The sequence below is a fragment of the Talpa europaea genome, assembly GCF_964194135.1.
Source record: "Talpa europaea genome assembly, chromosome: 6".
Lineage (NCBI taxonomy): Eukaryota > Metazoa > Chordata > Mammalia > Eulipotyphla > Talpidae > Talpa > Talpa europaea.
Window position 1 is genome coordinate 53,436,768 of NC_140072.1, and position 285,527 is coordinate 53,722,294.

Consider the following 285,527-nt stretch of genomic DNA (forward strand, 5'->3'; position numbering starts at 1 on the left):
TTGAGCCAAAGAGACATCTCAGATCTCCAGACACTAAGTATAAAGATTTAGGCTTTTTTAAGGATCTTAGCAAAGAGAAGTGCTGTGAATTTTTCTCCTATGGGAAGAACATGTGTCAGGAGAAAAGCACTACAGCCAGGAGATGAGAATAAGAAAGCAGGGATCATGGAAAAAACTCGATCAGAGATCTGGAGTAGAGAGAGATGACACATCCTCACATGCAGCTTACTTGATTCATATAAACCTAAAGGGGATACGAATGGACTAAATTTCTTGTCTCCGAAACTTCAAGAAGCTTCCTTGGGTTCTTCAACAGAGGGCTGACATCAATCTGCCTCTACAGAACAGGCCTCCCACCAGCTGTGGGACTCCAGCTGTAAAGAGTATTTTAATAACTGGTACTAAGACCTGGTGAGCCAAAAAGGAAACTAACAACCCACCTAATAGGATAGAGGAGTCCCTGGGAGGAAATAGAGTAGAAAAAATATGTATATGCCTGTTGGAGTTTTCATATTCATTCACACAGAGTAGGGACTAGCCAACATTTTCCAAAAAGGGCCTAATTGCAAATATTTTTGACTTTCAGGGTTGTACAGTCTCTATTGCAACTACTTAATTCTGCAGTTGTAATGTGAAAGGAGCTATATAAAATATGAAAAAAATAGGGCTTTGTTTTGGTAATTTTATTGATGAATCTGTGTGGGGGATCCTAGAATAAGACCAACTCCAGATATACTCCAATGACTTGTAAAATCAAGAAAGTCTGGAGATTGAGTCTCACCTGGCAACACAGACTTAGGAAGCCTGTGATCCACCCTACAAAGCACAAAAGCATGCCTACACAAGTTAATATTCAATCAATTGAATGCCAGCTAGAACAAAAAAGAAAAATAAGTTGTGGCAGGAAAATAACAGAGCCCAATATCGCTATGATGTATTACCTATAATATCTAGTATACGACAAAAAATTATTAGGTAAATAAACCAAAAAAATCACTAAATCTTAAAAAAAAGAAGCCAATAGAACAATAAAAAGAGTCTCAAAATGACCCGGATGCTGTATTTAGCAGACAAAGACTGTAAAATATCTATAAATGCAATAGCCAAAAGTCTGAAACTGAAAAGTACTATTTAAAAAAAAAATGAATTCATGAGCTGGGTTAACAGCAGATTAGAAAGATAAGAAATGGTTCAGTGAACTTTACACAATAAAAATGTTAAATCTGAGAGAGAAAAAGACAAAAGGCCAATGATCATAGTCTTTAGTGGACTATTAAACAATATCAAACTAGGGCCTCCCCTGGTGGCACAGGCAGTTGAGCACAGCGCTGTGAAGCAGTCCACATTCTCTGCAACACCGGTTCGATCCCAGTTGGCAAGGGTCCCACATGGCATGGCAGACCTCTCCTGTCTCACCCACTGTTCCCCTCAGCAGTGTATTTTGTCAGTCTGCCTGTTCTGTTCCCTGCTCTGTCTCTGGTGAATCCTCTCACCTTCCCGCGCATCTGGCCTGTACCCCGGTTCTTGTATAAATAAATAAATAAATCTTTAAAAAAAATCGAACTAATGTAATTAAAACTCAGGTCCCATAAAGTGGTAGAATAAGAATGGGAAAGACAAAATAATTAACAATATAATGGTTGAATATTTCTCAAAGTTGATGAAAAGCACTGACTTTAAAGTCAGGAAGCATTTTAAGGAATTTCAAGTAGGATAAATGCAAAGAGAGTAACAACTAGGTATATTATAGTCAAATTGTTTTACCCCACCCCAGAGAAAAAGATTAGGAGTAAACTGTGAAAGAAATAAGATATCACATTAAGAGAACAAAATAAAAATTACTACAGACTTACTGCAAGCCAGAAAACACAGTTCCTGTTCAACCTCATGTCATTAAATTCACAGAGTCAACGAGAACAAATAAAACCCTCTAACAATGAACAAAAAATGTTTTGGGACCTGCTTTCATTAGTTTCACTTTAAGTCAGTTTCAAAAAACCCATAGAGAATGTAAGTAAGAACTTACTATTATTTAAAAGATTAAAAAGTAGCTTGTATTTTATGTTATTATTAAACTTAATATGCCATAAAAATTAAGATTTGAATTGTGTTTTTAGGGACTACTGTCAGCTAGCCAAATCTTTGTAACTAAAATCTGTGCATAGCAGAACCATACAGACCAAGGACTGTGTGTATGTGTATGTGTGTGTATGTGTGTGTGAGTAATCATATAATTCAGAGTGAAAAGAAAAGAGAAAAACTGTGAAAGAGATGCTAGGAAGTTGATAAATTATTTGCAATAAAGCAGCACTTAAATATATCACACTATTATCCAAAATAAATTCCATTATGTTCAGAAGTTAAAAACAAAATAATCAACCCATAACAAATTTATAAAGTGAGGTTAAATATAATTTTATGAGAAAGTAAGCTGAGTTTTAAAGGCTAATACTATTAAATACTGTTAAAATTACTTTTTTAAGTTTATTTTTTTAAATTAAGTATTTTATTTATTTAAAATTTATTTTTATTTATTTTTCTATTTACTTATTTTATTTTTTTATAATAAATTTTATTTTTATATTCCCCATACAATTGCAACCCCCTTATTTTGACCCCAATCCCTAATAATTGTCATTCTTCAGTTCACCCAACTGTAAAGAATTTTTCCCATGCATTTTTTTATCTAAGTGTTAATCCCCATCTATTGCTTGATTATAAAATTTTAGGGTTCTCAAGTACATAGAACATCATAAATTATATTGTTGTCAAGACAACTGTGGAATAAAAATGAATCACCTCCAAAAAAACAAAAAAATAAAAATTACTTTTTTTTACATATTATCTGATTTTATTCTTTCAATAATCCTGAATTAGAGGTAGCAAAGATAGAAAATTTGAATTAATGTTATTGTTCTTATGATATACAAGTTAGGTATACAAAATGTCTTGATATCTGCACCCAAATTTCAAACAATTTAACCAAAAAGGATATATGACTGTAACAGATGATATAGAGACAGATTGACAGATAGCAAATAAAGTATTAACAGACAATAAATCGAAACTATAAGGGCATTAATCATTCCAGATTTCTATAAGTTTAAAGCTTTTTAAAATGCAAAATTTGGGAAACAAATGAAGGAATCCACAATGTAATTTTTTTTTAAAGATTTATTTATTTATACAAGCACTGGGTACAGTCAGAAGTGCGGGAGGGTGAGAGAATTCACCAGAGCCAGAGCGGGGAACAGAACAGTCAGACAGACGAAATACACTGCTGAGGGGAGCAGCAGGTGCAGCAGGAGAGGTCTGCACGCCATGTGGGACCCTCATTAGCAGCCGGGGGTAGAACCAGCACTGCAGAGGCTGCAGGCAGCTTCACAGCCCAGTGCTCAACCGCTGCGCCACCAGGGGAGACCCATCACAATGTAATTTTTAAAAGAATAACAACCAAAATTTTATTTGTAAATTCTGGGTTTCATTGTTTTATTTAATGAGATCCAAGGAAAAATACATCAATTTGAACATTTATCTATTTTGTGCTTTTAGCATTAAATATTTACTATAGTCCAGCTGTCTTTTAGAGGGACAATGCTTTTAAGGATTTGTGTTGATACTCTTTCTCTTGGTTAAAAGCTAATGAAAATAGCTCTTTCCTGAAGATGGGGATGCTGAGTGAGCTACTTTTTAATGGTTGGGTAGAAGGTAAGCCATTGTTTTCCAGTTTCTTACAAACTGGAAAGTCTAAAAATCTAAGTGGAAAATACACATACATACACACACACATACAAATTGAGGAAAGAATTAGACTCAGAAAACTAAAAACAAAATGGCAACAATAAATCCTCATATATCAATAATCACCCTACATGTAAATGGACTGAATTTATCAATCAAAAGGCATGGAATGGCTGGTTGGATCAAAAAAAAAAAAAACCCAAATTTCTGTTGTCTTCAGGAGATAAACACAGAATCAAATAAAAGTTTGGAAAATAATTCTACAAGCAAATGGGACATGCAGGAGGTCAGGGACAGCCATACTTATATCAGATAAAATAGCTTTCCAGCTAAAAAAAAAAAAGAAGAAGAAAAAGGAATGGGCATTATATAATGATTAAAAGATCAATATAGCATGAAGACATAATATCTATCTATCTATCTATCTATCTATCTATCTATCTATCTATCTATCCACACTAAAGAAAGGAACATCTAAAAACATAAGGCAACTATTTTCAGATTTGAAACTAGACATTAGCAGTAACACAATAATTGTTGGGAACTTCAAAACCCCACTTTCATCAATGGACAGATCAACTAAACAGAAAATAAACAAGGAAACAGACCACAAGGGCTTAACAGACATCTAAAAGACACTACACTCCAAATAAGCTGAGTACACATTCTTCTCAAATGCACACAGAACAATTGCCAAGATATAGCACATGCTGGGTCATAAAATAAGTTCATGAAGACTGAAATCATATCTAGTATATTCTCTGATCACAATGGTATCAAAGTAGACATCAACAAAAAAGAAGCAGGAAAAACCTCTATTATATGGAGATTAAACAACATTGCTGAACAACTATTAGATAAAGGAGAAAATCAAAGAAGGAATTTTAAAATGCCTAGAGATGAATAACAATGAAGACACAACCTAACAGAACTGCAAAAGTGGTACTAAAAGGAATATTTACAGCATACAGAACCACATCAAAAAATAAGAAAGAGATCAATTAAAAAATCTTACCTTTTCTAATAAACTTGCTCTTTAAATATATAAAAAAAAACCTTACTTCTCACCTCAAGATATTGCAAAAAGAACAAAACCACAGGCCAGTATGAGAAAGGTAATAATTTAAAAAGGAGCAGAAATAAATGAAATAGTAATCAAAAAGACAGTCCAAAGGATCGAGAGCAAAAACTGGCTCTTTTTAAAAAATAAATAAATAAAACACAAACATCTAGCTAGACTAAAAAAAAGGCAGAAAAGTCAATAAATAGAATTAGAAATGAAAAGGGAGAAATTATGACAGGCATTTTAGAAATACAGAGGATCACAAGAGATTACTACAAACATCTATATGCTAGCAAATTGAATAACCTAGATGAAATGGAGAAATTCTTAGAAATATACAACTTTCCAAGACTGAACCAGGAAGAAATAGAAAGCCCAGACAGACCAATTACAAGCAAGGAAATTAAAACATTAATCAAAAGTCTTCCCAATAAACTGGAGCATGACCCAGACAGATGCACTCCCAAACATTCAAATATGAACTAATACCTATCCTTTTCAAACTCTTCCCAAAAACTGAAAAAGAAGGAAAGCTTCCAAACACATTTTAGGAAGCCAACATCAATTTGATTCTAAAACCTAATAAAGACTACACACACACACACACAATTAAAGAATTATAGGCCAATTTTCTTGTTGAACACAGATGCAAAAATCCTCCACAAAATCTTAGCAAATCAAATTCAACAATATATCACAAGGGTCATACACCATAACCAAATTGGACTTATTCAAGGGACACAGAGAATGGTTCAACATCCAAAAAAAAAAAAAATCCATGTAATTTACCACATCAACAAAAAAAGATTAAAATCATATGATTATATCAATTAATGCAGAGAAAGCATATGTTAAGATTCAACATCCACTTATGATTAAAATACTCAAAAAATTGGAGATAGATGGGACATTCCTCAACATAACAAAGGTTATATAAGACAAACCCACGAACACCATGATACTCAAGGTGAAATATGGCATGTTTTTCCTTTAAGATCTGGTACAAGACAAGGAATGTCCACCACTATTATTCAACACAGTCTTGGAAGTTCTAGCTTGAGAAATCAGGCAAGAGAAAGATACAAAAGGAATCCAAACTCCGAAAGAAGAAGTAAAACTACCATGATCTGCTGATGACATGATAATGTATATGAAGTCCCTAAAGATTCCACTAAAAAACTAAGAGAAACAAACCAATTCTGTAAAGTGGCAGAGCACAAAATCAATTTGCAAAAATCAATTGCATTTTTATATGTACACAATGAGTTCAAGGAGAAAGAAATCAAGAAAACAATTCCATTTACAATTACAACAAGAGAATTAAATGCCTAGGAGTAAACTTAACTAAAGAGGTGAAGGACTTATACAATGAAAACTGATATAAGGCAGCTTTCATCCTCAAAGAAGTAGAACAATGGATGTTTATCCATTTCATCCAGTTCATATAGATCCATGAAAGACCCTGGAAAGCCAAAGTAATCCTGACAAAAAAGAGGACAAGTGGTGTCACATTCCCAGACTGCAAACTGTATTTAAAAATTATAGCAGGGCCTCCCCTGGTGGCTCAGCGGTTGAGCGCTGGGCTGTGAGGCTGTCCGCAGCCCTCTGCAGCACTGGTTCATTCCCCAGCCACCGGCAAGAGTCCCACCAAAAAAAGAAAAAAAGAAAAATTATAGTAATCAAAATATTATGCTACTGAACAAAAAACAGACACCCAGACCAATGGAACAGAAGTGAAAGCCTAGAAATAAACCCACATATCTATGGACAGTTAATCTAAGACAAAGGAGCCAAGAGTATACACTGCAGATAGGAGAATCTCTTCAACAAATGGTGTTGGGAAAACTGAACAGTCACCTACAAATGAATGAAACTAAATCACCAACTCACAGTTAATCCATTTAAATCAAAATGGATTAAAGACACGGATTTAAGACTCAAAAACATAAAATACATTGAAGAAAAAATAGGCAAAATACTTCACAACCTTGGCTTCACAGGCATCTTTGGGGATTCATCTCCAAAGGCAAGAGAAGCAAAAGAAAATATATACAAATGGGATTACATCAAACTAAAAAACCTTCTGATAGAGGAAAATAAAATGCCCAAAAAGATGCCCTACTCAATGGGGAAAAATACTTGGCATATCATACAACTAGCAAAGGGTTGATAGCCAAAATAAAAAAGAAATCATACAACTCAACAAAAAGATAACAATTAAATACAATCAAAAAACAGCAGAAAATCTTCTCCAAAGAAGGCATTCAGAAGACCAAGAGGCACATGAATAAATGTTCATCATCACTTGTCAGGAAAATGCAAATTAAAACCACAATGAGGGCCTCTCTGGTGGTGCAGCGGGTTGAGCACAGCGCTGTGAAGCTGTCCGCAGTCTCTGCAGCGCAGGTTCAATCCCAGCTGACGAGAATCCCACATGGCACAGCAGACCTCTCCTGGCACTCCCGCTGCTCCCTTCACCAGTATATTTCGGTCCTTCTGCCTGTTCTGTTCCCTGCTCTGTCTCTGGTGAATCCTCTCATCCTCCCACGCCTCTAGCCTGTACCCCAGCTCTTGTATAAAAATAAATAAATCTTTATAAAAGGGCCTCCCCTGGTGGCACAGGCGGTTGAGCACAGCGCTGTGAAGCTGTTGGCAGCCTCTGCAGCACGGGTTCGATCCCGGCTGACTGGCGAGGGTCCTACATGGCGCGGCAGACCTCTCCTGTCTCGCCCGCTGCTCCCCTCAGCAGTGTCTTTCATCCGTCTGCCTGTGCTGCTCCCCGCTCTGTCTCTGGTGAATCCTCTCACCCTTCCACGAATCTGGGCTGTACCCCAGTTCTTGTATAAATAAATAAATAAATCTTTAAAAAAAAAAACAACACAGTGAGATACCATTTCATCCCCCTCGGAATGTCCCATTTTAAAAAGTTCAGAACAACAAATGTTAGTGATGATGTGGAAGAAAAAGAACTCTCATACACTATTGATGTGGATGTAGACTGGTCCAGCCCCAACAGAAAACATTATAGAGGTTCCTCAAAATAGTCGAAGACAATCTATCATATGACCCACAATTCCACTCCTAGGTACCTACCTCAAGAATATAGAAACACTAATTTGAAGGGATATATGAGCTCCTATGTTCACTACAGCAACATGTACAATAGCCAAGTTATGGAAACAACTTAAGTGCCCAAGGGCAGAGAAGTGTATCAGAAAAAGGTGATAATATATACATAATGGAATATCAACTCAGCTATAAAAAAACATGAACTCCACTTCTGATAACATAAATGGGACTAGAGAAGAAGTAAAATAAATGAGGAGAAAGATAAACAGTAGAAACTTTTACTTGTATGTGGAATATAGAGAAACAAAACAAAGAGTCAGACAAAACCAAACCACTAACTAACCCAGATGTCTGACTGCAAAACCGAGGCAGAAGGAGAGGTTGGCAGTGTAGGAATGGGGGGTAGAAGGGACCCAATGGAGCAAGATGGGGGATTATTGGGACTTAGTTTGTAGGCATGGTATGAAAACACACATTTGCGGAAGTTTGAAACTATAACTCCTAAAACAAATACAATGACGTAAACCAAACTTCACCTCAACAAAAATAGTTAGCAAAAAAAAAAAAAAGACATTTCCCCTGATGGTATTTCCTATTGCCTCCTTGTGGGAACCTCTCATCATCCCATAACCAAAATACTGTCACTATAATAGACAGGATTCTCAATTATTTCTGCTTCCCACAAAGAAAAAAATCAGTACCCTCATTCAGCACCCTCATACAAACATCATTTTTACCTTGAAACTCGTGCAGCAACCTGCTCTCTTTTGGCTATCATCTGCCCATTTCAAAGAGCATATTGCCATTTAGGTAAAAGCCACTCTATTGTCATATGACATGCATTCTTAAAAATCACCACACTGTCCCCAGTTGGGCAATAAAAAAAATCACAGGGATTATGAGAAAGAGTTTGGAGGTACTAAAATGCCATCCATAGTGATTTTTTTTCAAAAAAATAGCACAGTTTTATATATTTTAACGGTTAGGTTAATACAAAAATGCTACAATTGACTCAGCATTTTTACCTTGAAAGACGTGTGATGCTTCTATGGAAGTGACTGCAGAGGGGCTGCAGCTTGTGGTTCTCCTGAAGTCATGGAAGGAAGATGATCTGAAAGCAGAAGGAAAGGTGCATCATCAGACAAGGGAGGAAGGGACCCCCCATCACCTGTGGTTACCTCAGGAGTTGGTAGGCATGTAAGTGTACATTCTGTGTGTTTCCACACAGCTGGGTCCAGCTCGGGGAAGAGGTCAGCATTCAGCCCATGTTTCTAACAGACAAAAGCCACACAAAAGTAAATGTGACTTTTGTGTTAAGCTCTAAATGCTCCCTAACATATCAATCTTGTTAAAATTCCTGTTCCTGAAAACATGCAGCATAGCAAAGTTAGCTGTTCATTCTGAACACCTATATTTTGGCAGGTAAAGTTAACTTTACATCATGATGATTGCCACATTTAAATTCATTTCTAAAATTTTACTCTGTTTTCTATTATGCATTTTTTCCCATTTACCCTCCCTCTTTGTCATCTATGGAATGTACTGAATTTCCTCTTTTTCCTTCTCCTGTCTGTGCCTTACTGTCTTTGTGGTGGTGCTGGTGCCAGCCTTAAATGTCAACATACACACCCACTCCAAGGTCACTCAGTCTTCCCATTTTCTTCTGGCACAAGGCCTGTAGAACATCTCAATAACCCCTGAGAAGATGTCTCCCATCTTCCATATTATTGCTAAAATATACAATTTCACCTTATAAAAATTAGGTGAAAAAACACCCAATATTTTAAATCATCTTTTCTAGTCAATAATTATCAGATTTACTATTGTATTTTACAAATGTCTTTGTTCAACTATTACTTCTTGCCTCTCTTCCTTCTTGGAATTCAATATACCTCTTACTGAAGTGCCTCCTTCAGCAATTATTTCAGGATGGGCTTGCGGTCAATAGTAAATTTTATTATGAAAATATTTCTTTTCCTCAAGTGATCACTTAACTTGACTGCCCCCTCGGCACTTGGAAGATGCTATTTCTTTCTCTCTGTCATCTGTTGGTGAGAACTCTGCTGTCAGTTTGTCATTTTTTTTTTCTCTATTGGGGTAACGCTGGCTTCCTGCATATGATTCAAGGGAATGGATTCGCACCTCCTCAGGTGCATGTCACCACACCACCCCACCTATAAAGCTCCCATAATCCTTTACCCTAGCCCATTGGAGCCCTTCCCTCCTCCCCCCACCACACCCCGCTTGACTCATTTCTATGTTATCTCTTGGTTGCTCAGAGATAAGATTTTTCTCGTCATGATGTCTGTAATTTAGTTACACATTTTCTTCTCAGTATAGATTTACTTGACTTGTCCTGCTGAGGATTAGATATATCATTTTCCTCTACAGAATCATAATCATATTTTATTATTGGAACTAGTTCACCATTATTCTTTTCAATGTTCTCTTCCCCATCCTCTTTAGTCCCTCCTTAAACTCCTTTCAGGTATATATTAAAGTTTTTCACTTGGGTCTTCCTGTCCCTTAATTTCATCTTCATATTTTCTATCTGAGCAGGAATGTTCCCACAGGCCACCAATTACAAGGACGCCTATGCAGCGGTGATTTAAGGATCTGATTTCTTAGGATTTACTCTTCCCCAGCCTGGTTCAGAGCTAACCGATCTCCTTCATTCTCTTTCAGATATGGCAGCCTCTTCTTGGCATTCAACTTCATATAGAAGGTTCTGTCTCAGCTTAGGACCTTGATTTGAGACTTTACATTATAACTTAGCCCCCCAAAGATTGCCTATTCCTCCCTTGGTCCCTTGGCTTCAAGGCCAGATCAACACTGGCCTTGCAGTTTTGGGTTTTCTCTTCATTTCTGATGTGAATTACCTTTTCTGCTTTAAAACTTTACTATGTGTTCATAATAAACATATTCAAATTATCTACCATGTGTACACATATATGCCACATGCCATGTAAATATACTATATATAGTGGGACAGAGGTATTCCCATGTCTGCTTTGTTTGTCATATTGACAAACACTGCTAATCTTATCTGTGGATGAATCTCAAGTCTCCATTTCCAAACACATCTGATTTTCTGAGCTTTAAAGCCATATCCAACTTTCTACAAATTTCTACCTAGATGTAGCACACTCACCTAAACCCAGCATTTCCAAAATTATTTTTTATATTCCCAGATTCCAACTCTACAATCCTGTCCATTTTCCTGTCATAATAAATGGTGTCTAGATTGATTAAGGTGCAGCTCTGTCTACTGCTTCCTCTCCCTGCAAGATTAATTTCACCAACGTTGGCAAACCATCCCAGTTTTCTTGAAACAAAGGTGTTCCCGGCATTTCGTACCTCAGTGCTGAAACCAGGTAGACGCCAGGCAAAACGAGACAAATTGGTCACCTAAATCCCACCCTTAAGTATTCCTCACAACCCCCCACTTCCTTCATCGCCACTTCAGTGACTCAGTTAACCACAAACACCAGGATTCATTTTGTGGCTCTCCTAGTCTCCCTGCCTCTAATCATCCCCTCTCTAAATATTCTCCATTTCATTGATAAGGCAGACTTTTTAGGGATATAAATCTGCTTATTCGCAACTTAAGTCATCTACTGGCTCCTATGGCCTCAAGGATAATTTCTAAGTTTTTAATAATGAACTGGAAATCCTAATATGTGGCTCCTGCCTATCTCTCCAGCTCCATTTCTTGATCCCATTCCCTCCCCCCACCCCCGCCACATGCTCCTGCCATAACAAATGACTCAGTTCCTCAAATATATCACCAGATTGAGTGCTCCAGTCCTCTCAACAGGCTACTCTTTCTGCCTGAAATGCTAGCGCCAGGCTATTTATATAGTGGCCACCTCCAAAATCACCTCCTCAGAAAAACTGTTTCTGATTCTCCTTTGCCCTAGCCTGAGGAAATTGTCACCCATGGATGCATCACTGATATCCCGCACTTGCAGCTGTCACAGCACTTACCACATTGCCATTATTTATGTACTCATCTCTCTATTAAGCCATGGAATTGTTAAAGGAAGGTGTTATTTCTCTGTAATTCTACTGCTTAAGATAAATGCAACATGTGCTCCATGAATGAGTAAGGAACTGAAAGTTTGAGGGTTTGAACAAAATCCTGGCTCTCCCTTTAATAAGTCACTTGGTTTCCCTGACCTCAGATCCTCACCCTCACTTTTTCTGGGTGCCTCTTCCCAGTCTTCAGGTCTCAGCTCATATGTCACTGGCCCCAAGCAAACTTCCCTGACCCTACAAGGTTAGGGGTTGCTCTGATGGAATCCCATGCTGTTCTGTCCTTAAGTTCCATTAGAGAAGGAGCTACTTCTGTCTTGTCCCTCTCTATATCCCCAGCATCTAATACAATGCTTGGTACACAGGCGGGTAACCAATAAATAACTATTGGACTAATGAACTGTAAACTACAGGGAATCAAAAAGATGATGATCACCAAGATAAACTTCAGGCTCTAACTTTCTGTTCAGTAGAGCTAAAGTCCTACATTTCTACAATGATCAAGGTGGGGGTGGGGGGAGGCAAATATTGTTAAAAAATGAACAATGATGTAAAAAATAAATTAAAAAAGAGAAAAGGTGAAAATGATGCTTATAAAATAAAGTTTAGCATTTTAGAAAGATAAAAAAAGGCATTAAATGACAATTGCTGTTTTTAGAAACTGCTCTAAATGTCAAGGTGTCAGCCTTGCCTGAGGCAAATGCACATTCAGTCAGGTTTTAGCCTTAAAAGCAGAGCTGTCATGAAGCAGAAACTAGGATAAGGAGAAACAAGATTGTCTAACAGTGAAACTAGAGAGAGAAGAAATCCTAACGGCAGAACCTCCTAACATCTAAGAGGGACGCTCACATGTAGAATGCTCACCTTTTCCACTCCACCTATTCTGCCACAAGTGACAGGGCTAGGCCACAGATCAACCCCACAGACAGAGCAAGTGTTCTTAGTGCTCAACAACTACTTTTGTTATTGCTGATCTAGACAACCACAACCATCCCATCCAGAGACATCCTCATCACCAACCCAAACCAAACCTCCCTGGCTGCCCAAGCACTACTCTCTTCATTTACTTCTCACTTCCATAAACCCCTATCCCTGGTGCCTGCCTAGCCTGCTTTCCCTGTGATAGTGCCCTCCGTAGTATTGGCAATAGAGAGAATTCAGTGAAAATCACTAGCAGCACCATCTTGTCTTTTCTGTTCCTATTGTTAATTTTGTCCTTCCTCCAGAGAGTCAGTTTTTATATCCAACTAACACCACTGCTTCCTGTCCTTTAGCCTCAAAAATATAGCCCTGTGTTTGAGTAATTTTACATCTAAAGAAAATATGATGATTAAGCCTTTGTCACACAGTTTTCTTATTCACCAGGAATCATTTTCAAGTTGGAACTCAAACTTTCAAATGACCATATAAGATTAACATTTTCTTTGGGGAGCATTAATTGGATCCTCGAGATTTTCTGTTTCCTGTTCCAATTATTTTCATATTTTTTTTCATTTCCCACACTTACAAAAAAGCATCTTTACATAGAAAAAGTTTAAAGTAAAATATAAATCTTGTGTCAAAAGGGCTGACTGTATAACTCCTGGGGGTCAATGAAAAAAGGAAATTACTTCTGCAGAGATTCACATATGAGTCCTGAGGAAAAAGTGGCTACAAACAGAAATGGAAAGCGCTATTCTCATGAAATACCATGAGACACTGGGGTGCAATGAGGGTCACATAAAGAAGGGATGGACAAGACCTCAACTTCTTCCTATACCCTGGAGGGTAACAGCTCATTGTTGGGACCCTGAGATGCAAAACCATGGCAGAACTCATTCGAGACTCTGGGTAAGTGTAAATAAAGAGCAAGCATTTTGTGGTAGCTGTCAGGATTTGTTAATAAACACTTGTGAGAGAGTCTCTGGAAATGTCTAGAAATAATTAGAAGAGAGTATGAATGGTCAGAGGTCCTTTAAATAAGAGATGGGACCATGAACCGCTGTAATAAAGTTCATGTAGCTAATATGATCCTGCATTCATGTATCACTTTGGTGAACAGAAGTTATATCTTGGAGGAGCTAGTCCAAGGTTATTGATGAATTCTGGCCTAATGCCATCTGCATAATGAAATCATTATTCAGAAAATAGAGCCAAGAGAACATCTGTATCATAGCTTTAGTTGTAGAAGTTAAAGTGAACATGGCTCAGCAATTTGAGGTTACATTGCAGTCATTCATGCTTTTGGGAGTAGGAATGGCCTAGTCCCATCCATGTTAGCAGAGAATGCCCCTCAAAACACACACCCCAACCCCCCATACTTATACAAACAAACTGTTCTTTAACTGGAATAAGGAAAAGGATGGACACAGGTTATCTAATGGTCAAGATAAAATACCCTCTGAGAAAAATGGAAAAGTAATGTAACTGTTTCTTTTCAAAACTTTACATTTTCAAAGAAAATACATCAAGAACCTTAAACATAAATGTATACTGCACTGAACAATTAACTATAAGTGAAGACACAACTTACAACTATGGCAATACATAGTCAGGGTATATATTAGTCAGGGTTCCTCAGAGTAACAGAATAGAATATATATGTAGGTATGTGTGTACACACAAATATAATATATACATTTGGAGAGGTTGATTGATTGATTTTAGGGATTGGCTCACATAACTGAGTAAATAAGAGGCTGGCAAGCCCAGACTCTACAGGATGTGGCAGCAGGCTAGATAACAGATGTTGCAGTTAAGTCCAGAGGCCAACTCCTTTGGAATTCCCTCTTAGTTAGGAAAGTTTAGTCATTTATTCTATTCAAGCCTTCAGCTGATGAGTCTCACCTGTATTCTAGAGGCCAATCTGCTTTACTCAACATCTGTTAATTTAAATGTTACTCTCATCCAAATCTCACCCCTGAGAGAGGAGAGGGCCCACCATGTTAATGCATAAAATTAACCAGAATGTTACATATTGAAGCTGTGTAGGTAATACTAAACTATTTTTCATAGCGGCTGTACTAACACAGGGTAATTATAGGTGGAGGCTTCAGCGTCTCATTAGGGTAAAATGTAAGAAACCTACATTTTTTCTAGGATAAGTGGTCTACCACAACCCTCAGAAGTGAAAGCTAGAATGGAAGAAGGAAGACCTTGCCTCCTGATGGTCAGTAGCAAATATAATTTTTAAGTCATTCTGCAATCATCATCAAGCCAGTTTTACTATATAAAACATGACAGGATTGAATAGATGTGCCTGAGTGTTGTTTATTTTTTGGCTGCATTAGGCAAGAAATGATAAAAGGAGGTGAGATCAGGTAGGAACAAAGCAGAAGTGAGAGAGAATAGACAGCTCAAATAGGAGTAAGAAATATATACCCCAAATAGGAGTAAGAAAGTTAAGAAAGTCTTTCAATGGCAAAGGCCCACTGAATTTAAGGTGAAGTCTTTCCACAGAAGCTCAGTCTCCATTAAGAGTGTCTGGGGGTTGATAAAGCAAAGAAAAAGAGCAGGTTTGAGACTATGTCTTATAAATAACTGTGGGGATAGGTACAAGCACAAGGCATGGATTATAATCAAATTGATATATTTTTGAATGACAAACTGTCAAAGAAAACAATCAAGCAAAAGAGAAAATTGTGATTGTTAAAGGCTTAAAATTACACGAGTTTACTTCTCATACTAGTGACAGCTGTGCAGCACTCAGGGAGGGCGCTGTCCTCCACAAGCAATTCAGATGTGGCCACAAAGGAAAATGGACAAGGAGGGATGCTCCAAAAAGTTGGGAACCAGCAGCTATAGTCCTAGGAACAAGATCAGGGTCTCGGGTAGAAACTAGTAGGCACAGGGAACGGGATCAGGTACTCATCAAAGAACCCTCCTCAACCTCAGCTCAGGGTTTCTCAGTTTCAGCAATATTGACCCCTAGGCTGGGTAATTCTTGTTGTGGGGGCTGCCCTGTGCGTTGTAGGATGTTTAGCAGCATCCCAGGCCTCTACCAGATTAGATGCCAGTAACATCGCTTGCCTAGCTGGACAACCAAAATTATCTCCAGACATTGCCAATAGCCCTTTGGGGCAAAACTGCCCCTGGCTGGGAACCTCAGCTCCAGGTTAAAGAAGCCCAGGAAGGCCCACCCAGTAGGATTTCAGACTTGCCATGAATTAGTAACTGCCATGGTTCCTATTTCTCTCCCCTCCACTCCAAAGGAGAATGTTGTGATTATGGTTTCTTCTATCCTATTTTATGATTGCCTATTGTGTGTAGGATAGAAGCACGGGTGTTTGTCTATTTTTATTGTATGTGTCTCCAGACCAAAGGAACCCACACTTACACCTGATTAATCCAAAGATCTTGGACTCCTAAGTTTGATGCCATAACTAGAGTGGCTACTCAACTCCCATGGGGGGTACATTCTGTGTGTGGATGGAAGGAGGAAATGAATATCTGGTGACTAGGAGAACTATGGCAGAGACTATGATATGCATTCAAAAGTTCTGTGCCATATTCCTCCTTCGTGGACACATGACAACTACCTTTACCAATCACCTTGCAGCTCTAAGCAGAGAGGTGTGACTAGTTTTGAACAAGGAAATGTGATTAGAAGTGATTCTTGCAAAAGCAAGAAATAAATTTTGATTGAGTAAAGTCACTGGGACAGCCTAGCTAGCTCAGATGCCGCTCTTCGTGAACCCGCCCAACTCCCCAGCTCTGGGCTAGGTCCCCATTTTCTGTGGTCCATGCTTCCTCTAACACAGGAATCATCATGCTAGCATGTATTTGCCTGTTTAACTCTCTTGTTGAGGACAGGACCTACTTATTTGCCATAGTGCAGAGTCTGGCACTCAAATATTTGTTGAGTAATCATAGGGTGATTACTAATCTTATACCGGTGTGGTTGAAGTCCACTGCACAATTTATAGGGAGGTAGAGCCAAATGTTATAAGTGCTCATATTCCATGGAAAGAGGAAGGGGAAAAAACCATCATTGGGGCAAACAAACAGTGACCCCACAAAATATTGCCACTAGAATTTATGGCAGGTGACAGATTATTTTATTATGTTTTCCATTAAGCATACAGTCTTCCTACCTAAACAGACAAATCAGGAAATCATTCTCAAACATATTTCTCCCCAGCATTGTTCTAGAAAATTCCATGAGCTGAGTTCAGACACTTGTCTTTGATGACTTTTCTTCAGTATCTGAACTGTGAAGGAGAGATTAAAACAAAGTATTTGTGGCTAGAGGAAGATAATTTTCTCCACAAGAAAGTGTTACTGGGTGTGTTCAAGCCAGTCTGCACATCATAAAGCTAAATGACTCAGAAGCATTCAAGGGAAGATCTATTGACAATTAATGACCTGAGGAATCATAGTAAAGAACTAATTACCAAAGCTGGATTGTTACCAAAACCCACAGACCACATGCTTTCCCAATTGTGGTTGTGAGAAAGAAGTCTAGAAACTTTTGAGTATGTATAGAGTATCATACTCTTAATTATCTGATTAATATTGATAATTACACAGCACCTTGTATATAAGATGTATTGAATTATTTGATAGGAAGTTAGCAATTTACTGTGTTACTATTTCAGAGCAGAGGCATATGGCTCTTGAAGACAAAATAAAAATAGTCTCCATTTGCCTGGAAAGCTTTTATCCATTTAGGAAGACGTCTCAAGATTTCCAGGCCCCATCTTAATTTAATGCTTAATGGGGAAGGTGATAGATGAAAAAACTATTTGAAGACACACACACACACAGGAAGACATTAACTGGGTAAAAAGTCCTTAATTACGTAGTTGAAACGTATTTGAAATTTATTCTTAGCCAATCCTAATTTTATCTGGACTTTATAAAATATATTACGTATATGGTATTCCAAGGGAGAGTGGGCACTAGATCAGAAAAGATTTGTACTACTACCTTTTGGCCATGTCACAACTACTACTGAGAATTAAACTGTAAAGTTCTATGGGAAAATGAAAGGGCTTTGTGCAATTTTAACTATGGAGATTTATAAAACAATATTTCAGTATTAAAACGTTCTTTTTAAATCTGACACAGGGGAGTCAGATTCAAGTTGGGACAATTGGTAGGAAACAAAGTCAGAAAGCTTTTACCTTTCTGGAAGTTCATGGGGAGAGGAATCTGAGGGGCTTTTGGTACTTCCAGCCCTGCTCGGTGCAGGCACCCATGAGGCATTAGCTGACCCTCAGGAGCCTCTCCCAGGTTTTGTTGTTGTTGTTATTAGTGTCATTGTTCTGTTGTTGTTGCTACCTCCAGTAAAACCATATTAGGAAGATGCAGGGAGTAAAAAGGCCATGACAGTCAGCGTAATGTGACAATTTGCCTAGAAGGAATTTTAGCTCTGAATTGGGTGATCAGTTCCCTTAGCAGATATTCATTGACAAAATATCCCATACCTATGTGCTTATTAGAGCCAGCTTGTCACTTCAGAGAGCTAGGTATAAGCCAAAGGCCACCTAAGAAGGGGAAGATCAAGACCACTGGGCTCATCTACCATGAGACATGGGACTAGCAGTAAATTGTCAGGATATTTATAGCAACATATTAGTTGACATGCACAGTTAAGGCTAATAAAAGTAGGGTAAAGGTTGGCAGGAGGGAGTATAAAAGTACTTTCTATACTTTATGCTCATTTTTTCTATAAATCTAGAAAATCTCTAAAAAATAAACTACTAATTTTTAAAAAATGAAACAGCAGTATTTAATAATTAGGCACTGCCCACTGCCTAATAACTGTCTTCCTTCCCAGCACCTCGACCCCTCTCACCTCAAGGCTTTTGCCTTTTATTAAACAGTGGCTGAAAACTGAAAAACGGAGAAGCAATTTCAGTAGTTTCATGATGTTGAAAGACAAAATATGGAGGTCAGTACCCACAAAGAAGAAAGGGTCCTTGTAAATGCCCCAGGAGCCAGCTGGAACTCCCAAAGGACCCAAACCCTGGCAAAAATGTCAACTGAAAACCGACTAGTCCTGACAAAGACTAAACCGTCACTTCCAGTCAACGCAAACACTAATTGAATTAAAAGTCATCCTAACCACATGCCAGGAGCAGAAATAACTTCTCTGGGGGGATGTAACATCAATTTGATGCACCAAATTCCCTCTATGATTTTTTCTATCATAGAGAAAAAAAATTAAGCATTCAAAATGACACTATGAGCCAAAGTCAAGAGAAATAGACAAATATACAGGAAACAAATATACATGATTTCCAGATAATGGAATTATCAAGAATGAACATTAAAGAAGCTATGACAATGTGTTTTAAGAAATTAAGTAACAAGACAGAAAGTCAGTGGCTTACAGCAAACTAATAAAGAAATGAGAATTCTAGAATTAATATCAGATACTTCAGACTTGAAGGAAGGAAATATTATCAGAGATGAAGTGGTGTAGTTAATAAAAGGTTGAATTCAACAGAAACATCTACATACCTGTCTTAATAATATAATGCCTAATAAAGCAAACTCTGATAGAATTGAAATTGTTTTCCTTCCAATGATAGTATACATAGAAATTACAGAGAAATCTAAATTTAAACCAAAAATTAATGAGTGAATTTACCAAAATCACAAATACCAGGTCAGCACACAAAAATAAACCATATTATTTATATAGTAAAATATGAAAAATTATCACTTACAATAGTATCAAAATGATCCAATGTCTAGCAATACATCTAATGTAAGATGTGTAAGATCTCCATACTGAAATTTACAAAACTTAATTGAGAAACATTAAGAACTAAATAAGTACAGACAGACCACATTCTTGAATTAGAAAGTTCAATATTGAAAAAGGTGTAAATCATTCCAAAATTAATCTAAAAATTCAAAACAAATCCAATTTTTATGGTAGAAGAATTCTTTTTTGGTAAAAATTGTTCAATTAGTTCTAAAATTTGTGCAGACATGCAAAGGACTAAGAATAAGTAAGGCAATATTAAAGGGGAAGAAGTGGAAAACTTATACTGCTAGATTACAAGACAGCTTCATATAGATTTATAGTAGTACTGGGGTCAGGACATCCAAAAGGCCAATGGAGCAAAACAAAGAATCCATAAATAGTTACATACGCAAATACTTGATTTCTGGCAGAAGTGGCACGGACGACAATAGAAAAAGAACATTTCAAAGAAAAAAACTGTTCTAGGACTTCTAGGACATTGAATATCAAGGATGAACGTGAACCCATTAGTTCACACCTTTCATATTAAATCCAAACAGATTGTAGCTCTAGATGTAAAAGTTTAAAAAAAAAATTAAAGATCAGCATTAGAACATCATCATCTTGGGCATCCCTGGTGGCGCAGCAGGTTGAGCACTGTGCTGTGAAGCTGTCCTGCAGCCTCTGCAGCACGGGTTCTATTCCCGGCCAGACAGAGAGAAACCCACATGGTGCGGCAGACCTCTCCTGCCTCGCCCACTGCTCCCCTCAGCAGTGTCTTCAGCCCGGCTGCCTGTTCTGCTCCCCACTCTGTCTCTGGTGAGTTCTCTCACCTTCCCATGCCTCTGACTATATCCCAGCTCTTGTATCAATAAATAAATCTTTAAAAACAAAAAAAAGAACATCACCATCTTGAAGCAAGCAAATATTTCTTAAGACACAGTGTTAACCAAAATGAAGGGGGAAAAGTGATAAATTGGGATACAATAAAATTAGGAATTTCTTTTTTTTGTTTTTTATTTTATTTTATATATTTTTTACATCATTTTTCATTTTTACACAATGTGTGCATTTTCATCTTGGTTATAGTCCCCATACAATTCCCACCCCCCCTTATTTTGACCATAATCCCTCCTACCCACACCCCCATAGTATGTCTCTGGTTTATAGTTGCTTGTTGATTTTGATTTTTACTTTATTATAATTAGTCTTTTTCCTGCTCCCTTATTTGGGTTTTCTAAATTCCTGCAAAATTAGGAATTTCTGACTATCAGAAAACAAAGTCAAACCAGAGTATGAAATGATTTGCAACACACATAAACAAAATAGGACCCATTTTGAGAACATATAGAAACTCTTAGAAATCAGCAAGAGACAAACCAATCGGAAAACAAAACAAATTGAGCAAACAAGACACTTAACATAAATTATATTAAAAGATACGCAATCACATTCCTTCATTTGCTGAAACACAAACTCATGGGGATAAACCAAACCTTACCCAGTGTAGTAAACTAATGCCACCTCAATTAAAAAAAAAGATACCCCACTGGATAGCCATCATGCATATTTCACCCATAAGAAATATGTCTTCTCTGTATTGCAGAGAAGACAATATCACTCATTAGCAAGAAAGTGGAGCAGCTGGAAAACTCATGTGTTGTATGTGGAATGTAACTGACATGAGTAAATACATGTTTATAAATATCTACAATGCAAAGCTTATAACTCAGTGATTATATTCCTAGACACATATCCAACAAAACGCATAACATGCTAAAAAAAAAAAAGAAATAACATTCTTATTGCCAGAAAATAAATCTAAACCCAATCAAGTGTCCATCAACAGTAAGTGAATGAAGTATTTTCAAACAATAGGACATTACATGGCAGTGATAATGAACAAACTGTGGTTTTACAAGCTAGTACAGTGGTAGATGACTATGAGAGGTACAAGGAGACTCTGGCATACTGTAATATTTTTTTCTTCTACCTTGTGCTAACACTATTGTTTACTTTCTATGATTTATTGATTTAAATACTTATGATGTATGTTCCATTTTTATATAAATATTAGGTGAACTTTTATAAGTACACATTTTCATTTCAAATGTATCAGCAGATATGGTCTATAACTTTTTTCCTAAAATATTCCAGTATTATACTTAAATAGAGTAACTTAAAGGGCCTGAACATATACTTCATCAATAGAAAATAGGTTTTCTTCAAGAAGTAAAAGGTATAAAAAACCCCATGAAAAATTTGCCTGTAGTATCATAGAGGTCTGAAAAATATGACAAATAGTGCATGCAGTTTGTTAGCATTTACTTTTTAAATTATACATATATGCTAAAGCTAATCTTCAAATGTGAAGGCTTTAGAAAACAGTCTTTAAAATGCAACACCAAGTTATAAAATGAATAAGCAGAAGAACTAAAAAGACATTTCTCCAAAGAAGTACCAATGGGTTGGGCCTCCCCGGTGGTGCAGCGGTTGAACGCTGGGTTGCAAAGCTGCCCGCTGCCTCTGCAGCGCCGGTTCAATCCCCGGCTGCTCCCCGGCCACCGGAGGAGGGTCCCACATGGCGCGCAGACCTCTCCTGCCGCCCGCTGCTCCCCTCAGCAGTGTACTTCGGTCCTTCTGCCTGCTCTGCTCCCCGCTCTGGCTCTGGTGAATTCTTTCACCCTCTTGTGCTTCTGACTGTACCCAGTGCTTGTATAAATAAATAAAACAAATCTTTAAAAAAAAAAAAAAGAAGTACCAATGGGCAACAGGCATATGAAAAAATGTTCAACTTTAGTAATTATCAGGAAAATGCAAATCAAAACCATGAGATACCACCTCACATCAATGTTGTTTCCATTTTGGAAACAACAAATGCGGGCGAGGATGTGGAGAAAAAGAAATCTTACACTGTTGGTGGGAATGCAAACTGGTCAGCCGCCATGGAAAGCTGCGTGGAGGTTCTCAAAACACTAAAAATGGATCCACCATATGATCCAGCAATTCCATTCCTAGGAATCTACCCCAAGAACACAGAATCTGCACTCTTATGTTTATTGCAGCACTATTTACAATAGTCAAGCTATGGAAACAATTCAAATGCAAAACAGATAAGTGGATCAAAAAGTTTGGTATATATACATAATGGAATACTATTAAGTCATCAAAAAAGATAAACCATGCCATGTGTGACAACATGATGGAGCTGGAAGGCAATATGCTAAGTGAAATAAGTCAAAAGGAAAAAGATAAATATCAGATGGCTTCACTTATATGTGGAATATAGATAAACTGAATAAAAGGTCAAGAAAAAGACAAAACTTGCAACTTGACTGTAGATCTGCGGCATACAGAAAGTAGGGGAGGGAGAGGGGTCAAAACAGGGAAGGGAAGAGCACATGGAATGACAGTGATGCTTCACGGATGATATGGTGATGGAGAACTATGGGGACTACACCTGAGGGGAGAAACCAATTACTGTACAAAAATAAACAATGATATAAGGAAATAAATTTAGAGGGGAAAAATAGCAAAACCTTACTTAGGAGAACTTCCTAAATAATCTACTACAAAATGAGCATCTTTCAACCAAAAGATCAATTCAGAAGCCCCAGGAAAAAAGACTGTTGACAAACAATGAATGTAGTTCACTACAGCTCTAAGACCAAAACAGAGATGGCAATATGTGAATGAAAAAAATACTTAATGTATACTCATTATTCTAAGAAGAAATAACACAACTTCAAAAATGGGAGAAGTAAAAAGCAAATAAAAAAGTATTAGATTAAATGATATGAAATTATTGATTAGCATTTTTACCTATAAAGACAACATCTTAGCATGGTTCAATTTAATAGGAAAAGCTCATAGATCACCATCTGGGTAATAGGTGGAAGATTCAGCATATCATTAAAAGTTGATGAATAGGGTTCTATTTGGTCTAAGAATATTATAAAAGATACTAATAGTAGCTACTAGAAAGAAAATGCATAAATATTTCTAAATATCAAAATAATTCTTTAAGCAAACAGACTGTAAAATAATTCATACCTTTGCCCATAAACATAAAAATAAAAACCTTAGGAATATAACAAAATAGCATCACAGACCTACAACCAATATATCAGTCAAACCATTGAATATGAATAGGTTTAACTCGCTTAAAAAAATGATTTTCACAGTGTTGCATTATACATACTAGAAACAGACATAAAACAGTGTTTCAGAAAGATGAAGACCTAGGTAAGGTTATATCAGGCAAATGCAAACAAAAGGAACATAGGATCTGAGATCCTACAAACAGGCAAGGCATAGTTCACACCAAAAACAAAAACATTAACAAGATAAATTAGGATGTTTTATAATGTTAGAGACCATGACTCACCATGAAGACAGTTATAAATATCCATGTAACATAATAACACAACAACTATCCTCTTAAACAGAAGAAGGGAAATACGAGGAGCAAATATATCAGTCAAATCATTGAAATGAATAGTAACAGGATATTTGAACACTTTACTCTAAATTCATGACCTGTGAGTGGGCACAGAATAATATATGGAAAGCCTAAACAACATAACCAATTACATAGCTATAATGTATACCTCCAGAGTGGTAAATATATCTTCCCAAGTGCATATAGAGTATTCATTAAAAGGACTGTATATTAGATCACAGACTTCTCAGGAAAGTAGAAATAAAAAATTCTCTGACCATATTGGAAAATACTAGAAAAAATACTAAGTTTTCCTTTCACCTGAAAACTATTTTTTAAAACCTCTTAAAACAACTTCTGGGTAACAGAGTAAACGTAAATCAAGTCACAAAATTTCTAAAATATAGTAGTGTATAAAAGTAGTGTATTTTATACTGCATTACTAAAATATAGTAGTGTAAAAAATATAGTAGTGTAATATTTATGCTAACATAGTATAAATAAAATGCTATCAGAAACTATTGAATACAACTGAAATAATGATCAGAGGAAAATATGTAGTATTAAATACTTTAAATCATTTATTTAAATTAATTAAATCCTCAATTCAAGATGCAAGAATAAAAAGGTAAATCAAAATGAGTAAGGAATTAAACAACACACTCTTGAACAACTACCATTCAAAGAAATCAAAAGGTAATTCAAAAATACCTTGAAACAAATGAAATTAGAAATATACCAAAAACAATGGGGTATTGCAGTTCTAAAAACAATGGGGCTTAGCAGTTCTAAGAGGAGAGTTAATAACAAACACCTGTGTTACAAAAGAAAGCTCTCAAATAAAAGATTTCAAATAAACAACCTACCTTTACACCTCAGAAAAAAGAAAAAGAACAAAGCCCAAACTTAAAAGGAACGCAATAATAAAGATCAGAGCAGAAATGAGTGAAAAAGATCAGTGAAATTAAGAGCCTTTTCTTTTTAACAATTGGCATTGAGGTAGTCCAAAAAAAAAAAAAAGACAAGACTCAGATACACCTCAACTTAAGAGGAAATGTTACAATTAATCACCACAAAAATACAAAGGATCATGAGGCTATCAAAAGAATAGCAAAAATTTGAACAGACCTATCTGGAGTAAGAAAAATGACAAGTAATCAAACACTTCCCAACACAGAAAAGTCCAAACGATGCTTTTAAACATCTAGTTGAATACTACAAAACATTTAAAAAAATTTAAAGCCACTACTTCCCAAACTCTTCCAAAAGTTTGAAAAGAATATTACCAAAATAATTTTATTATGTGTGCATTACCATGATACCAAAGCCAGATAAGATATAATGAAAGAAAATGCCAGATACCAAAGCCAGATAAGAAATAATGAAAGAAAATGCAGTTCCTGTTTCAACAAGTATTATAGGCTAAGCTGTGTCTCCCCCAAATTCTTCTGTTGAAATCCTCAACTGCTAGTACCTCGTATTGTGACTGTATTTGGAGACTTTAAAAAGACAAGTTAAAATGAGGTTCTTAGGGTAGACCCTAATCCAGTCTAACTGGCATCCTTATAAAAAGGATGAAACAAGCTCTGAAAGAGTATTGGACTGGAACCTTTATCTACTGGGGGAGGAAAATAAAAGAAGAAATTAGGATTCTGTATTCTGTATTTAGATCACTTCCAATTCTTTTGTTTTCAGAAATGGATCAATATTAATCATGGTTTTAATTATTCCATCATTCAGAACAGACAATTATTTCCTTTCTTTACTGAGATTTTAGAGATGATTGGACATTATATAAAAAAAATGGAGATGAAAACAAAGGAATCTGGGATGTGTGCACACACAAAAGCCATCTGCAAAACGAGGAGACAGGCCTCAGAGCAAATCAAGCTTGCTCCTCCTTGGTCTTTAACTTCTAACCTCCAGAATGTGAGAAATGCTTTTCTGTTGTTTAACTCACACAATCTGTGCTATTTTGTTATGGCAAATTAATACAGTAAGACTGGGGTGGGGCTCTAGAATTTACATGAGTTGGATTTATGCCACCTAGGTTTGTGTAAGTAGAACCTATGACGTTCACACAAGGACAAAATCACTTAAGGATACATTGCTCAGAAAGTCTCTCTGTGGTAAGCGAGGCAGGACTGTGCTCTTGTCAGGGTGGAGCAAGTGGAGGCGCACCAGGGAAGCACTAGCCAGCGACCCCCTGGAGAGTCATCCCTCAGGGCAGCTGTTTATTTTCCCCTCCATGTTCCTTTTCCAAATGTCCTACCCCATCCCCGCCCCAAATTATCATGAACTGCTTTGACGTGAAAGAAGTGGATCAAAACTTTAAGTTAAATATCCTTTCCCGTTCCGTGATAGAGCCTCAGTTGAATCAAAAATTGCAAGGTAAATCATCACTTCGAAGCAAGACCCGCCGCCCAGAAGCAGCAGACGCGCAAGCAGAGCCTTCCACAGTTGCTCCTGAGCGGGAATGAACGCTGCCCCGCGGGTTTCAGCGTCTTCTGGGTGATGTTCCAGTGCAGAGATGAGTGAATACACGGCATTGCTCTCTAAAGAGCTACTTTTGCAGAACTTAACAACTGGCCATCCCAAAGAGTCCCTCCATCGTCCAGGGACTAAGACCCTGGAAGGCTGAGGAACTGACTCAAAGTGACAGAAGAAACCACTACCCTGAGGAGAGCCGCAAGTTGCACAAAACACAATCTACTCTACAGAAAGAAGGAAGCCACGATATTCAGGGTAGTATGCCTGGAGGCCATTCCAAAAGCCCAAACAATTACCATGAATAAAACCAATTTTATACAGAAAGATTGTTGGTTGAAAACCTCCAGAGTTCCCTGGGTAAAATGTACACACGGCGAGCAAGGAGACACCCTAGGGGCTGTCTAACCAGCAAGCAACTTACATACAAGATTCGTCAGGCCACAGGTCCAACAGCTCCCCACAATCTCTAGCCAGACTCCTGAGTTTATGCAGAGGCTTTAAGAGGCATCCCTCACGCATTAATCCAGGTGATCTCAATAAAACAGGCCTCTCCGAGGTTTTGTTCTTGAACCAGTTCTTCGTGTAGGAGTGGCGGGTTGAAGGGGGTGTTTGAGAGGCCCTCTGCGTGGAGGTGTCCCCCACTTGATCAACAAAGGCTTTGTAACATGACAGCTTCATCATTTCCTGAAGGAAGTTTTTACAAGTTAAGGAAATCCCTAAAATCACATCTATTTTACAGTGCAGGTCTTTAGAATGTACCTTTGATTTTTTCTAATTTTAGAAAATTGTTTTAAAAATTATTTTTTTCTTATACTAAAGGAAATATATATTCATCATGGAAGATGAGTAGAAAGAAGATACTAAATAATGGAGAAAGAAAATCTTAATAACCTCAGTGCTACCACTGTGAATATTTTGATGGGTCACATTCCAGTCTTTTCATGTGTAATATATGTAATAATTTTCACAGAATTAGCATCAAATTATAGACACTGTTTGGTATCTTGCTGCTTTCAACAATCTATAAGCCCTTTCCCACATCATTAAAGTAACATTGAAAATATGATTTTAATGGCTGGTTCACATATGGATGTGCAATGAATTATTTAAATGAACTTCTAGTAGTAAACATTTAATTTGTTTTCACTATTTGCTATTACATGTAAAGTTGCAGTGAAACTTCCAAACAAAAATCACTCTGTACATCTCTGATGTAAAAGCCCAGATTTTAGGCCTCCTTGGTGGCGCAAGGGGTTTAGACACAATACTACAAAGCTATGCAGAGCCACTGCAGCACAAGCTTGATGCCCAGGCAAGGAACTACCCACATGGCGCAGCAGACCGCTCCTGTCTCGCCCATTGCTCCCCTCAGCAGTGTATTTCAGTCAGTCTGCCTGTTCTGTTCCCCACTCTGTCTCTGGTGAATCCTCTCATCCCCCGCACCTCTGGCCTGTGCCCCATCTTGTGTATGCATAAATAAATGAAAAAAAAAAAACCTAGATTTGATTTCTTTTTTTTTAAAAAGATTTATTTATTTATGCATACAAGAGTGGGGTACAGGCCAGAGATGCAGGGCGGTGAGAGGATTCACCAGAGACAGAGTGGGGAACAGAACAGGCAGACTGACTGAAACACACTGCTGAGGGGAGCAGTGGGCGAGACAGGAGAGGTCTGCTGTGCCATGTGGGTTTCTCCCTGGCTGGCCGGAGATCGAACTCGTGCTACAGAGGATTGCTTCATAGTGCAGTGCTTAACTCCTTGCACCACCAGAGAGGCCCTAGATTTTATTTCTTTAAAATAAATCACTAAATCAAAAATTAGATATTGTTTAAGTTTTTAAACCCTAATTTAAATTGTTATCTAGAGAGATTCTATCAATTTACACCTTGACCCATAAGGATTTGGCACCAAGGCCTGATTAAGGCCCTTTACAAACATCTGTCATTCAGTTATGTGAGACAAAGTAAAATACTGGTTCATGATTGGAGGATCTTGAATTCCAGCCATCAACCTCTTTGTCTTAGGGGAACAAATGGGAGACAACAATGAAACGTTTAAAATCTACTGGCATAAGTTATGCATTGCAGTATATAGTTTTCTCTCATTTTTTAAATTTCTGTATATTTTACTAATTTCTTAAAAGTTTAATCAGGAGTTTTACTTGCGAAGTTTTAGTGTTTAACATAAGAAGTTATATTTTTTCAAGAACTATCTCTAGGGTAAATTTTTAAAATTCCATTACTTTGGTAAGGGAAAGTGTTGAATCAATACACTATGATTAAACAAAGAACCTTTTCTAATTGATCCTACTTAATACCCTATACTTTAGAGAGACATGACAACATATGACAATGTTGCTCAAGCCTGGTTTCTTTCTCTTAAATGTCACATACATGAAACACAAGAGGACATATTTTTATATATTCACAGCTCTCATTAGAGAAGACATCTGTAGGGCAAATGAAAGAGTCAGGCTTTTTATGCCACTAGCCTCTGTGTCTATCACCCTAGGCCTTGGATGCAGGAGGCCCTTGGGAATGTGGGCGCGGGGCCCGCATGCCTTATTGTGGACACCTGGACTAAAGTGTGGGCATGTGTGAGTGGGCACACCTGAGCATGGAGGCTGAGGTTATAAGGGTGGTGTCACTCAGACAAAAAATGGCTAGGGTGGAACGGCTGTGAGGGGATGAGCAGGAAGAGACCACCAGATGAGAGGATGAGAGGAAGAGACCACCAGAGAAAGCCGAGAGAAAAGAGTGTATAGAGGCACACAGGGGGCTCAACTTGCTGTCTTCCTGCTGGCTGGTTTCCCCTGCTTACCATTAAAACCTGTGAAAATGATGCCAAGGGCTCCAAAATTCTCCTTCAAATCACTAGAGCCCACGGTGAACCTACCGGACTGGGGTGTTTGCAAGACATCAGGGGAAAATAATAATAACAATACGAAACACAACAAAAACAGACAGTTATAAACCAGAGAGACATCTTGGGGGGGGGGAGGGAGAGGTATTGAAGGGGGGGAGAAGCACAGGGGACTGAGGTGATGGTGCACAGGTGAACTGGCGAAGGAAATTCTATGGGGACTACACCTGAGCGTGGGGAGAGGCAAATACTGTTTAAAAATCAACTGGGCCTCCCGGGTGGCGCAGCGGTTGAGCGCTGGGCTGTGAAGCTGCCCGCAGCGTCTGCAGCGCCGTTTAGATCCCTGGCCTCTGGGCGAGGGTCCCACATGGCTCGCAGCCCTCTCCTGCCACCCGTTGCTCCCCTCAGCAGTGTACCTCGGTTTAGGGTAAGGAAAAATGTCAGGCTTTTCTGCCCTCCTGCCATCAGGATAGATGATGGATCCTTGGGGTCCTGAATGCATGCCTGATGGCGGGCACCTGGAGTAGGGTGTGGGCATAGGTAGATGGGATTCACCTGGGCTGAGACTGGGCTTTTAAGGGCGGCGTCAGGGGGACGCCAGCAGAAGCGGAAAGAGAAGCTGACAGAGAAGCCAAGAAGCAGAAATCACCGGAGAGCCCAGATAAAGTGAGGATTTGCTGGGGGCTGGGAGGACTGCCACCTCCCGGCCCCCCAGCCCCCTTGCCTGCTACCGGGTAAATCCCAATAAAAGACCCGCAAAAACCACTGAGGACTCTAACTCCTCCTTTACCTGGTCTGCTGGATCAAAGAAAACCTGCACTGTGTCCAGTCCTGCCCCTACACTCGGTCCTTCTGCCAGTGCTTGTATAAATAGATAAATAAATCTTTAAAAAAAAAAAGAAAATAAAAATCAACAGCGATGTAAAATATACATAAATACAAAAAAAGAAAAAAAAAAATCACACAAAGCCATAAATCCTGGGAAATGGAAGTGAAAGAACCACAATTGACATATTCATTAATTTTTCTTCTACTTTCTATATATTAGTTATAGTTTTAATCTTTAGAGCGGGATGTTGTAGGGTAAGGTAAAAATATCAGGCTTTTCTGCCCTCCCGCCATTAGGATAGATGAGGGTCTGAATGCATGCCTGATGGCGGGCACCTGGAGTGGGTACACCTGGACTGAGAGACTGGGCTTTTAAGGGCGGCGTCAGGGGGACGCCAGCAGAAGCCGAGAACGAACGGAAGCTGAGAGAAGAAGAGAAGCAGAGAGAATGCCAGAGAGCCCAGGTAGAGTGAGGATTTGCTGGGGGCTTGGAGGACTGCCAGCCTCCCGACCCCCCAGCACCCCTGCCCGCCATATGCCTGGTGAACCCCAATAAAAGAGCTGCAAAAACCACTGAGGACTCTGTGAGGACTCCTTTACCCAGTCTGCTGGATCAGAAAACCTGCCCTGTGTCATTCCTGCCCCTACAGGCCTACACCCCAGTTCTTCTATTAAAAAAAAAAAAAAAAAACCAAACAAATACACTATCAGCTTCTGCCTATATTCATATTGGTTTCCACTTCGGAACTGAAAATTATATTCTGTCCCTATGGCTATCAGTGTGCCAGAGTGCTCCCTGTCTTCTCTCTCCCCCTCTCTCTCTCCCACCCTCTCCCCCATAGGCTTTTCCTTGCAATTGTCATCTCAATGACAACTCTCAACCATCAGCTAAAACAAAATAATTCATTTCAAGGCTTTTGGTTACCAGCTCCCTCAGACAACCCCTACGTTATTCATTCCCTAAAAGTGCACCGATGTCAATCTCCCCATAGTAAACAAAGTCTTTGCATTGGAACTCTTCAGAGACCACAGCCTCTGCCCAGAATCTGACTGAGCAGACCACCTTCAGTTCAGTTCAGGGGTCACACTGCTTAGCAAATGAACACCAAATGTCCCAAAGTGGGAGGGAAATAACACCCACAGAGTTATCATTGTGGTACTCATGTTACTACACATCAGAGGTGCTGGCAAAGGTCAAACGGAGTGACTATATGTCAAGCACTGTCTAGGGCCCAGCTATCCTCTGCTTCCTGTTTTATTATTACTAATGTTTACTGTTTCGTGTTGAGAAGATTTACAGTTAGATGATTTTTTGATCTGTGGCTGCCTCCCTTTCTAATTTCAACCATGGTCAGGAAATTCAATCCAATTTAATACACAAGTATTGATCATCCCCTATGGGCAAAACACTGATTAGAAAAGAGTGCTATGGAATGAACAGTTGTATAACTAACACTCACCATTCCTGCCCTCAGGGAACTAACAATCTAATTTGAAAGAAACATAAGCATACCAGACAGTTTTCTTGTTAAAGAGTGGCTGAGGAAGGGAGTCAGAGACTAATAATAATTCATCACATTTGTGGAAGGGGGATGCTTCTATACCAGTGGCTTAAGAGAACCAGGTTTGGGGCCTCCCCAGTGGTGCAGTGGGTTGAGCGCAGCTCTGTGAAGCTGTCCGCAGCCTCTGCAGCATAGGTTCCATTCCCGGCCGGCCAGGGAGATTCCCACATGGCACGGCAGACCTGGCAAACCTCTCCTATCAAGCCCCCTGCTCCCCTCAGCAGTGTATTTCAGTTGTCTACCTGTTCTGTTCCCATCTCTGGTGAATCCTCTCACCTCCCACGCGGCTGGCCTATACCCCAGATCTTGCATAAAAATAAATAAATCTTAAAAAAAAAAAAAAGTTGGAAAATAAAAAAAAGAGAACCAGGTTTGGGCCTCCCTGGTGGTACAAGGAGTAAAATCTCAACACTATGAAGCTATCATGGCAGCCCCTGCAGCATGAGTTTGTTCCCCAGCCAGGAAACTAACCCACATGGCACAGCAGACTTCCACTGTTTTGCCCACTGCTCCCCTCAGCAGTGTATTTCTGTCTGTTCTGCTCCCCACTCCGTCTCTGGTGAATCCTCTCACTCCCTTCCCCTCCTGCACCTCTGGCCTACACCCCAGCTCTTGCATGCATAAGTAAATAAAAATAAATCTTTTTTAAAAAGAGAGTGAGAGAACCAGGTTTATGGAGACCTATATTCAGCTGCCTTGCCTTTCCCTGCCAACTCCAATGTTCTCTGTCATCAACCAAGTGAGCTGAGGCCTTAAGGGCAAACAGACAGTGAATCCTGGTGCTCTGCTGGGAGGGAAGTCAAGAGAACACTAGAACTAGACAGTTTCCTCTGGAAGGTCAAGGACCAAAGCAAATTAGCTGGGTACTCAGAGATCTGAAAATGGGGGCAGACATCTACCCCTTTTTAGGTACCAGCCGACACTCTGATGCCCAAAGGACCTAGAGAGAAGAAAGGATGAGCTAGATCTCCCCAGCCCTGAGATAGGAAAAGGAAGAATGAAAGAATGGAGGTAGGGAGGCTTTCTGGCGATATTACAGCACAACTCTGACAGCGCATGTCACTACTTAGGAGGAGGAGGGCCTCCCCTGGTGGGGCGGCGGTTGAGCGCTGGGCTGCGAAGCTGCCCGCAGCCTCAGCAGTGCCGGTTCGATCCCCAGCCACCAACGAGAGTCCCGTATGATGCGCAGACCTCTCCTGCCGCCCGCTGCTCCCTCAGCAGTGTACTTCGGTCCTTCTGCCTGCTCTGCTCCCGCTCTGGCTCTGGTGAATTCTCTCACCCTCCCGGGCTACTGACTGTACCCAGTGCTTGTATAAACAAATAAATCTTTAAAAAAATAAAAAATAAATCTTTTTAAAAAAATGAAAAAAAAAAAGTACTTAGGAGGAGGAGACAGCTGGCCCTAACCCCAACCCTCCCACTTTTGTCATGACCTAGGGAACCTCTGATTACCCACTGGCTAGGATGCTCCAACCACCATGCCCAAGCTTTGGTAACCCAATAAAGAAAATAGCAACCTATGCAAAGCCACCTCGTAGCCAGAAAAGATGAAAGGGACAATCAGAAAATGTGCTCAGGTAAGATTGCTGCTGAAAGAAGTAAACACCAAATAAAACATTAATAACAACAGTAAGTGTCCTTAAGGAGATTCAAGCACAGAGAAAGAAAAACATGACCTTCAGAAGCTAAACAAAAACAAAGCAAAAAATGTGGCTAGAATATTTAGTAGCTATATTAAAAGACCCAAAGAAATTACTTTAAAAATCAAGTGTGACGTTATCTGAGGCCAAAACATTAAAGGAAAAAAAAAAAAGAGGAAAATTTAAAGGAATGTATATAATTGCTTTCATTTTTAAAATTATAAATATAATTATTTTAATTCTTCTTTTTTAAATTGCAGCATAGGAAAGCTTTATACGTCAGCATCTATATAGACATAGTCTAATCACTAGAAAATCTAGTCTCCATCCACCATCATATACAATCAAACCCCCATTCTTGCTTCCCCTTCTGGTAATCAGCATTCTATTGTCAGAATCTAAGAGTTTGTTTTTACTTTTGTAGTTTGTTATCTTTCTTTACCCATGATATATGGTATTTTCCTTTCTCCACTTGACTTACCTCACTTTGCATAAACCCTTCAAGGTCCATGTTCAAACTATTTTTTTTCACTGCATTCCATCATTTAAAAAAAGATTACACATTGAAAACCTGTGCCGGTGAGGTTGTAACAAAATAAGTTTCATGGGGCCTCCCTGGTGGTGCAAGGGGTTGAGACGCAACCTGTGAAGCTGTCCACAGATACTGCAGCATGAGTTCGATCTCCGGCCAGGGAGTTACCGACATGGTGCAGCAGACCTCTCCTGACTCGCCCACTGCTCCCCTAAGCAGTGTATTTCAGTCAATCTGCCTGTTTTGTTCTCCACTCTGTCTCTGCTGAATCCTCTCACCCCCTGCACCTCTGGCCTGTACCCCAGTTCTTGTATGCATAAATAAATAAATCTAAAAAAAGGTCTAAAAATAAAATAAGTTTCACAAAACAACACTTACCCTTATATTTATCCTTAATATGTGTGTACACTCTGACATTTTCTATGCTGGTGTGTAATTTTTTTAAATACTAATCACCGCTGAGGGGGCAGGAATAGTTTTTAAAACATTCAGAGGATGAATCTAGGACAACTGAGACCCAAAGGAGACCCAAAATGGGAAAAAAAAAAAAAAGGACTGATGGAAAGGAGATAGTAATCTTTTGAAAAAACTAGAAGAAAATTTCCTTGAGCTGAAGAAAGGACTTTTAACTAATTTCATGTTGGGTTTAAAATAAAGGACCCACATATTTTCCAAAAATAGCTTGAAGAGATCACTGATCCAGGATACTTAGTAAAAATACACCCAGGCCTATCAAATAAAATTTTTCAAGGGAACTTAATGTGTTTACTTAACAAGCTACTAAAAGATTCCTATCATCCAAGAAATTTGGAAAATATTAGACCTATTTTAAGCTCCTCAAACTTTGTACATACAAATCCCCTAGAGTCTGATTAAAAAGCAGAATCTAGTTTAGTAGTTATGTAAGCAAGAATTTGCATTTCCATCTAGCTCCTGGGTGATGCCAGTGTTGCTGGTTCAGGAACCAGGACTAATATTTCTGGTCACAGTTAAAGCTGAGATGCCTCCCAATTAATTTTGCTTTAATGTATAGCTCTAACAGCAAAATCTAAACAAGACAGACAAGGAAAAAAGGCAAGGAAAGAAATCTATACATCAATCTCAATTAGGAAAACAGATGCAACAAATGCTAAATAAAACATTAGCAAGTTGAATCCAACAATATAACAAATCAATGATAAAGCTTGTGGCCAAGCAGAATGCATGCCAAGAACACTAAGGTGGGTCAGTGTTTGGGTCAGTCCTGGGAAGTTTATCCACTTAATCCATTTTGTCAACAAATTAATGAAGAAAATTACACAACTATATCAACAGATCCTGAAAAAGGCATTTAAGAATAAATTATAAGACATTCCTATCAACACTTGAAGATAAAGTAAACAGAAACTACTTACACATAAAATGACTGGTTAGCAAATTCAACAACAAATATTGTCTTAAGTAGTCTAAAGACATCTTAATTAAGATTCAAAAACTATTCAGAAATACCAGCCATCACCATTTTAAATTTAACAGGGAAATTCAATGAGAGAAGAAAACACTAATGATGTGATTAAAAACTAAGGAAATTTAAGTAAAAAATATTAGAATGTATAAGAAATTTGGTAAAATAGCTAGAGTACACACACAGACACCTATACAAATATATATACATAAGGAATAGGTTTTCTTTGATCTGGATGAAACATAAAAAATATTTCATTTATAATAAAAAAAGCCACAAATATATGGAAATAAAGCTAATCAAATGATTGGACCTACTCCGTGAAGGTTAATAATCACTCAATAGTATAATGATCATCTCCAATCCAAGATCCTGAGGGCTGACCTGCAGTTGACTCACCTTTGCATCTGTCTAACATATCACCCTGCAATTCACATGGCAGTACATGTGCAATAAATCTTTGTTGCATTAAAAAAAAAAATGGATCTATTTTAACTAAAATTTTCTGAAAGGCATAAAACAAGATTTGAAGAGATGGAAAAGCATACCATATTCTCTCATGAAAAATGAACTTAATATCAAAAATATCCATTTTGTGGGCCCCCCCTGGTGGCGCAGGCAGTTGAGCTCCACGCTGTGGAGCTGCCTGCAACCTCTGCAGCACCGGTTTGATCCCGGCCTGCGAGGGACCCACATGGCGTTCAGACCTCTCCTGTCGCGCCCACTGCTCCCCTCAGCAGTGAATTTCATCAGTCTGCCTGTTCTGTTCCCTGCTCTGGCTCTGGTGAATCCTCTCACCCTCCCGCGCATCTGGACTGTGCCCCGGTTCTTGTATAAAATAAATAAATAAATCTTTAAAAAAAATCCATTTTGTGGTGGTAGGTATGATGCGGTAACATACATTTGAAGAGGTGTAAACCTTTTTTCCTAAAATATATACTGTGTTGTAAACCATTACTTCAATACAAATAATAAAAAGATCCATTTTGTCAAAAATAAATTGAGGCAGTTTCAATTAGAATACTGATGCAATTTTTGTTTGAGTTTTAAAAAATTGAATAAATTTGTAAAAGTTTAAAAGTAACCATTCAAAATAGATAAGCCTGTATTATATAGTCACTCAGGAATCCAAGGTGATTAAGACCTATCACATTCTCTCTCGCTCGCTCTCGCTCCCGCGCTCTCTCTCTCTCTCTCTCTCTCTCTCTCTCTCTCTCTCTCTCTCTCACACACACACACACACACACACACACACTTCTATGCTTCAGCCTAAGAGTGATACTCATTGCCACTCACAACTTTAAACTGAATTAGTCATACATCTCTCTAATTGCAAAGAGGCTACGAAAAGAAGAAAGCCATGTAAATTATATACATATATACCATATATATGATATTGCTGTAAGAATAGACAAATGGGCCAGTGGGAAAGGCTGGAAAATAAAAATATTAAATCACATGTATTTGAAAATTTAACCTATGATTAAGGATAATAGTTAAAGTCACTAGAAAAATGGACGGAGCTGTCTTTACTAGCTAACCATATAAAAAATAAATATTTTACATTAACAAAAACTAAAAACTCCAGGTGAATTAAAGACTGAAATATAAACAAGTGAAACAATGAAAAACAACAACCAGGAGACTATGTGAAAAAAAAGTCTAGCTTTGGTAAGAATTTTTAAAATCCCAATACTATTGAAGCAAATACAGACTACATAAAAATGGCTTAAGTTTTTATGACAAACACTTAAATTCAAGAGCTGAGCAATAGCATTAGACAAATATTTGAAATATTCATGACAGGCATAGTGTTTACACTTACAAAGAACACTTAGAAAAAAAATGACTGAAAGTAATCCAACAAGAAAAAAGACAAGGGATGTGAATAGACAGTTTACAGAAACAAAAATCCGTGTAGTCTTAAAAGAAGTTCAGATTCTCTAGTAGTCAAGAAAATAAAGTCTAAGTATAAGCAATGCTATATTTCATGTATTTTAGACTGCCAAAGCTAAAATGACCTTTAATACTTATTATTAGAGTAGATGTCAGGGAAAGGGGTAATTGCTAATGAAATATAACAGTGTTATACCCTTTTGGAAGGCAATCTGATAACATTAAATAGAAATATATAACACAAATATATACATACATGACTATAAAAATCTATTTCTGGGGGGATATATTCCACGGAAATAAAACATCAGGCTATGGAAATATATGTAAAAATGTTTATTTCAGCATTGTCTTTTGTAGGAAAAACTGGAAACAAAGTGAATTTTCATGAGTTGGGAAAGATAGGTATAAGCTTTGGTACAGGCATGGCATAAGAATAACACTTAGCTATTGAAAATGATGACTATGTCCTTTGACTCAAGTATTCAGATGATATTTTGAGAAAAGTAAAGTGTACAGCGAAAGACTTGTATTTGTCTATGCTTACATATGAGTATGAGTATTGTGTATATTTGTACTTCTGCCTATATTGTTTTGAAGAGTTTGGACAAATAAGGAAGGATTTGAACTAGGCTGTCAACAGGATTTACTTTGAGACTGAAGGGCCTGCTGTGGGTCAAGTGCAGCATTCAGTAGAAAGGGGAGTGGAGGAAAGAGGCTAAGTAAAGAACATCAACTCTTGTAGGGAAAAAAAGTGCATATAAGATCTTATCTATATATTTGTTCCAAATTCTCTGTATTGGGGGAGGAAAGTCACTACTTTGTAGTAGGGCAATGTTAGAAACATAACTCTTCTGAATGTGTATGGACCAAGCACACCTTCTGTTACTGTATGGTTGAGAGGGTTGTTTTAATGTGAACTCTTTGTGAATTTGCTTTGATTTTTTGTGGGAAAGGAATTCCCTTTAGTAAGTTATACCTCCTCCTAGGTCATGGCTCCCTGCCATGAGGAACTGTGACAGGAAAGACAGTCACTGAGTTAGGCCAGTCTTTGGGATACTTCAGAGCAGGGACTCGAAACCCTTGGAAAGCCAGAAAAGGACTCTAAGTGAGTTGGGTAGTCCTTATGGGACTTGAGGAGGGTGACATGGTTTGACATACAAAACATCTCTCTGGAATATCCACTCCCTATCACCCTCTTTCTCTTCTCAACCTTTAACACATACTTCACAGTCTTCTCCACCATACGATTTTCTTCTCTCCCCCTAATTCCCCTCATTGTCAAGGTGAGCTGCACTCCCCACCCCCTTCTCTCCTGCAGTGTCTAGTACATTCGTTCGCCATAATACTGCCCGTTTTGTAGAGTTAATTGCCTCTTTTTCCTTCTTTTGTCTATAAATTTTGCCAGGTCGTATACCCGCCCCAGTACCTGGCTCAGGGTATCAACTTGGACTAGTTATGGAGGATAAATCTGATGTTATATTTCGTTTGTATTATAGACAGGTTTATTAGCTTCCCCCGCTGCTCCCCACCCCGCCCCCACCCGCCCCCAAGCATCCTATAAAGTTCCTGTTGAAAAACATGAGCCGGCTTCCCACTGGACAGGGTGAAAGAGAAAAAATTAAAGGTGGTCGCACGCACACGCACGTACATGCACACTCTGTTTCAGCTCTGGGAGGTGGTGGAAGTAGCAGTCAGAGAAGGCTCCACTAAATAAGGTGGTAGTGTTCTCCTCAAGGCATCGCTGGAGGTTTCCCTTTAGGTTTGAGGGGTGTTTGGAGGACAGGGTAAAGCAAGGTGCGTTTTATATAAACACTGAAATCTAGGCTTCAACAAAACCAGAGTGAATGAGGAGCCGTTCCGCGCCCTCGTGAGAGGATCCGATTTTAGCCTGGTATAAACCTGTACGGTAAATTTCTAAGCCTTAAAGCGCTTTCCGCGAAATGCTTTACGCACTTGCCGCAGAGATGCGCAAGCAGCCGGGACTAGTGCGTAAACAGGGCTCCTGAGAGAGTGGAGCGTGCGCCACCCCAAACCTCGGCGTCCTGCAGACTACCCATCCGCATCCAGCCCCGCAGTAGAGGGGGCGGGGCAGGCAAAGAGCTAGCTGGGCGGCAGAAAGACTCCGAAGGTCGGGTTCCCCAGTGGAACCGTATCTCCTGGGTACTCTGGCTGGAAGGCGCTGGGAATTTCAGCCCATCTCGCTCCTCCAGAACGATTCTCTCCGACTGGCGGGCAGCTCCCCCTGCCTCCCAGTACCTGGTCCCCCCTCGGCCATTTGAAATGGCCTTGAACTGGGAGCTCAGGCCCAGCTGCCCGAAAGGGGTGGAGACGGAAGGCGGCAGACCTGCCCTCCCAGTCCTATAAAAACCTAGGAAGCCGGGGTGGGAGGGTGGGTGATGAAAAAGCCTAGGACGCTACCCCAGGCCCCGCGCTAGCCCGATGGCTGGAGAGGGACTGATGCAAAAGCTACCGGGACCGCGGGAGGCGAACGCGAGCCTACAGCGAGTGCTGGAAGAAATCCCAGAGTCGCGCATCTAATTTTGGGTGGCTCCTGCGCTCACCAAGCTTCGCAGGGAGAGCTGTCCGGTCCCCACTGCCTAGGCGAGGGGCTCTTCCAGATGATTCAAATGGGGGCGTTTCATAAACCGAGGGGTCAAACCTCAGGGGGCTTGGGAAAGGTGTCCTCAAAGCTTGGAGCCTATCAATGCTTCCCAGGAAAATCGGCGTGCTAGGGAAAGAAACTAGTTGTTTGGGGAGCGTTCCCTAAACACGGCCTCAGGAAAGTTGTTTTCCGAACACTTGGAACCCAGCATCGTCGCCTCTGGCTTACGGGTGGCAGCTAGAGCGAGCCCGCGGTGCGGCACTGCTGGAGCGCGGCCTGGAGCGCGGCACTGGCACTTCGGCCCCACACTTGCCCGACTCCCACCACCACACGCAAACGCCTCTGCAGAGCTGTCGCAGAGCTCGGGCTTGCCGTTGCTGGATCTTGAGTGTCCATCACCAAAGCGCTTATGCAAATCCTTCCTTTCCCTTTGGTGCAGCTGTGGTTCCAGCTGCAGACCCCATCTGGCGCAATTACTCCGAGGCCACCTAGCGCCCCCTCGCGGAGTGCGTGGGGCACTCAGCTTGCAGACTCCCTCAGCAGGTAAGCAGCAAAAGGCGTGGTGGCTGCGACAGTGGAGTGTGACAGTTGCCAACAGCTGGTGCAGCTGCCGCTCTTTGCACGGGTACTGGCAAGTACTCGGCCCAGGTACTGCCCCTTCCCGATGACGTCTCTGCTGCAGGCTATAAAAGCCTCGCGCACAGCCTGCTGAGGTTCTGCTAACTCCCGAGCAGAGCAGGACCAGAGACCAGAGGCGCCTGCGAAGCTGTAGGCGGAGGCGCTGGCGCTGGCGGCGGCGGTGCGGCAGCGAAAGCAAAGGAAAAATCTCCAGCTGGACATTGGCACCCAGAATCCCGGCCACAGACTCAGAACTTTTACAGGTCGCGCTGTGACGAGCACCCCGGCTCGCCTCCAAGACCTCACGCAGCCCAGGGCTTCGCCTTTCCTCCTATAGGCAGAAATAGGAATTGTAAGCCCCAGCAGGTGCAGAAAGGCGGGGGTCTCTGCTTCCTGGATCTGTGGCCGGTGGAATTTCTTTCCTGTTCCAGTCCAAAGCAGAAGAGAAGCTGTCTTGAGATTTCTGAACTCAAATGCTCCCCGAAGCTTGAAAGTGGAGGAATTCAGAGCCACGAGGAGCAGACAGCACACCCAGAAGCGTTTTTCTTCTAAGTGGCAAGTCTCCAGCTTACAAGGAAAGAGTTCTGCCCAGAGCGCGCCTGCTGCTCTTCTGTCTTGGTTGAGCAGGACTCACGCCAGGTGCTGCTCTCAGGACTCTGCTGCAAAGGGGGTGTGTGAGCAAAGAGCTTAGCCTTTTAGCTGAGGAATGGATAACGTCCTCCAGGTGAACTCAGACGTCCTCTCCAACATTTCCACCAACACCTCAGAGCCCAACCAGTTCGTGCAGCCAGCCTGGCAAATTGTCCTCTGGGCAGCTGCCTACACGGTCATTGTGGTAACCTCGGTGGTGGGCAACGTGGTGGTGATGTGGATCATCTTGGCCCACAAGAGAATGAGGACAGTGACCAACTATTTCCTGGTCAACCTGGCCTTCGCAGAGGCCTCCATGGCCGCCTTCAATACCGTGGTGAACTTTACCTATGCTGTCCACAATGAGTGGTACTATGGCCTGTTCTACTGCAAGTTCCACAACTTCTTCCCCATCGCTGCAGTCTTTGCTAGCATCTACTCCATGACCGCCGTGGCCTTTGATAGGTGAGTTTGCCCTTGTGGAAAAGGGAGAAAGCATCCACAGTGCTCCAGAGTTCACGATGGAGCTTGGGGGTTGAATTGTGCATGGTTCAAGGTGGAGAGCGGCCACCTTGCCCTGTTGTTTACTGATTGCCTGATGAAATCAGTGTTGATGGGGAGCTTTATCTCATCTCACTATTTTCTGTTCTATTTCCTCTTTCCTCTTTTCCTCCTTTTCACCCATCATCAGTCTCCCTTTCTTTACATGTCCCCCCTTTTCCTCATGCAACACTCTTTTCTCATCCCTTCTCTCATCTCCTTGACACTTTCCTTTAAATTCTTGTTTTGCTTTTCCCCATATATTCCCTCCTCTTTTGCCCTTAAAGTGTGAAGGAAATACCCAAGATTTGGCCACAGGGCTAGCCCCTGGTTGGGGCTTTGTCAGTCCCACAGGTCTGCTGTTGTGTGTGGGTAGGGTGGGAGGGTCTTGATTTGACACCTTCTAGTTTTTATGTACACTGTGGCAAATTTTCTTATCTTTCATTCTTTCCTGAAGATTCTGGAACTTTATTCTCCCCCCTCAATGCTCTAGTAGTATTTGGATGTGTAGAGCATTTCATTAGAATCATAAAAAACTTGGGATTCTAATTCATCTCCCTCTATGCTGCCATGAGTTCTCATTCAGGAATGAGAGGCAACTATGTTGTTCCTAAGAATCTACAGATAGGAATTTAAGGTGCTTGTCTGGGAGTTTTTCTAAATTTCTCTTGCAATATAAGATCAATGTCTTTAGCCTGTCTGTATTCACAGAGAAACATGTGCAGTTAAAACATCTGGAAGCTCCTCCTTTCCTGCAACCAACAGGTTAGGGTTTTGGAAGCTTATTGAAAGTGAACGCTGGCATTTTCAACACCGGGGTTAGCATTCTGGAAGGAAGGGGTCTCCTCAGGTGACATAATGAAAAACAGATTCTTAGAGTACAGCTGGACTTGTATTGATTTGTTGTGAGTGTCCTAGGACTGTGACGTGTACATCTGTGTGCACGAGTGTTAAATGTTTACATGTATGTGGAAGTATGTATAAAACACCTGCCACTCTGATTTTAAGATGGGTTCTTTTGATGGCCTTGCTGACATAAATCGAGTAAGAAACCCAAAGAAGGAGTCAGGAAAAAACTTCCCCAAAATCCAGAATTACTAAGCCCCTTTCCCTAAAGACTGTATATAATTTGCAATTAATTTCAAGTCTTTTTCATAGTTCATGGGCAATGAACACGTCTATGTCAGGGAAGGCTGTGTTTCCATCCTTTGCAGTGCTGTCTGAATGCTAGATTCTAAGTTCCATGTATATCTCCCTTTATCATGTGCTTGTTATGTTGTGTGTAAAACAAGTTGTGGCGACTAGATTACATTTTAAATGCAGAAGGGAAGCCAATTACTCAAAGTGGTCGTGAAGTGAATTCTTCAATAAACCAATCTCTTCTGTGACTCTGGTTTTCAGGTATTCAATTTTCTGAAAGTGAGATACGTGTGTAAATCTTCCACTTTGACCTGCTGCTTTAATCTCATAGCACCCCCCTTCAATTAGAAAATGCGTAGTGTGATCTACAACTGAATATAGGTGCAGTGAGACTTGGTACCATGTCAGCCTTGCGCCCACTCTCTTAATGAGAGGGGAAGTTTGTGTTTTTGCTGCATTTGGGACCTGTGTGAGCACAAGGGAGATGTGCCAGTCAGCATGAGCACCAGCAGACAGCTATCTTGCTTTGGCTAAAACAGGATTGACACGTTTCACAGCCCCCCTCTTTGTTTTTGAACTTAGAAGGCTATGGGCAATAGTAAGGCTCAAAATCTTCACAGTAGATTGGACAGGGAGCCAAATTTTTACTGCCTTGATGCTGGTGCTTCAGACTCTACTGTTGTTTCTCTCGAGGCAAACCACAAACAGGACCCCAACCCTGAATGACAACTGCTCAGGGAGATCAGAAGATCTCTGGTGCCAGGTCCCAAGCAATGGCAGCAACAAGAAATGTCCCTGTGTCCCTAAGGTGTATAGCTATAGCCCCAGGAAGATTAGCAGGTGGTGTCAGTCTAAAGTCCAAGATAGAGTCCGGGATGAGGCTTCAGGATCTATGCCTTACTCCTCCAAGTGCTCCTTCTAGTTTCCCTTGCTCAGCCTCTAAAGCACACAGTAAATGAATTCCCTCAGATTCTCTGATGAATGTTGTTCCCCTGTTTGCTGGGTCGTTCTTTCTTTCTCTCCAAGGATGCTTTCGAAAGGGAGGGAGCACAAGCTTTCTCCATGTGATTTATCTTCCCTTCTCTCCATCATGGCAATGCAGACTTTGAGGAAATATTAAATTATCTCTTTGATTGTTCCTTGAATTTTTAACAGATTATCCTTGAATCAAGTTTTTAAATATCAGGGGTAACACTGTTTTCCTGATTATAAAATTAAACCAATTTATTGTAGAAAACCTGAGAAATATGAAGAGCACAGATACAAAATACAACAAATCATTACTGTATAGGCAAAAATAACACCTGTTAACATTTGAATTTGACTACTATACTACACAGTTGAGATCAGATTCTATATAATTTTCTACCTTTTTTCTATTGGTGTTTAGTGGAAAACAATATTGTCTTCTCATGTTATTAAAAAACCTTCAGTGATATAATCTTAATGGCTTGCTATAGCTCCATTTTATGGATGTGCTATTATTACTTTAACCACTTCTCTGCTATTAGTTAGGTGATTTTTAGATTTTTTTGCTATTATGATTAATGTGCTAACAAACATTTCTATATAATAATTTTGTTTTTGTTTTCTTGATTATTTCCTTAGGACAGATTACTAAAAGCAGAATTAATGAGTCAAAAAAATGAAATTTTTGAAAATGCTTCCTCCTAATTTTAAAGGATTTTAATATCTGGGCAGGACCAGGAACATATCTGTTTATCTTTTCAGCACAAAGCAGAGTGCTGGGCATCTAACAGTCACTACATGTTTATAGGAAAAGTGAATAAATGAATAAAAAAAGCATGTTCCCAGAAGAACATTTGGAAAATCCATAAAATTGAAAAAAAAAAGTAAAAATCATCTGTAATCCTACTAATGGCAGTCATTCTGGAATGCTAGCTTATATCAATATTTACTTTCTCTGTGTTATTCATGCCACATATAGTTATTCAATCTCTCTTTTTTAAATTGGATCATAATAAAAACAGTTTCAATAGACGCTTTATTCTATTTCATTTTGTTCCTTAGCATCATCATAACATGAGCATTTTCCATGTCACGAAATAGTTTTCAAAATAGGATTTTTAATGGATGAATTATGTTATATGCCTATAATCATTTTGTTTCCATTTTCAATGGTTACAAGAAACTTTGAAATGAATATCCTGGACATAAATCTTTGAGAGGATTCCTTTTCTTTTCTTAAAATAAACTCTTTGAAGTGGAATTGCTGGGACAAACTTTCTTGATAAATTTTGCCAAATTTCCTTCTAGAATAAAAATGTATGCAGAAAAAAGCTTTAACTAAAGATGTAGTACCAATTTAAATTTTTCTTGTAATCTTTTCACAGAGTGAGAGAGAAAAGGGAAGGATTGAAAAAGGGGGGTAGGGGAAAGGAGGAGGGGAAGCAAAGAGAAAGATCAAGATCTCTTTCAGAAGGAATATGTATTGAAGGAAATGGTTACCCAGAATACCAAAACTTGCAGAAACAAATATACCTAATTAAGATCAGTTCTTCTAATTAAACCCCAACAAACACCAGAGATTTCACTTTCTAAAACTCTATGATTTCTCCCACTAAAAACAAAATTTAAGAAATCTTTGTATTATAAAAATTAAAAGGTATGTGTCATGTTTTATGAAATTAGAAGTTAGAGGACACTGAGTGGTGACAACTCTATTTTGCAGGGCCAGTAATAATAGCCAGTCTGCTATTGTAGAAAAGTATTGAAGAAGGGAGGAGAGGGCCCAGCCCCTAAGCACACAGAAGCACCATACACATAGACAGGTAACCTGATGTGGAACCAAGCACAGAGCTATAGGAGGTTCGGAAAAGCAGGGGCCTGGTCATACTGCTTCTCTGCCTGGCATGAGAAGGTATGAAAGGTGGAGATTGCTCGCTAGACTGGTTCTGGGTATGTTATGTTTGAGTGAAAGGAAACATACAAATGAAGATAATCAGAATCAAATATATAGATGCCCAGATATGTATAAAGTTTGAAGACAAAAGAGGAATTGTGTTTTCTGAGATAGCAGCAGAGGAAACAAAAGCAAAGACATGCACAAATAACAAAGATTCTTCCCACTCTGTTTCAGTCATACCCAGCTACAAGTTTAAATGACCTGCTTCCCATGTCTCTGCTAGACCTGTAGTATGTTCTTGATCTTAATCTTGTTGGCTGGACTGGACCTCATTGTATATTTCATGATCCATCCCACTCTGAGGCAGGACTTAGAGTTCAGGATGTTTAGCACTATTTAGATGGACCTCACAACCCATGACCAAGCAGCTCTGAGATGTTGAGAATAGTCATTCTTTTTTTTTTTGAAAGATTCATTTATTTTTATACAAGAACTGGGGTATAGGCCAGAGGCACGGGAGGGTGAGAGGATTCACCAGAGACAGAGCGAGGAGCAGAACAGGCAGACAACCGAAATACACTGCACTGCTGAGGGGAGCAGTGGGCACAACAGGAGAGGTCTGCCACACCATGTGGGATTCTTGCTGGCCAGCCGGGAATCAAACCGGTGCTGCAGAGGCTGTGGACAGGTTCACAGCGCAGCACTCAACCCACTGTGCCACCGGGGAGGCCCAGAGACCAGCATTCTTTAGAAGCTTACCCCCACAACTGGCCCTGTCTTTTCAAATCAGGAACCTCAAATATCTGGGTTGATTTAGACCAGATCTGCGCGGGTTACAGCTTAGATGGGTCATTTAGGCTACAGAACATTTCCTGGAGAAGTTCGATGGCAACCTGCCCTCTGGACCTGCCTCACTGCCTTTGTTCTATCCTCCCCGACTCACGGGAGCCTGCTGATGTCCTGAGTCATCAAGGCACTTGGTTTTTTCAAACTGATAGCAAAGTTTCAACTGGAGGAAATAGAGTAATTCTCATTGTAAAAGCACATAGTATGAGCACAAGATTAGTTACTATTATTGTTGCTGAATTAGCAAATGGTGGAATGAGGATTCTAAGAATAAAGCACTCACCCGTAAGCTTCAACAAAGATCTTCAGCCCATCAAGGGCTGATGCCACCAGGAGCAGTGATTTTCCTCACATCTTCCCTTAAAGAGCTTATGCTACTTATGGGGTTGGGGGGAGCAGAGCAATAGACTGAGAAATAATTACAATTTGAGGTGTCGAGGGATCAGTTTCATATGGGCTGTACAGTCAAGTTCTATAGGGGAAAAGAGAAGGGAGGAAATGTTCAGCGGGAATGAGCAAGGAAAACCTGAGAAGGTGGAAATTGAGCTGGAACTTGAATATTAGATAAGATTTGTGGAGAGGATGATAAAGAAAGGTGACACTCCAGCTAGAAGAAACTGTTGACAATAGTGCAGAGGTAGAAAGTTGCAGAGTGTTTGGGGAGATGACAGATTGATTCAATTGAAGTAAATTTGCAAGTGAATCAGAGGTTGAATGGTAGGAAGAAAATGAGTACAGGTTTTGTTGGATTTGATGTGAAAATATAATGATTAGTTGAAAATGTTCAACAAGTAATTTGAGAAGTAGCTACAGAATAAGCCAGGGATCAAAATGTAGATTTGTGAATTTTTCAAACAGAAGTTTGAAAAGTAGAGAATATCTCTTTACATATATATTTCCAGAGAAAAAGTCCAAGATTCACAGGAATTCCTCCCAAGAAGTAGGAAGGGAAAAGGAAGAAATAGAGAGGTAGTAGAGAAATCAGGATATGGGGAGGGACAAAGGTTAAGAGTGGTGACATGTGCTTGTTATATTAATTGTGTCTTTAAAATCCAAAGAGGATGAAGACATTATATTTAGCAATTAGAGAGTTCTAGTGATCTGTGAGCGAAAATGTCAGCAGAGTATGGCAAAGGAGGATAAAATTAGATGGCAATGAGGGGAACACCCTCTTTCTCATTCACCTGTCCATCCATCAAGCCATTATTAAGCACCAGCAGTGTACCAGATAAAACACTATAGTTGCCCTTGTGCCCTCAGTCTTTGGGGAGTGACGTTATAACCCAGTGCAGTTAATGCTGCACTGAGGGAGCTTGGAGACAGAGCAAAGAAATACCCTTGGGAATATAGGAAAGACTAACTGGTAAAATAAAGGAGAGAAAGAGGAGGACAAGGACATGGGGGAAGAAGAGAAGGGGGAAGCGAAAAGATTATATAAATATTTATATAAGATTATATAAATACAGAAAAATGCACTCACTATAAGTAGAATTGCAGAAAGAGAAAATTACAGAGAAAGTAATGTGAAGGGTTTTTTTTTTTAATTAACTAAAAGAATACCAGATTGGGAATTGTCACAATGATTTATTAATATTTGTCACTTGGAAACTAGAAAGGAGATTTCATGTTAATAAAACTGATGATACCTTATATTTATTTGTTCTTTAGTCCGTTGTCTCATTTAATCTTTCATACCAATGGGGATTCTGTTTCTACCTTGAAAAGACTATTAGAAAAAATTTCTTTTAGCATCATCCTCCCATTCCTCACTCCCTCATAGCTTGAAGACCCATGCAATTTGCTTTTGTGTGTCGTAGACCTCTGCCTACATGTTCCTACCAAAGGTCCCTTTCGGAGGCTACATCATCTAAGGAAAACTGCCGTCCAAAGTAGGAGAGTGATGTAAAGGTCCTACTGTGCCAGAAAGGACACTGGAGACTCTTTTGACAATTTTCTACTCAAATAAAAATTCAACCCCACAACTTTCTAGACGGGGCCATTGTAAGAGTAACAAATTCTGCTTGTATTTTACTCAATTTGCTCACATGTTAAATCCATTCCATTTAGAATCATTAAAGATTATTCCTTTTTTGAACTAAATCTGTCTCTGATTTTGGTTTATCCCTAGTAGCACAATACCTCATCTATGTAACAGTCTTTCATATGCTTCCCTCCTTCCCTGGTTAGTTGTCCCTGATTCCTTCATATTTCCATCATTGTTGGTCTATACTGGCTATTTCCATTTGTTAAGATCCTCTTAACTGAGAGGTTAACTAATGCCCAGAATTAGCATTACCCTATTACTATTAAAGCAGGTCCTCAAAGAACATTACTTTATTTAGTGTTGTTTCATTACACTGTCGATGAGCACAAAAAAAAAAAAAAAAAAAAATTCCTGGCCAGGACCAGTCTTGTGAAGTTTGCATGCTCTGCATGTTCTCCCCATGCCTGCATAGGTTTTATCCAGGTACTCTGATTTCCTCTCACATCCCCAAAATGTATTCATTAAGTTCATTGGCATGTCTAAACTGTCCCCATCTGAGTGAGTGTGGAGGTGTGTGTGAGTGTGCCCTGTAGGGGAGCAGCATTCTGTCCAAATTTGGCTCCCACTTTTTACCCTGAACTGCAGGGATAGACTCCAACCACCTGGGACCCTGAAGTAGCATAAGGGGCTTAGAAAATGAATGAATGAATACAAATTGCTGTTTCATATTAGAAGTATTTGGTGTCTTTAATTTGATATTTAGTGTTTTTGTGACCAGAAATATGCCATTGGAACTTAACATTAGTTTATAGCAATAGCCTATGGTAAAAGTGATTTCCTTATAAGTTATTTCACTTAAACTCACCATTTCCAAGATTCTATCAATGATATTAAGTGAGGACTGACTGTACCCAGTCCAGCACCACCTGTTGTAGGGCTAGCATCCTACCTGACAACTTTGCTTCCCCTTAGCCTTTAGCTCAGATGTCATTGCCACTAAAAAGTTGACCTTAACCTGTGAGTCTTGATAAAATGTTCCTCTAATATATTCCCCTGTCATTAATCCAGTAAGGTTGTAACTGCCTGTAACTTTTTTGTTTGAATAATATTTTATTAAGATTATATAAATACAGAAAAATGCACTGACTATAAGTAGATTTACAATGAGCACTCCTATGTAACTGTGGTCCAGGTCAAGAAATAGAACAAAGGGCCTCCCTGGTGGTGCAAGGGGTTAAGCACCACACTATGAAGCGATCCATGACCTCTGCAGCACAAGTTTGATCGCTGGCCAGCCAGGGAGGTAATCCACATGGCACAGCAGACCTGTCTTGCCCGCTGCTCCCCTCAGCAGTGTATTTCAGTCAGTCTGCCTGTTCTTTCTGCTCCCCACTCTGTCTCTGGTAAATCCTCTCACCCCCCAAATCCCTGGCCTGTACCCCAGCTCTTGTATGCATAAATAAATAAATCTTTAAAAAAAAAAGAAATAGAACAATACCAGAACACATCCCTTCCCCACAGCCCTCAGTCACCAAAGGTAATCAGTATCCCATCACTATCTCTAATCTGTTAGTCTCTCCCACACCTCTCTGTCCACTAGATTGCACATATTGTAAGGAGAGAATAAAGGGGAAAGGTTTGAAAGTTCCTGATTTGTTGTCTAACATTGAGTAAAGGCAGTTAATAGTAATGTTAAGCTCTCTTAAACCCTGACACACCATTATATCCATTACACAAATCCAGACCTGTTTCAACCTCCTCTTGGATTCCTTCACATTGGTTACAGTAATAAGAGAGTGAGACACATATATATCCTCTCCTAGAATTTTAGTTTAAAACCCTAATTGGCTCAGCAAACCTTTTGCTGAGGGCTTCAAGCACCCCTCCCATCTGTGGAGAGGAGCACGCCCTCACTAGACTCCACCATTTGGATATGGTATGTCACAGTCTAGAAAAACCAATCTCTTCTTTTATATGCTCTCCAAAACCACACATACACTTCCCATATCCTGCATGTCCAACATCACATCCTTATGTTGGGGAGGTACTTTGATGTAGGATCACTTGCCTGTTTGATGTCTGAGGGAGAACTTGGTCATGATAAAAAAACTCTTATAGCTGCACCATTAATACATATTCAGCTTGTTAAAGTTGTGTTTCTTTTGCCTTTGAACACATCTTACAAACTTTGGGACTTTTCTTATAAATCTAGTTTGTGTGTGTTAAAGGGTTAAACATTCACTTCCGCATGTCTTTTGACTAGTGATCAATCAGCTCTCAAAAAGATGAAATACTTCCTCCTAAATATTTTAATACCATTTTCAAACTTGGTCAAAAAATCTTACATATTTCAATTAGTCAGAAATTTTTATAAACTTGGCAAATCAAATAACCTCAAAAATGTAAACAGCGCTTATAAAACTGATTAATAAAATTCTCTAAACACTTCAAACTATAATCACAAATTTAATACATCTGGTTTTCTTAAAACTTCACATCTCTAACAGAATGACTTATAAATAGGAGAAGCAAAATCTTTCACAGGACACATAGTTCTTGCAAATCTAATAAATCAAAACCTTTAAATTTAGCTATCAAATTCTCTTAAAGAATTTCAATTTGCTAAGAATTAAACTTACAAGTTCAGTTAATGAGATTCTTGTAAGCATGTAAACATTGACTACAAAATTAATTAGTGAAATCCTCCTAAGTATTTCAATTAAAATTACAAATCTCGTAAGTTGACTGTATAAAAGATCAAATTCTCATTCCAAATTTCTTAAAAACAAAAATCACACACAAAGTAGTATCTATCAATCATAAAACACCATAATAAAAACACACTTCTCACAGAGATGTGCCATTTCATCACTGGCTATCTATGTTTTAAAAATGTCTTCCCAGAGTTACAAAGTTACTCAGCAAAGGTGGCTGAATCACCTACTTCTGAGGTTCTGGAATCAAGATGAGTGGAAGATCCAAATCTGGCGGTGTCTTTTAGGGACCTGGCCATAGCTACTGCCTGATGCCTGATGCCCGAAGCCCTTATTGCAGAGCTCTGCCAGCTCAGTGGCCGTAGGACCCACCCACCGTTCCACTGGAATAGAGTTTCATAGTTCCAAAGCACCCTCTATCTCCGTGACTTCCTTCAACTTGTGAGCCCTTTCCAACTTCATCCCTTCCTTGACCCCTTTCCAACTTCATGTTAATATTTAATCATCTGATTTATGTAGAAGGATCATGCAGAGTCTCTTCCCTAGTTTTCATCCAACTGCTTTGCTACAAAGTAGAGTTAAATTCTGCACCTTCTTTAAGTTAAATTCTACACCTTCTTTTTTTTTTTTTTTTTTTTTTTTGGTCTTTTTGGATATCTCTATTTCAGATTGCTCATTGACATGGAAAAGTGACCCAAAAAAATCACTACCTGTCCTGGGTCCTTCAGTTTCGTTTCTGAGACTTTGAGGTCATGGAGAAATGTGTGCTGAAATTTATGTGAGTGTATTCTATTTCTTCACATGAGTCATCAAAAATGAAGAGGTAATGTCTATAGGTTTTGACAAATGCAGGCTCTCAGTATGTCTCAAATCTGTGCCCAGACACTGTCTACCTTCTGTACAGAAAGGTAGACACTACGGCCACTGAGCTGGCAGAGCTCTGCAATGAGAAGGGCTTCGGGCATCAGTGGCTCCCATTCCTCCTGGCATGAAGTGTCAGGAGCACGATCTTTCTCCTGGAGCCTGTGAGCCACCAAGCACCACTCAGTCCTCCAAGTGGATCATGAGATGCTCCTTCTTCACATCAACTGGACTTCCACCTCAAGGACAAAGTCATGGCTTTTTAATGGTCGTAGGAGTGCTGAGTCCCTTTTCTTTCCATCCTCCTCAATGTTATAGATAATAAAAATTAAGTGATGTTCTACTCAGCCCAGTGCCCTAAGCCATTTATGGAGTGATGAGCAGCTACCATCACGAATCACACAGCTGCCCGTGGTCATTCAGGGAGGCACTCAGTAGTCTGGGCCTGCTACTCCTTTGCTTTCTTTACCATGGTATATAACTGAGACACATTGCTAAAAGGCTCAGGTGCACATTTAGTGGCATGTGGGGGAGATTAGGAACCTAAGCTTAAACACTCACCCTTGTATCACTTATTAATTATTTTATTGTGGAGAAATGTTTTCTTGAATAATTAATGTTTAAGAGGATTTGTCTGACTCTAGAAATAACAACATTTCCAAACAACAACAAAAAACCCACAAAGAGCTGAAATACTCTCCTAAATAGCCCCAGGGGCTTTAAAATGCCCTGGAATTCATCATGGGAACTAAAATGGATACAGCCCTGAGGATGAACTACAGCTATCTACCTGGTCTCTTCAAAGAACTGGAAGATAACCTAGAAAACCTTGAGATTGAATTTTTGCTGGGTCTCATTTAGATACACTTCCAAAGACAGGCCAGTTTCTTTCTCTTCCCAACAGGAAGGATGAAGGGTCTGAAAGTTAATGTGTGAAAGACTCAGCTATAATAGCAACAGCCATCACAGATTTCAGTGGCCAAATTAAGGAGCTGCAAGCCTAAAATTTTAGGCAGAATGTAAAGAAGGCAGAGAGATACTATCTTCTACTCTTTTTGGCAATTTCTCATCAATTGTGCTCTAACCAGCTCAAGTCTGCATTGAGGGGCTCCCCAAACTTGCCTCAAAAACACATGATCCCAAATTTCTGTTCAATTCTCTTCATAGTCTAATCCAATTTAGCAACATTGGGTTCAACCAAGTTGAACCCCCAAAAATGAATAGCTGATCAATATCACACAAAGGCAGGAATGATATGGGCTTTTACCCCCCAAGCCCCTTTTATATTTTAAAATGGGAATGTTTTCATTGTGGATACCTAGTTCTTGAGTAGGATAGAATATAAAAAATTAAGACAAGCTTTGTCCTAGGATCTGAGCCATTATGAGATGCAAGGAATGCTAGAATTTAGTTGCTATAGAAGTGCCTAGAGTTTGGCTTTCAGGATAGCACTCCAAGTATCTCCCAAGAAGACTGCTGACATGCACAAGGGGCTGTTGGCATGAGTTCAGATTGCTCTAGAAGACTTTCTCCTGCCACAATAAGAATGGTCCTGGCCCTGGAGTGCCCGTGAACTCTGCATTTGTGTTCAGAGTTTGTGAAACAAAGTTGAATTTACTTCTGTTCTGCATACCTCTTTGCAAGTCACTAGTTCTCTTTGTTAACCATCTACTATTTTTGTAACTTGGGAGGCTGTTGTTATCAGAAGGGACTTGGGGTCACAGTCCAGATGGTTCTGAGAGTCTGGTAGATAGGGGTTAAGGGCAGCAGTGCAGAGCCGTCCTCTTTAGATGGCTAGGACTGATTCTTCACCTTTTCAGCATCTTTATCAATGAATTTGTGCTGTTTACAAGTCCTGGGGTGAGGGCCAGGTTTCCAAGAGCTGGGCTTTCTGCCAGGGCCTGTCTGGACCCATAATTCATCTAAAGTTTTCATTTCTTTACTTTTTTCTTTTCCCTTTCTCTTATTGTGTTTTCTCAATAATCATGTAGTCTATAAATCTTTATCTTTTTTGCTTTATATCCAGTGTCCTTTACTAGATCTTTCAGAACAATGTTGATGATTGAAACTGGTGATAGAAGGCATCTTTCTAAATATGTTGACTGTTGGTTTAAGACAGATATTTTACAATTATATCATTCAATTCCTAGTTAACTAAGACAGTTGATCAAGTCCAGATATTTAATTTACTAATTATCCTTTTTTTAAAGATTTATTTATTTTTATACAAGAACCGGGGTACAGGCCAGATGCGCGGGAGGGTAACAGGATTCACCAGAGACAGAGCAGGGAACAGAACAGACAGACTGATGAAATACACTGCTGAGGGGAGCAGTGGGTGAGACAGGAGAGGTCTGCTGCACCGTGTGGGATTCTCGCCTGCTGGCCAGGATCAAACCAGCGCTGCAAAGGCTGCGGACAGCTTCAAAACGTGGTGCTCAATCGCGCTGTGCTAATTAGGGAGGCCCTAATTATCAGTCTTAGGCTTTGTTCTTCAAGCACATTGCTAGATTTTCTTGCTAATATTTTATTTACATTTTGCACTGTTGCTGTGAAGTACAGCTGCCATATGCTTTCCTTTTTTTGGTACTGTCTTTTCGAGTTTTGATTTCCAAGCTATAAATGAAATAAGTATTTTCTTTTTGTGAGTGCATGGATAAAATATCAGTTTTGTTTTGTTTTGTTTTATTGAGGCAACTTTTGTTTATACCATTGTTTATGTTTTAGAATTGTATAGCCTTCTGCATCACCACCAAAATCCCCGTCATCCACCCCCATTGCCCATTTTGTTCCCTCCCTACTTTATTCTTCCTCTCCTTCCCTTTCTGATAACCTCAGTTGTCAGCTTTCTAGGGTTAGTCCTTTATTTGTCTTTGTCTGACCCTTTGTTTAGATTCTTTATATTCCACATGCAAGGGACACCATCTGGTATGAGTGTTTCTCCTTCTGACGGAAATAAGTATTTTCTAAAATTTTTTCTGTGGATTCAAACAAATGATTTTTGATGAAAAGCTTTTCTTCCAATCAATTTCTTGAAAGAATTCTTCCCTTTTTTCTCTTTTTAGTCTTTGCACAGGAGTACAGGGCATTTCCCAGGCTCTTTAGATAACACACAGGAAAAAAGGAAGAACAAAATAGGTTACTAATTCAAAAAACCAGTGGGCCTGATGTCTGCACAGTGGGTTGCAGATTTTACCTTCTCAGCTTAGGAGCCTGGCTAGCCGGGGACACAAAAGGAGAAAAAGAACCTCAACCACATTCTTTGCAAGGTTGATCAGTAAGAAAGCCAGCAGCAGGAGCAGGAGGAGAGGCCCTGCAGAGGCCCTCAGTGGCGATAGGGAGAGGCTGGGCCTCCAGGCTCTGTCTTTATTTCTGTCACAATACAGTGTCCCAGGAGAGACACATCCACATGGGCAGACACAGATTCTGACAAAATCCAGGAAAATGTAGCAGAAAAAATATAGCAGTACAGACTTTTTCAGTTTGGACATACATTTTAGAAGACTTTTAACAAATCTGTGATTAATCAGACTACTTATTTAATGACCTCAAGAACTAATGTTTAGTGGGGAAATATGCATTACAATTTTTTTAATTCACTTTACTTTCAAAACATTTAGTTTTATTTTTTTTCAGTCTCTCCCATTCCATAAACAATAGGAATAAAGCAAACAAGTAGATACCATTGAAGAAGAAATAAAAATAACCTTACTTGGCAGTTTAAAATAATCATTATACATGCAGGATATTGGCTTCTAACATGTTATTATTAATACAATTTGAATTTGGCACATTTTATTTTCAACATCACTTTGCTCTTAAGTGATAATTATTATGTTCCACTAATGCAGAACTCTCCTATGCTGTTTAAATGTGGATCTAAATTTTTATAGAGAGCAAAGACCATGCGTACCCTGGTTCCAGGGATAAAACAGTCAGCAAGAATCAAGCCTGACTTCTGCCTTTAAACAGATATTGACAAGATGTTAATCCAGTGCTTCTTCAAATCAGTATAATTACTGACTAGAGGTATTAAAGCATCTTAATGTTATGAAAGTATACAAAAATTCACCTTGTCAGAATGGTTTGGGGATGAGATCTAAAGATGGAGTAGGCGCTAGGGTGAGCAGTGTGGCAGACACCACGGACTGACGACACAGAAGCCACAAGTCTCCATCTCCATCATCCTCTACTAAAGATGCCATCAGTGCCCCAGCCTTCTTACAGGGAGCACTGCCCACAGGCCAAAGCTTTGGCCAGTGGAGTCCAGGAGGAAGTCTTTTTTTTTTAAAGATTTTATTTATTTATTTATTTATTTATTTATTTAAACAAGCACTGGGTACAGTCAGAAGCGCAGGAGGGTGAGAGGATTCACCAGAGCCAGAGCAGGGAGCAGAGCAGGCAGAAGGACCTAAGTACACTGCTGAGGGGAGCAGCGGGCGGCAAGAGAGGTCTGCGCGCCATGCGGGACCCTCCTCTCGTAGGAGGGCTGCTCCCCAGGGAGCAGCCGGGGATCGAACCAGCGCTGCAGAGGCCGCGGGCAGCCCCCCAACCTAGCGCTCAACCGCTGCGCCACCGGGGAAGCCCAGGAAGTCTTTTTATTTTAATTTTTTTGTTGTTGTAGATTTATTTATTTATTTAAACAAGCACTGGGTACAGTCAGAAGCGCAGGAGGGTGAGAGGATTCACCAGAGCCAGAGCAGTGAACAGAACAGGCAGACTGAGGAAATACACTGCTGAGGGGAGCAGCGGGCATGGCAGGAGAGGTCTGTGCACTATATGGGACCCTCGCCAGCAGCCGATCCAACCGGCACTGCAGAGGCTGTGGGCAGCTTCAACTGCTGCGCTCAACTGTGCTCAACTGCTGCACCACCAGAGAAGGCCCCAGGAGGAAGTCTTTAGACCAAGCTTATCTTTCTGAAGAAAAATGCAATAGCTACAAGAAGAAATGCTTCTTACTCTTTGCCTTTCCCCCTTCTCTAGAACAAAAGTGAGAGACCTAGAAGGTAGCAGCATACATTATCTATGAGAACAACTCTTATCCACTAAGGATTGTGGATTAGAAAGAACCTGGAACCCTGATTGTATCATTAACCCACATACTAACCCAAAATGACTTAGCTGTGGGCTTCTTGATAGGAAAAATAATGAAACTTCTATTCCATTAAGCCTTTGATAATCATATTTTCTGTTTATTTGCAACCAAAGGTAATTCTAACTAATTTAAGTTGATAGGGAATATAAGAGTGCTATACAAGTTAAACTGCATTTATGAGTTAAAAAAAAAACAACTAGGTAGAAGAAAGTATAATGTATTGGAAGAACCAATGCTTTTCATTTATACTTGCCGTCTTTCACATTAAAAATTTATCCATTGAAGAAAAATAAAATCACAACTCATAAACACAATGATATTTTATTTCCATCTCAACTATTAATGGAACCTTAGTCATAGAAGCTCACTGCAGATTGTGGGGTAGACAAGACAGGCTAAGAGTTATTAGTAATTTTCACCCTCTATTTCATACTCAGGAGAGCAAGTGAGTGAATGACACCACCATAGGAATAATGCTGGATCCACTTAACTTACTTTTGATGATCTTAATATTTGATATTATATGAGGAGACCAATGGGTTGAAATACGTTTGCTCTTGTTTTTAATTTTGTCCCCTTTTGAACAAGTCATATTTATTCTTTATTTTTAAAAATTATTTCCTAGGTGTTTTTGAAAGAATTTGAGAAACAAGATTTTCAAGGTAACTTTCAATCTTTTATCTAATTATGAATCCATATTCAATTTTTGGAGTTAATAAAGTTAATAGAAGAAAGGAGGGTGTTTTAAAGTGGGTAAGAAGCTACTGGTAAGGAATCAAAATAGGGGATTATTATGATATTGAAGTTAAAATATTACTATAACTAAGAGACTGGAAAAGCTAGATCCCAGAGATTTAGTGCGTGAGTGTATGATTTTGCAGGTCATTTGATGTCTGAAGGAGTAAGCATTGAAAGTGAGTGATGGGAAGTTGAGAATCCTCCAGTTTACTAACTTGGAAGGAAAGGTAGAAGGATGGTCAAATCAGGAGCAAAAAGACAAAGCAGGTTAGAAAAGAACATCTCCACACCCACTATACAGCATCTACATATCCAACTTAGACACTCAACAACTATTTATTGAGCCTATGTTGTATTAGTTATCTACAGCTGCAATAGTGCTAAGTAACAATTATCTATAAGATCTCATTGGATACAATAATAAACAATCATTTAGTCATTAATCTGCAGCATTCAGCTGATTGGGGCTTGTGATGAAGTTCAATCATATGTCTGGGACCAGTTAGCTGCCAGCTGATGAAACTGACCTTGGCAGAGATGACTAGGACAGCTCGTTCTATTCCAAATGTCTTTCATCCTTCCATAGACTACCCCATAGTAGTCCTCATAGCAATGGCAAAGGTACAAAAAGGCAAACAGATACATGCAAGCACTTTTTCAAGTCCTGTGTTACAAGGCTTGTGTTACATCTGCTAATACCCATTGGCCAAAACAAGTCCTCAGGAAAGACCAGATTCAAGGTTGGAGAACCAGATCCCACCTCTTTAGCACCACAAATATTAATGGCAAAAAGCAAGGCTACAGAGAGAGATAAATAATTGGGACCATTAATGCAATTAATTTACATGTCATCTGTGTGCCAGGCACTGTTTAGATCTTGAGGATATAAAGTGATCCCCTCCCCCCCAGAAGTCCCTTCTTTTCCATTTAGAGAGATATATGCTACACAAACTTAAAAATATAATTTTGAGTACTGTTAAGTGCTACCATGAGAAAGACAAGGGGATAGAGAGTGGTGGAAAATAGAAGCAAAATATTTTCAATAGGGATCAGAAAAGGACTTTCTGAGGCGGTGGCTTTTGAACAAAGACCTGAGGAATGTGATGGAAGGACTTTCTAGGTACAAAAGACAGCTAGCATAAGAGACCCTGAATCAGTAATGGGTTTGGCAATAAACCTGGTTATAGTTGGATTGTAGTGTGTCTAGGGGAGAGATACCAGTAAGGTTAGAGGAAAAAGCCATGTGGACCACATATATTAGTCTGAATAGACTAAGACATAGTATAATAACAAACAAACCCCCAAATCTCAATGACTTAAAACACAGAAGTTTATTCACCATTCACTCTGAGTCTACTCCAGATTTCTTTCCTGGGCAGCTTCCAGAAAACATCACTTGGTTACACAGGAGCTTTAAACTGCCCTGGTATAGAAGAGATAAGACATCATTTTTCCTCACAATCCATTTGCAAGAACTAGTCATATTGTCTGGCCCAACTGCAAGAATTAAGAAAAAGTGTAGGAGAGTAAATGGACATTTAGTGAGCATTAAAATTTCTACCGGGCCTCCCCTGGTGGCGCAGAGGTTGAGCTCTGGGCTGCAAAGCTGCCCACAGCCTCTGCAGCGCCGGTTTGATCCCGGCGAGGGTCCCACATGGCACGGCAGACCTCTCCTGTCTCTCCCGCTGCTCCCCTCAGCAGTGTGTTTCATCAGTCTGCCTGTTCTGATCCCCACTCTGGCTCTGGTGAATTCTCTCACCCTCCCGCGCTTCTGACTGCACCCAGTGCTTGTATAAATAAATAAATCTTTAAAAATAAATAAATAAATAAATAAAAGTTCTACCACAGCTACATATACGCAATGGAATATTACTCAGCATTCAAAAAAGATAACTCATGCTATTTGCAGCAACATGGATGGAGCTAGAAAGGACCATGCCCAGTAAAATATCCCAGAAAGAAAAAGAAAAATACCAGAATGTCTCACTCATAGCAGGAATTTAGAAAACCCAAATAAGGGATCAGGACAAAGACTAATTATAATAAAGTAAAAATAAAAATCAACAGGGTGGGGGGAAGGGAAAAGGGAGTAAGATCAAAACAAGGGGGGTAGGAATTTTACAGGGACTATAACCAAGATGAAAATGCATACATTGTACAAAAATGAAAAACGATGTAAAAATATATAAAATTTAAAAATAAATTAAAAAATAAAATAAAATTATTAAAATAAAAAGCTTATTAAAATAAAAAAAGTTCTACCACAGCAAGATATGTTTGGATTTCCTTCTGTGTGTGATGAGAAGCCATTAGAAGAAGATTATGAACAGGAAAGGGACATGACCTTATATAGGCATTTAAAATCTGTCTGTTATATGAAGAATAGACAAAGGAAAGACTAAAAGAAAAACAGGGTGACCAATTAGGAGCTCTCCTGTGATAACCCCAGGAGACAGATTATAGTGGCTTAAACCAGGTTATAATGATAAAGGTGGTAAGTGTTCAGATATGGGATACATTTTGAAAATAGCATCAAATGATTTGCTGGTGAAGTAGAAGAGGTTAAGATCAATCAAGAATGACTCCTAGACTTGAGGTTGAGCAACTACAAGAATGGTAATTCCACTTACTAAGATGAGAAGAATGAAGAAGGAATAGGTTCAGGAGTTCAGAAATCAGGAGTAATGTTGGCCCTGATAAGTCTGAGATAGGTAGCATAAAGACAAGAGAAGATAGTGAGTGAACTGACAGCTGACTTTTAAGTCTGGAGTTCAGAAAAACAGGAAGGGCTAGGATACAAATGTGGAAATAATTAGCATACACCTATATATAGGTCTATCTAAAAATCACCTAAAGTGAGAAAGAGAAGACTGCCCTGATTGAGCCCTTGGGGACACCAAATTTAGAAAATCAGAAAGAGGAATAGGAACGAGCAAACATGGCCAAGAAAAAAATAGCTAAATTAAGATAACTAATGGGTGAGGTATTCTGGGAACTAAATAAGAAAGCCATTCAGGAGGCAGGAGGAAGTGACTGCTGTGTCATAAACTGCTGATAGGTTAAATAAGATGAGTACCAAGACCAAACCATTGGACGAAATCATTACTGACCTTGAGAAAAGTCACTTCAATAGTGATGGCAAGTGACTAACAGAAGATGCTGAGGTGAGAAATAGTTATAAATGGGAGAACAGGAAAAGATAGTAGGCAGAGATTAAGGGAGGATTTCTTTGAAGGGTAAGAAATTACAGTGTGTTTGTGTTGTAATAAGAATGGGGCAAGTGAGCAGGAGAAATTTGTGATGCTGGTGACCAGAGAATGTAGGAGCAAAGTTTTTGAGTATGCATAGGGGATGGGTCCAGGGTTGGCTTTAAAAAAGAAGAGAGACGACCCCACCATAGCTGGATAGAGACATAGTGATAGAGGTAAAAAGAGGTTGGTAGACTTGATGATAGAGTGACACAGGTCATTTTACTGTATTCCCTGTGAAATAAAAAGGAAGGTCATCAGTTGAGGGTGAGGAAGAAGGAGATGTTAGAGTGACAAGAGAAGAGAGAAAAAGTTGTGAAATGTCATGTTGTACAGTTGAAGGGTAAAGTGACTACAGAAAAACTCTAGGATTTCCAAGCAATACTGAAGTCACTGGAGATTGTGATTTGGCAAGCGAGCAAGATCAGTCACCATAATGTGCTTTTTCTATAATGAAGGCTTAAAGAAGGCAGAAAATTATTATCATGGGATAATAATTCACTTATTATCAATAAATGAAATAGAGAAAGGAGGAAAGGCAAGTTAAGGACATATACAAGAGATTATAGGGATGGCCTATTAAATCTGAGATGGGTGATAGAGAAGCAAGGACATAGGGTTGGGGGGGATACTCAATGAAAATGATGGGATCAATGGTCTGGAGATTTCAATTAAGTACTAAGGATTGTTGGTCTTGGTGTACATAGGATATGATCTTAAAAGGATAAGAGATGATGTACAGAGAGTGAGAGATTTAAAGGCAGAATTTTGGAAATGATGCAGCTATTGTGATGACCAAGTCCAGGTAATGATTCACCATGAGAGGGAACAATAGAGGCAAATTTGGGGAAATGGTAATTGGAAGTGAGGAAGCTAAGAGAATGAGTAATGAGTTAGATTGATTATGTATGTGGTTATCACAGTCAATAAATGTGAAGACAGGGACAATGGTGAGAAGGAAGACCATGAGCAAGGGGCTAACCTCTCCAATGAATGAGAAGGCATGAGCAGGGGATGAGTCAGGGGATCTGCAACAAGTGTAGCAGGCAGTAAAGTTTGTCATGTGCTTCAACCAGGCCGGGGTTTAAAAGAGAATGAATAGTATACATTGTACAAAAATGAACAATGATGTAATATATGTATATATGAAAAAAATAAAATAAAAGAGAATGAATAATGATTTGGAAGTGGAGGTGAGAAGCAGTGAGTACTTGACTCTGGTCCAAGTTCCATAGTGGGTGCACTGTGGAAGAACAGCTACCATCTGAAATAACTGCAGTGGTGGAAGTGATATTCTGCAACAGACTGGTTTCGGAATATAAAAAGGCAAAGGGAGCCTCTGAAGAAGAAGGTAAGGATCTTGTTGATGACATTCTATGTGTTCCATGGGGGCCATGCAGTTGGACAGTACATCAGGTGATGGAAATGCTTGGGGCCATCTTGGAGAGAAGAGCCAAATGGTCATTGTTAACTGGAGAAGCTCAGATCTCTGACAGAGGTCAAATACACCGAGAAATAAGGAGCAATGGGATTGGCCCTGGTGGCCAGTAAGAGGCAGGCTCATAATGTTCCTAACTAGAGTGTCCTCATTGGCACTGGACACTGAGACATCTGGTAGGAGTATAGTGGGGATAGAGTAGAGGCCTTACCAGAGCACACGGGGCTCCATGGGATTTCCTGAAATCCTGCTCATAAGAAGAGTTTGCCAATGGCCCTTGGAAGTCTAGAGGATTCTTCCAAAGATTTTCTGGGAAAGTTCATGATCTTGGAGTGCTTCCCAGGACTATATATTAATATCATAAGGGCATTGTTTATGACCTTAACAAGAATGGATTCCATAGAATTTTCAAGGAGATCAGAGATCGGAGGGAGTAAAATCCAGTACAGAGTTAATGATGGCCTGGAGAAGAGGCTGCTTCAGTAGGGAGGGGCAGCAGGAATGTCAGATGCACACACCAGACTCAGCACCCCACTTTTTTATAACAGATATCTTACAATGTTCCTTTTGCTATGCTGAAATAAAATTTATAGATATCATAATCTACCTACATACATACTTTAAAGGGAAAAAAATCAATGTAATGCCTAATTATATCTTAAGAAAAAGAAATGAGAAAAGCAACTTATAATAAAATATTATGTATTTCAATATGGAAATGCGCAAGCATACAAGATTAGGACAGAGGATGAATGTGCTCTTTAGAATAAAGAGAATGTGACAGCAAAAGATGCAGGCAGATACAGTAGTGGGGTTTCTTATTTCTCTTTTTTTTAATTTTTTTACTGGTGATTCAAATGCTGTCAGTCATGTGGTTATTAGTGACATGATGATCTGTAGTGAACAAAAGAAAATAAAATCTTCCATTATTTAGTAGTTTGGTTCCTAGAAATCTCAGGATTTTTTTTTTTTAATTCAAAAATATTTACCCGTAGACAGGATAACAATAGATGTGTAGATCGTAGTTCCTGGAACTCTGCATGGCACAAAGGAGTTTGTGAATATGATTAAGTTAAGGATCTGAGATGGGGAGTCCTGGGCTGTCTGGGTAGGCCCGATGCAACCACCAGGCCCTTATAGTTGCAAGTGGGAGGCAGAAGGAACAAAGGCAGAAAGAACGCTGAAGAGGCTAAGCTGCTGGCTTTGAAAATGGAGTTAGAGGCCTTGAGCCAAGTTAGAGGCCTTGAGCCTCTAGAAACTGGAAGAGGCAGGGGAGCATTTTCTCCCCTAGAGACTCCAGAAGGATTGCAGCCCTGCCAACAACTTGATTTTAGCACAGGGAAACTCATTCAGACTTCTGACCTCTAGAACCATAAAATAATAAATTTGTGTTGTTTTAAGCCAAGGAAAGTAATTCACCTTATTTAAATAAAAATCAGAGCTAGGTTCTGGATTTGGCTAATTATAAGCAGGTTTTCCACCTGCATGGGTATCTGGAGAGATATTGAAAAATCATTTGGGGGTTTTCCCTGGTGGTGCAGGAGGCTGAGCGCCGCACTGTGAAGCTGTCCGCAGCCTCTGCAGCACTGGTTTGATCCCGGCCGGCCGGCCGGTGAGGGTCCCACATGGCATGGCAGACCTCTCCTGGGGTGCCCGCTGCTCCCCTCAGCAGTGTATTTCATCAGTCTGCCTGTTCTGTTCCCTGCTCTGTCTCTGGTGAATCCTCCCACCCTCCCGCGCATCTGGCCTGTACCCAGGTTCTTGTATAAAATAAATAAATAAATCTTTAAAAAAAAAAAAAAAAGAAAGAAAAATCATTTGGGGTGTGGGACCAGATTTCTTTCTGTAGGATTATACCCTCGTTTCGGAACATCCAATATTCCTGGACACCATATTTAAATCTTCCAGCAGCTTCCCTGTGTCACCGTGATGACCAATAGACACCTCTACAGTAGTCAACATGCAAAAGAAAGACGCCATCTGGACTCCAGGAGAGCGGGGCATTCAAGCTGAGGACTTCTTCAAACCAGAAGCCCAGCTGCAAATACACTTCCATGAACTTTAGTTATTTGGCATTCAGTAGCCTCCAAAAGTAGACACTGTTTCAGAGTAAAGATCAATAAATTACCAGAATTCTGATCAATCAACAAATATTGCTGAATGCATTCCTTAGACACCCGTGTTCAGTCCTGCCTCATCCCCTGCCCCATTCAACTGAGAGTAAGAACAGAATCTCCAGTGACACTAGAAGCCATCCCAATCCATTGTCTTCTGATTTCCCAGAGAGACATGTTTAGTGAAATCCCCAACCATTATAAAAATTTACAAGTGGGGAGAATTAATGCAATTTAAATGAAAAAAAAAAAGTAATTCTCCCTTCTATCTCCATTGCTATGGATTATGAAAAGTGGAAAAGGAATCTTCTTTTATATAATACTTCTTCCTCCCTCAGGAGTAGTTTGTTATCTGCAAAGCTGATGCATTCTTAGCAACTGCTTTCAGAAGAGAAATGTTAGAAAACAATACACAATAGAGCTCTGGGTTACAGTGGCTGTGATAACATCGATGCCACTAGAGGGGCCAATGGGGGATTCTCCGGATAGCACAAAGAGAAAAGATCACAGCTTCAGAGAGGGCAATGTATGCATGCAGAGCCAAGACACAGAAGCCCTCGGTTGAGAGTACAGCACTGGTGTGGGAGAGTCAAGGCAAGAGAATGATTGTTTCCTTCCTGAGTTCCTGAGCTGCAGTGCTGTAATTAGCCTTCACCAGGGAGACTAGGCACCAGCATATTGTTTAGCACATCAGGCTGTCTGTCGTCTGGGAAGGCTGGGTGGCTCAGGAGAATGGAGCAGGGCAAGACAGCTCATTACAGAACTGTTCTCTGCACACGAACAGGAAGGTCTAATTTCTGCCTTTCTCTCTACTTAAGGGTGTAGTTTTATCATTACCAAGTCAGAGGATGTTCTTTTTGGTAAGGGAAAAGTATGATAACTACTCTTGCAAGTTAAGAGTAGATAATTATGGTATAATTAGGCAAACTTTACCTGAGGATTTGCTCATTGCTCACCCCTATGTGAAGGTTAGGACAGAAATTGTTTTCCTCAGTTTTTGTCTGGTTCGTAATGAAGTCAGCTACTCAGTGCCTCTAATCATTCCCATCCCTCCTTCACTTTTCACACTCTTTCTTTAAGTTTAATCAGATTTATTTGTCAAGACCAAAAGGCAGTTTCCTAAGTGGAAAATTCTGCCTGCTTACTACTCACAATTCAAGTAACCCAAAGGGGACATTAACACAATTTGCAGCAATAAAGTGTGGTAAAGGTATAGTGAAATAGACTCTGGAATCATTCATTTATTAACAATGATGTGGTGACTGGAACTTCACAGTTAATCTTCCAGTTAGTTAATAATCTCTGACAAGCCACCTTCTGGATTTTTGCTTGTAATACAATACTCAGCAAAATAGACAAAATTATGGGAAACTGCAAACTGTGTACTATAGCTAACAGTTGAACATATGCCCCCAGTGGTGGTGGTAATTTTCACTGGATTTCAAGAAGCTTACCAAGGCCCATTCATTCCCTGCCCCCTTAAATGGAATTATACCATGTCCAGCATAGAAGATGGAGAATTGACTGGCTAACACTGTTATGGGTTAAATAGTATTCTCCCAAAACTCATATGCTGAAGTCCCAACACACCCTCCACCTGGGAACTCAAAATATGACTATTGGGAGATAGGGTATTACAGAGGTAACCAAGTGCAACAAGGTCATTAAGGTGAGTCCTCATTCAAAAATGACTGGTATCCATGTAAAAGGGGAAATTTAGATACAGAGAAGGCTGTAGGGAAAAAATGATGTAAAGAGATATTGGGTGAGAATAGCCATGGCCAAGTCAAGGACACAGACCTGAAACACATCCTTCCTCATAGCCCTCAAAAAGAAGCAGCTCCAAAATCTTCATTTTGGACTTCTAGCTTCCAGAACTGTGAGACAAGAAGTTTCTGTTGTATAAGTGATCCGGTCTGTGGTACTCTGTTAAGGCAACCCTAGCAAACTAATACAAGCACTTTTTGCTACTAACATGAGGAAACATATGTTGCAGATTCCAAGGCAATTCATATTTCAGAGGTGAACAGAAGAGTCTATTCACTCCAACCCCTTTCTACTTTGAGAGCTCCCAGAATGCAGCAGAGCACATGAAGACAGAGAAGGAACAGGTGGAAACATGGAAGGGTAAAGTTGAGTAGGGAGTGAGCACTAAAAGAAGAATGTTTAAGGAGCTATTGTTTCTCATAATTCCTTCTTAGGCTAAAGGATTATGTCACTATTCTTTCTGATAGATAAATGGGCACTTGGATAAGAGAGAGTTCAACTTCAGCAAAACTACCCAAGATTTACACTTGCTAGATCCAAAAACTTGAGCTGGGCTGATAAACCTGCCTTCTGGAGTTAGATTCTAAAAGGGATTTCCATCAGCTACCAAATGTTCAATTGACTTGTTTGTGTCAAGTCCAGATTTGATTGGTTCTCTGGTCAAGGAAACTATATGGAGATTATAAAAGGATTCTACAGTACAAGATAGGGATGACATTCTACTGAAGAATTAAAGAAAAATTATTTAATAATTTAGAACAAGAAAAAGAAAATAACAGAAAAATATCCACATTGGATTCTCTGAAAAAATACTGCTTCTCAAATGGAGAAGTCAGATGAGAAGTGAATCAAAGGGTCAGGATGAAAAAGGTTCTGGCTGAGAGAAGACAAAGCCACAAGGAGACTAAAGATGTAATTTCAGAGTTAAAATTGCATTGAAGATAGTAAAAAAGCTGCACTGACACAGAAAAGCCAACTCAGGCATGTAGTAGAAAAACACAGCTTGTTCTAAAACAAAGAAAAGTAATATCTGAGAAAGAAGTTGTTAGGTATGAAAACTACCAGCCACAAATCCAATATCATGTAACAGGTATCCTTACAAAATAATCTACCTTAGAAGATTTTCCTCAGCAGAACCTACTTTCCAGACTATAAATAGAATGGACTCACATATTAAAGTAATAAAAGCGGGGGAAGGAGAAACTGTACTAACTAATAGTCCTTTCATTTGCTGTTAAATTTCTGAATTCTAAGTTAAAATTTTAAAATTCCTCATATTCCCAAGCAAGAGGAAAAAAGACACCTAAAAGGAAACCAGAACTACTGTCCACCAGTCAGCTGGTAGATGGCACAGGAAAGACAGCAATTGAGCAAAGTCAAAATAAAATTCTTAGGAGAAAAGATCCTGGCATAATTATTACATATCTAGCTGTGTTATTTATGCATGAAAGATGTTTTCATATGTGCAAGGACTTGGAAAATGGAACAGTAATTTTCCTAGATAAAAATTAAATCAATGCAAAGGCAAAGTATAACCAATGATGACATGAATTAAAACTAAAGACTCAGGGGCAAGTACTGGTCCAAAACAAGTGATAATGAGAATTACCTGTCAAATATAATTCCACCTAGTTATTATGCTAGTAATGAAATTGGAAGCAAAAGTCAAAGTGGAAAAAGATTAATCTTGAAAGAGATTTATATTTTGTTAAAAACAAATTATGAAAAATTTTCAGTAAATTATAATCTTACTGTTGTTAGAAAAATATACTTTAAAGTGTGTTTTGGTTAACGCTAATTTGTATTTTTCCCCACTACAAAGGAGAAATAGTTGTAAAATCTAATTTAGAAATTATCAAACCAAGTTAAAATAAATTCTCTTATAATTATAGCACATAGATTTACATTGCAATTTAGAACTAGTTGCCATACTTACAACTTTGTAATTTGCTTTTTTACTTCAACCTAATCAATTCTTAACCAAATATGGTTTTAATTACTGATAGCAAAGTATCCATTTGCTTTAGTTTCCTAATGCTCCTGTAACAAGTTACTACAAGCATTATGACTTGAAACACAAATTTGTTATCTTACAATTTTGTAAGTTCTTACAAGTTAGAAGTTCAACCATGCGCTACCAACATTCAGACACTGGAGGACCGTGCTCTTTTTTCTTTCTAAAGGAGAATCTGATTCTTCCACTTTTCTGATTTCTGGAGCCTGACTGCTTTCCTTGATTTGTTGGCGCCTCCTCCATTTTCAAAACCAGTACCAATGAATCTCTGAGCACCCTGCTGTCTTGTCTCCCTGACACCAGAGTTGAAATTTTTTTCTTCACTTTTAAGAACACACATGTTTAATTTGGGCTCACTTGATAATACAGGGTAATCGCCCCATTTTAAAGCCCTTAATCTGTTGAAATCAATGAAGTTCTTCTGCCATGTGTACAGCCCCCTGGGATTAGAATTTAGACATCTGTGGGAAAGGGGAGCATTATTTTGCTTAACACACTATTGTCATAGTTCATTTGACATTTTTTCCTTTGTTGGACTTCTATTTCAAGATTTTTAAAATAATAAATAACAAATATTCCTCTACATAAGTCTTCCATAGGGCAAGTTTCTAAAATTGGAATTCCACATAAAAGTTTTTTTTTTTTAATGTCAAAATTCTTGACATGTTGTTGAATCTACTTCCTGAAAGGTCTAAACTTATCTCTCTCTAGTGGTGTATGAAAATGCCTGATTTTTGCACCTTGGCAATTGGGGACAATGTGTCTATTTTTTAATATTTGACAACTGATAAATGAAAAAATATGTCTCACTATTGTACCAATTGCATGCCTTTACTAATGAGTTTAAACATTTTTTTTCATATTTTTATTGGCCACTTGTATTTCTTACATTTTTCATTGGCATTTGCTTGTTTCTTAAGTTAGAAGTTCTGTAAGTTCTGTAAGTAGTTCTCTCTTCTTAATAATATTGACTTTTTAACATAAAGTGCAAAATACATTTCAAGTGTGTTATTTATTTCTTAAGTTTTTCTATATTTTTGAAGTTTTACATAATCTATTAAGCATATTTTTGTTATTTAAGTTTAGAAAATTCTTTGTCACCACAAGATTAGACAGTTATCTATAATCTATATATGCTCTCATCTTTTTGGATTTTGTACTGAATGAGATAATAAAAGATTTTTTCCAAAGTAGTTTACCAGTTGTGCCAAATTTAAACTTATATTACAGGGATTTCCTACCAGATTCTTATACATAGTGGTGTCTGTTTCTGAGACTTTCTTACAGTGATTAGATCTTTCTATCCCTGTGTTGATGCATTACTGTTTTAATTACTAGGATTTTATTTTAATGTCTGATTGGGCAGGAAGATGCCTCCCATCACTCCCACTCTACACACGTTATACTTCCTTCTGTGTCTGGCCTCTTGCCAGTTTATTCCCACAGATAAACCTCAGAATAATTTAAGTCATGATCCAAGAAAAATCTCACTGTAACTTTTTTTTTAAAGATTTATTTTTATTTATTTATTTTATTTATTTATACAAGCACTGGGTACAGTTAGAAGCGCAGGAGGGTGAGAGAATTCACCAGAGCCAGAGCGGGGAGCAGAGCAGGCAGAAGGACCGAAGTACACTGCTGAGGGGAACAGGGGAGGTCTGCGCACCATGTGGGACCCTCCTCCAGTGGCCGGGGAGCAGCCAGGGATTGAACCGGCGCTGCAGAGGCTGCGGGCAGCTTCGCAACCCAGCGCTCAACCCCTGTGCCACCGGGGAGGCCCTCACTGTAATTTTTACTGGAATTACCTTAAAATACAAAATGATTGGCAGATCATTGACTCATATGTTAAGCCTTCACTTTGAAGTTTTTTGTTTCATCTCTGATAAGCATCAAATGTTGTATGGAGAATATAACCAAAATGAAAATGCATACATTGTACAAAAAAGAAAAATTATGTAAGAATTACATAAAATAAAATATAAAAATTAAAAAAAGAAATATTTTATGGGAATTTCACCTGAAGGGAGAAATCAAACATTGTACAAAAATGAACAAGGATGTAAAATACACATTAAAAAATGTATTCATCAAACAAATGCCCTGCACATTTTAATCAGATTGGTCTACAGTTTATCATTTTGTTGCCATTGTGGAAAATATTTTTATTATATATATTTATATATTATATATATTTATATGTATATTTCTTACTATTGTGAATGTATTTTAAATCTATTATTTCATATCTATTCTGTAACTACCTACCTCCTGCATTAGCTCAACTCACACTACCACAAGCAAAAAGCACATTTTAAAAATGAGAACACTAAAGTGGCTCATACACCCCAAAGGCAGGACCACAGGCGCCTGGCAAAAAGTATGGAGTTTTTCATCTTGTTAACAAGTCATTCAGAGAGTTGTGAGCTTCATGGGGGAATTTGCTATGTAACAGATGGGCACTGGCTCTGGATCTCTCTGTATGTCTGCTTTATCCTTCATTCTTTGTCCCTGCACATAACCTACCTCATAATTTGAAGCAAATAAAAGAGGATGTAATAATGTCCGATAGCATCTCAGTTTTACATTTTGCAAGTCCAGTCACTCCAGCCACCCACAATCTCTAACCTCCTCATTACTGTGCTCTTATTCCCTTACTCTTGCTTTCTCTTTTTCAAAATGCCTCAGGGAGAGATTATTGGCCAGATTGGTTGCAGTTTCTACTTCTGGAAGAGTCTTTGATGGTTCAGAGGTCAAATGGCAGTAACAATAATATAGAATCAGGGTGGGGAAGGGGGTAGAGAAGAGGGTACTGGTTGTTTGGCCAACAGCCAAGTTAGTGTCCATTATAATCCTCTTGAACTTTCAAGTTAGATAATCATGTTATTGTATTGAATTACTTAAAGCATCTATAATATGGGGCCTCCCTGGTGGCGCAGCGGGTTGAGTGCTGCACTGTGAAGTTGTCTGCAGCTTCTGCAGCACGGGTTCGAATCCTGGCTGGCCAGGGAGAAACCTACATGGCAGGACAGACTTCTCCTGCCTCACCCGCTGCTCCCCTCAGCAGTGTCTCAGTCCATCTGCCTGTTCTGCTCCCAGTTCTGTATCTGGTGAATTCTCTCACCCTCCCGCACCTCTGGTCTGTACCCCAGTTCTTGTATAAATAAATAAATCTTTTTTAAAAAAAGCATCTATAATATTAAACCATAGTAGTAATAATAGACATCCTAACTATAATAGAATGCTTTTATAATTTCATCTTTCTATATGTTGTTTGTTGATTTGTAAAGCTTTCTATCATGTAAAGGAAGAATCTGCCCTAGTTTCTCAGATTGTATCAAGAATGGATGTTGAATTTTATTGAATCCATTTCTGGTCTCTTTCCAGATGGCCACATGTTTTTCTCCAATAACCTAATGATGTGACTTTTTATTATTAATGAATGTCCTAATATTAAATCATTCTCTTTTTAATAGAGCAGTGTGCCTACATGAGTGGATGTTTTGGATTATTCCCAAGTCTCATTCTTTCCTAGTCACAGCCATGGGAAAAGTATCCCTTTAGGGAAGGTTCATTTGTATGACTTTTTAATTAAGGAGTATGGATGAAAGGAATATTTGTGTGATCCTTAATAAATGTTAATTGTTTGAATTGGTTCATTAAAGTATAGAGTTTTTCTTCTTGTTAAAAAGTCATTCAGAAAGTTGTGAGCTTCTGGGGGAATTTGCTAAGTAACAGAAGGGCAGGAAATTTTGAGCTGAGTAGGCCATGATAGAATGTGGGCTTTCTGCCTCCACTGGTGGTCACTTGTGATATCAGAAGCTGAGAGCTAAAGAACAGAGACCTGGAGATAAAGGAGTTGTCATGGTGAGTAGTAGAGTTAACATGGACGTGCTGTAGGTCCTGAGAACGAACCCTCTCGGGGGCAAAGTTAAAGGCCCTTCTCAAGCTACCTAAGTAGCTAATACTCTGACTCAGTGAATGGAAAGTAGGACACCAGCCTCAATGGAGCATCATTCCTTGACTATGGATACAGTTTGTAGTGAGCAGATAGATTCTTCTTCCTCTTCTTCTTTCATTATCTTTTACTCAAAAAGGTTCAGAAGTAGGAGTTATGGCCAACTTATACTAAAATATTTTTAATTAGTGGTTTCCTGTGTGAGAATCTAATCCAAACCCTCATCTAGCGTTGGACAAGCCCCTTTGGGAGGATAGTAAAATTAACATTGATGCAGTTTATCTACTGTTCCTGCTGGTGCCAGGTCCACTGCTTTCACACCACCTCTTCCAACTCAATGGTTATTACCACAAGAAGACAAATGAAATCCCTGAGCAGAACTGATGCTAGTTAAGTTTCAGATTGACACAGACCCAACCTTGTGCCTTAGGTTTATTCTACCCACAGCATCCTATAACTGATTAATTTCATAAATTGTTGATGGAGCTTGGGATTAAGTATTCTCAAGAAACTCTACAGAGGCCAATTCAAGCTTGAACTGGACCAATTTCGAGTGGACATAGCAGATCAGGAGCTAATGGACAGGGCCATCCCACAATCTTAGGAGCCAAAATGACTACAGTCATGGATAATTCTGCCTAGAGTATGACTGATGTGTTACCTGACATTGTACTTATGAAGTTATATTATAAACATTTAACTTATTTGAATTGAAGGAAAACTCATAAGGGCAGACTGATGGCTCATTAAGATTGTGTTTTATGAAATAAATTTGGAGGTTTTACCTTTTTTCTTTCAGTTTATCAAGGAAATCAGATGATCATTTAAAAAATTTACCTATTAAACTATCTGGGCCCAAAGTCCTTTAAGGTATGTTTCCCCCCCACACCCAAGATTTATTGTTCTTTTTCAATTGCCAGTTTATGCCTCAATTGGTTTTGGTAATTTGCATTTTCCCAGGAAACTCTCTATTTGATTTGCTGCATTCAATTTCCATGATTGTGTTACCTTTTTGTTAGATACTGTCTTTAATCCTTAGAAAATAATTCATTTAGTCATAATTTTTCTATTATTTTTATTTTGTATAATGTAAATATGGTCTCTCCTGTTTTTTTAGTTTGTATTTGCCTAATTTGTGCTTGTATATCCATTTGTTTACTTTTTAAGGTCATGTGTTTTTATTTCGAGACAAGAGTGACAATGTTCACTTCATGAAAGACTCCAAAGAAACAAAACAATCATTTTGTATAAAGTATAAGCCAGTTAGCCTACCTGAAAAAACAAATTTTATTGATTGGAATGAATAATTTCATTGAATAGAATAAATTATGAAGAATAATAATGCAATACTGGATAAGAACCAACCTTCTTTTCTCCCCTCCCTTATTATTAAGACATCTATAGTTTTATGTTGCATATACCATCTTCCTTGCAATAATCATAAAATGCTTTATGTTCTGAGACAATTTTTGACAGTCACACCTTTAACATACCTGTGTACTAACTTTCTGAGTATGATCATCAGGAAGTTCAGAGTTCAGTGTTCCTGTCTCAACTCTTTTTCTATTTATCTACCAAAGATTTATTTAAAAAAAAAAAACAACCTGGCAACATTTACCTTTGCCCTACCAAACAAGTGACATAAAATTGCTTTTAATAGAACATATATATGAAGCACAAAATTGGTTATTATGATTTATCTACCTTTAATTTAGAGTTTACATATTTTATTTAGCTGCTATTAACTAATTAACATTTTCATTCAAAGCAAATATTTATAGAGTCCAAGGAACTTGAACCCAAAGGAAAACACAAAACAGTCTGTGTTCGGGTAAGTAAGCAATAGCAGCTGTAATAAAAAAACCATGTCTGATGTAAGTCAGTGGGAACTCTCTTCCATTTGGTGATTCAGGGATCAAATCTACCTCCATCTTCTGACACTGTCATTTCAACACATGGCTTCCAAGGTTGCCATGACAGAATCAGATGGCAAATGAAGGAGGCCTCTCAACTGTCTCGGTCTGAAAGTAACATACATCAATCCCACTCTCATTTTTGGCTAGATTTAGTCACAACCTTGCCTAATATTGTAATCTATCACAGGATCAGAACAGAGAAAATAATCAGATATGAGAATAAGTAGACTATTCCACAAGGGATAAATACATAGTGCTTCATTCACAGTATAGTAGATTGCGACTGGAAACTTAGCATGGAATTTTAACAAGCTTGAAACATCAATAAAATGTCTGTTATTATCTCTAAAGGAAATGGCAACATGAAATTAATGCACAAGTTGTAAGTAAAAAAGACTCAGCATCTGGAGTGTCACCCTGACATAAATAATGAACACACAGACACACACACACACCATATATATATATATATATATATATATATATAATCATATTGACCTTCAATTACAGGGAACTGTTTTCCCCAAGAAAGTAATGAAATATAATCAAATATTAGAGACACAGAGTTCAAATAAATCTATTCCTTTAGTTATATTTTTCACTTCTAGCTGAAGCTTCTCAATTTCCACTGGCATATTTTCTTGTTCTAGTCCCTGGGTTATCTTTCCTAAAATAACTAAATATAGTAGACTTCCACATGCAGAAACTGACTTGTGGTATTTGGAGATCAAGAATCTTTGACCATTGACTTGAATTAGTTAAGGTATAGCTACACTGTGTGCTTCTACCACATTTTAAAAAATTCTGTCACTTTTCTGAAAGAAATATTTAGATGGGGCATGAAAATATGTAATACTTTAGGATAACTGATTTTCATAAATCTAATTATGGAAACTTTTACTGCAGGGTTGTCTTCTGACTTTATAGTACCACAAAGGATAACATTTTATCCTAAAATGCACTTGCAGAATATTCTTTGGCTCATGTAGACTTCCAGTATGCTCCTGAATGATATTAATGGGAAGATTTTCAACATTTTCTTTTTCTTTTTTTTAAGATAGCCTGTACCTGTTAGAATCTTGGTGAGGCGTCTCTGCTTCAGTTTTGACAAATAGCCACTCTGGATTAGTGATACTTGATTCTCTTGACTCTATTTGCTCTTGATCTAACAGTGCCCCTATTTTCCCTCTGCAGTTGATGATGAGATTGTATTCAATTCCACAAGCTGAATTTGTACATGGAGTGTCCATCTTTGCATTTGCAGCTTTTCCTAGATAACAGTTTTTTAGGTTTTTTAGGATGGCTTATGCTGCTCATCTTTTAGGCTTGTTCTCTTTTAGTAAAAGTGTTTTTATCTATCAACATCTTTTTACCAATGAATATGTCTGGTCTGATTCTGCTTCTTTTCTATTTGAATTTTTTGTACTTATTATCTTTTTACTATTTCCTTTTTTATGCCCCTTTATTATAGGCACTATATTTTCTTTGACTTTGTTTTCTCCAGTGATTTGAAAGACATATGCTCTGTTGTTATTTTTCTAGTGGTTAATTCTACATTTTAAAAACTTACTTGAAACTTGTCTTCTGATTAATGCTAACACCAAGAAGAAAACTATTTATTGGCTAACATATTAGCTTACATTTTTAATCTCCATTATCTTTCTCCCAGGTATTTTTAAAATCATATATGGATGTTTTTTTTTTTTTTCTGGAGTCAAACCATTTTACGAAAGGTGTGATCAGAAGGTTTGGTCAGAAGATCAAAGGGATACAAGGGCAATGAGATTCCACATCCTCAACGTGGCTGGCAATTCCCTAGAGATCGTCAAAAGAGGGAATGTTAATTTATTTTTTATGCTTTATTTTATGTTGTATATTTTCTTCTTCAAGAACCGTTCTTAGCATTTACATAAAGTCTCATAATAATACATTTACTATTAATCCTTAATTTTCTAATTAAATGGTTGCAATGTTAGCCATAATCCTTCCAGTCAACAACTTTCCTTTTCTTATACTATCTTAAGTTATTTCACGCCAATTAAATAATGTCTTTGAATGGTGACTTGTTTGCTTGTTGTTTTTTTTTTCAAAGAGGATATTTCTAGTATACTTTGTAAGTTTTATGTTCCTAGGAAGTTATTTCTTGCCTACTACATGAATAACAACTTAGGTAAACAATCTTAGAAGATAAGATCTCTCCTCCCCAAATTTTATAAATATGGTTCTTTTGTTATCTGGCATTTAATAGGAAGGAATTAGGAATCCAGCGTGATCATTTTTTCCTGACAGATAAGATGTTTATATTCTTGGATATCTAGTAGAATTGTTTCTTTACTCTTAAACTAAAAACAAAAAATTATCAGAGTATCTCTAGTGATTTTGCTTAGTATAAGCAACCCCAGATCTTTACTCAATTCAGTTTTTTCAATTCAGGAAAAAAATATTTTCTACTATGTCTTAAATCACTGCTTCTATTCCAATTGTTCAGTCCCCTTATTCAAGATCCCAATTTCAACATTATTTTTTTCTTTTCCTTTTCATTCTGGATCAACTCTAAAACTGGGTTTATTTATTCTAATTTTCTTTCTGCAATTTATTTATGCTAATTCTGAATTTAATTCTGTAGCTGCATTTCTAACTTGTTAAAAAGTATTTCTCCTTTCAATCAATTGTTTTCATTCCTGCCTTTTTTTTCCAGACAGATCCTTCTTTATTTAAGTTTTTGTTCCTTTGATCTCATCTTTCATTTGTTTCCTGAAAAGGTTTAAAGCCCATAGCAACTATATTATAAGATTTATTTCTGGAACCTGTAGTGAATATTTTTGTCAAGATTGTTATTACTCTCATTTTTAAGTGTTATAATCTCCTTTTATAATATACACTATTAATTCATTGGCACTAAGTAATTTCTTTCCTATCCATCTTTTAATGTGGAGATTTTTTTCAAGAAGTTTTACTATAAACACCATTATGAATTTTGTTTTCTTTTAGCTTGGTTTCACTCACTGTCCACAAAATTACTGATCTTAAGACCAAGTATTGCTTGTTTGATATTCATACTTTCCAGTCTTTTTTTTTTTTTTTTGCTGTTTTCAAGTTATTTATTTATTGTTACTGTATTGTCAGGAGGAGACTTCTATTTCCACTGCCTGTTTATTCTTCCATGAGTGGCAATGATACCTTCATAGGGTATTCTTTCTAGTTCTCTACTTACCTAACCCAATGAATGGTAGTTTTGCTTTGTGTATAGCAAATGCTCAGTAAATGGTTCTAAAGTATTCATAAGAACTCCCAGAATGAACAACTCTATCAGACTCAGTTCCTTCCAGCTGCCAACCTGAAACTCCTAGATATAAGCACTCACAGTCACATGGCATCGCGGGTAATTTTAGTACCAGAATTGAAACAAGAGAACAGTCAGAAATGCCAGGAAAGTTAGAATAAAGTGACTCCATTTATTCTAGAAATTGGAGCAAAGCTGGCTTGCCTTTCTATGGCACAACTCCATGTTCTTTTTTTTTTTTTAAATAAATTTTATTTTTATATTCCCCATACAATTGGAACCCCCTTATTTTGACCCCAATCCCTTCCCTCCCCGCACTCCACCCCCCATAGAGTGTCTCTGGTTCATAGTTTTTTGTTGATTTTGATTTTCACTTTCTTATAGTTAATCATTTTCCTGGTCTCTTATTTAAGTTTTCTAGATTCCTGCTACGAGTGAGACCGTCCGGCATTTTTCTTTTTCTTTCTGGCTTATTTTGCTGAGCATGATCCCTTCCAGCGCCATCCATGTTGCTGCAAATTGCATGTGTTTATCTTTTCTGAATGCTGAGTAATATTCCATGGTGTATATGTACCACATCTTCTCGATCCAGTCATCTATTTTTGGGCATTTGGGTTGTTTCCAAAGCTTAGCTATTGTAAACAGTGCTGCTATAAACATAGGGGTGCAGGTGCTCTTTGGAATTGATGTTTCTGTGTCCTTTGGGTAAATACCTAGGAGTAGAATTGCTGGATCATATGGAAGCTCTATGTTTAGTAGGTCCAGAAATCTCCACACAGCTCTCCATAGTGGTTGGACCAGTTTGCACTCTCACCAACAGTGCAGGAGAGTTCCTTTTCCGTGTTCTTGAGAAAAGGATCTGCAGTAAACATGGCTTAATCAAATTCCCTACCACCCTTTGCTTTCTCCTACCTGTATACTTCCTTAAAAATTTGGCTAGTAGAAATTCTCTGTTTCCTGGCATATCATTGAGGCAAATCATATTTGGAGTTTCCAGTTTTATAGAAACTAGCTTTTTTTTTTCTTTTTCTTATTCCACAGTAAATTGAAAGAGAGAAAAATCATGATTTATTAATTTTATAATAAAAAGATAATACAGCAATTAACAATGATTTAGATTTAACAGGGCTCATTACTTAAACATGCCTTCCCCATCTGAATTTTTTACTTTGAGTTGTGTCTCTATTTACCCAAGTATTTAATACTTTAAATGATATATTGGGGAAAGTCATGTTGGGAATTTGCTTTCCCTTACGTATCAAGAAGTAGTTAATAGTCAAGCTGGACTAGAAGTCAGGTCTTTGATTCCTAGGCCTTTTCTATTTTAGCTGCTTTACTTATGCTTCAAAAAAAAAAAAGTACCAAAAAGAAATTGTTTTATCAGAGGTAATATATTATCAGAGACAATGACTCCAGGAGGTTGGTGCAATTACTATTTCTAGTTTACAAGTAAGGAAGCAGATGCTCAGAGACATGAAATAATTTGCTGGAAGCCACACAACTGGTCTGAGGAAAAGCCAGAGCTAGGACATGGGATCATCTGAGTTTAGAACAGAGGCTCAACTCTAAATAGTCACATAACAAGCATCTCACTGACCAGATTCCACTCTTCTGCTTCCTCTGCTATCCTGGGTATGTTAATTTGAGGGATACTGAGCTTTCAGGGCCCAGCTGCCAAATTAGATTATGTTGCAAACAGTCAGCTGCCTTCTTGTGCTACACCAAATACTCAGCAGGCATTTCAGCAAAAATTAATTGATGAAAATATATGGTAATTACCCAAAGCTGACAAAAACAACTTTTAACCCTATCATTAAAAACTAACAGATTCTAAGGTTAGAACTTAGCTTGAGGCCTAGGATAGATACCCTCTTTTTAGGACCATTTCCATTTTTTTTCTATTTTTCTAATTAAATATGTACTTTATCTTGAAAAATGGATGTCCTGTTGTCACCTCTTATATCTTTTCCTCTTAAGTCACACTCTGGGAATACATAATATGCATGTTCTGTCAAGGAAAAAGCAAAGAGCAAAGCAGAGTTAGTAAGCCTTAGAAGCCTTCCCACGTCCACTTTGGAGAGTGATTAGGTAGTTACGGTAACAATGCTTTTCTTATAAATGCCCAGGTCTTTCTATATCTAAAATTCTAAGAGACATTAACTTGAAGCAAATTAGATGCACAAGCAGAGAAGAAAATAGGGAACCAACTTGGGTCATAATTAAAGCCTCCTATTTATGTGTCGATGATCTTGTCTATGTCTGTAACTTTAGGTAAATTCACAACATAGTTAAACCTTTTCTTATGCATAAGACTTTATTATACATAAAATTAGGTCTAAACCTATATAGTGACAATTGCACAAATCCATGCATGCACATGGAAGTTCTTTGAGAAAACAAATTTAGAACTAAAGCTCATCTCCCTGAGGACTTGGCTTCAAAATGCTGTTACCTTCCTGTCTCTAGGTCTTTTCCTCTTCTGCCTCATATAAAAAACACTTGTCTTTGGATTTGGGTCCCACCCTAAAATCCAGTAATCCACAAAAATATAATTTCAAGATCCTTATTTCATTTACAAAGGCTCTTTTACAAATAAGGTGATGTCTTATAAGGTATAGATACCAGGACATAGGCATGTTTTTTGGGGTCGTGCAACCTCTTAGTGTAAGATAGTATACGTTTTAGGCTTTATTGTCCATAAATGTTGGAAGTACTTAAATTTCACTGCTCCATTATGCCATTGTAGCATGAAAACAGTCATAGAAAATACATAAATAAATGTGTATGGTTGTATCTGAGGAAAATTTAATTTATTACAATAAAATATGAATTTCAGAGAACTTTCATATTCCATGAAATATACTCCTTTTTATTTTTTGAACCATTTAAAAGTGTAAAAACTACTATTCGCCCATGGGCCATGTAGACCAAATTTGGTGCACAGTTTTAACTTACCAATCCTGGGTTAGAATAAAAGAATGTTTTTTTAAATCACCTTGCTTTCTCTTCAAAGGTTTCCAATAACCTTCTCATAAGGCCAATTCTCTTTTCTCTGCCTTCATTATCCTAAAAGTTTCTATATCTTTTGACCCAAGTTGTGACCACTCTGCTTTTCAAAACTTCCCCTGGTCACATGGATATGATAAAATATAAGTGTGGCTTCACAAGCAATATGATAAGGGAGTGTAGAGTAGATCTTCCAGAGCAGGAAAGTGATGGTCTTGACCGTACTTATGTCTACCTGAACTGTGTAGCCTATAAGAATAGCTATAGTGGTCTCTGTGGAAAGAAGAGGAACTTTCACTTATGAACTGATCAAATGAACTGTGCTGTGGTGGTGGTAGATTGATGGGATGGTTGTGAAGAGCTAGTGGACATTAGAGAGGGAGAGAGAGAGCAAAGAAAGACAGAAGAAGAGCATATAAGCAAAAAAGGAGAGACAAGAAAAAAAAGTGACAGAAGATTAAGTGAGGTTGCTTATGGCAAAAGAGGAAATTAAATGCAGATGATGCGAAGTGAACTTGAGGCTTATTAGGTCATACCAGGAGAAGAAAAATTAAAGACACTCAAAACTGACAAGAATTAAGACATGTTAAAGGCTGACATCTCAACAATGGTGACAGCATCCCTGAATGCTGGAGGGAGGGATGGGTAAGAACACTGGGGCTTGAGAAAGTTCCTGAACGGGTTTTGTTTGTTTCTGTTATTCCTTAAATGGAAGACAAGGTGTAACGGCTTTCCAAAATAAGCCAGGTAAGTTGTATGTCCTCTGCCCTTTCCTGTGGTAGGGAGAGGTAGAGTCAGAGAGGACAGTGTGTGAATGTGGGCATCAAAGGAGTGGAGAAAGCACTGTATGGGGGAGAAGGGAGCCTCTCAGGCCAGCTGCCAAGGCCAAGGTGGGAAGCAGGCCAGACAGGACTTCTGAAGAGCACAGTGGGGTGGGGAGGCCAAAAGGAGCTATGGCACGAAACTGGAGCTGAGAGATCTTTGCAGAACGCTTTAAAGGACTCTTCTGATGCAGAGTGAGTGGACAGGGAGAGAAAAGATTAGAGAACGCAGGACAGTTAGGAGCCTCTGGCCACAGTCCAGGCAGGATAGACAAGAGCCTATCCTACAGTGTGATGAAAGGGGAGGAGAGATGGGAAACCCTTGTCAGAGGGAGAGCACCACCATGCCTGGGTGACAGCCTGGTATTTCTCACACAGCTGTGCTGGGTTTGGTCCCGAATCCCCAGGGATTTTGCTTGGCTGATGCTCTCCCTGGGACCAAAGTTCCAATTAGAAATCTCCCAGAGCAAACAGCTTCAGTAATGTGGTCCTTCTTCACGACAGGCTCAATCTGGAGGGTTTAACTACTCCCATTGGGCCCCTCAGGGGTGTGTTTAGGGGGTTTCAAAAACAGGACATCCGTGCCCTGACAACAATAACACGTACTGATCAGTGGGCTCCAAAGGGAAGCCAGGGTCCTGGGAGGAAGCACCGGGCTCCACCTTCCTTTGGCCCAAGCATGCTTTGGGCTTTAGGGAAAGGAGGGAGCATCCAAGAGAGTTCGTGTTCTGCACAGCAAATCCCACACCCACACCCTTCAATTAATCCTTTAACCAGCAGACAGCCTTTACTGAAACCCCACAGTGAAGCCAGTGCCTTACCAAGGCTGCTGAGGTTTTTATGCATGCCGGGACCACCCCTGTACAACTCCTGGAATCAAGCTAAATAGTGCTACCCACAGCCAGGGACTCCAGTAAAAAAGTTTAATGAGTTCCATTAGAGCATTTACACAATGCTGATGACCTAGAATTAGGCTGAGTGGGCAGAGAGGCCATAGAAGGAATCAAATTCTTGCACATAGGAATTAAAACCCCTCCATTCTACATCCCAGATTGACCTACCTGGATCGTCTACTCTAACAACTTAAAAGCAGCCATGGGGAGGCAAAAAGGGGATGTGTGAGGTGAATTTCAAGGTTTTGTTGTTGCTTCTCCTTTGGTGGTAATACAATCACTCAAAGAATTAAGAGATTTAATGTATTTTTTCTAATTCTCACCCCCCCGCCAAAAAAAGAATCTTAGGTCCTTAGATTTGGAAAAGAACTGAGTACACTAAGCAACACTGATTGACAAATGGGGTCAGTGACCTGCAGAGGGATGAGTGACGTGTCCTGAGTAAGTTACCCCATTTTGATGCCAGGGCTATCCTCCTAGCAGCAATCAATCTTTCCTAAAGTCGCACTGATGAAAGGATACCTTCAGAAGATTCTTGTCACTTCTGCTTCCATGCCAAGTCCTGATGTCTTGTTAGATTCAGTCAAAGGTGGAATTGGGTTTGAATTGATTGTGACCAGGATGCCATTCCTGGTCTGCTCTCCTGCTGAATGTTTGCCTGAAACAATTCTTATAAGGGGTATTGGCCCCCTACTGTCTTTGGAATTAACAGTCATTGGTTGACCTGTGGCAGAATGCTGGAGTGTGGTGTATGGTTCATTTTCCCAAGGAGCATCCCTAATGGCAGTAGAGAGGGGAAGATTAGGAGAGCTATGATCTCTAGGCATGTTTGGTAGTATTTAACAATCACTGTTTTGTTTCAGTTTTTTATATTATATTATTTTAATTGAGGTTACATTGGCTTATAACAGCATATTTTTTGGAATAATAGGGTTACACCTCTTCAAATGTATGTTACCACACCATGCCCACCAACAAAGCACCAATTACCCTCACCATAGTTCATAGAGTTCCTCTTGTCCCCTTTGCTCCTGCTCCCCACTCTCCCCTGTCGGTAGCCTCAGTTCTGCACTCAGATTTCAAGAGTTTGTTTTGGTTTCTTTTCATCCATTTTCTTGCTTTGCTTGCTTATATTCCATATGAATACAATCATCCTGTATTTGTTTTTCTTCTTCTGACATATTTTGCTTAGCACAATTCCCTCCAGTTCTATCCATGTTGTCACAAAAAAGAAGAGAGTTTTCTTTATCACTGAGTAGTATTCCATTGTGTTAGTGTGTGTGTGTGTGTGTGTGTGTGTGTCTGTGTATCACATCTTCTTTATCCACTCATTTGTTATTGGGTATTTATGCAATAAGTTGTTTCCATAACTTGGCTATTGTAAGCAGTGCTGCAATAAACATGGGAGTGCAAGTTTCCTTTCATATTAGTGTTTTCGTGTTCTTTGGGTAGATTCCTAGAAGTGGGATTACTGGATTATATAGCCGATCCATTTTTCAAATTTTGAGAAACTTCCTGTGGACCAATCTACATTCCTACCAGCAGGGTAAGAGGGTTCTTTTTTTCCACACCCTCACCAGCACTTGTTGTTTCTGTATTTGTTTAACATGGACCATTCTCACAGGTGTCAGGTGGCAGCTCATTGTGGTTTTGAGTTACATTTCCCTGGTGGTAAATGATGAACTTTTTTTCATGAGTCTGTTGGTCATCTGTGTGTCTTCTTTGGAGAATTGTCTATTTAGCTCTCTACCCATTTTTTGACTGGGTTGTTTCTTTTTGTTGAGTTGTATGAGCTCTTTGTGGAGCTTTGATATATCAGTCCCTTGTCAAATGTATGGTGTGCTAATATTTTCTCCCATTCAGTGGAGTTTCTCTTATGGAGTTTTAGTTATGGTTTCTTTCACTGTGCAGGAGCTTTTTAGTTTGATGTAGCTCCAATTGTTTAAATTTTCTTTTGTTTTCCTTGCTGCTGGGTATGAATCCACAAAGACATCATTGAAGCTTATGTCATGAAGTGTTTTGCCTATGTTTTCTTCTATGTATTCTATGGATAGATCTTAAAGCCAAGTCTTTAACTTTATTTTTATATATGGTATAGATAGTATTCTAGTTTCATTCTTTTGCATGCAGATGTCCAGGTTTCCCAACATCATTTATCAGAGATGCTTTCCTTGTTCGAGTGTATATTCTTGGCTCCTTTGTCATAAGTTTTTTTTTTTTTTTTTTTTATAAATTTTATTGTTATATTCCCCATACAATTGCAGCCCCCCATTCTGACCCCAATCCCTCCCCTCCCGCCCCCGCCCCCCTAAAAGTGTCTCTGGTTCATAGTTTTTTGTTGATTTTGATTTTCACTTTCTTATAGTTATTCATTTTCCTGGTCCCTTATTTAAGTTTTCTAGATTCCTGCTATGAGTGAGACCATCCGGTATTTTTCTTTTTCTTTTTGGCTTATTTCGCTGAGCATGATCCCTTCCAGCGCCATCCATGTTGCAGCAAATTGCATGTGTTTATCTTTTTTGAATGCTGAGTAATATTCCATGGTATATATGTACCACATCTTCTTGATCCAGTCATCTATTTTTGGGCATTTGGGTTGTTTCCAAAGCTTAGCTATTGTAAACAGTGCTGCTATAAACATAGGGGTGCAGGTGTTCTTTGGAATTGATGTTTCTGTGTCCTTTGGGTAAATACCTAGGAGTGGAATTGCTGGGTCATATGGAAGCTCTATGTTTAGTAGGTCCAGAAATCTCCACACAGCTTTCCACAGTGGTTGGACCAGTTTGCACTCCCACCAACAGTGCAGAAGAGTTCCTTTTTCTCCACACCCTCGCCAACATTTGTTGTTGCTAGTTTTTTTAATATGTGCCATTCTCACTGGTGTAAGATGGTATCTCATGGTAGTTTTGATTTGCATTTCCCTGATGACAAGTGATGTTGAACATTTTTTCACATGCCTGTTGGCCATTTGCATTTCCTCTTCAGAGAAGTTTCTTTTAAGCTCTTCTGCCCATTTTTTGACTGGATTATTTTCTTTGTTGTTGTTGAGACTCATCAGCTCTTTGCAGATTTTTGTGATCAGTCCTTTATCATTAGTGTTGGGTGCAAAAATGTTCTCCCAGTTGGTGGTGTTTCTCTTTGTTTTTGTTATTGTCTCTTTTGCTGTGCAAAAGCTCTTTAATTTGATATAGTCCCAGCTGTTTATCTTTGCCTTCACTATCACTGCTTTGGGTGATGTGTCTGTAAAGATGTCTTTGATGTGCAAATCACGTAGTGTTTCGCCTATATTTCCTTCTATATATTTTATGGTTTCAGGTCTTATGTCTAGTTCTTTAATCCATTTTGAGTTGATTTTTGTGTATGGTGTGAGGTGGTGGTCAAGCTTCATTCTTTTGCATGTAGCGACCCAGTTTTCCCAGCACCATTTATTGAACAAACTTTCTTTGCTCCAATGTATAGTCTTTGCTCCTTTGTCAAAGATTAGTTGACCATAAACCTGTGGGTTTATTTCTGGATTTTCTATTCGATTCCATTGGTCTGTATGTCTGTTCTTGTTCCAATACCATGCGGTTTTGATGATTATGGCTTTGTAGTATAGTTTGAAGTCTGGGAGTCTGATGCCTCCGTTCCCTTCTTTTTTTTTCATGAGAGCTTTGGCTATTCGGGGTTTTTTGTGATTCCATATGAATTTCATCAATAATTGTTCTATTTCTTTGAAGAATGACATTGAAATTTTGATTGGAATAGCATTGAATCTGTATATTGCTTTTGGAAGGATGGCCATTTTAATAATGTTTATTCTTCCAATCCATGAGCAGGGGATGTCTCTCCATTTCTTTGTGTCTTCTTCTATTTCTTTTAACAGTGTTTTATAGTTTTCTTTGTATAGGTCCTTTACCTCTTTTGTTAGATTTATTCCCAAATATTTGATTTTTTTTGTTTCAATAACAAAAGGGATGGTCTTTTTGATTTCTTCTTCTTCAGATTTATTGTTTGTGTATAGGAAGGCTACTGACTTTTGCGTGTTGATTTTGTATCCTGCCACTTTACTGAACTGATTGATGAGTTGAATTAGCTTTTCTGTGGAGTTTTTGGGGTTCTCTATGTATAATATCATATCGTCTGCAAATAGTGATAGTTTGACTTCTTCTTTTCCTATTTGGATTCCTTGGATGTCTTTCTCTTGTCTTATTGCCCTGGCTAGGACTTCCAGTATTATATTGAAAAGCAATGGTGAGAGTGGACATCCTTGTCTTGTTCCAGATCTTAATGGAATTGCTTTCAGCTTTTCACCATTGAGAATGATAATGGCTGTTGGCTTGTCATAGATGGCCTTTATGATGTTGAGGTATGTTCCTTGTATCCCCAGAATTTCAAGGGCTTTTATCATGAATGGGTGTTGCACTTTGTCGAAAGCTTTCTCAGCATCTATTGATATTATCATATGGTTTTTATATTTCTTTTTGTTGATGTGTTGGATAACGTTGATTGATTTTCGGATGTTAAACCATCCTTGTGCCCCTGGAATGAATCCAACTTGGTCGTGGTGAATTATCTTATGGATACATTGTTGGATTCTGATAGCTAAAATTTTATTGAGGATTTTTGCATCAGTGTTCATTAGGGAGATTGGCCTGTAGTTTTCCTTTTTTGTGTTGTCCTTGTTTGGTTTTGGTATTAGTGTAATGTTGGCTTCATAGAACGTGTTTGGTATTGTCCCTTCCTTCTCAATTTTTTGGAAGAGTTTGTGAAGGATAGGCACTAATTCGTCTCTGAATGTTTGGTAGAATTCATTTGTAAATCCATCAGGTCCTGGGCTTTTGTTTTTGGGGAGGTTTTTGATTACCATTTCAATTTCGCTAATTGTAATTGGTCTGTTTAGGTGTTCTATTTCTTCTTTATCTAGCTTTGGGTGATTGTAGAGTTGTAGGAATTTGTCCATCTCCTCTAGATTGTTAAACTTGTTTCCATATAACTGTTCATAGTAGTTACTGATTATTCTTTTGATTTCTGCTGTGTCCGTTGTGATTTCTCCTCTTTCATTGATGATCCTGTTTATTTGTGCTTTCTCCCTTTTTTCCTTTGTGAGCCTGGCTAGGGGTTTGTCTATTTTATTGATTTTTTCAAAGAACCAGCTCTTGGTTTCATTGATCTTTTGGATTGTTTTTTTAGTTTCAATTTCATTTATTTCTGCTTTGGTTTTTATTATTTCTTTTCTTCTACTGGTTTTGGGGTTTTTTTGTTGTTCTTTTTCTAGATCTTTGAGCTTCGAGATTAGGTTGTTTCTTTGCGTTCTTTCTTGTTTCTTGATGTGAGCTTCTATTGCTATATATTTTCCTCTTATTACTGCTTTTGCTGCATCCCATACATTTAGGATATTAGTGTCCTCCTTGTCGTTCAATTCAAAAAATTTTTTAATTTCTTCTTTGATCTCCTCATTAGTCCAATGGTCTTCCAGTAGTGTGGTTTTTAATCTCCATGAGGTAGGAAAGTTCCTTGCCTTCTTTTTATGGTTTATTTCTAGTTTGATGCCTTCATGGTCAGAAAAGATGGTTGATATGATTTCAATCTTGGTGTATCTGTTGATGTTTGTCTTGTGCCCCAGTATGTGATCGATCCTGGAGAATGATCCGTGTGCGCTTGAGAAAAATGTGTACTCCATTTTTTTGGGGTTTAGTGTTCTATAGATGTCTGTTAAGCCCAATTGCTCTAGGTCTTTATTTAGAGCTTTGGTTTCTTTACTTATTTTTTGTCTTGTTGATCTATCCATTGTTGATAGTGGTGTGTTGAAGTCTCCCACTACGTATGTGTTTTCTCTGATGTCTGTTTTCAGAGAGGACAACAGTTGTCTGATATATTTTGGTGCTCCTTCGTTTGGTGAGTATATGTTAATGAGTGTTATTTCTTCTTGAAGTATTGTCCCCTTGATCATAATGTAGTGACCATTGGGGTCTCTTTTTATCTTTTTGAGTTTGAAATCTGTTTTATCTGATATAAGTATAGCTGTTCCTGCTTTCTTTTTTGGTCCATTTGCTTGTAGGATTGTTTTCCATCCTTTAACTTTGAGCCTATTTTTATCTTTTGTAGCTAAATGTGTTTCCTGGAGACAGCAAAAGGTTGGGTTTTGTTTCTTAATCCAGGCTGCAACTCTGTGTCTTTTTATTGAAGAGTTTAGTCCATTTACATTTAGAGTTAATATTGATATGTTAACATCTGTATTTGCCATTGTGTTTGTCTTTCCTTTGATTTTATTTATTTATTCTTTTAATAACTTTTTTTTTTGGCCTTCTTTCATTGTTATTCGTCGCTCTGAGGTTCTGGCTTTAGGACTCCTTGTAGTATTTTTTGGAGTGGGGGTTTAGTTGCAATGAAATTCCGGAGTTTCTGTTTGTCTGGGAAGGTCCATATTCTTTCTTCAAAGAGGAAGGAGAGCTTTGCGGGATAGAGTATTCTTGGTTGGCATCTGTTTTCTTGGAGTCTGTTGACTATGTCCCTCTACTCTCTCCTTGCCTGTAGTGTTTCTTCGGAGAAGTCTGATGTCAGCCTGATTGGTTTTCCTTTGAATGTTATCTGTTTCTTCCCTCTTGCCAGCTTCATTATTTTTTCCTTGTCCTGGATTCTTGGGAGCTTTACTATTATGTGTCTTGCTGTATTTTTCCTTTCGTCGTGGAAGTTTGGTGTTCTTCTTGCTTCTTGTATATCAATTTTCAGCTCCTTCTTCACATTTGGGAAGTTCTCTTCAATTATCTCTTTGAATATTTTCTCTGTTCCTACATCTCTCTCCTCTCCTTCTGGTATTCCTATAACTCTTATATTTCCTTTCCTCATGGAGTCAGATAGTTCCCGAAGTCTTTCTTCGTTCTTTTTCCTTCGTACTTCTCTTTCCTTTTCTGTTTTGGTTCTTTTTATTTCTGTGTCTTCAAGATTACTTATTCGTTCTTCCATTTCATCTATTCTGCTTTCATTGCTTTTCCCAGAATTCTTTAGTTCTTCCATTAATTCTTTGATCTCCTGCATTTCTTTTACTTCCCTCTTTAGGGACTCAATTTCTTTCTTCTGACCATTGTTTTCCCTCTCTAGGGACTCAATTGCATTCTTCTGATCGTTGATTATTTTTCCCTTATCATTGTTTTCCTTTATGACTTCTGTCAGTTTTTTAATCACGGCAATTTTAAATTCTCTTTCTGGAAGGCTCAGAAATTCTTCCAAGTTATTGTCATTGCAATCTGGGGGCTGGCTTTCTTTTTGTGGTGTGCTTTTTCTCTGGAGAGTTGCTAGGTTGCGTGTGGTTCTTCTCCTCCCTACTGTCTGTTTTCTAATTTGCCGTATGCGTTGGGACACTGTGTTGTTGGGACTTGCCGGCATCTTGGGTGGGCTTCTCTGTTCCCCTCTGGTTCTTCCAGGAGTCATCTGTCAGTTTCAAGCAGCCTTTACTGGAGAAAGGTCCCTGTTCTAAAATGCCGATGTGGGGACACACTCCCCTGTGCGCCTGGTCTGCCCCGGCGGTGGGTTCCTGCTCCCCTCTGGGCTTGGACTGCAGGCCAGAGGGGGTCTGGCGTGGGCGAACTTCCCCCGCTCACCTCTGGCTCCTGAGGAAGCCTTCTGCAGGTAGTCTTTACTGAAGAAATGTCCCTGTTCTAAAATGGTGATGTGGGACACACTCCCTGCGCTTCTGGTCTCAGGCACACTCTTCTGCGCGCCTGGTCTGCCCCGGCTGTGGGTGCTCGCTCTCCCTGTGGGCTCAGACTACTTGTTCAGAAGGGGCCCGGTGTGGGCTAACTCCCCAGCTGGCCACTAGCTCCTTCAGTAGCCTGTGCTGGGGTCAAGTCGCTAGGTGTCACCAGAGATCTCTCCTAGAGCCCTTGGGGAGCTGATTTTCCACCCCGTGGGACAGGGAGCAGAGCGGGGATGGTAGGGTACACCTCAACGGCTTTGGGGTGCTGTGTCTGCCTTGTGCCCCACCGTCGTGGGGAACCCACGCCCCTAATTTCGTGCCCCGGGTCTCAGTTCCAAAGCCCTCAGTTCCAGGACGCGGGCTGTAGCCCAGATCAGTGGCGCGGGAATGGCGCCTTTTGAATCCCGCTCCCCTGCCTGGGCGCCTTGTTCCTGCTCACTCAGGGAGGGCCTCCGCCGTCTCCCCGCAAGCCTAGGTCGCAGGCGCAGGGGTCTGGGCAGCTGCAATCCGAGTGCCGCTTTCGCGCAAGCTTACCGGGTGGCCGGGGCTGTGTGCTGGTGCTGGTCTCCTCCTGGTGGGCGGGGCTCTCTTTAATGGCGCGTGGAGCTCACCTCCGCGGCGGATCCTGCAGGGTTCGCCTCAGCTCCCGTTCACGGGGTGTGGTGGCTGAAATAGTTCCTTTCCACTCACAGTCCCGCTTGCTGCGTAGTTTGTTCTTGTTGGTCCTTTTAGTTTGTTGTTTCCCTCCTCTCTGCTGGTCGGAGAGTGCCGCCTCTGTGGGCGGGGGAGGGGAGCAGGGTTCTGCGCTTCCCTCCCTTCTGGTCCTCTTTTATGGCCACTTTCTTCTTCGGGCAGTTTGCTGGAGTCACCCGTTTATCTTCCGTGTCCCAGTTCTCACTGGGACCTGCCGCTTTTCCTCCCTATTAACTTTTTTTAATGGGAGATCTTACTCGCAGCGTCTCCTCGCCGCCATGTTGCTCCGCCCCTCCTCCCTTTGTCATAAGTTAACTGTCCTTATAGATGTGGGTTAATTTCTGGGTTCTCAATTCTATTCCTTGGTCTGTATATCTGTTTTTATCCAGTACCATGCCATTTAATTATCATAGCTTAATAATATAATTTGAAGTTTTCAAGTGTGATAGCATCATTCTTCCTTTTTTTGTCAAGACACGTTTGGCAGTTGTGGATCCATACGAATTTCACTAATGTTTGTTCCATTTCTTTCAAAAATGCTGTTGAAATTTTTACTAGGATTGCATTAAATCTGTATGTTGCTTTGGTAGGATGGCATAACAATGCTGATTCTTACAATCCATTGTGTCTTCTCCTATTTCATTTAAAACTATCTTTTTGTTTTCTTTGTATGGGTCCTTCACCTTCTTTGTTAGGTTTGCTTATAGGCATTTAAATTTTTTGGTGTGATTATAGATGGGATCATTTTCTTAATTTCAACCCCTTCTAGCTCACTGTTTTCATATAGGAATCCAAATGATTTTTGTGTATTGATTTTGTAAGGTGCCACCTTGCTGAATTGTTTTAATTAGTTTTTAGTGGAGTCTTTAGGATTCTCTATATACATTATCGTGTCATCTGCAAATAATAATAGCTTTACTTTTTCCCCCATTTATATTCCTTTTATATTTTTCTCTTGTAAAATTACTCTAACTAGGACTTCCAATACTATGTTGAGTAGTGGTGAAAGTGGACAGCCATGTCTTGTATCAGATCTTAGAGGAAAAGCTTTCAGTTTTTCACCATTGAAAATGATGTTAGCTGAGCATTTGTTGTAGATAGCTTCTATTTTCCTAAGATACAGCATACTATCACCAGTCTTTTGAGTGTTTTCATCATAAATATATGCTGAATCTTATCAAATGCCTTCTCAGCATCTATTGATATAATCATATGATTTTTATCTTTCTTTTTGTTGAGGTAGTGAATTATGTTGACTGATTTTCAGACGTTGAACCATCTTTGGGTCCTTGGTATAAGTCCCACTTGGTCATGGTGTACAATCCTTTTAATGAACTGTTGGATTCAGATTGCTAAGATTCTATTGAGGATTTTTGTATCTGTGTTCATTTGGGCAGTTGGTCTGTAGTTTTCTTTTTTGTGTGCATTGTCTCAGTTTTGTATTGGTAATAGAGTAATGTTGGTTTCATTACATGCGCTTGGAAGTATTCCTTCTCTCTCAATTTTTTGGAAGAATTTGAGCAGAATAGGTATTAGTACATCTTTGAGAATTTGGTAGAACTTACTTGTGAGACCACATGGAGTTTTGATTACTATTTCAATTTCCTTGCTTGTGATTTGTTTGTTCAGGTTTTCCATTTCTTCCCTAATAAGTCTCAAATGATTGTGTAAGTCTAAAAATTTATCCATCTCTTCTAGGTTATTGAACTTTATATGCACATAGCATGTAAATGTTCATAATGATCTATTTTTATCCTCTGAATTTCTGCAGTGACGCTTCAACTTTTAGCCTTTTTGCTGAACTTATAGACTCGATGATCCTTTTAAGGGTTTCCACAGCTCTTTGAACATACATTTATTAAGGTTCTTATCTGACTGTATTATAATTAAAGGCCACAATACTTCTCTTTTTCACTAAACTCTAAGCTCTTCAGGAGCAGCTCAGTGTCATTCATCTTTGTGAAACTTACCCCTGGCAAAGGGCCTGGTGTTTCACAGATTCTTAACAAATATACTTTGTAGGGATGGATGAAGGAAGTGGGATTAAGTCCATTATGTTATGATCACTTGATAGTTGTCACTGAAATGTTCCCACTGACAGTCTGAAGAAATGTTGTCTCTGTGACCATTGAGATCCCAATAATAGTGGGGAAGGACAATTGAAATATCTGCTGGTTTGGGCCATGTGCCAAGCATTCAGGGTTTATGTTCGATGGGGGTACCTTCCAGCAAAGTTCTGGGAAGGAACATGGTATTTATTTAAGAGCTGGCATCTACTTAGACAAACAAGAAAACATTCTGCCACTTCATTTGATTGGAATTGGAATTCTGCTCTCTGTTCAATGGCTGAAACAATGCATAGCATTGCAAAACATTTCAGATCAGCTGGCTGCCCTGGCAGCTTAGTTTGCGTCACTGCAGAAGCATATAGCAGATCAAGTTTCTGTGTAAAGAAGCCGGAAGAACCTGCCTTGGGATGAAAATCAGGACAATAGAGGAGGTGATAGGGAAACTTTTCAGGGCCATTATCTCAGTGCCTTCATCTTTAACAGGTTTCTTAAAAGATGGCCAGAGCTAATTATAGCACCATGTATTTATATGGTGCTTTAAAGTTTATAAAACATTTCATAGTAATTTTCACATTTTTTCCCCTATACACAAAACTGAGAAAGCTAGGGTTTGGTTACTTCATTCACTAAAAGATAGATTCCATGTGTACTATCTCCTCCATGGTTATTAGCATCCCAAGAAATTCAACAATCCTCATCTCAACTTTGTCGCTCCCAAGTTCCACTGAAATTATTCTTGCCATTGTAACCAGCAATCTTCTAGAAATCAAATGTCATGACATTTTTCCACGTTTATTTTGCCTGACTCCAGTGTAGCAAACAGCATTGTAAACTACTCCCTCCTTCTTAGGACTGTCTTCATCTCTTTCTCTAATATCGGTCCCCCTGGTATTCCTCCCATGTCTAAAATCACACCTTCTCAATCTCAGTTATTGGCACCTCTGTCCCTGTGCAGTCTTTGAATGTTACTGTTCTCTAGGATTTGGTCATTGACCCTTTTCTTTTTGAGCTCCGTATTTTCATGAGGGATCTCATCCATGTTTTTAGCTACAACTATTCATTCTAGAGTGGTAACTCCCAAGCATATTGTCAGCTCAGATCCCTTGTCTGAATTCAAAAATATATATCCTGTTTTCTGTATCTCTCCACCTGGATGTGAATAAGACCTACAAATTCCACACACTAGATTATTCAAATATTGCAGATTGGATATATCCATTCAGCTGGATAAAATGTCTCTTTACTCATTCAAGTTTCCATTCTTTCCTTCATTAACGGAAAGAATATTATATATTTAGTATATATATTTAGTAGTTTATTTAGTAGTTTAGTACTAAATATATTTAGTAGTTTTCTTTACATAGTTCCTACATTTTTTGATAAGTGTTTACTTCTAAGTATTACATACTTACATGACCATTGTATGATCTTGCTTCCATCATATTTTATAAGTGTTTATGCTGTATATAGCAAAGTTATTGACTTTTACATATTTGTTTGAAAACATCTGAAATCTCCAGTTTAACCTGTTTTCCAGTTGATTCTCTTTGGTTTTGTAGATAGGCATCCATAAATAATGATTTTCTCTTTACACTATTTGTGACTTTTATTCATTTTCTTGTCTGTGCTGGCGAGCACACCTACACCAATATTACCACTGGTAATAATGACTGTTAAGGTGGTTTCTGACTTTACTAAGAATAGACCACTTCTATTTTTCATCATTAAGTATAAAATCCTTAAAGTATAAAATCATCCTTAAGTATAAAGTATAAAATCCTTTCACCATTAACTTCAATACATACATTAATGGCATATCATTCTTTTTCATTTTACATTAGTAAATAATGTCAAATTCTTATTAAATGTCTTTTAGTTATCCAAAGAAATGATTGTAATTTTTTTCTCCTTTCTTGGCCATATGATAAATGATATTAATATAGTTCCTGATATTGAACTGTCTTCACAGTAATTTTTTTCCTAGAAAGGACCCATTTAATATAAAAATTTAAAATTTTATTCAGCTCAGGGGACTACATTCTAAATTTATGAATTATTATTTTTTCTACCAGAATTCCTATTATATCTCCTAAACCTATTCTTTTCTATCTCTTTTCTTATTTATTATGTATTCCTCTTTGTCTTTTGCTTTTGGGTTTTGGAAATTTTCTCAAACTTCATTTATGAGTTAGTGATACACTTTTCTGTACTATCTAACCTGTCATTCACTACTTGTATTAAAAATTTGCAAATAAAATTTTCATTCACTTGCAAATAAACATTTGAAATTTAAATTTTGAATTTATAAATGTATTATATAAATTATACTTATTTTTTTTTGAATGTTGAAAAGTGTTATTTTCTGATATCAGATTGTTGCTTTTAAATGGGGTGAGTGCTCAAATCTCAAGTCTTATTGAGAATACAAATCAATTTTATATTTTTTCTGGTTTATCTCACTTTTGGAGTAAGCCTCCTTCAGAAGAGAATTTGATCTGATTCTTCAGATGCGCTTCCTTCTCTCAAACTGCTGTGTCATTTTTTTTCCTGGTAAATTTTCTGCTTGTCCAACTTTCCTGAGAAAATACTATTCAGGCTTGTGAGTTCTAATGGTTTCTGTCAGAGTCTTAAATCTTTTTTTTTTTAAGATTTATTTTTTTATACAAGAAAGGTAGTATAAGCCAGATGTGCAGGAGGGTGAGAGGATTCACCAGAGACAGTGCGGGGAACAGAACAGGCAGATGATGAAATACATTGCTGAGGGGAGCCGCAGGCGAGACAGGAGAGGTCTCCTGCGCCATGTGGGTTCCCCCCGCTTGCTGTAAGGATCAGGAAAATGCTACAGCCAGAGACATCTGCACAAAAAGCCCATCTTGTGCAGAAGGATTCCTTCCAGCACACAGGAAAGTCCTTGGTTATCGCAGACACCACAGGCTGTCCGCACTGTTCATCGTCAAACTTCTTGAGAAAGGGAGTCTTTCGGCTCCCTTTGTTTTTTTTTTTGTTTTTTTTTTTTTTTTATAGAGGCATTTTTTATTTATTTGTTTCTTTGTTTGTTTGGTTGGCTATACATGCACTGGGTACAGTCAGAAGCGCGGGAGGGTGAGAGAATTCACCAGAGCCAGAGCGGGGAGCAAAGCAGGCAGAAGGACCGAAGTACACTGCTGAGGGGAGCAGCGGGCGGCAGGAGAGGTCTGCGCCATGTGGGACCCTCCTCTGGTGGCCGGGGAGCAGCCAGGGATCGAACCAGCGTCACAGAGGCCGCGGGCAGCTTCGCAACCCAGCGCTCAACCTCTGCGCCACCGTGGAGGCCCTTTCGGCTCCCTTTGTATTTCCAAATAGTGGCCACATTGAGTCGTGGCCCTACTGCTGAAAGTTAGGCACCTTTGCACAAGTCAAGTGAGAATTCCCCTTGATTGTGGAAACTAGGGAAGTATGACCGAAGGCAGCCCGATGGCAGGTAGCTTCATGGCTAAGCAGATGGAAAATGGCTCCCCTTGTCTTACTGTCATAAGTATCAGCATTTAGAATACTCCCTTTACACTTTGTGGCTGCCCTTGTCTGAAGACCCTCCAAATTTGGAAGTTAGGAGGACTGCACTATATATCCCATCTACTTACTGCCTGAGTCAACTTCTTCATGTGCACAGAGCTAAGGGCATTGGTCCATCAGTCCATTCAGACCACTAACCAGACTCCTTGGGTTCAAATGCCAGCTCTCTCACTAGTTGCGGGTATGATGGATTTAGTTAGATTGCATGTGTGCTGGTTTTCTCACCTGTATCAGCGGGATAGTAATAACCTATCAGTGTGGGCTGACGCACCTCCCTCTGGAGTCCCTTGACATTAAGCATTCCAGATGGTGCCTGCACAAGGTAACAGTCAGTGTGAATTCATGCACAAGATGCCAAATCTCTGGTTCCAGGAAGGTAGCCTTCCCTGATTTAGATAGATGATAGATAGATAGATAGATAGATAGATAGATAGATAGATAGATAGACACATGACAGACATTTTAGAAAGAGAAGCGTTAAGTGTATAGGTACAAATTTCCATCTTGTTCCAGAAGTCCTAAGGTAACTTTTCTGAAATAAAAGTTGGTCATTTCACTCCTTGATTTATACTTTTGAATAGTCACTCACATTAAAGAGTGCAATTCAAACTAGTTGATGGGATCGGCAAAGCCACCTGGAATCTAGCCCACCTTCTAGTCTTTTCTAACCTTGTCCTCTCTAGCACCCCAGGCTCAAACACAAGCAAACCTCCCAGACTTATGTTGTAGTTCACACACACACAGGGCCTCTCTCCCCCTTCTCAGCACCTCTACGCACACTATTTGCTCTATTACAATTCTGAAGGCTTACCTCATAGATATCCCTCCTCTGTGAAGCCCATAATTGCAGCAGTGGACCCTGATGGTATCCACACCGTGCCCAGTGCAGGTTACTCTAAATGTGCCTGTGGGACTTTACTGCCAATTTCCACGATTATTGGAATCAACTAGTAAGCTTGTTAAAAAATACAAATGACAACTCTGGAAGATTCCAACTCACTAGCTTAGGAGTGGACCCATATATTTATAAAACAACTGAGGTGATTCTTAGGACCAACCAGGTCTGGGTTAAAATCCATCCTCTCGGGTTTACATTCTCCCCATTGGTTAACATGCCTCCCCTCTCACTAGGTCCTCTTTGCTGGTTTTCCTTCCTTCCCTCTAGTTAACCCTCCTCTATGGTTGACATTGTTGTTCTCTGTAGTTGACTCTCCCTCCCATCTGATTAATATGATCTTCTCTCCCTAATGGGACATGAATTTCCTTAGAGCAATCACCATGTCTTAACTGCTTTTGTGCCCAGAACCTTACACAGTTCCAGGCACTCAAAAATGTCTCATAAAAATAAATGAATAATTGAATCATCTCTTTCCTAATTGTTTTAGCCTCCAGTCTATTAGGTATTTGTATCCTTTATTGGTCATTGATTTTACCCACCTTCTTTTGACTTTCAGAGACTTCACTGAGGAGCTTATAAGTGAGGCAGGAACTATTGTTCTAGTTTGGCAACAAAGACCAGACTTGTTTGACAAACTTACTGTGAGCCTCTGTCCTCTTGAAAGGAGGCCCAGGGGATCAGAGGAGCTATTGTGTAATAGCCTTCTGACAAGACTTAACTATTTGGCAACTTCAAGCTTGGCGCAAGGATTGGCATTGAGGATGAAAAACCTGAACACCCAGAAAGCATGAGCCACCACCTTAAATGGACTTGCTATTGTTCTATACTGGATGTAGGAGCAAGGCTGAGGACTCTAGGACCTAGCCTGTAAATCCTCCACTTGCCTCCACTGGCTGAGTTATTTTAGGTAAGTTATTAACCACCCTGAACCTCAGTGTCCTTGGTGCAATAAATGCTTCCTCTTTCCTTTCTGTCATATCTTGGGCTCTAGCCTGAAATTACAGCAAAATAGAAGAAAGCAGCCAGAGGCCTCGGCTTAGACTCTTGTGCTAGGATGCTCAGTGAGATATGCTATTGCAGAAAGCCAGGGAGAATCCAGTCTAGCAAGCAGACCACAATTCCAGGAAAGATGAAAAACAGACCATTGAGATAGACCAAGCAAGTCACTGTCTCAGGATATTTAAGAATCCTCAGAGGTTTCTGTAACAAGAGAGGGTGTAACATTTCCACCACATCTCAGTGTTCTTTGGGGAAAGAATTCATTCCTCTGTGTAGTCCTAGTGTCTATCAGAGTGCCTGACAGAGGACTAATGAATATTTGTCAATTGAACACAGAGAAGAAAAAGGCAAAGTTTGACATTGTCTCTCCCTTGTTCTTTCCTAGTTTCCCTATCCTCCTGGATTAGATTTTTGGAAATAAGTTGATGTTTACTTAAGATCGTAGAAGCTATTTGGCCCATGCCGTGGCCTCCATTCTTGGATGTGGTTAAGCATCCCAGAGCTCTGTCTCCTGGGCTACTCTTCAAGGTGTCCAGTCCAGACAGCCCCTCCTCTCAGAACAACATTGAGGTTTCTGCTGTCAGATAAAGTTATGAGTGGTGCACAGCACCTTTATTAAGGGGGAATTCTTGTTGGGAAAGCAGCAAGGTCCATTATGATTTGGCTTTGTTCTGGTGGAACCCTATTTAAAAATGGATCTGCAAACTGGGAGAGCTGGGGGGTTCCATGTGCTAAAAGAAGCATAATTTGGGGCTTCTGGGCCAATCCAAGAGGGAATAAGAGAGGGAGAGGGAACCAACAAGATGATGTGAATTGCCCTTTTGGACACTCCTGTGATCTCTAAACCTCCCTTTCTTATTAGACTTATCAACTTGTATGAAAACCAGTAAAGAGTGAGTTTTGCATCTTGGTAAATGAAGGGAAAAAAGAAATAGTCTGTGCATATTTAGGAATTCATCACAATGAGAAGCTTGAAAGGAAAAACCATGAAAATCCCCACACACCATACCTAAGACTTTGAGCCAAAATAATCTGAAGGGCAAGTCAGGGTTCTCTCAAGTGATACCCACTTCCTCTGATCCTGACATCATTCTAGACAACACAAGGAATATACAGTTAATATGCAAGTTGGTCCTTGTCCTCGGGGAGTTTACAATCTCAGTGGGCTTGCAAGATATAAAACCATTGGCCAGTGTGCTTTTACAGGGTGCATTTTAGTTTCAGCAGAGAACAGTAGAAGTGATTACAGAAAGACCTTGACGAGGGTTTCTTGAAGGGTCACCCTGACTAAAGTGTTCAGAGAGAGATAACAGGATTTGGTCTAGCAGAACATAGGAACGACCTTTATAAGGGCTCCCTCTCAGAACCTTCTTAAACAGAACAGTCAGGAAACACCAAAGAAACAAAAGCAGCTCTGTCCTCTGCTCATTTTAAGCACATGCCTCAAATAATCTGCCTGAGTAAATTTCACAGGCAAATTCAGCTTCCTTTTTCCCTATAACGATTATTTTAAGCCATTTCTCCAGACATTTACATGCCTAGCTCTTCTTCCAAAGCAAAGCAAAATAAAACAAAAACAAGCAATGAAACAAAAGCTTTCCTACCACTCCCAGCAACCTCCAGTCATCTTCACTTGCTTTTGGCCTCTCTGAATTAACTTGAATAGGAGGAAGGCATGCACTTAGCCCCCATACCCTAATAAACTAAATGTTTAGACACAATACTAAGGAAAGTAGACTTCTCTGAGAAATTAAAAGTTGTAACTTCCAAAGTCTAAGTGAAATTGAGTAAGTCCCTTTCCATTGTGGCGAGGAAATAGAAAGGAAGCAATAATCATACAGTATCCAGAAAATAACTACTCCATGGGATAGGACTTCAATTTCCATTTTAATGGAAACATGTTGCTTTAAAAAGAAAAGAAGCAGATTTCTGAATGATATGCCTTTGTTCCCCATTAACAACCTGGATGTGCATCTAGAATTAATGAGCTACATTTTTATTTCCATTTTGCTGGGGGGGTGGGTGGTTATTGACCAGGGATGTTGCATTACCTGATGTCTGATCTCTCTAGTGCTTACCTCTCTGCCTCCCCATTCCCCCCTTCTGAATGAGATGTTAGTATCTTGGCTGTGCCTCAAATAAACTTACAATTCAGGTTTTTATTTCTTCCTCAGTGGAGCCTCTCAAATCCCTTATCTTCAGCTCAACAGGAAGGAAATTACTTTGTTAACAGAATATTGAATGCTGATGATTTACCTGTTTATATACAGGGGAAAGAAAGCTCTGAAATATTCAATTTCATATACAATAGTCCTAATTCTCTGGGGTGGAGGGGGAAGGACCAGATGTGGCTGAAGTGCATAGAAAGATGCTGCTTTACACGGCTTCCCTGAGTAGTGACACCAAAGCCCTGTGGGTCAGAGAGAGTTTGATGCATAGTTATACCTTTGCGGTCACAGTGGGAAAGCCAGAAGTACAGATTCTCCTTTGCTGCTCTCATTTGAGCATAAAAATTACAGGCACTGAAGTCAAACAACCCAGACTTGAATCCTGCCTGATCACTAACTCCAGTCTAATATTCACACCCTCTTGCCCCAATTCCTCACTAGTAATGTGGCCTTGACAAATACTTAATTGCCTTGTGATTTGGTTTTCTTGACGGTAAAATATAGACAATAACCTGGGCAACAGAGTTGTTTATAGGAAATAAGAGTCATAAAGAGTCCAACATGATGCCCGGACAGCTCCATTTCCTTTTTTTTTTTTTTTTAATGCTGTGTATATTTTTTATTATTTTTTAATTTTATATATTTTTACATCATTTTTCATTTTTGCACAATGTATGCATTTTCATCTTGGTTACAGTCCCCACACAATTCCCACCCGGCGTTATTTTGATCCTACACCCTCCTCGCCTGCCACCCTGTAATATGTGTCTCTGGTTTATAGTTGCTTGTTGATTTTGATTTTTACTTTATTATAATTAGTCTTTTTCCAGCTCCATTTCTTAAGCTTAAACAAACCAAATGTTAGAAAAATCGTTATTTTGATCCCCCTTTCCTTTAGAAGGCTAAATTAATACTCTCGCTGTTTAGTGCAGGGGTGGGCAATCTATGGCCTATGGGCAAAATTCATTCAACCACCTGCTTCTACAAATGCAGTCTCACTGGGACACAGCCAGTCACGAGCACGGACATGCTGCCAGCGCTCCCTTCACTCAGACAGCAGTGTTGCGTGGTGCAACAGAGACCATGGGGCTCACAACGTCCACAGCATTTACTGTATGGCACTATAAGAAAATGTTTTCCCATCTCTGGATTAGGAGAAAGACGGGATTTTAGAGTAACATTGAAATCCTGGCTCTTGTGTTCATTAAGTGTAAGGCATTAAGGGCCTCCCTGGTGGCCTAAGGGCCTCCCTGGTGGCCTAAGCATTAAGTCTCAGCACTATCACCCCTACTGCCTGAGTTCCATCCCTGACCAGGGAGCTGACCCACATGGCACAGCAGACCTCTCCTGTCTCACCTGCTGCTCCCCTCAGCAGTGTATTTCGGTAGATCTGCCTGTTCTGCTCCCCACTCTGTCTCTGGTGAACCCTCTCACCCCCTGCACCTCTGGCCTCCACCCCAGTTCTTCTACATACACACACACCAAAAAAAAAAAAAAAAAAAAAGGCAAAAAAAAAAAAAGTGTAAGCCTTGAATAGTGCGTAAACTTCCTGAGTTTAAGTTTTCTCACCAGCCCAATGAGAATAATATCATCAAAGAGTTAGGTTGAGTAGATAGCAATAGAAAATATATAAAAGTGATGGTTCACAGGTGAATTGGTGGTGGGACTTTTACTGGGAATACACAATGATGTAAAAGATTTAAATTAAAAAAAAGAAATTTAAAAAAAGAAAAGAAAATATTTATAAAGTAGTGTAGCACTATGGCTGGTTCTTCCTACTCTTTTAATTAATAAATGGAAGGAGAGACAAAAATCATCACTGGAGTTTTCTTGCTTAGAAATAATCTGCTTTGATCTGAGAGCTCTTTGAAAATACTTATTTCTGGACCTCCTCCTAGAAATTCTGACATGGTAGGTCTAGAAAGAACGAATAGAGTCTAACTTTTTTATAGTTCCTTAGCTAACTGATTGCCAGTCTGGTACAGGAAGCAATGATCTATTCCACCTCCAGCAATTTATAGGTGGGGAAACTTGTCAGTTAGTACAGAGGCCCCTGGCCCTACTAGGTCAGAGGTAATCATAGTGGTGTGCAAACTATAGTGAGCCTGTCTTCTGTCCATCTCTTGCATCACAGCAAGGGGACACGGTGTATAGATTCTTTTATTGACTACAGAGGCTTTGTACAGATGCTTAGCAGCCCGTTCTGCAGCTTTTCTTGAGGCCCCGAGCCCCAGAAGCTTGAGGACATAGGATCTGGGGACTGCAGCTTTATAAGTAAGCGTGAATCTTACATGCCAATTGCCACATGAGTACATGTCCCACGACTTTGTGAGGTCTGCAGGCAGAGGGTCTCAATCAACCCCAAAGTTGTCATGCACCAAGCAGAGATTCAGTTAACCAGAGGACTCCCCTTATGACCTTGTTATTAAGTTCTATAAAGAAATGGGATCTATTGTTTGACAATCAAAGGATGCCAGAGATATGCAAATTCTGGGAAAGCCAATGACCACCGGGAGACCTGGTGTTAACCCAAATACTCAGGCGATTCACGGCATTTGGGATCCAGTCTAAGACCTTGATTTCACCACCTTGGTAGGGAAGGATGACAGTCTCACCCTCTGTGAGCTTTTTTACTTCTCTTGGATACAAAGCAGTTAGCTCTTTCAATCCATCAATGCTGCATATTACAAGCCTCTCAGAGCGAAGCTGCATTCCCTCCCCTTCCTTTGTGCAGTCTCTGGCTCTAGCATGTGTTTGTTACTCTCACATGTTATAAAAACAGCAATAGAGGAACCCATAAATACCACTGGCCCTATGCTTCAGGCTCAGGCAGCTTTGTGTCTGGCCACTGTGGTACAGTGGATCATGTACTGATCACTGCATTATAAGGGTCACCAAGTCTCCAACCTGCAACACCTGAGATCTTATCCTTCTCCAATAATCTAATGCCATAATTCAGGTTCTGTTACTTATAGAATCCACTTACAACTGCTAACTCTGTTATCAATTAAGATTCAGATCAGCTAAAAGCAACCGAGACCTGATCACTCTTCTTAAATACTCAAGGTTTTGGTGCACAAATAATCACAGTGGCAGGCAGGCCAATATCCTAAGCAAGCCAGAGAGAAGTCAATGCTAATTTTACCTGAAAATCAGTGGCTATAGTGAAGCCATCAGGCACCTGTGCTTCTATGTTTCTGCCCTTTCTGCAGAAACATGTGACTTCCATTCTTAGGTCACCTCGTGGACCAAAGTAACTGCTAAGGTTCCAGTCATTATAGTTGCATTTTAGGTAGCAGAAAGGAGGAAGGGCTAAGGAAGAAAGGGACTTCCTCCTGGTGTTCTTACATGACCTTCCACTTGAATCTATTTAGCCAAAACTTGCCTGACCAGATTAGGGTTTTGTGAGAGGAAGGGGGGGGGACAGAGATTAAGTGGGTCACCACTCAGCTCTGCTCTGGACCATGATTACATATCTTATCCCAGAGGATGGTGAATTGGATATCTGATATAAAAAGCACCCTACTCAGGAAACCTGAGGGGACATGCTTTCCCAAAGAAGTGGATGGTCATTGGTCCATTGACTACACAGAGGAAATAATTGTAAATGGATAAGGCTTGACAGCAACTACATGCTGATGCTACTAGAAATGGAATCATTACTATTCCAGGTGTTTTAATAGTATCCTTCCCTTCCTCAGTCCCATCCCATTTCTCACCCTCATATCATTGCCAACCCTCCCAAAAAATAGACCTTGAGAGAGGTAGGGGTAATGGAGGGAGAAAGGCTTGGGGATGGAGAAGTAATTCTCTGCACATTACTTGATATCAGAAAAACATTTCTACATGTTGACACCAACACATTTTTTTTAAAAAAAGTCATATCAAATCTGTTGAAACTACGTTGTTTCTTTTAGGTGGGATACCCAGCTCAGTGATGGGGTGACAGTAAGATTCCAGGAGCCACTAAAGTATAAATAATCCATCTCATTTTAAGACAACAGCTCCTAGAGTGACCGACAGCCATCTTTTTCAGTTGGCCAGTCACCCAGGGGACATGCAATCACTCAGAGTAAATAATCCAAAAAGAAAGAAAGAAAGAAAACATTGGGAGGGGAGGCCAAAGCTGGTTAGGTAGCCATGAAACAGAAACAAAGCCATCAAAGCTGTTCAAACAAATGACTTTAATCTGTTTATGACACCTGTCGCCTAGGCACAGAAAAGACCTCAGAAGGTCAGAACCCATCAAGACACAGCGGGAAACTAAATCGTTCCATGCCCCCCTCCCACATAATATGGTAAAGATGGGCATAAATCATTATCTTCTCTGGAGTTATAATTACCAATAAAATCCCATTTCAATGAGTTCCACCAACACTTCAAATTGCTTTTTCATAATAGCAATTGGTACCAATTTTACTGCCAAAAATCATATTCCTGATCCTCTAAATCTGAACGTGAGATAGAGGTGCAGGTGTCGCTCTATAGTATATTTTCCCAAGGCTAGACCCAACTCTGATCTTTTTTTTTAAAGATTTATTTATTCATGCATACAAGAACCGGGGTAAAGGCCAGATGCACGGGAGGGTGAGAGGATTCACCAGAGACAGAGCGGGGAGCAGCACAGGTAGACGGAACGAAGACACTGCTGAGGGGAGCAGCAGGGGTGGTAGAAGAGGTCTGAGGTCTGCCGCGCCATGTGGGACTCTCGCTGGCCGGCCGGGATCGAACCCGCGCTGCAGAGGCTGAGGACAGCTTCACAGCGCTGCGCTCAACCATCTGTGCCACCAGGGGAGGCCCCCAACTCTGCTCTTTACCATTGTTTCCCCATGACCCAGCAAGGGTGGAGTTGGGGTTACCTAGTACACATAGTGCACTCTTTCCTTCCTAGGAGGACCTGCCTTCATCCCCATCACCAAACAATGTCTTAGGGAGACTCTGTTGAGTCTCCCTAAGAATGCCTGACATAACCACTACAAGTCCTTAATGTTTGTTGGATTTGATCCTTGCAATAATCACCTGAGGGGTCTCCCCGGTGGTGCAGCAGGTTGAGCGCAGTGCAGTGAAGCTGTCTGCAGCCTCTGCAGCACGGGTTTGATTCCCAGCGGGCCAAGGAAATAACCACGTGGCACGGCAGACCTTTCCTGTCTCACCCACTGCTCCCCTCAGCAGTGTATTTCGGTCATCTGCCTGTTCTGCTCCCCGCTCTGTCTCTGGTGAATTCTCTCACTCTCCCAACACCACTAGCCTGTACCCCAGTTCTTGTATAAATAAATAAATTAAAAAAAAAATCCACCTGAGAGGAAAAATTTTAAGTGTCTTTTATGAGTTTGACCAGTCCTGGTGAGAATAAGGGACTTGAGGATGCAGACAAAGAGATGGGATAGGATGAGTGAGGATTAGCACAGGCCTCACCAGAGCTGGGAGACTGTCCAGCTTTCCCCTTCAGGACTGAGACTCCCAGCAAAACTCATACTCGGGCCCTACAGACTATTTACAAGAACTGTTCACCATAAGGAAACTAAGACGTGGCGAGGAGATGATTTGCCAAAATGTCCCACCAGTCCACGGCAGAAAAGTAAAAGACTAGAGGTCAGTTCTTTCTGACTGTCAGAGGAGACTATTTTTGTTGCTGCACTTCATGAGTATGTACCAACACAGCTGCCTTTTGCTGTGGGCTGTGTAAGAATGAAGAAGTGAGGGCCTGCCCCTTGGAGCTCAGACCTCCATCTTCCGAGGAAGCACCACTACCAAAGGGACTGCCCTGAGGTCTCTGGACGTGGGAAGATGGGGGCTGTGTCCTATGGGATGCGTGCCTGGGTCCCTCTGCCCAGAACCCATGTTCCATCATCCCCCGCTCTCCCCATGTACTTCCTTGATCAGGGAGGGGGCTGCTTTTCTCCTCTGCAGCCCCCACATTTACAACCTGTGTGCAGTGCCCCACTAATGCCTGGAGTCACAGCACCTCTCTAGCGAGCCTCTAACAACCATCCTCACAAAGGAAATTTTTTTAAAGGCAGTGAAACAGGATGCCTAATGGAGGGGCAGGGGGAGAGTGGGATAGGGCGCGTGGGCTCCTCTTCCAGCAGGAAACTGGATCTTAAGTTCTCCAGTGGGGAGGCCACTTCATTCCAGCGAACCCTAGAAGAGGGCCAGTGTGCGGCTGACCAAATTTTATTGCCTCTTTCCCAGCCTGTGACACCACGTTCCAGCAATTTTCATGCTTAAATGTCTCAGTGGAATTAGCACATGGGGACTGTGGGGAAGAATAATACTGCTCCAATTTATTTGTTTCCCATGAAATATTATTTAAGTTGTAAATTGAGTACTTCCATCCTTGACAACAGCTATTAAGCTGACGCCACTGCCCCATCTGCCTTTTGCTGTTTGAGTATCTCTGGGCGCCTCGCCCTGAATCCAGCCAATCTTGCTGATGGTGTAAGCAGTTTAAGTGTCTGGTGTCCTGGATACCCGGCTTGAAGCTAGGTGCTGAGGCTCTGATAAGACTCCATGATGCCCCTGGGAGTGTGTCTACAAAGATGAGAGGGGAGAGCAGATATGTAGTATGTTGTGTACCTGCTGTGCCCCTGGTGCTGTCTGCTCCCTTCCCATGCTTTGTCTTAGCCATCACTGCTCACCAAGTAGCGTCTGTCCTTCCTGACAATGGAAAATATCAGGCTCTAAAATATCACTTCAACAGAGAGTAAGTACCTGTAAAAGCAATAAGCAAGAGCAAGGGGTGAGGGAAAGAGGGATGTTCTGTTCTCGGGGCTCCATGGGAGGATGGGAAGATGTGGTCCAGTGACTGGAAATAAAGACCAGGGAAGTCCTATATCACCAGCAGGACAGGCTTCAGGGCAATGTGTAAACACAGGCCTGGGAGTGTTTACTTTCCAGAAAGTGAGTGTTCCTCTCTCGGGCTCTTGCTCTGTGTTTGACAGGCCTGGTCTCAGGATCCTTCATACATCCTGTTAGAGGCTTGAGTTCTCTCTGGGCCTTTTCACCAGCAGAGACCCACAAGGCAGTGACCTTCCTCACTCAACTTCTATCGTTATTTTCCCATCAGCATCTGGTGGGAATAAACTAACATCTGCTTGCTTAATAGAGAAGGACCTTAAATCAGTAAGTGGGTGATAAAGAGGGTTGTGTGTGCCCAGCCAGGTGTTCTTAAAATTAACGTAAAATACCAGAGGCACAAAAATATTTCTTAAATATGTTAATTATCTTGCAAGATAGTGAGGAATATTTAGGTGAAAATCTATGTAAAGGTAACAATTCTAAGTATTGAAGGGAGCAGTGACTTTTCTCTTGAGGGCATCTGACCTTGACTTTGACTCATAAGATATAGGAATAAGACACAGAGCCTAAGACCTGCCTAAGAACACCTTCTCTTAAAGTTGAGAAGCAAAGAACTAGAAATAAAAGCCTACCCTACGGGAGATTACAAGTAAAACTGCCCATCTCTAACCTTGGTCCTGGGTCAAAAGGCAAAAAAATCTCTTCTGAAAGTTTGCAGCAGAAAAAAGGTTTGGGGGTCAAATTCCTATCAGTCTGTTGGTCTAAAAAACCTCATTTTTAAAAAAGATTTATTTATTTATGCATACAAGTACTGGGGTACAGGCCAGAGGCACAGGAGGTGAGAGGATTCACCAGAGACAGAGCAGGGAACAGAACAGGCAGATGGACTGAAATACACTGCTGAGAGGAGCAGCGGAAGAGCCAGGAGAGGTCTGCTGCACCATGTGGGTAGCTCCCTGGCCAGGGATCGAACTCACGCTGTAGAGGCTGCGCACAACTTCACAGCACTGCGCTCAACCCCCTGCATGACCAAAGAGGCCCTAAAAAAACTCATTCTAAAAGCCAGTTCACAATGGCCCCAGCCTGGAAGTGCTCCACGTTCTGGCAGAAACCACTGCAATTTTTTTCTGAAGAAACCCACCTTTATCCAGGTATCAGTAAACTCTCACAAGTATATTCCAAGGAAAACAGGCAGGCTGCAACTAAAATGAAAAAAATCATCATGAGTGAGAACCTGCAACCTATAGGAGCAGACCCATGAGATCTCAGCTACAGGTGTTACTAGAGGCACAGAATATAAACGCTTTATTACATGTAAGGTAATTAAAAAAGAAGACTGAGAATATGAAAAGCAAGTGAAAAATATAAAGAATGACCAAGCATGATGAAAAATAAGCAAATTAAATTATAAAGATGAAAAGTAATGAGTTCAAATGTAAACCAATGGACAATTTAATAGTAGGTTAGAAATGCTGAAGATAGAATGCATGAACTGGCAGATGAATCCCCCAAATCAAGAATGCAACCTGAAGAAATGAATATATAGCTTTAAAAGCAAAACAAAGTTAAGTTGATAAATAAGTTGTCTCTACATTTCTCTTTAATATTTCAGATACTGCATAACTGTAATCCTTCCCAATTCCATACCAATCCATTTTATCACAGAATATAAATTATTTACTAAAAAATAGATCAACCTTCCCGCAATACAAAATATTACTAAAAGCAATTCAAGAATTTCAAAGTTAAGTTGTGCACACTATTAAAGTTTCATTGTTTACTTTGCAAAGTTCCCTTCTTTCATATGGATAAATTTTAGTGTCTTCTTGTTTGTCAGATTTGTATTTTAAAATTATAGTTTTCTAAAAACTTCAGAAGCTTTTGGGATACTGTATTGAAAACACTTTTTATTAAGATTTTCAACTAACTTTAAACAAAATACAACCAAAATTTAGAGTATTCAATCACAAAATATTTGCTACTATTATATAGGTTAAAACACAAGAGTTAACTTGTTAAATGCTCAGGTACTTCTAAAATCCTACAGAAGTATATTTTTGTATTCATGATTAACTTTATCACAAAAAAATAGTTCTGTTACTCTGGATCTACAAAAATTTTTATAAATTTCAACAACTTTCACTGCTATTTCAATTGGTAAAATATCATAGCTTGTTTAGACACAGTGGAAAATTATGTGTACCACAATCTATTCCAAGTACGTATCTGTTCCATACGATTCCTAATTTAGGAAAGACGTTGTTTTTACCACATTATATTCATATTGGTACTAAAACAAAACTATTTATCTTCACTGTTGAAGTTTAAAATGAACTTGTAACAACTCCCAACAATGTCAGTTGTTACCACTTCCCAAAACTTTGAATTGATGACTCAGATTCTAAATGAATTGAACCATTATTGGAATTAACTGATTTCATCTTTGAAAAATCTGATGACACAGTTATAAAATTAGAATCGTTTAGCTATTTGCCAAGTTCTTCTTCTGCTAACTGAGCCAACATATTAATAGCTATCACTTGAACTTTTTATACATGCACAAGAAAAATTGGAACTGAAAATGAGTGAAATTAATTTAGAATAGTCATTTAACTTAAGTAAAAAGCCATGCTTCATGGAATGATGGGCAAAAGCATCAATTTCACTGCACATCAACTTCTTTGGGTACAGTCGTCTTAAAATAACTACTAGCTTTTCAGCATAGATGCTGCTGCTTCTTCATCAGATGTGTGTGTTCTGTTTGCACGTGTTCGGTGATGGCATCTTAACCCCTTAGAAGGTAAATGTCTAAAATCCCTTGGAGCAGTTGCACCTTCATCATTGCCTTTTATGAAAAGCAGAAATCTAGTCCTTAATTTTTCATTAAACTACACTTTTATTTATTTATAACTTTCTGCTGTCAAAAGAATTTTTAGCTAAGAAAGCACTATAAATGAGTGAATAGGTGAACAAATATATGAATGAATGAATGAATGAATGAATGAGAAAACAGTCATGGATTTTCACTATACAATAAAAGGCAGGTCTCTAATAAGGATTTCCAATTATTCTCCATATTCACTACAGCGGGATTGCTCAACCTCCATCCTGCTTATGTGAGAGATAATTTTACAAATTTCCCACCAAGCCTGATGACCATGGTCTGGTAACCTGGAGCACAAGTCAGGCATATAACACAGTATAACTGGCTGATAACCAGATGGTCAGCAGGGCCAGCAATACCAAACAATAGTCCCACACCTACCTGAATCTGAGTCTTTCTTTTATAGGTTACTGTCCTGCCTGATGTATGTGAATGGAAGATATTTTCAGGGCTGGGATTAGCATGAGGCAAGTGAGGCTCTGACCCGGGGTGCAGAATTTAAGGGGAATGAAAATTCAGCATTACAGACAAACAATATTTTAATACAATATTTTTAAATATTAAAATGAATGCCAGAGTACCTATTCTGAGGCAAAGTCTAAATTTGCAATAAACACAGCATCTAACGGTACACTTATTTGACCCTAATAGTGAGGGCCTCATTCACCTCACCCTAATCCCAGCCCACAGATCCTGCCTCTATGGGGCGAATAGGAGATCTGTCAGAGAGGAGAAGCTGCCCTGAGTAAGGCAGATATGGAAACATGCCATTCTCAAAATTACATGCCATTCTCTAACTCTGCCCTTTTGCATTAAGTGCCCTTGCTTTGATTTTTTTCTGCTGTGGAGATTAAAAGTCAAGTCTATGGTTATTTGAAAACATGCCTGTCACTTTCGGGAAGGGGGTGATGGAAAATCAGGGGAATCCTAGACCCACCTTTACGTAATTGTGGCAGTCTCTATATAGCCTACAGGATTTGATGAAATGGGTATTTCAGCCCAAAAGAAACAATCTTTGATGTTACACAGAATTCAAAGTTGGTTAGAAGAGAACAGTAATTAACTTAATATCAAGGCCACGTTGCATATGAAGATGAAAATGCCCCCTTTCAGATTATAGTCAACTACATTTTCCCACCCAACTGACTAAGAAGGCATTAGTCAATACTCCAGTAACAGCAAAGGTCAAAAGGCACAACACCCTAAATGGAACTTACCCTTATTATTAAGTTTTCACTAAAGTCGTGACGTTCCATCAATAAAATACTTTTTCCCCTTGTAGTAATTAAAATCTCAAAGAAATTGCTTTCCAAACTTTCTGTTTGCTTCTGACTCTGCCACTGGGGCCCATATGGCCCCATCAGCACTTCCCAAATCAAATTTCTATAAGCTTGACTTCCTATGTGTCACTGCACCCCTCCCACCCAGGTTTTAGTGATGAGAATCCCAAAAATGGGAATGTTACCAAGAATTAGATCTTGATGGTGGCATCATCCTGTGGCCGAGGGGGTGGTTATAACTGTATTGTCTGCCCATGCCCACAGGCTCAAGACTGGAGACTGAAATGTGAGAATAAAGGTTCTTTACAGGAAGAAAGCAATTGTTAGAGAACTGACAAGCTAGTAGGTGACTACAGGCAATCTGGCAAAAGCCTTCAAGCTGCCAAAGGAAAAGTGCTTTATTTCACACCTTGCAAGTTCTGTGAACTTGCCATCATTTCTCCTTTCTGTTGGAGAATATGCATGCTCTCTCACAGATCCACCACAGCTACCTCCCACCTCCAGTACAACCATTGAGAAATTGGGGTTTTTGCTATAACTCATACACTGAGTATGATTGACAGATACTCCTGGTGTTACTCAATCCCAGTGGTAACTGTCTGCTTGTCCAAATCTGCCCACGTCAACCTATAGAAACACTCAAGATATACAACTTGGTTCAGAACTTCACTTCTTTTCTTCATATTTCATTTCAGGCCTTTTATGATAGCCCTGACAGGAAACTCTGTATCTGAATCTTCTTTGAAACTTTCATTTCATGTGGGGCAGGAGAGCTCAGTTAACAGCCTACTACATTGGTCTTGGTTCCAAAGTCTTTGCTTCCATTTTTTATGTTCTTGTTGACTGTGCTCTTGCTACAGCTGATACTTTTTGAAATGAGTAAACTGATAATGCTGTGAGTCTACTTTTGGTTTTTTTGGAATTGTGAAAAACATAGCAGTAGGGAGATGAGGGACTTGCCATTATCAAGATGCCTTAGTAGTGCATAAACTTGGGTCACCACTGTTGGCGAGGCCTCTTTGGTTATAGTTTTGTGAGTTTGAGTTTAGTCGAACAGGCAAAGTTGCTAGTCAAGCGATCTGGATGATCAGGTTCCTGGATATCAATGACTAAAGAAATCCCCAACTGATGAAATATTAGTGATCTGAGGTATAAAGACTGTGCACTCCTTGAGATGGAAGGGAGTGGGGAGTAGGAAGGGATAGGTGGGAGCAACTTCTTGGAGGAAAAGCCAAGGGTGTCACCATGTAGAAAGACTGAATTCTCTAAAGTTCTCAGCTTATAGGTCAATGCTGAAGTTAGTAAGTCAATAGTACTTATTGAAAATTTATATAAGTATTTAATGTTAAGAGACAGGAAATGTTGAAGACCTAGGGTCAAGGAGGTATTCATGTCAGATGAACCCGGATATCGGTTTGACAAAAAACACTGAGCAATAATTATTTCACACATAAGTTATAATCTGTAATGTGTTTTCCTGCTGCCTTTATTTTCACTCAACAGCCATTTATGGAGTTCCTGTTCAATTAAATTTTCATTGAATATTTACTACATCTCAGTCACTGAAGGAGACTAAAGATACTGCCATGAGTAAGTCGCAGTAACTACCATTCTCAAAGACTCTGTAAAGAGTGGTGAAGAGCAAAGCCTAGATATACAAATAGGCTAATAAAGTGAAATGTGGTCAACATAATGTTGGGGATCCTCACAACAGAAAATGTGGGCACCTTATCTACAAGGATATGATGGCTGAACCATAGCATGAAAATAAGTAGGAGCTGGCCAGGAAGAGATTAAAAAGAAAAAACATCCTGGGCTGACAGGCCTCTGTATTCAGACAAGAGGTGGAATTCAGGCTCACAACAGGTGACTCATGGTTTTAGTGGTGCTTGCAGGCAGTAAGATTCATCCACCCACTGAGCTGCAATCTTAGGGTCCTCAGTCTATCAGGGGTGAAGAATGTTTCAAAGAGTATACTGAGCTCCTATGTTGCTAACCCCTCTTGTCCTTCACTTCCCAGGAAGTAAACCAAAGGTCAACACATCAGCTTTCCACCTGTTATACAAAATTTTATCAGCACACAGTCCATTAAAGCACTTTATGGCTTCTTTCACACTACAAAGGCAGAATTGAATTATTATAACAGAATCTGTTGTGGTCACAAAGCACTTTATGGCTTCTTTCATACTACAAAGGCAGAATTGAGTAGTTGTAACAGAAACTGTTGGGGTCACAAAGCTGAAGATGGTTACTCTGTGCCCCTTTACGGAAAAGTTTGCTGACCCTTGAACTAGACTATGTAGCCATGCTCTCAGCTGTCACCCCTCCTGGTCATTCAAACCCAGGAAGTTGCATTCCCTTCAAGGAATCTTTTGCTATCACAGGAAGAAGTGAGTGGGGTAGGGAGGGTAGGGACTGGAACTAGAGGATGTGCTAGGACAGGCAGTTAACTCTTTGCCATTACTTGAGCATGGAAGCCTTTTCAGAGACAGATGAAAGTATTACCTACATAAGAGACATGGTAGGACAGACATCCTGGCCGAAGAAAGACATCCTCCCCACCAGATGATTTAGGACTGATATGGGACGAAGTTATGAAGATAGGGTGGCTCATCAGAAAACTAGAATTCTTTTTCACACTAAGATTGAATCACTTCACCTTTTAAAAAAATTGAAGCCTTCTATTTTGCTAGATTTAAGGGACTATGTGGAAAGTTCTTATAAAGCATAATTATTCAAAAGGAAGAAGCACCTCAGGTTTTTCAGTTAGGAGATCACAGACAATTCAAATCAAAGCCGATGGCCCTCAGTGAGACTAGAACAACCTAGGGTAGAGAACATAATCCACATCCCACACAGCCTCTGGACTGGTCTCTGGCAGCCTGATAATTAATGAGTAAACTGGAAAGATGTTTCATTGACTGCCTTCCAGTCCCGTGAGCACAATGCAGTCAATAAATATTTATTGAATGTATTTTCCCAGGGCTTGCAGTACTTGCTCAGTTGATAACTTATAACCAAATAAGCAAGAATTGCTCAGGGTGGTTACCAATAAATATATAAATGCATGTTAATGAGATCCAAACTAGGGATGAATAGGTAGAGGGGAAGAACATGCATCCATCTGTGGACAAGTTGTACAAAAGGTGCTTACTAGCTTTTGGGCAACTAAAAAAGAAACACATTACACAAAACCAGAAGTGAGGATTGCAAGAGAGAGAAAGATGAAAGGGAACATGGGGGGAAAGGAGTGAGGGAAGTTTATAAATGACAGTATTTTGAACAAAGAAAAATATAGACATTTTTAAAAGCAAACCTTTTTTATTCTCTCTGGCTTATGTCAGCAATGCTTTCATCTGTCACTGAAATGGTTCCTACACTCAAGTAACAGCAGAGAGTTAAATGAAATGGGCTCCCAAACTGCAATTTTTGCAATAAAGATAAAATATGGCTTTCTGCCACCCATTTGGAGCTACAGCACCAATATGCTGATGCTATCCCCCTTAAGCCCCAGTCACATTAGATTTCGAATGTTGTATCGCCAATGTGAGCTTGGGGATGAGTGTTAGGGTATGTTTATTTAAGATTAAGCATTTATCCTGAGTTAAATGCAATTAAAATCTTGCATTTGAGATAATATTAAAAGGGAGCAATGAGATTGTCACATTCTCTCCTGAGTGCCCTCTGTGAACTCCCACGAAGCCTGAGGATGCATCACGGCAGTGACAGAGGGAGCCTGGGTGGTGCTGGAGCTGAGAAAGTTGTCTTAATGGCATTGTGGCCAGCTTTGCAGGGCAAAGATCCTACCTCTGAGAAATGACCTCATAAACCATTTGACAATTTCAATCAAAAATTCAAAGAGATTCTCGCATTGACCAGATAGACCCAGCCCTTTACTAAATTGGGAAGAAGACAACAGACAGTGGTTGCACAAGTCTACCTCTGTTGGCCCTGATTCTGAAACACCCCCAACTATTACCACTGCATGACTGAAGAGGAAGTCAAGGCTTCATTTCTGCAAGGAAACAAGGAAGGGGCAGATCCTAGAGGGAAATCAAGACTTATCAGTGTTTTTTTCAGGAGATCACTCAGGGAATGGAAGGTCACCAAGTCTATGGAGCACAGGGCCTCCCTTGGAAATAACTGTGTTCCCTTGGGGTAACCTAAATAAGACAGACAATGCTTGATTGACAGAATCTTGATAGTTGTCTTTGACCTCTTGATGCTCTATAGAGCATCAGTTGCGTGCTGACTTTACAGTCATTATCTCAATCAGGGAAATTTGGCCAAAGATTTACAGATTATTACTTACTGCCGTCATATTTTTTTCCAAGTTTCCTCCTAATTCTACACTTTCTTACCCACTTTCTAAAAGAGGAAAAAGGAAAAGAATCTTGGAATTTCCTTCCTCAGATCTATCATCACTTCTGATCAATATGTAAAGGCTGCCCGGAGGCACCCTAATACCAAGCCTGTATACAATGAACAGCGTCAGTGACACTGCTTTTAGAGACCAGAGAAGGAAAGCCTATGTCCTTAGAACAAATAGGTATTTTAAAGTTTAGGATAATAAAAGGATGCTCAGGCATCCTTTGTGAAAACTGAACCATCAAGCTTCCAGGAGAAGATGTCAGAACCATTCAGAAGATGGAGAGGAAAGAAAGGTTCTGAACATTTCCTGCCCTTCGAGGCAGATGCTGAGCTGACTCACCCCAAAGCCAGCTAAGTATACCTCTTTAAGCCCTGCCACTAACGATCACCTGCCATTCCAAGACTTGATTACCTCTGCAGCCTCCCTATGGTTATAAGATTTATCTGATTATCATTTGAGGTGACATATCCCACTGTCATGTTTTATGGTGTCTTGTTTATGCGCCTTTTCTCCCTGGAGAAATTAGAAGCTGGTAGCCCAAACAGAAACACTGTGTTCTGCATGCAGCAGCTGCCCAGTGCAAATTTGTTGAGCACATACTCAATGAAATTGCTTTACTTATAACCCTGGCCCCAGTTCTGACCTAGAGAGCCTACACTCCAAAGAGTGTAGAGAAAGAATTATGTGGAATTATGTGAGGCCAGCTGACAGCTGTGCTGTTTGCTCATTTTGAAGTCTCTATTGACCATTTGCTTCCACGGAAGCCAGAAATACCTGCATGTCAGAAAAGCAAATGTGTGATTCTGAGTTTGTGTGTGATAATATTTAAACCCCAAGGGCAGTACAAGACATAATTCCTGCTCTGAAAAGAACCATGCATATTTAAGAGATGGATCCACAGACTTTACTAGAAAAATACACAAAGGGAGATAGATGCCTTTTTAAATGGAGCCAGCAGAATTGATGTGATTATAACAGATATGAAATGCTGATTAGAATATTTATTATTCCTAAAACCTCTGCTGTTCTGCTGTGTCTCGGGGCCTGCAGACAAATTCAAGCATGAACCATTCAGCTTGCCATTCCGGAAGTAAGGGGGCAGATGGAAGGCTCCAGGTCAGAAGTGGCACTCACTTTGCTCCCTGACCTGAGAAGGGGTTTTATCCACCCTGGGCCTTCATATGCTGAGGTGTGTCTATCTCAGCAGGTGGAGACCTTCTTTCTCCTCACACAGTGTATGTTGTAGCTACACACTGACTCCTAGATGTTTAAATAATTGATGACAATTTCTCACACATAGGCATTCACTTTCCTTCAAATTGCACTGACACTTGTAGGATGGGGAGCTTTTAAATTGCCACACAGCAGTTACCTTAAAACCTGCTACTTCAATCTCTATTATCCCTTAATCCAAACAGGATAAAGATAGTCTGCATGTTGAATATATTTGCAACATTGTTCTTATTTTTCTGACTTCACTGAAAGCCACTGACCTACACTTGGGCGACATGGCTCTAGCATTAGCTTCTCAGTGATGAAAACTTCTCTCCCGGTATGTTGCCTGATGGGCTCTGACATATTTAAAAATCTGGGTAACTTTTCTTATGGCTTTTAGCACTTTATGTCATCAGAAACAAACGCTTAATTAAGGAAATAAGAAAAGGGTGTCAGAAAAGAGCTGTAAAAGTTACAGGGTGTCAAAGGGTTTCCTGAAATTTTTCTTTTCTTTTTTTTTAATTTATAAATTAATTTATTTTTGAAGTAATGCTAGCTTACATGATTGTTAGTATTTTGGAAGTATAGGAATCTTATCCCCGCCCAGCTATCACCACTCTAGCATACCCACCACTGAATCACCCATAGTTCCCCAGGAACAATACATCATCAATAATGCAAGTTTTGGTGACGTTGGAACTCTGTCCTTTCTTTTCTGTCCCAGGTACATGGCCATCATCCATCCCCTCCAGCCCCGGCTGTCGGCCACGGCCACCAAGGTGGTCATTTGTGTCATCTGGGTTCTGGCACTCCTGCTGGCCTTTCCCCAGGGCTACTACTCAACCACGGAGACCCTGCCCAATCGAGTGGTGTGCCTGATCAAATGGCCGGAACATCCCAACAAGATTTATGAGAAAGTGTGAGTACAGATGGCTCCTTGCTGCCATTTTTGCCCTTCCTTGTTCTTTCCTTCTTCCCCATTCTTTTGTCAGTGAAAATTTAACATGTATGGTTATGAGTCTCTGAATGACAGCAACATGCTCTATGAAATGTATTGTTAGTTAGGCAATTTTGTCCTTGTGCAAGTATCAGAATATAATTACACAAACCCGGTCTGTATATAGCCTACTACACACCTAGCTGTATGGTATCACCTGTCGGGACCACCATCATATATATCAAGCAACGGGTGACTGCATCTGTAAGCATTCCTCGCACTCACTCTAATATCATGTCACTCTAATATCATGTTGATGTGTTCATTGTATCATTATGGCCCCAATGCTAATCTGGGCTTTGAATGAGAATTTTTTTTAAAGAAGACCCAGATCCTATTACAGTGACCATTTTGGTGCCTTTTCATATTGCTCAAACCTTTTACCAGAGACTTTTCCCTGGCAATGACTGCATTTTTTTGCCTCCAAATTTTTCCCTAAGCTACAGAATGCCACTTCTTGCATGGCATGCTGCAGGTAGGGGAATTCCCCCACGTCCCCCAGCTCTCCATGACTGATGGGAGTGAGCATATGAACATTCCAGCTCCCTCTCCTGCGGGTAGGATGACTCTGAGTAGTCCAGAGTTTCCTTTTGGCATTAAGAACCTGGAGGCTAATTAAACTGGCTCCAAGCCACATCCTTAGTTGGCCACCTTCCCTTCTCTCTACCACCCCACCACTCCCTACTGGTGTTTCTTTCTTCTTCCAAATAATTTACTTGCACTTAAATCTTTATCTTATCTGCCACTGGGGTAAACAAAACCAAAATACCTTTCTTCCAGGCTTTTACAGTTGGAGAAATAAGACATATGCATGTGAAATGCAGGGGAAGGCTGGATAAGTGCGTTGAGATCTTATAGTTACAGATTCCCTACAAAGGAAGCCTACTTACATGTCTGACTGATCACATTTAGAGTTTTCCAAAGCTATCCTGGCAATTTTTCCAAAATGTTTTGTCCTAGCAGCACCATTGAAATAGCTCATTGGTTGTTTCGTTCTGCTCAAGTGAGCCAAGACATGACATTTATATCACCATCAGATTTCTGGATTCAGAGCCCATTGCTAATGTGGGCCCTTCTGAAAGTCCCCTATAATTCTCTAGTCATGGGTTTATTATGTGACTTGTGAAAGAATGCTGGTGTTAGACTCAGAAGATCTGGCTTTTAATTATAAGATTGCCAGTTACTAGCTTTGCGACTCTAGACAAGGATCACAGTCTTATTAATAGAAGATGATACAGCACTGCTTTCCATAAACTGTGAAGAGTAAACAAAATAATACATCACCACCTTGTACCTATGAAATACCATGCAAGAGGTCAGATACTATTATTGAACCAAATTCACCAACTAGTAATGTAATCAGTATAGGTCTTCAAGTTTATTAAATGGTAGGGCCTCCCTGGTAGTGCAGGCGGTTGAGTGCCGTGCTGTGAAGCTGTACGCAATCTCTACAGCGCTGGTTCGATCCTGGCCAGCCAGCGAGGGTCCCACATGGTGCTGCAGACCTTCCTGTCATGCCCGCTGCTCCCCTCAGCAGTGTATTTCGTCAGTCTACCTGTTCTGTTCCCAGCTCTGTCTCTGGTGAATTCTCTCACCCTCCCGCGCATCTGGCCTGTACCCCAATTCTTGCATAAATAAAGAAATAAATATTTAAAAAAAAATTGGGCCTCCCCAGTGGCGCAGCAGTTGAACGCTGGGTTGCGAAGCTGCCCGCAGCCTCTGCAGCACCGGTTCGATCCCCGGCCACCGGGCGAGGGTCTCATACGGCGCGCAGACCTCTCCTGCCTCCTGCTGCTCCCCTCAGCAGTGTATTTCGTCAGTCTGCCTGTTCTGCTCTCTGCTCTGGCTCTGCTGAATTCTCTCACCCTCCCCCACTTCTGACTGTACCCCAGTGCTTGTATAAATAAATAAATAAATCTGTAAACATAAATAAATAAATATAAATAAAAATAAATAAATTTATTAAATGGTAAAATTATCAGCCCCCAAGATATGAGGGTCCAAATGCCTGTTGCATACAAATCCTGCTGCATCTGTTCTGTGGGGCATGGAAATGTAAATTGCCAGAAAGCAATATACAAAGCTCAGACTTTGCCTTCCAGACACAGACAGTGAGATTTATTGAAATGAAACTACAAGCTTGACCAGGGCTTCAGAAGGAAAAGAAAATAACTTTACAAGCCATACATGACATGTTCAAGCCAGAGGATTCCTTCAAAGGGGAAAAAGGCTCTCTGAATTCAAGCTCACTATATAAACTTCTTCAGAAACAACCATTGACTCAATGCACCAGAGCTCAGCTCTGAGTCCTCAAGATCGTTTCAAAATCTGGTCACCTTTCTAGAACTCCTATTTCAAATATTCACAGATCTCTTATCTTTTGACAAATTCAGAGTTTAACTTGGAAATAAAGTTTTATTTTCCATAGATCTTTGGGGGTTTGTTTAAGAAACCATGCTGTTCAGAGTTTTATTTTTTAACATTTTGGTGTTGTATGTTTCTGAATAACTTCAAAGTCCCTTTGAGACTCAACCCAGTATGTTGGAATATCTTATTTCTTTGCTTTGAGAATTTAGAGTAGCTGCTCCTGGATGCGTGGTAAGGTTTGCCATTGTTGCTTATTTTATGATTTTAACCTAAAAATGAGTCTGATTAGAGCATGTCATTTTATCTATTCAAAATCTATAAAATGTTTCTGATGTAATCATAAGATGAAAGGGTCCATATTTGCCATTCACATAAAGACTGTTATATAAACCTAAGTCAAGTGCATAGTAAGCTTTACTCAAACCTGTTTTCCTTTTGTCAGTAACCCTCATAAATCATTATGATATATTTTTTTAGTTTAAATTTTATTTTTATATTCCCCTTACAATTACAACCCCCTTTTTTTATTTTTTAAATAATAAATTTTATTTTTATATTCCCCATACAATTTCAACCCCCCCATTCTGACCCCAATCCCTCCCCTCCTGCCCCCCCACCCCCCAAAAAGTGTCTCTGGTTCATAGTTTTTTGTTGATTTTGATTTTCGTTATGATATATTTTAAGGGAATTTGAATTTTGCTACCTCTTCAACTAAGTACTTGATTATATTCTCTTCTGTTAGGACTAATGATTGCCATTTCCAGAATACACAATAATTCCAAATTTAAAACCAGAAGGAAACTGTTTTGAGACAGTGTAGTAACTAGGATAAGAGCACAGATTTCAGAGTTAGATGAGAGATCAAGTCTCAACCATATCACTCTCTTGTTGAGTCATAATGTGTGAGTTATTCAAGACTCTAAGCCTAATAATACATTCCACATAGAGGTGTTGAAAGAAGCAAATGAGATAGTGCCTAGCTCAGTGCCATGCACATGCTAGCAGTCTGGTGAATCTTAACTACTGTGGTTAGCACCAGTCATTGATCTGGGTGCAAGGGCAGATGACTGGCAGCAGAGAGTGTGGCGGGCAGATGCTTAGGCCCAATTTGTCTGATGAATAATTTGTGCCAGTTAATTACATTAAAAGGTTTTGTGAAAAAAATCTTAAATTGTTGCATTTGCCTTCTGGCTGCATGGTGAACCTCCAACCCTGATCATTCATCATCCAGACTCTATTAATACATGAATTAAATTAAGCACTATTAAAGAAAGGCATTCCAATAAAAGAACAGGCAAAAGTTTAGACATGCATTTCACAAAAGGAACCAATTAATATATGAGAAGACACACAGCTTCATTCATCACCAGTGAAAAGCAAATTAAAACTATAATGAGATCTTACTATGCATCCATTGGACTAGCAAATTTTAAGAAGTCTGACAAAGCTAAGCATTTTTATCTTTTGATGAAGATATGAAAGAACAAAAACCTGTTATAGACTGCTGAAAGTATACATTGAAAAAACCACACTACACAATATTTTACAGTATCTAGAAAAGGAGCTATTCATACCTTATATTACAGTCCATAGTCTGGCACCACAAAGCTACAAGCCCAGCTACTCACCCCAGAGTAATTATGCTAGAAAATCTCATGCTTGTGATGCATTTATTCAAATACATTGACCCATAACATTCATATCAGCATGGTTTGTTTTTTTTAAGATTTATTTATTTAGGCACACAAGAACTGGGGTACAAGCCAGGGGTGTGGAGGGTGAGAGGATTCACCAGAGACAGAGTGGGAAACAGAACAGACAGATTGACTGAAATAAACTGCTGAAGGGAGCAGCGGACAAGGCAGGAGAGGTCTGCTGCGCCATGTGGGTAGCTCTGTGGCCGGGGATCAAACTCGAACTCGTGCTGCAGTGGCTGCGCATAGTTTCATGGGTTGCATCGTAATCCCTTGCGCCACCAGGGAAGCCCTCAGCATGGTTCTTACTGCCCCAAATGCGAGATACTCAGTTGTTCATCATCAGTAAGACAGATAACGGGCTGCGGTGCGGGAACACGGGTACCTCAACGGTGGGTGTGCTAATGTACATTGGAAGAGGCGTGAACCTGCACCTCTGAATCACACAGTGTGGTAAACCAAAGTTACCGCAACAAAAAAAATCATAAAAATTTTAAAGTAGATAAAACAAGCAAAATGAAAGGCCATGTTTCGGAATACATAAGTAGGTGATAAGCTATAAAAGCAAGCAAGGACATAGTCACCATGGAGGTGAAGATCATGGTTATCTCTCATGGGAGGGAAAACATTGTGATTATTAGAGAACTATAGAGGACTTTGAAAAGAACCCTTCTAAGAGACGGGACACAATCACTTCTCAGCCTTTTGAATAATAGCAAGTAAAAAGGAAAATTAGAGGTACTACTGTAAAGAATGGCAGTATTTTATTTTTTGACCTCAGTGCTGGTAGCATAAAAGTTTCTTATGATACCAGGTAATTTGATTTATGCACTTCTGGAATATTTCATATTTTAGTTTAAAATGAAACACTATTCAAGGGTTTTTTGCTTTTACAAGCTCTCAAAAAACTGTTTTCATTGGGATAACCCTAAAATTTCCTCCATAAGACGTCATCTTCTGAGGTGTGTGGCTTTCCCTAGGATGACATTATTCTTCTTAATGCTGAATAAGTCAAAGTGCGGATGCAGCCTCCCCATTCTGATGTTTACTTAACCTCTCACATTTTACCTTGCTGACTTCTATGCATCAGTCCACCTGGTATTATCCCAGTGATCTAAGGGAGAATAGGACAAAGGTTTGTTCCTAGAAGGATATGACATTTTCTTTTTTTTTTTTTTTTTGCTTTTTATAAGGTATCATTTCACATCTGTGAGAATGGCACCTATTTTTTTAAAGATTTATTTATTTATGCATACAAGAACTGGGGTTCAGGTGAGAGGTGTGGGGGTGAGAGGATTCACTAGAGACAGAGTGGGGAACAGAACAGGAGGATTGACTGAAATACACTGCTAAGGGGAGCAGTGGGCAAGTCAGAAGAGGTCTGCTGCGCCATGTGGGTTGCTCCCTGGCCAGGGTTTGAACTTGTGCTACAGTGGCTGCAGATAGCTTCATAGGTTGCGTCTTAACCCCTCGCACCACCAGAGAGGCCCAGGATATGACAAATATTAATCAGAGAACAGGAGCATACATTCTCCACAGCCTTCTCTCCTTGCTGCTATAGTCATAAGCATGTATGTCTGGGCTACAATGAGCTACAAAAATAGACTTAGTTTTATCTTCTGGAAAGTCTTCAAGACTTATTTTGCATTTAAAATTATGAACATATGAATATAATGAAATTCCTATAATTCCTTTAATCATTAGTATTTTAAAAAAATTTAAAAATGGGAATCACCATTGATTTGGTCTCACATATTTTTTTCCCTGTCTGCCTCAGGATGGTCCTTTTATCCCCAACTAGATGGTTGCTTTATTCCATAACCTCATTCAATGCTCTTAGCAAATCCAGAGGACCTGGCTGGCTTTGGGAGTGATTAAAGATGTCTCTCCCTGACTATCCATCAGGGACAGAATTCATCCATTAAATCAGGAGGGCTAGCAAACTATGGCCCAGGCATCAAATCTAGTTCCATGTCTAACATTTTGATGAATACCCTTCCATTCTTCAATTTCAACTCAAGGGAAATATTGTTTTAGTTTTGGGAAGTGTCTTAATATGCATAGAAGTCAACACAAATATAGATTATTTCCCTCTTTGTGACACAAAGCATGCCTTATTGCACACATTGTTCTGTACCCTGTTATTTTTAACAATATGTCATGGAGATCTTTCCATATTAGTTAGTTTATAAAAAGCTTCACTATTCCTTTCATTTGTTACACAGTATTCCACGTTATAAATACACAATACTATTTAAACAGTCACTCTTGGTGGATTTTGGGTTGTCTCTTCCTATTACAATCTGTCATAAATACCTCCACTTATGTTGAGTAAGGTTATCTATAGCACAAAAATCTCAGAAGTAGAATTGTTGAGTCAAAGATATATACAATTGTAATTTTAATATTTGCCCTCCATAGAGTTTTACACTCATTTATACCTTACCAATGATGTGTAAAAGTTGCTGTTTTCCACAGCCTCACCAAAGGAGGCCATATTGTCAGGCCTTTAGATTTTTGCTCATTTGATGGGGGAAAACAATCTCATTACAGTTAAATTTTGCATTTCTCTTATTAGGGGTGAAGTTGATTTGAAGAACCAATTATATGTACATTGTATAATCTGCTTATTCATTTACCATATTATAAACAATTTCCTATGTTAAAAAAGCATCTTTATCATCTGTGAGTATATATGTGAACACATGTGTGTGTATATACATATTTTGTTGTGTTAACTAATCTCCCCTTTGAAATTGATTAGTGGTTTGTCTTAACTGATGTGTAAAATAAAACACTAAACTTCCAAGTGGGCTCTTCTAGCCCTAAATCCTGGGGCCTGGTTCATTGCCCTCTACCATTCCCTGTTTATGCTTACAATCTGCGGTTAAAGAAGTTATGCTAATGTTGTAACATTTATAAGTGCGGACTTGAGCTCATTTTTTTTTTTAAAGATTTATTTACTTATTTATACAAGCACTGGGTACAGTCAGAAGCACGGGAGGGTGAGAGAATTCACCAGAGCCAGAGCGGGGAGCAGAGCAGGCAGAAGGACCGAAGTACACTGCTGAAGGGAGCAGCGGGCGGCAGGAGAGGTCTGCGCGCTGTGTGGGACCCTCCTCTGGTGGCCTGGGAGCACCCAGGGATTGAACCGGTGCTGCAGAGGTTGCGGGCAGCTTCGCAACCCAGCGCTCAACCGCTGCACCACTGGGGAGGCCCTTGAGCTCATTCTTACTACAATATTTTCCTAATTTGTAATTGAGTCCTGGTATAATTGGCAACCTGGCAGCTTAACAGTGGCTGCTGTAGCAAAACCGTTATACTTCCCAGAAGTCAAAAAAAAAAAAAAAAAAAAAAGAAGTTGTTGATTGGTGAGGAAAGATTTTATGGGAAACCAAAAGTGACTCTTCCTGAAAAAAGTACAATGACAGGAAAATGACAATATAAAGAAGAAACGTTTGGCTTTACAAAATGCATTAACGCCCCTATTCCATTAAAATAAGGAGACGAGACTGTTGGTGAGGATGTAGACTGGTCCAGGCCCTCTGGAAAACAGTATAGAGATTTCCTAAAACGTTAAAAATAAGATCTAATGTGCGATTCAAAATTCTACTCAAAATTCTACTCTTGTATCTACCCAAGAGTGCCAAACCACTAATTCAAAGGGATCTATAAGCTCCTATGATCATTGCAGCACTATTCACAATAGCAGAGTTATGGAAATAACCTAACTGTCCAAGGACAGAGAGGGGGTTTAAACCATGTACTATACGTACACAGTGGAATACTACTCAGCTATAAAAGGGGGAAAAAAAGGTGAAATCTTGCCATTTGTGACAATGAGGATGGAACTGGAGGGCATTATACTAAGCAAAATAAATTAGAAGGAGAAAGATAAATACAAGATGATTTCACTCACATGTGGGATATTAAAAAAAAAATCAAAACAAAAGAGGAAAAAAAAAAACCAAAACTAACTCTTAAAATCTCACTGCAGAACTGGGGAGGTGAGAGAAAGGAGAGAGGGGGCCCCCATAGACTATGGTGGAAGATTGTAGTACTTTGGTGGTAGAGGGAGTGCAGTAATACACATCTGTATAGGTGTGAACCTGTATACCTAAACCATACAGTGTTTCTAAATCAACACTGCCTTGATAAAACATGATTTAAAAAAAAAAAAGAGGTATATGCAGTAATTTTCAAAGTTTTTCTGTCAAGTCACTTCTTGCTGTTCCAAAAGGTTCTAGGACAATGCCCCTGAGGACAAGGAAAGTGAACAAACTAATATTTCTCTATCTGAGGGTCTACCATCAAGGTCAACAGAAAGTCTGTGCTGAGGATGAAAAATGAGAAAGACATCTCAAAGAATGAGATTTAAACAGTCTGAGGAATTTCAACTTGTTTGAATTATTTATTAATATCGGTCATGTGTCATGTTCTGTTAACTAAACTCCTATGTACAAGGTATGTTGTAATAGAATTTTAGCACAAAGTAAGACAGGCCTCTTCTGAATTCCAGGTTTTCTCACTAGTGCTGGAAAGACAGACCATGTTAGAAATTCATCACACATGGCTCTAATAACCTGGAGGTTTTGTAGAAGTGTAGATGAATGTGGACATAGTAACTCTAATATAATTCTCTATAAGTAGCAGTTGTAACAAAGACTATAAAAACATGCCTTTACTATTATTTAAGCATTTTGCCTTTTGTATATTATCACTCACTCATCAGAAATTAGCTATCTTTTTATATTTGTATATATTCTTACTTCCAAGAATAATGACAATGAAAATTGAAAACCCACTAACCACAGGAAAAGGAGAATATTAGAAAATGTACCTAGAACATTACTTCTCAGATTTTCCACCTTCTTGATTATTTCCCAAATGGAAAAAAAAAAAAAAAATGTGTGCGTCCTTTGCCAAGTTGCTCCAGGTCTTAGCCAAAGGGGTGTCAGCGTATTTGTGTTTCCAGTGTTGATTGTTTATGCTAGCTGCTGTGATTAATCGCCTCCCCTGACACCCACTACATTTATAGATATAGCCCAGAGCTCCTAGTATTGTCACCACTGTTGATGAAAGCAGTTAAACTGAGAATGAAAAGTGTGTTGACACTTCAGGGAAAGATGGTAGCATAATAATAAGCTCTTAACCCCTGACTCCCAGAAAGAAATTAGATTGAACAAATTTAAAAAAAGGAGGGGGAGAAAATTCAAAGAAAAAAACATTAATGCAGAAACTAGGAAATTTGCCATACCAATGTCAGTAATTTTATTCTGTTTCTGGTAGATACTATGCAGACAGAGGCGAAGGAGGAGGCAGTCACCAAGGGCTGTCTTGGGCAATACATACTAGCAGCTCCTAATTAGGTGGTAAAAGTGGAAGTTTGAGACAGAAAGGGCCACCCAATTTGGGAGTTTATTGGCAACCAGGATCAATTTCCAGAGGTATTCCCCTTAGACTGAGAAAGAGAAAGTGCAAACAGGCCAGAGAGTCTAACTGACATTAAGATAAAATGGAAATAAGCCAGAAAGAAAAAGAAAAATACCGGATGGTCTCACTCATAGCAGGAATCTAGAAAACTTAAATAAGGGACCAGGAAAATGAATAACTGTAAGAAAGTGAAAATCAAAATCAACAAAAAACTATGAACCAGAGACACTTTTTGGGGGGTGGGGGGCAGGAGGGGAGGGACTGGGGTCAGAATGGGAGGGTTGAAATTGTATGGGGAATATAAAAATAAAATTTATTATTAATTAAAAGAAATAAAAAAATAAAAAATTTAAAAAAAAAAGATAAGCCCCCCCCCCAAAAAAAGATAAAATGGATGAGGGCCTCCCCTGGTGGAGCAGCAGTTGAGCGCTGGGCTGCGAAGCTGCCAGTTTGATCCCTGGCCCCCCACCTCCCCGCGAGGGTCCCACATGGCGCGCAGACCTCTCCTGATGCAGCAGTGTACTTCCTCAGTCTGCCTGTTCTGCTCCCTGCTCTGGCTCTGGTGAATTCTCTCACCCTCCCGTGCTTCTGACTGTATCCAGTGCTTGTATAAATAAATAAATAAATCTTAAAAAAAAAAGATAAAATGGATGAATTTCTATAAAACTATAGATAATCAAATTGATACAGCTAGTGGGAGGAGGGGCAAGGGAGGGTGAAAATGCTCTTCAAGTATTACATTTATAAAAGTCACTAGAATGAACATCTGTACACAGAAATTCTTTCCAACACCCTATTAGAGCTTCAAGAGTTCAGAACCATATGGAGAATTTGCTATTTTATTTTACACATTTGGCATGACATAAATGTAAAAAACTGACACACAAAGTTTCAAAAACAAGTTTCAGGCCAATTACATTTACAAATATAGATGCAAATATCCCAATTAAAAGATTCAAACAAAAAAATTTAAAAATATACTTAAAATAACAATCCTTTGTTTCAAGCATGACTTTTTCTGGCAAAATAGGATAAGTTATTGTGAAATATGTTATTATATTTTATCAAATTAATTGATGAAAGGAATGCATCATATATCCATCTCCATAAATTGCAAAAAAAAAAAAAATATATAGGTGGTTTGAGGGCGGGAGCACCACAGTAACATCGTCAGGAGGGTGGAGAGTGGTTCGTATCTTTCCAAAATACAAACAACAATGTAAACCAACATTCCCTCAAAAAAAATTTTGCAATAAATTTGTTAAAATAAAATATATATTAAAGAAAAAAGTAGCTTATATCAGCAATAATCCTAGAGAAAATAAATGAATATCAGAACCCCTTTACAACAGAAACAAAATAAAAATACTAAAAATAGTTAAGAAGGAATTAAATGAAGAAAATGAAAAACATCATGCTATTTTAGTCTTTACTGAATGGCATGAAAGAAAATCTGAGAAAAATATCTCACATGATTCAAAACCTGGAAAGCATCTAAGGGTGTATGGGAAACAGTCTCTTTTCATTCTTTTTTTTTTTTTTTGATGTTTGTACACCAGTGGTCATCGCAGTATTACTCACAATATCCTCCTATCTCTACATAATTCTAGAAAGCTCTCAGTCCTTTTCAAGCTATTCCCACATGTATGTTCAGGTGGCTGATAAAGCAAATCATTTGAAAGGAAAAAATGAGTAAGAACAGGTGTGGGTATGGTGTGATATCATACATCCTATTCCCCTAAATTTTCTACAGTATTATAAATCAGTGTTACCTCAATAATTTTAAAAAAACAATAGACTTTCAAAAAACACAAAAGATTGAACAAGAAAATTAATTTTGTTTAGCAGAATAAGGGAAAAAATGGTAAGAAGTAACTTGCTCATTCAGATATTAAAATACTCAGTACTAGGGGAAGAATTGGTCAACTAAACACAACACGTGCATGCACACACACACACACATACACAGCAGAAACCCAAGAATATGTAACTGTATTAAGTATGTGCTACAGAGAGCATGTCAAATCTGTAAGAACTAGTACATAATTTTTTTTCAGAAACCTTAGAAACCCCAAATCTGTAGGAATCTGTGCTCATATGAATTTATAGGTAATTGAATAACCCACAACTCCCCCCAACTTGGAAAGTCACAATATATATTAGCCTCTAAGGGTTTTTCCATTTTTTTAAGAAAGTATTTATTTTTATAGATAATGTATTCCTGTGGTTTAAAAAAGCAAATGTAGGGCCTCCCCGGTGGCGCAGCGGTTGAGCACTGGGTTTTGAAGCTGCCCACAGCCTCTACAGTGCCGGTTCGATACCTGGCTGCTCACCGGCCACTGGAGGAGGGTCCCACATGGCGCGCAAACCTCTCCTGCCGCCCGCTGCTCCCCTCAGCAGTGTACTTCGGTCCTTCTGCCTGTTCTGCTCCCGGCTCTAGCTCTGGTGAATTCTCTCACCCTCCTGCACTTCTGACTGTACCCAGTGCTTGTATAAATAAATAAATAAATCTTTAAAAAAATTTTTTTAAATAATAAATAAATAAATAAATAAATAAGCAAATGTAAAAGGGAATCTGGAAAAGATTTCTCCCTAAAGGAATACTTATACACTCTTAGTGGGAATGTACTCTGGTCAAGCCCCTAAGGAAAACAGATTTCCTCCAAATATTTAAAAAAGATTTACCATATGATCCAGCAATTCCACCCCTAGGTATCTACCTGAAGAATACAAAATCACTAATTTGAAGAAATACATGCACTTCTATATTCATTGCAGCACTATTTACAATAGCCAAGTTACGGAAACAACCTAAATGCCCATCGACAGAGCAGTGAAATAAGATGTGGCATATATATACAATGGAATACTGCTTGGCCATACACATATATATATTTTTAAAAAGTGAGCTCTTGTCATTTGCAACAACATGGGTGGAGCTGCAGAGGATTATGCTTACTGAAATAAGTCAGAAGGAGTAAGACATATACCAGATGATTTCCTTCATATGTGGAATATAGAGGAAAAAGAAACAAAAGAACTGGCAAGACTAAACCAAAACTAACCCAAGAAACATGATTATAGAATTGAGACTACTAGAAGGAGGTGAGGCCATAGGAGGAGGGGTCCAGTGGTCCAGGTTATAGGACTACAAGTGCTTTGGGGGAGAGAACAGTGCGGCAACACACATCCGTAGAGGTGGGAACCTATTGCACTAAATCATACTCAGTGTTGTAAACCAATGCTACCTCAATAAACTAACTAAACAACATGCTTTCTGGGGGAAAAAAAAGATTTCCCCCTCTAACAACTATTTTAGCTTCTTGCAAGCCTTCCAAAGTTTCTTTATGCTTAAATAAAATTTCATTGCCTTTCTTAACATAGAGTATTATCTATAATAAACCCATTTGGCTTTTTTCTGTTAACAATTTACCTCAGGTAGGTTGTGGAGAAAAAGGAACTCTCCTGCACTGCCGGTGGGAGTGCAAACTGGTCCAACCACTATGGAGAGCTGTGTGATTCCTCAACCTACTAAAGATAGAGCTTCCACATGATCCAGCAATTCCACTCCTAGGTATTTACCCAAAGGACACAGAAACATTAATTACAAAGGACACCTGCACCCCTATGTTTATAGAAGCACTATTTACAATAGCTAAGCTATGGAAACAACCCAAATGCCCAAAAATAGATGACTTGATCAAGAAGATGTGGTACATATACACAATGGAATATTACTCAGCAATCAAAAAAGATAAACACATGCAGTTTGCAGCAACATGGATGGAGCTGGAAGGGATCATGCTCTGCGAAATAAGCCAGAAAGAAAAAGAAAAATAACGGATGGTCTCACTCATAGCAGGAATTTATAAAAACCTAAATAAGCGACCAGGAAAAAGACTAATAATACAAAGTAAAAATCAAAATTAACAAGCAACTATAAACCAGAGATACACTATGGGAGCAGGGGGGGTTGGGGAGAAATAAAGGGTCAAAATAAAGGGGGGTGCAATTGTATGGGGAATATAACCAAAATGAAAATGCATACATTGTACAAAAATGAAAAATGATGTAAGAATTACATAAAATATTTTAAAAAATTTAAAAAAACTATTTACCTCAGATAACTTTTCCTATCAGATTAGAATAAGCATTTTCATTTTTTACAGCTGCATAGTATTCCTTTGTAGAAATAAAACTATCCAGTATGACACTGATGTGTATTTGGAGTGTTCCTAGTGTTTAACCATTTCAGGTTATATTGCAATGAATACACTCCACTCAGACAAGTTTTGCTGTAAATAAACCCAATGGTTTTGCGTAAACCTTGCATTTCCCAAACTTATTTGAGCACAGAAAGCTTCTTTTGATCAACCCCCATTAACATCTCACAGAAATACTGTCCATAAAACATGTACTAAGAAACTCTGGGCTAATCATAAAGTTATAGCCCGTTCTCATAACTTAAAACCAATATAAATTCCAAATAAATTGGAATGGAGGAGAGCCTTTCAAAGTATAATACTCAAAGCAAAACCAAAACCACAGAGATTTCTGGTGTGGATACAAATATACCTATAAGCATAAATATCAATATATTTGTTAGATTTTTCTATATTAGGAAACTTCATGTGAAAATTCTGCAATTGATAAATTAAGGGGGAAAATCCAGTGGATGAGACAAACCATTAATATAATTAACATAGAAGGCCTATAACTAGTCAATAAGAACAAGGTAAGGATCAAAAAACAAACAGTTTATAAAAAATATGAAGAATTATATTCCAATAATAGATATTATCTCATAATTTGACTGGTTCAGGTTAAACTTAATGTTTATGCTAAGTATGAACAAAGTTATGGGGAAGATAGCACTGTTTTCAGGAGGATAGTTTTCTAATGTTTAATTGATAATCTAATGTATATTAAGACTCTTAGAGAGTCATAAGGGTGAGGATATATTACAAGATATTGATATCAGCACAATTTGTAAAGCTGTAAAATTAGAAATGTCCTAAGAAGACTAATTAAATTAATAGTGGAAGACCCAAGGCACAGGGAAGAGATCGGCAGATGCACCATATGTAGACAGGGAATTGTGCATGAGTCCAGACCTCACCAAAGCTGTTGTGTGGAACTGAGAAAGGGCTGTCCCCACAGTCAGAGGTAAGCTGAAGGCCCCCACAAGCCAGGCCATGCCTGGCAGGGAGTTGGAGCCCAGAGAGGGATCCAGCGATTTGGAGTCCAGCCGGTGATCCAGCCACAGCCAGGGCAGTCTGTGGGACCTCAAGACCCACCTGTAGAATTAAACAAATACAGAAGGAGGAGATTTTCAGGGAAAGCGACCATTAACATATCCATAATACCACTGCCCTATTGGACTGCTGGCATAACAGTACTGGACTTGATTGGACCACCAGTTCCCGACATCCCAGAAAGAGCACACCAAAGAGATGCTGGCCAGTACTAGCGACACGGTGTCCCAATGCATAGGACAAATTAGAAAACAAGCATCAGGGAGAAGAAAAATTACAAGCAACCAAGCATGTCCCCAGGGAAAAGACACACCACAAAAAGACAAACAAACACCAGACTGCAACACCAGTGACTTAGAGGAACTTATGAGTCTTCTGGATAAAGAATTTAAAATCACCATGATTAAAAAACTGAGAAGTCGAAAATTATATGGAAAAAATAATCAACGATGAGAAGAATGAAATTGAGTCCCTAAAGAGGGAAGGAAAGAAATGCAGGAGATCAAAAGATTAATGGAGAAGCTAAAGAACTCTGGGAAAAGCAATGAAAACAGAATAGATGAAATGGAAGAATGAATAAGTACTCTTGAAGACACAGAAATAAAAAGGAACCAAAAAAGAAAAGGAAAGAGAAGTACGAAGGAGAAAGAATGAAGACAGACTTCAGGAACTATCTGACTCCATGAGGAAAGGAAATATAGGAGTTATAGGAATCCCAGGAGGAGAGGAGAGAGACATTGGAACAGAGAAAATATTCAAGAAAATAATTGAAGAGAACTTCCCAAACATGAAGAAGGAGCTGAAAATAGACATACAAGAAGCAAGAAGAACACCAAATTTCCATGATGAAAGGAAAAATACAGTGAGACATATAATAGTAAAGTTCCCAAGAATCCAAGACAAGGAAAAAATAAGGAAGCTGACAAGAAGGAAGAAAGAGATAACATACAAAGGAAAACCAATCAGGCTGACATCAGACTTCTCTGAAAAACACTATGGGCAAGGAGAGGGTGGAGGGACATAGTCAACAAACTCCAAGACAACAAATGCCAACCAAATGCAAAGCTTTCCTTCCTCTATGAAGAAAGTATAAGGACCTTCCCAGACAAACATAAACTCCAGAATTTCATTACGACTAAATCTCCACTCCAAAAAAATACTACAAGGAGTCCTAAAGCCAGAACCAACAGAGGGATGAATAACAATGAAACAAGACAAAAAAAAAATAAATAAATAAGTAAAACCAGAGAAAAGACTAACAAAATGGCAAATACAGATGCTAACATATCAATATTAACTCTAAATATAAACAGACTAAACACCTCAATAAAAAGACACAGAGTGGCAGGAGGGATTAAGAAATAAAACCCAACCTTTTGCTGTCTCCAGGAAACACATTTAACTACAAAAGACAAAAAAAGTCTGAAAGTAAAAGGATAGAAAACAATCCTACAAGCAAATGGACCAAAAGAGAAGGCAGGAACAGCTATACTTATATCAGATAAAACAGATTTCAAACTCAAAAAGGTAAAAAGAGTCCCAGACAGTCACTACACTATGATCAAGGGGCCAATACATCAAGAAGACACAATATTCATTAATATATACTCACCAAATGAAGGAGCAACAGACAACTATTATCATCTCTGAAAACAGGCATCAGAGAAAATACATATGTAGTAGGAGACTTCAACACACCACTATCAACAATGGATAGATCAACAGGACAAAATATAAGTAAAGACACTAAAACTCTAAATAAGGATCTAGACCTCATGAGCTTAACACACATCTATAGAACACTAAATGCAAAAATCTAAGTACACATTTTTCTCAAGTGCATACGGATCATTCTCCAGGATTGATCACATACTGGGACACAAGACAAACATCAACAGATATACCAAGATTGAAATCATACCAACCATCTTCTCTGACCAATAAGGCATCAAACTAGAAATAAACAATAAAAAGAAGGCAAGGAGGGCCTCCCCTGGTGGCGCAGCAGTTGAGCGCTGGGTTGCGAAGCTGCCAGCAGCCCCTGCAGCGCCAGTTTGATCTCCGGCTGCTCCCCGGCCACAGGAGGAGGGTCCGACATGGCGCGCAGACCTCTCCTGCCGCCCGCTGCTCCCCTCAGCAGTGTACTTCGATCCTTCTGCCTGCTCTGCTCCCCGCTCTGGCTCTAGTGAATTCTCTCACCCTCCCGCGCTTCTTACTGTACCCACTACTTATATAAATAAATAAATAAATTTTTTTAAAAATTTAAATAATTAAAAAAAAGAAGGCAAGGAACCCTCTTACCTCATGGAGATTGAAACCCACAATACTGGAAGCCCATTGGACTAATGAGGAGACCAAAGAAGAAATTAAAAAATACTTTGAGTTGAATGACAAGGAGGACACCAATTTCCTAAATGAATGGGATGCAGCAAAAGCAATAATAAAAAGAAAATATATAGCAATACAGGCTAACATCAAGAAACAAGAAAGAACTCAAAGAAACAATCTAACCTCACATCTCAAAGAACTAGAAAAAGAACAACAAAAAAACACTAAAACCAGTAGAAGAAAGGAAATAATAAAAATCAAAGCAGAAATAAATGAAATAGAAACTAAAAAAAAAAACAATCCAAAAGAGAACCACTGCGAAAAAGCACAGGTCAGCAAGTACGGGTGTCTGGCGCCACCTCAAGACCAGACCAAAATCACCAACTAGCTGATTCCCTGTTGGAACTGAGTAAATATAGAGGGAGAGAACTGTAAGGGACAGTGCCCAGCAACACAGCATCAACACCTTGGTGGACTTTTAGCCTACCAGTGCTGGTCTCGGTCTAGTGAACAGTTTCTGACACCCCTAAAGGAGCACTCCAAAGAGATGCCCACCAACACCAGTGGCACAATTTCCCAATGCATAGAACTAATTAGAAAGCAAAAACAGGGAGAAGAAAAAATATAAATAACCAAGCAAGCCGGCAGGAGAAGGTCACACCACAAGAAGAAATACAGTCACCAGAGCTTAACAATGACATAGAAGAACTTCTCGGCCTATCAGATAGAGAATTAATGATCATCATGATTAAAAAGCAGAAAGAAAATGAAAAGGAAAAAAATGATTTGAGACAAATAATCACTGAACTGAAGAATGAAACTGAGACCTTAAGAAAGGAAAGACAAGAAACAAAGGAGATTAAAAGATTACTAGAGGAGCCAAAAGATCAATGAAACCAAAAGTTGGTTCTTTGAAAAAAATAAAAAAATAGATAAACCCCTAGTAGGCTCACAAAGGAAAAACAGGCGACAGCACAAATAAATAGGACCACAAATGAAAGATAAGAAATCACAACAGACACAGCAGAAATCAAAAGAATAATCAGAAACTACTATGAACAGTTATACGCAAACAAGTTCAACAATCTAGAAGAGTGGACAAATTCCTACAATTTTACAATCACCCAAAGCTAGATAAAGAAGAAATAGAACATATAAACAAAATAATTACAAGCAGTGAATGGAAATGGTAATCAAAACCCTCTCCAAAACCAAAAGCCCAGGACCAGATGGATTTACAAATGAATTCTACAAACATTCAGAAACGAACTAATGCCTATCCTTCAGAACTATTTCAAAAAATTGAGAAGGAAGGGATAATACCAAACACGTTCTATGAAGCCAACATTACACTAATACCAAAACCAAACAAGGACAACACAAAAATAGAAAACTACAGGCCAATCTCTCTATTGAATACTGAAACACTGATGCAAAAATACTCAATAAAATTTTAGCTATCAGAATCCAACAATGTAGTCATAAGATAATTCACCACAACCAAGTAGGATTTATTCCAGGTTCAACATCTGAAAATCAATCAATGTAATCCAACACATCAACAAAAAGAAATATAAAAACCATATGATAATATCAATAGATGCTGAGGAACGCTTTCAACAAAGTACAACACGGATTTATGATAAAGGCCCTTGAAATTCTTGGGATACAAGAAACATACCTCTATATCATAAAGGCCATATATGACAAGCCCATAGCCAATAGCATTCTCAATGGTGAAAAGTTGAAAGCATTTCCATTAAGATCTGGAACAAGACAAGGATGTCCACTCTCACCTCTGCTTTTCAATATAATACTAGAAGTCCTAGTCAGAGCAATAAGACAAGACAAAGACATACAAGGAATCTAAATAGGGAAGGAAGAAGTTAAACTATAACTGTTTGCAGATGATATGATAATATACATAAAGAACCCCAAAAACTCCACAGAAAGAACTAATCAAACTAATCAGTTTAGTAAAGTAGTGGGATACAAAATCAACACACAAAAATCAGTAGCCTTCCTATACATAAACAATCAATCTGAAGAAGAAGAAATCAAGAAAACCATCCTTTTTTTATTGAAACAAAAAAATATATCAAATACTTGGGAAACCTAACAAAAGAGGTAAAGGAGCTATACAAAGAAAACTACAAAACACTGTTAAAAGAAATAGAAGACACAAAGAAATGGAAAGACATTCCCTGCTCATGGATTGGAAGAATTAACATTATCAAAATGGCCATCCCACCAAAAGCAATTTACAGATTCAATGCTATTCCAATAAAAATTTCAATGACATTCTTCAAAGAAATAGAACAAATATTGAGTAAGTTCATATAGAGCCACCAAAAACCACGAATAGCCAAAGCTCCCCTGGAAAAAAAAAAAGAGAGAGAGAGAAGAAATGGAGGTCTCACACTCCCAGACTTCAAACTTTACTACAAAGCCAAAATAATCAAAACTGCATGGTACTGGAACAAGAACAGACACACAGACCAATGGAACTGAATAGAAAAATCCAGAAATAAACCCACAGATCACAGATTTATGGTCAACTAATCTTTGACAAAGGAGCAAAGAATACACAATGGAGCAAAGAAAGTTTGTTCAATAAATGGTGCTGGGAAAACTGGGTTGCTACATGCAAAAGAATGAAGCTTGACTACTACCTCACACCATGCACAAAACCAACTCAAAATGGATTAAAGAACTAGACATAAGACCTGAAACCATAAAATATATGGAAGGAAATATAGGCAAAACATTACATGACATACACCTCAGTAACATCTTTAAAGACACATCACCCTAAGCAGTGATAGTGAAGGCAAAGTCAATCAGTTGGAACTACATCAAATTAAAGAGCTTCTGCAGAGCAAAAGAGACCGTAACTAAAACAAAGAGACACCCCACTGATTGGGAGAAAAATTTGCTCAGAACACTAATGATAAAGAGCTGATGAGACTCAACAAAACAAAGTAAATAATCCAGTCAAAAAATGGGCAGAAACTTCTCCAAAGAGGAAATGCAAATGGCCAACAGGCATATGAAAATATGTTCAGCATCACTTGCAATCAGGGAAATGCAAATCAAAAATACAATGAGATACCATTTCACACCAGTGAGAATGGCACATATTAAAAAAACTAGCAACAACAAATGTTGGCGAGGATGTGGAGAAAAAGGAACTCTCCTGCACTGCTGCTGGGAGTGCAAACTGGTCCAACCACTATGGAAAGCTGTATGGAGATTCCCCAACCAGCTAAAGATGGAGCTTCCATATGATCCAGCAATTCCACTCCTAGGTATTTACCCAAAGGACACAAAATCATTAATTCAAAAGGACACCTGCACCCCTATGTTTATAGCAGCACTATTTACAATAGCTAAGCTATGGAAACAACCCAAATGCCCAAAAATAGATGACTGGATCAAGAAGACGTGTACATATACACAATGGAATATTACTCAGCAATCAAAAAAAGATAAACTAACACAATTTGCAGCAACATGGATGGAGCTGGAAGGGATCATGTTCAGTGAAATAAGCCAGAAAGAAAAAGAAAAATACCAGATGGTCTCACTCATAGCAGGAATTTAGAAAAACCTAAATAAGGAACCAGGAAAAAACCTAATTATAATAAAATCAAAATCAACAAGCAACTCTAAACCACAGACACACTATGGGGGTGAAGGGGGAGGAGGAAGCAGGATCAAAACAAGGGGGGTGGAATTGTATGGGGACTATAACCAAGATGAAAATGCATACATTGCACAAAAATGAAAAATGATGTAAAAAATGTATAAAATTTTTTAAGAAGTGCAGAAAGTTAGGACAGCAAGGAGCCAATATAGAAATCAATGAAAAATTCTGGAGTCACTCTGTTCTGAGTTGGTTCAGATTTCTGTCTCTGCTGCTTACTAGCTGAAAATAAATAGGAGTTGGGCGGAGCGAGTAAGATCTCCCATTAAAAAAAGTTAATAGGGAGGAAAAGCGGCAGGTCCCAGTGAGAACTGGGACACGGAAGATAAACGGGTGACTCCAGCAAACTGCCCCAGGAAGAAAGTGGCCATAAAAGAGGACTAGAAGGGAGGGAAGCGCAGAACCCTGCTCCCCTCCCCCGCCCACAGAGGCGGCACTCTCCGACCAGCAGAGAGGAGGGAAACAACAAACTAAAAGGACCAACAAGAACAAACTACGCAGCAAGCGGGACTGTGAGTGGAAAGGAACTATTTCAGCCACCACACCCCGTGAACGGGAGCTGTGGAGAATCCTGCAGGATCCGCCGCAGCTGTGAGCTCCAGGCGCCATTAAAGAGAGACCCCGCCCCCCAGGAGGAGGCCAGCACCAGCACACAGCCCCGGGCTGCCCAGTAAGCTTGCGCGGAAAAGCGGCACGCTGGAAAAGCAGACACGGATCGGGATCGGGATTGCGCAGAAAAGCGCGCAGACCAGAATCGGGATCGCGCGGAAAAGCAGTGCAGTTGAAAAGCAAGCGCAGGTCCCCGCGCCTGCGACCTAGGCTTGCGGGGAGACGCGCGGAGGCCCTCACTGAGTGAGCAGGAACCAGGCGCCCAGGCACGGGAGCCAGATTCAAAAGGCGCCATTCCTGCGCCACTGAACTGGACTACAGCCCGCTTCCTGGAACTGAGAGCTTTGGAACTGAGACCCGGGGCACGAAATTAGGGGCGTGGGTTCCCCACGACGGTGGGGCACAAGGCAGACACAGTACCCCAAAGCCGTTGAGGTTTACCCTACCATTCCCGCTCTGTTCCCAGTCCCACGGGGTGGAAAATCAGCTCACCAAGGGCTCTAGGAGAGATCTCTGGTGCCACCTAGTGACTTGAAGCCAGCAGAGGCTCCTGGAGGAGCCAGTGGCTGGGGAGTTAGCCCACGCCGGGCCCCTTCCGACCAGTAGTCTGAGCCCACAGGGGGAGCGAGCACCCACAGCCGGGGCAGACCAGGCACGCAGAAGAGTGTGCCTGAGACCGGACGCGCAGGGAGTGTGTCCCACATCACCATTTTAGAACAGGGACATTTCTTCAGTAAAGACTACATTTCTTCAGTAAAGAAGGCTTCCTCAGGAGCCAGAGGTGAGCGGAGGAAGTCCGCCCACGCCAGACCCCCTCTGGCCTGCAGTCCAAGCCCAGAGGGGGAGCAGGAACCCACCGCCGGGGCAGACCAGGCGCACAGGGGAGTGTGTCCTCACATCAGCATTTTAGAACAGGGACCTTTCTCCAGTAAAGACTGCTTGAAACTGACATATGGCTCCAGGAGGAACCAGAGGGTTGCAGAGAAGCTCGCCCAAGATGCCGGCCAGTCCCAACAATACACTGTCCCAACGCATACAGCAAATTAGAAAACAGACAGTAGGGAGTAGAAGAACCACACGCAACCTAGCAACTCCCCAGGGAAAAAGCACACCACAAAAAGAAAACCAGCCCCCAGATTGCAACGACAGTAACTTGGAAGAACTTCTGAGCCTTCCAGAAAGAGAATTTAAAATTGCTGTGATTAAAAAACTGACAGAAGTCATAAAGGAAAACAATGATAAGGGAAAAATAATCAACGATCAGAAGAATGCAATCGAGTCCCTAGAGAGGGAAAACAATGGTCAGAAGAATGAAATTGAGTCCCTAAAGAGGGAAGTAAAAGAAATGCAGGAGATCAAAGAATTAATGGAAGAACTAAAGAATTCTGGGAAAAGCAATGAAAGCAGAATAGATGAAATGGAAGAACGAATAAGTAATCTTGAAGACACAGAAATAAAAAGAACCAAAACAGAAAAGGAAAGAGAAGTACGAAGGAAAAAGAACGAAGAAAGACTTCGGGAACTATCTACTCCATGAGGAAAGGAAATATAAGAGTTATAGGAATACCAGAAGGAGAGGAGAGAGATGTAGGAACAGAGAAAATATTCAAAGAGATAATTGAAGAGAATGTGAAGAAGGAGCTGAAAATTGATATACAAGAAGCAAGAACACCAAACTTCCACAACGAAAGGAAAAATACAGCAAGACACATAATAGTAAAGCTCCCAAGAATCCAGGACAAGGAAAAAATAATGAAGCTGGCAAGAGGGAAAAAACAGATAACATTCAAAGGAAAGCCAATCAGGCTGACATCAGACTTCTCCGAAGAAACACCACGGGCAAGGAGAGAGTGGAGGGACATAGTCAACAGACTCCAAGAAAACAGATGCCAACCAAGAATACTCTATCCCGCAAAGCTCTCCTTCCTCTTTGAAGAAAGAATATGGACCTTCCCAGACAAACAGAAACTCCGGAATTTCATTACAACTAAACCCCCACTCCAAAAAATACTACAAGGAGTCCTAAAGCCAGAACCTCAGAGGGACGAATAACAACAAAAGAAGGCCAAAAAAAAAAAAGTTATTAAAAGAATAAATAAATAAAATCAAAGGAAAGAAAATTACAATGGCAAATACAGATGCTAACATATCTATATTAACTCTAAATGTAAATGGACTAAACTCTTCAATAAAAAGACACAGAGTTGCAGCCTGGATTAAGAAACAAAACCCAACCTTTTGCTGTCTCCAGGAAACACATTTAGCTACAAAAGATAAAAATAGGCTTAAAGTTAAAGGATGGAAAACAATCCTACAAGCAAATGGACCAAAAAAGAAAGCAGGAACAGCTATACTTACATCAGATAAAACAGACTTCAAACTCAAAAAAATAAAAAGAGACCCCAGTGGTCACTACATTATGATCAAGGGGACAATACTTCAAGAAGAAATAACACTCATTAACATATACTCACCAAACGAAGGAGCACCAAAATATATCAGACAACTGTTGTCCTCTCTGAAAACAGACATCAGAGAAAACACATACGTAGTGGGAGACTTCAACACACCACTATCAACAATGGATAGATCAACAAGACAAAAAATAAGTAAAGAAACTAAAGCTCTAAATAAGGACCTAGAGCATTTGGGCTTAACAGACATCTATAGAACACTAAACCCAAAAAAAAACGGAGTACACATTTTTCTCAAGCGCACATAGATCATTCTCCAGGATCGATCACATACTGGGGCACAAGACAAACATCAACAGATACACCAAGATTGAAATCATACCAACCATTTTTTCTGACCATGAAGGCATCAAACTAGAAATAAACCATAAAAAGAAGGCAAGGAACTATTCTACCTCATGGAGATTAAAAACCAAACTACTGGAAGACCACTGGACTAATGAGGAGATCAAAGAAGAAATTAAAAAATTCTTTGAATTGAATGACAAGGAGGACACTAATATCCTAAATGTATGGGATGCAGCAAAAGCAGTAATAAGAGGAAAATATACAGCAATAGAAGCTCACATCAAAAAACAAGAAAGAACTCAAAGAAACAACCTAATCTTGAAGCTCAGAGATCTAGAAAAAGAACAACAAAAAAACCCCAAAACCAGTAGAAGAAAAGAAATAATAAAAACCAAAGCAGAAATAAATGAAATTGAAACTAAAGAAACAATCCAAAAGATCAATGAAACCAAGAGCTGGTTCTTTGAAAAAATCAATAAAATAGACAAACCCTTAGCCAGGCTCACAAAGGAAAAAAGGGAGAAAGCACAAATAAACAGGATCATCAATGAAAGAGGAGAAATCACAACGGACACAGCAGAAATCAAAAGAATAATCAGTAACAACTATGAACAGTTATATGGAAACAAGTTTAACAATCTAGAGGAGATGGACAAATTCCTACAACTCTACAATCACCCAAAGCTAGATAAAGATGAAATAGAACACCTAAACAGACCAATTACAAGCAGCAAAATTGAAATGGTAATCAAAAACCTCCCCAAAAACAAAAGCCCAGGACCTGATGGATTTCCAAATGAATTCTACCAAACATTCAGAGATGAATTAGTGCCTATCCTTCACAAACTCTTCCAAAAAATTGAGAAGGAAGGGACAATACCAAACACGTTCTATGAAGCCAACATTACACTAATACCAAAACCGAATAAGGACAACACAAAAAAGGAAAACTACAGGCCAATCTCCCTAAAGAACACTGATGCAAAAATCCTCAATAAAATTTTAGCTATCAGAATCCAACAATGTATCCATAAGATAATTCACCACGACCAAGTAGGATTCATTCCAGGGACACAAGGATGGTTCAACATCAGAAAATCAATCAACGTTATCCAACACATCAACAAAAAGAAATATAAAAATCATATGATAATATCAATAGATGCTGAGAAAGCTTTCGACAAAGTGCAACACCCATTCATGATAAAAGCCCTTGAAATTCTTGGGATACAAGGAACATACCTCAACATCATAAAGGCCATCTATGACAAGCCAACAGCCAATATCATCCTCAATGGTGAAAAGCTGAAAGCAATTCCATTAAGATCTAGAACAAGACAAGGATGTCCACTCTCACCACTGCTTTTCAATATAATACTGGAAGTCCTAGCCAGGGCAATAAGACAAGAGAAAGACATCCAAGGAATCCAAATAGGAAAAGAAGAAGTCAAACTATCACTATTTGCAGATGATATGATAATATACATAGAGAACCCCAAAAACTCCACAGAAAAACTAATTCAACTTATCAATCAATTCAGTAAAGTGGCAGGATACAAAATCAACACGCAAAAGTCAGTAGCCTTCCTATACACAAACAATAAATCTGAAGAAGAAGAAATAAAAAAAACATCCCTTTTATTATCGAAACAAAAAAATCAAATATTTGGGAATAAATCTAACAAAAGAGGTAAAGGACCTATACAAAGAAAATTATAAAACACTGTTAAAAGAAATAGAAGAAGACACAAAGAAATGGAAAGACATCCCCTGCTCATGGATTGGAAGAATAAACATTATTAAAATGGCCATCCTACCAAAAGCAATATACCGATTCAATGCTATTCCAATCAAAATTTCAATGTCATTCTTCAAAGAAATAGAACAATTATTGATGAAATTCATATGGAATCACCAAAAACCCCGAATAGCCAAAGCTCTCCTGAAAAAAAAAGAAGGAAATGGAGGCATCACACTCCCAGACTTCAAACTCTACTACAAAGCCATAATCATCAAAACTGCATGGTATTGGAACAAGAACAGACATACAGACCAATGGAATCTAATAGAAAATCCAGAAATAAACCCACAGATTTATGGTCAACTAATCTTTGACAAAGGAGCAAAGACTATGCATTGGAGCAAAGAAAGTTTGTTCAATAAATGGTGCTGGGAAAACTGGGTTGCTACATGCAAAAGAATGAAGCTTGACCACTACCTCACACCATACACAAAAATCAACTCAAAATGGATTAAAGAACTTGACATAAGACCTGAAACCATAAAATATATAGAAGGAAATATAGGGGAAACACTACGTGATTTGCACATCAAAGACATCTTTACAGACACATCACCCAAAGCAGTGATAGTGAAGGCAAAGATAAACAGCTGGGACTACATCAAATTAAAGAGCTTCTGCACAGCAAAAGAGACAATAACAAAAACAAAGAGAAACCCCACCAACTGGGAGAACATTTTTGCACCCAACACTAATGATAAAGGACTGATCACAAAAATCTGCAAAGAGCTGATGAGACTCAACAACAACAAAGAAAATTATCCAGTCAAAAAATGGGCAGAAGAGCTAAAAAGAAACTTCTCTGAAGAGGAAATGCAAATGGCCAACAGGCATATGAAAAAATGTTCAACATCACTTGTCATCAGGGAAATGCAAATCAAAACTACCATGAGATACCATCTTACACCAGTGAGAATGGCACATATTAAAAAAAACTAGCAACAACAAATGTTGGCGAGGGTGTGGAGAAAAAGGAACTCTTCTGCACTGTTGGTGGGAGTGCAAACTGGTCCAACCACTGTGGAGAGCTGTGTGGAGATTTCTGGACCTACTAAACATAGAGCTTCCATATGATCCAGCAATTCCACTCCTAGGTATTTACCCAAAGGACACAGAAACATCAATTCCAAAGAACACCTGCACCCCTATGTTTATAGCAGCACTGTTTACAATAGCTAAGCTTTGGAAACAACCCAAATGCCCAAAAATAGATGACTGGATCAAGAAGATGTGGTACATATATACCATGGAATATTACTCAGCATTCAAAAAAGATAAACACATGCAATTTGCAGCAACATGGATGGCGCTGGAAGGGATCATGCTCAGCGAAATAAGCCAAAAAGAAAAAGAAAAATACCGGATGGTCTCACTCATAGCAGGAATCTAGAAAACTTAAATAAGGGACCAGGAAAATGATTAACTATAAGAAAGTGAAAATCAAAATCAACAAAAAACTATGAACCAGAGACACTTTTAGGGGGGCGGGGGCGGGAGTGGAGGGATTGGGGTCAGAATGGGGTGGGGGCTGCAATTGTATGGGGAATATAAAAATAAAATTTATTATTTATAAAAAAAATAAAAGAAAAAAAAGAAAATAAATAAATAAATAGATAAATAAATAAATAAATAGTGGATCTTCCACACAAAGAAAAACAATGCAGTCATTAAAAATAACACTGCACCACCATGTTAATTAATATGTGACATTCTGATTAATGAATAAAGTGGGTTTCAAAGTAATAGATATAGTACAGCAGCATTTGTGTGTTTCATAAGGTGTACGCATGTACTTAGATTATTGGGGGTAAATTTGAAAAGATATGCAACAATGTTTAGTGCATGTTTTTATTATATTGAAAGTAGGATTGCAGATCACCTAAATTTTTTATTTTTACTAATCTGCAATTTAAGTTTCTTCAAATTGAATATAAATTACTACTGGCTCTGCATTTTAAAAAGCAGTATGTGACATTTTTAAGGCATCCACTTCTAAAATATAAATGTTTGAAAGTAAATCACTAGGGAATAAAAAAAAGGAATAAAGTCATTATTTTAGCACCTGAAAAACAGTTTGGCTGACCAACGAGTTATTAGACCACAATCAGTTTCTCTCTAAACTCTTTAGTCATATCGTTCCATGGAATTCTGGCATTTAGTTTTGTGAACAAATAAGATGCTGATTTTTTTCATTTTAGATAATTTGTGATTTATGACTGCATGTATTTAACATTTTTCTTTATTCGTTATATTTTAAAATGCAACAGAATACACATGTATTTAGAGGTGTGTATTGTATTTTTTTTTAATCTTTACTGAGAACTTCTCGTCTAAAGTCAGATCTCTAGTCCGGAGAACTTTTCTTTAAATTTATTTTTTTTAATTGCCTGCTCTCTTTAGTAGAACCAGTGCCATCCATAAACTCTTTTCCTCAAATCTGTTCTCCATATCCTTTACTATTTTACTCAGGTTGCCATTTCTTCCACCTTTTTGCTGATTTCTGGGTAAATTCACAAGCATTTCTGGTGAAAATTGTAAAATCAAAAGAGTTATCTGCTCATCACTGATTCCATAATATTTTTAATTCTGTAATTATGTTTTCCTTTGAAAGCCATATTTGCTGCCCTTTTCATAGGCACAACAGCTTCTCAAATCTTGTTTTAAAAACAAATAAGGGATTACCTCCAATTTCCACCTGCTTCTTGATATAAGATCTTTCACAAAGAAACATTACCTTCTTCCCCAGATTAATTCCCATTCTAAGATCTGCCAAATATCCAGTCATTTTCTCTTTTTTACTTATCTTTAAAAAGTATAGCTCAATATGGGGAGTTAAGGTGGATTTGCAGTGTAGAGGTCCTTCCTCAAATCTTCTAATCACAGATGAAAGAAGTAATCTTGCTGTGAGTTTTCTCTTCCCAACAACCTCCTTTCTTGGTCATAATGTTTTATGCTCTTAATATACTGACTAGTTACATTAAATAAGATTTTTCTATCAATGTTAAAAAGTTGTGTTTGTTGAGTTTGGGTTGTGGTTTTTTTGTTTGTTTTTGGTTTTTTTTTTTTAAAGACTTATTTATTTATACAAGATCTGGGGTACAGGCCAGATGTGTGGGAGGGTGAGAGGATTCACCAGAGATAGAGCGAGCAGGGAACAGAACAGGCAGACTGAAGCAATACACTGCTGAGGGGAGCAGCGGGAGCAACAGGAGAGGACTGCTCGCCATGTGGGATTCTCGCTGGCCAGCCGGGATCGAACCCATGCTGCAGGGGCTGTGGACAACTTCACAGCGTGGTGTTCAACTGCCTGCGCCACCAGGGGAGGCCCTGGGTTGTGTTTTTTTTGTTGTTGTTGTTTTGTGTGTGTGTGTGTGTGTGTGTGTGTGTGTGTGTGTGGTGGTCTCTTTTAGATTAAGAATACTTTCAAAAACTAGACTTGTTTTCTGTAACAGCAATGGAATTAGCAAAGAAACTCACCCACAAAACACCCAGAGTAAGAGCCCTTTACAGGAAGACTCTATAATACACTTTTAATTCTATCACTGCTATGTTTAGTATTTCTGCTTTTTCAATCTGTTAATTTATATTTTAAGAAAAAATGTATTTCATAATAACTTTAATAAGATGTAATTATACATCATCTTTCATATTTTAAAAGTTTTGCTTCCTCTATTTTTATTCCAAAATATGTGCTCAATGAGATTATTTATCCTTTCTGCTTTTTATTAATTAACTTTTGCTCATATTTTTATTTTTTCTGTCTGGTTTTTTAAGTTGATTTAAATGTATATTTTCTGACTTGAATACTTAGTCCAATTATTTTCATTTTTCTTTTTTTAAAGATTTATTTATTTATTTATACAAGCACTGGGTACAGTCAGAAGCGCGGGAGGGTGAGAGAATTTACTAGAGCCAGAGCAGGAAGCAGAACAGGCAGACTGACGAAATACACTGCTGAGGGGAGCAGCGGGCAGCAGGAGAGATCTGCGTGCCATGTGGGACCCTCACCCAGAGGTCAGGGATCCAAACGGCGGCGCTGCAGACGCTGCGGGCAGCTTCGCAACCCAGCGCTCAACTGCTGTGCCACCCAGGAGGCCCCATTTTCATTTTTCAAACAGTGAAAACATCTAACATTTAAATCCACATTGTCTTTATTGCAGTAACACTAATATAAAAATACCCTAACATTCTTTACCTTTAAAATAATCTAACTCTATAAATTTTTCCATGACTCAAGTAGGTACATAGAAAAATTTTAAAGACCAAGCTATATGGAGTTGCATTCACTCTCTCGCTCTCTTCATTCTCCCTCGCTCCCTCCCTCCCTTTCTTTCTCATAAAAAGCAAATACTACAGCATACAACAAAGTTTATAGATTAACCTGGGAGTCATTTTCCTTTTAATAGAAAAGTTTGCCATCTATGTAAATTGTCATTTATACACATGTATTACTATATTTGATCTTGTTCAGTCATTTGGTTTCATACTTTCTTGCTTTTATTGTTTCCTCTTTATACTGTTTTTGCTTTGCAGATGGTTTTGTTGACTATTTTCTTTGGTAATTTAGAAGATAAATATGTTTTATTCCATTTTATAAATAGTAATATGAAAGTTTTTAAAAACCATTCTCCTTATTGCTTTTACCATAATATGACACTTATCAACATAATGTCAATAATAGAATTCATTCCTTACTTTCACTTCTAGGAATAAGACACTTGTCACTTTCTATCTTCATCTTTCCTTGCTAGCTTTTCTCTCACTAAGCAGGGGTTGGTAACCTGTGACTTTTATATATAGATCAGTCTTTCTCAATGTGAGCAGAGGGCACCTGGCAATCCCTGAGACACTTTCAAGGGCTCCATGAGGTCAAGACTATATATATAAATATACAAAGATGTTATTTGCCTTTTTCACTCTCACTCTCTCAAGAGTACAGTGGAATTTTCCAGAGGTTCCATAACGCTTGTTATTACAACAGATTGAACTCAGATACAGATTTGAGGATCCAACTATCTTCTTACCCAGACATTAATGGAATTTGTAAAAATGCAAAGTAATGCCACTGGCCTTACTAAAAATATAGATATTTTCACAAGTATATTTTTCATTAACTTGAATGGGTTTATTATTGATTTTTTTACTTTAGTATAGTTTTAGATTTTCAGAAAATTTACAAGGCTAACACAAAGAGTTCCTAAACACCTGACACTGTTTCCTTTATTATTACCAGTTTATTAGTATGGCACATTTGTCACAATTAATTCAGTGTTGATACATTATTATTAATCACGTTGTAAGTATATCATCCATGCTTCATTCAGATTTCCTCTCTTCTTTCCTGGTGTTTTTCCCTGTTTCAGGATTCCACCCAGGATTCCATGTGACATTGTCTTCATGCCTCCTTAGGCTCCTTTTGATTATGACAGCTTCTAGGATTTTTCTTGATTTTTAAGGACCTGAGCAGTTTAAACGCACACTGCTCAGATATTTCCTTGTTTTCGATGACTTGGAGAGTTTAGAGGCATACTGGCCATATGTTTAAGGTTTGTCTTATCTTTTTCTCATGATTAAACTGAGATTTGGACTTGGGAAACAAGGCCACCCAGGTAAAGTGCTGTTCTCACGATGTCATTTTCAGGTACATACATCACTTTTGATTTTAATCTTGATCACCTGTGTCTCAGATTTCTCCACTGTGAAGTTATTTTTCTCCCCTGTCCCATATTGCAGTCTTTGGGGGTAAAGCTTGCTATGTACAGCCCATACTTGAGAAGTGGAGAGTCATGCTTCCTCCCCTTGAGGATCTACATAAATTATTTGGAATTCTGCACTAAAGACTTGTTGCCTCCCCCATTTATCCAATTACTTATTCAGTATGGACCCATGGATATGTATTCAGTGCCTAGGGATGTAATTCTTTTGGTTTACTTTATTTGTTGCTCAAAATGTTGTGGCTTTGATCACCAGGGACTCTTTCAGTGGGCTCTTTGGCATCCCATCATGGCATACCCCACACATTACTGACATTTGGGGGCTTATTCATTTTGTTCTTGTGTTTTGTTTTATTCCAAGCACTTCCATACTTTGTGGTACTACAAGATGCTCTAGATACATCTTGTATATTTCCTGCCCCAGTCTTATAATCAGCCATTTCTCTAAGGAACTCTGTTTCCTTTCACTGGAGAATGGTAGTAGAAACCAAGATTTGGGTTCTAGATGTATTGTTGTTATTTTGATGACTTAATAAACACACTTTCTCAGGTTTTGTTTCTAATATTGTAAATATTGATTGGTAGAACCCACATGAACAAATGCTCTTTGAGGTTCTCTGTGATTTTAATGTGTAAAAAGGTACTAAGATCAAAGAGATTAATAGCAAAAGATATAGATCTGCTCCCATAAAAGTGCTTTCTATTGCATTTTATATTTATGTTTATAAACAATGGTTTACTGCCATCTCTATGTACTTTTGTTTTACTAATCATCACTAATTTATTAACTCTATGGTTTCCTGATATTCAGTTCTCATTTTGACTCATATCTCATGTCCTGGAACATGTCTTCTGGTAGTTTCTCTGCAGAAAAACTTTCTTGCATATTTTAAACTACTTTTCTCTTGCATATACATACATATGGACATTTGATTGGTTAGTTTTTGTGAGAATATCATGCTTCCTTTTAAGGTCTGCAGAAGCTACTCTTTAGTTGTTTAAAGTAAAAACAATTTCTTCTTTTGTGGATAGCCTGAAATATACTCGAAAATATTGTAGGACTACAAATTAATCTAGGGAATTTAAACAGATTGAAGTATTAAGTTTGTCCATATTCTAATCATATTACTATCAATTTTTAGACAACAATACATTTCAGATGTTTTTTTAAAACTTATTTTGTTTTACTCTTGGTTACAAGTAATGAATGGAAAATGACATTGTATCATGTTTCTGTTAGTTCCTGCTGAATAACAAACCACTCCCAAATTTAGTCATTTAAAGTAACAGCAATTCATTTTGGTGATGATGAGGTTTATGAGTTAGTTGGCTGGCCTGGTTTGTCTTCATTCAACAGAACTCTATGAGACCTTCTCATATGTCTTCAGTCAATTGCAGGTTATCTAGATGCTGAATAACCCAGGAACCCTTATTCAAATCTGGCACTTGGAAATTGCCAACTAGGATGACAGGGATGACTGAACAATGTTTCTCATCATCCAGTGGAATAGCACTAGCTTTTTCACCTGGAACTTCTCAAGTCTCTGCTCCACAGATGCTAATATGCCATTCACCACATGAAAAATATATGACAGAAAATACATACATGCAATTATTTTCAGTTGCTGAAAAGAATCTGGCATTTATTTCTTAAGCACAGTTACAGAATTATGATAATGATTTGCCCAACATTGGTCAAGGGCTCACTCCCAAAGTAATGCACTGTAGGGTCACCAATTATCAGCTATGTGACCTTGGGAAAGTCACCCTATCACTCTTCTTAGTCTCAGTTTTCTCAACTGAAAATGGTCATAGTCCTATCTTGTGAGCAATTGTGAGGTTTAGCTGAAACAGTGCATGTAAAGACCTTAAAACAATGTCTGATATATACTAATAATCCAATACATGTTGAAGGTCACTAATTCTTGAGTTGTTTTATTTATTATGATTATAATATGACTAGTCCTGAAGAACCATTGCTGAGAATACTTGTTAAAAAAAAAAAAGTACAGTATCTTTGGTTATTGCTTCATCTCAAACATTCTGCTCTCTTTTAGAAAATCTTCTTGTCAGATCTCTGAGACTCTCACTAATATTCCTATTATATTTCTTATCTTTCTTTTCACATTGTTTTCCTTTTTCTAAAATACTCTCAGAGAATAATCAACTTGTCTTCTGCCTAATTCAATTTTCTGCCTTGTCCAATATGTTATTTACTCTTCCTTTTTAATTCATTTATTCATGATTGTCTGGGCTTAGATATTGGAGCTCATTTAATGGAAATATTTGTTTTTTAAAGACAACTTCCTTGTCTTAGTGGGCATTTCTGAGTACATGACTTACTCATTGCAATAGGATCCTTTCTTTTTCTTATAGTAATCCTTTTCAGGATACATACTCATAGCAACCAATGAGGTTTAGTGAAGTGGGGCTTGCGTTTCTTCGAATCACAAAATCACTTTGTAATTCCCATGAATTTTCTTTTTTGACTTCTTAGAAGGGAAAAGCTATGGTTATCAGTGTGATTTATCATTTCATTCATTTACTTAGCAAATACTTCTGAACACTTACTTTATGGCAAGTGCTGTGCCAGAGATACAACAATGGCCCCACCCTCAACTCTGGTAGTCCATGGGGCAGTCAGAGAAGTAAAGGCCCATGTAAATACAGTAGCAGATGCTGCAATGTCACAAAGTCCACAGTGCTAGGAGAGAACAAAGAAAGGGCGTGCTTAACCTGGGGTCATGAAGTGTCCCACTAACCAAGTAAGTAAACACTGAATCCTAGAGGTTAAGTCTGACTCAAACATCGTGTAGGGAGGAGAAGCAAAGCAGTATGCAGGGTTTAATGAAAGAAAGAATTCCAGGTAGAGGCAACAGTTTGTTCTGAAAGAGAGATTGTATGTATCCTTAAGAAACTGAATTTTGAAAAGATAATCACTAACATTCATTAAGCACCTTTGGTGTTTTAGGCACTCTGCCAAAAAAATGTAAATACCTTATCTCATTTCATCCTCATAACAGCTCAATGATGTAGGTTAACTGTCCAAGATTCCCCAGCTAGTAAACGGCACAACCAGAATCTGAAATCAAGGAAGTGTGACTTTGCAGCTCACTCATTCGCCACTATATGTCATCCTGCCTCTCTGAAAAAACTCAGTATGGTTAAATAATGTGTGTGTATATAAAGGGGTGGAGTGAGGTCAGTGTGGCGTGTGGGGGGGGCGGGGGTATGACGGAGGAAGTGTGGGGCTGTGATATAGTTTATGTGGTGTGTGTGGTATAGTGTGTTGTGGTGTGCATGTGTGTGTGGTATATGTGGTATGGTGTAATATATGTGGTGTGCTATAGTGCATGTGTGTTGTGGTGTGGGGTTGAGTATTTGGTGCTGCATGATGTGGTGTAGTATGTTATGTGCAGTGTGATGTGGTACAGGGTGTGGTGAGGGTATGTGATATAATGTGTGTGGTGTTTGTGGTGTGGTATATGTGGTGTGTTGGGTATGGTGTGTGTTGTGGTATGTTTGGTGTGGGGTGGTGCAGTGTGGTGTATATGTGTGTTGTGCTGTGCTGTGCTGTGTTGCGCTGTGCTGTGCTGTAGTGGGTGGGGCAGGTTGGGAAGAAGGGAAGAAGTACCAAGCCTGCTGAAGAGTTTAGAGTACCCTAACAACAAAGAGGAATAAAACCTGGAACAGGAAAACTTGAAGCAACAGGTGGTCATGGTGAATTGTGGACGGTCTCCCCAAGGAAGGTGAATTTCCAGCAATGAGACAGAAGCAGAATGCAGATAAAAATTTTAAGCCAGACCTAAAGTCCTTGGTGATTATGGAAGAGTGACCAGGAGGTTCAAGAGAAGGAGAGAAGTATGTGGCCTGATATGTATTTATCAAAATGGTATTTGAAAGGACAGAAGAGGGAAATGGTCCGGAAGTGAGGATGATGAGCAGGGGAGCCCTCACCCCACCTCCTGGTCCTAAGGGGAATAATTGTCAGAATAAGAAGGGGAAAAATGGCCTTCATTTGCAAAAGAATACAGAGAACACAGGTTGTTAGGGGCCAGCCACAGTTTGAGTAAGGCTAGAAGTAGAAGGAACATTCCTAAAAAACTAAAGATAGGTGGAAGTTTACTTGCAGGAGTTCAAAGCAGAGCAGGGGAGTTTAAGAGGAAAGTTCAAGAGGCTAGGTTAGCTAATGGGATAAATCCAGAAGTAGGAAGATAAGAATCAATTTGGAGCAAGCTGGACGTGGTGTGAGCAAGGGGCTTCTGTTGGCCCACAAATGATTCTGTTCTAAGGTTACTGTGCTGAATGAATTCCTCATTGTTTGTCTTGATGACCCTAGCTATGTAGCAGTTCTCTTTGCTATCCTGGGCAAAATCCTATTTATTCTATCCTATTCTGCCCTAGTATTCCCAGCTTCACCATGTGAACCACTGCACCTTTCTGAGGTTGTATATCACAATCTCACAATACCAGTCACTTACCATTCCAGCTAGTCAGAGAAATTTACTGACCCTGGCTAAGCTTCTTCCTCAGTTTGGGGTTTCCATTCCCAAAGATCCCTGCCTGTGGAAATTCCTGACTATCCTTGTAAGCTGTGTGTACTTGGTAGTCCTATGTAACAACCATCACACCCTATCATCTGTACTACCACCCTACCACCACCACCACCATCATGGATACCCTCACCACAGAAGAGTCTGAAAATCACAAACTATGTTAACTTGACATATATCGTACTATAAATGTTCTTTTTAAGAATCCACTACAGAGATGTTGGACATCACTGTGGTCACTGATCATCAGTGAATAACCCTCTTGGTGATGGGCAATTTTTGTGCCTAACAGGAAAATTAAGAAAATGTAAGCTTTGGTTTCAGTTTTCTTATATATTACCCAAATAAAGTCCGTATCTTACTTCTCCTTAAAGAGTGTATATGGAAACTTAACTTGGACCTGGCACTATGTTTTAGCTCTCATTTCCAATGTTATTCCTTCTCTTTGGAAAACAGTGAGGTCCCCCCACCCCACAGAACCTTATAATTAAATTTTCACCAACCCAGTCCAGTTTGGTCGGGCTCTAGGTGTCACTGGGGATGACAACATGGTACGACACTCCGTTTTCGACTCCTCACTAGAGGAGGGAACTCACTGAACGGTGGGGAGTCTGGAATACCCTCATGGAAGAGGTGACATTTGATCTGAGTGTTGAGGAAGGACAGGAGTTAGACAAGCAGAGAAGGTGATGGCAATCACAAGTAGATCTTATGGAGTTATTTGCAAGTGGTGCTATCTTCCCATGGTATAAAGTATCTTAGACATAACCAGGAAACCATGACCACTACTACTAAGAGTTAGAAAACCTGGGTTCTAGTTCTGGCTTTGCCTCTAACATACCATTTAACCTAAGTAAGTCTCTACCTCTCTATGGGCCTCATTTGTAGAAAGGGAGTTTTGAACTACATCACTTGCAATGTCCCAAGAGTCGAAGGTAAAAACCAGCCCATTTCTTGTTATTTCATAGGCACAATCAATTAACAAAGGAAAAAGTCATGAAATTTCCCAAGTAAAATGCCAAACAACGTTGATTCCTACTTAAAAATTATTTTTTACATATTATTTTATTTTGTATAATTCTTACATCATTTTTCATTTTTGCATAAAGTATGCATTTTCATTTTGGTTTACGTAAAAAATATTATCTGCCAAACAACACATATGGTAGGTTACTGAGGTGTTAAAAATCAACAATGTACCAGTAATAAATCCACAAAGATTAGAATTGCCACTACCAAATAAGGAGAGACAGATTCTGCAGGCGCTACAGATGCATAGACTAAATAACAATAGACTCCTGTCTGTATTTCACAAATGTTAAGATCTTTAATCTCCAGAGCCCATCTCATGGCCCTTTTATCAACGCCTTTAACCAGTGCAGTCTTGCATTTTGTTGAGAATTCCACAGGGAGTTTAACAATAGATCAGATTCATTCTGTTCCAAGTTTAATGATGTAGAAAATCTAACTACAAGAGGAAAGCTTACAGCTGTCATTGACAAACCGTCTGTTTCCTTCCATTGTCCAACCTCTAAGTCCTGATATCTGTGAGATCTTCATAGACATATATTATGAAAAAATGGTAAATTAAAATCTTCAATATTGAGGTAAATCTCTGCTCCGTGGAAATGCTCCTCTTGCAGGAGGAAATGGAGGGTTTATTTGTGAGGAAAAGACAACCAGGATTAGATGTTCCTAGACTGTTGCAAATTGTAAAAATTGAAGTGCATCTTCACCCTTACTTCTGTCCTCTCCTCCTTTGCACTCTTAAAGAGCCCTATATCTGGATACACATTTTATGCCTCCATTATCTTTCTCCATCAGTAGTAAGATTTATTTTTCTGAAAATATTAGAAATGAATTTAGTTCTACCCATAAAATAAGTCTGCCTGTAGACAAAAGGGAGTAGTTGAAGACTCCTGATTAGGAATTTTCTTATTGTAATTCTTTAATTCTACTTCTCCATTCCACAACAACTTCAGATTGCTTCCATATTTTCCCTTCCGGGTAATTTGATCTCCATTTAATTCTTGGAAGGAACCCTTCAGACAAAGGTAATCACATTGACATAGGAGGCTCAGGCAAACAGTCTGTGATAGGGAGTGTTGATCAGTGAGATTGGTTCCATAAACAAGATTATCAAAGACTCCACAGATCAGCCAGTGGGTAGGATTCTGATCCTCCATTAGGCAATTTTAAGTGGTCTTTGGAGTATTCCTCAACCAGGAGGTGTCACTGTTGGAACACATATGACAAGTGTGTAGGCCTCTGGGACTCCAGTCTCTACTAGATGAGTGAAAGGATAGAAGAGCCTCAGTTGTTGGATATAGTTGGCTCAATTTTTCTAAGCCTAGAAAGCTGAACCCCATAGCTACTTTACCCAGCACTAGAGTCACTAGATCCATTGAGAACACTTGAAAATTGTATTAAAATGTTCCCTTCTCCCATTTCTGAGCATCTCTGTCTTTCTCCACCATTCTTCTAAGTTAATGATGTTTATGATGATAATGATAACATACACCGGAGCACCATAATGAGTTGCAAACATAAGTTTGAAGGTTAAAGCTAGTGGTATTGCATTCTGTGTCACAAGGGGGAGGTAAAGTTTTCACTATATTACACTTTGCAGATATTGCATATTTTGCAAATTGAAGGTCTGTGGCAACTCTGCATCAAATAACTCTATCAGCACTATTTTTCCAGCAGTTTGTCCTCCCTTTATGCTTCACACCTTGGTAATTCTTACAATATCTCAATTTTTTTCATTTTCATTTTATCTGTTATGGATGTGTGATCAGTGATCTTTGACATTAATTATATTATATGGGGGCACCATTAACTGTCTGATACAGACAATGAACCCAATGGATAAATGTTGGTATACGTTCCAACTGCTCCACCGACTAGCATTCCTCCACCTCTCTCCCTCTCCTTGGGCCTCTCTATTCCCTGAGACATATCAGTATTGAAATCAGGCCAGTTTATAACCCTACGATGGGCTGTAAGTGTTCAAGTGAAATTAATAGTCACACGTCTTTCACTTTAAATTACAAATTAGAAATGATTAAGCTTAGTGAGGAAGACATATTGGAAGCCAATGTAGGTCAAAAGCTAGGCCTCTTGTGCTAAATAGTTAGCCAAGCTGAGAATGCAAAGAAAACATTCTTGAAGGAAACTTAAAGCACTATTGATGAACAAATGATAAAGAAAGCAAAACAGCCTTATTTCTGATATGTAGAAAGTTTGAGTGGTCTTGATTGAGCAAATCAGTTGTAACATTTCCTTAAGCCAAAGTCTATTCCAGAGCAAAGCCCTAACTCTCTTCAATTCTATATGAAGTCTGAAAAGGTAAAGATACAGAAGAAATGCTTGAAGCTAGAAGAGATTAGTTCATAAGGTTTAAGGAAAGAAGATCACCATGATATCAAAGTGCAAGGTGAAGTGATAAGTGCTAAAGTGGAAGTTGCAGCAAATTACTCAAAATATTCAACGAAGATCATGGATAAAGGTGGTTACACTAAACAAGATTTTCAAAGTATGTGAAATGGCTTATTTTGGCAGACAATATTATCTAGGACTTTAATAGCTAGAGCGAAATTAATAATTATCTTCAAAGTACAAAGGACAGGTTAACTGTCCTGTTAGAAGTTAAAGCAATTGGTGATTTTAATTTGAAGCCAATGCTTATTTACCATTCCAAAAATCCTAGGCCCTTTTAGGAATGATGCTAAATCTACTCTGCCCATGCTCTATAAATGGAAAAACAAAGCTTGGATGACAGTACATCTGTTTACAAAATGATTAAGAGAACATCTTAAATCCACTGTTGAGATCTGAAGAAAAAAATTGCTAAAGAAAAAAATTGTTTTCAAAACATCACTGTTCATTAACAATGTACCTGGTTACCCAAGAGCTCTGATGGAGATCACGTCTGCTAAAATAATACCCATTCTGAAGCTCACGGATCAAGGATTAATTCTGATGTTCTAGTTTTATGATTTAAGAAATATATTTTCTAAGATTAAGCTGCTATAGGCAGTGATTCCTCTAGACAAAGTCAACTGAAAAACCTTTTGGAAAGGTTCACCATTCTAAATGCCATGAAGAAAATTCATGGGAGGAGATCAAAATATTGTCAGCATTAATAGAAGTTTGGAAGAAATTGATTCCAACCCTCATGGATGACCTGTAAGGATTCAAGACTCCCATGAATAAAGTAATTATGAATACAGTAGAAATAATAAGAGAACTAGAATTAGAGGTAGAGCAAGACATGTGATTGAACTGCTGCAATTTCATGGTAAACTTGAATGGATGAGAAGTTGCTTCTTATAGATGAACAAAGAAAGTGGGTTCTTGAGATGGAATCTACTCCTTGTGAAGATGCTGTGAACACTGTTGAAATGACAACAAAGGATTTAGAATAGTACATAAACTTAGTAGACAAAAGCAGCAGCAAGGTTTGAGAGGACTGACTCCAATTTTGAAAGAAATTCTACTCTGGGTAAAACACTATTCAAAATCATCTTTCATGAAAGGAAGAATCAAATGATGCTGCAAAGTTCATTGTTGTCTTATTTTAAGAAATTGCCACATTCTCAAAACTTCAGCAACCATCTCGCAGCTGTCAACACTGAGACAAGACCCTCCACTAGCAAATAAGTTATGATTTGTTGTTTTGCATTTATTAGCAGTATTTTTTAAAATAGAGGCATGCCCTTTTTTTACATATAGTGCTATTATTACACACTTAAAAAAAAACCACGGTATGGTGCAAACATAGCTTTTATATGCACTGGGAAAACCTAAATATTTATGCAATTTGCTTTATTGTGATGTTCACGTCATTGTGCTATTCTGGAACTGAAACCCCAGTATTTCTGATGTTTGCCTTTATTTGAGGTTTGGAGAAGGATGGGAAGAGGGTCAGGAAGCAGCAAGGCTTGGCAGTGTGTAGGGTAAGGTGACTCAGAGTGGGGGTTTTGAGTTGTTTGCTACAGTATGTGTGATGTAAACCTCTCTCCTATCACCCTGTAAAATCATCAGGGTATGTGTCTAGGTGGGTGGGTGGATGGGCATTTTTCTGAGAGAATGGTGAGGTGTGCTGAGTTCTGCATCAAGTTTGAGTTGGAACAAAAACAAACACCATGTATGGAGTGTTCATTTTGCAAGATGAAAAAAGTTCTGGAGATGGATGCTAGTGACAGCTATATAACAAAATGAATGTTTTTAATACACCTGAGCTCTATACTTAAGAATGGTTGAGATGGTAAATACCAATACTATGCCGTATGTACTTTACAACAATAAAAAAAATTTAAACACCACACACAGATATTATATTCATTTCATCATTTAAATTTTCCCCAACAGTTCTGAAGTAGGTATTATAGCCCTTATGTAATTTGTAAACTGAGGCATGCAGAACTTACGTAACCTGTCCACTGTCATCCACTAGTGAGTGAAGAACTTCTTCCTATGCCATCATCAAGGAACCCCCAAGGGTACAGGCCAGCCCACACAGGAGACAGGTGTCAGAGCCAAGCGAGAAAATGCAAATAGATTCCTCTTCTTGAGTTCTGAAGCACAATTGTGAGTTTACCTAAGACTATTTATTGTGCCCCTGTCTCTCATTCATGGCCAAATGTGTGTAAACAAAATCTAAGACAAAGGGTGGCGTTGGGAGAGAAAAGGACACACATTTTGAAGTACAGACTCCATATAGAACCCTGTCTCATTCACAGAGTCACTTAGAAAAGGTATTTTTTTAAAAAATATCAGTTCTATTAGTTTCCTCATCTGCATAATGGATATAATAGAACCTCCCTGGATGAGAGGACTGGAATCAATTCAGCAAGCACTTGTGAATGGGAATTGTCGCTATTATTATTGAACAGGAACCCTGTTGTCAAATTGCTTATGAACTCTTAGAACGTGAAATCTGGGGAATTTGAATATCATCAATTCCTTATTGTAAAATGAAGAGTGAGGTCCGGAGTGTTTGGGTAATTTCTCAAGATCACGGCCGAGTAACGGCAGTCAGGAGTAGAAGCCCAGTGGGCAATTACTTTTCCACCTCCAAGCACATCAGAAATGGAAGATTACAAGACAAAATTCTATCAAAGGCCAAAATACATGGGATAAAACAATTTCTTCCATGAGCGATCAGGAAGAGGCTGAATTGATGCAAACCAGAACCAGGAAAGAAGGTTGGGACTTGATTGAAACTTGAAGGGAGAGAGGAATGTTATAGACAGGGGGATGCCCATGTTATGCTGACTTTCTAGCAAAGGAAGACAAAAAAGACAGCAGATAAATAATAAATAAATGATATACCATGTTAGAAGGTGAAAAGTGCAATGGGGAAAAAAGAAAAAGCAGAATAGGGGAATAGGGGAATGGGAACTCAGGAGTGGGGAAGGAGTAGCTCGCACTTTGCAGTGGGATAATCTGATAGGGTCTCTGAGAAGTGAACTTTGAGCAGATCTGAATGAGGCAGGGAGTACATATGTTTTAGCAAATGCAGGTGATAAGTCCTCACATTTTCCTGTTACCAAAATGATGCAATATAGACAATAAAATGAATGAATGATGATGATGATGATGATAATTTTGATGAACATGAGGATGGTGATGGCCTGCCATGTTTGGTGCATTTATTTCAAGGCAGGCAGTGTGCTGTACTTTCTAGAATTGTATTTCTTTTGATATTCATAGAATTGTACTGTCTAGAATTGTGTTTCTTTTGATATTCATAAAACCCTTAGTGTACCATGGAATGGTGGTGGTGACAAAGCCAAGCCTTTAAACCCAGGTTTCCCTTCACTGCTTCCAGCTTCTGCATAAAAATTTAACCTCTCTTGGCCTCTCCTAATCTATCAGCTAAGGCTCTAACAATCTCTGCCCCCAGTAAGGTGTCCACATAGTCATACATTTCAACTCTCTAAAAAACTTGCCAAAGCAAGACCTTCTACATATGATTTCCTTTGACGAAAGGACTCCACTTATGTTTTTAAATTTTGAAACAATTGTCCTAGTATCTATGCTCTTTCTCCCTCTCTCCCTCTCTCTCTCTCTCTCTCTCTCTTTTTTCTGGTGGTAGTGGTGGGGGGGTTATACTATGTTTCCCCTGACACACCATCCTCTGTCCCCTTGTCCCCTTCCTTCCCTCCTCCCTCTTACCCCCAGCTGAGGTTTGTTGATATCCAGTTGTTTTTGAAAGTTACATGAATGTCCAATATTTGTTACCATTCTGACTTTGTTATGCATTCCCTTCATTTTGTTAAAAATGGCTGAACTGCATCCTTTCTTATGGCTGTGTACTATTCCATGGTGTGTATGTATCACATCTTCTTGATCCATTCCTCCACTAAAGGAGATTCATAGTGCTTGCATGCCTAGCCATTGTAAGTAATGCTGCTGCAAATATTGTAGAACATATGGGTTTTTCTGTTGAAAAAAATCCTCAACATTCTCTCAAGCACTTGTTTGGGGGTTCTTTACAATATGTGCCATTCTCACAGGTGCTTGTCCATTATAATTTTAATCAGCATCTCTCTGATTAGGAGTGACATGTCTTTTGACCTTCTGAATGTCTCTTCTGTGAACTGTCTTTTCATATCTGCTGTCCTTTTGTTAATTGGATTATTTTGTTGTTGTTGTTGTTGTTGTTAATTGTATGAGTTTTTCATATTCCTTGGATATTAATCCCTTATCAGTTATACATTATATAAATATTTTTTCCCATTTGGTAGGGTATCTATGTAATTGTCTTATATTTTCTTTTGCTGTATAGAAACTTCTAACTTGAGGTATTGCCAATTGTTTATTTTTGTTTTTAAGTCCCTTGCCACAGGGGTTGAGTTACCAAAAATATCTTTAATGTAGACACTATAGAATGTATAGCCAAATTTTTCATCTACATATTTTATTGTTGCAGGTATTATATCAAAATATGTAATCCATGTGGAATTTATTTTTTGTTTATTGTGTTAACAAGTTACCCAACTTCATCCTTTTATGTGTGTGTGGCTTTCCAACTTTCCTAGCACCATTTACTAGAGAGACTGGTCATGGATGTTTTATCATAGATTAGGCACTGGTATATGCATGGGCTTATTTATGGACTTTAATTCTGTTCCACTGGTCCATGTATCTATTTTTGTGTCAATACCTTGTTGCTTTTTGTGCTGTTGCTTTATAGTAAAGTCTGAAGTCAAGTCACAGGATCCTTCGTTTCTTACCTTTTGTCTAAGGTTTCTTTTGTAACTTGAGGCCTTTTGTGGTAGCTTTAAGTGTGATATTGTTTATTTGGGATTTTTCTTGCCCTTTAATATGGACCTGTATTACAATTACCTTCCCCCTTAAGACCATTTTTGTTGTATCCCAATGACTCTAGTAACTTATGTCATCATTTTTGTTCATCCCAAGGTATTTTAATTTCTGCTTTGATTTCCTCTTTTATCCCATTGTTGTTAAGCAGCAAGTTGTTTAGTCTTCACGTTTTGATAGTTTTTCCTGTTTTCTTCCTTATAGTTGGTTTCTAGTTTTATGGCATTGTGGTCAGAGAAGGTACTAGCTATAATTTCAGCCTTTGTGGTTTTTTTGACAATTGGCTTTTGCCCCAAGATATGGTCTATCCTTGAAGAAGTCCCCTGGGCACCTTAAAAAAAATGTGTATGTAGCAGTTTTGAGGTGGAGTGCTCTATAGATGACTGTTAGACCTATTTGGTCTAGCTCCTCCTATAGAGCTATTGTTTCCCTAGTTATACTTTGTCCTGTTGATCTGTTCATTGTTGTAAGTGGGGTATTAAGATTCCCTAGTGTTATTTGTTGTTTCCATATCTCTCTTATGTATCTCAGTGCGCCATCATCTGGCACATATGTATTTATGTGTTATTTCTTTTTGTTGTACTAGACCCTAATATATAGTCACAATATAGTGTCTTTCTTAATCTCTTTTTACCTTTCTTAATTGAAAGTCTACTTTGTCAGGTGTAAGTATAGCTGTTCCTGATTTTAGGGGTCACCATGTGTGCATGTAACTATCTTCCAACCTTTATTGGTAAGGTGAGTTTATTGGTGAGTTTATTGGTAAGGTAAGGTGCCTTTATTGTTAAGGTGAGTTTCTTACAAACAGCAGAAGGCTGGATTTTGTTATAAAATTCATTCAGCCAGCCCTTCTGCATCTTTTGACTGGTGAGTTATTATTGAGATATAACTGTTTATTGCCTTCTTGTTATGTTTTTAGTTTCTTTTTTTTGGTTTGTCTTGTCTTTTTCAATTTTTTGAGGGCTTCCTATTATAGTTTGTTTAGGTTCCACTTCCACTGTCTTATATGTTACTTCTATTATTTTTTGTTTGAGGATTCTATTAGATTAGTATATGACAGACTACTGAGGCTATGTAGTGACCCATTGATATGACCCATTGGAGGGGCTGGTCTTTGGCTGGTTCTATTGGGCCACATTGTTTTTTTCCTCCTTCTTCTTTTCCCTGTTAAGTAATTGAGGTGTTGTTTGCCTCAATATTCATTGTTCTCTTGCTTTATAATGACCCCTTTAGGATTTCTTTCATATGCAGCTTGGTGTTTATAAATTCTTTTAGTTTTTGCTTTTCAGTAAAGCTCCTTTTCTATTTTGATTGTCAGTCTTGCTGAGTAGAGGATTATGAGCTGGAAGTTTTTTTCTTGAAGTGCTCTGAATATCTCTTTCCAGTCCCTTCATGCTTGTAATGTTTCTGTTGAAAAATCTGCTGATGATCTGATTGGCTCCCTTATAGGGTAACCTTTTTCCTGTTGCTATTTTTAGTATTCTGTCCTTACCATTGGCTCCCAACAGTTTTACTATTATGCGTCTTGGCATAAGTCTACCTGGTATTATTTTGTTTGGAACTCTTTTGGCCTATTGGATGACAACTTCTGGAATATTTCCCAAAGTGAGATGATTTTCAATGATTACTTCTTTAACTAGATTTTCTATGCCTTTCTTTTTTACTTCTCCTTCTGGATTCCCCATAATATGGAAATTATTTCTCTATAGGTTCACCCAGAGAGCTCTTACACTGTTTTCATTTTTCAATTCTTTTTTTCTTGATTTTGTTCTTTTTTCCAGTATTGTGTTTTCAAGTTCATTAATTCTCCGCATTTCCTCTGTCTACTACTAAGGTCCTGAGTTACATTTTTTCAAATCAGTTACTATGTTTCTTAACCCATCATTTCTAAATGTAGGTGCCTCATGTTTTCATTATCTTTATTCTGTTTTTTTTTTTTAAATCCTCCATTGTTTTCTTTATGTTCCACCAGCATTGCCAAGAATCTTGTTCTGAATTCCCCTTCTGTCATGCTCTGCAATTCCACTGGTTTCAAGGTTTTTTTGTTCTGGCATTTATACTGTGTTCTTCTGTCTCCTCATTTTTAATTTTGCATGTGTTTTAGTAAGGACAGATTTTCAACTGTTGCTTTTGCAGTTGGTGAGGTAGTCAGGGGACTGATATCAGCAAAGGGTAGGCTTAAAAGAGAACCAGGGCAATAGGCATGAAAGGATCACTCCAATAAACTCAGAAATTTGAAATTCCTGTTATAAAGCATTTCCTTTGTGGGAGGTAGTAATTGTTTTAGATATCTAAGCCTAGGATAGGGGGTGGCAGATGTTTCAGATAAATCTCCCTCACTTCAGTAGAAGTTTCTTCTATAAGGAAGTCCAGCTGTTCTGAACCAGTGCAGACTACAGCTATTCTGTGTGAAGAACCTCAGATTCAAGCCAGTGGTCCTCACTCTATGCCCTCACCTCTGTAGCTCCCCTGCAATGCACCTTCTGTCCTGGGTGCCTGCTTATGCACCCCCTTATATGCTGCAGTGCCAAGTTTTAGAACCCCAATGTTGGCAAGTGTCCCAGTGAAGCTCTGTAGGCAGCCACTCCTCCCTTTTGTGGGTTTTACTGCTCTGTTATTACTTTAAACAAAGTTCACTTAGAGTATCAATCAGACTGATACTTCTATTGTGTATGCTGATAATTAGTTTTTCCCTCAGAGGGCTTTGGCTTTGTTTTGCATGAATTTTGTTGTATATGTCTGTATGAGCCGGATGAGTCTGAGTCTGTTGTCTTCACTCTGCGGCCACCTTGCCAGACTCCCATATCTATGCTCTCTTACATGCCATCAGATTCCCTCACACAGAAGCACTGCTTCTCAAAAGGGGACTCTTAAATAGCCAGTATTTCACAGTCATCTCAATGGTTTGCCTTTCTGCTTTCAGAGAGGAAATCAAGGGTGGAGCAAAAAGAATGGTACTAGGACGAAAACATAAGTGTTCAAGCCAGATAAAATTTTGGAGCATAGTCCTGACAGAGAAGAGGTCTAGTGTATACATAGTGAAGGGATGGCATTCCAGGAGAGAAAAGAGCCAATGCAAAATACAAGGGCAGAGGTGTTCTTGGCACATTCAAGAAACAAAAAGAAAGTCAGCATCGCCAGAATGTAGGTGACAGGGTCAGAGAAGGCAATTGCATGGACTTCAGCCTCATAGAGAAGTGGCATAGTCATATTACATTTCAACAAGATAACTTGGAATGCAGTGTTAAAATAGGGAAGTGAAGGCAGAAGCAGAGAGATGTGGCAGAATTCTGGCAAAAGAGAACAAGTGGCTTAGGCCAATATGCTGCCAGGGGAAATGGTGACAAATGCTCTGCCTCTTGATATATCATTGAAGGGAGAGCAAGCAGATTTTGCTAATGATAAATCTGGCATTTATGCAAAAGACAAGTCATGGTATATCTGTTACATGGAATCATGGTAGCTGTGATCTCTAGGACGTGAAGAGCTCTCTAACTAGTGGCCTCAGCTGAAACTCTATTCCCAGCCCCTACCCTATGTTCTAGGCCAAAGAGAGGGGCATATGATGAGCCTGTGCTGTCTTACAAGGGTGCGTTAAAACTAGAAACTACTATAATCGGATGGAAAAGTGCCTCCCTCTGCCCTGAGAGCTTGATGCTCTCCATGGATGCTGCCAGACTAACAGGAAGATGTGGGCAGCATAGAGAAAGTGAGGGAAGTTGCTGAAAGCAGCTAAAGCAGGTGAAATAAAAGGAACAGAAAAATATATTACATTCTGAAAGGATATCTCAGGGAGTGAGGAGAAGTATCTCAGCCAAGGAAATGGAGAAGGAAGTTGTGATACAAGGTTTGGGGTCAGGAAAGCTACCATAAATCATATCTTTTTCATGAGCCTAACTTGTAACTGACCCACCTAAATACCACCACCCCTCACAATGGCAACTAGGGTCTACATCGTTGGGAGTCTCCATCTGATATAAGGAAGAGGGACAAGGGAATGTCCCCGCTGCCATGTGACCAGCCCTTCCACCAGTGCTGTTTGGACTATTCTTGGGAGCAATGGAACAAACATATGTATGACTTCATTCAGTAAATATTTATTGAGTCTGTAGCCCTAGAGATACAACAGCAAACAAAGCAAACATTATCCTCCTCCTCCTCCAGGTGCTTAAAATCAAGTGGCTAAAGCACACATCAAATAAATAAGCACACAACAATATAAATCATATATCTTAAACTGTAATGGGCACTTCAAAAGAGGAATCCAGGACACCTTGAGAAGAAATTTTTTTTTAAAGATTTATTTATTTATACAAGAACCAGGATACAGGCCAGACATGTGGGAGGGTGAGAGGATTCACCAGAAACAGAGTGGGGAACAGAACAGGCAAACGGACTGAAATACACTGCTGAGGGGAGCAGTGGGCAAGACATGAGAGGTCTGCTGTGCCATGTGGGTACCTCACCAGCCAGTGGGGATCGAACCCAAGCTGCAGAGGCTGCGGACAGCTTCACAGCTCTGTGCTCAACCGCCTGTGCCACCAGGGAGCCCCTTGAGAAGAAATTAAAAGGACGTTTCCAGGAAGATGCCTGGAGGGGATCAACTTTGGGTAAGAGTTGGTGTGTGAAGATGGAGGGAAGGGGGACTTATTCCAAGCAGAGTACTGAGAGAGAGACCCTGAGGCTGGAGACAGGAAGAGCTGAAAGAAGACAGACCCAAAGTGTGCAAGGGGGCCTACAGGACATACAAGAAAAAGTGGCCTGAGATGTGGTTGCAGAAAAGGGTAGGGGCAGTATCTATCTATCTATCTATCTATCTATCTATCTATCTATCTATCTATCACCAAATGGGTAGTTTGGAGAGTCAGGCTGCAGACGCAAACGACAACCACAAGACAGAGGTCAGGTAGAGGAGCAAAGACTGTGTTGTGATGGGACTGCGGTGAGGGTAGTCCATCCGATCACAGAAGACCGCCTCCCTTAGAAGAACTCAAAAAAAAGTTTTTTTAATCCTGAATGCCTACCTCTGGGGATCAAGTTTTCTATCAGCGAGTTGTTCTCTAAGTAACTCCATGGAGCACTTTGCCAGACACCACAAATAGTAACTAGGCAACTTGAATTTTGAACCTGCCTGAACTGTGACAGATGTAAAGTGTAATTACATCTAATGTAATGTGTCAAAAATATTTCAGTTCCTTGAGGGAGATAGACTAGTTACTTTCCAGGTCTCAGCAAGGGAAAAGTGACTAGGAATGGCAAGGAGGAGAACAGAAGTCCAGTAATTCACTGTTTCAAATGGAAAGTGTTGGAAGAATCAGTGACAAACCTATAGAGCGGGAAGTGTTGACTAGCAGAAAAAAGGAGTTTAATCACAGATCTCTGTATGAAGTTGTTTGGGACAGCCCTAAAAAAGAATCCCTAAAGGGCTTCTTTAAGCAAGGGTTTTAATTAGTTTTTATTTGAATTTTCTTTTCTACAGTTTTTCTCAAAAGAAAAACCCTGTCAAATGTGTGTGGTGAATGATAATTGTTCTTTGCAACCATCTATTAACAGCATCTTTCAAATCTCTCAGAGAGATAAACATTGTTCTGCAGAGGAAGATTGGCTAAGGCTTGTCCTTGGTAGTCATTAGCAAAGAGCTACTGGGATCGCTTTCCTGGATCTATGACCCAGTCATACTTTATCAATCTACCTGGTGCTGCCCAAGAGAAATATTATGTGAACTAAAGTGCAAGGCACATATGTTCTTTTAAATTTTCAAGCACATTTTAAAAAAGTGAAAAAACAGGTGAAATTGGTTGTAATAGTATATATTAAGCCTAGTATATACATAGTGTTATTTCAACATATAAGTAATACAAAAATTATTAATGAGATATTTTATTTTCTTTGGATGTGGGAGCGTGTGTGTGTGTGTGTGTGTGTATACTGTCTTCAAAATCCAGTGTGTATTTTATACTTATAGCACAGCTTGATTCCAGCTAGCCACATTTCAAGACTCATCAGCTACATGTGGCTAATGACTACCATATTGGACAGAATGAGTCTGGACAGTGATGATTTCTTCTACCACACTACACTGAGGATTTTCATAGGTTGCATGTTACATTGACAATGACTGCCTGTTGCATACTGAATTAATAGCTTCCTCCCCTGGGAGAGATGACTCAAAGAGTACTGAATCTGCCACTGCCATCACAAACTCAAACACCTTTTGAAACTTCCCTATTTCCGATCAACTTTCTTCCTTTTGGCCCCCATTTGCAGTCAGTCATTTAGTTTTATTTATTCATCCTTCGAAGCATCTCTTGGATCTGTCCTTTACTGACCCGGGCCTTTCCCTCACATGTGGGCCCTTGAAATGGTGATCTCATTCCCTCAAACTCAGGCACAATTCCTCTTGGGAAGGCTGTGCAATGTACCGGATGCATGACACTCCCCAATGTGGTTCATTCATTTATTCATTCAGCAAATAGTTATTGAGTAGTCACTGTGTGTCATGTTCTGTGCTTAGCCCTGAGACTAATTCACACTATATAAAACTGGCATGATAAATCTCCAAGAGAGATGGCTTAGTTTAGTGATAAAAAATTTAAAACTTAATTTTAGCAGATACCAACAAAAAAAAAAGTATCATGGAGTAGAATATAAAATTTGCATGAACTTTTAAGATGAAACAAGAGGCTTCTGCACTTGATACGGGTAACTTAGGGCTATGTCCTAGGATTCCCTAGAGGATACAGGTTCCCAGTCCTCTGCTGCAAAAAGCAACTTTGATCAAAAAGCATAAGAAGACTGATCGTTGCTTCTCCTCCCTTTCCCCTCTCCTCAACCCAAACAACATAGAACTGTCAGGATGACAATTCAGTTTCATAGTCACTTGCTGTTTAACTGAAGGGTTCTTGATCTCCAGGAGGTTCTATTTTTAGGGAGCCCAAAACTGTTAGTTCACTATAAATTCTCAGTGGGGTTGTGTCAACTAGTTATACCTCCACACAGCAGGTTCTCTAACATGCGTGTGTGTGCTAAATGTGTTAGTAAAGAATTCCAGAGGTGATCAGAAAAGGGAAATGACTTTACAGAATGAAGAAATCTGAGAAGCCTCCATGGAGGAAGTGGGTTTCAGTAAAAGGTGAAGTAAAGGTTAGGAATTTAGCCACGGAGGAGTGGGATAGTATGAAAAGAATATGGCTAGGGCTAAAGGGAATCAGCAATGACTGACATCAGCCAGTCACCCTCATCACCTCGAGGACTTTCCTCAACCATTCATGTGCCTTGGACTTCTTTCCCATCCTAGAAAGAGATTTGGAGGCAAAATTCAAAACCCACCGCCTGAGGGGAGTCCTCCCTGATGCTTGCAGTTAATTGCAGTAAGAAGTTGATTCCTCCCAATATTAATATCCCAGAGCGCAAGGAATAGACATGTAACAACCTTTCACAAGCTTGGAAAAGATGAACATGCTCCGGTGTTGCAATCTGTGAGCAGATCAGCTTAATTACTTCAAAATCAGCTTCCAACAAACATCTCAGCATCTTGTGATGCAGCAAGCTGTCCCAGGTGATACAGCTGCTAAGAAATTTTTGGCTTCCCCCCTTCTCCCAGTGACTGCAGCACATGGGCCTGCTGCTAATCTTTAGAGGTCAGAGATAAGAGTGCAGCCTGCATGTAATGTCTAAATATTTAAAAGCTATAAATAAAGCTCACAAAACTATAAATTGTAATCTCTACCCTCTTATCTTGAAAAAATATGCCTTAATACTGACCAAAGACTGAATGTGAACTTTTAATTCTTGGAGTTCCTTATGGGAATATGCCTTGAAGGATAACCCAGTCCCATCTCTCAGCTTGGCCTGCTTTCTTCCCCACCATAGCCTCTGCACCTTACCCAGAGAGCTCACACATGTGACATCCCAGTCTCTGCATTTAAGTTCTTCCCATAACCAGTTCCCATAGGCAGCTTCCCCTGGAGCACCCACAGGCAAACAGGCAGCACTGTCCACACTGGGGGAAATTGATCCAAAGAAAGAGGCCCATGGAAGTCCTAGAAGTGGGCTTTAGGCAATTCCAGGGTCCCAAGTACAGTGGCATGATGAACAGGGGTCACCTGAGGGCATATATCGTTGCTCTGCGGGGACGGGACTGCTCTTGAAAGGATGGTAACCCCCTGTTGCCTGGATATAAGGGAGGGGCTGGCTACACTAACATGCTTCTCTTTACACAGTTTCACACCATTTATTTTACAGTCTTATTCTGTGTCCTGAGTTTACATCATGTTTCTCTACTCAATTATGATTTCTCCCAGGACAGACTTGGCTCTTCTTTTGTATTCCTCCTCGCACCTGCAGCATGATTGATTGAGAAACAGATGCATTGATTGATGTGCCCATTGTTCTCTCAAGCAATCTGCCATGTGGCCTGGAATCGTGGCAATTTTCCAGTTGGTGCTATGAACATCATCCTTCCCTGACTACTGCTAATCTATCCATTCTCATACAATTGCCTCTATTTTCTTATCATGCTCTGGCTTCTCTACTCCCACTTTTCCTCATTCAGAAATTATGACTTAGGAAGTACACTTTTCTGTGTGTGCTAAGCCATCAACCAACTGAATTAAGAAATCAACAACAATAATACCTGGTGCCTCGTTCTTTTTCACTTTCCTAAGTACTTTCACATCATTTTTTAATTTTTTTTTAGATTTATTTATTTATTTATTTATACAAGAACTGGGATACAGGCCAGATGCGCGGGACGGTGAGAGGATTCACCAGAGACAGAGCAGGGAACAGAACAGACAGACTGACAAAATACATTGCTAAGGGGAACAGCGGGTGAGACAGGAGAGGTCTGCCACTCCATGTGGGACCCTCGCCGGCCGGGCAGGATCAAACCAGCACTGCAGAGACTGCGTATAGCTTTACAGCTCTGTGCTCAAACACCTGCGCCACCAGGGGAGGCCCATTTGTTTTAATAGACCCTCACAACAGCCCTAAGGGGTACAGAATGCTCCTATCAGTCCAGTCTTAAGCATAAAGGAGTAAAACATATTCAAGCTCTCAGGGTGGGTGAACAGAAGAAGAGTCATAATTGAAACAATGACCCTGTGTCCTTGACACTGGAGTGTCTTTCTCCCTAAACCAAGGGACAGCTCTAGACACCAATCAGCTTCCTGAGTCAGCTAATAATGCTTTTTTGATGGTGGGTAATTCCATATATTTCCAAAATTCTAAGTTAGAAAGACTATAAAATGTATCTATAACTGGCCCTGTGGACCAGAAATTATGCAACTACTCAAAGTCCAAATGAATAGCTGTTTCTGGGTGTATTGGAGGTGATACAGGCACTCCAGGGTGCTGTGTGTAGGCACCGGGGTTTTCATGTATGTGCTCTGTGTATGTTTAGCCTTTTGGGAACTTGTTCTTTTTCCAGGATGGAATGACTAAGCGCTACATTTTTCTTCCTCAGAACATTCAGAGACATTCAATGTTCCAGCCATTTGAAATGTGCATTACACTCTTATAAATATTTATACCAACTTAATTAGAAAGTTCTAATTGCATTTCGATTTCTAATTTCAGTAAGAATTAGCCTTGCCCCAATCTTAATATCCTGAAGTATCCGCAATAGACATGTAACAATCTTTTTCAAGATTAGAGAGTAACTACTTTCTCTGATGCTGTGATCCATGGACACATTGGCTTAATTACTTCTAAACTAGCTTCTGACAACCTTCACTGCACCTCAGGCTGCTTTAACTTGCCCCACATGATACAGCTGCCTTTGGTCTTTCTTGCCTCCAGACCAAACACCACCATGGGATCTGTCTTCCAACTGGTTGCTACAATTGTGCCATCTTCCTGAAGAATAATCTCTCAGAGAGGATGGATGGAAATCACTAATTTCCAGAGTGAGACAAAAATGTATTCGGACTAGAAGCACACTCTGGACTTTTCCTGAGATGTAAATGAATCTCATTGAAACACAGAAGGTGAGCTGGGGACCTTCCAGAAAAAGAATAAGTATAAAACATATAAAAACAAGGAGGCAGAAAATCACAAGGTATTTTTGGCAACAGGCTGTCCACAATGACCAGAGATATGACCAGCACCACAGGTATAAAGGTGTAGTGAGAGATGAAGCAGGAAAGAGACGTAGGACAGGTCAGGACCATCAGTGGAGGGCAGGAGGGACAGGTTGGGTGGCAGCACTGGCTAAAGTGCCTAACTTAACATATGAACTTTAATCAATGGAAAGTAACCTAATTTGTGGAAGGAACACCTGGTAAATGTAGGGAAGTTAGGTTGGAAAGGACTCATCACAGAGACAGGCTGTCTCTCTCCTTTATGCGGCAGAGACAGCACTGCAGCAGTAGCCTCGTGCTGAAACAGAAAGGGATGGAGTGCAGGAGGGAATAAAAAGCTGTCACATGAATGAAATGATGGACTGAGTTTTGGGTCATTCCCAAGAGCAAAATTCCCATCCCAAGGAATGGGAATAACATGAAGGCATATCATTTGGCTTCCATGTAAAGACAACCCCAAGGATGATAATTATGAGAAGTGATGGTACAGGCTTCTTGTGGGTGGCGAGCACCCTAATGTTGGCAAGTCTCAAGCACAGCAGGATCTTGATTCTTTGATATGTTTGTCAGAGAGCTGTGGGCTTGCTATGTTCAATTTACATGAACTTTACAATGATTAGTCACAATTTCTTCTCTAATTCTGGGTCTCTTCAGGATTTATGCCTAAATAAACAGGAGGTAGATAATCAAAGGAGAACTCGGGATGTTGAACTCTCATTTTTCCAGAACCTACAAGAGGCAAGGCATGGTGTTAAGCATTTTGCACACAGCATGATTATCAGAAAAGGAACAAATGAAATGCAGAATATTCTTAGTTTGAAAGCCACTCTGAATTAGTGTTTGCTTCTTCAATGCCAGAGAAGATTTTTAACACCCCTGAATACAACCCTACCAGGGTTCTGGTTGCATCTTGATGTTCTTTCTCTGATGTTGGAAGTAGCATGGATGATATGACTGAAGTGGATTGAGGAGGAATATGGGAAAGTAAGCCAAGATCCCATTGACATTTTGCCTAGAAGATGTATATCTTAATAGAAGGGAGAAATAATAAAATGGAAGCAAGGGGGTACAAACAGAAATAAAACTCTCAATATTTTCAATAACAGTAAGTTTTATCAAACTCTTATGTGAGCCAGGTACTACATGAGGCACATTAATTAAATAATCCCACTTGTTCTTCATAACCTACCATGGAGAACTTTAGCATAATCTTCACTTCATAGACACATAAACTAGGTTTGAGTGTTTAGAAAATCACTTATGGTCATACCACCTGCAAAATCATTCAAAATCCATTACTCCTAACTCAAATGAGACAATAACCAAGAATCTAAATGGAACCTGGACTAGGGTTGTGAATTTACATCGACTCCTAATTCATTTATTGAGTGTTGGATTCATGATCCTCTCAGTTTGACAGCTCTGGGTCATTGTTCTCCCCTCCATGATGTTGTTCTCCCCTAGAAGATCTAGGGGAGTGCTCCTCACTCCCAATCTGGAACACTACCTCCTCCAATAATAGAACTCACACCAGTAGACAAGTGGTTCATTTGTTATCAGGTGTCCCAGGTTAAAATTCAGATTCATCAGAAGACGTAATACAATAGCCATGAATAAGCTTTCCAACTGAGTTAAGTGATTCAAGTTTGGTGACTGGGGAAAAGACAGGTGAGCACAGAGCTAGGATTGAGACAAAAAGGGGGAGACTGAAGGAGAAAAGGAAGAGAAGATCACTAAGGGTTATATTTCCTGAACCCTCCTATCTGGGAAGAGACCCAGCCCCAGGCTCCTATCATGACGTCTACTCCTTCAACACAGCACCTTCATATCTTAATGTCTTATTCCAATGCCTGTGAATTCTTGATAGATTTGAGATACTGAGAATTTAGCAAGAGAACTAAAGAGAGCATGGACTGGGTCTGTTGCTCATGGCTGTGACCCTAGCATCAGATTTGTCCCACAGTAAACACTAGAGCCATTGGTTAAATGGATGCAGGAATGAGTGTGTGTGGACAACAACCTGTTAACTACAGGGTTCTGCCTCAGGATGGTCTTCCAAGCATCCCTGGCTGAGAGGTTTGTATACTTCCATGTCGATTATCAAATATTTGTGGATTTTTGTAATTCCTGTGTGAGTCATTTACCAGCAACCTGTCCTTTCTTCTAGTCCTTTCCTTTTATCCTTTTAGGAAGAAAACACACAGAACTATCTGACCTCCTAGTGGAACTATCCACTAAAACATAAGGTTGATTGTGGTAGAAAAAGCACATTCTCTGGTATCAAAAGACCTGATTTTGAATCCTGTCAACACTACCATCTAAAGTATGCCCTCTCTGAACCTCAGTTCTCATCAGTAAAATGAAAATAACAATAGGCATACAATGAGAATTATATAAAATTACTTGCTAAGGCATCTCAAATTTGGTAGGCATCTGGTTAGTGCTAGTTCCCTCCTCTCTTCCTACTGAGTGGAAAAAAATGAATTAACAAAGAGTTACCTTGCAAAATTTAGACTTCTCAGTCTCTACCAGATCTAGAAAGACCCAGAGTTTAGAACCCAGCTCCATCAATTTAGAGATATGGAAGAGTGACAGAGATGATTGGGAGCCAGGCAGCTTTACACCAGCAATTGTCAAGGCCAGAGAAACCAGCCCCTATTACCACACCAGCACTGCCTAGTTAGTCCCTTCTGCTGCACTGGGATTGTCAGGTAGGGGGGTACACACCCAGCTTCCACAGATGGAGCCCTCATGTTTCCAAGGGCATTTGACTCATATTAACACCACCCTCCCGGCAGAGTGAGGCTGGCCTGTCCTCCTCACCGATCAAACATGCAGCTCCAAGCCCTGCTGAGCTGCATTGGTCACCCGCCTTCCTCCCCACCCCACCCCTGCCCCGCCCCGGCCATCCAGCTCCAACTCTTGGAAGTAAAATCACCCTGTGAGATGCCACCACAGGGTACTCTGCAGCTCTCTTACATTCTTACATCAGGAACTTGTCTGTCAAGGTGAGGCTGCTGCATTTGGGACACCTAAGACCCCAGTCAGGGTGATCTCAGGGTGGAGATGGACTGTCATTGTGAGTGAGTAGGGGTTGCAGCTCCTCTGGAGAATGGCCACAGGCACCAAAAAAAGGAAGATTTGCACTTGAACAAAGGCCCAGATTCTAGGGTTTCTGAACACCTAATCTATATACCTGTGGATAGTGAGGGTTTCTCTGTTAGTGTAGTGAAGTTGTTTTCCATTTAAAGGTGAACCTTTTATGCTGAAATTACAGCCTTACTTGTTTTCTGCTGTTAAATGTACTTTACTGAATGTTGTGATGATGACAGTTCAATTTAGCTTTTCAATGTCCTTATTTGGCACAATAAGAGACTGGGAAAAAAAACCCATATCAGTCCCCAAATTTTGTTTAAAAATGCGGAAGTCTGGGAACCACAGATCTTGAGGATTTGTACAAGAGTCCTGAGGTTGGGCTCACCCTGCTAAGCCATTCTCAGGACACCAACTGTGTTCAAGGGCCGCTGTCCCCTGAGGGACATGCCCCAGACAGATCCTGGGTAAGGAGGGGAGGCACAGTCACCTCTCAGGCTCTCAGAATCTGATGACAAAGAGGCCCTGGAATGAGCCAACCAACCCTCCTGGGGCCAAATCTGATTGCGTGATCTGCAAGCTATTGATTTGCCCAGGGCCAACATCCAGTTTGCTTAGCAGTTGTATTTCTCCCTTAAAATGGTTTATAAATCAGATCCCTGAAAAGCACGATTAGGATGTTCTTGCCTGTAGGCCATGGGTGCTGACAAATGGGGGTTTTGGATACTCAAGGACAGGGGCAGCCCCTGAACTAAAGAGCGCCCGTCAAGGCGGGTACTCCAGGGGATCTCCTGGCAGCCAACCAGCCAACCACCCCCAGAGACACCTGGTGCCCCTCGATACCCATTCTCTTTCAACTGCAGCAAAGTTCACTAGTGACTCTGTCTCTAAGGAGGCATTTGGACAACATCCCTGAACCAGATACCATTAGGATTGAAATTGTTTCACGCCAGTGAATTTGGAGTCACTCTTACCACGCTGCTTTCTTCGTGTGTAGGTGGGGCCACCTGCTCAGAATCACCAAAGCACTTGTTGAAATTCAACTCCCAGGTCCTCCACCAGACTCTCTGGGGTGGGAAACAGGAATCAATATTCTTAGAGCAAGTGGTTTATTTTTAAAGATATTCTTTTTGTGAACAACTACCATAGAGATCGAAGACAGAAAATGGGCTTCCAGATGACGGAAAATCTTTTGTCTTTTTCTGTCCAGCTCCAGAAAGCTATTGATACTTTCTTATTCTTGTTGTTGTTGTTTTTTGTTTTTGTCAATATTTTTTTGTTATTATCAAGATAACACCAAAACAGGTTTTTTTTTTTCAGAGAATGGTCCTCAGAGAGTCTAAAATAAGCCAGGGTTGAGGTAGTTTGGGCAGCTGTAACAAAATATCATAGACTGGGTGGCTTGAACAATGTATCAGTCAGGCTTCATTACTTGTAACAAATGTATGATACTAATAAGGTATCCCCGGTAGGGATTTGCTCTGTATTTGCCAAATTTTCATTTTAAATCTAGAACTATTCTAAAATAAAATGATTATTTTTAAACTCTATACTAATAAATATATTCTGGCATTTATACATACATATTAAATGTAATAAAAAGCATATGCATGCTGTACATGTGACATCCCTTCCCACATAGTTTTATAATCTTTTCCACCCAAGGCAATGCTAATCTCTACGACAAAGAATTCAGGAGTCGTGCTCGCTTCGGCAGCACATATACTAAAATTGGAACGATACAGAGAAGATTAGCATGGCCCCTGCGCAAGGATGACATGCAAATTCGTGAAGCGTTCCATATTTTTGAAGATGTGGTACATATATACCATGGAATATTACTCAGCATTCAAAAAAGATAAACACATGCAATTTGCAGCAACATGGATGGCGCTGGAAGGGATCATGCTCAGCGAAACAAGCCAGAAAGAAAAAGAAAAATACCGGATGGTCTCACTCATAGCAGGAATCTAGAAAACTTAAATAAGGGACCAGGAAAAAGAATAACTATAAGAAAGTGAAAATCAAAATCAACAAAAAACTATGAACCAGAGACACTTTTAGGGGGGCGGGGGCGGGAGGGGAGGGATTGGGGTCAGAATGGGGGGGGGGCTGCAATTGTATGGGGAATATAAAAATAAAATTTATTATTTATAAAAAAAAAAAAAAGAATTCAGGAGTCAGTTACTTAAACTCTGCTCAGTTTGCCTGCATTGCACTCGGGGGTGCTGTTTACACTGCAGTCTCTGTGAATGGAGACCCAGAGTCACATTGAGTGCTGTGGTGCATAAGTGATTTGCAATCTTTGTCCAGAATTTCATCATCCCTAAAACAAAGTTCTATTGAAAGCATGAGTGAGGCAATGTATATAAAGCATTTAACACAGTACTTGGTGTATGGCAAACACTGTATCAGTGTTAGCTATAGCTGTGCTGGTGCTGGTGATCTAGAGGTGCATCTGCAGAAGCCCTTGTAAGTAACAAAACAGGCGCTTATTTAGTTACTAAATAAAAGGTACATTTATGCGCCTTACACCATATTCAACCAAAGTCCCCCTAGAACCTGGATTATCACCACATAGGAATTCCATTTTAACCAAGATGCCATCTCCACCAAGTCCCTCTCTTTCCTAAACACAGTGAATGGGGAGGGACTAGGAGGCCTCACCAAGGGAAGAGTCAGTGGGACTGGGTCAAAGTCTATGCCAGGAGACCTCTCTCATCCTCTACGCCCATTCCCACCTGCAAATCCTGACTATTCTGTCTAATTATACTCTGATTTCTTTGTAGCTTCTCTATCCAAGCTATGCCACTGGAGTATAGTTAATGTTATGTGTCAGCCTGACAGGGCTATTAATCAAACACTACTTTATGTTGTTGGGGAGGTATTTTGTTGATCTGATTAACATTTACAATGAATTGACTTTAAATAAAGCAGATTACCCTCCATAATGTGGGTGAGCATCATCCAGTCAGTTGAAGGTATTAAGAGCAAAAGCTGAGAAGCTCTGGAGAAGAAGGAATTCTGCCTCAAGATACACAGCAACTCTTACTGGAGTTTCCAGTCTGTCAGACTGCCCTACAAATCCTGGACTCACCACCTCCACAATTGTGTGAATCAATTCCTTATACCTCTCTCTCTCTCTCTCTCCCTATACACACACACCCCTTACTGGTGCTGTTTCTCTGGAGAGCACTGACCAACCTATCAATCCAACCTCCATCATGTCTTGTACAGATGAAAGCGTACCCTCTTATCTAGGCCCAGACTTATATATCTAACACTGTCACCCTTCTCCCCAGAACCAAAGCTGGATCACATCCCAGCCTGCCTTACCCCTTTGGTAACTTACTTTTGCATTTCCAGTAAAGATCCAGTTCCCAAAAGCCTGGGCCAAAGGACCATAGAGACTGCCACCCTGCCACATCTCAATCCCAACCTTCCAGCTACAAAATCTTCTCTTGGCTTTTCCAGTGGGCCCAATCACTAGGATCTCAGGGCATTATGCTCTTCATATGCCATCCACCCTCCACCCTTCATGTGGTGGCCTAGCCCCCAGTTACCTCATCACAGACTCCCTTGAGTAAAAACCCCTGGGATTCTCTACCACCACCATTGGTTTGGTTTCTTTATGCATTTTGACATATTTATGCTTCTATATTTAGTGGCACACCTCAGTGATAGTTGCAGGTTTGGTTCTAGACCACCACAATAAAGCTAGTCACATGAATTTTTTGGTTTCCCAGTGCACAACAAAGTTATGTTTATACTATACTGTAGTTTATTAAGTATGTAGTACCATCTGTCTAAGAAACAATACACATACCTTTATTCAATATGACAGATATGAAGTGAGCACATGCTGTTGGAAAATGTGCTGATAAACGCATTCGCCTTTTGTGCAAGGTCGCCACAAATCTTCAATTTGTAAAAATACACAACTATCTGTGAAGTGCAATAAAGCAAAGCTCAATGAAGACCAAGCATGCTGTACTGGCAGGTGCATTTGTCTCTAATCAGACTGCCCCACTGCACTTTTAGCTTTTAAAGGGCTGGCATCATGTCTTTTTTGTTTTCCACTCTATCTCCAGATTCTAGCACAAAGGAGGGGCTTCATTAACAGTTGGTGGAGGAATGATTTGGGCCAGGCAGAATCTACATGGCTCCTTTCACACATTCCCCACCCAAACCTAAAGGTGCTACTCAATTCAGGGCCACCCTCATCCTAAATAGGTGACCTTGTTAACACTATACAGTAACACATAACCATTCTAAAGTAGAAATTTACATGATTCAGTATCTGAGCAAAGTCAAGTCCAGGAAACCTACTTAAGAGGCAAATTAATAAAATAGAAATTCCATTAAAGAGTGCCCCAAACAATTGTCCACAGTAATAACTACAAAAAATTTTTGTCTTCCTCACCACCACCACCCCATTCTCCTACCCTATTACTCCCCTAAGGCCCTCTCCAACCTAGACTCTTTTTCTTCATCTAATTCACACAGACATTCTGTCTCTATTGTACAGTCAGCTTAGCTTTTATTCCAGCAATAAAGACCCCTTTTTTGGCAAAAGAATAAGATTACATAAAAGATGATCCATTACTAGATTCTGTGGCCAGCCTGGGGAGGTATGAAAATCTGTCAACATTCCCACATTAACAATGTTTGATCTCTCACACACAACTCACTAAAGACTTCAAGTGATTAACGTCTTTTTTTTTAATATAGTTTCTTATGAGACATGTATATAGCATTAGTCAATTTGTTAATGAAACTATAGACTGACAGCCTATGGAGGTCATAATGTGATAGCCTATTCTCTATACTGAGAAACTTTTGACTGAGGAACAGAGAGTGGGATGTTTGTCTTCCCCACATATTTCAGTCAACTGAGAGTGTCTTTGGCCTCAGAGTTTGAGACAGAAAACACCTGTGGAAATACAAGAATGAGTCCAGATAGAAACTGGAATCCAAGATTTGGTCACATTCCAAGTCACCCATGTAGATAGAATTGTCTGGGTCTGATGTTTTAAGAGATGCTATTTTTCAATAAGTTATCTGCCATTATTAAATGCTGTGGACAATTTTGTGCTTGATATTTGTGTTCATTCTTGAAAAATCGTGGTTCCCCTGCTCTGTGTGACATTTCTCTATTCTTCTTCTGAGCTCATCTGACCAAAGAGAAAGAAGTGCCAGAATTTCAAATAAGAAAAGGACAGATTTATTTTCTATTCCTATTTCAACCCTGAGTGACTTAAACAAGGCAATTGCCTTCCCTGTACCTTAATTTTTCAATTTAAAATGAGGTTAACAATATCTGTCTCTTACCCCAAGTCCCAGAGGTAGAAAGAATACACTTTCCAGAAACATCTTTACAATGAAACTACTGCACATAGAAAATGTGAAATGTCAACATCTTCTATAAGCCACCAGCTATTTATATTATACCATACTTGATACTAGATTTCTTAATAAGAAAAGATATTAGATCTCATCAGAAGAACAAGAAAAAAGAAATCAAGAGAAAAGAAATGTGGCCACAAAAATGGCCAATTGTTAGTGGGCATTATGCTAAGATTTGCCTTGTGGAGAGGAAATACTTTCAGGTACAGCAAAAAAAGCAGATACAGAGTACCAGGGCCATGAGTCTCGTTACTTAGTCCAAATGGGGAGACAGGTTATTGTGACTCATATTGTTTTGTTTCTTTTAAGTGTTTTTTCAGGCCCCAGGAACTAGAGAGAGTGTAAAACCAACAAATACCCTATTTTTGGTGCAACTAACTTATCTCAGGGAATACTTACTCAGATCAGTTGGCACCCATCAAAAGCAGTTTTTAAACAATGCCCCACCAAAAATAATCATAGTTTAAATGCTCAACAAAATGATGAAACACAAGCTTCTGTTCTGCTGCATGGATCTGAGTCCTCCTCCTCAGTGTTCCTCCCAGGCTGCAGCACCAGACATAAGCTCATCCCAGACTATCCCTGGCTGCTCATCCAGCAAGGAGTATTCCTCTGCAGTGATAGTCCACTAACCCCACCGCAAGCAGAGCAGAGAGTTAAGGACTACCTAGCGGAGGTTGAGAGTGGGTGAGTTATATCAACAGAACACTTATCAGTGCCCACTGATATGCAGAGAAAACATGTCATAGATAAAACTCAATCTTGTTCTCAGTGGGGTGATAATAATACAAGGAAGCGTGCAAAGCTCATGCTACATTGGTAAAGACTAGAGCAAGGCATATGTTGCAAAAGAGCACCTGCTACTAAAGAGATGGGGATGGACAGTGCGGTGTACTATGAATTCAAGCATGTAAAACGCATGCTGCTTAATTGCTAAACGATTGCAATGTCAGCAACCTAAATGAAATACTAATTGGTCCAGGTGCCGGCTGCAGTTTGGCGCCACCTGGTGGCAACTGTCTGCTCAGACGTCCAAATACACCCTGTGGCAGGCTGAAACTTCCAAACATACCTTAGGGGATTCCAGAAATATCTACATAATTTGATGTTATCTGCCAGACTGGGAAGATTCACAAGGGCACATAGCACAGATTCAGGGACTCCCTTTCTGTCTCCCTGCTACCTGAGACAAGTACAGCCTCTCCACCACATCCCTTATCTAACCCAAGGTCAAAACTTAAACCACCACTGGTACGTTGTGGCCACCACTCTCTGGCCAGCCCCCTGGGCTCCACTCTGGAAACCAGTCCTCCTCTTCATTTCTTCAAAGTCCACTGACATGGAGTTGTTGGATGAGTCATATCTTAGAGAAGACTTTGAGGATTATAAAAATAAGAGAATTACAGCATAAAACAGGATTATAATTTCTCAAATTTACTCTCAGATATCACTTTCTAGCAGTATGTTGAACAGTCCTCACCACAGGAAATTTCTTGCTAATTGCACCCTTTTACTAGGCCTTGCTTCTTCCAATCAAAGCACTCATTCATTCTCTCTCTCTCTCTCTCTCTCTCTCTCTCTCTCTCTTTCTCTCTCTCTCTCTCTCTTTCTTGTCACATGTACTCTTGATATTTTCCCCATAGAGACTAATTTAACATTTTTCACTCAAATTAATCTTCTGGCTTATCCTTTCTTATCCTAAAATGCAATAAGATTATCAGCCAAACCCAGATCCTTGTAATTTGTTCTCTTCTCTCAGCAGTATGAATCTGCAGAAGCTTTACAATTCAGGGTTTGTTTTTTTCTTTAACATATCAACCAAATAAATATTTCAGGTAGGAGTATTTTCCACCCACTCCATCCCCATCTCAGCTCTACCCCTAAGCTGACTAGGAGGAAGAGAGATATGGGTGCAGGAGCTTTGGCTTCTACTGGAGACCAGTGATTAAATATGTTATTAGAACATTTCCAAATTCTGAAGCCATTCCCAGCAACACAATCTCTTCTCTCAGAACCTTTTTCTGCCCAAGAGAGCCAACCAGGAAAGAATCTGAAACAAAGGTCAGGTCCTGGGCAGATCAGTAGCATTTATCACTGAACTTCATCATGAAAGCTGATGCTGGCACAGGCCACTGAATTCACTATTCGGTATCTTCTGCTAAGCCCAGACCTGGCTACAAACAACTGAAACCATCCTCTGACTCTCTTCTTAAGAAATATGCAGGTTGGTGAATCCCTATGTTTATAGCAGCACTATTTGCAATAGCTAAGCTATGGAAACAACCCAAATGCCCAAAAATAGATGACTGGATCAAGAAGATGTGGTCCATATACACAATGGAATATTACTCAGAAATCAAAAAAGATAAACACATGCAGTCTGCAGCAACATGGATGGAGCTGGAAGGGATCATGCTCAGTGAATAAGTCAGAAAGAAAAAGAAAAATACCAGATGGTCTCACTCATAGCAGGAATTTAGAAAACCTAAATAAGGGACCAGGAAAAAGACTAATTAATACAAAGTAAAAATCAAAATCAACAACTATAAACCAGAGACACACTGGTTGGGGGGGGGAGGTGCGAGGAGAGGAAGGATTAGGGTCAAAATAAGGGGGGGTGCAATTATATGGGGAATATAACCAAAATGAAAATGCATACATTGTGCAACAATGAAAAATGATGTAAGAATTATATAAAATAAAATATTAAAAAAATTTAAAAATAAAAATAAATTCACCAATTATTAATGAATGAGCAAATAAATGTATTTTCACATAAAAAAATCCTCATGTAATCAATAAATGTCTGTTTAAGTTGGAAAAAACAAAGAAATATGCAGCTTGGGAATCATTTTATCCAGGAGAACTAAGTAAAATAAGAGATTTGCAAGGTAGGTTTTGAAATAACATCACTCCATTCGATGTCATTTCATTATAATGTTAATGAAAGAAACTAATCTCAGCCCACATTGAACAAGCTGCTGTTATTCTAGGAACTGGATTTGTTATATGTTGTTTCACGTAAAAAAATTTCCAGGAATCTATCAATGCCATTACTGGACTGCTATTGGTAAAAGCTGTACTTCAAAGCCACAGAAATTGAAATGGGGGTGGAGTAGACACCAGAAAGGATGAATAGATCAAGGAAACAGAATACAAGATCGGAATCAAATTCACGTCTATCTGTATAAAGAACAAGTGCAGCTCCCAATCGGCCAGGAAAGAATGGAGCATTCAATAGCAATGCTGGGAAAGTTGTAAACAATTGTTGGGGGGAAAAATGGGGGTCCTTTTATCAGAATACTCACCAAAATAAACCCCTGATGGACTGAAAATGTCAATAATCAAATAAATAAATAAATAGGAGAAAGCAGAGGTAAATGTTTTCATGATTTGGATATAGAATACATCATTCTAATTTTAATATGATAGAAGTTATAAAGAGTTCTTACAAATAGGTAAGGACAATATGAATACCGCAATGTAAAATCAAATAGATTACACAAGCAGACAATTCACAAAAGAAGAAATCGACATAGCTAAAAAGTATATGTGTAGGGCCTCCCCTGGTGGTGCAGCAGTTGAGCACTGGGTTGCGAGGCTGCCCGCAACCTCTGCAGCGCCAGTTGGATCCCCGGCCACCAGCGAGGGTCCCATTAAAAAAAAAAAAAAAAAAGTATATGTGTAAAATTTCAATTTACAATGAATCAAGAATATTAAAAGTAGAGTTAGGAACCATGTATAAACTACAATGTTGTCAAAGGCATATACTAACGCCCAATACAGCCAAGTAAAGGAAAGAGAAATCTCATAAACTGCTGGTGGTGGTACAAATTGGCTTATATCTTCTAAAAAGTGATACCAAACCTTAAAAATGCTTTAACTTAATTCTAACAAATCAATCCTTGGAATATAAGAATGAAAGCAAAGATACATATTTGAAGATGTTCATTACATTAGCAATGAAATATCAAAACTTTGCAAATAACTCAAATGTCTCAATTAGAAGACTGGCTAACTATCCATGTACCACTCTGGAATGGAATATTACACAGTCAATAGAAATTTTGAAGTAGGAGTATATTTATTGACATAAAAAGATGATTGTGAGTATATTTATTGACGTAAAAAGATGATTGTTTTTAAAGTAATTTAACATATATGTATTTATGTATAAATGAGTATGGACACATATAGATACACAAAGACAATTTTATTAGAACTTACTTATAGGGGATGGGAATATAAGAATGTTTTTTAATACCTGTCTATTTTTCAAATCCATAATTAACAGAAACTACTTGTAGTGAGAACATTTTTGATTAAAAATGAATAAGAAGGAAATGCGCAGGCCCCCAGGCTTTCTGCCCGCAGGACCTGCATTCAAGTTGATGTTGACAGACTCCTATGGAAGATGCTGGCAGGAGGGTATCGTGCTGGGTGGGAGGACAGACCAGGTGAGAATCGAATGTCCTCTGAAGCTGAAATCGTTCAAAAAAGTTTTCCCTTGGTGTCAGTTCTGTGAAGGGGATTAAAGAGGGCTGCCTCCAAGACTATATCATCTAATCAAGCAGATGAAATAGAAAGCAGGAAAGGCAGCCTGGAGAAGGACACAGCAAATCCTGACTTGTGTGGTTTGGACAGTGACTGCAGGAAGAATGTGCTTTCTGTCCTCTTTCGTTCATCAATGAAATGTCAGTGTCTCTGAGGAGCTTACCCACAGGAGCTGGAAAAGCACTATTTGCAGGAGAAGATATTATTACACCCAGTTTTCCCATGAATTAAATGGATGTGCTTGAGCCTCTGCCTTAATCAGTCACTGTGTCCTGGGACAGATGGACTCGAGGGCATTTAGCCCAGAGTTTGTGGATGACACAGTTGGTGAGGGTTTGATCCTGGCCCTTCTCTGGAGAACAGTGAGAAGGACACATACCCACATCACTTTCAGCCAGGGTAGACTGGAGGACAAGCAGGTGAGGATACAGAGGGCTTTGCTATTCCCTCGTCTGCCAAGCAAACACACAGATGTATTCCTTGGGCCTTGGTCCCCTCTGAGCTACTGCCCTCCCCGTTTCCTTCATGGCCCAGAATACAGCCTATACCTACTACCTCCAATTCCTCATTTCCCACACTCAGATACCTGTTCTGGAGCCATACCAGTAAAATGGGATCTGCTCCTGACCCTTGATTTCCAAAACTGCAGAGCAAGTTCCTGTCCTTATTTTCCCTCAAGAAGCTCCAGGCCCCCAGACTCTCCCTCCCTTTAGCCATGGCTATCCTCCCTCCTCCCTGGCCCTCCCCTGAAATCCCCACCCCAGGTATGGCTCCAGAGTAGGTCTCCCCAGTCAGAACCTCACTCACCTCTCTCCTCAGGACATCCTGCATACCCTCACTTCTGGTTTGGGGACACCCAAGGACTTCTATCCAATCTCCAGCCCAGGCCCTGTGCCCCAGTTCCAGCCTGATTCAGATAGCCAACTGCCTGTCCTCAAGATTCATGTCCAAAATTCAACTTAATGACCTACCCTGCAAGTCTGTTCCTCCTCTCTGAGCCCCATACCAGTGATAATCGGCCTCATACTTGTCCATTTGTACAGGCCAGAAATCCAGGCAAATTGTATCATTGGCAGCCAAGCTCTTCCTCCCAGCCACAGAATGCTTGGAGGCCTTCCCCTCCTCCCTGTTCACCTGCTCTACTATAGACCTAGCTCAGGTCACTTCAGTTCCTGCCTAGATCCCTCAAGGCCTCCTTAAAGCTTGCTGCTTCTGATCTTGCCCACCTCCATCCATGCACCCCAACCAGCCTTCCCACCCTGGCCAGCATACAAGTATTGATCACATCACTTCCCTCTTCAAAACTATGTCCTGGTTCTCCCATCAACTTCATGATAAATTATAAGCTCTCTAGCCTGTTGTAAAATGCCAAAATGATTTGGCCTCTGTCTGCCTTTCCAGCAAGTCTCCCAATACTTCCTCGCACTGCATGTTCTATACCACCCAAATTGCTCCCTAGTGCCTCATTGTGCCCAACCCTCCCTCAGTGCCTTTGCACTTACTGTTTCCCTACCTGTACTGCCCACCTCCTGCCTATATAGCAGGGCCTAGCCAAGCAGCACCTCCTTTGGGAGGCTTTCCTGATCAGCTTGGTTGAGCACCCCACTTCTGCATTTCCAAGACTTTTCACACACTTAGAAGCAAAACTTGATGTATTCAAGGTAATTTTTAAATTTCTAATATATTTTTTAATTTTTTTTTGTATTTAAAAGGATCCTGACACTCTTCCTTTGCAGAGATTAACCACAATCACTTCCCATGTCACACTCTTTTTCAGTACTTCTGCCTCCCCCCAGCAGACTGAGCCCCTAAAGAACAGACCAAAGCCTGGGACTCTCCTCAGTGTCTCCAGTCTCTGGCATAGAGCCAGGTATATAATAGGTGCTGAATAAATACATGCTAAATTTATTAATGAGTAAGTTGCAGTTTATGCCTGCCTCCCTTCAAGAGGATTGCAGGGGGTTAGGATTTTGTTTAATGTCTAGAAGTTAACATGAACCAAGAAATTTTGCTTCTTATTCTACAAAGAAACCATACTGATATGCAAAAAACAATTTTTTTCAGAAAGTAAAAAATCAAGCAGGTATCTAGCACCGTATTACAAGAAGAGACAGCCTGGGGGTCTCTTGAAGGGCAGAAGAAAGAGGCTGCTCAGCATGTCAGGGATGGGTCAAGAAATTCAAGATGCAAGGTCTCTGGGGAAGGGCATATTCCTGGTCACCTGGTGTTTACAGGACCATCCCAGGAGATGGACTCAGCTTGTTGCCCATAACCTAGGATGAAGCAGTGAATGCTACAGGGTTCCTAGTTCTCATTCAGTTTAAGGATGCAGCTGCCAACAGCAGGGGGCTCAGTGATGATAATTCTCAGCCCTGGCAGCACAGGAGAATCACCAGGGAACCTGGAGAGTTCCTAAAACGATGAGGCCCAGAAGCTCTAGTGGGGGGATCCACACACTGAAATTTTTCAGAGCTTCCCAGATGATGCCACTATACAGCCAAGACTGAGAGCTATGCACTTCAAATTTGAATGTGTACAGATAGTCTTGTTAAAATGCACATTCTGGTCCTTCCGGGGCCTGATAGTCTACATTTCTTTTTTTTTTTAATATGTATTTATTTATTTTATTGCATAGAGGAACTAGGATGTAGGCCAGAGGTGTGGGGGGGTGAGCGGATTCACCGGAGTCAGAGTAGGGTGCAGAACAGGTGGGTTTTGCTGAAATACACTGCTAAGCAGAGCAGCAGGTGAGACAGGATAGGTCTAATGTGCCATGTGGTTTAGCTCCCTGGTCAGGAATCAAACTCAGGCCTTAGCAGTGATAGCGCTGAGTCTTAACCTCTAGGCCACCAGGGAGGCCACTAGTCTATATTTCTAACAAGTTCCAGGGTGTTCCTGATGGGACTGAGCTTTCTAGCTAATGGGCAGCATTTCACAGGGGGCATTCAAGAAGATCCTAGACGATTACATAGTATGGGCACTATAAAGATGCACCAGTGGGATTACATCAGTACATCATCGCCACCCCCAAACAAATCACCCACAGAATGCCAGTCTAAAAACCTGGCAAAGCAGAGCTGTCACATTAGAGTGAAGACAGGGAACCAGGGCCATGCCCTCTTGTATTCCTTCTTTCTCCTCCCCAGAGCCTTGAGGCTGAAGTTCATTATAAGACACTAGATGCTATTTAATAAAGCTATCTGTCTTCATTTCAAATGCTGAAGATTATTTCAGAAACTAGAAATATCAATGCTTGAGCAATGAAGTGACTCCAGCTAGTGAGACATAAGTAAACCTGGATTAGTGAGAATTAAGGTATTAAGGCATTAAGGACAAGAAAATTTGCAGGATTTGAGGCTACACTGTGTGTATTCAGCAGGTTATCCTGTAAAATGTGACGAGCCTCCTTGACTGCTTAGAGGAGTAAATTGGAGGGAACAAAGACAAGAAGTGGCTACATGCACCTCCCTTCTGAAAGGACTGATAAGCCCACTGGCAGGATTTAAGGGAAGCCAAGTGGGAACAGAGTGGTCCCTTCTGTCGCCTCCTCCTTGTTCTTTCCCTAACTTGCTTCTGGTGCATCCCAGACCCCTGATCTCTCTCGCAAGGTAGACATAAATTCTGAGTGCTGACAAAATCCTGCTTGGCAGGAACCTAGGAAATGCCAGATTTGAGAGCCAACAAGAGCATGGACCCATGCAAAATGATACTATACTTGCTTAATTGACTGGTTCTCTAAAAGGGTGATTTTGGCAAACAATAAAAAACAGTTATCTCCAATTAACTATAAGCATATGATAAAATTTTTCCCAAAAGCTATCAAGGTGAACAAAATATATTTGTGTTCATATTTTGTAATGATGGAATTTCATTCATTTGATTTAGATTTTTTTTTTGGTAATTTTATTGATTTAGAATTTTTTATTAGAATTTTTTTTATATCTTGGAGGTTGTTTGGATCCAGCATTTGCAATTTCTATGTAAAAGAGTTTATCTGAACAATATTTAACCATACAAGGATCAAACCCACAGAAATTGTCTATTTTGGAGGGGAAGGTTTTGGAGGAGATCCTGGAGGGAGCAGAAGACGACCACTCTGGAGACCAAGGACCACAGCTCAGCTAAAATGTTCCTTAGCTGTTTTAAAATTAAATTTATTCTATTGTGATAAAATATACACAATATAAAATTTACCATTTAATATCTGTAATGCTGTACAACCAACACCATTATCCACTTTCAGAATTTTTTCACCATCCCAGATTCTGTACCAATTTAAGCGGCACTCCCATACCCTCCCACCAGGCCCTGGTAACCTCTCTTCTACTTTCTGTCTCTATGACTCTGCCAATTGTAGGTATTTCATGCAAGAGAAATCATACAACACCTGTTCTTTTGCAACTGGCTTATTCAGTTAGCATGATGTTTGCAAAGTTCATCCACATTGTAAAATGTATGAGAGCTTCATCCTCTTTTCAGGCTGAATAATATTCAGTCATAAGCATAGAGTGCCAGTATAGAATGCCATCTATTGAGGGACATTGGGTTGTTTTCACCTCTTGGCTATAGTGAACAGAGCTGCTGTGAACATTCATGTGCACATTTATGTTTCAGTTCCTGCTTTCAATTATTCTGGTTATATAAATTTAGAAGTGGGATTTCTACTAGTGGTAAGCTGGTTCACATTCCTGTTATTCTTAATTATTCTGTTAGAGCATAGAGCAGCTAGTGCTCTATGTAACTATATAACAGTTTTTATCTGAAATGAAGTCCATACTTTCTGTTGCTTTCCAATAGATAACTTTTCCTTATTAAAAAAAAATCTGATAAATTATGTTTACTGATTCAGGTTAGCATTTTTCTAATGGTCTGATCTGTGATTTTTCTGAAAAGAAAAGTTTCAAGTGTAGGTTGTATTTTTTATTCAAGTATGGGGAAGGCAATGTATCAGGACATGACTGCCATTGAAAAGATAGTTCATTCTCCAGAGGAAAGAGAGCAACACACTTCACAGGGTGACCACGGAGAGCAGGAGCCTCGAGAAAGCCTTGCTTGTGTTTTCAAGGGAAGGAATAGGGAAGACAGGGTAACAGGCTTAAGATTTAGTTGGAATCATTTCAGTGGGTTCTGGGGGTGTGGGGGTTGTCCTAAATATCTAAGGTGACTCTAGGGTGATTAGGGCAGGGAACAGCATTCCACCATGCAGGATTCAGGAAAGCAGAGGGATTGGGGATATGGTTTTGGATTGGTCAGTTTGCAAATAAAAGGCACATTTAGCAGACATTATTTCTAGGAATTAGGATACAATCTCCCTTTATCAGCCAGATCTCAAAAATCAAACACAGATACTAGGAAACATGGGTAATACACACTTTTTTTATTTTATATAATTCTTACATCATTTTTCATTTTTTTTCACAATGTATGCATTTTCATTTTGGTTATATTCCCCATACAATTGCACCCCCCCCCTTATTTTGACCCTAGTCCTTCCTCTCCCTTCCCCTCCCCCTCCCAGTGCATCTCTGGTTTATAGTTGCTTGTTGATTTTGATTTTTACTTTGTATTAATTAGTCTTTTACCTGGTCCCTTAATATACACTTTCAATGAAGTCATGAATTCTCAACTAACAAACAGCAGGACCCCAGTAAGGTCACAGACCTTGGATCTGAAACTGTGGTTCTCAACACTGGCTGTATGTCAGACTAACGGGGGGAATTTTCTAAATTGAGGTTTCCTGCTCCCACACTCAGGCCAGTTAAATAACTATCTCTGGGCCCTGATCATTTATAAGCTCCCCCCAGTGATTCTGGGCTTGAGGACCAACATTAGTCTAAGATAGTGTTTCTCAAAGTCATTTCCATGACCAGAAGCAGCAGCAGCTTCTGGAAACCTATTACCAAGGCAGATTGTAAGGCCCGTCCCAGCCCTGTTGAGTCAGAAACTGGTTGTGGTCCGGCCCTTCCTGTTTGTACAAGTACTCCGGGTAATTGCGAAGCTGGCTCAAGTTTGAGAACCCCTGGTCCAGGGTGAGGCACACAGATGACTTGACGCAACGCCCTCCTGTCATGTCCCTGATGCTGACTGGGGCACTCCGTGCCACATCAAGTTCAGCGACTGTGTTTTGATGGCCAATTAAGTTTGCCTACATCAAGGCTGCTCTTACAGGCAGAAGTAGGTGCAGCTTCTCCTGCTGTCAGGTTCTTCCTGCCCCCGTAGCCTTCAGATGCTTTAAATTGCAAGCAGGGTCTGCACAGCCATGAGGCAGGGAATCTGAGTTCAGGTTAAAAAACAAAACAAAACACTGTGTAGACTCATTGCCATGTAGGCTAGAGAACCCAGAGGCCCCAGAGGAGGTGACACTCGAAGGGACCTTGGATGCCTGCTGAGACTGAAGCAGCCTCTGTGCACAAAATACATAGACTCAGTGCCCTACATTGCTGTCTCTGTGGTTTGTGGCTTAAGAACTCTTTGGACATTCTCAAATTGAAAATTTTAATATTCAGAGAAGGCTGAATAAATGGTAAAAGTAAGGGGTTCTACCAGTAAGTTATTGAAAATAGAGTAGCAATAAAGGAAAATTTGGGTACATAAGTGGGATTTCTTTAAAATCACTGCAGAGAATAAGCATAACAGAGTGGAAGAAAGGGTGATTTCTCGTCAGTACCAAGAAGCTGCTTCCAGGCTGTCAGTCCTACATTCTAATCCCAGCTACTCTTTTTACCAGCTGTGTATTTAGGCAAATTAATGAAATTCTAAACTTCTCTTTCCTCATCTATAAAATTATAAGAGTATCTAGCTATCTATTTGTTTTGAGCATTAAATAAGATAATACCAATAAAGTATTTAGCATTATGCTCTTCACACAATCAAATCTCACATTTCTGTTGATAACATTAATTAACATTATTATTAGCACAATGACCAAGAGTTAGCCCCCAAATATTACTCTCATTATAAAAATAATAATAATTATTATTATTTCTATTAGGAATATTGAGTCTCTCCATTAAGCCCACATCAGGGGAAAAACACTGTAATAAGTCAGACTTGCCAAGGACCCCCAGAGAAAAATATCCCTTCTTCAACATTCAAACAACTTATTTGAATGCCCAACTTAAAAGGAGTCTTGTCTCAAATAGAATGGGGTGAGTTATGCTATTGTAGTGAAGCTCAGAACCTCAGTGGCTTAACACTGCAAAGGTTTCTTTCTTGCTCATGTTCCCATCAAACTCAAGTCAGTGGGTATCTGTCCTGTAAGTGCTGACTCAGAGGCCCCCGACAGCTTTCATCTAGATACACTGGCTGAGCAGTGACTTACACTTTATGGTTTCCACCCACTAAGCATAGTAGTAGGATAAGTCTTATCTCTCTCCTCCAAGCTGAGTATTCTTTTGTCTGAGAGTCCATTTGTCATGTAGCCAAGATTAGGGCTGGGTAACCACCAAGGTGGTTTTGACCCGAGTACTAATTGACCTACATCCCTGCACCAAAATTGAGCCTAAATGTAATCTGATAGCTAAATCTGATAGCTATTAACTGAGTAGCACATCACTTCTTTCATTTTAGAGAATTCTAGAGCAGGTGTGTTAATGCAGCTTAAGGTTGCATGTCCTTTTTTGGAGGGAGAATATAAGTAACACTGAGTTATCAATTAAAATTGATGTAAATATACAATGAATGCAGTTCCCTTGCATCAGTATTTATTCTTCTCTTTTCAGTTTGAACAGTACTCTACACTATGGGAAAAATCCACAAGGAAAACCCAAGTTGAGATTGTTTTGCTGCCTCTAGTTTATCCATTAATATCACCCAGCCACAAGGTGGCAAGCCTCTTTAGGGCTGCCTTGTTACCCATGTTTACAAATAGCAAATGTGAGAAAGGTCACTACCAAGCCCTGACCAGCCTGCTATTTCCTAGACTAACCCTCCTATGCACCTGGCTGCAGGTACCACATCTGCGTGACTGTGCTGATCTACTTCCTCCCCCTGCTGGTGATCGGCTACGCATACACTGTTGTAGGAATCACGCTGTGGGCAAGCGAGATCCCTGGGGACTCCTCTGACCGTTACCACGAGCAAGTCTCTGCCAAGCGCAAGGTGAGCAAGGGCAGGCAGCACTGCACCCACCCTGGCTCACGAGTATGACTGGAAAGCATGTGAGAGCCAGAGTTCGGGCAGTGTGAGGAACAACCAAGACAGGGAGGGGGGAGGGGCAAGAAGAGATCTTTCTTTGTGACCTAGGTCTGGACAGGCATGAGCCATCTCACTGGCACCTACCAAGCCATTAACACACACACACAAACACATACACAAAACCACTGTTACTTGTTTCTCATTAGTCCTTCCAGATACTGTAATGCATTTACAAGCCAAATAATTATAAATTCTTTTTTACAAAAATAGTGAATACACACTATCTCTCCCCTTACTTTTTTCACTCAACAAAATAGCCACAAGGTATTTGAAAATCAATATACAAAGTCATTCTTTTTTTTTTTTAATTTCCTTTGGTGCCTCTTTGCAGTATTTAATGATGCCAGGTAGTTCTTCACTGAAGGTTTCTTAGGAATAAAAAGGAAGGAGTATATCGCCCGTGTTCACAAAACTCTTTAAAACCCCCTTTAAACATCTGACACTTCCTTGCTATGACTGTCCAGCTCCTGTCCCTTCTCTCCCTCTCTGCCACCTCCTCTACCTTGCTGGGTCTTTCTCCTTGTTCATCAGTCTGGCCTCCATTGGCTTTTCCAGTCATCACCCAGAAGAATGATATAACACAGTGATTCTTCAAAATGAGTATGCCTCAGAATCATTGAAAGGTCTTATCAAACACAGAATTCTAGGTGCCACCCTCAGAGTTACTGATTTCGTAAGCCTGGAGCAGTGCCCAAGAATTTGCATTTCTGACAAGTCCCTAAGTGATGGTAATGATGCTGGTCCCGGGCCCCACTCTGAGAACCACTGACATAGCAAAGTCCTTTGGTATCACATATAGATGCTCCTTCCTTCCCCTCAAAGGCTGTTCTTACAAATGCTTCCCACTCCCTACTACATGGCGCAAAATGAAGTGCGGAAGAAGAAAGTGGCTATGAGAAAAGGAGGATGTGCTAGTGGTCTCACCTATTGCCATCTCTTGCCAGGTGGTCAAGATGATGATTGTCGTGGTATGTACTTTTGCCATCTGCTGGCTTCCCTTTCACATCTTCTTCCTCCTGCCCTACATCAACCCTGATCTCTACGTTGAGAAGTTTATTCAGCAGGTCTACCTGGCCATCATGTGGCTGGCCATGAGCTCCACCATGTACAACCCCATCATCTATTGCTGCCTCAATGACAGGTAAGGAACCCATACTCTCTTAGGACCACAAGACCATCTGTCTATATCAGCTATAATTACCAATCAGCTAATCTAAGTGAGCAAAGCTGGCTCTAAGACAAGAGGAAGTGGTGGAGATTGCAGCAAACAAATCACTGTATTATTCAATCCCTGTTGATTATCATCAAGCAGGAATATAAGCCCAGAGCAGACATTTTTTTTCTGTTTAAAGAGAAACCAGAAATCCATATTTTTGTGTAACATCTTCCAATTTTTAAACACTGACAGCTAAGTCAATGGGGTGGAGAAGTGGATAAAAAAAAATCCTGGGTGGATTTTTCAGGTGCACAGCTGAATCTAATTCATAGCTTATGAATTTACTCAGTCTGCATTATGGATTCAGAGCACAGGGGGCAGTGCATGCAAAGAGAGAGATTGAAAGAGATGGTAAGAGTGACAGAGAGAAAGAAACATTGGAATGTAATCCTCTACAAGGTATTTTTCCCTTCTCTGGTCTTTCATTTTCTACTTCCTATCCCATCATACAATCTGGGCAACTTCACCCAGTTTCTTCCAGCAGTTCCAACAGGATAGCCAAAAGGAGTCAGAGTCTCAAAGGCCTGATTTGACCATACCAAGTTATAGGGGTAAGGAGAGTTGCCTTCATGGCAGAAGCCAACCTCAGAAAAGTAAGAGAAGGGAGAGTCCACCAACAATGGTGATCAGCAATAGAAAACTTATCATGGTGTGCATAAGCTGGGATTCTGTGGTGGAAGTTCAATCCATCATCCAGAGCAGCACACCAGCCTCTGCACAGAAAAGGAAGCGAGAAAGGAAGGAGGTGGGATAAAAGGCATGTTACAGTCTTGATAGCTATCAGCCTCAGCAGTGCCTTCTGTAAATGATACATTCAGGTACTATGAATTTGGAGACAGACATTCTGTCCAAATGGTCTACATTTGTCTAACTCACAGATTCATCCTTCTTCTAACAGTTTGACAAACAGCCTAAACATTTATTTTTTTTTTGGTAAATCTCCTAGCAGTTCTTTAAAGGCTAATTATTTCAATTCAGTAAATAGGGAAAGTGAGGTACACTGAAAGGATGTGACTGGCAGAAAGTCATCCTATAGTCAACAGGCACTGGAGGGTAGGGGCTGTGTCTCAATTCATGTTTTAATACATGGTGATGAGGACAGTATTATGACATGGTAAAAACCTGGTGAATGTTTTGTCAATGTCCAAGTGACCAAAAGTACGCTGTCCCTGCTCCAGTGGAGGCAGCATAGTTCAGCGATTGTCCACAAAAAGGAGTACATTTCACTGTACTTAGGTTCTGGTCCTGCATTTGACCTTGATGACTGGCCTTTAAATCTTTGTGGCCTCACCACTTCAAGTTGTCAATTAACTTAATAATAACAACACAGAGTCCATGTGTGAAAGAGTTGATGAAATGGTTTAAATGCCCTCTGAAAGCTGGCCACCCCCAAGGGTCACCTCTCTGTCTCTCTGTCCCCAGGTTCCGTCTGGGCTTCAAGCATGCCTTCCGGTGCTGCCCCTTCATCAGTGCTGGCGATTATGAGGGGCTTGAAATGAAATCTACCCGGTACCTCCAGACCCAAGGCAGTGTTTATAAAGTGAGCCGCCTAGAGACCACCATCTCTACGGTGGTGGGAGCCCATGAGGAGGAGCTGGAGGATGGCCCCAAGGTTACACCCTCGTCCCTGGACCTGACCTCCAATGGCTCCTCCCGAAGCGATTCCAAGACCATGACGGAGAGCTTGAGCTTCTACTCAAACATGCTCTCTTAGACCACAGGGCCTTCAGTAGGAACAACCACCACCATCTTTGTCTTGCTTCATGCATGGATAATCCCTTTATCTGGAAACCATCAGAAACAACCTAACATAGGGGCTTGTGGAAAGGATCAGAGGGTTCAGGGAAAACATTCCATCTTAGGATTAAAAAGAACCTGGCTCCTTCCATGTCTTTGCCACACCCATGCTGTGTGATCCAAGACAAATCATTGAACTTCTCGAAGCCTATAAAATGGAAAGGTTGGACTATAATCCATTCTGTGATTCCATAATTTAAAATGGTTACACATAAGCACTCATTTCAGGATGAACTCTGCAATGTAACAGATGCAACTCATCTGTTTGCCTGGAGATCCTGTTTTATAGTAAAGTCATTCTCAGTTACACTTAGATTATCCTCTTTAGCGTGTGGCTCACATCACAGATGTGAGAAAAAAAAAGGAAACACATGAAATCTGAGTGAAAGATTTAACCCTATCTAAGCATCCATGAAAAGAAGACATATTTCTGCCCCCTTTTGGCATTTCATTATTTCAGTGCATTTGAATATCACAGGATTGAGAGCCTCAGACTCACTTGTATTATATCCACAGTGATTGTTCTAAGCAACCAATGAAGGCAGAACATTGTCCATCCATACCAGTGAATGGTTGTATGGACCAAAAGTTAGAAGATTTGAACCATATTTAATTGTCTAAGCCTCTCTTTCCCTATTTGTAAAACGCTGTTGCTGAACTAGATCATGCCAGTGTCTGAATTTTAAAATTCTATGATTATATCACTTTTTGTTTTGCCAAAAATTGGTGGTCTCAAAAAAGAATAGAAGCAGCAAATCTCATGACTTAATACTAACTTCTAGAGATGTAGAACAACTACTAAGACCATGTGTCAATATCCACATTACACATTCTCTGATTTATCCTATAACAGTGTCTCCACCTCTGACAGAGCTGCGGGCTTCATGTCATAGCCTGTACCTCTTCATGCTCTAGCTCACAGTTGGTCATGTCATCAGGAAAGAAAACCATGCGGGCTCCCTGCTCTCATCTGTTGGGTGTCTTAGGGCAAGGGTACTAGCCTGGAGTCTTAGCTTTATACCCTCATAAGGTATGTGCTCCAGCACCCAGTGAGTGAGGAGACTGCACCCTGCAGCAGCACAATTTTAAAGAGGTCACCTTGCTTTGAGACTCTCTGACTTTCCCTGTCCTGCCCCTGTGGCTTTGCTGGTCTCCTGACTATAAGAGGTCATGACCCACCAACCCTAAAGGACAGTCAGTTAACTGAAAACCATGAACTTAATGTTTTGAGTCCCATTACACCTTTGGGGTTTCCAGCAGATGAGCATGCAGTTTTTTTCTGTCTCCTAGATTGGTGCTTGGTCCAGATATGGCTAGAACCACAAGTCTCAAGTAACTCGCACAAATGTTTTCCTGGTTTGAAGAATGGATATTCATGTTCTACATCTGTAGTGTTCAGAAAGAACAATGCTGCCCACGGGGTTTACAGCCTTTCCCAGCCCTGCTGGCTCTGACCCAAGCAGGGCATTGGCAGGCACTGGTAACAATATAAGCCAAGAGCCATATTCTGCAAAGCAGCATGGGAAGACTTAAGTAAATTCAGTAAAATCAGCTCAACACAAATATCTGAATGGAAGACTTAAATTTGAGGCAACAGAAGGCCGTGCCTAAAGCGTTCATCATACTTCCTATAAAGAACCATGCAATTATGTATTATTCACTTCAGAAGGATATAAAGAACTATGATTATAAGAAGTACCTAGGAAAAAAGTGTCAAGGATTTGAGAACATCCTCTACATGGAAGAAGTTAGAGTTGACATCATCAAAGATTTGAGTGTTTGCTCTGGACTTGGGGGAAACAACACCTTAACACAAAACCTCCTTCTGCTTGTTGGGGGGCCTACCAGACTTGCCATTACAAACATGCAAGTCCCTACTGAGTCCAGTAGGGACTCAGCTGCCCAGCAGATGTGGAGATTCTCTACAGGAATCTAAAGAGCCACATTCACCATGGGAATCAAACCAAAGCATGGGCCCTTCAGAGGGTCTTTGCAATGAGAGTTCTCTGAGATAATTCCCAAAGGGAGTCATCAGTCAGCTGAGGAGAAGTGAAGTGGATATGGAGGGACAGCATGCTCACTTCCCCCAATAACAGAGAGTATGGGTAGTCCTGGGAAATTTCAAATATGGCAGAACATTCCATCTGAGAGGGCCCAGCAAGCTTTCCTGTGACCAACCCTTGAACACCCATTAACTTATAGAAATGTCAGCTCCCATGTGTGAAAAACACTATGATGTGCATGGATCCCATTTTATAGAAATGCATCACCCTGTGTCTATCCCTCAGTATTTTTCCTTAATGTGATGTTCAGTAGAAATAGAATATAAGACATCATGGGGCCATCTTTGTTGTGTTACTCAAAATTGTGGAATTCAGTTGCTGTCAATGTATTATTTGTATTTTGCCAGTATCTTCATTCTCTCACAGAGAAAAATTGACATACATCATAGACTCACTGTCACATGATAATAGAGGGAAGGAGAGGGGGACCTTTATAGGTGAAACTAAAGGACAGGAGTCCTTGTCCTCCTCGCCCCCCCACTAGAGTGATAAGACATGCTGGTATGTCCTTTCTCTGGGAAGGACTGCAAAAGCCCCTGGGAAAAGGAGACTCAGGATCTGACCACATTGATCTGGATTTCAGGAAGAATTATGTAAGTAGAGAGGGGTCATTCCTGGGGTTTCTGTTTTCCAGCCTGGGATCCTGGGAAAGAATGTCCATACAGAAATAAAGAATGTATTGCCTATCTCATGCTTCTGTCTCATCTCCATTTCAGCAACCTACAGAAGGCTGAATTGGTGGAACTACCAACCCAATAATTTGCTTGGGCAAAAGGATAGAAGCAAATACTCAGCAAACTCCTAACTCTGTAACAAAATGGGGAAAGATGCGGGAACTGTTTCCAAGTAGAGATCTAGGAAGGAAAGATGAGATTGCATGAAGTGACCAATGGTGTCACCTGTGAATAGCTGTGTGAGTTCAGGCCCTCCTGAAAGCAGACACCAGGACAGTTAGTAGTATAAGAGATTTATTGGGGGAATACCTGGGAAAGGTAAACGGAAGAAAAAGCAGGAGTAGGCAAGGAAAGCTTTGAGCCCACTGTACAGATCTCACACCTGGTGAAGAAAGAGGAGCAGGGACTGGGAAGGAAGAGCCTCAGACTGGGTGTAGTTCAGAGAAAGCCTTGGCTAACCCACAGCAAGTCCACAGAGAGAAGCTTTGCATCAGCAGAAACGATGGGACATGGTAGCCCAGCATTCTGGGTCATTGGCTGGGAGTCTCTAGGGAGAAAGAAGTCTGTGCTTCAACACTTGTGGGCCCCGAAGGCACTGCAGGTGGAAACTGGCAGCAGACTACACTCTAGCCACCAGTTCTCTCCTAAAGGGAGATCTGAATTGGAACTCTGCCCTCAACTTCCACTAGAACTGTGGTCTAGTTCCCTGTGTTTGGAAATTATATCAGGGAACACTTATCAGGATTTGAAACTTCAATGATAATCTCTGAGCTCTGGCAAGATGCTCCCTGATTCTGGAGGCCACCCTGTACCACTTTACCCCTCAAAAGAATGATGAACAGCTGTGGGCTAACTTACAATGACAAGGACTGTGAAGTCACTGAGAAAAGGTGCTTTAAGGAGACAGCTATGCAACATTTTTAGCACCAGAAACAAGTAATAAAAATGTTGCTATTTAAATAAAGCATCTTAAACTGGGTAGCCGAGAATCCACAAATCCCCTTCAAGATGCCCAAGAATCATATATATTGGGGTGTTAGAAAAGTCATGATGTATTTTTTCTGTGTTTCGATGCAAAAATGTGTCATGACTTTTCCGACAACTCAATAAAACAGTGTGTGTGTGTGTGTGTGTGTGTGTGTGTGTGTGTGTGTGTAACATAAGGGGTGGAAACCTAAACCTTCTCAAAAGTAATCATTTGCCTTCTGCTCTCCAGAGAAGGAAAGAAATTAAATTGTTTATAAGAGAAGGGCGAGGAGCCTTGAGACCTTCTCAGTGAGAGGTGGATGAGACCCAGGAGGACCAGCGTGGCTGCTGGAAACTGGAAACAGCTTTGGAACAAAATCATAATTCATCTCAGGCGCCTGGTTGAGTTAAAGCTATAGAACATCATTAAAGATATTCATGGCAATGGAAACATCAAATTCATGATTTAGGGGTGTGTTCATTCTTCACCATTAAAAAATGAGTATCTGTCAGCTGGAGAAAGACTAACCTTAGTTACAGGTCAACAAATAACACAAGCTGTGGAATACAGACAAACCCAGGCCCTCCCTGTTGTACACAGGAATCCTTTCTCTCTTTCCTCTTCTTTTTACTCCCAGATTCCATGTGTTCCCCACTTTTTATTTAGCCCAACACTGGGCCTATCCCTGGAAGGCCTCCTGTTCCTAACACGCTCCCTCTTGAGATCTCTAGGCTTTCCCGTACCACTCTAGAAGTCTCCCTGGTGCGCTCCTTAATCAAGAAAGGATTTGTTATGATAGTGAGAACCCACCATTCTTTACAATCCCCTTTTTGTCCCCCAAATGTCCCCTTGTCCACCCCACAAACCCATCCACACTTTCCCTTCATCTCCTAGTCCCCATCTCCTGCTCACCCACGTTCCCAAATGGACATGGCTCTCAGAGCAGGGGTCCTGACAGACACCACCCAATGCGTAAAAGAAGCAACACATCCAGCCTCTCGGCCAAGTCAGGTGAACAGCAAGCTCCAGAGGCTCCGGAGCTGCTGTCTACTAACCCTGCCAATTCATGTAGCTGAAAAACAAACCTAGAGAAGAGACTACAAGACAGAGTGTCTGCGGGGCAGGGCAGAGCATGCCCACTGCCCACATAGCTCATTCTGGGTTTGGTTGCTCCTCTGCCTTTTGTTGACTCAGTGATCTGTGCCCATTGCCATAAGGCCCACCTGTGGGGAGGACCACCTGTTTGGACAGAAGTGTCCCAGGGGACAAAGCTATTCCTCAGAGATGGCAGCTACCCGGGCTGTTCCAGAGAGTACAAAGTTTGCCTTTAGGGATAGTTAAACATGGCTGGGTGCTGACCTCAGAAATGTGGGGCCAACTCAAACTTTCTCAAAAAGGCAAGTCGATTTTCCAACTTACCTATACCATAAGGATTGGGTGACAAATACTTCAACCTCACCCACTGAACACTGCCTGGCAGTCTTGATGCAGCAGGCCCTCTGCTGGGAATTTAGAAATACACATTTCAATTGTACCTGCTCCCTGCCCTCAATAAACTCGCAGTCCAGAGGGGCAGACAGGTATTAGCACAGCCCAGTGGGAGGAATGTCAAAGCAGAGTTACCAGAAAACATTCCCTTTTGTTTATTAATAAAATTTTTATTGATGCACAATACTATGTGGCTTTGGGGGACACATCTTCACCTCTGTGTGTGAGTCACACCTCACCCACAACAGCGTGGTAGTGCCAGTCCCACTGACACCCTCCACCTTTCACCTTTCACCCCCTCTTTCTGTCCCCCTCTGGAAACCATTATATTCTTCACAGTGTCTAAGAGATATTTTTGTGACTTGTTAGTTTGCTTTGATTGTTTATATTGCACATACTCAAGAAACTATTCCCAGAGAACGCTCTTGATGTCAAATCCCACCAAAGTTGAAAGACAAGATCTAAAGCCCTGCGTTCCCTCAATGTCAGCACACACAGAAAACATGTGTGCCCACTGCACTTACTTCTAAAACCTCCCAAGTTCTCTCCTATCTGATGGATACCCTTGCTTTTACAGGTGATGAAGTTCCTCGTTATTTAGACTGCACTCCCTTTCTATTGTTATTTTTTAATTGAGTCCATTGTTGATTTTTTAAATTGTATTTTTTATTGATGTAACACTGATTTACAACACAGCATGTGGCTTAGGAGTATAGGCTCACATCTCTTCATGTCTGTTACCACACCACACTCAGCAGCAACCCCATAATTGGATGAAAGAATTAAGGCACATGGCATATATTCAAAATAGAATACCACTCACTTAACAAAAAAAAAAAATGAAATGAACTTGTGTCATTTGGGGTGACAAAGATGGAGCTGGAAGGGATTATGCTAAGCAAAATAAGTCAGAAGGAGAAAGACAAATACAGGATGATTTCACTTGTATGGAACGTGGTAGAGGATTACTGTTGATTCTGAATCCTCCCAAATCAAAAGCCAGTTCCCAGCAGTCTCAGTAGAATGTGACCACCTCCCTCTCAACCCCAACCTTTCACCAGTCCCATATTATGGCCACAGGACTGCTCTATATTGCATGTTGGAGGACCTGCTTTATAAAAATGTACAAGTTAAGGATTCACATGAAATAAGTACTCAACACAAAGGTCGTGGGCACTCTGTCAGCAGGAGACCTCATTCTGCCAGCAGGAGTCAATGCCAGGAGCATGATTTTCCTGGGCTTAGGCGTTGCTTAATATGGATTCAAAGAGAGTAAGAAGCATATTAGAACATGCAGGGTCTAGAAACTGGGACTTAACATTATGTACACACCATTACTTCTGCTCTGTTCCCACCAGGAAAACCCCCAGTCTCATGTTGGCAATTTGTCATGGGGCTCCACAATGACCCCACATGTCCTTCCTCTTTCCTCCTCTCCAATTTGAAGACTTCACATTCTCTAATCATGGTGGGCATTCTACTAACTCCCAGGTGCCGCTGTGCTGATCCTAATCTTCCAGTGGGGGATGCCATAGTAGTGAAGAGCAGTTGAGAGTTGCACCCACCGCCAGGGATATGCAAAGTGGGAGGCACGGGCTCCAAGTAGTCCACCCAGAGATGCTGTGCAAGGCCCTCTCTGTAAAAAAACATCAAGTTTCTCTGCTTCTTATGCTGCCATTGATGCCAAGCTGTAGCAGGGAAAATTTAACTGAAACACCTGTGAGGCAGGAGGCATTCACCTAGGTTTAAGAGGGCCACTCTTACCCTTATCAGATGATTATCATAGATCTATTGTAAGTCTCTAGTGCAGTACTCAGTCACTGTGTTTCCTATGGGATTGGGCAAAGATCCTCAAAAGGATGACTGGAGTAGGCATAAGAGGCTGATCCACACTCTGTGTGTGTGATCTGGCAGGCCCCTCTTGATGCACTAGTCTCAGTGTCTCTTGACTGGAATAGGATGATTCTGCCAACTAATTTTTCAAAAAGAAGACAATGAGCATGAATCCACTCCACAACTACCATCAAGGCAAGATGAGTGGATGACCCTTTTCTATATGTTCCTTGAGTACTTCAGACCGCCAGTTCTGAGTGTTTACACTGTCTGGAATGCACCTATATACAAAATGGGGTGGAAGAAGGGACACAGGGCAAGATGTCCCCAAACCTCCTTGTTTGATAGAGGGAAAGGGCCTTGAATGAAAGTGAAAATGTGTGCTCCAGAAAATATGAAGGCTGGAAAAGTGGAAGAATAGAAATAATGCTTCCTTCCTTCTCCTCACCTCAAATGTTACAGTAATAAAGACCATGATAATGATGATAAGTATTATACTCCAGATCTCTTGTGCCAAGCACTTTATGTACATCATCAGGTTTAATCTTCACATTCCATGAAATCAATATTATTGTCCTTAATTTGAAAACAGTGGGACACAGAGTTGAAAAAACTGGTCTGATCCTATTGCCAGAACTGAATCTCAGAGCAACCCAATTCCAAAACACAAGATCCTTTTGTTTTGTTTTGTTTCTGCTTTTTATTTTTTTATTTTAATTTTTTAAATTTTATTTTTATATTCCCCATACAACCCCCCTATTTTGACCCCAATCCCTCCTTTCCCCACCCCTCCATAGTGTTTCTCTGGTTCATAGTTGTTGATTTTGATTTTTTCTTTCTTATAGTTATTCTTTTTCCTGGTCCCTTATTTAGATTTTCTAGATTCCTGCTATGAGTGAGACCATCCGGTATTTTTCTTTTTCTTTCTGGCTTATTTCGCTGAGCATGATCCCTTCCAGCGCCATCCATGTTGCTGCAAATTGCATGTGTTTATCTTTTTTGAATGCTGAGTAATATTCCATGGTGTATATGGACCACATCTTCTTGATCCAGTCATCTATTTTTGGGCATTTGGGTTGTTTCCAAAGCTTAGCTATTATAAATAGTGCTGCTATAAACATAGGGGTGGGCGCAGGTGCTCTTTGGAATTGATGTTTCTGTGTCCTTTGGGTAAATACCTAGGAGTGGAATTGCTGGATCATACAAAATATAAGATCTTAAGTAAGACCTTCTGCTGTATCCTTGATTCAACATATTCCTAGACGTCAAGACTTCTCTTAAAGGTACATATCACAGTCCAGACAGAAATGACTCCCAAATATGTTGCCAAAATGCTGATTCAAGAGGTGATGTTTCCAGGAACAAACAGTAAACTTTCATACTCCATTAAATCATCTGAAAAATACTCAAACATTAAGTGACCAGGATCTAACCATGATTTGAAGAGTACTTATCAAGGATTTCTAGCAGTAATTAACCTTGGCACAGTTAGCCTTGGGTACACAGAATTCCCTAGATATGCATTTCTCTGGAGAACAAAATCTTCTTTTAGAACGAAAAATGTCACAGGGAATGGTAATATCTTATTTACAACTAACAACTTAGGCATCCATGTCTTGATGATGTAACCAGACTCATGGAGGTATCTGAGGTGGGGGTGGGAAGAGTTCAGCTAAAATATCCGTGAAAATAATGCACAAGGGGAGGGTATCCTGGGCCCAGGCTAAACCAAAACATTGTTCACAGGATTGCTGAGTCAAAAAAGAAAGGTGAGGGAGGGAAAAGGATCAAAACAAGGGCGGGGAGAGCCCAGGGACTATGTTGATGTTGCATGGGTGAATTGGTGGTAGAAATTCTATGGGGACTATACCTAAAAAAGATAGCAAACACTGTATTAAAAAAAAAAAAAAAAAAAGGAGGCGTCCCCACATTGGCATTTTAGAACAGGGACCTTTCTTCAGTAGAGACTGCTTGAAACCGGCAGAAGGCTCCCGGAGGAGCCAGAGGTGAGCTGGGAGGCTAGCCCATGCCAGGCCCCTTCTGGCCTGCAGTCCAAGCCCAGAGGGGAGCAGCACCGACCACAGGGGCAGACGGGGCGCGCAGGGGAGCGCGTCCCCGCATCTACATTTTAGAACAGGGACCTTTCTTCAGTAAAGACTGCTTGAAACCGGCAGAAGGCTCCCAGAGGAGCCAGAGGTGAGCTGGGAAGTTCGCCCAAGATGCTGGCCAGTACCAGCAACACAGTGTCCCAAGGAATACGGCAAATTAGAAAACAGGCAGTAGGGAGTAGAAAAACCACATGCAACCCAGCAACTCCTTAGGAAAAAAGCACACCACAAAAAGAAAACCACCTACCACATTGCAACGACAGTAACTTGGAAGAACTTCTGAGACTTCCAGAAAGAGAATTTAAAATTGCCGTGATTAAAAAAACTGACAGAAGTCATAAAGGAAAACAATGATAAGGGAAAAATAATTTACGATCAGAAGAATGAAATTGAGTCCCTAAAAAGGGAAGTAAAAGAAATGCAGGAGATCAAAGAATTAATGGAGGTGCTAAAAACTCTGGGAAAAGCAATGAAAGCCGAATAGATGAAATGGAAGAATGAATAAGTACTCTTGAAGACACAGAAATAAAAAGAACTAAAACAGAAAAGGAAGAAGTACGAAGGAAAAAGACTGAAGAAAGACTTCGGGAACTATCTGACTCCATGAGGAAAGGAAATATAAGAATTATAGGAATCCCAGAAGGAGAAGAGAGAGATGTAGAAACGGAGAAAATATTCAAGTAAATAATTGAAGAGAACTTCCCAAATGTGAAGAAGGAGCTGAAAATTGATATACAAGAAGCAAGAAGAACACCAAACTTCCATGACGAAAGGAAAAATACAACAAGACACATAATAGTAAAGCTCCCAAGAATCCAAGACAAGAAAAAATAATGAGGCTGACAAGAGGGAAGAAACAGATAACATTCAAAGGAAAACCAATCAGACTGACATCGGACTTCTCCGAAGAAACACTATAGGCAAGGAAAGAGTGGAGGGACATAGTCAACAGACTCCAAGAAAACAGATGCCAAGCAAGAACACTCTATCCTGCAAAGCTCTCCTTCCTCTATGAAGAAAGAATAAGGACCTTCCCAGACAAACAGAAACTCTGGAATTTCATTACAACTAAACCCCCACTCCAAAAAATACTACAAGGAGTCCTAAAGCCAGAACCTCAGAGGGACGAATAACAACAAAAGAAGGCCAAAAAAAAAAGTTATTAAAAGAATAAATAAATAACATCAAAGGAAAGACAAACACAATGGCAAATACAGATGCTAACATATCAATATTAACTCTAAATGTAAATGGACTAAACTCTTCAATAAAAAGACACAGAGTTGCAGGCTGGATTAAGAAACAAAACCCAACCTTTTGCTGTCTCCAGGAAACATATTTAGCTACAAATGATAAAAATAGACTCAAAGTTAAAGGTGGAAAACAATCCTACAAGCAAATGGACCAAAAAAGAAAGCAGGAATAGCTATACTTATATCAGATAAAACAGATTTCAAACTCAAAAAGATAAAAAGAGACCCCAACGGTCACTACATTATGATCTAGGGGACAATACTTCAAGAAGAAATAACACTCATTAACATATAGTCACCAAATGAAGGAGCACCAAAATATATCAGACGACTATTGTTCATCTTTGAAAACAATCATCAGAGAAAACACATACGTAGTGGGAGACTTCAACACACCACTATCAACAATGGATAGATCAACGAGACAAAAAAATAAGTAACGACACTAAAGCTCTAAATAAGGATCTAGAGAGCTTGGGCTTAACAGGCATCTATAGAATACTATACCCAAAAAAAATCTGAGTACACATTTTTCTCAAGCACACACAGATCATTCTCCAGGATCGATCGCATACTGGGACACAAGACAAACATCAACAGATACACCAAGATTGAAATCATACCAACCATCTTTTCTGACCATGAAGGCATCAAACTAGAAATAAACCATAAAAAGAAGACAAGGTACTCTCCTATACCTCATGGAGATTGAAACCCACACTACTGGAAGTCCACTGGACTAACGATATCAAAGAAGAAATTAAAAAATTCTTGAATTGAATGACAAGGAGGACACCAATTTCCTAAATGTATGGGCTACAGCAAAAGCAGTAATAAGAGGAAAATATATAGCAATAGAGGCTCACATCAAGAAACAAGAAAGAACTCAAAGAAACAACTTAATCTCGAAGCCCAAAGATCTAGAAAAAGAACAACAAAAAACCCCAAAACCAGTAGAAGAAAAGAAATAATAAAAACCAAAGCAGAAATAAATGAAATCGAAATTAAAAAAACAATCCAAAAGATCAATGAAACCAAGGGCTGGTTCTTCGAAAAAATCAATAAAATAGACAAACCCCTAGCCAGGCTCACAAAGGAAAAAAGGGAGAAAGCACAAATAAACAGGATCATAAACTAAAGAGGAGAAATCACAACGGACACAGCAGAAATGAAAAGAATAATCAGTAACTACTATGAACAGTTATATGGAAACAAGTTCAACAATCTAGAGGAGATGGACAAATTCCTACAACTCTACAATCACCCAAAGCTAGATAAAGAAGAAATAGAACACCTAAACAGACCAATTACAAGCAGCGAAATTGAAATGGTAATCAAAAACCTCCCCAAAAACAAAAGCCCAGGACCTGATGGATTTACAAATGAATTCTACCAAACATTCAGATATGAATTAGTGCCTATCCTTCACAAACTTTTCCAAAAAAATTGAGAAGGAAAGGATAATACCAAACATGTTCTATGAAGCCAACATTACACTAATACCAAAACCGAACAAGGACAACACAAAAAAAGGAAACTACAGGCCAATCTCCCTAATGAACACTGATGCAAAAATCCTCAATAAAATTGTAGCTATCAGAATCCAACAATGTATCCATAAGATAATTCACCACAACCAAGTAGGATTCATTCCAGGGACACAAGGATGGTTCAACATCCGAAAATCAATCAACATTATCCAACACATCAACAAAAAGAAATATAAAAACCATATGATCATATCAATAGATGCTGAGAAAGCTTTCGACAAAGTGCAACACGCATTCATGATAAAAGCCCTTGAAATTCTTGGGATACAAGGAACATACCTCAAAATCATAAAGGCCATATACAAGTCAACAGCCAGTATCATTCTCAATGGTGAAAAGCTGAAAGCATTTCCATAAAGATCTGGAACAAGAAAAGGATGTCCACTCTGCTTTCAATATAATACTGGAAGTCCTAGCCAGAGCATTAAGACAAGAGAAAGACATACAAGGAATCCAAATAGGAAAAGAAGAAGTCAAACTATCACGAATTGCAGATGATATGATAATATACATAGAGAACCCCAAAAACTCCACAGAAAAACTAATTCAACTCATCAATCAATTCAGTAAAGTGGCAACATACAAAATCAACACTCAAAAGTCAGTAGCCTTCCTATACACAAACAATAAATCTGAAGAAGAAATCAAAAAAATCATCCCTTTTACTATCAAAACAAAAAAAAAATCAAATACTTGGGAATAAATCTAACAAAAGAAGTAAGGGACCTATACAAAGAAAACTATAAAACACTGTTAAAAGAAATAGAAGAAGACACAAAGAAATGGAAAGATATGCCCTGCTCATGGATTGGAAGAATAAACATTATTAAAATGGCCATCCTACAAAAGCAATATACAGATTCAATGCTATTCCAATAAAAATTTCAATGTCATTCTTCAAAGAAATAGATCAATTATTGATGAAATTCATATGGAATCACCAAAAACCCCGAATAGCCAAAGCTCTCCTGAAAAAAAAAGAAGTGAATGGAGGTATCACACTCCCAGACTTCAAACTATACTGCAAAGCCATAATCATCACAACAGCATGGTATTGGAACAAGAACAGACACACAGACCAATGGAACTGAATAGAAAATCCAGAAATAAACACACAGATTTATGGTCAACTAATCTTTGACAAAGGAGCAAAGACTATGCATTGGAGCAAAGAAAGTTTGTTCAATAAATGGTGCTGGGAAAACTGGGTTGCTACATGCAAAAGAACGAAGCTTGACTACTATCTCACACCATACACAAAAGCCAACTCAAAGTGGACTAAATAACTAGACATAAGACCTGAAATCATAAAATACATAGAAGGAAATATAGGCAAAACGCTACGTGATATGCACATCAAAGACATCTTTACAGCAGTGATAGTAAAGGCAAAGATCAACAGCTGGCACTACATCAAATTAAAGAGCTTCTGCACAGCAAAAGACACAATAACAAAACCAAAGAGAAACCCCACTGACTGGGAGAACATTTTTGCACACAACACTAATGATAAAGGACTGATCACAAAAATCTGCAAAGAGCTGATGAGACTCAACAACAACAAAGAAAATAATCCTGTCAAAAAATGGGCAGAAGAGCTAAAAAGAAACTTCTCTGAAGAGGAAATGCAAATGGCCAACAGGCATATGAAAAAATGTTCAACATCACTTGTAATTAGGGAAATGCAAATCAAAACTACCATGAGATACCATCTCACACCAGTGAGAATGGCACATATTAAAAAAACTAGCAACAACAAATGTTGGCGAGGGTATGGAGAAAAAGGAACTCTCCTGCACAGTTGGTGTGAGTGCAAACTGGTCCAACCACTATGGAGAGCTGTGTGGAGATTTCTTGACCTACTAAACATAGAGCTTCCATATGATCCAGCAATTTCACTCCTAGGTATTTACCCAAAGGACACAGAAACATCAATTCCAAAGAACACCTGCACCCCTATGTTTATAGCAGCACTGTTTACAATAGCTAAGCTTTGGAAACAACCCAAATGCCCAAAAATAGATGACTGGATCAAGAAGATGTGGTACATATACACCATGGAATATTACTCAGCATTCAAAAAAGATAAACACATGCAATTTGCAGCAACATGGATGGCGCTGGAAGGGATCATGCTCAGCGAAATAAGCCAGAAAGAAAAAGAAAAATACCAGATGGTCTCACTCATAGCAGGAATCTAGAAAACTTAAATAAGGGACCAGGAAAATGAATAACTATAAGAAAGTGAAAATCAAAATCAACAAACAACTATGAACCAGAGACACTCTATGGGGAGTGGGGAATGGGGAGGGGAGGGATTGGGGTCAAAATAAGGGGGTTGCAATTGTATGGGGAATATAAAAATAAAATTTATAAAAATAAATAAAATAAATAGCTTTAAAAAAGAAAAAAAAAGGACAATGCTGTAAAATGCATATAAATAAATAATTTAGAAAGAAAGAAAGGTGAGTTCAGTATCCAAGCAACTAGGCAGTTGAAAGCTAGAGGGACCCAAGTCAATAGTTTCAAATCCTAATGAATATAAAAATCATTTAGGGACTTTGTTGAGCTCTAGAGTCCTAGTCTCATCCCAGAGATCCTGACTTAGTAAATCTGCATTTTAACATGTATACCAGTGATGATGATGCAGATGGCCCATGGAACCACATGACTAGGCAACACCTAAATAAAAAACAGTTTGGAAAGTCTATGAGGATGGGCTTTGACAGAAAAGAATGAACTGTAATCCGGTGAATGGAGGGAATTCCTAACTTCCATAAGGTTTGCCATACTGGTCAAGGAGAACTTTCAGAGATCTGGGCTTAAGAAGCTGGTTGCAAACAAGGACCCAGGCCCAGTGTCAGGGGACAGGGTAAGTGGGGGAAGGTGTAGGAGGTTTCCATACAATCCATTTCTCAACTTTGCTCTCTGAGCCACCATTCCCAGCTTTTCCTCCAACATTATCTAAAACTATCTCTCCAACATAAAGAAGCTATTCCCACCCAACCTCCACCCATTTCAGTCTTCCTTCATGCAAGTTCATTCAAAATCAAAATCAAGGTACAAAATTATCCCTTTCCAATTCCTAGACTTGTGCCATAGCTACCAACTCCTGGGAGGCCCAGAGTTGAACAGTTCCCAACTCAGGATGGAATTGTTTGTTTTCCCTGCATTGTATTCCCAGCACATTTTCTGGGAAAGAACTTTATTTTTATACAGTCCTAACACTCAATCCAATTTTATGACTTTTTCAATTATTTACAACTTTCCCCTTATGTTCAACTCAGATTTATATCCAATCAGGGAAGAAGTCCAAGCCGGAGCATTTTGTTTATGTGTGCCATGAGAGTGGGGACAGAGGATGAAATATAACCAAGGCAAAAGCAGTAGAAATTGTATATATTTTCTTTTTAAAACAAGTAAAGAGACTATAAAACACAATTCTCCCCAGATTTGCCTTTTTTAGATTACAGTGCTGGGTTCCACTAGACACTGATAACAAAGGCAGCACTGATGCTGAGAGCGGGGCTGCAAACTCTGAATGTCCTTTTTGGCTACATAACAAGAGCATAGCTAATAATTTCCCTAGAAGCAACATTGGTGCTTTGATACTCTAGAACTAATTCCCGGTAGTCCCTGTGACAAGAATAAGAGACATCCTTCTGGTCCAAGGAGCCAGGTTCTTTGTTCATTCGCTTTTTGGTCTCCTACGTTACACCAGGCCCTGGGCTGGACCTGGAGAAGTAACAGTGGTCCCAACCTGCAAGCTCCTTCCAAGCTAATGGAAAGATATGCTAATCTACTAATCCCACAAGAGAGGGTATAATTAGAAACTGGGATAAGGAATGGCAAAGGAAGGAAAAGAGCCTATTAGAAAAGAACTGGCCCTGGCATTTGAGACAGGGAACCTCTGAGAAACTGAGACCCTGAGGAAGAGTGAGAATTAACTGGAGGAGGGAAGGAGCCCTGGGAATGGCACATTAAAAGGCCTGTGGTGAGGGGGAATATGACATATTCCAGGAATTGAAAAAGTAAGACCAATGTGCCTGGGAAGAGGGAGGAGAGAGTAGTGGAAGACGAGGCCAGAAAAGAGGGAGGTCTAAGGGTCTTGATAAGAACTTTAGTCTTCAGCTTTAAAGCAAAGCAAACCACCAAAAGATTTTGGAAGTAATCGGATCAATCTGGTTTTGGAAAAGATCACTCCAGCTGCAGGGAAACCAATATGAAGGTAACTGCTTTGGTTCAATAAAAGGACATGGGGATGTTGTTTATGGGCACAAGTGGATGGAATTAAGAAGGCTTTAGGGACAGTATGAGAAAATATTTATTTGGTGATGGATTGCACTTGTGGGGAAAGAGGAGGTTTCAAGATTGAATTAGATTTTCTTACTTGTGTAATTAGTTGGATGAAGATGCCATTTTCTAAAAGAGGGAACAATGGGATACTGAGCTTGGAAGAGGGAAGAGGCAGCAATATTTTGAGTTTTGAGTTTGACCTAATGTTGAATGTGAGATAACTCTGAGAGATCAAAGGAAATATCAAGGTGATAAAGAATAAGCAGTTGGGGGCCTCCCCCGGTGGCGCAGTGGTTGAGCCAGCACGAAGGGCTGAGAAGCTGCCTGCAGGCTCTGCAGCACCAGTTCAATCCCCAGCCACCGGCGAGGGTCCCACATGGTGCACAGACCTCTCCTGGCGCCCACTGCTCCCCTCAGCTGTGTATTTCGTCAGTCTGCCTGTTCTGTTCTCCGCTCTGGCTCTGGTGAATTCTCTCACCCTCCAGCACTTCTGACTGTAACCAGTGCTTGTATAAATAAATAAATAAATCTTTTGGAAAAAAAAAAAAAGAGTAAGCAGTTGGATATGCAAATTTGGAGTTAGGGAGCAGTCTGGGCTAAGGACATCAATCTGCAAGTCAATTATAGATGGCAGTTGATGCCATGGTCATGAATAAGGCTTGGCAAATGTATTAGTATTGGGTAATCAACTGCAACATTCAATAGCTGTGTAGAAGAGGAGTCAGATTATCCCTAGAGAGATAGGAAAAAAAGAAAATCAAACAAAATGGGGAATGTGGTATTGCAGAAGTCAGGAAAGAAAACGGTTTAAGATTTTTGTGATACTGAATGCTGCAAACAAGTAGAGAAAGAAGGGATCACTGAAAATGTCCACTGTGTTTAGTGATGAAAAGCTTAGTGATGAAAAAGATTATGTTAGCAAGAGTCACGGAAGTGGAGTCTAAACAGAAGCATGTCACAGTGAGCTGAAGATGAATGCTTAATGAAGAAATAGACCCAAATGCATAGAAATCCTTCAAAGAGGCTAGTTTGGAAGGAAAGGAAAAGAAGGTGGTAACTAAAAGGAATCTGGGACAATGGAAGGTATATTTAATATGTATTTGTTGTTTCATGGATAGAGACTTGGATAGACTTCAATAACCATAGGAATGATCCTTTTGAGAAGAAGCAATTGAATATCACAGAGAGAAAAGAAAATTGAAGCTAGCAATTTCTGGGAAAGCAGAATGGATGCAGAGACAAAGGGTAGAAGTAGATTAGGAGATTTGAAAGAAGAATATAAGAGAAATTCCTCTAGCTCATGGTCTTAATCTCTGAGAAGCAGAAAGTGAGATAATCTTCTGGTAATAAGGCAGGAAGTATTGGAACAGCGCTACAAGTAATGGATAGGGATGCAAATAGAAGATTTCAGACAGACATTCAGATTCCCCAGAAACCCTGAGTGAGTAGTTCTGGGGTGGTACTTCCAAATCTACAGTGTTAACAAACAACACAGCTTATTCTGATACAGATGATATGGGGACCAGGCTTTCAGAAATGCTGTTCAAGATTTTGGGACATGTCCCCTTTTGAGCCCCCAAGTAAAACTGACCATCAAGAATGGAAAAAGTGGGGCCTTCCTGGTGGCTCAAGGGGTTAAGATGCAGTACTACGAAGCTATCTGCAGCCACTGCAGCATGAGCTCGATCCCCAGCCAGGGAGGTGACCCACATGGTGCAGCAGACCTCTCCTATCTCGCCCACTGCGCCCCTCAGCAGTGTATTTCAGTCAATCTGCCTGTCCTGTTCCCCACTCTGTCTCTGGTGAATCCTCTCATCCCCCAAACCTCTGGTCCCTACCCCAGTTCTTGTATGCATAAACAAATAAATCTTTAAAAAAAAAGAGAGAGAGAATGAAAGAAGTGTTTCCAAGAAGACTGCATACTAGACATAATAATCTGCATGACTTGGTATCCCTGTGTGTCCCCTCTCCTCTGGGAGGGCCATTTTTGCTCTTATGTGAAATTTAATAAATCTTAATTCAGCTTTGAGGTAACTAAACATTAATTTGAACCAGTTGTTTACTTTAGTGCTAATAACCAGGATTTCATTTTGTCCCTAGAATCTTGTCCCTGATTTAACCCTTCCATTCCCAGAATTACATAAATTACTACATTATTTATTATATCTAGTTTATCTACAAGAATTTGAAGGTATGAACCTCAATATGTGAGAATGCACACAATTAATCTAAAAACTGAATATAATACTTACCTGAAAATTTCAAGCTAGATCAATCAGAACCAAATCTATCCAGTTTAATTTTGGAAAAAGAATTATGGTAGAAGTTTGAAAAACCATTGTAATGATACCAAGTTCATACATCTTCAAATATAGTTTCGGTCCATGAATTTGAAGCCTGAGGATAGACAGTAAACTCTAAATTGGGTTTTCCATCACTTTCTTAATGAACTTCCCTTGATGGCCATTTCTCTTGAAATGCCACTTTCTCAGAAATGTTTTCCCCCATCCCCAATGTTAACAGATCCCCAAAATAGACCCCCATTGTTACTCTCTCATATCACCCCGTTCTCTCCTTCATGGCACTGTCACAATCTGCAAGTATAGATTATTTGTATTTTTTGTTTGTTTATAATCTCAATTAGATTGTAAATCCTATGAGAAGTTCTATTTGTTTGTGTCATACAACCTACACTCATTTCTTAGAACAGTATTGCACAAAGGACTGATTTTAGATTAATTAGATTAGCTCAATAAATATCTATTGAATTAATAAGTGAATAGAATATGGAGATAGAATGGTGCTTAGTAGGAGTTAATATTATAGAATCTAAATATAAAATAATCTAAAGTCTATTTCTCATAGTTAAGTTTTAAATTAACAGACTCAAATCTGGACTGAAGTTAATAGCTGGATTTAACATTACTAGTAAGGGAGTGGCTCTATAATTAGGAACAAATAGTGGCTGCCCTGTTTGAAGATGTTTGTAAAACCCATTTTGAGTTTTTAATGAACATAAGGAGACCATATTGATTTAAATTTAGATGGTTCACAGTTTTATTCTAGTAAATATTGATTAACTGAATGTCTGGGGAAAAAAATTTATAGCATTTGCTGGTTTCTCTGGTGTAAATGCTACAACAAAAGTCAGCCTCAAACTATCAATAGTTTATTCGGCTCAGAACAGAAATTCAGTTCACTGAATTTCCAGAAATTAAGAATTAGCTCTCACAAGCTGGTATCAGCCATTACCGCAGACATTTGCTAGAGTGCTGAAATTCTTCTAAGTCACCTTCTTGCTGAAATTTAAAAAAAAAGAGAAGAAGAAAAGAAAAATCCTAGCTTTGCGCCAAAGTATCTCCATAGCTCTTCTTTGTATAGAGGTAGACTTACTTCCCTCTAGGGGAATATACTGGAGAAAACTTCCAACTGTACTAAAATTATACTGACTACCTCCAGTCATTTGGAGCATCACAGAATCCACATATACATTAGGAAATCAACAGGTAGAGACAAGCACAAGTCCACAAGTACTCCTTACTGGCTTCCAGAGCAACACACAGTGATAGCCCTCCAAGCTCTGATCATTCCCAATGACAGGGTGAAATCCAGGCAAGAGAAACTATGGCAGTGGCTCACGAGTCTTTTCTGACTGCCACTTAGGGAGAGAATGCTACTCTCATAAACAAAGAACCATAAGACAACACACTGGAACAAACACATTTTAAGAGGATCATACAGATACTAACTTTAGCAATACTGTTGATGCAAATATGACCCACAACCCACTGCAGGGAAACCAAAACCCTCAGAAAAATAAATAATACTTTAGAAACAAAAAAAATAGCTGTAATTGGAAAGCCTGATAAACTCTGGATACTGCTGACCTATGAACTAGTAACCAGCCATTGCCCTCTGGTCTCTATAGCATCATCAGGCGCTGTGGAGTAGCTGGACTTTTTGGAAGAATGCTGAATTAGGATCCTCAGGAAATCCTAGTGCAGTGTTAATATGATTTTTTAAATTCCAAATTTTAATAACCTTTGATAGGTCACATAGTGGTTACTAGTAAGCAACTTACTAAAAGTTTATGAGATTCCATGCCTTTTACCAGTAAGAACTTGGATTTTATTATTATTTTTATTATTATTATTACTTCCTTGTTTATCTGATGGATCCATGTTTACTGGATGACCAAGAACTGTATCTGAGATGCCCTCTATGTGGTGTGCGACCCAGCCACTTCTCTCAGGTCTCTACGTTCTATCCTATCATCCAATGGGGACACAAGAGCCCCCCACTTGGACTTTTAACTATGGTCCCTGTTGGCTACCTTCACTGAATTTACATCATGCACTTAGCTAAAGCTGTCTCTATCAACAACTATATAAAATCCACTTCTACATTTGCTATAAAAGTCACTGTATTATCTATCAAATGTTTCTATTATTACATAACTTTTATCTAATTTGTGAATGATCATGGTGATGATGACAGTTAATGTTTGCATTTACTGTGTGCCACTCACAATTCTAAAGGTTTAGAAGTTTGTTTTGCTTCATTTAATCTTTGCCAATCCCTAAGGAGAAAATTACTATTTAATTCTTTTATCCACAGTGTCAAACCATACTCCTTAATTTGTGCCGGAGTACTTCTTTCAGAGTTTACTGCCAGGAAAACTTTGACTCTACAGAGAAACTGATATTCCTCCTCCTTCATGGTCATGAATAGTGTTATGCTTATTGTTTGCCTTTAACCCCTGGATTCCAGGAAATGTGCAATAGAATTTGGGTCTCACACACGGGCTAGTGACTTCTTATCGTTAGTATACAAATTTCCACTTATTTGTCTAAGTACTGACTTTCTATTTCCATTTTATTTGCTTCGTCACATATGTCCTTGTTAAAAATTGCCTCAGAACTTTTTGGAAAAAGGAAAAGTAGAAATAACTTTAATTAAACAAACAAAAACTACATGCTTTGAATTTAGTCTTAAGAACACTGCGTCTGAGGAATCAGTGAATAGAGATTGAGAACAACCCAAACCACTTGAGATAAGTTTGAAACAATTCTGGAAGCCAAATATCTTTTCCTGGACCTTTCAGGATATGGTACTATTCATATATTTTAAGGAGAATGATGTTATTGAATCCCATCCAGGGAGAGTTCTGAGATCTATGAGAAAACTTTTGGCTGGAACATCAGAGATTTTAAAGAGAGTGGGAAACATCCTCCTATTACAGAAACCATGCTGGAAACAGCTCTTTGTACCTAAGCATCTATTATGTGTCTCTTACAATAACATAGGTACATTATTAAAAATTTGTAAATTATTAAAAATTTCAAAATATTTTATTTATAAAATGACTTGAATGTAAACATCCATGTGTTGCTAAGGGCCAGGATAATAACTGCTCTCTGTTTCCTCAGTTTCCCTTGGCAAATGAGCAGAGCTGTCCATATGAGGAAAATATAAAACAATAATGCATTAGAGTCAACAACGCAAATAAACAACCCCTTCCTTTTATCTAAAATGGTGTCAGTTTACTACAAGTGATGGGTCTAGAAATGCCAGGTATTTCATTTTAACAACTACCGTGACCACAGAAACATCTTTTCCTCCTTAAGATCCTTACATTTCCTTGGTGGGGTGGGGGGAAGAGGGAGGGGAGAGGGCAGGGGGAAGTTAAAGCTTAATAATAAATGGCACTTACTATCCACATTTCACCAGGAAAAAAGTATAAACACAAAGTAACTAAGACAGAAAGAGCCATAAACCTGCAGCTTATGGCTTATGGCTATCCACTTGGATAGCCATGCCTGCTGCCTTTCCACACAGACCTTCTAGAATCCTGGATAAGGGCAACTCTGTGATCATGCTAATGGCTCTACCTTTCTCAGTAGCAGTGCCTGCAATCTGAGTTTTGATTGCTCAGAATCTCAAGTTTTTGAGATTCAATTCTTTCTCTTGAAGCTCATGCTTCAGCTGATGAGTGTGATCTGTCATGAATTTGTGACATTAATATAAAACCTGAGGGCCCCTCTGGTGGCACAGGTGGTTGAACGCTGCACCATGAAGCTGTCTGCAGCCTCTGCAGTGCGGGTTTGATCCTGGCTGGCCTGCGAGAATCCCACATGGCGAAGCAGACCTCTCCTGTCTTGCCCGCTGCTCCCCTCAGCAGTGTATTTCTTCAGTCTGCCTGTTCTGCTCTTCACTCTGTCTCCGGTGAATCCTCTCACCCTCCCATGCATCTGGCCTGTACCCCAGTTCTTGTATAAAAATAAATAAATCTTTAAAATATATATATATATATATATATATATATATATATATATATATATATAACCTGATTTGTTCAGTTTACTTTCTTTTAAACTTTTGTATTCAGGATGCTTGATTAAGGTCTAAGAATGTGCATCTGGTTTAAAGAATTTCTTATCTCATGAGATACTCTAGCTTTTCTCTTTTTTTCCCCTTAATTTTCTTCTCTTCCTTAAAGCAAAAAGCATACCTATAGTCTTTGAAGGAAGAGATATAGTAAATGTCTGCATACTGGAAGCAATACCAAGACTGTGTTGATTGCACCTCTTCTATGCCAGTCGTTCTCAACTGCGGCGTGCTTATGAATTCCCTGAGCGCCTTGTTACAGTGCAGCACTGACCTAGCAGGGCTGGTGATGCTGGCAGTGGGGCTATCCATAGAGCCTGCAGCAGCATATCACACATGTAATTGTAAATGTACTAGCAGCCTCTTTGAAAAATTAAAAAGGAACAGACGGAAATAATTTAACAATCTATGTTATATAGTCCAACATATCCAAACATTTCATCTCAAAAGGTAATTGAAGCAAATATTACTGAAGTATTTTACACTCCTAAGTCTTCAAAATCTGGTGTATATTTTACATTAACAGCACATCTCAAATCACACCAGCCACAATTCGAGTGGCCACATGATACTTGTGGCTAATGCCGTTGAACAGAGCAGGTTCAGAGGATCTCATTCAGGAGAAAGTCTATCAGGTAATTCTTGTGCATTATGAAACTCTATAGGTGTCAGGCTTGAGAGCACCCCAGTTGACTTTCTTAAGAATGAAGGCATAGGGCCCCCCTGGTGGCGCAGGTGGTTGAGCGCCGCACTGTGAAGCTGTCCACAGCCTCTGCAGCGCGGGTTCCATCCCGGCTAGCTGGCGAGGGTCCCACATGGCGTGGCAGACCTCTCCTGTCTCTCCCGCTGCTCCCCTCAGCAGTGTATTTCATCAGTCTGCCTGTTCTGTTCCCTGCTCTGTCTCTGGTGAATCCTCTCACCCTCCCATGCATCTGTCCTATACCCTGGTTCTTGTATAAATAAATAAATCTTTAAAAAAAAAAAAAAGAGTGAAGGCATTATCTGAGTTTAGAATGGTACTTCTAACTTAGCAAATGCATTTGTTCAAAACCATTACTGCCTCCCTGGGTGATAACACCCTCTTCTGTTTAGGGTACATATAATCCTTAGCCTTGACACTTTCTGGTGGCAAGTGCACCACTATAAAAGAAGGCATAGAAGGTTTGAGAACTGGAAGTTCAGGAGGTTGGGTGAGATTGTGTGAGATAGGGAGTATTAAGCCAGGTGTGCTCAGGGGCCAGTAGTTCAGAAAGAAATTCTCACTCAGGAGTTTGAACTTAGTATCCTAAGAGTACAGGGGAATCACTGGAAGATTTTTAACCAAGAAAAGTGGTACAATCGAGTTTTCATTTTAGAAAGATCCTTTACCAACAACAGAAAAAAAATTCTGGAAGAAGACAAAATTGAAAGCAAGGAAAATAGTTAGAAACTTTTTCAGAAATCCAAGCATAAGGTGATAATGGCCTGAATTAGTTAGGATGTTAGTACTCGGTTAGGGGGAAAAAAATCGAAAAGAATTGTACTGCTATCTATGCCTGGGTGATAGATTACAGGCTGACAGATGAAGGTGAAAGGAGAATCCAGGATGATTCTGGCGCATATCAGGCAGGGGCCCTGGAGGAAACAAACCACACACTCAAATCAGGAGACGCTGATTTGAACATTGTTTACAAACGTGTAGACAGTAGTATAAAAGCCACAAGGAACCACAGGCGTTCCTAAGTGGTAGGGCTGATGACACTCCTAGGCTGAAGGCATGAGAGCAGAAAGTGGGCAGGGATCAGAAGGAGGCAGTTATATGGCAAGGGTGGCCTTGAGAGGAGCAGTGACCTTGGATTGAACAACACAGCCAGACTCAGGCAAACCAGCAGGGTGGGATGAGATTGAAAATTATGTGTATTTTAAATTTCTCTGGAAACTGCCAAGTTGCTGTTTTATTAATTCCCAAAAGGCTGTTCTGTGTTCTCTCCCACCAACCATATAGAAAAGAATATATCCCACTTCTTATGAACAATGTGCATTACCTATCGTGTAAAAGGTTTTTGCCTATTGTGATGGGTGATTTTATTTATTCACTTGCTAGCCACAGCATTCAAATATTAGTTCAAACAGCAGTTTGGTGTTGCCATGAGAGTAGTGTTAGATGAAACTGACATTTAAATCAGTAGCCCTTGAATAAGGCAGATTACCCTCCATAACACAGTAAGGCCTCATCCAATAAGTTACAAATCTTAAGCGAAAAAGACTGAGGTCCCCTGAGAAAAAGGGAGTCTGTCCTCAGGATGCCTCCAGACTTAGGCTGAAACATCAGTTCCTCTCTGGGTCTCCAGCCTGCAGGAGAGTTTGAACTTGCCAGTCTCTACACAATCACATGAGCCAATCCCTTAAAATACATCTACTATTACACACACACACACACACCCCATATTGCCATATTGGTACTGTTTCTCTGGAGAAACCTGACAATCACAATTATTTAGTAAAAAAAAAAATTATATCTCATCTTTGTTTCAGTTTGCACTTTTCTGATTACTAGCAATGTTCAATCATTTCTTGGCCTTACGGTTAAGATCAAGTGTACAAGCAAAGTTCAATGTTCTCTATATAAATTTCTATTTTACCATTTTCATTTCTTTTTCTGTGTCCATTTTCTAGTAGGGATTTTGACTTTTTCTTTTAGGAACACTATATATATTTGCATATTGATTATTCTTTCTTTTGTAAGTTGCAAATATTTCTCACGTCTGCCCCACCACTGATGTGGTGACTTTGTTGCCTCTGAGCTTCGCGGTGCTCCAGAGTCCACAGGAATGAGTCAACCTCACCTTTCTGTCCATTCACATCCAATTCTGTTTGAAGCTGCATTTTTCTCTATACTGTTTTCTCCATTGTTTGATTACATCTACTTGCTATCTTTTAGCAAATCTACAGTGCTGTTGCACATACATTCTTTTTTTATATACATTTCCTACCATCTCAACAAGATATGGCTGAACAAGGAGGTAAATGTGGGTGCTTAACTGACCATGCTGAACCAAAAACTCAGGAAATCATTTAACAATGAAAGCAGGGTGAGAATTTTCAAAGTATCTAGGATCCTGCTGGTTATGTATTTTTTAAACCTTTTCAAATGTAATAATAGAACTGAAAACCATATAATTTCCCCTAACTTCCCATGAAGAAAGTACAGTAGCATGCTCTTTTAAAAGTTCCAGTAAGTGCCTAATAAATGGGATTTGTAGAAAGGGGAACTATAGGAATATGCTTTAGAAAATCTAAACACTTACCATAGAGAAGTGGTGATACAATCACTGTAGGGAGTTAAAATAATATACAATTATGCATACAGTTGGGCTAATTTTTTATATAGAGTTCACTCATGGTTTTTATGAAACAGAAAGAACTACATTTGATTAAGAAAACACTACTTTTTATAGTATATATAATTTATAAACAAGAATTAGGTATATATTAACTCAGGGACATGTCTTCTCTGAATATCTTAATGTAGAAAAACTGCAAAAATTACAAATCCTAAGAGACAAATAGTAGTTTCCAAATACTGCCAACATGGGAAAAACAGCATTTAGGGGTAAGAGTAAATACAGGTATAAGATTTGCCTCCTAAGTTGGAAACAGATAGTCAATCCCACTTCCTCTATCTCCTAACAAATCTACTACCTAGAAGAATTCAAACATGGCTGCTATATCTGCCTATCTCCCATCTCAAACCCACTAGTTCTTTTTTAAATATTAATTTTTTATTTTTTTTACATTACTGTTCATTTTTAAACAATATTTGCTTCCCTCACCCCCTCAGGTGTAGTCCCCATGTAGTTTCCTTCACCAATGCACCCGTGCACCATCACCTCAGTCCCCTGTGCTCTTCCCTCCCTCCCTCTGATCCCTCTCTCTCCTCCTCCCCTGCAGGATGTCTCTGATTTATAATTGTCTTTTTTTGCTTTGTTGTGTTGTGTACTATTATTTTTTCATACTGCCATCTTGTTTGGTTCCCCTATATTCCTGCTATAAGTGAAACCACCCAACATTTTTCTTTTTCCTTCTGGCTTATTTCACTGAGCATAATTCCTTCTAGTTCCATCCATGTTGGTGTGAATGGCATGAGTTTATCTTTTTGGATTGCTGAATAATATTCCATTGTGTATATATACCACATCTTCTTGATCCAGTCATCTATTTTTGGGCATTTGGGTTGTTTCCAGGTTTTACCTATTATAAATAGTGCTGCAATAAACATACGTGTACAGGTGTTCTTTTGAATCAATGCTTTTGTGTCCTTTGGGTAGATCCCTAGGAGTGCAATTGCCGGGTCATATGGTAGCTCCATTTTTAGTAGACTGAGGGACCTCCAGATAGCTTTCCAAAGTGGTTTGACCAGTTGCAATCCCACCAGCAATATAGTAGAGTTCCTTTTTCACCACATCCTCACCAACACTTGTTGTTGCTTATTTTTTTGATATGTGCCATTCTTACTGGTGTAAGGTGGTATCTCTATGTGGTTTTGACTTGCATTTCCCTGACGATAAGGGATGTTGAACATTTTTTTCATATGCCTGTTGGTCATTTGCATTTCGTCTTTGAAGAAATGTCTTCTAAGTTCTTCTGCCCATTTCTTGACTAGATTGTTTATTTTGTTTTTGTTGAGTCATGTGAGCCAAACCCACTAGTTTTTATCAATTCTCCTTTGGAGAAAGTTTGGGCCAAGGGGTGAGGAGGTGGAGAACTGACAAGCAAGTTGCCCAGGCCCTCCTCTGACCAAGTGATAGGCACAAGACCCAGGTAGGTCCAGGCATGGTCACAAAATTCGCAGTGCAAAATGAAAATGCACTGATATGAAGTTGATATACAAAAGTGAATCGCTTTCCTACATACCAACTATGAACAAATGTAATTTGAAATTGAAAACATAGTGCCATTTACATCAGGATCCAAAAAAAGGAAATGCTTAGGGGCCTCCCCGGTGGCGCAGAGGTTGAGCGCTGGGTTGCGAGGCTGCCCACAGCCTCTGTAGCGCCAGTTCAATCCCCGGTCAGCTGCCGGAGAGGGTCCCACATGGCGTGCAGACCTCTCCTGCCGCCCACTGCTCCCCTCAGCAGTGTATTTCGTCAGTCTGCCTGCTCTGCTCTCCCCTCTGGCTCTGGTGGATTCTCTCACACTCCCACGCTTCTGACTATACCCAATGCTTATATAAATAAATAGATAAATCTTTAAAAAAAAAAAAAGGAAATGCTTAGTTATAAATCTAACAAAATGTATATAAGATCGATATGAGAAAAATCGCAAAACAATTAAGAATGAAATCAAAGAACTAACCAAATAAATTCCATGTCCATGGATAGAAAGACTCAATATTGTCATGATGCCAGTTCTTCCCACATTAATCTATAGATTCAATGTAATACCATTCAAAATTCCAGTAAGTTATTTTGTGTATATTAACAAAGTTATTTGAAATGTTATATGGTAAGGCAAAAGACCCAGAATTGATAATACTAAAGGAGTAAAACAAAGTTGGAAGACTGATACTACCTAATTTTAGGACTTAATATAAAACTACAGTAATCAAGATAGTATGGTATTGTTGAAAGAACAAGTAAATTAATGGAACAGAAAGAAAACCAGATATAATTCCCCATAAATACAATCAACTGATTTTTGACATAGTGAACAAAGGCAATATGGAACAAAATTAGTCTTTCAACAAATGGTGCTAGAACAGCTGGATACCATCATACAAAAAATATTAATATAGACACTCATCTCACAACCTTCACAAAAATTAATTCAAAATAGATCACAGATCTAAATGTAAAACACAAAAGTATATATATTTATGAGATTCACCAATGTTACTTTGGGAATAGACACAAAGGAAGATATTACTATTAGAATATGCAGGGTCTTGGATGCCATCCTAAAAACTTAAGTTTTTATTTCAAACCAGATGGAAAGCCAGGATGAGCAGAGGTTTTGAGCAGAGATGTGACCAACCCACTGACTGAAGTTTCTAAAGTTTCTTTCTGGCTATAGTGTTAAGACCAGCAAGTAGGGACACCCCGGTGAATGCATGGAAGCTAGTGAGATTTCTCCAAAGTCACAGCAAAGCGATGAGTGTGCAGGGGCTTGGAACTACCAGGATGGAGAGAAAAGATCTGCTTCTATATTTTGAAGGTAGAAACAAGTGAATTTACTGGGGAGGTCAGTGTGAGAAAGAGAAAAGACAATAATGACTGCAAAGTTTTGGCCTGAGTAAATGGAGAATAGAGCTGTCATCCTCTAAAATGAGGAAGGCTATAGAAGGAATATACTTGAGTCAGAGTATCAAAAACTTTGAGACATGTCAAATTTGAGATGACCAACAGTCATCCAAGTGGATACATCATATAATCTGTTATATGAATATGAAGTTCAAGGGAGAAGTCAAGAGCAAAGAATCAGCTTGAAAAGCTTTAGCATAGAGAGAGTATTTAAAGCCATCAATCTGTACTTAAGACTACCAAGGAAAGAAGAAGAAAAAGAGAAGATGACTGTGAGGCTGGCATCTGAGGTAAGGCTAAAGGGTGAGTAGGATCCCATAAGTTAAAAAGAGGGGGAAGGTTATGTGAATAATAATAGTAGTGGTTGACCAACTCTACATCTGTCTCTACACTAAGCCATCCATGTTCATAATTGCATCAACTCCCACAATAACCATATGTAGTAAGAAATATTTGCCATTCATTGCCATACTACAGATGAGAATATTCAGGCTTAGAAGAGTTAATATTTTTTCAGGGTCTGTACATAGTAGAGCTGAACTCCGAGTCCAGGCAATCAGGTTCCTAAGTACCATTCTATGCCAACTATCCACAGATAGTCTGAGCAGGGTTAACAAAATGAGTAAAGGTATGGAGATATAAACCAGATGTCCTGTCAAATATCAAAATAAAATGCTCAGTCCTCTAGTGCACATCAAGAAGGAAACTTGATCACCTCTAACATCCCAGGAGAGCTCACTTTTACATAGAACTGAATAAGATGCCACTCTAGACAAAAAAGCTTTAGGTCCTGACCAATGATGTCTTACAATTTTCTGAAGGGAGCAGGCCAGGAGCCTACGTGCATAGTTGGAATATAACCCCTATGCACATACCCAGAATAAGCTATTACACTGCTCTTCTCCTCCCTGCCTCATGGACTTATCCTTTAAATAACTCCTCCTCACTCCCTTCAAGGAACTGGGCTAAATTCTCCTTTCCAGCATTGGTTCCCTCAAATATGAGTCTCTAATAAACATTCATCCAGTTTAACTATACCTAGGCCTCTCTGGTGAATTCTTCCCCTGAGGGTAAAGAATCCAATCTTTTTAGTTGGCATCTATAACACATATGGGGTATGTGTGTGTGTGTGTGTGTGTGAATATATTGTATAATCTCTGCCTTGCCCTCACCATCTGGTCTAGCAGGCAAGAGAGCAACGTCATCTGCATAGACTTAAGAGTCAGAACAGGCTCTACCCTGTAGCTTACGCAGAAATTTGCTGCCTGTAGGTAAACCTAGCATTTGTACCCATGCTAGTGACCAAGAAGCCATATAAAGGATATTTTTTAACAATAGGTAAGTCATATTTGCATCCCCAGCTATTTTCAGTAATTTTTAGTCAGGAAAGTTGTTAAATTCTAGCATTTATATCACCTCCTTCCAGGTTCAAATCCTTACTCTTGATTCTTTGATAACCTTGCTTCATTTAGCTTGCCCCAATTTAAGCTGACATTAGTGTGTGTATATGTTAAGAAATACACATATATTCACATACATTTATATATGAAGAGACATATCTCTCACACACACACACACACACACACATGAATACCTACATAGCCTAATGGTTCTGTTTTCCTGGAGTCTCCTGAATTCTTTACCTGCAACCAGGGAGAACAGTGACAGGAGCTGTCAGCTATTTGGCTTGTTCTTTGAGTATCATTCTTCAGCAGACAGATGCTATGTTAATGGGATAGCTGGATGCAGAGTTGCGAATCTGGAGGCAACTGCATCATCATCTGTGAAGTTTCCCTTCAAACTACTTGGAATCCTTTTACTGTGAGGTCTTAATGATCCCATGGAACAGTTTGGAAACAGTCCAACTTAAGTGGTATTATAAGGTTCCAAATATTTTATCCTCACTTTTTATTACACGACCTATGGATCTATTTCTTTACTGTGGACTGTTGTATAATTTGTTGTTAAAATTCCAAAGATCAAAACGGATAGATTAGGTTTGAGATGTACTTTAGGAATTTTCCAGGGGGTCCCAGAGCCTAATGTAGTTACAACTTCCCTTCTACTACGGCATCATATCTCTTTTGGGTGTGTCAATACCCTCCAATCAAAGATCAGCAGGAACCCGCGGTAGTTGAACATAGAATTTATATCTCTTTGCACCAAAAGAGTATATAATCCACAGGTATTCATGGGGCATCTCAGTAAAAGTGAATGTTGGAAATAACCTGTTATAGAATTGGGGCTTTGGTTTAGTGATTTGGGGGAGAATTTAAAGAAGCAGAGATTCACTTAATGTCACTTAATGTCAGAAAGTTGCCTGAAAGTGTGGGCAGCTCTGTGATTGGGTAGCTCAATATAGCTGTTCTATAGGGAGCACAGACTAGAGCAGAACAAAGTTATAGCTGGGGGAAAGCAGGAATATATTTAATTTTATAACTGCAGTCTCTGATCCTCAGGATCGAATAGATCAAGAGTCTGAGAGGAAGAGCAATGTCTCCAAACAGTGTAAAGGGAACCAAGAGGATGACTTCCTCTGTCTCTAAGATATACACATACCAGGCCCACCTGATGGCCTAGGGGTTAAATCTCAGTGCTATCACCACTACCACCTGAGTTCTATCCCAAGCCAGGAGCTAACCCACAAATGGCGCAGCAGACCTCTACTGTCTCACCCGCTGCTCCCTTTAGCAGTGTATTTCAGTAAAACCACCTGTTCTGCTCCCCATTCTGTCTCTGGTAAAACCTCTTACCACCACCCCCACACCTCTAGTCTACACCCCAGTTCTCCTACACACACACACACAAAATAAGATAAACATGTGCCAGATGTTGCCATTGCAACAGGGGTATCCTACTGGAACACACACAACAAAATGGTTGCCAAAAAAACTTAACACCTGAGTGTTGAGAACAATGAAAAGTCATGTGATAAAGAAATCTAGTTAAACTTATTTAACCTCCATCACTAGAGCAATATCCATTAACATACCTCAGGACAATGGCAGTCCCCATCTCAAATATATCCCCTGTAAGGGCAGGAATGGTCACTGAGCAGGTTTTCTGATCCCATGCAGACCCGGTAAAGGAGGAGTCAGAGTCCTCAGTGGTTTTGCAGGCTTTTATTGGGATTACCAGGTACACGGCAGGCAGGGGCGCTGGCAGGCCTCCCAGCCCCCAGCAGATCTACACTCTGGGCTCCCTGGCTTTCTCTTGCCTTCTGCTTCTCTTACTTCTCTCTCAGCTTCTGCTGCTTCTTTCTCAGCTTCTGCTGCTTCTCTGCTTCTGCTGGCGTCCCCGTGAGGCCGCCCTTAAAAGCACAGCTTTAGCCCAGTGAGGCTGCCCTTAAAAGCATCTACCTATGCCCACACCCTACTCCAGGTGCCCGCCATCAGGCATGCATTCAGGACCGCAAGGATCCATCACCTATCCTGATGGCGGGAGGGCAGAAAAGCCTGACATTTTTCCTTACCCTACATCCCCCTTCCAGAAGGATGTTGTAGGGTAAGGTAAAAGGTATCAGGCTTTTCTGCACTCCTGCCATTAGGATAGATGACGGAACCCTGTGGTCCCGAATGCATGCCTGATGATGGGCACCTGGAGTAGGGTGTGGGCATATGTAGATGGGATTCACCTGGGCTAAGACTGGGCTTTTTAAGAGCGGCGTCACGGAGACGCCAGGAGAAGCAGAACAAACAGAAGTGAACCACGAGAGAAAGCGAAAGAGAATCAGAGACCACCAGAGATGGCGGGAGAGCCCAGAAGAGTGAAGACTTGCTGGGGGCTGGGAGGCCTGCCAGCCTCCGGGCCCCCTGGCACCCCTTGTCTGCCATGTACCAGGTAAATCCCAATAAAAGCCTGCAACAGCCACTGAGGGCTCCAGGACAGTCTCCTCCTTTACCCAGTCTGCATAGAATCATAGATAACCTGTACTGTGCCATTCCTGCCGTTACAGATGTGTTCAGTTGATCTTTCCTACCTAAAAATTCTACAGTCATCACTGCTTTTAAAATCTGTGTTCATGAATAAAAGTTAGGATAATTCTGGACAACTTCCAAAACAATGCTGAAAATTGGTTGCGATAAAACACATCTTTTGATAGATTAATGTTCATCTATTAAAGTAATATAATAGCTAATTCTGTTTTCCTTTTTTTTTTTTTTTGAATAGGCTAGCCAGACATATATTGGCTTTGTTTTTTAAGAATTTCCTCTTTTTATTTTTCAATTTTAAACTTTCTGTGGGTTATAATTTATTTATGCTTTTATCTTTACCATGTTTTCCTTCTGCTTTCCATGAATGTACACTGTCATCATCTTTTCTACCTTGGAAAGGCCCTCAGCTCCTCTATTTTCTTCAATATATCAAAATATATGGATTTAATCAAATGCTAAAATGCTCCATTACTAAGAAAGGAGAAAACAGAGAAAGGGGGGGGGAGATTAAATTCAGATTCATTCCTTCTAATAGAGGTAAGAATAGAGAACTACTAGCTTTCAACAACTTTGAGAAGTAAGGTATTGATAACCCAAGCACCCAACTTCCCTTGAATACGGAGCAAATCAAAGTCAGGTGAAAACCATGACGCACTCAGCTAGAAGGAACACACCATCATTGGCGGGTCTTCTGCAAATAAAGGTAGACCTTATCTTCCAATCAAAGTTGTCCTAAAATTTTAGACTCTGTTTTTTTAAGTCCCTCCAAAAGCCAACCGTGGAGCAAGAATTCCCAACTAAGTGATTTATTTGGGAAGCAATCCTTTGAAACACCACTCAAGGAGAGGGAAGTGAGTTAAGGAGGGAGGAAGTCAATAAAAGGAGCATCATCAGGTGACTCACTATCTCACTGTGCTCCTCTGGAACTTGACCCATTTATGGAACTCTGGGCACCAGAGTAGAGCACATTGTTCCAAGCCAAGGCTTGGAATATACTTGATGTGTATATACATCAAGTCCTATCAGTTGGGGGAAGGGGTGACTGAGAGGGTCCACTTCTGGCCTGCAGTTTACATAGGAAATACTCAAATAAGAGATTGTACTGTCAATCAGAAGTCAATCAGAAGTGCTGTCAATCATAAGTCAGACTAGCATACATTAAGTGATAAAGGGAAGGGAAAAGGAGGGGATGGTGTAGTGCCAGCAAGGCACTGGGCAGGTTCTCTATGGATCTGGGCAGACAGGTAAAGGTGGGGAGGAGGGACCTCCTAGGCCCCAGTGAATCTTCACTCTCTCCGGGCTCTCTCTGGAATCTCATGGTCTCTCCTTCTCATAGCTGTCGTCTTTCCACCCCTCTGTGCCACACCCTATCCTCTGTGACAATGCCCTTGTATGCTCCATCTCTCAGCTCAGGTGTGCCCACTTACACATGCCCACACCATACTCCAGGAGTCCACCATTAGGCACGCATACCCCAAGACCATGCTCCCAAGCTCCTCCCACAGTCAAGGCCACAGGTAATAGCCACAGAGGCCAAATGTGCAAAAGCCTGAAGAGAGGGGAGGGAGGAGGAGGGAGAGTGTCTTTCAGCTGCCATAGGGGCATTGAATTTCCTTCCTTTCAACCAGCCACAAATGTCTTACCAGGACTAACTTGCTTTCTGGGAGACAAAATTCCAAAAGGGATTTGCTTCAAATCTAGATGAGACTGTGACCTACTAACCTACAATAGACTCATCATCAAAGAAGCATCCTTTTTTTTTTAGGTTTTATTGATTCAGCACTAGTTTATATAGCTATATAATTTTGGGAATAGAACCTCACATCTATGTATATGAACATGATTCACTTACCCTCCCCCAAAGCTCCAGCCACATCCCTTCACTTCACTTCTCTCTATTCTCTCTCCTTCCCTCCCGTTCCCTCTGGTAACCAATATATTATTCCTAGAGGTTAAGAATTATTCTTGCTGCTATGCCAGTTTGCACTCTTTGATTATTTATATTTCACAAATGAGTGAGACCATCCTGTAACTGTCTTTCATCGTTTGACTTACTTCTGCATGGCATAATCACCTCAAGAACCACCCATTTTCACAGAAGATATTATTCATCTTTTTTTAATAGCTGAGCAGTATCCCACTGAGTATCTATTCCACACTTTCTTTTTCCAGTTGTCTGTTGATGGGCGTTTAGATTGGTTTCATGATTTTGATATTGTAAATCATGCTGCTACCAACGTAACAGTGCATAAATCCTTTCATATTCATGTTTTCATATTCTTTGGACACACATCTAACAGTGGTAAGGCTGGATCATATGACAGTTCCATTTTTATTTTTCAAGGAACCTCCATACCATTTTCCACAGAGGCTGTACCAAATTCCATTCCTACCAGCAGCTGATAAATGTTCCTTGTTCTCCACATCCTCAAAGAAGCATCTTTCAGAAATGCAACAAAAAAGAAACAAAGATTGAGCCTGTGGCTGATGTCAGGAATGGCAAAGCTTTTTGGAAACCCTGAACTAGACACATCCCTCTTCAAAGTTAAGAGACATGAGAGGCCTCTGGGGTTGTTAAAAGAATTCAGACTTCATGGTGATAAGGTAGACAGATAAGTAAAAAGGGCAGAGGAGACAAATTGTATCTTCATGATTATTTTATTAGCTTGATAATGGTTTCACTCTCCTAGGGACTCTTCTTGTTATAAGATTCCCAAACCATAGTTAAGAAAAACCATTATCTCTCCTAGCTCTAGTTCACTGTAAATGACCTTGACTCAACTTCTTCACCTCTAAATAGGGAGGGAAATAAAAACTGCTTCACCTGGAGAATAGTATCAACAACTGATTAAGTGTAGGGAAAGCCTTTTGATGAATAAGTGCTTGATAATAAAAGCAAGTAGTTCTCACAAGAATTTGCTCAGCTTAATTAGGGAGGCAATCTGTTCGAAGCACAATGCAAATGCAATAAAAATTAAAGGGATTTGACCCTATTTTTCACTGACAATTTCCGAGGTGTGGAGAATAATAAACTCGAGGTTCTAGTCAGCTCTGTTAAACTGATGTATTTACTCTCCAAAGTAATATTTTGAAAATTAAAATGTGTTTCCATCAATAACATGCCCTTTTAATAAATGTAGTCCTCTTCCATTCATTAGTTGAGTTTTATAAACTACTTTCTACAGCCACAGTAGAATAGTCACCGACAGTACTGGCCTTTATTTTGCTACATGGAACTAAATAGATAATATCAAAATGCTTTTCCTATGCAGAAAATATTTTACCTACGTCATCTTTACCTGTCTGCTTTTCTGGCGATTGGCTTCCTCAGCTAAAGCCCTCAAACAACAATTTCTACTGTTTTTTTCCTCATTTTTGGCGACAATTAGTTCCCATAAAACTCCTTTCCCGATTTCAACTTAAATTAAGAGACCACAGGAGCATTGTGTGGGGCTCGGTTTCTACATCACTCAGATCTACCCAAAGGCCTGGCCTCTCTGGTCCTAAGGACAAGCTTGTAGTGGTGAAAACAGGCCAATGCTGCTGCCACCACTGCCTCAGATGCCAAAGACCCACACAGAAGGCTCCCTCTGCCAACCAGCCAATTCCTTGGAGAAGAAGTAAGAAGCACTGTAGGGTAAGGTAAAAAGAAGCAGGTTTTTCTGCCCTCCTGCCATTAGGATAGATGAGGAAACCCTGTGGTCCTGAATGCATGCCTGATGGTGGGCACCTGAAGTGGGTACACTGAGAGACTGAGTTTATAAGGGCAGCGTCGCAGGGACGCCAGCAGAAGCCAAGAACGAACAGAAGCCGAGAGAAGATGAAGCCGAGAGAAGAAGAAGCCAAGAGAAGCAGAAGCCAAGAGAAGCAGAGAGAACGCGAGAGAAGGCCAGAGAGCCCAGAGTGAAGACTTGCTGGGGGCTGGGAGGCCTGCCAGCCTCCCGGTCCCCCCAGCACCCCTGCCTGCCATATGCCTGGTAAATCCCAATAAAATCCTGCAAAACCCACTGAGGGCTCCAGGATTCCTCCTTTACCCAGTCTGCTGGATCAGAAAACCTGCACTGTGTCCTTCCTGCCCCTACAAGCACCAAGCTACAAATGATGGGGCAGTTACACCCCATCAAGTGACTGAACAGTAGGAGACAAAGTGGAATTTGGAACTGGGAGATCATTTCTTTTCTCTTTTTTACCCCCAGATGGATAATTTGGAGATTCTGAAAATGTTCTACAAAATCAAGCAATTAACTGTGCTTGTTAAAACTCTAAGATCCACTAGGTAACACATCTCCTCGAATTTCTCTTTTTTCTTAAATCATGGTTAAAAAAATCCACATAACATAAAATTTACCATCTTAGCTATTCTTAAGGGTATACAGCACAGTAGGGTTAACTGTATACACATTGATTCAACAGATCTCTAGAATTTTGTCTTCTTGCAAAACTGAAACTCTATATCCATTGAACAACAACTCCCTTCTCCCACTCCCTTGAGAAGGGGGTGGTTTGATTTTCAAACAGTGGTTACTGTAGGGTAAGTAAATGATATCAGGCTTTTCTGCCCTTCTGCCATTAGGATTGATGATGGAGCTGCGGTCCTGAATGCATGCCTGATGTCGGGCATCTGGAATAGGATGTGGGCATATGTAGATGAGATTCACCTGGGCTGAGAGACTCGGCTTATAAGGGTGGCATCACGAGGACGCCAGCATAATAAACGGAAGAGAACGAAAGAGAGAAGAGAACGGAACAGCAGAGTGAAAGGAGTGGAGAAGCAGAGGCCACAAGAGAACACCAGAGAGCCCAGAAAGAATGAAGACTTGCTGGGGGCTGGGAGGCATGCTGGGAGCAACCTGGGCACCTCTGCCTGCCGCGTACATAGTAAATCCCAATAAAAGCCTACAAAAGCCACTGAGGGCTCCCGGACTCTCTCCTCCTTTACCCCGTCTGCTCGGGTCATAGAGAAAATGCACTGTGCACATTCCTGCTACTACACTACTTTAGCTACCTCATAGAAAAATCACATAGTGTTTGTCTTTTTGTGACTGACTTATTTCACATTATATAATGTGCTCAAGATTCATCTATTTTGTAGATATAGTAAGACAGGCCTTCCTTCTCTTTAAAGGCTGAAAAATACATGAGTTTCTTTATTCATTCATCCATTAATGGACAGTTAGTTTTTTTCCACCACTTGGATACTGTGAATAACACTGCAGTGGACATGGGTATTCGTGAGATTCTGTTTTCAGTTCATTTGAGCACACCTCCTTGTATATGAGCTGCCTCTCTTCCTGCCTCACTCCCCCTTTTCACCTCACTCCTAGTTCCCTTGGTGTACCCAGTCATGTGCTATTGCACTCAATAGCTGGCTCTCCTACCGTAGTCTCAACATAATGTGGGCTGATATTTTCACTTACATTAACAAGTAAGATGAAAGAGAATTATGAAGTTCATGTCTGAACTTCCCTCATTCACCAATGAGTTGCATGACCTACTTCTTTGCTGTACTAGCACAACTCAGTGATAGTGTAGGATTGGTTCTAGACCTTCACAACAAAGCAAATATTGCAATAAAGAACAATTCACACAAATTTTATTTCTCAATACACACAAAAGTTATGTTTACACTAAATTGTTGTTAATTAAGTGTGGCAGTTTCTTAAAATAAGACAATAAAAATGCTTATTGCATCAACTGATCCTTCCTATCATGAAAGAGTTCTCGATAACATGTGGTGCTATTTAACAGCATTTTACCCAGAGTAGGATTTCTTTAAAAACTGGGCTCAGAAACATTAATTCAAAAGGGCACCTACACCCCTATGTTTATAGCAGCACTATTTACAATAGCTAAGCTTCAGAAAGAACCCAAATGCCCAAAAATAGATGACTGGATCAAGAAGACGTGGTACATATACACCATGGAATAGTACTCAGCATTCAAAAAAGATAAACACATGCAATTTGCAGCAACATGGATAGAGCTGGAAGGGATCATGCTCAGCGAAATAAGCCAGAAAGAAAAAGAAAAATACCAGATGGTCTCACTCATAGCAGGAATCTAGAAAACCTAAATAAGGAACCAGGAAAAAGAATAACTATAACAAATAAAAAATCAAAATCAACTATAAACTATAAACTAGAGACACACTATGGGGGGGGTGGGGAGAGGAGGGACTGGGGTCAAAATAAGGGGGTTGTAATTGTATGGGGAATATAAAAAAATAAATCTTTAAAAAAAATTGGGCTCAGTACCCTCAAACCTTGATGCTGCCTGTAGGGTAAGTTATTATCAGGCTTTTCTGCCCTCCCGCCATTAGGATTAATGATGGATCCCTGTGGTCCTGAATGCATGCCTGATGGCAGGCACCTGGAATAGAGTGTGGGCATACATGGATGGGCACACCTGGGCTGAGACTGGCTTATATGGTGGCATCAAGGGATTCCAGAAGAACGGAAGAACAAGCAGAACAAGAGCAGAACCAACAGAGCAACAGAGAACGAGAAAGAGCAACAGAACAAGAGAACACCGGAGAGCCCAGGAAGAGTGAAGATTCATTGGGGGCCGGCAGGCCTCCCGGCCCCCCTGCCTGCCGTGTACCTGGTAAAATGCAAATAAAACCTTGAAAAGACCACCAAAGGCTCCAGGACTCTTCTTTACCTGTCTGCATAGAGTCATAGAAAATGTGCACTATGCCCTGCCTGCCTCTATCAACTAAGTGTATATACTGTTATAAATCCTTTGTTGTCATTTCAACCATGTTCACAACACCTTCACCAGGAGCAAATTCCATCTCAAGAATCTACTTTCTTTGCTTGTCCATAAGAAGCAACTCTATTCATTCAAGTTTTACAATAAAATTGCTCTCATGATAAATTCAGTCACATTATCAGGTCCCACTCCTAATTCTCTTGCTATTTCTATCACTATGCAGTTACTTCCTCCATATAGTCATTCATGAGTTAGAATAAACTTTTTAACTTCTGTTAATGTCTATTTTTTTAACCTCCCATGAGTCACAAATGTTCTTTTTTATTTATTTTTTTAATACAAGAACCAGGGTACAGGCCAGATGCACAGGAGGGTGAGAGGATTCAACAGAGACAGAGCAGGGAACAGAACAGGCAGACTGAAGAAATACACTGCTGAGGGGAGCAGCGGGCAGGACAGGAGAGGTCTGCTGCGCCACGTGGGACTCTCGCCAGCCGGCCGTGATAGAACCCGTGCCGCAGAGGCTGCAGACAGCCTCACCGTGCGGCGCTCAACCACCTGCACCACCAGGGAGGCCCACAAATGTTCTTAATGGCATCTAGAATGGTGGAATTTTCCAAAAGATTGACTTTACCCAGATCCATCAGAGCATTTAAGCACTTCAACTTAAAGTCATCAGTTGCATTATCAAGAGAGCCAGCCTGTCCTTTGAAGTTTGGAAATCAGGCATTAACTTCTCCTCTGTAACTATGAAGTCCTAGATGACATCTTCCAATCAAATACTGTTTGGTATACACTGAAAATCTGTTTAGTGTAGCCATCATCACTGATCTTAGCTAAATTCTGAATAATTTGCTTCTAGATCAGCACTTTCTGCTTGATCTTGTACTATTATGTTATGGCGATGGCTTCTTTCCTTAAGCCTTATGAGCCTCTCCTAGCATCAAGCCTTTCTTTGCAATTTCTTCACTTTTCTCAGCCTTCACTGATCGAAGGGAATTAGGACTTCGCTCTGCATTAGGCTTAGGCTTAAGGGACTGTTGAAGCAGATTTAATCAATCCAGGCCACTCAAACTTTCTACCTATCAGCAATAAGGTTGTTTCACTTTCTTATCATTGCATATTTGCTATAGTAGCACTTTTAGTTTCCTTCAAGAACTTTTCCTTTGCATTCACAGCTTGGCTAACTGGCCTAAGAAGCCTACTTTTCAGTCTGTCTCAGTTTTCAATGTGCCTCCCTCACTAAACTTAATCATTTCTAGCTTTTGACTTAAAGTGAGAGGTGTGTAACTGTGCCCTTCACTTCAGCACTGAGACGCCACAGTGAGGTTTATTAATTGACCTGCTTTCAAAATTGTTGTGCTTTGGGGAATAGGAAGGCCCAAGAAGCAAGAGAAAGACGGGGAAGGGGGTTGGTGGAGCAACTGGAACACATACATTTGTCCATTAAGTTCACCATATTGTATAGTTCTTGGTGCCCACAAACAATTACTATAGTAACATCAAAGACCCCTGATCACAAACCACCATAACAGATAAAATAATAATGAATAAGTCTAAAATATTGTGAGAATCACCAAGGTGTGACAGACACACAAAGTGAAAATATGCTGTTGGGAAAATGGTGCCTATAGACGTGCTCCTAGCAGAGTTCCACAAAACTTCAATTTGTTAAAAAAAAAAAAAAAAAAAAAAAGCCATATTGCTAACCACAATAAAGCAAAATGCAACAAAATAAGTCATGTCAGTATTAGATCATTTTCAAATGGAGGAAGAATATTTCCATTTTATATGGTATGCACAAAATAATGACTACAGACAAGACAGGCTTTTAAGTTTAATGGGCATTGTTAACCTTTTCTCCTTTACTTTCTTAACTCTACACAATGAGCAAGACTAGTCAAGCCCTGTGTTTTTTAATTTGCCTATTTCTGTGATGTGAGTACTCCCAGCATGGCTGATTTCATCATGTGACTGGGAATAGAGTGGAAAGGGGTGGGAAGTAACACACCACTATTTGGCATTTCTACCACATATATACAATAAATATAAGTAACTCAAAAGTACAAATAATTTTAAAATACAGTCATATAATTAGTAATGATGAGTTTGGGGTATTTATTACTTTTGTTTTTAATATAACTTATTTAATTGGACATTTATGTGTTTTAATTTTTAATGATAGTGTTCAACAACAATCCCTGAAAATTAAACAATCAGCTCTTGTGAGGCAGCACACTAGCTCCCGCACAGCCCTGGCTTGCATTCCAGTCAAAGTATTAGGCCATAAGCTTTTCCCTCAGGTTCTGCTTTTTAGGAAATGAGACCATGAGAATCACCCACAAAATAATTGTAAAGTGTTTTCTTGTTTCTATTTCATCTTGTCTTTTTTTCCCCTGTTGATCATCTTTATAAAACAGGAAAGGAGGGTAGGAGGGAGGGAGGGAGGAAATGAGGAAAGGAGGGAAGGAGTGAAGGGGAGAGAAAAGAAGAGAGGAAAGGAGGGAGGAAGAGAGGGAGGAGGGGATGGCTGCCTTTACTATTATATACTGGACGCTTAGACAATAGAAAATTATTCTCTCACAGTTCCGGAGACTGGAAGTCCATTATCTATGTGCCAGCAAATTTGGTTTCTGGTGAGAGTTATTTTCCTGGCTTGTAGACAGCCACCTACTATATCCTCACATAGCCTTTCTTCCAGGGATCAAACTCACTGTGGATAGCTTCATTGTGCTGTGCTTAAACCCTTGTGCCACCAGGGAGGCCCTATCTCTTCCTCTTCTTATATTCTAGTCCTATTAAGTTCCCACCCTTATAACATCATATAACACCCATATAACCTACTAATTCAGTCCACAGCAGACACAATTCCAGGGTCACAACCTGAAACATCACTTTTTAGAACTTACACACCAACCCTAAGTTCCTATCTGCAAGTTCTCCAGTTCCGTCATTCTCTCCACATCTGCTCTCTGGATTCTGGATTCTTCCATTTTTTTCTCTATCATTACTCCCTCGGCTCTTTGCTCACCTCACTTCTTTTTTCCTCTTATCTCAGATCCTACAATTGATACCACATAAGCCCCTGGTCTAGGAATTTCAAGATACCTGTAGTGGCAGGATAGCCACAGAGCAGGTTATCTATGATCCAAGCAGACTGGGTAAAGGAAGAGTCCTGGAGCCCTCGGTGGCTTTCTCAGGCTTTTACTGAGCTTTGCATGTAGTGTGACAAATAGGTACACAGAAGGCAGGGGTGCCTGGGGGCCAGGGAGCCGGCGGGCCTCCTAGTCCCCAGCAAGTATTCACTCTGAGCTTCTTTCTCTTTCTTCTGGCTTTCTTTCTCCTGTTGTCTCTCCTGCTTCTGCTTCTCTTGGTGACTATCTCAATACTCCTCCCATGGCCCACAGAAGTTAAAAAGACTCTAGCTTACAACAATGTAACAACTTCAGGTACCCCATCAGGCAGGGCAATGCTAATGGTGAGAGGGCAGAAAAGCCTGAAAACCATTTACATTGCAATACCTATGCATCACCACTTCTGCGACAGCTCCAAGGGACATGTTTGATATCACCCATTCTTAAAGAAGGTCCTCTTAGAGATGTACAGTAATTCAGGAGTTCATTGGGTGCGGCCAATAGCTCACCCCTCAATTCTCTGCCAGGACAGCAGCACAAGAAAGTAAGTCAAGGAGAGAACTAGCCCTCATTATCTAATGCAGACAGTGAATAGAATGGGCTCCCAATTCCCAACACTCCTTAACTACATTGCTGCCTGGAAAATTGAGTGACACTGAATGGAATGTTTACCTGCCCTCTTCCCCCTTCTATGCATCCTCAGTTAACTTCTTTCACTCTCAGTTTTCTCATATGTAAAAATGCAAAAGAAAGATACCTCTTAGGAGACAAAAGAAAATTACATCAAATAACATATGTAAACTAATATCAAGCCCAGTGGCTGAAACATAAAAGCTAGTTCTTGCCCCACAGCTTAGCAATGTTTTGAGTATTTGAAATTTTATGTATTTATTTTATATATTAAAAAAAATAGAAACATCACATTGGGTGAAATATAAAAATAAAAATTCACCAGTAATTCCACCACATTAACATAGCTATTTCCCATTTTGTGTATTCCCTTTAATTCTTTGATTATATGATTATGTGTTTTTAGGGCACTTCAATCAAGAGTGTGCAAAAAATTTCACATCATTATGTTCCTGTGTTGCTGTCATTCCATAATTAAAAATTTCACGACCGCATAATATTTCATCAAGGGAATATAATATGATTTAATTAATCATCTTCCTATCACTGACGAGTTAAATTAGTTTCAATGTTTCCCTATTATAATAAGAATGGGGTACAATAAATGTTTTTGTGTTTATTACTTTGTTTTCTTATTTGGGGTTATTTCTTTCTAATTTCTCCCTCGATGTGAAATTTCTATGTTAGAACATACAAACATTTTTAGAGTTCCTGATGCATTTTTGCCAAGTCGCCTCCCAAAGCATTTCCAGCGGTCTCAACCACTACTAGAAGCACTTGAGTGGGAGTACTGGCATTTTTAACAGGACATGTGTTATTCTCCAATTCTAAGTGCTTAGCCACCTAAAGAATTTAGACCAGGAGTGGCCAATTCCCTCAGACCACTTGACCCAAAGGGGAAGGCAATGTGCATTTAGCTCCATTTTCATATACTGTTTTCTCTAAAATCCTTATTCTCTAGAGAAATAGTATCTTCTCGCCTCCTTTTTGGCAGTAACTCTGAATTCTGATCTCTTAGCACAGGCTGTCATGTTGATCATGTAAACATAATAGCCTTAGACATTAGCTCCATTTCATGGATACTGTAGGATACTAATACTACAGACTCTGGATTATTAGTAGTAGTAGTATACTAATAATACAGAGGAAGAGGGACATCAGAAGAAGCAGGTGGACAAGGCCTCCTCCCTTGATGACACTTTAGTGGGGTCTTCAGAATCCAGGAAAAGGTTTTTAATTTTGAAAGTTCACAAAATTCAATTTTGCCTGATCTCCTGCCCTAGGGGAAAAAAAAAAGAAAAAAATTAACTTGCTCAAACCAAATCCAGGCAAAGGGGTGACTTTCTGTTAATGATTAAGAATGCAAATAATAAATTTGAGATGTGTTCCCCAAAAAGGACCTGAATGTAGTAAAACAGATCAGAATTGGGTTAGTCTGAAGGGATGGAGAAACTAGGAGCTACCCATTAGGTAAACTGGTGAGATAGAGTAACCAGGGAGCTAAAGACTTAGGAGTAGAAACATGAGTAGGTGGGGAAGGCAGGATAAAAGTGAGGAGCTTGCATGGTGGATGAGGAGTGTTGGGGAGGTGCTGACACTGGTATGAGGGTACAAGGACAAGGTAGACTGGAATGTCCGTGAAAAGGACATTCAGGCTGAAGGAGTTTGTACAGCAGTAGCTTTCCTCTGGTGCCAGGTGGTCTGCTCCCCTGGCTTTTCCCCTCCTGAGATATAGCTGCAGATGGGTGGGGCTTATACTGGGATGGCACTGCCATTCACACCAAGGGCCTTGAGAAAACATGGAGGCCAAAGTGTGCCAGCTGTAACTCAGGTGTACAGTGTGGAGGGGAGAGAATAGGAAATTAAGGAAGTATGATTTTTTCAAGAGGACATCACACCCCGAAGGAGCATTATGACCACATGCCCTTGTGCCTATGTAAAGAAGAGAAAATAATCCTGACATTTGGTAGATTGTTGTTTGGGGGAGTTCTGGGATAGTAATGAATATAGTCATTGCTTGGGTTGCCGGGCCTAGCCTCAATCTGTGGGCAGAGGTCAAAGTGGACAGTGTCCTCAGAGTGCCAAGAGGACGAATACCTCATGTAGCAGCCTAAGAGGTACCACTTCTGCTGGGATGCAGGTTAAGGATGTAGGTGTGAATCTTGCCGGCCAACATTTTGATCCATGCACCCCAGCCTTAGACAGATCTTCCAGGCATTCTGTAACTTCTTAAGCTCCCTGGGAGAACTTCCTCCCAGGAGCTCCCAGAACTTCCTATGTTGGTTAGTGGTGCTTACGTGTCCTCCAGGGTTGGTAATTCTATACTTGTAGGGGGAAGGTTTGGGGCTGAGGAATTTCTCAGAGATAAGTTGCCTTATTCTCTCTTTCCAGGATGGAGCATCTGCCTGTTGGTTCAGTCTACGTGAAATTCAGCAGATGGCACACAATTCCCAATTGGCAAAACCTCCAGCAGGAATTGGACAGAGAAAGTGAATCAACTGGGAAGAAACAATTGGCATTTAAATAGGATAATTTGCTTAGGAGGACCCCAGTCACCCATAATAAAATCATTCTCCTCCTTGAGGTAAAAGTCAAAACATCAGAGACTTCTCTAGGCTACTTCCAGTCACCACGGACTTCTTCCTGGAATGGCCATCTTTCTGAATGTAGGGGCTTAGTGTGGCTATTTCTTAGGGTGATCCTCTTTTTTTTGTTTTTTAGAGAATTCTGAGGTTGTGATAAGGACATTTCTGTCAGCTGAAATATTTATTCATTAGACATTCCAGCCATGTCTCAGACATTGTAGTAGTATATCAGTTTAAATGCATTTGGCTGCCAGTTACAAAATCTTTGGAAGATGGTGGCTTAGATGATGAAGACATTTAATTATCTCACAAAACCAGAAGTTTAGACACAGTGCCAGGATTGGTACAGCAGCTCAAGCATGCCAGCAGGAACACAGGATCCTCCAATCTCCCTGCCATGGTAAGTCAGCTTTGACTCCCCTCAATGTTTAGATATGGCCTCCACAGCTCTAAGTTTCTCAACTTTGCATGATGTTATGGACTGAGTATTTCTGATCCTCCAAAATTCATAATTTGAAGCTAAATCCCCAATGTGATGATATTAGCAGGCAGGACGTTTGGAAAGTAATTAGGTCATGAGGGTGAAGCTCTCATAAATGGGATTAGTGTCCTTATAAGAAATATGAGAAAGATGTGGTATATATACTCAATGGAATATTATTCAGCAATCAAAAAAAAAGATAAACTCATGCCATTTGCAGCAACATGGATAAAGCTAGAAGGAATTATGCTCAGTGAAATAAGCCAGAAGGGAAAAGAAAAATATCGCATGGTTTCACTTATAGCAGGAATATAGGGGAACCGAATAAGACATCAGTGTCAAAAAATAATAACAGTACAAAACACAACAAAGCAAAATCAGAGACATCCTGCAGGGGAGGAGGAGGGAGAGGGATCAGAGGAAGGGAGGGAGGAGCACAGGGGACTGTGGTGATGGTGCACTGGTGAAGGAAATTCTATGGGGACTACACCTGAGGGGGTTGGGGGAAGCAAATATTGTTTAAAAATGAACAATGATGTAAAAAAATTTTAAAAATAATGAAAAAAAAAAAAGAAGAAACATGAGAGATTCTGTCTCCCCTACCTTACCTCCCACCTTATGAGGACACTGCAAACCAGGATGCAGTCCTTCAGGAACCGATTTGTCTAGCAATTTGATCTTGGACTTCCCAATCTTTAGAATTATGAGAAATAAATGTTTGTTGTTTAAATCACCCAATATGATATATTTCTTATGGCAGCTGGAGCAGAATAAGACATATGACAATGTCTCAAGGAAGAAGCAAAATATCAGAGGCAAAAGTGATTTTTGCCTCACATGCATTGCTATTTTCACTAAGGGGGAGATATTTCCAGAACTAGGTCATATGTACATCTGTAGATGGATGAACACAATACCCTGGGTACAGCACTGAAATTCAAGGTAGAGCAAGTGGTAGGAAGCTACTCACAATACTCTCCACAGCCAAGCATGAGCAACAAGGTGATGAACATGATGGAAGTTGCCTCTGCCCTCATGGACATACAACTCAGTGATGGAGAGAGGTGGGAAACAACCATTAAATTTATGATCTCAAATTTCATTAAGTTTATGTATGAAAGTAAGATTTTATGAAACAAAACCTCATTGGGATGAGAAGGCAAGGTAACCTTTATCATCCATTATATCCATCTTCTATTGTGTGACAAAAGGGTGGTATTTCAAGGCACCTGTTTCAGATTAAGTCCTCTGGTTTAAATCCAGCATGGTAAGGAGAATAATGCCCCCACCCAAAATTTAAAAAAAAAAAAAAGATGACCATGCCTTAGTTCCTAGAACCTATGAAATGTTATACTACAAAGGAAACTTTGAAGATGTGATAAAGTTAAGGATCTAAAATGGGAGATTACCTTGGATTATGCATGTGGGCCCAATATAATTAGAAAGGTTCTTATAAGACAAAGAAAGGAGGGTCAAAGACAGATAAGATTTGATGATAGAAGCAGAGTAGAGACTGATGAGGTCACCAGCTAAGACATTTGGACAACCTCTAAAAGCTAGAAAAGCCCAGGAACAAATTCTCCCTAAAGCCTCCAAAAGGATTTGAGCCCCACAAGACACTATTTCAAACTTCTAATCTCCATAACTCTAAGATAAAAAACTGGTGTTGTTTAAAGTCACTAAGGTGGGGCCTCCCCGGTGGCGCAGTGGTTGAGCGCTGGGTTGCCAAGCTGCCCGCGGCCTCTGGTGGCACCAGTTCGATCCCCGGCTGCTCCCCGGCCACCAGAGGAGGGTCCCACATGGTGCGCAGACCTCTCCTGCCACCCGCTGCTCCCCTCAGCAGTGTACTTCGGTCCTTCTGCCTGCTCTGCTCCCCGCTCTGGCTCTGGTGAATTCTCTCACCCTCCCGCGCTTCTGACTGTACCCAGTGCTTGTATAAACAAATAAACAAATAAATAAATAAACATGCCTCTAAAAAAAAAAATAAAAAAAAAAAAATGAAGTCACTAAGGTGGTGGTAATTTGTTACAGCAGCAAAAGGAAACCAATATATCCAGGGAGGCTGAGTTAGAAACTTCACATCTATGTCCACCTATAAAAGCCAGTGATGAAAGCCAGAGGGAATATATTACCTGGAAACTTAGGGGAAGAGATCATGTCAATTATTTTGAACAGCTTTAATCTAAGAGTAGGTGACATAGAAGGAATTGCTATAATATCTTTATGAATCTTTCCTCTTCCTCCCTCTAAAGAGACAATAAAGGGAAGCTTAGTTCTATCCACATAGTCTGTGAAATGCAATCTGAAGAGTATATTTTTCTCTCTAAGCTGAGGTTCCCAAATACTCATCATCACGTGTACATAAAGAGATCATGATTTAAGATCAGAGTTTTCCTCTTAGAGAAACATAAGGAAAAAAAAAAAAAAACAGCTAACAGTATTTCTCCAGAGCTGATGCTGGTGCTGGGTATAATTTGTCTCCAGAGAATTCTGACCTGCAGGTCTTCTGTGAATCACTAGTGCAAGTCAATTTTGAGGAGTCCTATGTGAGCTGACATCAAGACCCAGTAGTGAGTGCTAAGAATGTCTTTGTAGATTCAGGAAGAAAATGAGTAAGAGAAAAAGAAGTCAACCACCATCATTTGGGGAGAGAAACTATATACTTCTCAGATTGCATTTCAGAGCCTAGGTAGATAGTACTAAGCTTCCCTTTATTCTCTTTAGAGGAAGGAACAGGAAGGATTCATAAAAATATTATAGCAAGCCTAAAGATGATAAAATAAGCAAAACGTGAACATTTAAATAAAAATTTTAAAAACAGGTAATATGAAAAAATGCCAAATTCCAATGTGCAAATACTCCTATCTAGGACTCAAAAGGCCATTTTGAGGTGACAGAGATTTGTACCTTAAAGGGTTAAAATGTCTAATAAGAAACAAATGATAATAAAGATGGCTCAAATTTTTAAAATGCTATTTTATGGAATTTAAATGGCAAGCAAAAGTTTTTATCTCCTCTCCAGGACGCTTTTCTGCCCATCTCTATGCCACTGCCTTGGCATGTGCTCTTGGTATCTCTTGCCTAGATGATGCAAAGGCTTTATAACTCATCTCTCTCCCTCATCACTTTCCACTCCATTTTCTACACTGCTGCCAGGGTTGATTTTAAAAACATATATCTTATCAAATCACTTTCCTGCTAAAAAATTTCCTGACTTCTAATACTAGGCACCTGGTAGAAATGTATGACATATATACATGGCACATATATCCCGAAATAAGCTAGCCCATATTTCATTCACACTTTCCTTACCTGCAGTCTACAGGTCAACCATATTGAGCTGCCTGAGCACACCCTGCTTTTTTTTAAGACTCCATACATTCACACGTGCTCTCTCACCTGTCTAAAATGCCCCTTTCTCCCACTCCACCTTAAATCCACCTAGTGAAATCCAACTCATTTTTTTCTAATAGTGAAAAAAAATTTCATTTAGTTAGCCAGTTGGACTCAGTTTAAAAGACCCCAATTTTGTTGGCAACATCCAAAGTATCTTAGTCAGGAGTCAGTCGAACATATGCTGCCTTTGCTCCATCTGATCAGGGGGTTGACCTCAGCCATGTCAATATCATAGAGCTCCTTCACAGTCTGTTTGATCTGGTGCTTGTTGGCCTTGACATCCACAGCGAACACAAGTGAGTTGTTATCTTCTATCTTCTTCCTGGCTGACTCAGTGGCTGGGGGAGCAGATGACAGCGCAGTGGTCAAGCTTGTTTCTCCTAGAGGTGCTCTTCCAAGGATATTTGAGTTACCTTCAGAGCTGCAGTGTTTGGGGCCACTAGAATGTGGGTGACATGCAGATCTTTTCATGGCTGTGGACACCTTTCAGCACAGCTTTCTTGGACGTCAAAGTTTTTTGCGTTGTCTTTGGCTTTGGGAGAGGCAGGACCTTACTTCATCACTTTCAATGTCATCTTTGTGAAAAGCTCAATGCATTCTTTAAGCCAGAATACAAACACTCCTCAGTGGTCTGCCAGCCCAGTCAGAGTTGATCTTCCCCGACCACTGGTGCTTCTCTATAGTAGCTGCATTACTATTATTTTTCATCTATCTGCCTTCTCAAACTGAACACCACCTTCCTGAAAAATGGACTCTGGCTTAGTCACCATTTTATCTCTGACAGTCAACACAGAATCAGGTACTCAATAAATGTTTATTGAAAGCAAAGCAATGATAGGTTGTGTTTGTGTTATAACAGAGACACAAACATAAATTTGTGGGAATTATTTTTTTTCTTGCATACTCAAAACACCTGGGGATTGGAAGTCCAAAGCTGCTGCTGTAGCAGTGCCACAGAGGCATTAGTGCCCCAGCTCCCTTCTACCTTTCTGTTTCTCTTCCCTGAACTTAGTCACATCAAGTAGTCTAAAGTCTGCTATCCATGCCATGAAGCAAGAAAGAGAAGGATGTGGCAAAGATGAAAGGAGTTTTGCCTACATCATGAAAGCAAATCTTTCCAAAATATCCCTAATGCACTGTTAACAACTCATTGACCATAACTATTACATGGCCATTCAGTTATAAAGGACAACAGGGAAATGTAGTTTGTCCCCTGGGCACACTGCCACCTTGAGTAAAATTAAAAAGACACAATGAATGAATTGGGCATGTAATGAGCACAGGATGCATGCAGAGGATCATGCACGAGAAACAGAGCCTTAACAAGGCACTTAATAATACCTTTGTAAGGACACAAAAACATTAATTCAAAAGGAAACCTAAACTTCTATGTTTATTGCAGCACTACTTGCAATAGCAAAGATATGAAAACAACCCAAATGCCCCCAAATAGACAAATGGATCAAAAAGTTGTGCTATATTTATACAACAGAATATTACTCAACAATCCAAAAAAACAAATTCATACCATTTGCAACAACATGGATGAAGTCAGAAGGGATAATGCTAGCCAAAATTAGAAGGAAAAAGATAAATACCACTTATATATGGAATATAGAGAAAGCAAACAAAAGGTCAAGAAAAACTCAAAACTAGCAAGCTGGTCATAGAAATAAGGCAAACAGCAAAGAAAGAGGTGGGGGGTGCAAAACAGGGGAGGAATGAACACAAGGGACTATGGTGATGGTTCATGGGTGATACAGTGGCAAGAGAACTATGTGGACTACAATGATGTAAGAAAAAAATTGATTTAATTAATAAATATATAAACATATATATCACAAACAAAAAATACCTTTGTAAAAGGTGTACTGAGAGATTAACACTTTTCAAGATCATGCTGAGTCCAGGATCAAGCAGACAGAACATTTAGTCCAATTGTTTTCACCCCAATTGCAATTTTAAATGTCCAAGTTCAACCCTGTGCCATAGAACAGAATCTCAGAGGTTGGCACTCCCAACAATTCTCAGAATCAGATCCTCCATAAACAGTTAGAACCATATGGCATGGCTGTGACATGTGTGGCTGACATGTGTGGCTTTGAATGCTCTATAAACATTGCTACTACACCGTTAGGGTTCAGCTTCTGCCTCAGACTTTTGCCCTTTGGTTTAAGCCAAAAAGTCAAACCTGAAATGGGAAAACAGGAGTATAATAAAGTGGTTAAGCACAGAAGCACTGAAGTCAGACTGCCCTAGCTTCCCTTAGCAGATAAACAATAGTAAGTAAGTTAGTTGATGTACATCATTTTCTCATTTTTAAAATGGGATAATGATTGTACATATCACATTGGGTTATCAAGAAGATCAAATGGAATTATATCTGTTCAGAACTTGGATTGAAGGTTGATACATAGTAAGCATTCATAGTTGTTAGGTAATGATAATCCTAGATCTGTGAGCCAAGAGTAAAAAAGATTTCATTCAACTGGTTTTTTAAAGATGACTTTTATCATGTTGAAGAAATTTCCTTCTATTTCTACCTCACTAAGAGTTTTTAATCACAAATGACTGCTAAACTGTGTCAAATTTTCTCTGCACTACTGAACTAAGGTTGAATTTTTCTCTTAATGTGATTATTAGTTCATTGATTTTTTTTTTAATGTTAAATCAAACTTGCATTCCAACTTGGTCATGATATATTATCCTTTTTTATGTTGTTGGATTTGATTTGCTAATTATCAAGTAATTTTGTGACTATTTCAGAGGGATATTGATCTGTAGGTTATTTTTTTTTCCTTGTAATGTCTGACTGATTGTGGTTATCAGTGTAATGCAGACTTCATAAAATGAGTTGGAAAATAGAACTCATCTATTTTCTGAGAGAGTTCATACATAATTGGTATGGTTTCTGCCTTAAATATTTACAATAAATAACTAGAAAAACATTTGGACAATTAATTTTTGTAAGACTGTGATCATGTATGCAATTTATTGAGAAATGCAGGGCTAGTGATTTCATTCCGCTGAAAATAAAAATCTCAGTATTCATGAAGATCCAGCATAGCGCCCCTGGGCTAAGCCTTGCTACATAGAACCATACTGCCTGCTGCAACACTGTTCACTGAGCCCAGGGTCACTGGTTAGATTCCACCTGAACTAAAAGAAGCAGGCCAAAATGCAGCTTCTCAGCAGCTTGGTTCATGTGGAGGAAAGATCATCCAGGAGGCTGAAAATAGGTGCAAATGGGCCACTACTAGGGTGACGGGCTGACTGAACACACACAATATTGCTCAACTCTAGGGGGCATCATTTGCATTAAGATATAGTAATTTTCCTATTTGTTACAGCAGTTTTCCTGCAGATTTCAGGGACCAGCCTTGAAAGTGTGCTGGCCTCATCTGAAACAGTAGATGGAGTCAACCAACACATTCATTCAGTCATTCAACAACTTCATATGGTGTACCTCCTATGTGTCATATACTATTCTAGAACCCAGTGTTTTCCAGGTGCATGTTAGGAAAATAATTTCATCCCAAAGTAAACACAGATATATTACTAGGTCAATATCACAATTCATAAAAACTTTTAAGGTTAGGGGCCTCCCTGGTGGCACAGCGGGTTGAATGCTGCGCTGTGGAGCTGTCCACAGCCTCTGCAGCACATGTTCGATTCCTGGCCGTCCCGGGAGATTCCCACATGGTGCAGCAGACCTGCCGCGCCCACTGCTCCCCTCAGCAGCATATTTTAGTCCGTCTGCCTGGTCTGTTCACCGCTCTGTCTCTGGTGAATCCTCTCGCCCTCCCACGCCTCTAGCCTGTACCCCAGCTCTTGTATGAAAATAAATAAATCTTAAAAAAAAATATTTTAAGGTTAAAAGGACTTTCAATAATATTATGCTCCCCCACCCAACCTTGGACCTCTAGATACCACCCCTTACAGGGCTATATAATCCTTCCTTTAAATCAATTAATCCTTTAAGGAAATAATCATGCACAACAATATCAAAAGTTTGTGGCAGTCAGCCATCAACTGCAGCATATGTTTTTTTCAAATACACATAGAACATCTGCCAAAATTGAAAATACACCAGACCATAAAATAAGTCCCAATGTCAAATGTTTGAAGTCATACAGAAAATGTCCTCTAACCACCATGGAATTCTTTTAGGAAGAAAATAATTAATAAAAATTTAAGAACAAAAAGGGGCTCCCAGGCCCCATCCCCTAGAGCTTCAGATAGAGTAGGTCTGGGGTAGGGTCTCCAACTATGCATTTTTAACAAGTTCCCAGATTACGCTGATGATGCTGGTCTCCCACCACACTTTAAACAGCTCTGGAGTGGTGGGCTTATTATATAACAAGCACTCAAGAACTGTTAGCTATGTTTATTTTAGAAGAAAAGGGAAGAAAAGATTATAGGCAGTTTTTTTTTTTTTAAAGATTTATTTATTTATTTAGTTATTTATGCAAGCACTGGGTACAGTCAGAAGCGTGGGAGGGCGAGAGAATTCACCAGAGCCAGAGCGGGGAGCAGAGCAGGCAGAAGGACCGAAGTACACTGCCGAGGGGAGCAGCGGGCGGCAGGAGAGGTCCGCGCGCCATGTGGGACCCTCCTCCGGCGGGGAGCAGCCGGGGATCGAACCGGCACTGCAGAGGCTGCGGGCAGCCTCGCAACCCAGCGCTCAACCCCTGCGCCACCGGGGAGGCCCGATTATAGGCAGTTTTGCTATGTAGGCCTAAAGGTACAGGAAGTAATGTTTATTGTCTTTTGCCCCCTGAAAGAGAGTTCATAGGTATAAAAAATGTTGCAAAGTGAGACTAAATGAGAGGAGAAACCATCTCATGCTGCATTTTGTTGAGGGTCAGTCAATAAGAAAGCCCTCCTTGAGAAAGGGTGTTGAGCATTAAATGGTGAAGGGTGGATAGAAACTAGGCAAAGTGGGGAATGCCTTCCAGGTAGGGGAAATGCATGAACAGATATTCTTCAGTCATAGCCACTGTGCATGCTGATTAATAGATTATTATTTTTAAGCAGGCAGTGTGACAACTGTAAAGGAATAATAGAATATTCATTCTGACCCATCCCCAGGCCTCCCTACCTCATTTTTCTCATCTAGAATCAGGAAGCTAAGCTTTGTCAGATTCGTGGTTTCATCATCTTGGGCCTCTGCAAGTTGTCATGGTAACAGAATACCCTCATCCCTCTTGTTTTTTTTTCTTTCCACAAACTGTTCAAAAGAAGAAAATGCCATGACACTAGGATCTCTCCTATTTCTCTGCAATTTCTTTGAAAACTGCCTGTTCTCAAGAACTGCTTCAAGTTCTCAGGGTTAGACCCTCTTTTATGAGCAATCCTTGTCAGAAATGCCTTTTGTGTTCTGAAGCAACCTAAACTTTGCATTTCACCTCGTAGACCTTGAATTTTGCAGATTGAACCCCATGTTTCCTGGGGCTTGGAATGTATCTCTGTTTTTACTCAGTGAGTATAGGATAAACGGTTTTCAGGCTTTTCTGCCCTCCAACTATTAGCATTGCCCTGCCTGATGGGGCACCTGCACTTGTTACATTGTTGTAAGCTGTATTGCTTAGTTCTGTGGGCCATGGCGGCAGTATTGAGATAGTCACCAAAAGAAGCAGAAGAAGAAAGAGGCAGGAGAGAGAAGGGGAGAAATAACACCAGAGAAGCCCAGAGTGAAGACTTGCCTGGGGTTTGGAGGCCTACCGGCCTCCTGGCCAGCCCCCCTCACCCCCCCTACCCCAGCACCCCTGCCTGCTGTGTACCTGGCTGCTGCACTACATGTAAAAGCTCGATAAAAGCCTGAGAAAGCCACCAAAGATCCATACATATCCTGCTCTGTGCTCATTCTGGCACTACAATGAGAAAAAAGTGTAAACAGTTTTAATACTAAATTTACTTGAGCCTTATGCCACATCTCTCAGCTCAATAGACTTTCAGATCCTCTAAGAATTGATCAGAGCATTTTTTTGAGCCAATGCTCATATTTTCAAATATTGTTCGACGTTATGTTAATTAGATCACCTGTGCAAATGGTTCTCACACTTGAACCTGCATCAGAATCTCCTAGGAGCCTCATCAAAACACACACTGCTGGCATTTCTGATTCAGCAGTTATGGAATGGGATCTGAGAATTTATATTTCTGACAAGTTCCTAGGTGATGTTGATGCTATTGATCTAGGACCACACTTTGAGAGAATCATTGATTGTCACCAAGCCTGGTTAATAGGCTGTGAATTACAATTGGCACACTCCTGGTGAGACCTCCGGTTATAAGCAGGAGCTTATTGAAAAGCAAGGGCAGGTGGAGAAAGGGTTCCCACAGTTCTTACAGGTAGAAGATAGCTTTTCCACATCTGCACTCACCTGACTAAATAATGGGTCACTTTAGGCAAGTCATGAAAGTTCTCTAACCCTTAACTGATCTTAAAAAAAAAAAAAAAACAGCCTTACTTAACCTTGCAACATTATTGTTCCAATTAAATAAGACAAAGTATGTGAGGCTCCTCCATCAGTGCTGAACTGCATACAAACATAAGTTGCCTCCAAGACTAGTTATTATCATAACCATGGAAGTGAAATTCTATCCATTCCTCAAGGCCACCTCAGAGGTCCACCTAAGGGATATGGTTCCTATTCCTCATTGACAGGATTGATCCTTTTCTTGACAAAACTCTCACATTACTCGGTTATACCTCTCTCTGGGCATAATTTTTGTCAGATTGTAAAATGTAGCAGGTTATATGCCTGTCTCCACCAGAGTTAGAACTCTTCAAATATGGGGCACCAGGGGTCTCCTTGGTGGCACAATGGCTTAAGACACAGCACTATGAAGCTATCCACAGCCACTGCAGCACAAGTTCGATCCCTAGCCAGGGAGCTACCCACATGGCATGGCAGACCTCTCCTGACTCGCCCTTTGCTCCCCTCAGCAGTGTATTTCAGTCAATCCATCTGTTCTGTTTCCCACTCTGTCTCTGGTGAATTCTCTCACCCCCTCCCCTACCTTTGCCCTATACCCCAGTTCTTGTATGCATAAATAATTAAATCTTTAAAAAAATAAAGACAGAGCACAAATCTTTCTTGATCTTTCTGTACTCCACACCCCATCTTCATTCTAAGCTTAGTCTTATGCAATTTTAGGCATTCAATAAATTCAATTTATTAGTTATTTAAACTAATAAATGAATAAGTAAAAAACATAAGAGTACATATCCCTGACTTCAGATGACAGTAAACAAGATGCCTGCCTGCATTCCCTCATCCCTCCCACACAGCCTCACCATCCAAAAATATATAATATATGTGCTGCATTAATTACATCATAGTATATATAAATACACAAGCACATACATAAAGAGTGAACTCACAGTACTAAAAATTGTGGCCCAGATGGTTCACCTGGGCTGGGTTTCCAGGTCTAGTGTAGTTTTCCCAGTTGCTTAGCCCTTTAGGTTCAGGGCACCTTAAGGTTGACTCATTGGAAGATGAAAGTAACTCCCATTCCCAGGAGGACTGACCTCTAACAGGAATAGTTGCCTGCCAAGAGAGGCAGCTACAAGACAGAGATTCCTCCCCCCAGCCCCCGCCACCCCCAATACTGTGCTGTGCATTGGTCTTAACCATACAAGCCAGAGAAGCTAGAGTTAGTAAGGACCTGTATGTTTTCAGATACGTTAACCACAATAATTCTGCAACTGTAGAACTCCATCCCACTCCTTTCTTTCTTGAGGACCCTGGTTCTGAGAGAAGACTAGGTGGGAAGTGAGGAAGAAAGCACCTCATGAAACACATCCAAGAATTACTAGATGCCTTGTTAGCATCTTAGCTAGATCCTTCCCATGAGCAAATGTTGATGACTTGCCAATAACCTTGGTCTCAAGCTCAGAAGTAAGTGCTAGATTCATTGCACACTCCTAAATATAATGGGGGTCATGTCTCCCTCTCCATAGTGAAGATTATCTCCCCCTAGGAATCCTAGGCATGGAGGACTTTCTGGGGTTTCTAATGAAGATAGATTCTGATAAGAAACCTAAGCATCTAGTCCTTCCTTTCCCGCCCCTCCCCCCCCACCCCGGTAGTGTGTCTCTGGTTTATAGTTGCTTGTCAATTTTGATTTTTACTTTGTATTGATTAGTCTTTTTCCTGGTCTCTTATTTAGGTTTTCTAAATTCCTGCTATGAGTGAGACCATCCGGTATTTTTCTTTTTCTTTCTGACTTATTTTGCTGAGCATGATCCCTTCTAGCTCCATCCATGTTGCTGCAAACTGCATGAATTTATCTTTTTTGATTGCTGAGTAATATTCCATTGTGTATATGTACCACATCTTCTTGATCCAGTCATCTATTTTTGGGCATTTGGGTTGTTTCCATAGCTTAGCTATTGCAAATAGTGCTGCTATAAACATAGGTGTGCAGGTGCCCTTTGGAATTACTGTATCTGTGTCATTTGGGTAAATACCTAGGAGTGGAATTGCTGGATCATATGGAAGCTCTATGTTTAGTAGGTCAAGAAATCTCCACATAGCAAAATAAGGGGGGGGTGCAAATGTATGGGGAATATAACCAAAATGAAAATGCATACATTGTGCGAAGATGAAAAAAGATGTAAGAATTATATAAAATAAATATTTAAATAAAAATTAATTTAAAAAATAGAGAAAAAAAAAAAGAAACCTAAGCATGCTGGCTACAGATCTTTGAAATGAAGTAGGAGACATGGGTCCTTCAATTGAACCAACCAGGCAGTTCCAGTCAAAGGAAACCATGGAAGGACCAAAGAGGATAGACCCAGGGTGGTGGGAGTGAGTAACAGACTGCACTGATGCTCAGCCTGGCCACAGCCCTATGCAGGAACGACCCTGCAGGGATACAGAGCGTCTGCATGCTATGTCTCCTGTAAAGGTGGTTTATACTAAACTGACTGAATTTCTGACACAGTGAAAACCTAGCATGGATGTTATGGTCCAACACCTCATGGCCCTGACTTGAACACCTAGATGGCCGTCCACCTCTTCTCTCCACTTCTAGCCTCTTTAATGTCAACACTGAGCAGCAAATATTTAAACAAAAACTTACAAATTTAATTTACATTTTTAAAATATTTTAATCAACCCTGGTTTTTATAATCTGAAGTTGAATGCCTCTTTATTATTGTGTAGATATTCCCAGAAATACATTTCCTCATTTAAAATACTAGAGAAAATTAAACGCCTAGGAGAGCTGTCATTTGTAACTGTCACTCAACCCTTCAAAGTCCAGCAAGATAAATGTGTTATGGAGAATTTTCTTTATGTTATGCACCTTTAGTGTCTGCTCAACTAAAATAATTTTTGCTCTGTGCTATAGGATATGAAGAAAGAAAATGTTCTGGTTATCTTTTAAAGTGCATTTCTGGGGCCCCCCCAGTGGCGCAAGGGATAGTCTCAGCACTACGAAGTTATCCACAGCCACTGCAACACGAGTTCGATCCCTGGCTAGAGAGCTGACCCACAAATGGCGCAGCAGACCTCTACTGTCTCGCCCGCTGCTCCCCTCAGCAGTGTATTTCAGTCAATCTGCCTGTTCCACTCCCCACTCTCTCTGCACCTCTGGCCTACACCCCAGCTATTGTATGCATAAATAAATCTTTCTTTTAAAATAAATAAATAAAATGCATGTCTGGTGATATTCAATACAGAAATCCCCATAAACTTTTTCTTCTTCCTCCTCTGAAAATATGTTGTCTGGAACCCTGCGTGACTTTTATAATCCCCTTCATTATCCAGTGTACTGTCATTTGTTCAATTTTGGCAGACGTGTTCACTGCAGCCACACCAGTCATCAGATTAGTAGCCCCCCCTGGGATATCATTTATAACCTTCTGGGATGTCAATTACTATTTCTGCTTAAGGGAGACCAGGGTAAGGATCAGAGGAATCTGGCACATCACCCAGTATACCTCAGAGCAAGTAGTTTGGTCCTTAGAAACCCTCCTGTTTAATGCTTCTGTCTTACGTATTGTACAGTATACTTTTCCTCAGGTCCCTCTCCATGAGTTTAATTAAAGATGGAACATAGTTGGGAATGGAGAGAGATCATGGACAGGGCAAGTACAGTGCAAAAAGGATGGCGCTAAGTGGCTCAGCATGTAGGCAATGAACTGAAGTGTCAGGAGCATGCCTGAGGCCAGTGTATGAGCACTGGATCAGCCCCAATGACTTCAGCTAAACAGAGGATGACAGGTTGTCAAGATCTAACCAGAAGATTCTAAGAAACATGGAATTTACTGACAAATGGGTGATGCTATTCTAGCAAGCACCCAAATAATGGTGTTAACATTAATGCAATCCACTGATGGGACTGGCCTTCCTTCTCTCATTTAATTTATCAATCTCATTTTATACTCTACAGTCAAGCTTAACTTTCTGAATTTGCAAGTGTAAACAAATAAGAAGCAAACATTTAGGGGAGGAGACCAAACATTTTAAAAGCAAACATAAGACCAAATCACAGAGCACAAGCTGAGGGCATTTGGAATAGGGTTAAATTGCTATAACAGTAGCTTCTGTCACTGGCAAAGCTGACAGATCCCGTAGCTTCTGGTAATTAACACACAGAATGATAAATTATTTCCAGTATTCTCATAGACTTGTCCAACATAGTAATTCAGAGATGACAGATACTGGTTTTTGTACTAAGCTGTATTGCTCTTTTGTTTTGTTTTATTATGCTAACCTTAAAGAAAGGAGAAGGAAGCTGTTCCCTCTCTCAAGATCTGATGATGTTCTGACTTTTGCATCTAAAAAATCCTGCAAAATGATGACCCAGTCGCAGAAAGTGGAATGGACATCACCTGGACTGCAGGGAAGGAGAAGTGGGGAGTTAGTGCTTCATGGATACATAATTTCTGTCCAAGGTGATGAAAAAATTGTGGAAATGGATAATGGTGAAGCTCATATGATTGTAATATAGTTAGTACCAACCACTAATTTGTACACTTAAAATGCTCAAAATGGTAAAATTGATTATATATTATCACAATAAAATTAATTAATTAATTAAAGATGAAAGGGTGGCTTAGTCAAGGCACAAAAGACATAGGTGGGGAAGAAAGAAACCTCCAGTAAGGAATGCTGGGAGGCATGAGCTCTGTCATGTAGCTTGAATTTTGCTTCTCTGCATTGTAATTACTATCTTTACCAAGTCTTCAGTAAAGCCTACTTCACACTATTCTTTGGGGAGAAAAAGGTCACTCTTGGACTGTAACATAGCAGAGCACACAGAGGTCACCAAGAGAAACCATAATGAGAAGCTGAGACCAGCAGAGTAACTGTCCTGGAGCCAAAAGCCTGGCTGAGGCTGTAAGTAGGAATGAGATGATATGGAGGACACATAAGCCTCTCAGAGACAGCAGGGGGAATATGCTAATATGCTGGACCCCAACAGGCTGTGAGGCAGATGCTAAAGGCTGAACCACTAGCTACCACCCTAACCTCTTCCCTGACGCCAGCATCTTCTGCAATTCCTACCCAGCCTGGGCCCTGCTGCCTGCATACAGCACTGGCAGCCTCTTGGGGGTGCTTTGGAACTGAATCCAACATTGCGCTGCCCTCCTGTAATTGAAACATTCTGGTCAGCTTCCCAGTCATCTCATCTGTCCACCTGTCCCCGCTCTCATTCCTGGCCCCTCCTAGAGTCCTCACCACCTTCACTTCTGGGATACCCACTGAAGCCAGCTTCACTGTACCCCAGGACAAATCACAGTGTAAACTGTGACCATCACCTCTTCCTCAAGCACAGAGCTGCTCCTGCTGGCTCAGAGCTCCTCTAATACAACCTTCTCAGCAATTTTGGTCACCAGGGGCTAATGCACACCAGAAGCCCCTCATTGCCCAGGTATTATCACCATCCTTCATCTACATTCCAGCCCTCAGAGTCCACAGTATGGGGCTAACGGACCCCTGGTACCACTCTGTGTGACCCCCTCCTGGATATGGCAGAAGGCTCTATCAGGCAGCTTCGGGTGTTGCTTAATCACTTTTCCTACTCTTCACAACCCACTGGACACAGTCAGTCAGGTCCCAGCATATAAGCCAAGATGGAACAAACAACTGCAGATAATTCGAGGACAGTTTACAGAGGAACTATTTACAAAGGTAAAGGCAAGGAGTAAGGAACTCACAAGGAAGAGTGTGGTATCCCAAAGATAAGGGAGAAAGGAAAGCAGATTAAAGATTTGAGCAAGATTTCTGGATCACAGTCTAAAGCCACCTGCACCATGTACAAATCGCTCCCTCATTCCTTAGTCATTCACTAACAGGCTGATTCCCACTCAAAAACATAGCAAGCGACAGAATTTTTAAAATCAAATCAATAGGCAGTTTATAGAAAAAGAAATAAGAATAATGATATAAACATATGAAGAAGTTCAATCTCATAATTTATGCACTGTCAAGGCACTATTTTTTTAACCTCTCATAGTGGCAAAGATTAAAACATATGATGATACATAATATCTGCATGGTTATGAGAAAACTATTGGTGGCAATATAAATTGGTGCAACTTCTTCCCAGGATCATAAATTTAAGACTTGCATATTGGTTAATTTAGTAAACTTACTTCCAGAAACATTTTCAATAGATACCTCCTGTGTGCAAACAAAAAACTTTTTGCAACATTGCATGACAAATCAAGGACTGGAAAAATCCTATTTACTAACAGAGAAATGGCTAAGTAAATATTATTTGAAAATACAATGGTTTATCATCTAACAGACTTAAAAATAAGTACATGTGTATGCTGGTAAGGAAATGTCTCAAAGATACATTTTTAGGTAAAAATCAAGTATAGAACAGTGGGTATAGTATGGCCCTATTTTTGGTTTGGAAGGGAGGTGTTTTTTGATGGTGTCAGAATCAGTTGGAACAGGGTCCATGAGGAAAGTTCATTCTTTCACACCTTTCTGTTGAAATTCACCCAGTGAATGCAGCATCTCCCCACTCCAGGATGACATTGCTGGCAATGTCTCATAGGGTTTCAGCCACTCCTAGATCATTTTAAAGCCCCTAATCATATTCAGTTAGAAGAAAAACCTAATTTTAGTGATTTAACAGTCCATCTACAGTCATAGCTAAAACTCTAGTCTCATCCAAATAAAAAGGATCCCTTCCCTGTCAGTCTAGGCCTGCTGTCTACAAATTGTCACTGCTGGAAGTGTGGTTAGGAAAGGCTGCTTCTCGTCCTCATTTACTTCCTCCAACATTTGTACCCACCTTAGAGGGCAGGGTAAGAGGCCTGGGAGGATAGGGTAGTCTTCTGTGGATGGTGCAGAGTTAATGGATCTGGTGTCTCTGAGTAGAAAAATGCAGTTTCCAGATGTTTATTTTGGGTTTTTGGGTTTGATTTTTGAGTTTTGATCTTTCATTCTCCCACCCTACTTTTGGAGCTTCTCTACTGGGGACTGATGTCTATGGATCCCTTGCAACTGAAATTCCTCTCATCTGGCTGTGAAGAGCCGCTCCCACAGGTCTGCAAACTCACTCTCTTGGAATCACATGGTCCCACCAGGAAATCCTCTTGAATGGGACCCAAGACAACCCAGGCAGGCTGTTCCCCAAACCTAACAGAATTCATATCCAGTTGCCCCAAAACATGTGCCTTAGATCCATAGCTACTGAAAATGCAGCTCAATTCCAGGGCAGCAACCACCCTTCACTCAAATTCCAGGCAGATAACCCAAAACAGCCTTTTCACCTTTTCCAGTACTATCTTTATTTCTAACAAATGCCAGACAACAGGGGCCAGCTTTTTGGGAATTGCCTTGAGCCCCTGCTTACTTGACCAAGCACACTGACTGCACTCTCCAAAGAAATCTCCCAGCCTCTACAACCTCTACTACTCTTATTGGCCAGAGGAAGGGGAGTTAAGGCAGCCAAATCCACTCTTACAGTTTCTTAGCATGGCTACAATGGCAGTTGAGCCTGTGGACATGTAAGTCATGTACAGAGCTGTTGCAGGTCTTTTAGCCTCACCCAAAAGGGAGAAAGAATACCACTTCAACATCTTGCTGCATAAAGAGTACAGATACCCAAACGTAAGCCAAAAAAAAGTTCTGGAAGGATTATACAGGAAATAACCTGTAGTGCTAAACTCTGTTTATGATCCTTTTCATTGTAAACCCTTTTACATTTTTAATCATGTTTATAATGTCAAGTATTTTAAAACTAAACAAAAATCTAATCAACACATTTTGAAATATGAAGGAGATCTGTACATAATAAGATCAAAAAGACTTCATTGACACAATAGTAAGTGAAACACTAGTTACAAAATATAATAGAAAAAAATGATCTCATTTGGAATAGCAACCAAAGAGATAAAATATAAGATATGGGCAAAATCTGTAAGAAGTAAACTTTTAAATTCTATTGAGGGACATAAAAAGAATAATTGGATAAATGGAAACGCATACTGTGTTCTTAAAAGACTCACTAATTTAAAGATGTCAATATTCCCCTAAATTAGATTACAAATTTAATAAGGTCTCAGTAAAATAGTGGGTTTGACAGAAATGAAAGGGGGTGGAGACAGGGGTGAGACCAAGCAAGCTGATAATAAAATTCATACGAAAAACTTAAAATGAAAGATGGACCAGAAAAACTTTTTAGACACATCAGCAAAACATTTTGTAGCTTTCCAATAATTAAAATCATATAGGAGACTTCTGAGCAACATTATTCCTGGAGATACCACCACAAGGACAATGAAATCGTAAACAAAAATGTACACCAAAAATCTAAAGAGAGGGGGGCCTCCCTGGTGGCTCAGCAGTTGAGCGCTGGGTTGTGAAGCTGCCCGCAGCCTCTGCAGCGCTGGTTCAATCCCCGGCTGCTCCCCGGCCACCAGAGGAGGGTCCCACATGGCGCGCAGACCTCTCCTGCCGCCCGCTGCTCCCCTCAGCAGTGTACTTCGGTCTGCCTGCTCTGCTCCCTGCTCTGGATTTGGTGCATTCTCTCACCATCCTGCGCTTCTGACTGTACCCAGTGCTTGTATAAATAAATAAAAATAAATCTTAAAAAAAAATCTAAAGAGAAGGGGAGGAATAGAGGAAGATATAAACTGGATGTCTTTATCAAGTAGAGGGAGGTAAAACTGAAGGAGGGATTTGCCCTACAGACTGCAGAAAACCTCAGAACACAAAGAAACAATGTTCTGGAAAGTAGGGCTGAGGCAAGGGACTTAAAACATGGTGGAGTTTAGTAGAAAGTATATTTATAGGGAGATTAGAATCCCTTGGGAAGGGACCCTAGCCAAGGATAAAAAAAAAGCCAAGGTAAATAATAGACCCTACTCTCACAGTAGATAACACTGCTTCATTCTATGGACAACAGAAGTTAAAAATTAAAATTGATTTTCAACCTAGCATCTAGCCTGTAATCAAACTATGAAGTCAACGTAAGGCTAGAATAAAGAAATTTTCAGACAAGCAAAGATTCAGAGGACACCCTGCCCTGAAGAAATGCATCTCATTCTTTCCTGTACATAGGAACCATTTGAGGATCTTATTATCTGGTATTTCTCATTCAGAGAGTGTCAGAATTTACATTTCTAATGGGTCCTGGTGATACTGGGGCTGCTGGTCCAAGGGACAATACTTTGAGTAGTAGATACCACAGCAGCAGTTTTCAAAGTGTGACTGAAGGACCTCTAGGGTCCCTGGGAACCTTTCCGAGATCAGCAAGACCTTCACTTTTTCCTACATATCTGTGTGGAGACCAGATTTTCTTCATATGTCAACTAAAATAATACATTGCAACAGCTATAAACAACCAGCTACCTTCTATTTAGCCAGTCCTGAAGGAGCTTTGCAAAAATGTAAAACAATGCCTCTCTTTGCAGAAATTATTCTTTCATAAAACAATTTTCACAAAGAATGTTACTTATGTTAATGTGGAATATGTTTTGTTATTGTTATTTTGAAATGAATTAATGAATTCATAAAAGATCTCTCAACATAATAATAGATATCAATAGATATAACCACATCAAGAAACATTCCTGAGACCACAATGTTTCAGAACAGCTATATAAGAGAATATGCTCCTGGAGAAAGACAATCAAGAAAATGAGGACTCCAACACAGGAAAGATGAGAGCAAAGCCTACAGTAATCACTATACTAGTTTTCTTTTGCTGATAAAGAAATTTGTGGCTTAAAACATTAGTTAATTATTCCTCAATTTCTGCAGAAGTATGGATACTGCATGGCTTAGCTAGTTCTCTACACACACACACACACACACATATACACATATATTTATTTAAATTAACTACATGAATATGAAAACACAAAAAGGCTGGCAAACTGGTAACTGGTTACCTATGGAGACTGGAAGTTTAATGATGGAGTTGAACTATTGGGAACTTACATTTTCTAATCTACTTTCCAAGTTGTTTAAATATTTTAAAATAATCATAGATTCACTATGATCTAAATTATAAATCTTTTACCACAATTTTTTCCAAACAAATCTTTTACTTTTCTTGCACTGAAGCCTGAGTGAGCCACTGAGGCTATACCAGTGAAGCAGAAAGACCCTGTCCCTACCATAAAGCTGCAATCCAATGAGGAAAAGACACTGACACAACAGTGTGGTGAGCCCTGTGATAGGGAGACAGGAGAGTGGGAATGGCACCTACCCTCACCTAGAGGTTGGCCAGGAAAAGGTTCCCATCCCTTAGACTTAAACAACGAATAGAGGTCAGATAAGCAGCATGAGCAGAGCAATGGAGGAGGCAGAGGGGAGAGCACCTGCCCAGCCAAGACACCATGGCCTCTTCAGGAAACCCAGCATGGCCAGGGCACAGGAGGAGGAGGGAGAAGAAACAAGCAGGGAGAGAAGGACAGAGTCCCATCACAAAGACCTTCTAAGAAAGGCCTTGCAAAGTCATATTCAACAGGTTGGACTCTATCCTGAGGTCCAATAGGTGGCCACAAAGGGCTTTAAACAGAAAGGGGTGATCAGACTTGCCCTTTAGCATGGTCAGCTTTCAGCATTTCCTCCTCCAGATTACATTAGCTGTGAAGCAAGGCATTTTCATTCTCTGTGTCTCACAAATGCACAATGTTCTCATCTAACACTGAATAGTGTTTTTAGGGTGTCAACTGAAGAAGGACCATCCATCCATCTATTCCCATCTTGTGACTACTGGTGTTACTCCAACTTTAACAGGCACTTTTCCCAAAGCCAGCATCCCTAAGCCACTAGCTACTGAATCCCAGGAAAAACCAAGCCCTTTCCAGAAAGGGTAGAGGGAAGGAATCCCTTTGTGAAATCCTCCACAGGCAGGTATCATCAGCCACTTCAGGGCCCCAAGCCACATACGTGAATCTTACACATACCACCATCAAAACCTCAACTTGTCCTTGTTAGCACAGATACCAATATGCTGACACCTGCTGGCATATTCACTCTCCTCTTCCCAGTTCCCTGTGCCAAATCTAGCTTAGGCCTTCCTCACGCCTGCCCAATCTTCTGCTTTTATGCCACAGTCTATCTCCCAAGCTCTTAGCTCAAGGTTTTCCCATGACAATGCACTCTCATTGGACTTTTCTGTTGCTGATTCTGCTAAGCCTGACATTTTACTCTATTATGACTCACATTCTGACTTACAGACCTTTTCAAGGCTACAAACTGCTCTGTGAACTCACCATGGATCCTGTCACTAGTAATTAGGAATGACAGTAAGGAGAAAAACTAATTGAACTTCTTGCTCTGGCATGTACCATAGTCACAATGACAAGAGGGAATCCAGAAATGATTGATAAATTATAATAAATGTATAATTATAAATTATCCCTATGATTTTTATCCAGCACTATTTTTACCATTTCTAAACATTGAAGACACAAAGCTTCTTTTAGCAGATAAGGTAAATAAGAAATACTAGAGCCTAGTGTTCTTACATATAGTTTTACAGTTGTTTTTGATGAAATGGCACATTTCTTGGGACACATTGAGAATCTTCAGTGATTTTATAATCTTTACTTGTGTAATCAAGGAAGTCAAAAGTGGACCTCTGCCTTGTGATGCTTGGCTGTGACATCCTCATGATAAGGACAGATGATTTCTATGAGATTCACAGCTCTGCAGCATCCAACCAGTCTCTATCTTCTCCAATAAGATAGAGTGTGCTCATTCTTAACTCATCAAGAAAACACCATGAAGTATCTGACACAGACATCTTTTTAAAAACATCTTTCTCTGCTTACCTCATTCAAGGGAGTAGGAAGCAGAACAGATATGTTTTCTGTCATGGGTGAAAGTTCTCCAGTATTTCCAAAGAGGCCCTGCATGATGACATTAATAATCTCAGTGTGACTCAGGCTAAGAAATCTGGATTGACAGTATATCAAAATGAACCTTCTTATCAGAAGTAAACACTTATTAACCAAGTTCAATGTCTGATATGCAGAAACATCTCCTTTTATGGTGTTTCCCTGTGTATGCTTGGAAGAGCCCTCATTTGTTAACATAGGCAAGGCACATTCAGAATAGGAAGGGCAGGGTTCAGTAGGCATCACTGGAGACTGACATGGGAGTTGACTAAGCTACAGTAACAGTATAGTGTGCTGACTTAGTTTTATGTGTCCAGCACTGTGGTGAGGGTTCTATTTCATTGTGACTTACACAATAATTTTATGAAGTAGTAAGATTAATATCACCAGGGCCTAGAAATACTAATGTGCCCATAGACCCACAGAGTCACAAAAACGAGCTGCTATGACTGAGACTTCTAGACATCCACCAAAACCTGCCATCACTTGACCATAATAATAGTGTTGTAGTTGGTCACATGGCTCCCTGGCCAGAAACAGTATTTCCAGACTGTCTTAGCAAGTAGGCATGGACATTTTACTAAGTATGGGCCAATGGGATTTGAAATAAAGTTATGTGAGCAACTTCAACTTAAAAGAAAGCTCTTTTGCCTACTAACATTGTCTCCCTTCCCCCGATGAACTGCAGCCGGACACAGTGACTGGACGCAGATCACTCCTAAGGCGAGCAGCAGCTGGAATCATGAAATGACAATTCTGCACTTGGCACCCAAGAGAGCCGAAGCTCAGTCTTGTAATACCTCTGGGACTATTTCTTCCTCTCTGAAGTGGGAATAATAATGCATGAGAGAACCTAGTAAACTATGGCACCCTACAAATAGATTTTTATTACCTTTGGGGCTCTAGCTCCTGTATTGGTACAAGGATCCTTATCCACAGAGATGTTGCCTCTCAGGTCTCAGAAAACTCAGAAAATACAAAATTTAGTTTGGTTTCCAGAAAATCGCAAGTTTTTATCACTCTTGGGAAACCAAGAGGAAATACATGGGCAAACAATTTCAAGGCCATCTCAGTGATTTTAGTAAATAGTACCAATCAATATCAAAAATAGTTTTTCAATCTCTTCCTAATTTTGGTCCCTCCTTACATCATAACAATTTGCATCACATGATAGGCAAAGAAAATATAAACAGATAAAAAATTTATTTTTTTTCTAAGTAGAAATAGCCATCATTAACATTAGGTGAAAATCACCTAAGAAAAAAATTAACAGGCAACTATAAATCAGAAACATTCTGCAGGGGAGGAGGTGGAGAGGGATGAAAACAGCGGAGGGAAGAGCACAAGGGACTGTGGTGATGGAGCATGGGTGAATTGGTGGTGGGAATTTTACAGGGACTACACCTGAGAGGAAAAAGTACACATTGTACAAAAAATGAAGAATGATGTAAAATATATATAAATAACAGAAAAAGTTTTCCAAAAAATAAAATGTGTGAAGGATTTAGGAAGGTCAAGCAAAAAAAAAAAAAAAATCACCCAACAGAAAGATACGCAGAATGAATAGATAATAGAAATACTTACATAAAATAATATTAATATTATTTTCATTTAAAAATACTAAGTACGCTTTCATTAAAATTTGACAGAAGGAAAAAACTCCATGAAAATGAACTTTAATTATGTTGAACATCAAATGGCTCTTCAGTGTGAGAAAAATTGTTTCCTAAAACATTTCTCTAAGGTTAAGAAGAGAGATTGCAAACTCTTACCATTTGCAGCAACAGGAATGGAACTGGAAGGGACTATGCTAAGCTAAATAAGTCAGGAGAAAGACAAAACACAGATTATTTTACTTATATGCATTAATACAGAGAAACCAAACAAAGAGTCAGATAAAGCTAAACTAAAAGGCTAATCTTGGAAAGTTGACTACAAAACTGAAGCAAATAGAGGGGGTGGGGGAGGAGGAGCAGCAAGAACAAAGTGGGGAGGAACACAATAGACTATGGAGGTCGACAATGGGTGCCCTGCTGGTAGGTGCACTATGGTAACAACACCTAAAAGGTGGGGGGGGGATTCTTACAACAATATAAACAACAATGTAAACCCTTACTTCTATTAAAAATATAATTTTACATATTGATTACATGTTGAAATGATAATGTTTTAGATATAAAGTTAAATAAAGCTCAATACTAAATTGAAAGATTGGAAAAAATACAAGTTTTTTTTAAATTATTGTGTAGAACTAGGGTGTGGCCAGAGATGGGGGGTGGTGAGAGGATTCACCAGACACAGAGTAGGGAGTAGAATAGGCAGATCTATTGAAACACACTGCTGAGGGGAGCAGTGGGCGAGACAGAAGAGGTCTGCTGTGCCATGTGGGTCAGCTCCCTGCCCAGGGATAGAACTCAGTCCTCAGGGATGATATTGCTGAGATTGAACCCTTAGGCCACCAGGAAGGCCTATCGCAATTTTTTAAATTAGTATTTCATTTTATATAGTACAAAACTGGTTACGGGCAATTTAAAGTAAGATCTATAACCTCTCATTTCATTAATGTAGTGCTTTAACTCTTACTGAATTAATATTATGTTATTCTATATCCAAAATATTCATGAGCCCCTGCTGCAAGCCCGCAGGGACAAGGGCAGCAGTGAGATTGAGCAGAGCACAGGGTGAGGAATGACAGGTCACCATTGTTCAGCTGTGCAGTGGCTGGGTGCCTGTGCTCATCAGCTCCATCCGACAGGCCAGAGAGATTGTCAGGCCCAGAGGAACTCAAAACTCCATCAGAGTATGATGACACATTTGCCAAGAACTTCAAGGTGATCTCTTTTATTCTCATTTTCTTATATTATTGTTATTTTTGGGCACACATACACCCTGAGCCATTTCCTAATGGAATACCAGGAGCCCCTGGAACTGGCTCAAGGCTCTTCCAGGGTCTTACTGAGGAAAACTGATGAGGTACTACTCAGTAAACATCGAGAGGCCACATGAACCATAGGATTTCAAATCCAAAGTCAACCATCTAGGCCATGCCAGTGAGGCCCCTGTTAAGACACGGAGGCTCTCACGGAGGCAGCAGATACTCCTCCAAGTGGCAAGTCCACCAAAAATGAGAGATTCTCCAGCAGATAGGAAGATTATTCAGAGCTAGAAGAGGTCCCCCCCAATCTCCTTTAGAAACAGTTTGTGAAGATGGACACTTTTGGTCCTGTGTCATGGGAGAGGATGGGGGAGGACGGACATGATGTGAGCTTTCAGAGCTGTGGCAAAAGGCTCTTCTCTAACAGATACTACAACTCAGAATGGAAAAGGAAAATCAGAAGCTTCACGCTTCTGAAAATGACTTGCTGAATAGGGCCTAAAGCTTATGAAGAATTCACTCATCTTAAAGGAGTGACCAGCTCAAGAACAGTCCAGCCTCTATAGTGTCCCTTGGTTTCTCATTATGCTTGCCTCTTAGTTCCCCCTGGGATTCATAGCCAGAGTGTGTGATATGATCTTTCTTCAGAAATCAGAGGTCATATTTAAAGTGGCTTTACCAGCAGAGGCTCCTGAAGGAGCTAGTGGCCAGCTGGGGAGTTTGCCCACACCGGGCCCCTTCCGAACAAGTAGTCTGAGCCCACAGGGAGAGCGAGCACCCACAGCCGGGGCAGACCAGGTGCGCAGAAGAGTGTGCCTGAGACCAGACACGCAGGGAGTGTGTCCCACATCACCATTTTAGAACAGGGACATTTCTTCAGTAAAGACTACCTGCAGAAGGCTTCCTCAGGAGCCAGAGGTGAGCGGGGGAAGTTCGCCCACGCCAGACCCCCTCTGGCCTGCAGTCCAAGCCCAGAGGGGAGCAAGAACCCACCGCCGGGGCAGACCAGGCGCACAGGGGAGTGTGTCCCCACATCGGCATTTTAGAACAGGGACCTTTCTCCAGTAAAGACTGCTTGAAACTGACAGATGACTCCTGGAAGAACCAGAGGGGAACAGAGAAGCCCACCCAAGATGCCGGCCAGTCCCAACTACACAGTGTCCCAACGCATACGGCAAATTAGAAAACAGACAGTAGGGAAGAGAAGAACCACACGCAACCTAGCAACTCTCCAGAGAAAAAGCACACCACAAAAAGAAAGCCAGCCCCCAGATTGCAAAGACAATAACTTGGAAGAATTTCTGAGCCTTCCAGAAAGAGAATTTAAAATTGCCGTGATTAAAAAACTAACAGAAGTCATAAAGGAAAACAATGATAAGGGAAAAATAATCAACGATCAGAAGAATGCAATTGAGTCCCTAGAGAGGGAAAACAATGGTCAGAAGAAAGAAATTGAGTCCCTAAAGAGGGAAATAAAAGAAATGCAGGAGATCAAAGAATTAATGGAAGAACTAAAGAATTCTGGGAAAAGCAATGAAAGCAGAATAGATGAAATGGAAGAACGAATAAGTAATCTTGAAGACACAGAAATAAAAAGAACCAAAACAGAAAAGGAAAGAGAAGTACGAAGGAAAAAGAACGAAGAAAGACTTCGGGAACTATCTGACTCCATGAGGAAAGGAAATATAAGAGTTATAGGAATACCAGAAGGAGAGGAGAGAGATGTAGGAACAGAGAAAATATTCAAAGAGATAATTGAAGAGAACTTCCCAAATGTGAAGAAGGAGCTGAAAATTGATATACAAGAAGCAAGAAGAACACCAAACTTCCACGACGAAAGGAAAAATACAGCAAGACACATAATAGTAAAGCTCCCAAGAATCCAGGACAAGGAAAAAATAATGAAGCTGGCAAGAGGGAAGAAACAGATAACATTCAAAGGAAAACCAATCAGGCTGACATCAGACTTCTCCGAAGAAACACTACGGGCAAGGAGAGAGTGGAGGGACATAGTCAACAGACTCCAAGAAAACAGATGCCAACCAAGAATACTCTATCCCGCAAAGCTCTCCTTCCTCTTTGAAGAAAGAATATGGACCTTTCCAGACAAACAGAAACTCCGGAATTTCATTGCAACTAAACCCCCACTCCAAAAAATACTACAAGGAGTCCTAAAGCCAGAACCTCAGAGGGACGAATAACAACGAAAGAAGGCCAAAAAAAAAAGTTATTAAAAGAATAAATAAATAAAATCAAAGGAAAGACAAACACAATGGCAAATACAGATGTTAACATATCAATAATAACTCTGAATGTAAATGGACTAAACTCTTCAATAAAAAGACACAGAGTTGCAGCCTGGATTAAGAAACAAAACCCAACCTTTAGCTGTCTCCAGGAAACACATTTAGCTACAAAAGATAAAAATAGGCTCAAAGTTAAAGGATGGAAAACAATCCTACAAGCAAATGGACCAAAAAAGAAAGCAGGAACAGCTATACTTATATCAGATAAAACAGATTTCAAACTCAAAAAGATAAAAAGAGACCCCAAGGGTCACTACATTATGATCAAGGGGACAATACTTCAAGAAGAAATAACACTCATTAACATATACTCACCAAACGAAGGAGCACCAAAATATATCAGACAACTGTTGTCCTCTCTGAAAACAGACATCAGAGAAAACACATACGTAGTGGGAGACTTCAACACACCACTATCAACAATGGATAGATCAACAAGACAAAAAATAAGTAAAGAAACTAAAGCTCTAAATAAGGACCTAGAGCAATTGGGCTTAACAGACATCTATAGAACACTAAACCCCAAAAAAACGGAGTACACATTTTTCTCAAGCGCACACGGATCATTCTCCAGGATCGATCACATACTGGGGCACAAGACAAACATCAACAGATACACCAAGATTGAAATCATATCAACCATCTTTTCTGACCATGAAGGCATCAAACTAGAAATAAACCATAAAAAGAAGGCAAGGAACTTTCCTACCTCATGGAGATTAAAAACCACACTACTGGAAGACCATTGGACTAATGAGGAGATCAAAGAAGAAATTAAAAAATTTTTTGAATTGAACGACAAGGAGGACACCAATATCCTAAATGTATGGGATGCAGCAAAAGCAGTAATAAGAGGAAAATATATAGCAATAGAAGCTCACATCAAGAAACAAGAAAGAACGCAAAGAAACAACCTAATCTCGAAGCTCAAAGATCTAGAAAAAGAACAACAAAAAAACCCCAAAACCAGTAGAAGAAAAGAAATAATAAAAACCAAAGCAGAAATAAATGAAATTGAAACTAAAAAAACAATCCAAAAGATCAATGAAACCAAGAGCTGGTTCTTTGAAAAAATCAATAAAATAGACAAACCCCTAGCCAGGCTCACAAAGGAAAAAAGGGAGAAAGCACAAATAAACAGGATCATCAATGAAAGAGGAGAAATCACAACGGACACAGCAGAAATCAAAAGAATAATCAGTAACTACTATGAACAGTTATATGGAAACAAGTTCAACAATCTAGAGGAGATGGACAAATTCCTACAACTCTACAATCACCCAAAGCTAGATAAAGAAGAAATAGAACACCTAAACAGACCAATTACAATTAGCGAAATTGAAATGGTAATAAAAAACCTCCCCAAAAACAAAAGCCCAGGACCTGATGGATTTACAAATGAATTCTACCAAACATTCAGAGACGAATTAGTGCCTATCCTTCACAAACTCTTCCAAAAAATTGAGAAGGAAGGGACAATACCAAACACGTTTTATGAAGCCAACATTACACTAATACCAAAAGCGAACAAGGACAACACAAAAAAGGAAAACTACAGGCCAATCTCCCTAATGAACACTGATGCAAAAATCCTCAATAAAATTTTAGCTATCAGAATCCAACAATGTATCCATAAGATAATTCACCACGACCAAGTTGGATTCATTCCAGGGGCACAAGGATGGTTTAACATCCGAAAATCAATCAACGTTATCCAACACATCAACAAAAAGAAATATAAAAACCATATGATAATATCAATAGATGCTGAGAAAGCTTTCGACAAAGTGCAACACCCATTCATGATAAAAGCCCTTGAAATTCTTGGGATACAAGGAACATACCTCAACATCATAAAGGCCATCTATGACAAGCCAACAGCCAGTATCATTCTCAATGGTGAAAAGCTGAAAGCAATTCCATTAAGATCTGGAACAAGACAAGGATGTCCACTCTCACCATTGCTTTTCAATATAATACTGGAAGTCCTAGCCAGGGCAATAAGACAAGAGAAAGACATCCAAGGAATCCAAATAGGAAAAGAAGAAGTCAAACTATCACTATTTGCAGACGATATGATATTATATATAGAGAACCCCAAAAACTCCACAGAAAAGCTAATTCAACTCATCAATCAGTTCAGTAAAGTGGCAGGATACAAAATCAACACGCAAAAGTCAGTAGCCTTCCTATACACAAACAATAAATCCGAAGAAGAAGAAATCAAAAAGACCATCCCTTTTGTTATTGAAACAAAAAAAAATCAAATATTTGGGAATAAATCTAACAAAAGAGGTAAAGGACCTATACAAAGAAAACTATAAAACGCTGTTAAAAGACATAGAAGAAGACACAAAGAAATGGAGAGACATCCCCTGCTCATGGATTGGAAGAATAAACATTATTAAAATGGCCATCCTTCCAAAAGCAATATACAGATTCAATGCTATTCCAATCAAAATTTCAATGTCATTCTTCAAAGAAATAGAACAATTATTGATGAAATTCATATGGAATCACAAAAAACCCCGAATAGCCAAAGCTCTCCTGAAAAAAAAAGAAGGGAATGGAGGCATCAGACTCCCAGACTTCAAACTATACTACAAAGCCATAATCATCAAAACTGCATGGTATTGGAACAAGAACAGACATACAGACCAATGGAATCGAATAGAAAATCCAGAAATAAACCCACAGATTTATGGTCAACTAATCTTTGACAAAGGAGCAAAGACTATGCATTGGAGCAAAGAAAGTTTGTTCAATAAATGGTGCTGGGAAAACTGGGTCGCTACATGCAAAAGAATGAAGCTTGACCACCACCTCACACCATACACAAAAATCAACTCAAAATGGATTAAAGAACTAGACATAAGACCTGAAACCATAAAATATATAGAAGGAAATATAGGCGAAACACTACGTGATTTGCACATCAAAGACATCTTTACAGACACATCACCCAAAGCAGTGATAGTGAAGGCAAAGATAAACAGCTGGGACTACATCAAATTAAAGAGCTTTTGCACAGCAAAAGAGACAATAACAAAAACAAAGAGAAACCCCACCAACTGGGAGAACATTTTTGCACCCAACACTAATGATAAAGGACTGATCACAAAAATCTGCAAAGAGCTGATGAGACTCAACAACAACAAAGAAAATAATCCAGTCAAAAAATGGGCAGAAGAGCTTAAAAGAAACTTCTCTGAAGAGGAAATGCAAATGGCCAACAGGCATATGAAAAAATGTTCAACATCACTTGTCATCAGGGAAATGCAAATCAAAACTACCATGAGATACCATCTTACACCAGTGAGAATGGCACATATTAAAAAAACTAGCAACAACAAATGTTGGCGAGGGTGTGGAGAAAAAGGAACTCTTCTGCACTGTTGGTGGGAGTGCAAACTGGTCCAACCACTGTGGAAAGCTGTGTGGAGATTTCTGGACCTACTAAACATAGAGCTTCCATATGATCCAGCAATTCCACTCCTAGGTATTTACCCAAAGGACACAGAAACATCAATTCCAAAGAACACCTGCACCCCTATGTTTATAGCAGCACTGTTTACAATAGCTAAGCTTTGGAAACAACCCAAATGCCCAAAAATAGATGACTGGATCAAGAAGATGTGGTACATATATACCATGGAATATTACTCAGCATTCAAAAAAGATAAACACATGCAATTTGCAGCAACATGGATGGCGCTGGAAGGGATCATGCTCAGCGAAATAAGCCAAAAAGAAAAAGAAAAATACCGGATGGTCTCACTCATAGCAGGAATCTAGAAAACTTAAATAAGGGACCAGGAAAATGAATAACTATAAGATAGTGAAAATCAAAATCAACAAAAAACTATGAACCAGAGACACTTTTAGGGGGGCGGGAGGGGAGGGATTGGGGTCAGAATGGGGGGGCTGCAATTGTATGGGGAATATAACAATAAAATTTATTTAAAAAAAAAAAAAAAAAAAAAAGAAAGAAAAAAAAAAAAAATAAAGTGGCTTTAAGTCTGTTGGGAAGCCATAAGTCCTTGATTCAGTAACATGAGATCCTAGGAACCATACTTAACTTTATAAAACCACACTACTCAACCTGAGCTTGGTGCAGTGGAAAAGACCATCAATCAGATGTTTGAGATGCATACCTCTAAACAGTTACAAGCTTATGGAGTACCACATACTTCAAGAACAATTTACCAGTTCCGCTCTTCTCAGTAACAACCAAAGAATGGAAAATTTAGAGAAAACCAGCAGCTTACACGAACAAAACCTTGACCTCCTTCAACAACTGCAAATGGCAGACTCTAAAGCCACAGTTGAGAAGCTCCTGATGAGTGAAAGCAAACTGAAGCAGGTTACTCTTGTCTTGGAACTGACACCCTACTGAATGAGAGAAATTATCTGCACATCATACATATATTTGACTGATATCAAAGATCTACAAAGAGCTCATACAACTCAACAAAAACAACCCAGTCAAAAACTAGGCAGAAAAGATAAGCAGGCATTTCTCCAAAGATGACTGATGGCCAACAGACACATGAAAAAATGGTCATCATCACTTACCATTGGGGAAATGAAAATCAACATGAGGAGATATCACCTCTCTCCTCGGAGAATGGCCCACATCAAAACAACCAAAAGCAAGTGCTGGTATGGATGTGGAGAAAAAAAGAAATCTCTTACACTGAAGGGGGAGACCATAGACTTCTAAAGTACAATGGTATAAACCAACATCACCTCAATAAAGTAATTTTAAATGTAAATAAAAAATAAAAATAGGAAAATGGGAGCAGACTTTTCACCAAAGAAGTCATAGAGTGATAAACACACATGAAAAAAAAGGCTGAACATACTACGCCTATAGGGAAATGCAAATTAAAACCACAGTGGGACACCACTATATACTTGTTACATTTTTTTTCATTTTTTTTAATATCAAGAGCTTGCAAGAGTGCAGAAAAACTGAAATTCTCAAACACTGCTGGTAAAATGCAAAATTGCATAGCCATTTTGAAATTAGATAGGTATTTTTAAATTTAAGATTTATTTCTAGGTATCTACCCAAAGACTACAAAAACACTAATTCAAAGGGGTATCATATGTCCTTGCATATTCATTGCAGCACTATCTACAGTAGCCAAGTTATGGAAACAACCTAAGTGTCTAGTGACATGATTAGATTAAGAAGATGTGGTGTGTGTGCATACACACAATAGAACACTACTCAGTTATTTTAAAAAGTGGAAAAAGATGAAATCTTGTCATTTACAAAAAAATGGATGGAACTAGTTGGGATTATGTTAAGTGTAACAAGTCAGGAGAAAGACAAAGGATGATTTCACTCATATACAGAATACAAAGGAACAGATGAAATCAAATCCAATCAAGACCTAGAAATCTGAATATAGAAATTAAGGTGGTCAGGGGGGTCATTTGACTGTGGAGGATTATGAGTGCTTTGGTGGTGGATATGGTGTGGTAAGATACATCTGAAGAGATGTGAACCTGTTAGGGGGAAAAGGATGTCCTAAAGCTAATTCCATACAGGCTTTGCAGACTTCACCCCCCAACTCCAGACCAAAGCCAGACATGTGGGCTTTGGAGAGGATCCCCCATTTTGACTCTCCGCCAGCTCGCAGTATCCGGCCAGCTCTGAGAGTGCCTTTGGATTTCCAGGTCAGTGGATCGGGTAGGACGCATTAAAGACTTTATTTCCCTATTTTCTCCCTGAGTTGTACATTTCCTTAATTCCCTTTCCCTTGTAAATAAACCTTTTATTAACCTTTTGTGTGTGCCTGTAATGGAGTATTAATAAGTCCCTTTTAAGCGCGCAGGTGAGGACCCACAGCCAGGCAACCGTTTTATTTTATATCGGGGTTGCCCTATAACAAACCTATATCCATAAATACAGTGTTAAAAAGCAATGTCATTTCAGTTTTTAAAAAAATACAATTTTAAAAATATCTTCCTTTAAGATGATTTAAATTTTTTTTATTTAAAAATTACATGAGAGGATCAACATGGCAGTGGGGAAACGCTATAAGTCCTCCCATTAAAAAAAAGTCATAGGGAAGAAAAGCAGCAGGTCCCTGTGAGAACCAGGACATGGAAGATAAACAGGCAACACTGCCTGAAGAGGAAAGTTGCCATAAAGGAGGACAAGAAGAGAGGAAAGCGCAGAACCCTGCTACCCTCCTCCATGCACAAAGCCGGCACACTTCGACCAATAGAAAGGAAGGAGAAAAAACACAAAAACAACAACAAAAACAGAACAAAAACAAAAACAAACAAACAAAAAAAAAACAACAACAACAGACCAAGTGGGACAGTGAGTGTAAAGGAACTACTGCAGGCATCCCACCCCGCAAACAGGTACTGTGGAGAACCATGCGGGAATCACCACGGACATGAGCAAATAGCTCAGGGTGGCCATTAGAGGAAGATAAGGACTCCCGCAGAGAGACCTGCAAATAGCTCAAGGCCAGCTGGTAAGCTTGTGCAGAAAAGCACAGGCGCTGGAAAAGCATACGCGGATCGCGGCTGCCCAGGTCCCCGTGCCCACGACCTAGGTTCATGGGGAGATGCATGGGAACAGTCACTGAGTTGAATGACCCTCACTGAGTAATCAAAAACCAGGCGCCCAGGTACGGGTGCGGGGTGCAAAAGGCACCATTTCTGCGGACACTGAACTGGGCTACCACCCGCGTCCCAAATCTGAGGGTTTCGGAACTGAGAACCAGGGCACAAAGTTCGGGGCCTGGGAGCCCCACAGCGGCAGGGCACAGGGCAGACACAGCTCCCCCACACAGCTTGAGGGGCTCCATGCCACCCCCCACTCTATTCCCCAGAGACCCACTGGGTGGGGCGGGGGGAACACAGTTCTGGAAGGATACTAGTAAAGATCTCTGACGCCACCTAGTGACCAGAACAAAATCACCAACTTCCTGACAGTTGGGTGCCAGGGATCCCAAAGCCACCCTCAGGCTCTGAGAGAGGGTGGGCCATGCAAACGGGGCTAAGAAAGGAAACAAGGTGTGGAGCAAGACCCCATTCTGGAACTGAGAGCCAGGCGCAGGATGCGGGGCATGGGACATGCCATAACAGTGGGCACTGCACAGGGTGACAGCAAGCATTTGGATCTGATAGCATTTGGATCTGGAACTGAGACCTAGAGAGCAGAATTCAGGGCAGGGGCTCCATACAGCTGCAGGCACAGCACTGGGTGAACACAGGGCAGACACAGCACCCAGCTTGAACAAGAGCCCCTGTCTTGAGGTGCTCCTCTTCCCCCACCCGTTTCTCAGAGAACCACTGGGAAAAAGCACAGGTCAGCAAGTACAGGTCTCTGGCACCACCTAGGGACCAGAACAAAATCACCAATTAGCTGATTCCCTGCTGGAACTGAGTAAATACAGAGGGAGGGAACTGCAAGGAACAATGCCAAGCAACACATCAACACCCTAGTGGAGTTTGGGTATACAGTACTGGACTCGGTCTGGTAAACAGTATCCGACCCCAAAGAGATGCCCGCCAACACCAGTGGCAAAATGTCCCAATGCACAGAGCTAATTAGAAAGCAAACAGCAGGGAGAAGGAAAAATATAAACAACAAAGCAAGCCCACAGCGGGACGATATGCCACCAAGAAAAAACATCATCAGAGCTCAACAATGACATGGAAGGACTTCTCAGCCTGTCAAATAGAGAATTGATGATCATCATGATTAAAAAGCAGAAAGAAAATGAAAAGGGAAAAAATGATTTAAGACAAATAATCACTGAACTGAAGAACAAAATTGAGACCTCAAGAAAGAAAAGAAAAGAAATACAGAAGATTAAAAGATTACTAGAGGAGATAAAGAACTCTGGGGAAAGCAATGAAAACAGAATCAATGAAATGGAAGAACAGATCAGTACTCTCGAAGATACAGAAACAAAAAGAGCCAAAAGAGAAAAGGAGAGAGAAGTGCAAAGGAAGAAGTATGAAGACATTATTCGACAATTATCAGAGTCCACGGAGAGGAAATGTAAGAGTTATAGGCATTCCAGAAGGTGAGAGAGACAAAAGAACTGAGAAACTATTCAAGTAGATAACTGAAGAAAACTTCCCAAGCATGAAAAAGGAGACAAATATAGACATACAAGAAGCATGAAGAACACCCAATTACCACAATGAAAAGAAAACTACAGCAAGACACATAATAGTAAAGCTTGCTAGAGTCCAAGACAAGGAAAAAATAATGAAACTGGCAAGGGGGAAGAAACAGATAAAAGGGAAAACAAATCAGGTTAACTTCAGACTACTCCGAAGAAATACTATGGGCAAGAAGAGAGTGGAGTAACATACTCAACAAACTTCAACACAGCAAATGCCAACCAAGAATACTTTACCCTGCAAAGCTCTCCTTCCTCTATGAAGAAAAAATATGGACCTTCTCAGACAAACAGAAACTCCAGAAATTCATTACAACTAAACCTCCACTCCAAAAAATTCTACAAGTCCTAAAGCCAAAACCAACAAAGGAATGAACAAGAAGAACAGAATAAAGCAAGTAATAAAATCACAAAGACAAACAACATGGCAAATACAGATGCCAATATAGCAATATTAACTTTAAATGTAAATGTATTAAATTCATCAATAAAAAGACACAGAGTAGCAGGCTGGATTAAAAAACAAAATCCAACCTTCTGCTGTCTCCAGGAAACACATTTAGCCACAAAAGATAAACACAGACTGAAAGTAAAAGGTTGGAAAAGAATCCTACAAGCAAATGGACTAAAAAAGAAGGCAGGAACAGCTATACTTAAAGCAGATGAAATAGACTTAAATTAAAAAAGGTAAAAAGAGACAAAGATGGATACTACATTATGATCAAGGGGACAGTACACCAGGAACAAATAACAATCATCAACATATACTCACCAAATGAAGGAGCACCAAAATATATTAGACAATTATTATCAGCTCTGAAAACAGACATTAAAAAAAAAATACATATATAGTGGGAGACTTCAACACCCCACTCTCACCAATGGACAGATCAACAAGACAAAAAATAATCAAAGACACTAGAGCCCTAAATAAATACACAGAACTCATGGACTTAACAGACATCTATAGGACACTGAACCTAAAAAAATCCAAGTACACATTTTTCTCAAGCGCACATGGATCATTCTCCAGAACTGATCACACACTGGGCCACAATACAAACATCAACAGATACATGAGGATCAAAATCATTCTAACTACATTCTCCATTCGTAAAGGCATCAAACTAGAAATAAATCATGAAAAGGAAACAAGGAACCCACCCACTTCATGGAGATTGAAATCCACACTACTGGAACACCACTGGACTGAGATCAAAGAAGAAATTAAAAAATACTTTGAGTTGAACGACAAGGAGGATACCACTTTCCAGAGTGTATGGGATGAAGCAAATGCAGTAATAAGAGGAAAATATATAGCAATAGAGGCTTACATCAAGAAACAAAAAAGAACTCAAACAACCTAATCTCACATCTCAAAGAACTAGGAAAAAAAAAACAACAAAACCCTAAAGCCAGTAGAAGAAAGGAAATAATAAAAATCAAAGCAGAAATAAACAAAATGGAAATTAAAAAAAAAAAAAATCCAAAAGATCAGTGAAACCAAAAGTTGGTTGTTAGAAAAAATAAACAAAACAGACAAACCTCTAGCTAGGCTCACAAAGGAAAAATGGGAGAAAACAAATATAAATAGGATTCTAAATGAAAGAGAAGAAATCACAACAGACTCAGTAGAAATCAAAAGAATAATCATAGATTACTATTAACACTTACATGAAAACAAATTCAACAACCTAGGAGATGGACAAATTCCTAGAACAATATAATCACCCAAAGCTGGACAAAGAAGAAATAGCACAACTAAATAGACCAATTACAAGCAGTGAAATTGAGGCAGTAATCAAAGCTCTCCCCAAAAACAAAAGCCCAGGTCCAGATGGCTTCACAAATGTATTCTACCAAACATTCAGCAGTGTACTAGTGCCTATCCTACACAAATTCTTTCAAAAAATTGAAAAAGAAGGAATACTACCAAATATGTTCTACGAAGCCAACATTACACTAATACCAAAACCAAACAAAGACAGCACACAAAAAAGAAAATTACAGGTCAGTCTCCCTAATGAACACTGATGCAAAAATCGTCAACAAAAAATAACAATGATGGGGCCTCCCCGGTGGCGCAGCGGTTGAGCACTGGGTTGCAAAGCTGCCTGCGGCCTCTGCAGCGCCAGTTCGATCCCCGGCCACCGGAGGAGGGTCCTACATGGCGCACAGACCTCACCTGCTGCCCGCTGCTCCCCTCAGCAGTGTACTTCATCACTCTCTCTATTCTGCTCTCCGCTCTGGCTCTGGTGAATTCTCTCAACCTCCCGCACCTCTGACTGTACCCAGTGCTTGTATAAATAAATAAATAAATAAAAATCTTTTAAAAAAAATAAATATCAATGATGTAAAAAATAAAAAATACATTAAAAAAAGAACAATGATGTTACATATATATATATATAAATAAGTAAACTATATTAAAAAAAAATAAAAAGGGTGAAATGAAAAAAAATCCTTAACAAAATCCTTGCCAACAGATTCCAACAATGCATCAAAGGGATAATACACCACGATCAAATGGGATTCATCCCAGGGGAACAAGGATGGTTCAACATATGAAAATCGATCAATGTAATCCAACACATAAACAAAAAGAAAACCACATAATCATATCAATAGATGCTGAGAAAGCATTCGACAAAGTCCAACATCCATTTATGATGAAGGCCCTTGAAATTCTCAGGACAGAAGGAACATATCTTAACATGATAAAAGCCATATATGACAAACCCACTGCCAATAGTATTTTCAATGGCAAAAAGCTGAAGGCCTTCCCTTTAAGATCAGAACAAGACAATGATGTCCTCTCTCACCACTGCTCTTCAATATAATATTGGCGGTCCTACTCAGGGTAATAAGACAAGAGAAAGACATACAAGAAATCCAAATAGGGAAAGAAGAAGTAAAATTATTGCTATTTGCAGACGATATGATAATATACATACAGAACCCTAAAAACTCCACAGAAAAACTACTTGAAATAATCAACCAGTTCAGTAAAGTAGGATACAAAATCAAAACGCAAAAATCAGTAGCTTTCCTAGACACACTCAATCTGAAGAAGAAGAAATCAAGAAAACCATCCCTTTTATAACTGAAACAAAAAAAATCAAACACTTGGGAATAAACCTAACAAAAGAGGTGAAAGACCTTTACAAAGAAAATTATAAAACACTGTTAAAAGAAACAGAAGACACAAAGAAATGGAAAGACATCTCCTGCTCATGGATTGGAATTAACATTATTAAAATGTCCATCCTACCAAAAGCAATATACAGATTCAATGCTATTCCAATAAAAATCTCAATGACATTCTTCAAAGAAATAGAACAAATACTGATGAAATTCATATGGAACCACAAAATAACACGAATAGCCAAAGCCTTACTGATGAAAACGGATTTCAAAGGAGGTATCACACTTCGAAACTTCAAGCTATGCTACAAAGCCATAATAATTAAAAGTTTGGTATTGGAACAAAAACAGACACATAGACCAATGGAACCAAATAGAGAGCCCAGAAATAAAACCACACTTATATGGACAACTGATCTTTGACAAAGAAGCAAAGAACATGCAATGGAACACAGACAGTTTGTTCAATAAATGGTGCTGGGAAAACGGACCATCACCTGCAAAAAAAAGAAACTAGACCACTACCTCTCACCATGCACAAAAATCAACTCAAAATGGATGAGAGAACTGGACATAAGACCTGAAACCATAAAATATATAGAAGAAAATACAGGTAAAACACTTACAAGACATACATCTTTAAAGACTCATCACCCAAAGCAAACATAGTCAAGGAAAAGATAAACACCCGGGATTACATCAAACTGAAAAGATTCTGTATAGTGAAAAAGACATTAACCAAAACAGAGAGACACCCCACTGATAGGGAAAAAATCGTAACACTCCAGTCAACTGATAAGGGACTGATCACAAAGATATACAAAGAACTCACAGGACTCAACAAAAAACAAAATAAACAATCCTGTCAAGAAATGGGCAGAAGAACTTAAAAGGTATTTCTCCAAAGAGGAAATGCAAATGGCCAAAGGCACATGAAAAAATGTTCAACATCCCTTATAATCCGGAAATGCAAATCAAAACTACAATGAGATACCACCTTACACCAGTAAGAATGGCACATATCAAAAAAACAAGCAGTAACAAATGTTGGCAAGGATGAGGTGAAAAAGGAACTCTCCTACATTGCTGGTGGGAGTACAAACTGGTCCAACCACTGTGGAAAGCTGTCTGGAGGTTCCTCAGTCTACTAAAAATGGAGCTACCATATGACCTGGCAATTTCACTCCTAGGGATCTACCCAAAGGACACAAAAACATTGATTCAAAAGAACACCTGTACATGTATGTTTACTGCAGCACTATTTACAATAGGTAAAACCTGGAAACAACCCAAATGCCCAAAAATAGATGACTGGATCAAGAAGATATGGTATATATACACAATGGAATATTATTCAGCAATCAAAAAAGATAAACTCATGCCATTCGCAGCAATGTGGTATGGAGCTAGAAGGAATTATGCTCAGGAAATAAGCCAGAGGAAAAAGAAAAATATTGCATGGCTTCACTTACAGTACAAAACAAATAATAACAGTACAAAACACAACAAAGCAAAAACAGATAATTATAAATCAGAGACATACTGCAGGGGAGGAGGAGGGAGAGGGATGGAGGGGAGGAGCACAGGGGTCTGAGGTGATGGTGCACAGGTGCACTGGTGAAGGAAACTCTATGGGGACTACACCTGAGGGGGTGGGGGAAGCAAATACTGTTTAAAAATGAACAGTGATGTAAATTTTTTTTTAATTTTTTAAATAGTAAAAAAAATAAAAATTACATGTGCCTTTCACCAGATTCCCCACTCCTAAATATTTACCCAAATGAAAACTTGTATTCACACACAAAAATAAACATGTACACAAATGTTTAAAGCAACTTTATTCATAATCACAAAACACTGGAAACAATCAAAATATTCCTCAAATGAGAATGGATGTGGAAAACATATTCCACCTGGTGGAATATTACTCAGCAATAAAAAGGAACAAACTATTGATACACACAACATGTATGAATTTCAAATGCATTATCCTAAAGAACTTAGACACAGAAGTCTACATACTGTATGATTTATGAAAGCAAAAGTATAGGGGCAATAAACAGATCCATGGTTACCAGGGGCTAGGTGGGAGACCGAGGGGAGAAAGCACTATAAAGAGGCAGCATGTAGAAATTTTTATGGTCATATGTCTTCATAAACATGAAAGAAATAGTAATTACATGCACTTATTAAAACAGAACTATACAATAAATGGAGTGAAATTTGCTTTAATAAAAAATAATTCATAAAAGAAAAACATGTTATATGGAAAAAATTTTAGAATAACCCACTCAACTGATTAGATGAGTAGCAGGAATGGGTAAGATGAGAAGTCTCTTGACCCCCATTCTAGGATCCTTGCCACAAAAGCAGTAATTTTCAATTTTTGTTTTTTTAAAACCTTGACTCCAAGTAAAAAATACATCATTACCACAAACCTGGCAGCTTAAAACAATATTTATTTTCACAGTTTTGCAGGTCAGAAGTCTGGCACAGCTGGCTGGATTCTCTGCTCAAAATGAAGGTGTTGGTTAGCTGGACTCTATATGGAGATCGGTGGAGAAAATCCAGTCTCTAGACCAACCATACATGTCACTTGCAGAATTCGGTCTAATGCCATTGTAGAAGTCACTTTTTTGCTGTCATTCAGAGGTTGTCCACATTCCTTGGCTCACAGCCCTCTCCAATGTCACAGTTGGCAATAGTTAGTTGTCTTTTTGATGCATTAAATCTTTCTGACATCCTCTTCTGCCGCATCTCTGTAACTTCCTCTTCTATCCTCAGCCAAAGAGAAGGTTCTGCTTTTAAGGTTTCTGTGATTACTTTGCCCAGATAATGGAGGATAATCTATTTTAAAGCCAACTGACTAGCTGGATCTGCAACAGCTGTTGTCATGCTACGTAACATATCCACAACAGGTATGAAACCAGGAGTGAAGGTAAAGGGGGGCCCCAAATTCTGTGTAACATACACTTCACACAATTACCTATTAAAGATACATATAAATGAAACAAAAATATTTTATTCAAAACTCTGATGCTTCTAACATATCTTAAAATGCCAGTGGTGACATACTGGGTAGCATGGTCCAATAATGGGTAGCAACCTCTGAGTTTATCTTGAACGAAGGCCAGCATGTCCTTTAAAATTCCATTTGCAATAATAATTAGACCCTGAGTCTCTTCCAAGACTTCAGGATCTAAGATCCTCTGAAACCATACTCAAAGTTGTGGGACTAACCAATCAAAAGATAAACCCATTTGAGATGACATTCCGTAAGATTAGTGCTACTCAAAGCTATCAAGTTCACCAAAAGCGCAAAAAGACCAAAAATTAAAACAGACCACAGGAGACTGAAAAGATAGCACATGTAAAGTAATATCCTGAATTGGGTCTTGGTAAAGAAAAAGGGAATTAATATGAAAATTGGAGAGATTCCAATAAAGTCTGACTAGTTAATAGTCCTATAAAGATTAGTTTCATAGTTTTGACAAATAAACCTGGTAATCTAAAATGTTAACAATGAAGAAATTAGGCGAGGAGTTTACAAGAACTTTGTACTATCTTTGCAGTTTTTCTTTCATTCTAGTGTTACTCTAAAATAAAATTTACTCATGAAACATTACAGGAATGAGCATCTTTGCATTTTTCTAGGGAGATGTATCAACTTTGTTATCTTCAATCTATAATCCAAAAATAATTAAGACCCACCATCTTAGGCTTCTTAACTACTACTTTCCAAATACTCTGCCTCCTTTCTACTAGGTCCCCCTCACTCTTTCTCAGAAACCAAAATTTAGCCACTGCCTGAGAGAGGGGAACAATGAGGAGTTATTGTTTAATAAATACAGAATTTCAGTTTGGTGAGATGAAAAATGTTCTGGAGATGAATGATGACAATGAATGCAAAACAATGCAAATGTACAACAATCCACTTAAAAATACTTAAAACAACTTTTGTTATGTATATTTTACCACAATCTAAAAATAAAGGACACTAACACATGCTATAATATAAAACTTGAAAACATCATCTACATGACAGAAGCCAGACACAA

General features: G+C 39.7%; 1 protein-coding gene across 1 annotated transcript; it reads left to right on the top strand.

The window, feature by feature from the left end:
• Positions 1-41,210: 41,210 nt before the first annotated feature.
• TACR1 (tachykinin receptor 1) lies at positions 41,211-196,787 on the top strand (the record flags this gene model as incomplete). Its single annotated transcript, XM_084235407.1, has 5 exons — positions 41,211-41,599; positions 117,701-117,895; positions 193,611-193,761; positions 194,802-194,998; positions 196,496-196,787. The coding sequence occupies 5 exons, from the start codon at positions 41,211-41,213 to the stop codon at positions 196,785-196,787; spliced, it is 1,224 nt and encodes a 407-aa protein (XP_084091533.1).
• Between the last annotated feature and the right edge of the window lie 88,740 nt (positions 196,788-285,527).